At 36.6% G+C, this 288,358-nt stretch overlaps 1 long non-coding RNA gene across 2 annotated transcripts; it reads left to right on the plus strand.

Moving 5' to 3' along the window:
- Nucleotides 1–66,924: 66,924 nt before the first annotated feature.
- Nucleotides 66,925–234,411, plus strand: LOC147915389 (uncharacterized). 2 transcript variants are annotated; one of them, XR_015553995.1, is made up of 5 exons: nucleotides 66,925–66,991; nucleotides 206,279–206,421; nucleotides 231,477–231,576; nucleotides 233,563–233,682; nucleotides 233,894–234,411. It is a non-coding gene; the product is annotated as an uncharacterized LOC147915389 (long non-coding RNA). The 2 variants fall into 2 exon arrangements; XR_015553994.1 differs by lacking the exon at nucleotides 233,563–233,682.
- Nucleotides 234,412–288,358: the final 53,947 nt, after the last annotated feature.

The following is a 288,358-nucleotide window of genomic DNA, read 5'->3' on the forward strand; positions in this document are numbered from 1 at the left end:
CTACACCACTCCTCTGTAAGTGACCATGCTGTGGTGGCTGCTCACATACAAAAAAGAGGAAGATTGACAATGGATGTTAGCTAGGGGCAAATCTTCTTCAGCAAAAAAAAAAAAGAAAGAAAGAAAATCTTTGACCATTAGCATTTGGTATAATTTTTCTGTATATCAACAATGCCTTGATGCATTGTTGTGTCTCTGTTTGATTAGACATATACAATTATCTAATGATATGATATGACCAAATTGCTTTCCAGAAAGAAGGTATCAATAGTACCCATCAGAAGTTCTCCTTTAGCACTCTGCCCAACCCTATTGTCATTAGGAAATATCTTTTCCACTTTAAGAGATGATATATTGTTTTTTTCTTCTAATTTGTGTTTCTTAAATTACAGGCTAGGATTGTGTGTGTGTGTGTGTGTGTGTGTGTGTGTGTTTGCAGGCCATTTGTATTTCTTCTCCTGTGTTTCCTGTTTTTGATCTTGGACAAGTTCTTTATATATTGAGGGAAACAATTATTTTTTCATCAGATATGTTGCAAATATTTCTTAATTTGAAAGAAGATTTGAGATGATTTTTGGTATTTACAATCATGTAGTTGTATCTACCAATATTTTACAATTGGTCTATCCCTTCACTTTCATATTTACCAAGGATTTTTTCTCTCCCAAATTAAATGTTAATCTACATGTTCTCCCTGCTATTTTACTGTGTTTTTTCCCCTATGACTCAATCCATACGGAATTTATTTTTTGAGAAAGTTTGTAAATGAAATGTAACTACATTTTTTAATTATCAGTTGATTCCACCAAGTAGTTTGATGTTTGCTAATCAGAAGCTTTTAGATGCATATAATTAGATATTTAGTCAACTTAAAAAGACAATTATGTCATTTTCTTGTAAAGTTTTGAGCTAGGTTTTGCATAAAACCAGTGTAAGTCTTTTCCTAAATCAGTCCCAAATGATGTGAGAAGCGTGAAGTTTAGAATTCACACTGTATTTCCTGTACTTGGTCAGTGATCCTGCAAGTGGAGAAGTGGGGAGGGAAAGGAATGAGCATAATTAAAGGCAAATGCTTGATTTTCTTTCCTTGTGATGAAAAATTTCTTCTCTGTACTGGCCCAATGCCTTTTTTCCCTGCCTCGGCATGGCTTCCTTCATCCACAGCCAGTCTTGGTAAAATCGCTATGTTTGCCTGGAATGACAAACCACATCAGGTGTAAACATGTGATTAGTGTCTCCATAGCCTCCAGGCTTAATGGATCTAGAACCAGAATTACTTTCCAGAGTCCCTGATGGGACCCAGCTGTTCTCCCTCAGAACTCTTACTTCCTCATGTCCCCAACTCACCTCCTTCTCCAAACATCACACATGCACACACACACACACACACCTCAAAACTTCAAATATCATCGTTCAGAAATATCATTAGCATTCTGCCCGGTTTTTTTCCCCTTGCTTCCCTGGTACACAGATCCTTCCCATGAGAAGAGTCACAGCTCATTCCTCAATTCAACTCTGTCTTGAATAAAGTGGATCCAGCGGAAATGCTTTAAAGTTCCTGGCATTTGGATTTCTTTTCTTTCATTTCAAAGGATTTTTTCTTCCTATTTTTATATTCAATTGGTCCATTTATTTGGAAATCTGGAAGTGAGCAAGTTAAGCGCCTGTTATATAGTTTTCATATTATGCACTGACAGAATATCACTGACATACTAACAGTATTGTTAATGCATAACTATTTAGCGTTTGCTTGTGCTAAATGCATGCACATCAGAAAACAGTACAGGATGTGTCCTAAGCACAAATCCATCATTATGTTTGCAGGTGTTCTTTCAATAGGATTAAAAGGACCAATACATTTGAGTATTATTTTGCTTACTGTCAGCAATATCTTGAGCATAGAGGAGAAGAGAGTTAATATGTGGAATATCTTCCTTGCATACATGGAAAGCACAGATTTTGTCAACGGCCATGCGTTTTGCACAAACTTTCAGTAAAGCAATGTAAACTTTCATTTAAAAAGCGAGTTGATGGAGTACTATCTGATTTTATTGGGACTATAATGACGAAAAAAGCCATTCCTTTTGGTGTTATCCCTGGGGTTAGGAGGCATGCATCTCTCCCAATAATTGTGTAACAAGCCAGTGGCTGGATGGGATAATTGGCTCCTCCTCAATACGTTTATGGGTAGTCAATCCGAGAATTACAGAGATCGAATGAAAGCTACAATGGCTGCAAGACTGAGGTTCATATTGATCTAGTAGGAATAGGATGGATCTGTCAGGTCCAGGCAGAATACATCATGCTCCTGGTGGGAGAGTTCTTTCCACAGAAAAGAGAAATAATTATTCTCTCCAGTGAAACACTTGAGACAAAAGTACACACACTCACAAAGGAGTCTAATAGAACCTTGATCATGAAAAAGAAATAGCTTTTTTTTTTCTATTTTCTTTTTTATTTCTTTTTTTGGTAGTTTCTGCTTGGGAAAACATTTCACTGAGGTTCTCTATGTCTTTCTGAGTTTCCTTCAGTGTATCTGGGCATTTTTATTTTTTAATCAATGTATTCACATTTCAAACTCCGGTTTAAAAGCTTTCAGTTGAAGCAGAAAGAGGCAGATTCATTTGGTGTATATGAAGTAGGCGGTAATTGCATTGGAAAACCCCAAAACGCACAAATCAGAACCAGCTGTAGCCCAATATGTATGGAAAGCAGTGCACAGAATTTTCCATGGCCTGTAGCAATGATGTTATACAAACAGTCCCCGAGGTGTCTCAGAAGCTCCATACACAGTGGAAAGAAATTAGATAATGCTAAAGACTTACCAGATGGATATTCAATCAGTAATTTTGTGTAAAATTCTCTCTTTAAATTGAATACTGAAGAAATAGCTACATTGCACTTATAAAATTAACATCTTTGTTTTCCAGCACTCTTCCCTGACATGAGTGCACAGCACTAAGAACACGCAGGACAGAGTATAAGTTTATAGGACACATGAAAATAAACATTAAGGATAACCCAAAAATATTTGGATGAAAGCAAATAGAAAGTAGATTATGGGAAAATGCACAAAATAATAATAATTTTCAATGCTCTTGATTCAAGATGTTAGATAGCAAATTGTGTTTTTAATAAGAAACAGACTCTCTGTTTAAATCATTGTCTTCTTGTAGAAAGCTGCAACTTTCTTAGAACACTGCCACGATGGTATTTTCCAGATCAAAATTCCTAAACTTTATTTCCTTGTTGCACTAAATCCCAACCTTTCTGTTTATTTGTTAAGTCCCTTTATAGTCAAACTTCCCCTTACCTGGATAACCATGTATTTCCATGCTCACTAATATAGAACTTATGCCTATCAGTCTATCAGTCTGTTCTCCAACAGATGCAATGCGCATTGTTAGCAGTGCTTCTAGACATTGTTTCACTAGGAAAGCCCTGTCTTTTCCTTCAACATGTTCAAATTCTGCCCAGCCTTCAAGGCCCAGTCTATGCCCAATCTCTCCCACAGCTACTTCAAACCTCACTGATCTTCTGTCCGAAGACTCCCACCATAGGAGCAGTATTGGGTTTCATTAGGCAGTAGGTGAATGTTTATTGACAAGCAAGTCAGTAGGAGTACCATTCAGGGACATTCATACTGGGAAATAAAATAGGTATTAGATAGATTCAAACAAGTTGAATTAGGGGTGCTGAGTCATAAACACTACATTGTAGGACACGATTTCTTAGCTACTTATGGCAAATAATCAGGACGACTACACATCTCTATTTGTTCTGGGTGGTTCCATTTTATGTCCCTGTATGTTATTAACAGTACCCCTTTATTCTCAAAGTTGTTTCTATTTGGATGATAAGTAATATGGCCACTTTACTAATCCCTGTTGAGCACTTATTATGTGACTGGTAATTTTCTAAGTACTCTATGAATTAACTTCTTTGAACTGTACAACAGCTTTACAAGATAGTGAGTAAAATTATTTTTACTTTTCAAATGAGGAAACAGAAGCCTAAGGATTATCTTTCAAAAGATCACACAACTATGGAGGTTAAGGCAGCTGTATATGGCACCAGTTGTAGAATTGGGATAGGTTTTGCTGAATTCTAACATAGAATTATTAAGACTAGAGTTCGAGTTAATGTTAAACATTTATTAAGGGAGTTAGAGAGTCCTTGGAGTATTTTCCTTGAGTTAAGCAGATCTGAATATTAAAATAAACGACACTCAATGTTTTCTAAACAAAGGCGTCTATGATGCTTCCTCAGGAGGCTACAGATACTTGGGGGAGAGGGTTAGGAGCTGGAGCAAGAATAGATTCAGCCACTAATAAGATGTCCTCTAGAGCCCATCAACATAAACTGCACTGCTCCTTAGCATACTAGAGTGTTTTACAGATCTTCAGTATCCACAGGTACTTGGATTTACGGCAGTGTTCAGAATAGGGTAGAAGTGGAACGTTAAAAATATAATTGCTTTGGAGTAATTTGTCTTATGAAAACAAATGTTAATATCCATACCCTTCTGGGTGGCTGTTAACCTAAATGAATCCAGTAGCTATTTGTAAGATATTAGCAGTGGCGGTATTCCTCTAGGATACGTTAATTGGCTCCACTGAACCTACTTAGGGGATGTTTGCTCATAGGTGCTCAATAAATTGTTTGTGGATGATTTTTGCAAGTAAGTAAATTCATATACACTCATATCCATGAATAATCTTGCCATATCAAATGCACCTTAGAAAATTATAAAAATGCAGTGCAATTTTCATGAGTAGCACATTGAAAGTGGGTTACATTTGTTAAAACAACAGTCTACAATATTTGATCCTTTGGGGTCCCAAGACCATGACTATTCTATACAAGTTTGTTCTTGTCCTTGGGGTTTGTAATTTTCTAGGTCATAATCCTTACTCTATTTACATAAAATTCTCAATCTTTGATAATGAGTACATTCAAAGTTTACTTTATGCATCATCATTGCATTTCTCAGGAAGTTTTCTTTTCCCTCTAGAATGGTCTGTAATTTGTTGGCTGCCTGCTTTGCTTAATGCCTTGGGAATGATTTCCATGTCTCTTTCCTTGATGCTGCGAATCTTCATCTGTCTTACCTCAATGCTCTACATCTATCTTTTGTTCTTTGACCTGGTAAATCTGTGTTCTATTTCTAGAGCTAAAATGGATGTAGACCTCACAATTTTTGGCAGTAGAGTAATTTTTTGAAAAGGAAAAAAAAAACTGAAAATGAATTCCTCTAATGAGGAGAACATAAATGCCATTGTATTTTCTATGTAATAGCATAAACATGTCCACTTGTTTGCAAGAATTCAGGAACACCTATACCAATGCCTTCTTAATTAACAATTGCTTTCTTTTCTGTAACTCATAGTGGTTATAAATGGGCATTTATATATGTCAACTAAAGCATTCTATTTAATTGCACTTGACATTTTATTGTTAAGTATCATTATACTTTTTAATGCGTAAAGTAACAAAAATGTGCTTGCTCCCTTATCTCTACTATCAGGAGCACCCTTCCTACTTCTTCTGTTCTTCAATGTGAAGATACACACAAACTACAGTATTTTGTACTAGACATGATTGCCAAGCCAACATCGAGTACCCCAACTCTCCTTCAGGCATCATTTCTCATTCATGAAGTGTATATGCTTCAGGGAAAGTGAGCCCCACCCTCAGCCCCAGAGGTGTGTCCTGATTGGTCCAAGCAATTATGGATAATCTAATATCACTGGCCAAAACAGTAGATTCAGCTTGATGACATCAACAAAGCCATTAGGACTTTTGTTATATGCTGAGGAAGGAGATACCTTGAAGGTAATTCAAGATATCCTAACTGATATACTTTTATTGTCCTTACTTTAATAAGTGCTTACAAGCAAAAATATTACAGTTGAGATATCTGATATCTATGTAATTTATCTATCTACATATATATCTGAGATATATATCCCCAAAGTGGTAACAAGATTTCTCCTTAACACCTACTGCTAAAAGAAGCAAAGTATAAAGTACTTTCAGAGAATTTTATACCTTACAGCAGCTATGACAGCTACTACAGCTATGCAGTCTTTCTCCCAAAGTACAATTAACTAATACAGGACTTTCTAGACCATGGCACAGGAAGATGGAGTCCAAACATAAATTAGGAGTCTAACTAAGTTAACTAAACTAAATCTACCTAAGCTAAGCAGGCAGAAATCTGAGTTCAGGACTGTGGAGGTCCATGGAATTTGTGGGGCATAGTACCAGAGAAAATGGAGCTGTGGGGAGCAGGGCAATGTCTATGTGAAGCTATCCTTTGGGTTTTTGGCTGAAGCCCAGATTAGTTTACAAAGTCTAATCGAAATCAGAGGACGTGGGGCTGGAAATTGAAATGAAATGCCTGCAGTTACACAGTGCTAGGATATGTTGGAATGTTCAGCCCAGTCAGAGTGGAAATGCTGCACTGAACACATTGGGCATTGAGTTGAGATCCCAGAAAGACAAACTTTATAAGTAAGGATTACTGTCTAGAGTAGGATCTATACCATAGGACTAAAGATGATAAAGAAAGGCATGACCAAACAAGGGATAAAACCCAGACTGGATCACAAAAATTCACCAGTAAATTAACTGTTTATTAGAGCGAAAATCAACCCTTAGAAAGGAAGACAACATAATCTAGACTTTACTTGAAATGTAAAAAAGCTGGAAAATATAACCACTAATCAAGACAAAAAGCATTTAATAAAAGCAGACTCCAAGATTACCCAGACTTCTTAATTAACAAACACTACAAAACAGCTATTACACATATATTCAAGGATTTAAAGAAAAAGGTGAACATAAGTAAACAAATGATGAATCTCAACGCAGAACTGGACACTATAAAAAGGAACCAAATGGAAATTCTAGAACTGAAAAATATATCATGTCTGAAATGAAAAGTTCACTGAGTAGGTTTAACAAAATTAGAAAAGGCAAAAGAAAGGGGTATTAGTTTGAAAAAATAGAAGTTATTCCATCTGAAGCAAAAAAATTACAAAACATGAACAAAGCCTCAGTGATATGTAAACAATTTCAGCAGGATAATACACCTGTATTTGAAGTCTCCAAGACAAAAGAGAAATGTACAGAATACATATATATGTTAAAAAACAATAGCTAAAAATGTTTGCAATTTATTAGTAAACATCAACCTACACATCTAAGAATCTCAGCAAACCCAAGAAGAAAAGACAGAGAAAATCACAGTCAAACTATTGAAAATCAAAGATAAAGAGAAAATGTTAAAAGTAGCCATAGATAAAAAACACATAACATATATGGAAATAACAATATGAATAATGGTTTACTACTTATTGAAAACTATGAGGTCCAATAGATGATGAAAAGACATCTTTAAAGTGATGAAATGGGGAAAAAACATGTTGCCAATCCATTGATCCACTGATATTTTCCAATACACAAAATCTGAAAGAATTTGTCACCTATAAGACTGTACTAAAATAAATACGTCAGGCTGAAGTAAAGTCGTACTACATTGGAAGCTTGAATTTTTTTTTTTTTTTGTGAGGAAGATCAGCCCTGTGCTAACATCTGCCAATCCTCTTGTTTTTTTGCTGAGGAAGACCAGCCCTGGGCTAACATCCATGCCCATCTTCCTCCACTTTATCTGGGACGCCACCACAGCATGGCCCGCCAAGCGGTGCATTGGTGCACGCCTGGGATCCGAACTGGTGAACCTTGGGCCCCACAGCGGAGCACGCGCACTTAACTGCTTGTGTCACTGGGCCGGTCCTGGAAGCTTGAATTTTTAAGAAAAATTGAGTGTTGGAAATGACAATGATGGTAAATGTAAAAATATACTTTGTTTCTCTTCCTAATTTTTTAAAATTACAACTGATAGTTTAAATAAAAAATAACATTGTACTACAGAATTAATAATACCTATAGATGTGAAATAAAATACATCAATAACAAAAAGGAAAGATGGTGTAAATAGAGTTATACTGTTGGTAAACTCTTACGTGTTTCTTTAAGTGGTGCAATACTTATTCCAAATAGACTGTTTTAAGGAAAGGAAGTGATATGTAATCCCTAGAGGAATGCATAATACAATAAAACAAAGATGTATCACTCAAAAGAAATTAGAAGATATAAAGTGTGTACTAAAATTATTGAATTAATCCTAGTAAAGAAGAAAAGAAAGGAGGAATATAAGAATAAAACAAAGGAGCTCAGACAACAAGGAAAAACATAACAAGTTGATAGACTTAGCACTAAGTACATTGAGGTAAATGGACTAAAAACTCCAACTAAAAGAGTGAGAGTATGAGGCAGAATAAAAAAGTAAGACCAGTTAAATTCTTCCTGAAAAAGAAACACTTCATATATAAAGACACAGATATGCTGAAAGTAAAAGGAAAGAAGAGAAATACAACACAAACAGTAAGCATAAAGAAATTGAAGTGGTTATATTACTTTCAGGCAAAGTAGACTTCAAGAGAAAGGCTATAACCAGTAATAAAGTCAAACAATTCGTAATGATAATAGGGCTAATTTATCAAAAGCCGTAAATTAACAACCATAAATGTGCATGCAAATAACAATAGAGTTTTAAATATATAATGAAAAAGCAGGAGGAATGGGTGAAATAGACAAATCTATAATCATAGGTGGAGATTTTAAGACCATCCCTCAGAAATTTATAGTAAAAGTAATATATAGATGAAAAATCAGTAAAGGTATAAACAATTCAAACAATCTTGTCAACTAAGTTGACCTAATTCACATTTATATGACACACTCAATAACAGTTGAACTTGTTTCTTTGTGGAATGTCTACCACGATAAACTATATTTTGGGCCATAAAATAGGTCTCAGTAATATTCAAAATATTACAGTCTTACAGAGCTTGCTGTCTGACCTCTACAGAATTAAAGTAGAAATCAACTAAAAAAGAGGTATCTAGAAACAAACCCCAAATTGGGAAATTAGACAATACAATTTTACATAACCCATGGGTGAAAGGAAAAATCACAAGGGGCATTAGAAAATATTTCACACTGAATAATAAAGAAAATGCTCTCATATCAACATTTGTGGGATGCAGTTAGAGTAATGCTTATGGAGAAATGTATAGGTTTATATATTTGTATTAGAAGAGAAGAAAGGTTTACAAAAATGATATAATTTTCTACTCTAGCAAGATAGAGAAAGGAGAGCAAATTTAGCTCAAAATATGTAGATGAAAAGAAATAATAAAGAGCAGAGATCAGTGAGATAGAAGCCAGAAAAATAATAGAGAAAAACTCAATAAAACCAAACTTTTCAATTCAGAATTTTATATCCACATTTTCTGATACACAAAAGCTGAAGGAACTTGTCACCTACAAGATTGTACCAAAAGAAATACTAATGACACTCTTTTAAAAGTTTTTTCAAAAAGACTAGTAAAATGGATAACCCCAAGCAGTAGTGTTTACCAATAAAGGATATATAGAGCCAGCCCTGATGGCCTAGTGGTTAAAGCTCGGCACTCACTGCTTCAGCAGCCCAGGTTCGCTTCCCGGTCGCGGAACCTCACCACTTGTCTGTCAGTTGCCATGCTGTGGCAGCTGCTCACGTAGAAGAGCTAGAACAACTTATAATTGGAATATACAACCATGTACTGGGGCTTTGGGGAGGAAAAAAAGAAGGAAAATAAAGATATAAAAAAGCAAATTACCTGTCTCAAGGTCAAAAGCGGGAATATCACTTCAGATATTAATAATAAGTGACTGTTAAGAATAACTTTATAAAAATAAATATGACAATCTAAACAAAATAGAGAAATCCCTTGAAAAACACAGCTTAACAAAACTGAAATGATAAGAAATAGAAAGTCTGCATAGCCTTCCATCTATTAAAGAAATTGAATTGGAATTATAAAAATCTTCCCAGAAAGAAAACTCCAAACTCAGATAGTTTTTCAGGTGAATTCCAGCCAACATTTAATGAAGAAATAAGACCAATCTTATCCAAAACAGTTGCACAAAACAGAGGAGAAAAGAACCTTTTCCAAATCATTTTATGAAGTCAGCATACTCCAATCCTAAAAACTGACAAGGACATTATAAGAAAAGAAAAATTGCAGACAAATATTTCCCTATTTCTATATTTTACAAGATTACCTTAGAAAATTTATCTTGCATGCTTAAAGGCTAAAGTCAACCAATGTATTTTCTACTCTTCAAAGGGCCTTAGGACTCTTTGAATTTGAGATTGTCAGGTTTGGTGCTTGGTGAAAATTAATACTCTGACAAGTGAATTTTACGGAAGTTAGTGTTTATTATAAGTTCAAAGTAAGACCCTAACAGAGGCATCAGGCTGGGTATGTTCTGTGAGCCCGGCTTCATGAATTGTCTCAGTTGCTCGTGAGAGGTGTTCTTAGGTAGGTGACAGTGGTATTTGTCTGTTGGCGTTACCATGCCAGATGGCATTCACTGTACTCAGGGTAAACTAGCTTACTTTTCATCATATAGATCAAGCTCTTTCAGAATGTGCCTAACTCATTTCACCCTAATGTCTTTGAACTAACAAGCCACTCAGCAAGAATATTCTACTCTCTTAGGCTTACATGGCCTGCTCCTTGTTACTGTTCAGCTGTCAGGTATCACCACTGCAGAGATGCCCTCCTGACACCCTGCCTAAAACAACGGCTTCCCACCACGGCATAATCTCTCTTTCTTTCAAGTTGCACTTTTTATTTCCTTTCTAGAACCTCCTTTATAGAATGTCACCTCCACCAAGAGGCCTTCCAAGGGGAACCCAAGAAGGGCAGTCTCCAGTCACTCTGAGATCAGACAATTTTATATTCTATAGACCTATCAATACTAGAAGATATTTATGTATTTCTTATTTTTTTTGTTTCTCTTTCTATTGCAAGGTGAGTCCCTTGAAGGAGAGACTCAGTTTTTTTTTCCTTTTTAATTAATATATATCGAGTGCATTGAACAGTGTCTAGCATGTTGAAGATACAAAATTAATACCTCTTGAATGAGTGAATAAATGGATGTGAGGCATACTATTAAGTGCTAGAAGTATAAAGTTGAAAGAAAAAATTATAAGTCTGGCTAGATAGTGTAGTATTTGTATCTTCTTAAAAGCCTACACTGAAAAAAATATGTTTTATTAGCTACCATTGACCCCTACGTACAGTCCCTGAAGCATAACAATTTTTTTTTATTTTTTAAAAGACCTCTGTGAAGGTGAAAGTCCCCAGAATTGGGAACATCTTTAATAGCAAATAACTTAATGTAAGTTAATTGACACAAGCAGAAAACTTGGGTTATACATGGTCCCAAAGGAGGGGAAAATAGCTAAAGTGGGAACACAGAAAAATATCCAAGACAAGAGCTTCATAATTTTTCCCTGGGCTAACCATGAATGAGAATATGATTAAATCTAGTGCCATTAGAATTTTATTGAAACGACCAAACCCTTTTCCCCTCAATCCTTAAAACTACTGTATTATGCAATGACAGTTTCTTAAAATGAAAAAAGATCAATCCCACAAATTTTTAAAAAAATCAATTATCCAATGGGAAAGAGATGGATTACCATTGATTGCATCCTGCCTGTGTTAGAGATGATGGATGGCCACAGTCACGGCATTGATCTTGGGGAACAGGCTTACACTGGTCTTGCATGGCTTATTATGGGGCCACGCACTCAGAGAATGCGTACATACACAACAAATCTCACATTTCACATTCTATCAGAGTGTTCTGGCTATTCTTTTGTTCACATAATTTTGACTATGTCCCTAAATTCAAGCATTGTTACTTGCTTTAAAAATTTGTTCAGATAGAATGACTATAAAGAACTTCTAGACAGACAAGTGCAGTAGCAGAATCAGAGAGCAGCCGTATAAATGATCTTTTGACAGTCACTGTGGTTTGTTCCTATATGAAGCGCCTGAGAGCTCATCTTGTAACTCATACAAATCCTTCACATTTTCAAATAACCAGGGACCGTGTGAAATATTATAGGTTTATTCCAGCCTACACCGTTCAGAATGATGAATATTTCCAGTTCAGGTTCAATTTATGTAGTCTATGAAATACTACATCTATAATGTTTTTTTGATCGATAGTGACTTGTTAGCTAAGTGGAATGCATTGTGACTTCAAGCAGACTGTTTTTATTTAAATTTATTTAAATTGTACATTCTTTCTTGAAAGGCATCTCTACTTCAGCCTCATCTACTATTCCAAGAATCACATGAACTCAGGACTGGTAACAAGAGCCATTTCGGATTCTACAAAGCGTCTGCTGTTCCTTTGGTTATTTACTGAATGCAGCAGTTCATCCACACGGCCACCTCCTTTACTCACTGACTTGCTGTCTGGTGATCAAAGCTGCCAAATGCACATTTACAAGGATGCCTATTGGAACTATATTACCCATTGTGATGCACGGGGTAATTGTTAACTTATCCTCATCACCATAATATTTTTGTTTCTCTTTACACAGAATAAGCAGGAAAAAATGTTGATTAGTAAGCATAGCAAAAGCAGTGGGAAATATATGTTTGTCTCTTACACATTAACCTGAGTCAATTTGACTGTTCAGCCAAGGTCAGTTTATTTTATTTATTTTTTGCGGGGGAGGTTGATGTTGGTAAACTCCAGGGTTAAAAGAACAAGGCAGTACATCATAAAGACACTCTTATTACAAACTTTACCAACTATAGTAATATTTTGTTACAGGTACACAGGTACAGAAGAGTCATATAAACTGTTCTGTACTTTGAGGAAGCCTTTACCCACTTTGGGGAAGGCTTTACCCTAGGGACATGGAACTGTACTTTGAATGAATGGCCATTCATCAGACACTAACAACTAAGAATAACTAATAACTGACTCTTTGGCATAGATTAGCATTAACTAGCACATATGTTTAACACATACAGTCATGTGCCGTGCAATGATGTTTCAGTCAATGATGCAATGAATACACTATAGTGGCCTCATAAGATTAGTACCACATAGCCTAGGTGTGTAGTAGGCTATACCATATAGGTTTGTGTAAGTACACTCTATGATGTTCACACAACAACGAAGTTGCCTAACGACACATTTCTCGAATGTATCCCCATACTCAAGCGATGCATAACTGTATATTTAATATATTTTGATAGTAAAATATTTGATACTCAATTATTATTATTATTATTGTTTTTTGGTGAGGAAGATTAACCCTGAGCTAACATCTGTTGTCAATCCTCTTTTTGCTGAGGAAGATCGGCCCTGAGCTAACATCTGTGCCCATCTTCCTCTATTTTATATGTGGGACGCCTGCCACAGCATGGCTTGGTAAGCAGTGCTTAGGTCCGTGCCCAGGATCCGAACCTGCAAACCCGGGCCACCAAAGTGGAGCATATGAACTTAACCACTACACCACTGGGCCAGCCCCCCAATACTCAATTATTTTAACATAAATTACCAGATAGACATAATAGGTCCAAACTGAAAAATTCCTTGGGGGCCTAGTTAAAGAGTATATCCAGGAATTACCACCTATAAGAAGTATACTAAAAGGAAAATAAATAGAAATGAACTTCCTCAAGACTCTGTGAAAGTCTTCTATACTGGAAATATACCATACTGCTCTGTTTTTAGAGACTTAAAATTTCTCCTGAATTACAACATGGGGAAATAGGATGTATAGCGCAAGACTATAGTGTCTGCCATTATTTGGAACTGGGGCCTGAAATTAGATAAATTAGATAATATTATTATTATTAGCATGTGAACTTTTATATCTGAATTGGTCATGACTAGGCCCAATATTATATACAAAGGTCCAGAAATTTGAGAAAATACTTGCTGAGTTATCACATTGGTAAAAGCTGACATGCCAGATTTTTGGCAATTAGAAGGCAGGCTAATAGATCATTTACATTAGCTATTTTTATAGAAAATAGTTGTAATAAACTAGCAATCCAAGCAAGCAGATCTGTGCTAAGGGAAGGACGACAGGGAGTAAACCAACATTCGCTGAGTGCTCATGTTCCAGGCACAGTCCTGGTGATGACATACACTATCTCCTTTATTACTTAGAATATCTCTGTGCGGTCAGGAAGATTATTCTCATGTTTATGGTTGATGAACCACTATGACTTATGCTAGATAGAGCTACTTACAAGTATCAAATAATTATACTGTAAAATTCAATTCCAAAACTTTGGACATGTGGGGTGTGAAACATCTGGATTTCTCTCTGAAAATACAAGTTTTTATTGACTTTATATCATATAAATGTCGTACTCTAATTCCGAAATGTAAAATTACCAAATTGCCAGTTCTTTTCTACAAGGTTATGCTTTTTTTCTTTCCCCGGGCATCATCTGGTCATTTTGTCATATTTACATTATTTTTGTATCCTTGAAGAATGTAAAGATGGTGTGTTCCTGAAAATGAGTATTGCCTTTTCTTTGACTAAGGATGGCTGAGTGTAACGTTGCCCTCATGACTATGTCTAAAACTGTTGTCCATCTAGGCACTGAGAACATTATGGAACCCATAGAAAGTAGAGTGCTTGTCTTCAAGGAGCTTATCTTTGCCTGGAATTTAAGCCAACTTTTTTCTTGGTGAGCAACAACTCTCAATATGGTAGCATTGAAATGAATTAGTCTCATTTTAGAAAGCTTCTTTTGCTTTTTACCCATAAGACCACCTGGAAACCAAGAGAGTTTACACACAGGTTATACTCTAATGGACAGCACCAGAAGCTTACTAATAGAGTAGAAGACTAGTGAGTGCTGATGTTTACTGACAAACAATATCCTTTGTAATGGGCTTATGGGGAGAAATAAAGATTGACAGCCTCACTGCCCTGACCTGCTCCTCCCTTTTAAAATATTGATACTTGCTCTGTAGTCACTTATAACTCTCTGTTGTGGCTAATTGGAGGCACTTAGTCCCACTGTTAGCTTCTTGCTGTAATAAATATTTAATCACAGAGGGGAAAGTTCCTTTTTGAGAACATGCATTGCTGGGTGACTCTTGAAAACAGAACAAAGGGCACTGTTACCTGGAAGGAGCCTTCCCTCCCTGGTCCAGGGTTGAGAAAGGTCCACCTAATTACCTCTGCTGAGAAACAGCAGTCTCCTTCTCCCTGCCTGTCTGACATTTAGACATTTCTCCCCTCACCTCTTCCCCTGGTGTGAAAAGGAACTGAATACAAAACGAAAGTCCACTTTGCTAGCAAATTTCCTACCCATCACAAAGTTAGGCCAGGGATATGTGGTATGTCACTCTGTGTCATTTTTCTCTCCAATTAAAAATAATGGATGTTATTGGCCTGTCAGGCTACACAATATTTCTGTGGGGAGAAAATTAGTTGGTATCTCCACAGAGTTCAAAGTCTGACTGCAATCCATCTCCATGTCTCCCCATGTATCAGAATGTCACCTAGAATCCTTGCTTCCTGTAGGAAGACTCTGACAGGCACTATTACAGCTGAACCCATTTTTTCCTGGAACAATTTTCATGCAAACTGGGAGTGAGAAAAGATTATCACATCTTTCAATTACTCAACTATATTTCCTGGAAGAAAGTCTTCTGAAATTGTCAGTAGCTGCTTTATCACTGGGATGTTAATATATTGTATTGGCCAATTTTCTGTGAAAAATTCACTTTGAGAATGACAAAAAAGAAGCTCTTAATATATCAGGTATTAGAAGAAAATAAAGGATATACAGCCAGCACTGGTCAAAGGAAGAAAACTATTCTACCTATTTGTAGATATCTTCTCTTTATATTTTGATTCTTCAACATGGAGAAGAATATACAAATTTTTTGTTCGTCCACCTTATGACAATTGGGTGCCAATTGCTAGTAGAATAAACGCTAACAGTCTGAATGCTGAAGACAAATAATTGCAGAGTTGCAAAAACATTTAATTAAATCTTGTAAACCAGAAGTAAATTTTAATAGTTAAAAACATTTCATTCCTCTTCAATTACACCTACTCAGCCTTCAGGGTCTTCTCTTTGAAAGAGAGTGCTGTTGCTGAGAGACAACTTTCCTTGAAGGAAATTACATTCTGGGTTATAATTGGAGCCAATATGAACTACTGTTCGAAAACCACCACTCTATCCCCATCTCTAAAGACTGCAAACTCAATGTTAAAAGAACATAAGAGGAAGAAAAAATTATCAAAAACATTAAAGGGATAGAACTTAAATTATTTTAAGACATACCCATTAACCTCAAATTTAGCAGAATTCCAACAACAAGAATACAGCTCAGATAGGGCACTCTGAAGGGGAAGAAGATGTCTGTGCTTAGCTAAATATACTGAGATGTCTCAATTTTATGTCACATAATATTTTCCCATTACGGTTCTTAAGAAATTTGTTGAGGTATCTCCAGGATATGAACTACAATAATTTCAAACATATAGCATGAGTAAAGACAAATATGTAGTTAGAAAAGTGTTATTTTCTACTTTAATTCATTAGTTATTTTTTCTTTTCATATATTTAGCAAATATGTTTAATATGTTTATAAATTTGCAGTTAAAATATTCAGACACTTCTGTTATAGTTTATTTCATTTTAAGATTATCTCTTAAACACTTTTTCTTATTTCTAAGGGTTCCTCACAACTATTTTAAGGAATACCTAGCCTACCATTTCACCTTGTCTGACAGTAAGTTAATTTCCATTTTTTTCATAAGTATAGATAATTTTGCACTTGGAATATTTGTACACATGCATTACATATTTTCTGAGCAATTTATGGAAATTTAGGTAAATATCCCCATATAAGAACTAACACATTTAAAATCTATCTCTAGGGGGCCGGCCCGGTGGGGCAAGCGGTTAAGTGCGTGCGCTCCGCTGCGGCAGCCCGGGGGTTCGCCAGCTCGGATCCCGGGCGCGCATCGATGCACCGCTTGGCAGGCCATGCTGTGGCGGCGTCCCATATAAAGTGGAGGAAGATGGGCATGGATGTTAGCTCAGGACCGATCTTCCTCAAAAAAAAAAAAAAATCTATCTCTAAATTACAGGAACAACAGCCTGAGAAATTAGAGGCTTGCTACCTCAACTACCACCCCTTAGAAAATATTGGAAACATCTGTCAAATCATTCAAAGATGATAGTCTCTACAACAATTGCTGTTTGGATCCTTCCGCTAGTTGCACTAGTTTTAACAGACTAGAGAAATTTCTCCTGTGAGAAAAAAATCAAGTAGCACTTCACAGCAAGCAGTGGGATATTTGTGTCCACGTGTTCCATAAATGCGCATCAATAAATCTAAAAATATCTAAGGGGTAGGAGCTGGAGGAACATAGGGCAATCAATCTATGTATTTCAAATTGTCTAATTTTACAGAATAAACTGAGACCCAGCTAAGAGAAGGGTCTTGCATAGAATTTGTTTCCTTATTCCCAGTCCAACAGTCTTTGGACTATAACTATATATCTCCTTTAATGGAAGGCAAATAAACTACAGAATTTCTGGGTAGAAATAAACTTTGATTTTAATTGTGATCAAAAAACAAGGCTATGGAGCCCATGGATTAAAGATGAGTATTTAATGTAGTAATATTGTAAGAAATTTGACAATGATACAGATAATAACGGAAATGTCTTAATATTGTTAAATTCATTAACAATCACAATTAAATTAGGATATAGTACCTTGTTAGCATTTCACAATTGACTTATGAAGTGCATGCTAGGAGGGAAGAATGTGTGATTAAATGTTGAATTTTTCTCATCTTTCAGGTAAACACTTTAGCCCCTATTAAGCCTGGAGAGGATAAAAGTATTGTTGGGGGATGGTGATTACTTAAGAAAATTTCAAGTACAAAAAGAAGGATGATTCAGAAGCTGTAGTGCTGTGACATTACTATTAAGACTAGAACAGGAAGTGGAATTTGAAATGGATCAGGAGGAACTTAGGTTAGACATAACAAAACACAGTTTAATGGATTTGAAATACGTCTTCACATTATTTTAATGTGCTATGAAAATGTCCTCCCAGGAGAAGTAGAAAAGGCAAAAGGAAAAAAAAAAAAGCAATATCTGTCTAGAACATTAATGTAGATGTCTACATAAAGAGAAGTTAGTGAATTCTAAATTCCCTTCCAATCCTAGAATTCAGATTACCGGTGACTAAAAATGCAAAATCTCCAGGCTAACCATATCTCTCTTGAGATTTCACATATTTAAGCTAAGAGCAATAAATCACATGCAGAATCCTATACAAAGTCATTTAACTCGAAAATAGAAACAGAGTGAGCTCTACTCTTTCAGAAATTGGTTAAAACAAAAATGGAAAGGAATTTATGCAAGAGAGAGTTACAGGGAAAATGACTTATGGCATATAAATGCAGATTTCTATGAGACATACACATATACACATTTAGTAGATGGATTTGTAACAAAGAGAATTTGAGATGGCATTTAATCTTATTTTAGTTAAATGGGGTATTGAAATACATTCTTCTATTTTATAACAAGAAAACCATATTAAAATAAGGCCTTTGGAATCAGACTAATTTTTTTCAGATTAAACTAAAGTTAGATCATATTTTACGTGATACCAAGCTGTTGCCATAGTTAACATTGCAAAGGGGCATAGAAGTAGAAAAATTTCAAGGAGACGGTTCTTTGAAGACATGAAGCTTTTGTAGGCTAATTTAGTGTTTTGTTTCCTTTCTCTCCACTGTGACCGTAGTATCTCTTTGACATCCACTGCTCCAATTATACAACAACATTACAGTGTGGAACTACAAGAAATCGTATTATTTTCCTGTTGCTGCTGTAAGAAATTACCACAACCTTAGTAGCTTAAAACAATATGAATTTATTATCTTATAGTTCTGGAAGTCAGAAGTCTTCATTTCACGAAGTTAAAATAAAGGTGTTCTCAAAGCTGCATTCTTGTCTAGAGGCCCTAGAGAACAATTCATTTCCTGACTTTTTCTATCTTCTAGAGGTTGCCCACATTTCTTGGCTTGTGGCCCCCTCCAAAGCCAGTAATGGTGGGCTGGGTCCTTCTCACATTGTATTACTCTGACCTCTTCTGCCTTCATCTTCCACTGTTAAGTATCCTATTGGGCCCACCTAGATAATCCAGGATAATCTCCCATTTCAAGGTCAATGATTAGAAATCTTAATTCCATGTGTAGCCTTAAAAGCCCTCTGCAGTGTAACCTAACATATTCTTAGGTTCTGGGGAAAGGACATAGGCATCTTTGGTAGGGGGAAGGAAGATTATTCTACCTACTACAGAGTCAAAATGGTGCGCGCACACACATACACACAGGAAATTGAATCATAGTATCTACAGATAAACTTAGAGACTTGTTTTTGGCCTCAACTTTAAATAAAATAGGGCTTCCCTTTTGTAAAACTTTCATGTGTCAAAACTAGGGCTGCTGACTTGCATGTTAGCAAGATTCCCCATCTTACAGTTGTTCTCTAAATGACATACCCAAAGTGAAAGAAAAGGAAATTTGTATACATCCTAAAGATTACCCTTTTGTCAACCTTGATTTTTCCTTTTGTTTACCGACTTCAAAATTCACTTGTAGGATGATACTATAGACAGGGAGGCTATGAAAGAAATTTTCAACAAGTAATACTGTTGTAAAATTGAAAGACTTCTATGTTATTCAACGTGTTATGAAAACTTTTTATATGCAGTGAAAGGGCAAGAGTATGACTGAATTAATTATTTTATGGGTCATGCTCAGCAATGAAAAGAAACCAAGAAGAAAGACATCTGTGTTCAATTAAAGTGCTAGGCCATTCTACCCAGAAAGGTAGTCTGTGTTGTGAGCAAATGACCGAGAACTTGATTCATGGGAAGAGAGCTAAAAAGAAATAAATATTTTTGGCAGAGATAAAATAGCTGATCCACTTTCACATTGTGGTTTTCTTGTTTGTTTCACGGGTGATTCCTCAAGAGTCCCATCCAGACTACCACGTGGATTAAAAGGAAATGCTCTTTAAGTATCTTTGAAAATATTTCAGTGCCTTTGTAGTTGCATTTTAGTTGACCAACATGTCATGTCGCATGAGATGATGTAAAATGTGGACCTGATACCACCCCTCTTAATCTCAAGTTTGTGTGCCCGATACACAGCAAGCCAAACACTGAGGGATCAGTGCTTGGAGATGGGGAAAGCTTTATTCAAATTGGCCAAAATGAGTAGGTGGGAGCCTGGGTTCACTCAAATCTACCTCCCCAAGAACAGAAAGCAGAAGGTTTTATAGAGCTAAGAGGCTTGGCAGGAAGAGCTTCAGAGAAACAAAGGGGTCACTCCCGCTAAGCCCCTGGGCAATCTGACTTCTGGGCTTCAACAACTGCTGAGGGCTGGCCATCCAGTGATTGCAACCTCCCCAAAGACATCCTCTTTCTTCTGCAGAACAAGCTCACAAATCCTCTGGAAAACAAGCTCACAAATCCTTGAGACCTGCGTCACCCCTCAAGTTAAACAAGAAAACAGCAAATTGACAAGATTCATCCGTGTCTGTGTTGGGAATAAGGTCAAAAGGCAAACATGTTCTTATTGAATATTTGTGGTAACCCTCAGGTACCCAGCTTCAGGGCCATTCATTAAATTTTTATGATTGAGGGCCATTCATTAAATCTAATTACAGAGGATCAGGCAAAGTCTATGTTCCTGATTCTTTAGGCAGAGAGGATTTGACCAAATATTAAGACGTTGATGTTTCTATCAGATCTAGCTTTAACGTTAAATCTAGCTTTAACGGGTAAGATGTAACATCATGCTGGGTGATAAATAATCTTTCTATCGTCCACATCAGAACATCCTAGAGAGTACCATTCTTTAGCATCCTGTGCAGGCATTCTTGAATCCAAATGCAGACACACTATAAACTGTTTCCTTGGGCCGGCCCCGTGGCTTAGTGGTTAAGTGCGCGCGCTCCGCTGCTGGCGGCCCAGGTTCGGATCCTGGGCGCGCACTGACGAACCGCTTCTCCGGCCATGCTGAGGCCGCGTCCCACATACAGCAACTAGAAGGATGTGCAGCTATGACATACAACTATCTACTGGTGCTTTGGGGGAAAAATTAAATAAATAAATAAAATTAAACTGTTTCCTTTGAAAACTCTACAGCAATCAAGAAATTTTTGAATGTTCTATAAAATCAAATAGATTCATGATCAGGTCTTTCTTTCCATATCCAAAGAAAGATACAGTTATGCCAAATGGCTTAGAATATGTTCTTCTTTATAATCTCCAGAGGAGTTGGTATTCCTAAAACTATCCGCAGATATTGCAGAAGGCACATTTCTCACATTCTGCTCACCTTGTTGTTGAACTATATTTAGTGTGTGTGTAAGATGCAAATTTTAAATTAATGTTTAAAATGATTGTGATGTACAATCTAAGAAATAGTGACAATTACAGAGTTGAGGCAAAAGTCACATATCTGCACTGTGTATAGTAATTTTTGTACAAGGTTTATTTTTCTATTTGGAAAGTTTAAATCTTAGAACAAACAGTAAAATCTGGTGAACAGTGTACTTTCATTAATCTTACAAATTCGTCCAATGACATGCTCTCAGGTAAAGAAGGTGTGTTAGTGCTTTATTCATGTGGAAAATATTTGGACAGCATAGACTGTCAGGAACATAGCAAAACATAGCAAACTTGTATTCATCAATTTTATTTTGTTTTCCTTAGCAGATAATGAAAATGTCTTGACATTTAAATCTAAGACAGATTGATAAAATTATTGAGTTCCTTAAAGCAGTTATTTAAGATTAGCATCTGCTTAAGCTTCATAGTGAAGTCTGTGCTCAGAATCTTCCCAAATTTCCTGAGAGGGGGGCTTGCATTTCCTGAATGTATCCCACCATCTAAACAAAAAACCTACCTTGTTGTGAAAAAAGATATATTGAACAGTAGTGAAAATTAGTGAAGGGCCAAGACAAATTCTGTACGTCATTTTTTCATTGCCAGTTACTCATTACTTCTCTATCTTTGCAGTAAATTCAGCATACAATTAAAAGGACTGTGTGTGGGCTTTGGTTTTGTCCACTTTACTCCCTATTTTGTGTTGGGAAGCGCACATACTTACAAACTGAAAGGGGTAAGGCCTTGGAGTTATGCTCTTCCACTGGAAGGAAAATGAAATGGTGAAATGCAAATACAGCCTGAACTCTTGCTCAAGAGACCCTTTGATTGTGTTGTATATACCAGTAAGAATCATGGTCCAAGTTTCAAAAGTCACTTTGGTTGATAAATTCCACTTAACTGAATTTGGGCTGGGTCCCCACTGCTCAAATGTGTTTATTGGATCTCTCTTGGATAAGCAATAAGGCACAGCATTGTTACTTTCTAGTTTTGAGATATTGGGGAGCAGGGAAGGTGGAAGAAATAGAAGGAAAGTGAGAGAGAAAGAACACTGACGCAAATGTCAGTTTTTAATGTGTTTTTAAGTGTAAACAATGAATATGGATAATTTGGCTCTTTACACAGCCTGAGTAGATGAAAATTAACTTACTGACATTCAGCCAGTCTCTATCAACATAAAATCATAAGGGAAAAAAGTCTTGAGGAGTTAAACTCCACACTGTAAGACATACTTTGCACTGGGCAGCTTTGCCCTTTAACTCTTAGTCCTTTCAACAGAGTTATGACTAGCTAAAGATTATTCTTTCATTGAAATATAGGGAGGGCTGCCTTTAACACATCATCTTCATGAAATATAGGTGTCCTTTCCTAGAAGGATATCTAATATGTGCAAACTTGGGTTTAAAATGTAGGTAATTTAAGATGGAAAACCACACGTGTACATTAACAAAGTAATACTCTTGAACTGCGTGCATAAGTTATAGTTGAATTTACAAACTGAATTAGATATTTTAAATTTCAGTAACAAAAATGCCACAGCCACTGGATTCTATTCTTTTATTTATTCATCTATGTATCTATTTGTCTATCGTCTATATCTATCTATTTCAACTCTCTGATGCTTACTTACTACTAGATTTTAGATATTTGTGCTTTTAGTAGATTAATTTATAAATTAATACTATAAGTCATGTCTGAGCTTCACAGAAATATTGTAAGATAGTTATTTTTCTCATTCATGAGGAAATTGAGTCTCAAAGAAGATAAGTGACTTGCTGAAGATCACACAGATAATAAGCCCCGTAATTCAAATGCTGGTGCCAAGACATGTTGAAGGCAGTCTACCTTCCACAAGGGACAGCCTTTCCTGAGCCAAAGGAATGGAAAGGTAACTCACTTCATAAATTTATCTGTACTTAATTCTTTTAGGGCAAATCTACTTTTTATCTCCATTAATCCAGATCAGCTTTTTGTGAAATCAAAATGCACAGAGTACTTGCGAACTAATTTGTATTTGTGTTGTACTAGGAGGATCTGGCCTAAGAGGCTTATAATATAAAAATACTACATTATTAAAAGACATTTGTTAAATAGACTTTTTTCCTCCTCCCCCTGCAAGGGGAGAAAAATGATGTGCCATCAGTATTGACATGCTCTTACTATACTATTATTCCTGGACGACATTGGAGGGAGGATACAATAAAGGTTCATTTGTTATTTGCCTGCAACAATAGAGAGATTTAAATGGTTTTTCTCTATTATTGCATTCACAGCAGATTTCTTTTTGTGTGATATAACATGAAATACACAAGCAAGGTGCAAAATTCCCAATGTGGCTTACCTTTTTTCTGGAACAGTGAGGTTAAGCACTGCTGTTTTACTACGTGTCTCGGTTTCTTATTGTTTTGATACACTTCATCATAAATGGTGAGCCATTGTTCATTGCCAGCCTGTTTTTAATCTTAACCCAAAGAAAAAAGTAGTGGTCAGTTGTATGCCTTATCAGAATCACTCCGCCAATTCAAATGGATTTTTTAGACATTTGTCTATTTCCATATTGTGCATTACACTGGTTTGTTTCTCTGAATCTTTATTATATATAGGTTTACTCTAGAAAAAAATACTCTAGAAACAAATCATTTACCAAAGAATCAATCAGGAAATCTTTATAAATATTTCATTAAAATTATTACTATTCTTAAAGCCAAAATTATCAAATAGCATGATTTATACCTTACTGTAATCATTTTCTCATGCTAACTTCTGACTGTCAATTTTCGTTTTAGAACCTCTGATTGGTAAGTGTTGTTAAAGCATGTTTAATTTAAATCAGAATAGGCCAAGGAGAACTTGACAAACATTTAGATGAAGTTGATCGGTGATACAATCTTTCATTTAACTTAGGTAAAAGTCCTTTGTTTTTGATGATATATTCTTGATCTTCAACTATCATCTAAACTTTCCACTCAGTTTTGATTGTGTAGAGATGACAGGAGTGACTGTATTAACAAAATAGCAGACTGTATGTATGGCTGTCATCCTCTGGCCATGAGTTTGCTCATATAAATAAGCCCAGACATGCTGGGCTCAGGGGGATCACCACCCATAAGTGATCAGTCTTCAAGTGGAAAGAGCTGAGAAAAAATGCCAACCCCTCTCTCCCTTTGTTAAATCAATATCCTTGAGTAGAAAGTTAAAAACTCCACTGATCTGCCTAGAAAAAACCTCTGCAGCAAGAGCTTAACGTCTGAAAATGATGAAGTATGGGTTTGCCACATTCACACACCCCTGCATTTTTCATTTTCAAAGAATCATAAAACACAATTTGTGATTTTCTACAACTGGCACTGGGAATTTATTCAAGTGTACTGCATACACTGATATCTAGGAAGTAGAATATAGTTGGAAGAACACTGACCAAAATACAGTGTTACAATACTTCTTGCGCCCCAAGCTAAATGTCTTCGAACATCACATTAACTATCCGTTTCAAAGAAGGATAAAACTGAAGCTATTCACATTGGCATAAAAATGAGTGTATATTTACTTGATTGATGTCTCTCTGGTCAAACAAATTACTCATCCCACTGCACCAGGCACCCAAAGAGGAGATCTGATCCAATGTCTGTGTTTTACATTAGTTAGCAGGGTAGGCGAGGTGGGGTAAAAATTTCTACAGTTTGAGGAAGAGTGATCAAAGTGAATTAAAGATCTAACAGGCAGGAAAGCAAGACAGCAATTATCAAGGAACCAAAACAAAGGGAGCTCCAGTTTGGGAAGTGGACGACGAAAGCACAGACCAGAGGTGAAGTCCAGGCCACAGCAAATGAGTGTTCCCAGCTTACTGCACAAGAGAGAGAGACGTTCACATTGTAGGCATACAGTGATTTGTGTGGCAGCGGATGCAGGACTTGGAGATTCTGAGCTTCCAAACCAAGTCCTGCAATGGAAGGAGAAAAGCACCTCTTGAGTAAACCTGTGCTGCCACTCATGGTCACACACATGGGCACCCATGTGGGAGAGGATGCCCAAACACACTGAGTAGTGCTTGCAGGGGCATGGCTGTACCCTGTTCTGTCACATACTCTCAGTATTCTCTACTTTCATCTGTCTGCTACTCCCCAAGGCCCAATCTCCACTGGGCAAAGGGAGGGTAGGGCCAGAAGCATCCTACTACCCACTACTTGTCCACCCTGACATCCAAAGCTGATGAGCAGGTAAGAGCATCTGTGAGAACCTAGGGTGGCTGTCCCCAGAGTTGAAAGTGACCCCGGACAGAGCTGTTAAGGTTAATTCATAATATACAAATTTAAAAATGTTTTATTTGAAGAAAGGGAATCTTATGACTATATAAGCTAGCAGAAACTTGCTTCAGGTTCATGGTCTCTATATCCAGGAATAGGCCAGAGATCCAGGTACCAACGGAAAAGGTAGAGGCAATGGAATATTAGGCATTCAGTGCCAGGAGCAACTAAGATGTGAAAATCCCTTCCTTAAGCTCTACATACTGTACAACTCTTGCTTTATTTGTTTGTTTATTTTTGTCCTATTTTCTGTTCTTTAGATGTACTTCCTCTTACCCTCAGGGCTTTGACACATAGCCTTCCTTCTACTCGGAGAGTTCTCTCCTCAACCCCTCTCCCCTGCTTCCCCACGTAGATCTTTTTCCTTCTGCTAAACACTTACACATCCTTTGGCCTTCAGCTCAAGCACACTGTTCTTGGAGTAAACCTCCCTGACAGGTCCAGGGGAGCTTAGAACCCTTTTTACGAGAACATAGAGTCCTGTTCCTTTCTTTCACATGAGTTTGTAGCCACATGTGCACCGAGTGGGTTGTTCATGATTGAGATTATAGAGGGGTTGCAATTATTGATAATAACAAAGTCAAGGTAAGATCATGAAAATGAGTAGACGGGGCTGGGTGAATGACAAGACATTTGGAGGTTAAGGAATGAAAGATCAGACTATAGAAAGAGTCATCTCTGTGGATATTCAAATCACCAAGTATGATGGCAATACATGGAACAGAGAGATAGTGAGGCAGGATCTCAACTCTTCAAGGAATGAGGTGCAGTGACTTGAGGAGGGGAAGTATATGTCTGCCCAATAGGGGAATGGTAGGTATTACTGATGATTGATAGGAGAGTCCAAGGTGAGTGACTGCATGGTACAGAAGAGACAATAGTCTGAAAGTGGCAACAAGCAGCGAAGAAGACACTTGTCCCACCAACAAGCCCCAGGGGTATGAGGGATGTGGAACACAAACCATGAGAAGACTTGAGAAGCTTGTAGAGAAAACAATTATATGAGAAGAGAGTCAGATTTCAACTAGACCAAGAAGAATGTTTAGAGAAGAGGGAGAAGATATAGAGGATTTTTACTAATGATTGACTTAGAATTCCAGAAGCTCAGTGAATTAGGTTCGCAAGTTGGAGCATGGTGGGAGAAGTGGTCAGAAAAGGCTAAGATTGGAGTGGTATAGTGATTAGAGGTCAGGGAATGGAGAGAGTCTTCAGTCCTGAGCTTCTTTTGGTGACATCCATAAGCAGGACAAGGGGTGTGATGAGGTTAACCCCGGATAACCCTCACAGTCCTAAAGCTATAAGTATGGAGGGAAAGGAGGACTGTAGGATCTTCCCAGGAGCAGGAAGAGTTCTCAGATACCCATTTGGTTCCTGCTAATGGGGAAAGTGTTCCTGAAGAGAAGTGGTCAAACGTTGAATCTATCTCAATCCTTGCCAGTGGTGGTCTGCAGAGATCCCACTACCAATAGGCAAATGCCCTACTTAGTGGGTAGGAGGTCTTATTTGGGGTCATAGATTCCCTCTTAACTCTTGTTGATGGCAGCTTTCAGGAAGGTAACGGTCTGATAACTGGGAATTATTACTACTCCATTCTACATTCTGGTAACTCAGTGGCTGACTTCATTGTTTCCAATGCCCTCAATTCTGTCTTTATTGCTGAGGCCCTAAATGGAATTGGCCAAACTCTAACCTAGAGTAAGAAGCTCAATTTCCCTTTTATCAACCGAAAGTCTTCTTTAATATGACAGCTTGAACAGCTCCCTATTTTTCACTTGCCGCTCATCATCAAACCTGCCTTGCCATTGGGATACTGTTCTTACTCCATGAGTAGCTTCCATGCAAACTGCTTATCTGAATTCAGTCTTTTATTTATCTTTTAAATGTTTGACTTTTCAATTAAACAGTCCTGACTGAGAGGCTGGGTTTCCTCCCAACTGGTAATTGCCAGATTTGATCCAGTAGTGCTTGCTATGTCCCACTAAAAGTAAAGAATAACAGATCCTATGTTTTCTGTCCCACTGCAGTCAACCTAACCTAACCATGCCTAGCTGTGGTGCAAAATATGATATTTTACCTAAATGGTCACATGACTCTTCTCTAAATACAGCAGATACCACTGTTTGGTGCAACACAATCCATTTGTTTTCATGACTAAAGTTTACCGAAAACAAATAAACAAACAACAACAACAACAACAAAAATTCCTGTGGAGTTATTTTGTCTGGATGCTTGTTTTCACTATAATTTTTTGTCTTTTTACTCATGGCTCTTTTCTCAGTAGAATTTGCTAACTTATCAAAATTTTGTTGAATTTAGGGAAGAAATAAAATATCTCTAACGTCTAATCTTCGTTTTTAAAAACATCTTGAATTGTTCAAATTGCTTCCTTGTGTTGGTGACTCAATTATTTGTGCTATGTCAGGGGGTTTAACCCAAAACAGCTACCAACAACTTGTCATAAGCTGTTTATCAAAATTTTATAAATCAATTTTAGGTAATAATCTGAGATTAAAAGCAAATATTGCTCAAGTATTTTTTAATCCTTAGCCATAATCTTCTAGGCCATCAAACCTATTGTAGATGGCTTACTAAAGAATGAAAGGGTACAGATTCCAATTTTCCCAAATGGCTAAACTAAACATCCAATACCAAAAACATTAGCTATGAAGGAGAAAGAAAAAGAAAGAAAAGAGGCTTATTTTATCGGTGTTGTAGATAACGCAAGAAGTGATATAAACTGCCCTCATTGCTTTACTATTGACCCAGATCTGGTCTCATGACATTATTTTCCAGAGACCAGGCATTCTCCTCCTCCAGATGAAAGTGGCTGATAAAGAATGTGGTATTAACGATTCTGTTTGAATTATGACTAGATTCTGTTTACCCACTATTTTCTGCTTGGGATGGGGAAGGAGAGATAACTAGATCTCAATGTTTCACCTAAAAAGGGAAAGTAATAATTAACTTCAGCAGTCCTACTTCTTTATCAGGACCTATTAGTTTTTTAATTCAACAAATATTTATGGGATACTTATTCTGCATTCATTCATTCATTCAACAAATATTTACTGAGCATCAACTATGTACCAGGCATTCTCCCATGGGTTAGGAATCCAATAATGCATAAAGGCAGACATGGCCCCTCCTCATAAGTATCCTGAAGTTTAGTGGAGAACACAGTGAACATAAAAATAAATGAACAGGGGCCAGCCTGGTGGCATAGTGCTTAAGTTCAGTGTGCTCTGCTTTGACGGCCTGGGGTTTACGGGTTCAGATCCCGGGCACAGACCTACACACTGCTCATCAAGCCACACTGTGGCGGCATCTCACATACAAAAGAGGAAGACTGGCACAGATGTTAGCTCTGGGCCGATATTCGTCACCAAAAAAAAATAGAAAAAAAAAAATGAATAATTACAACAAGTGGTGTTATAAAGGCAAGTTAAACAAATGTTTACCTGGAGAAGTGATATTTGAACAGAGATCTGAAAGATGAAGAACCAGAAAAACAGACATGCAAATGGTAGGTACAAAAGTCTTGACATAAAAGAAAGCATGACTAATAAAAGAAGGAAATAAGACAGTTTGACTACAGGAAAGAAAGCAGGAGAAACAGTGTTAGCAGTAACAAGACCGTGCAATGCCTTACCAGCTATTCATTCTAGGAGTGGGGAGAAGCCTTGTAGGTTTTTGACCGCAGTGGGCTTGGAGGCTGGTCGGGAGCTGGTGGGCAATGGGTGACATGATGAGGTTTGACTGTGAAGAGATTACTTTGGTGATAGGATGGAAAAATAATTGGAAGGGAGAAGAGTGAATTCCGGGAGATCAGTTAGGAGGCCACATTTAGAAGAGGGATGATAACTGGCTTGGAGGAAGAAATAAAGATTCATGTAGGAATTAGAGAAACAGGGAGAAATAAATAGGCAAACTTGGAGGTGGATTGGATTAAGAGTACGATAAAAGGCAGTGGAAAGATGCTTCCATGCCACTGAATGGATGGTAGTGGCAGTTACTAAGATAAGGGACACTGGGGGAGGAACAGAATAGGGAAGCGTGGGAGGAGAGACAACGAAATTAGTTTATTTTTTTTATTTTTATTTTTTTATAATTTTATTTATTTGTTTTTTCCCCCCAAAGCCCCAGTAGATAGTTGTATGTCATAGCTGCACATCCTTCTAGTTGCTGTATGTGGACGCGGTCTCAGCATGGCCGGAGAAATGGTGCGTCGGTGCGCGCCTGGGATCTGAACCCCGGGCCGCCAGCAGTGGAGTACGTGCACTTAACTGCTAAGCCATGGGGCCAGCCCATGAATTTAGTTTAGACATGTTAATTTGAAGCACCTCTACAGAGATATTGAGTGGGTAGTGAAATTATATTCAGATTTCAGAAGGGAGGCCTGGACTGACAGTAAAAATTTTTGAGTCATTCTCAGACAAATGATGATTGAATCCATGGAGGTGAATAGAATTGTCTAGGGGAGCACAAAATGAGGAGTGAAGAGGGCCTAGCATGGAGCCTTGGGTAGTCCTACATGTAAGATCCTTTTCAATTATTTACCCCCCTTCCCCACTCCTATCCTTTCACCTCTGCACGCATCCCCACACACCCCTAACTTTCAAAAGAATGGCTCAATCCCAATATTTCCATCATTCCCAAAGTTTTTCCATCTGAAGTGGGGGCTATCGACAGTCAATATATTTTTAGGGTCAAATTGTTCTAACTAGAGCAAAACGAACTCTAATTCATTTTAATCCAATATGCATTTTTTATATAGCACAATTTTTCCTTTCTCCAAGGTGATATAATTATAAAAATGTTTTAGGCTACATTTCCCATAGAAAATCATAAGATTTGTCATCTATTTTCCCATGGTGTTGATGGAATGCTTTGAGAATGCAATAAATGAGACTCATCCCTTCTTTGAGGTAGTGGTCCATCTTTCAGAAAGCTTTTAGTCGTATATGTTTATTTTTATCTCAATTAATTTTAGGCAACTCTCTAGACTGTATAGTATCTGATCTTGAAAGGACTCCAGGCAAATACTAAAATTTCTTGAGTAATTTCTATCATAGTTTTAAAAGGTGAAAGTCATCATACGGCTCTTTGCTCATAACGGAAAAAAATAAAATTAATAATAAAGTCTATTTTAAAGTTCAAATTATCTTGTCAAATGCTTTCTCTGCATCTTTTGAGATGATCATGTGATTTTTATTCTTCATTTTATTAATGTGGTGTATTACATTGATTGATTTGTGAATGTCTAACCATCCCTGCATCCCTGGAATAAATCCCGCCTGATCGTGGTATATAACCTTTTTAATGTATTGTTGTAAGTGATTTGCTAGTATTTTGTTGAGGATTTTTGCATCGATGTTCATCAGTAATATTGGCCTGTAATTTTCTTTGTTTGTGTTGTCCTTGTTTGGTATCAGGGTAATCCACTTAGGATAAAAACTCTGAATAAAATGGATATAGAAGGAAAGTACCTCGACATAATAAAGGCCATATATGACAAACCCACAGCTAATGTCATGCTCAATGGTGAAAAACTGAAAGCTATCCTGCTAAGAACAGGAACCAGACAAAGCTGCCCACTCTCACCACTCCTATTTAACATAGTATTGGAAGTCCTAGCCACAGCAATCGGGCAAGAAAAAGAAATAAAAGGGATCCAAATTGGAATGGAAGAGGTGAAACTGTCACTATTGCAGATGACATGATTTTATACATAGAAAACCCTAAAGAATCCCCCAAAAAACTTTTAGAAGTAGTAAATGAATATGGTAAAGTTGCAGGATACAAAATCCACATACAAAAATCAGTTGCATTTCTATGCACTAACAACAAAGTAGCAAAAAAAGAAATTAAGAATATAATCCTGGGGCCAGCCCGGTGGCACAAGCGGTTGAGTGCGTGTGCTCTGCTGCAGTGGCCTGTGATTCGCCAGTTCGGATCCCAGGCATGCACCGATGCACCGCTTGCTAAGCCATGCTGTGGCAGTGTCCCATATAAAGTAGAGGAAGATGGGCATGGATGTTAGCCCAGGGCCAGTCTTCCTCAGCAAAAAAGAGGAGGATTGGTATTGGATGTTGGCGCAGGGCTGGTCCTCCTCACAAAAAAAAAAAAAAAAAGAATGCAATCCCATTGACAATTGCAACAAAAAGAATAAAATACCTAGGAATAAACTTAACCAAAGAGTTAAAAGATCTGGACACTGAAAACTGCAAAACATTGCTGAAAGAAATTGAAGAAGACACAAAGAAGTGGAAAGATATTCTGTATTCTTGGATTGGAAGAATTAACATAAAGATGTCCATACTTCCTAAAGCAATCTATAGATTCAATACAATCCTTTCAAAGTTCCAACAACATTTTTCACAGAAATAGAACAAAGAATCCTAAAATTTATATGGAACAACAAAAGACCCCGAACAGCTAAAGGAATCCTGAGAAAAAAGAACAAAGCTGGAGGTATCACACTCCCTGATTTCAAAATATACTACAAAGCTATAGTAACCAAAACAGCATAGTACTGGCACAAAAACAGACACACAGATCAATGGAATAGAATCCAAAGCCCAGAAATAAACCCACACATCTATGGACAGCTAAATTTGACAAAGGAGCCAAGAACATACAATGGAGAAAGGAAAGTCTCTTCAACAAACTGTGTTGGGAAAACCGGACAGCCACATGCAAAAAAATGAAAGTAGATCCTTACCTTACACCATACACAAAAGTTAAGTCAAAATGGATTAAAGACTTGAATGTAAGACCTGAAACCATGAAACTTCTAGAGGAAAACATAGGCAGTACGCTCTTCGACATTGGTCTTAGCAACATATTTTCAAGCACCGTGTCTGACCGGGCAAGAGAAACAATAGAAAAAATAAACAAATGGGACTGCATCAAACTGAAAAGCTTCTGCACAGCAAAGGAAACCATCAACAAAACGAAAAGACAGCCTAACAATTGGGAGAAGATATTTGCAAACCATACATCTGATAAGGGGTTAATCTCTAAAATATATAAAGAACTCATGCATCTCAACAACAAAAAATCTAACAACCCAATTAAAAAATGGGCAAAACAACTGAACAGATATTTCTCCAAAGAAGATATATGGATGGGCAACAGACACATGAAAAGATGTTCAAAATCATTAACTATCAGAGAAACGCAAATCAAAACTACAGTGAGGTTTCACCTCATGCCCATCAGAATGACTATAATTAACAAGACAGGAAACAACATGTGTTGGAGAGGATGTGGAGAGAAGGGAACTCTCATACACTGGCTGGTGGGAGTGCAAACTGGTGCAGCCACTATGGAAAACAGTATGGAGATTCCTCAAAAAATTAAGAATAGAACTACCAATTCGACCCAGCTATTCCACTAGTGGTTATTTATCCAAAGAACTTGAAAACACCAATGTGTAAAGATACATGTTACCCCTGTGTTCATTGCAGTGTTATTCACAATAACCAAGACTTGGAAGCAACCTAAATGCCCATCAAGGGATGAATGGATAAAGAAGATGGAATACTACTCAGCCATAAGAAACAATCAAATCCAGTCATTTGCGACAACATGGATGGACATTGAGGATATTATGCAAAGTGAAATAAGTCAGAGGGAGAAGGTGAAATACCGTATGATCTCACTCATTAAGTAGTAGATAATAACAACAACAAACAAACACATAGAGACAGAGATTGAATTGGTGGTTACCAGAGGGGATGTGGGGAGAGGAGGGCGAAAGGGATAATTAGGCACATGTATGTGGTGATGGATTATAATTAGTATTTGGGTGGTGAACATGAGAACATGATGTAATCTATGCAGAAATAGAAGTATAATGATGTACACCTGAAATTTATACGATGTTATAAACCAATGTTATGGCAATAAACAAAACAAAACAAAAAAATGTTCAAATTAAGACACTTCTATCAATTGTAAAATGGCGTATTAATAATACTGACCGTGAGTTAAATCTAAACGCCTAAGTATGGCAAGCCCTTTCATGCTCTCATCCCTGCCTTCTCTTCAGCTTCTTTCTCCACTGGTCCCCAAGGTAAAGTTTAAATCTTACCAATACCGAGTAAGTTGTAAGAGGGTGACTTTGCCGTTGATTCATGTCTTCTGGCCCTACTCACACTAGTCCTTCTGCTTGGAAAGCCCTTTCCTTTCTTACTCGCCTGGAATAGTAGTCGTGCTACCCACCCTCAGGTCTCAGTTTGAGTGTAGTTTCTTCTGTGAAGACTCTTACCCATTGAGTGTGCCCTGAGATGCCTCTTCGCCTGTACACCTGTTACATCTTTTATGGTTACCATTTTAATCCTCATTGCATCGTAGTTAAATCAGTGTGTTTTCTTTTCTTCCTTTCCATAAAACTGTAGTAACACGAGAGCAAGAACCAGGCCTTCCGTATTCTTTGTATCTCTAGCACCTACAGTTTTTATTTGCATATCATGTGCCCCCACAACCCTTTAAAAATAATCATATAAAATAATAAACTATGGAGTTGGATAGACCATTTGGTCCACTCTCTGCCTTTGAGTTGACAAATATCTGAAGTGTTCAGCGGTTAAAAAGATTATTTTCAGGGCCTGCCCCGCGGCTTAGCGGTTAAGCGTGCATGCTCTGCTACTGGCGGCCCGGGGTTCGGTTCCCAGGCGCGCACCGACGCACCGCTTGTCCGGCCATGCTGAGGCCATGTCCCACATACAGCAACTAGAAGGATGTGCAACTATGACATACAACTATCTACTGGGGCTTTGGGGGAAAACAAAAAAGGAGGAGGATTGGCAATAGATGTTAGCTCAGAGCTGGTCTTCCTCAGCAAAAAAAAAAAGAAGATTAGCACGGATGTTAGCTCAGGGCTGATCTTCCTCACACACACAAAACAAAGATTATTTTCATAAAGGAGAAAAAAGGATCAATATTGACTTATTGTTTAGGATATTTAAATATAAAAATTAAGATTAGCATTTGTTCATCTAATCAATAAATATTTATTGAATGTCTACAATGTTCTAGGTTCTGAAAAATATAAAATTAAGAAAAGAAAAAAGAGGAGAAAGAAAAACGTTTTTACCTTCATGGAGCATAGTGAGGAAAACATAAATGTGTGAAGAATTATGCAAATAAATATTAAATTGTAACTATGATAAGAGCTATATAGGATAGTTTATGGAAAATTACTGGGTGTTTGGATGTATTTACCAGAAGTTACAGACCTATTCGAGGATGGCAGGGAAATGTCCATGGGGAAGCGATGATTCAACAAGTTTTTTTTTTTTTTTTTTTTTTTTTGCTGAGGAAGATTCACCCTGAGCTAACGTCGGTGCCAATCTTCCTCTATTTTGTATGTGGGTTGCCACCACAGCATGACCACCAACCAGTGCCGTAGGTCTGTCCTCGGGAACTGAACCCGGCCACCAAAGTGGAGTGCACCAAACTTGACCACTAGGCCATGGGGCCGGGCCCTCAACAAGGTTTGAAGGAGGAATAGGACTTAACTAGAGTGAGGAGTTAGGATGAAAAACGAGTGTGGTGAGGACCATGGAGAGGAAGGAAGCGTACCATCAGGCAGGCCTTTGTGCAATAGTGAGAATTTGGCTCTTTAACCTGTAATGACAAATGACAAGCTGTTAAAGTTACATCTTCTTAAAAGTGTGATCACAAGAGTTAAAATTTATCCACAGTAAAGGTCTACTTAATATAAGTCAAGATGGTAAAACATTTTCAGTTTGTGTCATACCAGGCACTACAGTGTGCACTAGAGATAAAAATATGAATAAACATGGTCCCTAACTTACAGAAGCTCACACTTATGTGCAAGAAAAGATATGGAAAAATATACATAATCATAATATGTGTGAGCATTTGTAATAACAGAAGCATAGGTAAAATTCAAAAATCACAGGAAACATTAAGTCTGGAGACTGAGTTTCACCAAAGGCTACTCTGAGCACTTGATCTCTCAGGAGGACTTTGAAAAATTAACAGGGCTTTTTCCAGACAGAGAAGCGATCTAGGCAGAGGGAACAGCATGAGCAAAGGAAAGAAGGTATGGAACAGCGTGGTGTGTATGTGTGTTGGAGTCAGACGGGAGTGGCTGTAAGCAATTTAGGATTTTAAATGCATAAAGTAAACAGAGAGGATGATAGAGGATGAGGCAGAAGAGTTGCACTTGGACAGACCGTGATGAGTATTATTTGCCATAACATGAAGCTTCCCCTACAAAAACAAAAACTAGCTTTGTTGAAGAAACACAATTAGAAAGGAGGGGCAGGACAAGCCAGGTGATCAGGTGAAACAGGAAACAACATGGGTAGTATAGTCTTCTTTCCTCTTAGGCAAAGTTGCTACACATAGGGCACGCTTTTACTTCTGTGTTCTGGGAGCTTCGGAATCTTTATGTGTCCTGTTCTGCCTTCTCTATCTTCCTCTCTATGCTTTTCTCCACTCCGTCTTCTCAACTTAATTAACTCTTATCCTCCTTTCAAAACTCAGAACTCTCTGGAACTTTGGAAAAGTGGTATAGAGTGAGAGAGCATTCAGCATCTCTTCTTGCATTTCTTTATCTCCTCTGAATGCTAATTTCACATTCCTAATTTGTTAACAGAACATCTGATATTCTTCCATTATACTTCCAAATTCTCCTATAAATAACCACCCATGGGAACTTTGCTGGCCTTAGGACACATACACAAAGACTCTCGATTGTCTACCAAATGGTGTAGGATATGTCTATGATCAAACAACTTCCCAAAGGTCACTTGGGTATGCCTCCATGAGTGAACAATGGGGAGCAGAGGTCTATGGGGAACTGTTGCAGTTTTTAAAAGCATATAAAAACACATTTAAAAAAAATAAAATATGAGCTTTCCTTCTTGATATGTGTAACTTCCTTCACTCTCAGTTAGCCTCATACCTTCAGGCAGGAAGGAAGAAATGCAATATTGGCAAAAAATTCACTAGATTGGCTGGGAATGATGTGTTTCTGGCACTCTGAGACACTTAACACCTTTCAGAATAGAGGAAAAAAAGTCTTTGAAAACGTTTCAGCAAGGCACACATGGAGAATATTCCTGATCAAGACAGGCTGTCAGCACTGTATTTTACCATTGCTGTACTCCTATCCAATTCCATCACTAAATATACCATGTTATTCTCTCATATGGGGTCAAAAGTCTAAGAATTGGCTATGGTTTCTGCCCTGTCTGAAACAAATTTATCTGCAAATGGTGTAAGAAAAGAGTTTATTTCAAAAGCAAACAAACATACATGTATGCTTGGTATTTCATTAGGCCGGTAAAGATGGTACTACGTCAGCAACATCCCAGGACCTACACATAAGTGTAAACAAAAGATTCAAATAAAATGAAATGTTTCTCTTACCTCAATCATGTTCACAATATCCCTCTCTTTTAGATAACTATTCTGAAACATTTCACTATAGTAATAGTTTGATCTCTTGATTATATTGTGATTTATTTTCAACAGGTGTACAGCTTAAAACAAATAGGGCTGAAATCTAGTGTGTTGGAGTCCATTAATCAAGCTGGACTACATTTGCTAAAATTATTTGTCCAAAGAGTGGTAGGCAGCACTTCAAATCTGAATTGATAGATTTAGTCCAAATCTTTAATGCCAAACTTTTGGAAAATGATAAACAGATGGGAGTAATCAAATAAGACTGGACACAACTTGACTCTGTTTTGATGAGCAGTTGTGATTTAAAGTGAAAAGAATGCTGGACATATAATCAGCAGATTTGGATGTGAATTTGACGTCTGATTCACTTATGAGATGCTTAATTTTAAGGAACTCACTTAACCTTTCTGAACTCCGGTACTCCCAGATGTAAAATGGCATAATAATGCCTATCTCAGGATGATTTTGTGAAGATTGAATTGCTTTAGCATATTAAAGTGCCTAGCAAGAGCCTGGGGTACAGTAAGCTTTCAATAACTGTTGAATCAAAAATGAATGACTTCAACCTGAATATTGGAAAGTATGCTTTTTTTCAGACAAAACTGAGAGACACTGGTTTGCAAAAGAGGGGCAATGGCTGAGGAGGATGGCCAAACAATGTGTTGAGGACTTGATACATTGTTTACAGAATGCCTACTCTATCTCAGGATAAGAAGAGCCTTTCCCAGATCTCACTTTGGGTTCTCAGTGTCATCCTGGAACACTTGGAGCCCAAGGAACTTCTCCAGACTCATAAAATTATTTGTTTCAATAACTACAAGATGAGTTCCCATGGAAAAAAGAACTACTGCTCCAAAGCTTAATCCAATGTAAGCCAATCTCGGTAACAATGACTGAATACTTGCTATGTACCAGGACAATGCTAAAAATGAATATGTATGTCAATAAATATTTAACATAATTCTGTACAATGCCAAGAATAAAGTTCATACTAAAACAGAACAGTAAATATAGTTGTATTTGTTCCATTGAGATAAGCAATTAAAGAGAATGGTTGGGGTTTTTCCTGGGTAATGCGATATTTGAAGAGCAGAGGTTCATATACAAGGAGATGTCGAAGAGCGTTTAGAACTGAGGGTCTGGAGCAAGTGAGCAGAGGCACAAAACCACAGAAAAGAGCTTGTCCTAAGCAGACACTTCTCATGTATCTTTGCTGCTTCAGTCTCCCCTTTGTACTCCTTTTACCTTTTCTCTTTTTCACCTAGAATTCCTAGACAATTAATACCACCGGTGTATCCCGCCCTGGTCTCTCCAATCAGAATGGAAACATATTGCATAAAGCCAGTTAGATAAGGGTTACCTTCCCATCCCCCAGGCAGAATTTGCACCTATTAGAGGAACCACTGGAACGGAAAATGAAATGAAACAATACTCCGTCAAGTTTTCCCAAATCCAGTGGTTCTGGGTGAAGGACACCTTAGGGAGTGGGGTAAGGATTGCAGGATGGGATGCTTTCTACTATGGCCCATTGGTAACTGGCTGCTTCTCCTGGGGTAACCTAGCCCTGTGTTTTCCTGTAATGATGGTTGCTAAAAGGGGCTGGCTTCCTGGGAAGGAGGATGAGAGTCAAGGGGCCAAAAGCAGCCATTGAACGCTCAACAAAATTTGCTTGCACCATTTTTAAGCAGCAAGACTCCAGGTTGACTTGGCAGCCATCATTGCGAAGAGGATTTCCAGAAGAGGTAGGAACACAGTTGGTGCCTGTGGCCTACCAGGTGTAATGGAAGGCTGTGTGTTGGGAGTTGAGGGGGGCAGAAAGGATGCAGGTGGAGAATCCCTTCTGAACACTAATCCACATTCCAAATTTGTTCACAGAACACCTGACAGAAAAAATTCTTATGTTTCTCTGATAACAGGTTGAGATTTCAAACAAGACTTCATTTCCTGCCCTTCAGTACAGTATCCGTGTACTTCATTAAATCACTGCCACTTTTTCTCCGGAGATGACTGGTTTTCAGTTCTGGGTGAAGTGACAGCTAAATATAATGGAACATAAATCAATCTGCCAACATCTGCTCCAGGGACCTTTGGAGGGAAAGGTGAGAATGTGTACATGCATATGTAGACTCTCTGTAGAAAGACTGAACTTATTGCAATGCTCCCCACATCATTTTAAGAGTCCAGGACATGAAAAAGCCACTACAGTGGGAAAGAGGAAATCCTGCCTGATGAGTGTTAGACCTTCAAATCTTTGCAGCATGAAGCATTTCATTAAAGTTTTTCATAAAGTTTTCTAGTAGAAGAAGTAATCTTGTGTTTTGAGTAAAAGAATATAACCTAAAACATACATAAAGAATAATATTTAACATAAGAATAAATTATTAAAAATCTGTTCAAAAATAACCATGGTTCTACTAAGGAAAAATATTACAGGAAATCGTATGACTGACTATAGTCCAAGCTTAAAACTCAAATTTCAAAGTTTACATTTTCTTTCTTCCTTTTTTTCTTCTCTTTCTCTCTGAAATGAAGACAATGCGTGTGGTTTTGAATCTATAATTCTCGCAAAGAGTTTATGATTATTTTTCAGTGATACTGCTAAAAATATTGTGCGTTTAGTTTTTATTTCATTCCGCCAGCATGCTGAAAAATTCAATGTGTAAGCATTAGAGACTTTCTTTTTGAGTTATTGAAAATAAATGCTAATCCATGGGAAAATTGCAAACATGATACAATGTAAAGGTAATACATTTTAACACATGTTGTTCTGATGTGCTGAACCATATGAGTAGGGCTCACAGCTTTATATATTGCAGGTATAAAAGCCCTCAGTACATTGCTAGGAAATATGGAGGCAATTCAGAAAGGTTCTATGCTGCAGAGTATGTATTTTATGTGTTTGTCTTCCTAAATCTTGCCAATAGTTACTGGTTATAAACCTCAGGATGAATTTGCAATAGAATTTTCTGTCTTTACTAGAAAATCAAATTGGCACAGCTCTTGGCCAGTAGATAGTGTTTGGGGATTACCTAATCTCAGGGTTAGAAATGAGTTTGGAGTACATACATATTATTATTGATTTTAGAATTGGGAGTATACCATTATTATAAAGGAGACAAAGTAGAAGTCCTGCAGGATACATGTCATAAACCAAGAGCAAAGATTTATATCACATTCCTGAGTTGAGTGAAGCATGCCTATTTTTATCATTAGAATTGCCTCTACTCTCACAACCATCATATGTGTATAGAGTCTCTAGGAGGAGCTCGAATTTTTGGGGTACATCTGGGTTTGAATCCAATGCTGTCAAGTCTTGAGAAAGTTATTTATTCTCTGATTCCTCAAGTATAAAACTTATTAGCAAGATTTTTGTGATTATTAAATGTGATACAATATGTGATGTCCTGACCCAGTGTGGACCATCAGTAAGTTAGTTCTTATCCTCTGATTAGAAATTGTAATTATGTGAGGTGATGGATGTGTTAACTAATCATTTCACAATATATACAGGTGTCAAATCATCATGCTGTACATTTTAAACTTACACCATGTTATATGTCAATTATATCTCAGTAAAGCTGGGGAAAAATAAATAAAAACACTGATTTCACATTACAAAAAGGAATTACATTTCCATGAGCAATTAATCTGAACTTGGCAGGAGCAGGAAGATTTCTTAGAGGGGATGGCATCAGTGTGACCTACTTATGAGAAAGAGATGCCCTTATCTTCTGAACTTTTGAGTGGTGAGATAAAAACCTTAACATTAGAAGCAGATTGCACACTCTGCCCAGACAAATAGTCATAATATCGTTAGAGTAAGAAGAGCTGTGTGTGTGTGTGTGTGTGTGTGTGTGTGTCTAGTAGGAGGACAGATACAGAATATCCAGGACTGGCAGTCAATGGTATGGCTTCATATGGACAGAATCAAATATATAACCAATAAACCAACCAACCAACCAACAAACAAACAAACAAAAAGAGATAGAAGCCCTAATGAATGAAGAATTAAAGTTTTAAAACAGGAAAATGGGTAATATCATTTGAAGAAAGACTGGCTATTCTGGAAGGAAGGCCCATAAGTCACTTAAACTTCATACAAAAGCTAATAAATTAATGCCCTTCGTGAATAGTTCACTCCCCACCCCTGCCATTATTTCTCTGCCCCATTGGCTTTGATCTTGACCAATGGAATGTAAGCAGCTTTTCTGTGAACACAGGCTTTAAATATGCTTGTGTGGTTTGGCTTGGCTCTTGTACTTCTGCTATTTACTGTGAGATGAGTGTGTCCCAAATATCTGCTGCTACCAGGGTGACTCACATGTGGAAAAGTCCAGAACCTGACCTAATGTAGAGCTATCCCCTTTAACCCGTAGACCTGTCCACAGAAAAAAATACATGTTAACCTTTAGAAACCATTGAGATTTGGCGGCTTATTTATTATGTAATGTTTTTGCAGAAAAGAAATCTGACAAATTAAAAATTGTCTTGAATAGATATTCTTTATTGTTTCAGTGTATTTCTTTAGGAGAGAGGCTAAGTGTTATGTCAGAGAAGAGCAAAGAAGATTAGTTCTATTGGTGGCTGTGTCATAGCTTAGATGTTCCCCTTAGCAAGTCAGAAGTTCAAAATTACTTGGACCAACATTCCTTAGTAACAGTTGAGTCATCAGACTCAAAAGGTTAAAAGTTTATAAGCTTTGGAGTTAGCCTTCCTTGAGTGGAACCGTAAGTCCACCACTTCTCAGTCAGGTGAGCTTGGGCAAATTATTTGACTTCTCTTGACTTAATTTTTGTTTTTTTTCTCATTTGCATATAACAGTAGTATTTTCTTCATAGGATATTGAGGATTATGATAATGTAGATAAAATGTTTAATGCAGCTTCTGGCAAATAGTAAACTGTTAAAAAATTAGACATCACTACATGATCATAACTCTTCTACCCCTAGCTTGAGCGAAAATTTCAGACTATTTCATCCAACCATCTTCTTCAGTCCATTATGTTTCCTCTGCTGTTTTCATGCCACCATGACTTTAGTATCCTTGGGATGGTGGCACCCCAGACAGCACCTGGATTTCCACCTTTTAATTTTGGTTGGCCTGGAAAGGCCTGGAAATCCTTGATAATTTCAACTTATTTAATAAACAATGCTAAAAATCAAGTAACAGCTGGACAGACTCTTTTTTTTTTTTTTTTAAAGATTTTATTTATTTATTTTTTCCCCCCAAAACCCCAGTAGATAGTTGTATGTCATAGCTGCACATTCTTCTAGTTGCTGTATGTGGGACGCGGCCTCAGCGTGGCTGGAGAAGCGGTGTGTCGGTGCGCGCCCGGGATCCGAACCCGGGCCGCCAGTAGCAGAGCGCACGCACTTAACCACTAAGCCACGGGGCCGGCCCCTGGACAGACTCTTGAGAAGACTATGATCTCTGATTATATCTCTAATTCTGGGTTGTGGCTGTTTTAGAAACTCTGCAAAGGAAAGAAAAAGTGGCTGTAGCTTTCTCCAATGGAAAATTTTTCTCTGGCAAATATACTCTTGAATTACACAGCAGCATTTAATTCACAAAATGGCAGAGAAATAGTGTTAGCTCATTTGGCCCTCCACAAGAAACTGTTTTGTCTAAGATCATGTATCTTAAGGATCAAAGTTTTTTGTTAATGTATATTCCTAGGCAGCCACACATAGCCACTACATAGCAAGGTTATGTTTCAGAACATGGACGTCTTGTAATAACCATGTTTTCTTCATGAGGTAATGTTGCTGAAATATATGCTAAGTAATCCATGATCCACCAAATCCATGAGGTAATGGATCTGAAATACATGCCATAAACCACAGAAATTTCTTGTTGGGAAAACTGGACACGAATTATTATATTTCCCTGAATGTCAAGGCAATCAGGATGACAAAAACTGATTTTTTTTCTTTCCCCTTTTCTTTCACAAAGATAGACAAAATTAACACTACTCGTTATTTCTGAAGAAAAAGTTATTTATAAAAAAATCTTCCTGCAAAGAAAGGAGGAACAACAATTTGACAGTTTGAAATGTGGCAAAGTATGTTATGACAACGCCCCCCAACAGGCACACATTTAAACCATTAATAAGAGTTGATATCTATTAATAAAATTACAGAAATGAGAAAAATTCTTCGCTTTGAAGGAAAAAGCATTAGTATAAAATCAAGAACATTTGATTTCAAAATCAATAGAGTCACCCTCCTTGCCAGTGAGTATTCCTGTGGAGGCACTAGAATCAAGCTATTTTATACACTAATATATAAACACGCATACACATATACTTCAGGAATCTTAGTAACCAACTGGGTTTAAACCCTTCATTTTGCAGATCATGAGACAAAGAGCTAAAATTTTTAAGTGCCATCTGTGGTGGTTTTAAAATACATCCATAAGTTTTTACAAGCTTCCCTCAAAAGATAGAGCCTAATTGCTCTGTCTCTGAGAGTGGGAGAGACTTAGTGACTTATTTCCAAAGAACAGAATATGGCAGAATTAACAGTACAAGACTTGTGAAACTAGGTGACAAATGTCATCCCAGTTTCCTCCTTGCTTGCTCTCCTGGATTGCTTGCTCTGGGAAAAGCCAAGCACTGTCCGGGGCAGTGGACAGCTCATGGAGTGTGGTGGGCAGAATTCTAAGAGAACCTCCAAGCTTCCACCCCATGCCGTTCGCATCCTGTATGCTCCTCTCTACTTGAGTGTGGGCAGGACATATGAATATGATTGAATATTTCTCTCATGACCAAATAAGCTTATATGCAAAAGGGAGAGGGATAATTACTGCCATGATGACATTATGTTATGTAAGACTGCCATAGCAACTAAAGAGAGAATCTCCTGCTGCCTTTGAAGAAGTAAGTTGCCATGTTATCAGAAGGCCACATGACTAGGACCTGAGGACAGCCTCTAGGAGCTCAGAGAGATGCCTGGATGACATCCAGCAGAAGACAGGGATCTCAATTCTATAGCCATAAGGAGCTGGATTTGGCAAACAGCCTGTAGGAGCTTAGAGAAGGACCCTTAGCTCAAGATAAGAACACAGCCCAGCCAACATCTTGATTTCAACCTCAGAAGAGACCCAGAGCAGAGGACTACATTTAACCTGCACCCTGACTTCTGGCCCACAGAAAGTGTGAGATAAATTTGTGTTGATTTAAACCACTAAATTTGTAGCAATTTGTTACACAGCAACAGAAAACTAATACAGAAGGGAAGTGAGGCTTCCTGCCAATAACTGGCATCATGTGAATGAATCATCTTGGAAATACATCCTCCAACTCCTGCTTTCAGAAGACTGTAACCCTAGCTGACATCTTAATTGGAACCTCGTGAGAGACCTTAAGCTAGAATGACTCAGCGAGGCTGCTATGTTAATCATGTTTTTTATATTTTATGATGTTAAGATATCTTGAAGGGCCTAACTGGCTGAGGAGAGACTACACCTCCCAGGACTAGCTAATTACTAGAGATAGCAAACAACTCACCCGTAAACAGAAACACAATTCATATGCAAACAGAGTGATCCTGAGTCCACACCCCTAACCACCTCCTTTATGTAACTCACACAAACCAAGCCAATATGTCCCCTACCCTAAATCAACCCAGGAACAGGTACCAGATAATTAGAGAGCACTTCTACAGCCCAGATCCCACTGACATTATTCTATTAGCCAGTCCTAATCTGTATGCCCTGCCCTGCCTTGCCTTTCCTGCAGAAAACACTATAAAGGCTCTGCTTTCTTCTTGCTCCTGCTCTGCCTCCTGAATGACTCTGGTGCTTCTCCCTGTAGCCCTGCATGGTGTGGCATACCCCTGTCTCTTGGAAAAGGTAAGTAATAAATTCTTCTTTGATAGCATTAACCTCTCCATGTTGTCATTCAGTCATCTCCATAAATTAAAATACCCTGAGTATTTTGTGTGTGTGTGTGCTGAGGAAGATTCACCCTGTGCTAACATCTGTTGCCAATCTTCTTTTCTTGCTTGAGAAAGATTAGCCCTGACCTAACATCTGTGTGAATCTTTCTCTATTTTATATGTGGGTCACTGCCACAGCATGGCTGACAAGTGGTGTAGGTCTGCACCCAGGATCTGAACCCTCGAACCCAGGCCACCAAAGCAGAACATGCCGAACTTAACTACGGCACTACTGGGCCGGCCCCCATTGAATATTTTTTAACATAACTTCTCCCCAATTTCTGATTCACAAAAACTAAGTGAGATAATCAATATTTACTTCTATTTTAAGCTGCTAAGTATTGGGATACTTTGTTATTCAGCAATAGATGACTAATACACCATCCTTGCTGCTACTCATTGGCAGGGCCAGAGAAGTGAGTTCAGGTTCCTGATCCTCCTGGATACAGGGTGATGTAGCAAAAAGAGTACAGGCTCTGAACTCAGACAGATCCTGGCTTAAATGAAAACTTTGCTGCCTACTTTCTTTTTGAGCTTGATCAAGTTCTGCTAATATCTCTGAGACTCAATTTCTTCATCTTTAAAATTGAAATAATGCCTAAATCATCAATATTTTGGAGAACTGAGCAAGTTAAAATTTATAAAGGGCTCTGCATGGAGTTGGAGTTCAGTAAGTTTTAGTTCTTTTTCCTAATCTGGTGTTTTCTCCATTATCATCATAACACCCAAAGTTAATAATCAATTGCTAATACAAAGAAATTTTGTCAGTCCTGAGATCTCGGACAAAATTTCTTCGTATAAGCCATTAACATTTGAAGATAACAGTAAAGGGCTATGACAGGAATAATCTGAAGAAGGAAAACAACAAGAGATCAATATGCATGTGAAGAAAAAGACAGATCGTCATCACCATCTTGAAAAGTTTCAGTTTCCCTTTGAATATGTTTTATAATCTTGGGTTGCTGAAGTGAAGGGAGCCAGGTAGTTCAAATAGAGCCTGAGCATTGCACCAGGTCATCACTATATTATTTTGAAAAAGAGATGGAAAAAGTAGTGGAACACTGTGCTCTTGCTTTTCCCCACCTCTCCTATCTGTTGCTGAGACCTCCATACCTATCTTCCTATCTTTTCAGTGATCTACTCTTTCTTGAGAGATAACATGTAAAAAAAAAAAATGGATAAATGCTAGTTAGCCCATTTATATATCCCTTCATCTGATAAAGCATGTCAGCAAGATGTATCAAAGATGACTCTCAAGGGGTATGTATCTAGTTGAGATTAAAGTTATAATATATATAAAAGTTAAAATAAAAACTATGTGATAAAGACATAGACAACTAGACTGCAACATTGATGATTAAATCCCAAATGAGTGCTTCAGACTGAGTGTTTTGAAATGGGATATTCTGCAAAATATTAATGAATTTTGATATTTATCTTTTCTTCAATACTGGAAATACAGAAATAATGAAACTCTCTACACTATATACAAAATCAAATTTTGTCTTTTATGGTGTGCACTATAAAAGAAATTTTTGCCTAACCGAATGCCAAAAATGTTTTTTTCCTATGTATTCTAGAAGTTTCATAGCTTTGAATTTAATGTTTAGGGCTATGATCCATTTTTACTTAATTTTTGTATACGGTATAAAGTAAGTATGAATATCCAATTGTTCCAGCACCACATGCTGAAAAGCTACCCTTTTCCTATTGACTTACTCTGGCAACATTGTCAATAATCAAATGACCATGTGTGGGTCTATTTTTGAACCAACTCTTCTGTTCCATTGATGTATATGTCTACATTTCTGTCAATATCATATAGTTTTGATTACAGTGGCTTTCTTAAGTCCTGAAATCAAGTAGTATTACGTCATCCAATTTTGCTCTTCTCATTAAAAATCATTTTGGTTCTCTATGTCCTTTGTATAATCAATAAATTTAAGAATCTAATTTTCAATTAATTGATACAAAAATTATGTGTCAAAGTTGATTGGGATTTTTTTAAATGTACTTGTCACTGTGGGGAGAATTGACATCTTAACAATGTAGAAACTTCCAATCCATAAACATAGTCTATGTCTTTAATGATTTACGTCTTTTAATTTTTCTCAGTAATATTTTATAATTGTAAGAGACACATATTGCACACGTTTTTTAAAGCTATCCCTAAATTTTCACATTATGATGCTATTATAAATCTTCTTTTTAATTTTGAAATTTTCATTGCTAGTATATAGAATTGCAATTGACTTTTATATTGAAAGCTTGTACCCTGCGACATAGCTAAACTTAGTTTTAGTAGCTTTTCTTTAGTAGATGATCATGTTCTTTGCAAATAAATGGAGCTTTATTTCCTCTTTAAAATCTGTATGCCTTTTATTTCACCTTCTTCCCTTGTTGCCTTGGCTAGGCCACTACTACAGAGTTAAAAAGAAGTAGTAAGAGTGGATACCTCTGTCTTCTTCCCAGTCTTTAGGGGAAAACAAAATTTATCATCTTTGAGAATGATGTTAGTTGTAAATTTTTCATAGATACCCTTTATCCAGTTGAGGAAGTTCCTAGTATGGATGTTGAAGTTTATCAAAAGTTTTTTGCATATTTATTGAAATCATCATATGTTTGGACTATTGATATGATAAACTACATTGGTTGGTTTTTCAAATATTGAACAAACTTTGTATTCCTGGGATAAACTCCATTTGATCATTTTATATTATCACTTTGCTATATTTTTTTGCACTCAATCTGATTATATTTTGTCAAGAATATTTTTCTTTATTCCTGAGAGATATCTGTACTTTTATTACAACATCTTTGTCTGATTTTATTAGAGTAACACTGGCTCATTAAATGATTTGAGAAGTGTTCTCCTCTCGTCTATTTTTCTTTTTTTTGGAAGAGTTTATTTAGAAGTGGTGCTGTTTCTTCCATAAATTTTTTGGTAAGAATTACCAGTGAAGCCAACTTCCCCTGGATGGTTTATTGTAGGAGACATTTGTTTGTTTGGATTATGGATTATATTTCTTTAGTAGCTGTAGTACTATTCAGATTATCTCTTTCTTCTTGGATTAAATTTGGTAGTTTATTTCTTTTAAGGAATTTGTCCATTTTATCTAGGTTACTGAATTTATTGTCAAAAGTTGCCCATAATATACCTTTATTGTCCTTTAATGTATCTTTCATTTTATTCCTGATATTGGTCATTTTTGTCTTCTCTCTTTTTCTCTTGGTCTATCCGGCCAGAAGTTCATCAGTTGCATTGATCTTTGCAAGAATCAGTTTTGCTTTTACTGATTATTTTTTTCTATTTAGTCTAGAAAACAGAAGTTTTCTATTTAATTTCTTATTTTAACTTATTTTCTCCCTTCTACTTGGTTTAAGTTAAATTTTTTCATTTATTTCTAGCTTCTTCAGGTAGAATGTTAGATAATTCATATTCGACCATTTTTTTCTGTTCTAAGAAAGCATTTGATGATATAAATTTCTCTCAAAATACTTCATTAACTTCATTCCACAAATGTCGCTATACTTTGTTTTTATTTTCATTTGGTCCAAACTCTTTCTTAACACCCTTCGTTGACCCATGGGTTATTTAAAGTCGGTTTTTGATTACTAAATATTAGATGATTTTCTACATATCTTTTCTGTTATTGATTTCTAATCTAATTCCATTGTGATCAGAAAGTACATTTTTTTGTGTTTGTGTGACTACTACTTTTTTAAATATATTGAAACTTGTTTTATGCCAAGTATATGGTCTATCTTAGAGAATATTCCATGTGCACTTGAAATGTGTGCATCTTTTTAAATGAGTGCTAGTATTTGAGTTTTAGTTTTTGAGACAACCACTCTTCCCCTCCCTGGCGCTGATTGAAACATTCAAGAAGAATGAAGTGAAACAGGATATCTGGGGAAAGAAGAATCCTATAAGTTTAAAATGGGAGTTGTAACATTGTCAAAAAAAAGTCACTGGATACATTAAAAGGGACAATCCCTGACTGAAAGTTAGGTGAACAGATGGGAGTATTTTTTCATCCCCAAATATAGTGCGAGAGGGAAAATATGAAAGAGGGCTTGGTGGAAGGGCATTAGAAATTGTCACTGATAATATATCAAGGTAGTGTTATTAGACACTGTGTTAGTTTTCTCTTGGTGTCGTAACAAATCGTCATATATTTGGTGGTTTAAAACAACACAATGTATTATTTTATGGTTCTGTAGGTTAGAAATCTAACGTGGGTTTTACTGGGTGAAAATCAAGGTGTCAGCAGGGCTATGTTCCTTTCTGGAGGTTCTGGGGGAGAATACTTTTCCTTGCCACCCAGCAAGAGGCCACCCACATTTCTTGGTTTGTGGTTCCCTTCTTCCATCTTTAAGGTCAACAACATTGCTTCTTTTTGACCATTCTTCCATAGTCACATATCCTTCCGACCATAACCAGGGAAGCTTTTCTACTTTAAGGAGTCATATGATTATATTGGGACTACACAGATAATCCAAAATAGTCTCCTCATCTCAGGATTCTTAACTTAGTCACATCTGCAAAGTCTCTTTGCCATCATATTCACAGGTTCCATGGATTGGGAAGTGAAAATCTTTGAAGGGATCATTACTCTACCTACCACACTCTTTTTATGTTTTTTCACAATATAAAATATAGTGTTTTTAAACAGTGCTTCTAAATTTGGCTCATTGTCAAATCTGTGCCTCCATGTAGGAATGCAAGACAGTTAAGCAAATGAATTTCCTTGGATTGTATATGTGATGTCAAAGAATGCAAAATGTGACACATTGAGATAAATCCTAGGTCCTTTGGTCATAGGTGCTTCTGACATAAGTCTTCATGTGCAAATAAAGGAGGGGGAACTGTGATGGGGAAGAAGAGTTCTGCTGCAGACATGTTAGGGAAATGCAGCTGGGCTACTGTAAAGCTTGTCATAAAGAAAGACTGTTGACACTTAGGCAACAAGAGACCCTGTCCTGATAAACTCTGTTTAATTCCCTGGTTTCTGTGGCTATCCTTACATTCTTCCCTTCTCTCAAGCATCATTTTGCAACAGGGGAGGGAAATGAAAGAGAAATGTCTAGAAAGTCACAATAAAGGTGACTAACACGCCCTGCATTTTGAAACTTCGCAATGTACTTATTCTTACTTTAGAATGCTTTCTAAATGTGGGAAGACTGGTCAAACATCTTCTACAACTTTTGTTCTTTATACACCTCTACAATCTGCCCACGATTCAATAATTTATCTCCATATGGGCAAGAATATTGTTTCCTAACTGATTTTTTATATTTTTTTTTCTGAAGATGGAGTGAGTTTAATGTTGTAACTCATGGAAAATACATTAATATCCTCTTAAATGAGTATGTTTATGCAACTCAGATGGAAATATTCGGAAAATAATTCACTCTTCATAATTTCTTCGTGCCATTTATGCATTTGGACTCACCATCTTTCCGTACATTAAAATAATTAGAAGTGTTTATAAAAACTAGAACGTGTCTGTTATAACAGAAGCTGTTGTTTGCTGTCTCCCAGACGAAAGCATGTTTGTTGGGACATGCATAGATTGGGAAATCTGTACTTACTCCTGAGTGCAATTCTGGCTAGTTGCGAATAGAGATATGAACCAATGGCTCACTGCCTCCTGTGGTTCTGTGGGTCCCAGGAATGCCACTCTGCCTGCCAGTCTCCATCTGGCTTCTCAATTAGAGCCCAACAGGACAACTGATTTTCTGCTTTTCTATGATAAAGTAATTGGTTACGTGTTTATATCCATCAAAACTTGATTTGATTATGGAATACTATGATTTCTGTTATTGCTGTTTTAATGTGTACTGGGCTATTTGGTGTCTATAATTTTATTCCTCATGCTCATCCCATATCCCATAACACATGTTTATAGACAAGTTGCTGAATTGTCAAAATCTTTTACGAGGAATAAATACAGTTGTTTTCAGGTTGAGATTGTGAAGGAAAACCAGATGGTTTAATAATCACAGCATGGAAAGGACATTACTAGGACATAATATAAGTTGAATTCCTATAATTTAACACCATGGATAATTAGAGGCTACATGTTTAAAAAGCTAACCAGTTGCCAATGATCCTTGTTTTGTAGGCTTTTTCAGACACACAGTGTATTAAAAGAAACAAAAACTTGAGAACTAGTTGCAAAAACTCAAACCAATCATAATTAAAATTAATGGAGAATGTGTGTTTCATTTTCTACTATGCTCTTTACTAGAGCTTCTAAATGTCAGTAGTAAAATTGATATAATATGATTTTATCTTCTTTTCCACCCCCATGCCTTTTGGGGAAATTGTGATCTCAAGGACATTGCTATGAGGTAGGACTAGAGGGAGGAAGAAAATTGTTGACAAATGCTTAATCTATTTTAAACTAATCCGTAGAAATAAGATATGTGTGTTTAAATAAGTCTTTCCTCTGAAGGAACCCTGATACCATAGTCTTGAGATGAACAAAATTATGTTGGTAACCTGGTGCCTGCATCCAACAGGTAAAATGAGATGAGCACACTCGCTTAGGAGGACAGAAATGTATTTCCAATATTATGAAAGTCCACATCTTGGGGCCGGCCCGGTGGCGTAGTGGTTAATTTCGTGTGTTCTGCTTTGGCGGCCTGGGGTTCAACAGTTCGGATCCCAGGCACAGAGGCACAGACATACACACCACTTATGAAATCCATGCTGTCTCATATAAAGCAGGCATCCCATATAAAGTAGAGGAAGTTGGGCACGATGTTAGCCCAGGGCCAATCTTCCTCAGCAAAAAAGAGGAGGATTGGCAACTGATGTTATCTCCAGGCTAATCTTTCTCAGGAAAAAAAAAAAAAAAAGTCCACATCTTTTTCTCAGAGAAAAAGAAATGATCTATCCCTAATTTATCTATCTAGCTATCTATTTCTAATTTCTCTATATCTAGATACTATATAATCATATCAAGATTCAGATATATATCTAAATATAGCTAGCTAGCTAGATAGAACACACACACACGTGCTTTTTCTGATAGAATTAATTCCTTTACATATAGAGCATGCCTAAGTTGGGGGCATGTGTGTATGTAGGTGTGTGTTGCATGTATGTGCAGTGAAACAAAAAAAAATTTATTTCCGTAGGGTTAAAATATATTTCTGACTAATAAAATGAATTCAACATCTCAGTCATAGAAAGCCAAGCCATTCACTCATTCCAGCATCTTACTGGAATTTGATGAGAGTCCATCAAACACAGAAACGTTTGCCATAATTTCAATAGCTGGTTGGGGTCTCTGCGTTGACAAAATACCATCAAAACTCAGGAGTCCAACACTGGTCTTTGTAAAATGGTTTTGCAAGATGGACCACATTGTTTAATATAGAAACATACCTAAAAACAGTCACATGTAGCTTTGAATCAATAAGAAACAAGGACAAAATATAAACAGTAAATTGGGGTGGATAAACTGCTGAAAGCCATCTCCAGAGGGTCATACAAGTAAAACAACAGAAAAGTTTCCTAAAAATTATGACAGAATCAGGGCAAAATACAGATTTTTAAATTTTACAAAGCGATTTGTTGAAAATAATTTAGTGGCATGCACATATGCACAAACACAAGCAGAGTGGGCCTATAAAGTAACAAGACCTATTTAACCAATCTCACATACAAATGTGTTTTCATTCAGATGCTATAAACTGAAAACTGTCAATTTTCCTATGGACAGTTATGGCACCTACCTATAAACAAGCACTTTTTGTATTGACTTGGCTGTAAAGGATGTTGACTTGCTCTATTTCCTGGTTTCAAATGGAACAGTTATATATTTTCCAGTCAAGCTTAAAATAGGTCACACTGAAAGTTTAATGAGATTTCTTCTCCTGAAGAGCCTCTCCCTAAAGACTTCAAGGCCACTTTTCTAACCAAAGAACAGAAACTCTTCTCTACACTGAGAATTCAGATTTATTTTCTTAATAAATCAATTATCCAGATGTTCTTCTCCATGTGAGGCCAAATATTTGGATGCTACAATTTTTTTTCATGCATAAGCATTTTTCATGCATAAGCATTTTTCACATCACATAAGCAAACCACTTCATGTGATAGTATAGATTGTGATCCTTAAAAACACTTTGGATTTTCTTCTCTCAAGCGAAGTTTTAATATTTCTGAAATTCAATTAATTTGAAAGTTGTGATGACCTTTGAAACTCGACTTTTACCTGAAGAGAATGGCATGAGCCTATATTTTGAGTCATTTGCTTCTAGGTAAATGACAAGGACAATTTCCTTGGCAAAACTAACACAGGAAAGTCATATTCCATCAAGTATGATTATATTCAGGAAATCTGGAATTTAAACAGTTTGAAAACTAACGTCTGCAATCAAATAATCAGATAATTTGGCAAATTAACAATATCCTCTAAATTACCTCCTAAAGTAATTATAATATTTATAATCAATTAAATTTGCAGAAGAGATTTTCCCACATTTGTTTTTCGATTTTGATCCCCAAATCAAGGTTCACCTGCGTTGATAAGTGGACACTCCTCATAGTCTATTGATTCTTTTCAACCTTTTGGTTTGAGGGTAGGTACAAGATTCCTGTTACTATTGTATATTTTTTGACCTTTATTGATTTTATTGCTATATGGCTTTCTACATATTTCTTACCTAAAAGCAGAGATATTATATGTAAAAATTGATGCAGGAAAGAGTCATGAGGATTTATTTCAATATGGAGTCTTAGCTAAAAACCATTGCTCATCATTGTGGTATTTGCTTTTATTTTGTCTGATCATTTTTTTCTGACCTTTGCTTCTGAAAAATACTGTATGTTTTAGAAGCAGGATGGAGTTATTATCAAGCAATTGGTAAGATATCAATTCAGCGAGTGCTAGTAATCTAACAAGGGTTGTACCTCTTCAATGATACAGGAATCCTCATGAAAGGTGGAAAGTAATCTGCAGATGCATCTGTGATGCGAGGCAGGGAATTTTTTCTTCTTTAAGTAGAAAATTAGTGGATTAGCTATTAAAAGGGCCAGCAATTTTGGTCAAAGCCTTCAATCACATCAGTCATATATGGTCTTGAAATTCATTCAAGTAGTAATGCCCAAAAATCTATGGACTGTTTCCTGCCACATTTAAGATCTCAGTAATAACCCCAAGCATCAGTGCAATTAAACCAGAATCAATATTGCTATAGGGCTTGAAGATTACACATTATTGCTCGCTTCATAGTTTAAATCTTGGATCCATCATTTGCTGGCTCTGTAGCCTTGCTCAAGCTACTCCACCTCACTATACTTCAGTTTCCTTATCTGTAAAATGGGTAATGATACCTCTTTTACTAAAAGGGTTAAATGAGATGACATGTTTCTCAGTGCCTTAGTCACTAGGATCCAATACAGTCCTCCTACAGACTATCTTCAACATGGCAAACACAAAGCTGCTGTAAAAACCCAAGTCATCTCATCTCATGCCACTCAAGATTCCTCAATGGCTCCCTATTATTTTAGGGTGAAAGCTAAAGTCTTTACAAGGTCTGGAAAGACCCCATACAGTCTGTCCTCATTCCTGGTCTGTTATCTTCATTTCCTACAACACTCTCCTGGCTCAGCTGACTCCAGACACCCCGTCCTCATGGATTCTTCACAAACATTATAGCCATGCTCCTGTCTCAGGGCCTGTCTGTTCCCCTGCATGGAATAATCTTCCTCCAAACAGCCACACAGTTCACTTCCTCTCCTTCCTTCAACTCTTGGCTCAGTTGTCACCTGCTCAATGTGGCTCCCTTTAAAATGGCAAACTCACCCTTAGCTCCCTTGATTCCCTTTCTCCTGTTCTATTTGTTTCCGTAATACCTGATACTCTGTCGCGTACTATATAACTGATTTGTTATGTTTGTCATTTGTTGTATTTTCACCCATTGGAATGTTGAATCATGAGGGTAGATGTTTTTGTTGGCTTCATTCTAATTCATCCCTCACACCTAGAATAGTGCTTGGCATGAAGTAGGTACTCAAAAAATATTTGATGAGTGAATAAATAATGAATAAGTGGTAGTGAGTTTTCATATTATTATTTTGCCTAGTTTACCTTCTTATGACTTGGTTCACTGCCACCTCTTCTATCATTCTTTTCCAGGTTGTGGCATATGGCAGGTTAATCATTCTTCCCAAGGAGCTGCAGCCTGGTCAGGAGTCCAGGCAGCCTCCAGCTACCTTGGAACATGATCATTCCCCATTTCTCCCCACTTACAAAATAGCTGCACAGCAGTATGCCTTCGAATGAACATTCAAGAGGCTCCAAAGCACACTGCTTTCTTTGTTTCACTGTAGGGAGAAAAAAATCTCAACAAAACTCAGTCTTGCCAAGTGTCACAAGTTCCCTCCTTTTCATGCCTTGCAATATAAAGTCTGCTCAGGATTCACTTTTTAGTCATAGCTGACAGTGCCTGGGTCTCCATGCCTCCACCAGACACTGTGACCATTGGCTGTGAGTAAAGGCTCTGATGGACTAAGTCCAGCTTAACTGCTGCTAATGAGAAGAGAATAGTCACACCACAGTTACACAAAATGCTTCCAAACGTATTTTGACAAGCAAATCCTGTTAAAGAGTGGGGTAAATAGTGAAGAATTTTAAGATTACTTTCTCTTAAATAAAATTCTGTAATTTATTTCTCTCCTCTTTCTTTTTCCTATAAATACAAAGAATATAAATTAGGTTGAGGGAGATGACAGATGGTCTCAGAGAGAAAATGTGAACAACAGTTGCTTTGTTTTCATTTGGGCAAGCAAGATGAGAGAAGCTCATACAGCAGTAAGAGAACACCACTGTGTATGAATAACAATATATGAAATTATTTCAATAGGATAATTCCTGTAAGTAGGTGGGAATATAAGTAAGGATCATATAAGTACAGCTCAGTGATTGGCATGTCGACCTTGAGACTCAGTAATGTACCGAACTCATTCGTCATTGCAAACTCTTTATTAAGTTTCCTTTATGGGTGGCACTGTGCTAAACTTTGGGGAAAAGATGGAGAAAACAGCCTTTGCCCTCAATGAAGTTACTGTTAAATGTGGGAGAAAGACGAGAAATATGATTTACTATATAATGTGGTTATGGTCAATGACAAGGTAAGTCTCGGAATGTTAAGGAAACATAAAGAGACATTGGGGGCGCCAATCTCAAGTGGAAAGACAAGCATGGTGCAATTTTCCAAGAGGATGTTATAGGTCAGAAGAATCTTGAGGAATGCCTAAATTAGAGTTAGCTAGATGGAGAAGGGATTGAGTGGGAAAGGATATGATTAGCAAAAGGAGGATCTTGTGCAAAGGGATGAGGGCGAGAAAGGGTAGGCTAGAAGGTATGTGTGAAGCACAGGAGGCAGGCAGTGGATGGTAGAAAGGTTTCTCTGCTATCCTAAGGAGTCTGGACTTTGTATGGAGAGCTACTAAGAGAAATTATGCAAGGGAAACACATGACTATCACTTTTTTGAAAAATAATACCATTGGCGACAGAGAAAATGTATCAAAATTCAAGAAACTGGGTAGATGATGGTTTAATTCATTGAGAAAGAGAACTAAGAAGAGAATACTTCTGGGGGGTGGCAGGTGAAGGCAAATTGATGCTGACTTCAGTTTGGGATATGTTGAGTTTAAGTACTCAGGGAAATGTTTAGGACAGTTGGAAAGATCGAGTTTGAGCTTAAGAGAGATCAAAACTTGAGAAAGAGTTGAGATCACGAAGCTCTTCATCATAGCACATGTGGCCTCTTCACACATCTTTATTTCCTGCCTCCGCTTACTAGAAATAAACTCCATGAGGGCACTTTGTTTACTTATTTCTGGATTTCTCAGCATCTAGAAATATGCGTGGATTGCAGCAGGCACTCAGGAAATATTTTCTGAAAAGATTAATTATTCAGAATTGTAGTAGAAGACTAGGAATGTGTTTGGATAAGATCAATTTTTATACGGAATGGAAATGAAAGAGAATGCAGAGCGAAGTCTTAAGTCAAATATTGGGTGAATGACGTCATTTGATGCTGAAAAGGAAGCACCAGGGAATTAGGAGAATTAGGAGATATAGTGTTGTAGAAAACAAAAGAGATTGTGGAAAACTGACTTAAAAGTCATAGAGCACTAAAGAGGAATTTATTAATGACCTTATAAAGAGGTCCAGTGTGGTTCTAGTGCATACATGGAAATAGAGCCGGATTTCTGAGAATTGAAGAATTAAATCAGGTGAGTATCATTACTATTTTCAGATACTTGAGATGGAGAAGAGAGCAAGGAATGGCTGCCCAGAAATACTGGATCAAGGAAGAATTTCATGTGTATGTATTTGCATTTTTATTAGGGGCTGTTTGGTTATGGTTAAATAGGGAATAGTAGTGAAGTAGAGACTGAATATAAGATAGAGCCGTAACCGGAGGAAGATCTATAGAGGGTATAAGACCAGGTCTGTCATGTTGCCAGCTGTATCCTGAGTTCCCTGAAAGCACTGGCTACATAGAAAACACTCCATAAACCTTTATTAATTGAATGAATATATTATTGAATGAGATAATGATGGAATAAGCAAATATACAAGGGTCAGGATCAGGAAACAGATGGCTTTGATTAGGAGGGGGGTTCATCTGTATCTTTGCCTTACTTCTTTCCAGTAATCACGGTATGACTCCCAAATACATTTATTTGTCTTTTCTGGTTATTAAGGAGCTAATGGTTTTCTGAGCCCTGATCTCCTTTTCTTCTCCTAAACCCATACCTTTGGTGTTCTTCTTTCCTTACATAACATTAGATATCATGTGAACACATATCTACCTCCACTCTTCTTCTCCTCTAGCTAAGTTCTTCAGTTCCGCTTGGCTCCACCATGCCTTCCATCGTTCATTTTATTTTACTTACATGTGTAAGTATCCTTAGCTCTAGCAAGACAAGCCACCCTCTTAAAACTCACCCACACTCTGCCTGGCCTCCCTATCCCACTTCTGAGCATTATAGGGATTATCTGAGATTTCTAGGCAACCTTTCTTCTTCTTGTGCGATCAGACATCAAACCTGCACCCTGTCCCTTTTAAATGTATGTGAAAACCTCACCTTCTTTATGAAGGCTCCACATAAAATACTAACTCAATGGTATAACCCATCTGCTGTTCTTATGAGTGGATTAACTTCATTTTGTTTTCCATGGAGACACACAGGACATATGACATGTACTAGCATACTTACTCCTCAAGGGTACAGCTGGGAATGCTGATAATTTTCCTGAACACGTGCTGTAACTTTTCTTTTTTTTCCTACTCATAATGGATGTGAATGAGAATTATGCTATGGAGATCAAACTAAATCATCTCTAATAATTTCACAAACTCTAACGTAGTTATTAGGAACAAATATTTTTGAAAAAAATCACACCATGAATAGATTAGACTCAATGAATAGGTTAGAAGACAATTAAGGCAGACTTCAGTATTCTAAAGGACAGAAAACTTCACTCTGTATGGCTGTAAACTGTACTCTAAACGCTGACCCGCCATCTTATCAATTTAAATTTCTAGCAATGAGTGGATTTAGACAAGGTATTCCCTCACTAAATTCATCACCAATCCTAGAATAGCAATTCAAAGCTTATGCCTTCCTTGACAGAAGTACAATGTAGATAATGTCGATTTACATTATAGAAGTTGCATAGTTATCTATTATTGCATAATAAGTGACCCTAAGACATAGACATTTAAATAAATATTTTTTTATTGTCTCACACAGTTTCTACGGATCAGGAATCCAGGAGCAGTTTAGCTGGGTGGTTCTGGCTCAAGGTCTCTCGGGAGGTTTCAGTTAAGATGTCAGCTGGGGTTGTGGTCATCTAAGGGGTCGACAGGGCTGGAGTTGTGCTTCAAAGCACTCACTCACATGCCTGGCAAGTTAGTGCTGGTTGGTGGTAGGAGGCCTCAGTTCTTATAATGTGGACCTCCTTTATGAGACTATGAGAGGTTCTGGAATGAGCGGCACAAGAGAGCAAAGCAGAAACCTCAATGTCTTTCATGCTTAGCCTGAGGTCACATTCCATCATTTCTGCAATATCTTATTACTTACCTGAGTTGGCCCTATTCAATGTGAGAGGGGCCTCCACAAAGGCATCAAGACCAGGACCTGAGGATTGCTGGGGGCCCTCTTGACTGCCATGGAAGTCCAGAGTTTCATAGAACTGATATAAGAGGGAACTCCATGTATGCATATAGAGGTATACCTGTGTATTTAAATATTTTTATATTATATGTGCCTATATTTGTTTTTCCTACTAGGATTCCTCTTATAATAAGGATGCCTTGTTTACCTCAAACTCTTTAAACTTTCATAATACTTACCTTAGTGCCTTCACTATAATAGGTGGTCAATAAAGATTTATTGACAATAAAGAAGAGAAGTCAATGTATATATTTTGTCACACATATGTTTTAGATTGCTTTTAAGCATTTCAGGGAGAGCTAAAAGTCCAGATTGGTTTTCACTTCAGCCAAATCAGTTGGCTGTATTTACTCCAAATACCCATGCATGATTTCAAGGGCATAATGGATATTGCAGAGATTTTCGGTCCTCTTCCAAGAAAACTGGAACCCCTGCCGGGATGTGGATAGCAGATGTTTAGTCCTGACACTAGGGACTGTGCTGTATTTCTGGATTAGATGTTCATTAAGGGAAAGTGATGTAGATGAGCTTTATACTTAGGATTTACCACTAATGCTTTCCAGACTCACAGGAATCTTCTCCACTTGTTTTTCTCCACTAACCTTAAGAGATTTAAAAACAGCCTTGGGAAGTTTGACACCATTTCTGAGTCTCATCGATGCAGAGATTTTCTCATCGAATTTTCTAACTGGCTTGAAGCAGAAGAGTGGCCTAACAAAACCTTGTTCGTGTTACAGGTGTTCATTTGCCCTGAACACAGATATGTAATCCAGAAAAATGGCTGCAATTACATTGGAGCAGGGTTCAGCATTACCCCTACTCTCACCTCATTGAGGTGACATTGTGCTCTAACAGACCAGCAAGGACTCAGGGCCCAGGGGCAAGTCATTTAATGCATCCATGTCTCTGTTGCCTCCTTAGCTTGTAAAAATAGAGAGATGACGGCTGATATGTCTTACAAGACTCTTGTGAAAAATGGCTAATAAAAATGCAAGCAAAAACACTCTATAAATACAAAACAGTACTATATGAAGCATGTTATAACATGACGGCACATTCTGAGAACCTAAACGCTTTCAGGATCATTAGGAGATATTGGCAATGTCTTCAGTGTTGCTAAGGCCTAAGTAACCATGTTTTCAAGAAATCCATTCTGTGGTTGACTCAGGTGCAAGGCTCTTCCAACATATCAGGATTCATCTTATCATGCTTTTGTGACAAGACCAATGTTGTTTGATTGGGTCAGGTTGCACGGTGACAACCTCAATGAAACATGGTGAGCCAGGTAAGCAAATGGACTAATCCAGACCGGTTTAGTCACACTCATAGACTTTGGTCCTGATAGCTTTGTACTCTTCCCACTTGACCTCTTTTTAATTCTGCTTTGTGAATAATGACATTTTGGATTTATCTAGTAGAGACTAGTAACTCTCAACCAGAATGTTATCCAGACTCTTCTGTAGAAAAGATAGCTCTTGTCTATAGACCTCTGTCCCCCTCAAACAAGGGCAGATTTATTGGGTGGAGATATCAAAACAACTTCTAATGAGGAAGCAGAATGGAGGTGGAGGCTGTAATCCTATTTGATTTTGTAACACCCTAACCCTTCCTCATAAATATGATTTTTGACATGACATTTTTACTAAACTAAAATTTATTTTCTTCTGAAGAGTTGGAAGAGAACTAGGAAAGTGGGAAAGAACTGTGTCAAATATTCTATAATAAATAGAAATTTTGGGGTTGGCCTAATGGCATAGTGGTTAAGTTCAGCGCGTGCCACTTCAGCGGCCCGAGTTTGCAGGTTTGGATCCTGGGTGCACACTTACACCATTTGTCAGCCACGCTTTGGTGGCGACCCACATATAAAGTAGAGAAAGATTGGCACAGATGTTAGCTCAGGGCTAATCTTCTTCAAGCAAAAAACGAGGAAGATTGGCAACAGATGTCAGGGCTAATCTTCCTCAGCAAAAATAAATAAATAAATAAATAAATAAATAAATAAATAAATAAATAAATGAATGAATAAATAAATAAAATAACTCGAAATTTTCTGGAAAGTAACCCAGTAACACGGAAGAGCATCAGAATTGGAATCCCCATTTTGTCAACTATTTACCATATAAAACAGACAAGTGGCTTATTATTCTAATTTCATAGATAAGAAAAATGAGACATAAATATTAACATCTACCTGTGTATAAGGATTAAGTGAGATAAATTTCGATCTCTATTTTGAGCATTTTGAGGTCAGCAATGGATTAACACTTTTTAAAAAATTAAATGAAATAAACTGGTGGTTACCAGAGGGGGAGGGCAAGACAGGGGGCAGATGAAATAGGTAAAGGAGATTAAGAGGTACAAACTTCCAGTTATAAAATAAATGTCATGGGGATGCAATGTACAGCATAGAGAATATAGTCAATAGGATTGTAATAACTTTGTATAGTGACAGAGGGTAACTAGACTCATTGTGATCATTTCATAACGTATATAAATGTTGAATCACTGTGATGTACACTTGAAACTAATAGGGTATTGTATATCAATTATACTTCAATAAAAATAAATTTAAAAAATTAAAAAATTAAAATTAAAAATTAAGTGGGCCTATCCTAATGTGTGATTAAAATTTTTCAGAGATATATTGTGTGGTATTTACAGTAAGTTAAGAATGTATTTTAAATTGATCTTTGATCATATTTTCATTCTTTTACACTTGTTCTGCCTCATTCTCTCTGTGATAATAACTATAATTATATCCATTCTTCATTATAAAGCTGCCCCTTTTTCTTCCTTGACATTCTGCCTTCATTGACTAATGATGGTGAAGCTATCTCTGAGATTATTTATAAAATTCAAGAGACTGTGAAGGAATGTTATATGCAGTCTGCATTGTACGCATTATTCCAGTTTTTGTACCCACAAAATAAATTTTCCAAAATTAGCATTTGTAACATAAGCTAAGCACCTATTTCTACACGTATGAGCTTCTGAGAATCAAGTCAAAGCTGTCCTGCCTAACTTGGGCCAATGCTTTACCATCATCTGTCCTTAAAACATCCAGGTAAATTCTATCATTCCTCTTCTCTCTTCCCTCTCCTTAACCTTTTCAGTCATAAGTAGAGTATTTTGTTAAAATCCCTTTCCCTACATTTTCTTCTCATGCCTGAAGTCCTTAGAGACTTTAGATGGACAACATTCTACCTACAGTATTGCCGTTCATAGTTAAATTTTTTATTAAAGGGAGAAGTCTAGAATATTATTCAGACTTTTAGGGCTTTGAGGAGTGGGCTTGTGGAAAAAAAATGACTTTTCATATTTGCTTATAGATAAATGACCATGTGTCTATAATCAATAGAGATCATCTCTATGTAATTTATCTTTCTCTTATATAGTGTCTGTTGAAGATGACCTTGTGTTTCCTGACACATTTTCAAGTGAATGATTTTATAAGAATGCTCCTGTCTTCCTACATTATTTTATGAAGTTCCATGTCAATTTGGCATTTTCTCCCTCTCTTATAATCCTAATCTTTCCTTTATTTGAAGTAATTGTGTAGTTCATGTAAAACTATTTACTTTGGTTATTTTAATTACTTTAAAGGGAAAGAAATTCTAATGTACAATGATCTTCTTATGTATCTCTTACAGACTCAAAATGCACTCCACTGTTATGAAAACCTTTCCCTATCTAGTTCACGTTCCCTCCCCCAACCCACTCCATGATCCCTCAGCTTGTTGAATGTATAGCATTTCTTCTTAGTCTGTGTTGTAATTATGTGGCTTTCTCGTCTGTTCTCCATAGTGACAGTGAATTCCTTGAGGGCCTGGATCCTATCTTATTCTATTCTATTTCCAGCATATAGCATTGTGAGTGGCCATAATTAGTTCAATAAATATTTGTTGATAATAAAATAAATAAATACATTTCAGCTAATTTTTATTTATATTCAAAGATAAAGTTTTATTTATTGTCATTATTGCCTTTACCCAATCTCATTTTTTTTGGTTTTCTTTCTAAATAACATAAACAAAAAAGTGAAAATAAACAAATTCATCCTTAGACTCAAATCCAAAGCTTAGAATCAGTTTCTCTATGTAGTTCATTTTTCTATTCAAAACATTTGTTTCTGTATTATTTAATAGTCTTTTTTTTGGGGACGTTTTTGATTACTGTTTCGATCTCCTTACTGGTGATTGGTCTATTCAAATTCTCTACTTCTTCTTGATCCAGTTTTGGAAGATTGTATGATTCTAAGAATTTATCCATTTCTTCCAGATTGTCGAATTGGTTGGCATATAGTTTTTCATAGTATTCTCTTATAATCTTTTGTATTTCTGAGGTGTCTGTTGTAACCTCTCCTCTTTCATTTCTGATTTTACTTATTTGTGCCTTCTCTCTTTTTTTCTTGGTGAGTCTAGCTAAAGGTTTGTCTATTTTGTTGATCTTTTCAAAGAACCAGCTCTTGGTTTTATTAATTTTTTCTATTGTTTTTTTGGTCTCTATTTCATTTATTTCTGCTCTGATTTTTATCATTTCCCTTCTTCTACTGATTTTGGGCTTTGTTTGTTCTTCTTTTTCCAGTTCCTTTAGGTGCATTGTTAGATTGTTTATTTGAGATTTTTCTTGTTTGTTGAGATAGGCCTGTATTGCTATAAACTTCCCTCTTAGAACCGCTTTTGCTGTATCCCATAAATTCTGGTATGTCGTATTTTCATTTTCATTTGTCTCCAGGTATTTTTGATTTCTTCTTTGATTTCTTCATTAACCCAGTCGTTGTTCAGTAGCATTTTGTTTAATCTCCATGTATTTGTGGCTTTTCTGATTTTCTTCCTATAGTTGATTTCTAGTTTCATGCCTTTGTGGTCAGAAAAGATGCTTGGTATTATTTCAATCTTCTTAAATTTATGGAGACTTGTTTTGTGGCCTAATATGTGATCAATCCTGGAGAACGTTCCATGTGCATTTGAAAAGAACGTGTATTCTTCGGTTTTTGGATGGAATGCTCTGTATATATCTACTAGGTCCATCTGTTCTAGTGTGTCGTTTAAGGCCAATGTTTCCTTATTGATCTTCTGTTTGGATGATCTATCCGTTGGTGTAAGTGGAGTGTTAAAGTCCCCTACTATTATTGTGTTACTGTCTATTTCTGTTTTTATGTCTGTTAATAATTGCTTTATATATTTAGGTGCACCTACATTGGGTGCGTAGATATTTACAAGTGTTATATCCTCTTGTTGGATTGTTCCCTTGATCATTATGTAATGCCCTTTACAGTTTTTGTTTTAAAGTCTATTTTGTCTGATATGAGTACTGCTACCCCAGCTTTCTTTTCATTGCCATTTGCGTGGAGTATCTTTTTCCATCCCTTCACTTTCAGTTTGTGAGTGTCTTTAGGTCTGAAGTGTGTCTCTTGTATGCAGCATATATATGGGTCTTGTTTTTTTATCCAGTCAGCCACCCTATGCCTTTTAATTGGAGCATTTAGTCCATTGACGTTTAAAGTAGCTATTGATAAGTATGTACTTACTGCCATTTTTTAACTTTTTTTTTTTTCCTCAGTGTTTTAGTAGTCCTTCTCTGTTCCTTTCTTCTTCTATACAGGATTGATGGTCACTTTAGTTTGACCTCTGTCTGAAAGCTGTACTCTTTAACTACCCTCCTCCCTCCTTTTATGTTTTTGATATCATATCCAACCTCTTTTTTGTTCATTTGTATCCATTACGTTCTAATCGTGGAAATAGATAACTTTTCCTATTTGTGGTCTTCTCTTTTCCCCTTAAATCAGTCCCTTTAACATTTCTTGTAACACTGGTTTCTTGGTGACAAACTCCTTTAATTTTTGCTTATCTGGGAAAATTTTGATCTCTCCTTCCATTTTGAACGATAACCTTGCTGGGTAGAGTATTCTTGGCTGTAAGTTTTTTCCTTTTAGCACTTTAAATATATCATGCCATTCTCTTCTAGCCTGTAAGGTTTCTGCTGAGAAGTCAGCTGATAGCCTTATGGGGTTTCCTTTGTATGTAACTTGACATTCTCTTGCGGCTTTTAGGATTCTCTCTTTATCTTTAATTCTGGACATTCTGATTATGATGTGTCTTGCTGTGGGCCTCTTTGGGTTTATCTTGTTTGGGGCTCTCTGTGCCTCCTGTACCTGGATGTCTGTTTCCTTCCTTAGGTTAGGGAAGTTTTCATCTATTATTTCTTGAAATAGATTCTCTGCCCCCTTGTCTCGCTCTTCTCCTTCCAGGACACCTATAACACGGATGTTAGTGCGCTTGATGTTGTCCCAGAGGTCCCTTAGACTGTCCTCACTCTTTTTAATTCTTTTCTCTTTTACCTGTTCACCTTGGGTAATTTCTTCTAGTCTTTCTTCCAGCTCACAGATCCGTTCTTCTGTATCCTCTACTCTGCTTTTGAGTCCCTCTAATGAGTTTTTCATTTCCAGTATTGTATTCTTCATTTCTGATTGGTTCTTTTTATTATCTTCCATTTCTTTGTTGACATTCTCACTGAGTCCATCTATTCTTCTCCCCAGATCAGTGAGCATCCTTAACACTCTTAGTTTGAACTCTCTGTCGGGTAGGTTGCTCATTTCTGTTTCACTAAGTTCCTTTTCTGGGGTTTTGTCCTGTTCCCTTACTTGGAATGTATTCTTTTGCCTCTTCATTTTGCCTCTTTCCCTGTGCTTGTGTCTCACGTATTAGGTAGGTCAGCTACGTCTCCTGCTCTTGGATAGGTGACCTTATGTAAGTGATGGCTTAGGAGGCTTCCAGTGTGCTTCCCTCAGTTCTCAATGTTCCAGGGTGACCCCTAAGTGGGCTACGTGTATCCTTCTGCTGTGGCCTGTTTGCTCTCCCTGTAGGCGCCCAGGAGGCTGAGTTATGCTCCTGGCCAGCTGTTGTAATGCTCAGCTGCTTGTAGTTGTTGTGGGCCCTTCAGTCTCTTTATCAGCTGTGGGGAGCCCCAGCACAGTTGGCTGCAAGTTCTAATACCACATTTGTGTTGCAGTATTTCTTTTAAGTGAGTAGGCCCCCACCGTGGCAGGTTGTTAGGCTCAGGGCCTTACAATTGCTGTAAGCCTCTAGCCTATTAGGTCTCTTGTCAGCTCTCTGAGGATTGCAGCTGGGTGGGGCTGGCCTCAGGCACAGGAGCACCCAATTGTTTCAGGTTTTGGAAGGTGGAGCAAACCTCCTATGTGGGTCTTTGAGAAGTACAAGTCTTCTGTGGCTGAGAAGCCCTGCCGCCCACAGGTCCACACACACAGTCAACACAGTCCTGCCCGTGTGAGCGCCCGACCTCCCAAGTGGACCCAGTCTCTCCACGGCGGGAGCCCCACACACTCTGCCACCGCCCCACACTCTCCACCCGCTCCTTGTGCACACCCTGCCCCGCTCAAGTCAGCTCAGTTGCCAGGCTGCAGAGAATCCAGTTACCAATCTATGCAGGCCCACACGTTGCCTGAGGGCTTGTTGTTGGGTGGGGCTAGTCTCTAGGGTGGGCTGCCTGCCCTGGCTGAGCTGGATTAAATCGGTGCTCTAGCGGGTGGGGCAGACCCTGGGCTAGCAGGTCTCAGGGAGAACTCCAATGGCGTCTGTGTCAGCACGCTCACACCAGGCCACAACAATGGCCGCCGCCAATGTCCCAGTCCCTGGAGAGGTCTCACCCCTCACCGAGATGCACTCAGGGCCTATTAGGTGAGTCTCTTGTCACCGAAGCACCGTGCACCTTTCTTTCTGGTGATTTTAGGATGCTTTCTGGAACGGGTGAGTTTGTGCGCGGGCCCTTTAAGAGCCAGTTTTAGTTTCTTTGTGAACCGGGTTTTCTGGGGGTGCTACCCAATGCTTTAGCAGCAGGCAAAGTCAGATATTATGCTGCTGGTCTCAATTGTGCTGGGGCCACAAAATGCCCACAGCGGGGGCGCTCCCCGGCTCAGGGCCCCGCGCCTCCAGGGAGGCTGCGTACCTGTGAGCTGCTCCCGGCGGCCGTGAAGCTGGCGGCTTGTGAAGGTGGCGTTTTTCCTCTCCAGAAGGGAGTCTCTGCCTCTTCTTTTTTTTTTTTTTTTTTTTTTTTTTTTAATTTTTTGTTTTTTGCAGTAACATTGGTTTATAACATTGTAAAAATTTCAGGTGTACATCATTGTACTTCTATTTCTGCATGGACTACATCCTCTTCTACCCCAGTTAGGATTGTCTGTTGTTGCAGGAGTTCCTCTTATCCAGTTTTCAGTTCTGTCTCAGGGGTAATTTTTCCACGAGTAGTTGTAAATTGGCTGTGTCCACGGGAGGAGGTGAGTTCAGAGTCTGCCTACGCCGCCATCTTGACTCCCAAGCAATAGTCCTCCCAAAGAAATCTCTGAACTAAATGTCAATTTATAAGATTTCCATTTGGTTATCTTTCAGATATTCTTTAAATCCCAACAACTAATCTTGGTGAAAATCAGTTAAATTACATTCAAAACATTATAAAATCCTAACATTTAAAGTTACCTTAGAGATCATCTAATCTATTTTTTTAAAAAATGATAATAAAATTCCTTTAAATTGATTAATATTTACGCACCCAGGAAAGATAGGTAGAATATTAATGATTTCATTCATTCCAAAGAGAAGGTATGGAAATAAACGAGAACACATTCAAGTTTTCAGAATTGAGTTCACGTTTACAGGACTGAGAAGCCTGGACCGTATTGTGATTTAGTGGTGCTATATTAATCTAGAAAACAATTAAATCTCAGTAGCTTACCATACCAAACAGATCTGGTTCACACAAGTCTGATGTATTTGGCAGGGACTTTTCACTGTTCCAGGCTTCAACCTAATATGCTCCCTCTAGCACGGATATGGCGGTGTAAGCAACCATGTAGGTGGCATGCCAACTCTCAATCACCTTGGACCAAAATTATATACGTCACTCTTGGTCCCCTGTATTTGGCTAAAACTAGTCATATGGGCCTGCCAGACCCTACGCTAGCCAGTCTGTATCAAGTCATCCTTCCTGGTCACCGTGCATTAAATGCATTATCTTCCTATGTACGTAATAGACTGACCTCTCTCTAAGGGGGCCAACAGATATACCATCCAGTCTCTTCATCCAGTTCAAAGCGCAGGCTGACTAATTGCGCCCAGTAAGGAGAAAGGGACCAGAAACAGGCATTCACTGGCAGTCTCGCCCACAGATGGTTTTGACCAAGAACGCTACACTGAGCGCCTTTCACAATCAAAACACTGTACTAGGTGGTAAATCAAAGTTTTTACACATCGAAATTCAATTATCTGTAGAGACTAAAAACAAAGAACAAACAACCAACCATGGCATTGCTTTTTTAGTCAGTTCTCATAGAAAATGTCAGTATTGTTGGTTCATAATCTTAGAAGGACTAGATATAATTACTCAAGATTTAACTTCCATTGTGTTAGGACCTTTGGCTTGCTTAACTGTTTTATTCTGTATTTTTTTCAGTAAAAACTAAGTGTACATTTTTATGAACTAAGAACAGAGTGAGGTCATTTCATTAGCCATGAAATGATTCCTGCATCTTCCACTCAGGTGCTGCTGTTCAAAGTAAGAGAATGAAAGAAGCACAATTAAAATTCATACCTTTTTTATGGCGACTTTAAACTAATAACATTGTACAAAGTTGCCTGAAGATAATTTGCTACACAGTTTTTGCTTTCCTTTGCTTGCATTCAGATCCTCATAATATCTGTACAAAATCACAGGCTGGAAACTGTAGCAAGAGATGGCCCTATAGCAGTGCATGTTTTAAGGTCTCTCTCCTCTGAGTTCTGAGACTGAATAAACATGGTTAGCAATAGAATATTTCTGAGCTTACATTTCAATAAAACCTAGGCTCAAACCAATTAGCCAAAATCAGTCATACAGTAGTAGGATTAGAGAAATGATTATAGGGCCTTTTGACACCTATTTAGGAAAACAGCAGCTTTTAGCTGAAATCCGTGACTTAGAACTTTTCTAAGAATAGTTATGTAACACCAAGTAGCTCAATCTGAATTTTCATTCTCATAGTTTCTCCCTTGAAGGCGTGAGCTATATTTTTAAAAGTAAATAGGACCCAGCCTTGAGTCTAGAAGCTGCTTGGTTAATTCAGGTGAGCATAGTGGCTTTTTATACAAAGCAGGAAAGTTTGTTTTCTGTCTCTGCCTTTGTTTACCTACATGTAAAAAGGAATTCTTGTGGCATATTTTTTGAATTTTTGCAGCATAAGTGGGAAAAAAATATATAAGGCCTAATTTCCAATAGCACAAAGTTCTAAGGACTTTGAAAATGAAAATAAATTCATTTAATAATTTATACTTTGTCTCATTCTACAAAAAAAAAAAAATCAAATAAAAATGGAAATGAGAGGTCTTACGACAGAAACATTCTGAACCAAGAAGAGGATAAAAGTAAAATATGATGTACCCAGGAAATACATTAGTGGACCAAGCACAGCCTCAAATTTGCATCTCCACTTTTCAGCAGCCAGCAAATAAAAGGAAACATATTCTGTTAGTGCATATAAGTAAATGTTAATTAATTCAAAATGAGAGAAGAACGAAAGAAAGGAAAAAAAAAAAAAGGAAGAAAGGAAAAAAAGGAAGAAAAAACCTCAGTTTTCTCGGTTCTAAATTATTTTCTGGAACTGACAACTGGAAGAAATTTCTCCCATGGATGTACATGCAGGCGGATTGGATTAAGTCCTTTAAAACTTCTTGGTAATAAATGTGATATAAGTTTCCTATAACTTTTTCTTTTAATGTTTCATGATTATGGTTATAATATAATGTCCTGTAATCCATTTATTCAACAGCCATTGGTTGCCTATATAATTAATGCTCATTGTTAGGGGAGAAATGGTGAATGAGATACACTGTTCCTACCCTCATGGTGCTCACAGCCTAGAGGAAATATGGAAATATAGGCAGTTAAGTCCTGTGATCAGAGGCCCTGAAGGGAGAAACTCATGGCCATTCTGAGAACTGAAAGTCTGCCCAGTGCACACTGGGCATGGAGAAAAGGAGATGAGAGTACAGATGTAAACAGGTAGATTATGAAAGGCCTTGTAAACTATGTTAAGGAATCTGGCCTTCATCATGAGGACAGTAGCCAAAGTGAAATTTAATGAAAGTGATTTACCAAAAAACAAAGAAAAACACCCACCACAACAGCACTGAAACTCGAACCATGCCATTTTGATGACCTTTAATAAAATGAAATGCTTATGAAGTGCCAGGGGGATGGGGGAATTTAATCCTTATTCCACGTGACCTGTTACCAGTCCTTAATAGACCAGTTGGTTCCTACTCCAGGAGAGACTGGATTGCAAGGGACACACCCAGCTCTCTTGCAGTCTTGAGCCTCTTACAACAGATCCACACTCTACCATCCTAGCTTAAGTCACACATCTGGAGTGGCTACTTACATTAGCAAAAACAGTAAAAATGCACCACGGGCCAAAGCATCAATTTGTCTTCGTGACTTGTGGTGATGTTAAATGCCTCATATTTTCTGCCTTCCAGTGAAGGAAGACAGTTCTCTGCTATCAAAATTAAAACAACAGCTTTACAAACTGTCAGCAAGTCTTTGTTATAGCTATGTCTTCAATGAACTGAGGATAGAGAGCTTTGCTTTGCTTAGAAGACATGAACTTAGAAACTTCTCTTCTCTGTGTGTCAGGAAAAAGCAAAAATGCATGTCTTCTTTTTTTTTTTTTTTTTGATTTATTTATTTTTTCCCCCAAAGCCCCAGTAGATAGTTGTGTGCTGCACATCCTTCTAGTTGCTGTATGTGGGACACGGCCTCAGCATGTCCGGAGAAGCGGTGCGTCGGTGCGCGCCCGGGATCCGAACCGGGACCGCCAGCAGCGGAGTGCGTGCACTTAACCGCTAAGCCATGGGGCCGGCCCAATGGATGTCTTCTATATGCAAGCCTCATCCTTTCTAATGATCACACAGGTCTCCTCCACGTAGCAACCCCACCCCTGCTCAGACACATCTACCCAAGAGAGATGGCTCTTTCACGGAGCTGGAATTTAATTTCTTTACCCAATGAGAAATTAGAATACTTAAATAATGACATTCAGTAACGTTTCTGCTATTTGCTAACGCGCAGAAATGGGGCAATTATGCCTCGTCTTGGTGGCTAATGAGGCCACTTCAAATTTCAGGCGTCATCTCGTAATACCCTTGCCTGTATTTAAGTGCATTGTTATGATTATTAACCATACAAAAATGGGGCGTATGTATGGGGGAAATAGTTTTAATTATTTAATTCGATGCTATAACAACACAGCCTTGCCGTTGCCCTTCCTACAAATGCACGTCTCGAAACAAACAAGCTGCACCTCCGTAGCTTGGTACCTCTCTGCATGGATTTTAATTCAAAGTCTGGGAAACCACAGAATTATCACTGCAAGTGAAGAGGGATTCAGTGTGCAACTGTTATCAAGGATATATTAAAATAAAAGTGAAAACGTACTGAGGGACCAGAGACAGGTTTGTGAAGTTATGGACAATGGAACTGCATCAGGGATTTCAATGCTAGAATCATTCAGAGATTATCTATTTTGGTAGTTTCTTTTTTTATAGACACTGCTACTCACAGATACGCCTTAATTTCTCTTTTGGCTGATATAGTTTGGAGGAGTCATCCTTAATAAGATGGTCATACGTGTTAAAGAGAACGTGTAATAGTGTAAAAGCAATTGACTTTGAAACCAGTAAGCATGGTTCAAACACTTCCACAATCCTCTCCATGACCTCATAAGTCACAAGGCTTTAGAGCATTTCTCCAAGACACTGAATTTCCAAATAGAGTCTGCCCCACAGATACGTGAGGTTAAGCTATTTGGCTCATGCGAAAGAATTGGAAATAACAAAGCTGTGCATGTTAATCTTAAAGGAGGCGAATTTAGAAGATGTAATTGTCCTCCATCATCTGCCAGGTCTCTCAAAAAGAAGCTGAGATTTGATTTATTGGTCTTCATTGCTCCAGAGGGCAAACTATTTCCAAGAGGTAAAAGATACTGAGAAGAAAATTTTCCCTCAATATAAGATTTTTTATTTTTCAATTTGAGTCTGTGATAAACATTTGTCAAAAATATTTTGTAGAGAATGTTTTTGCTCTGGGTGGGAAGTTGCTTAGAACACCTCTAGGGCCCCTTCCAATTCTACACAATCCCAAGTTGTATAGAATGGACAGGGGACAAAGAGAAGGGCTAGCTATCAAAGTCTATTAGTAAGTTGAAGTCTATTTCATTGAAATGGGTCTCTGAAGGATAGTAACCGACTTTCCCCCATCTGTACCTCCTCTCCCTCCTCCCACTAGGCACTCCACTAATGGTTTCCAGTGGCCGAAGTCCAAGATACAGTAATCCTGTTTGTTTGATGACTAAACATCCTTTTATGCCTGGAGGATCTACTCTAACAGTCAAACAAACTGAATTAGTGCCTAATGCCGAAAGCAGAGCACTCTCTAGACTTTAAAGAGTGGTCCAAATCACCAATATTCCCAGACTGATTGGTGTTTCCCTAGAGGAAAAATCACTTTGTTTCATTTTAGTTGATTATGACAAACTTTGGGGGATGTAATTGACCAAAAGTGCACTGAATTTAAAATACACGCTGAGGTTCTTGGGTAGCCCGAATCTACAACCAGTGTACATAGAGGTCATGAACTGACATATGTTTTTCACTTCCTAAAAGCAAATGTTTTGATTTGACTTGATTTGCATTTGGGGTAAGTAAAGTTGAAACAGAGATGAAAGTCTAAGCTGTTTGAAAAGAAGGAACTGAGTCTGATCTGAATTTGACCTAATATAGCTTAGCCCTTTAGGGAGAATAATTTAGTGTTATTTATTTGTCCTGCTCGTAGCCTATCTAGAGCTTATGGTTGCCAACATAACATTATTTCATGAAATGTCCCTTATACTATATGTAAATCTTTCACTTGTTCAGATTGCTGTCCCTCTAAGACCTAGATGAGATCATCTTCTCTCTGGGAATGTGACATTGCAGGGAAGGTTTGACCTTGAGGGATTCTATTGCTGCTAGCTATTTATTATGAGGAAGTAATACCAGACTCACTGGTTGTCTGTGGTACTAGTAGATGAAAACAAAATGTACACTAGAAGTAAAGAAGAGCAGATAAGAGGAAGCCAAAGACAGATCATTTCTACTTTATAATACAGTTTCAAGTAGACTTTCATGATACAATCGTGATATAGAGATTAATGATTTATGAAGTGGCAGCATTGAATGGTTTCTCTTTCCCTACTCTTAGGTGCTTTCCAAATTCCAGCACTCTAGCATCAACTGACTTTTTAAATAATGAAGACCATATAGACAGAAATAATATTATCATGGCTACTAGCATAGTAAGACCAATATTCAAGAGAAAACTTTTATTTCTGATTTTAGACTTTAATTATGGTTCTCCTTAATATGGAATCACCAATATTTAGAGAGTATCATAGATCATTTCTTGCTACAGACTCAGCACTTCACTGCTATTAAAAATGGTGGGATTCCAACTGAACCTGTTCTAAATTAATCTGAAATTCCTCTTGAAATGGAAAACAGTGCTTAATAATCAATTCCTTGTTCTCTTGCCAAGAATAGAGCATGACCAGGAGGTCCCATTTTCATCATATGTAGCCCCGAATGTCACATACTACCAGCATTACTCATATATTGTATTTGGAATATATATTTTTTCAATAAACTTCCCAACTACTCATTCTGGTGTGAACCATCTTTACCACTCCAGAAATTCACATAGAATCCAAAACGTAATCAGATCTGCTTTGTTTTATTTGTTTCCCTGTATGCTGATCTGAAAAATTTGTTTATTGAAAAAAGAGGGGAAAGGGGGTAAAAAGTTAAATCAGAACAATTTATCTACACATCACATTCACTCATAATATGTTGCTTCTTAATTTCCAACCCAACATTTGTCTTTAACTAAGTAGGAAGAATATATATATTATATTGCCAGATCAAGTTAACTTTTCTGCTTTTTCTTTATCCACATCCATTTTGAGATAAACGTTATTCTCCATTCATTCTAATATTAAATTAATTGGGAAAATCTTAAGACCTACTAAAAATTCTGCTTTGACTTGGGAGAGTGAGTGAGATAGGAAAATAATGGAAGGAATGGAGTGCAAAAGGGAAGGAGTGAAATTCTGAGCAATGCTCTGGTCTCTTCAAGCTGTGGTAAATATTTATTCTGAGTACATAAGATTGCTAAACAATTATGAATATCATTTGATTATCAACACTTACAGTAGAAGCCAAACTCTGAATTGCATCAATCTCTTTCTCTATTTATGTATCTTCTCTGTTATCTTAGCTTGAGCATATGTGGGCATATCTGGTTGAAAGGGATCATTCATTCATTCAGATTCAAGGGTTAATGGAACCATAGGATACTATTTTTTTTATTTTAAAAAGTAATATTTCTCATAGTACAGCCTTCTTGATTCTCCTTCTTAAGAAATAGTATTAAAATTTGAAGCTGTTAAGACATGTTAGTTAATTTTAACCATCAGTTGGAATTTAGATATTGAGTTACCAATAAGTGATTCCTTATGCTCTTATGCAGCCGGCAATGTAGTTTCAAGGTTGGTTGTTGCACAATCCTGTTATTACGTATTTGGACAGCTGAAATATCCAAAGATCTTTTAAATGATCTACTAAAATGGGGGAGAGTTTTTAAACTACAACCTGACATTTCAAAATATAATGCAGTAACATAATAATCCTAATCATTCAAATAATCACTAATAGTAAATATTTAATTATAAACAAAGAGTTAGAAATTCAAGAACACCTATGGCAAAGACATTATGCCCAAGTTATAATCCATTTATTTTCAGTGAAATAAGGATAAAATCATAGTTCTTTCTTACCTAAGATGGCTAATACAGTTGAAGTAAAAAGATATTTGGGGCTGTTCCTCGGATTAAAAAAAACCTCACTCTTTGAAATGTGGTCAGACTCTGATGCTTTGCTTTGAGAAGTTCCCTGACAAAATAAATCAATCAGGTCAATACATCAAAATGTTGCCTGGGCTCTGAAGAAATATGTCATAGTAAAAAAATTATAGACGGATTTGCTTCTCCTTAATCAGTTTGGTAGTCTGAAGACAGGTGGTGTTGCCAATAAGGAATTTCTTCAGCCACGTTCTCAAAAGAGATCCAGACTGTCGTTGTTGTTGTTTGGTTTTGTTAAAAGAAAGACCCCAACAAGGGCAGATATTTTCAGTGGATTCCTATTTATGTATTAAATTATTGGACCTCATTACCCTTCCTGTCTGCTGGCCATACACCCTCATTCCTATTTCTTGATCTTGTCTTGAGTAAAGAAGAAGAGAGGAGTAGAGACAGAAAGAAAAAGTCATCTGTGTGGATGGAGAGATGCTTTTGAGAAAGGCAGAAGGGAAGAGTGTGAATTTCACTTTCCAGGGCAGATTCTAAAAGATGGCATGCATTTCTAGCCAATAAGTGGATGATTGATAGTGAAAATCACAAGGCAATAGTGGTTTGTGAGGAAAACAGAAGAGATGGGAAAGGGAACTTTAGATATTATCATGGTCTATATGTTCCTTTTGATATTGTTCAAAAAATACAAGAATTTTATTTATTTTCAAATTACTTCTTTAACTGTGTTTGATATGTTTCTTGATATGTTTCTTTCCCGATATGTTTCTTGACATATTTCTTTCCTGATATGTTTCTTTAATGAGATACAGAGATTAAAATAATGTCATTTATTAACATTACAATTGTAAAAGAAGACCCTGATAATGTCTATCTTCTAGTAAATTCGTAGCTCATTTATTATGTGGCACAGCTTTTATTTTTAAATAGAATGCTGTGTATTGTATATGATTTAATCGGTTGATTTTCTTTCAGACATTTATGTTTTGTTTTTTAATACCTTGAAAAACACCTTGTACATTATGTTCAATAATTACACACTACTCCATATTTTAACTCTATTTTTATGAGAAAGCTAAAAGACAAGTATAGACCTCAGCAAGTCTTCTTTATTTCTACTAAAAACTATCAAAATAACTTAAATCAGCTCCATCCATTTACACAGAATAAGAGATAAAAGCCATTTCCTCTTTGTTTGCTTTGTTTTGTCTTCGTTCCTCAACAAAGGTTTTTTTTTAGCCAGGAATATTTTAAGAAAAAATAAAACAATAACATATCTTCTGTCATTTTACAAAGTATATATGTCCATCTAGTCAAATTAAATTAAATAAACAGGCTTATATTGAGTATCTAATACATGTACAACAATATTCTGGACGCTATTATGGTTATAGAAAGATGTACTCTTCGCAAATATTTATTTTTTGAAAAAATAAGCAATTTAAAAGGAGAGGCTATATAATTCTTTACATTGTACATAATATCTACAATTTGTGGCTTGTTACATGTGTCAAGACTATAGATTACTTAGGAGTATGAATACATATATATATATATATACAGATATATATTCATTTATATATATATCTTACATATACAGAATATATATTGGTACATATATATTCTGTATATATAATACATATATTATACATATACAAGACACTTATCTGTGTATATATATGATTTTAACATAATATTGAAAAATAACACTTTTTAAAAGCCTTTAAATGAAATATTTGTGAGTATCTGTGCTGGAAAACTGTTATGAGTTTACCAGGTGTTCATCTACATAAATTGGGATAAAACAAATGTCTTGATCTGACATGTTTATTTTATTCAAGCAAGTCTAATAATTGAGCTGTGAAAGCTTGGAACCATTTGGTCTACTCTATTTACTTTCTGTTCTTTAAAGTTTGACACTGTCCTTCATCTCTCATGAATGAGAGTTCTATTGAAATTATCTTTCTTTTAAAATATCCTGGCATCTTAGAAGCATGTTTCCCAAGAACGTTTTTGATTGCTGTATTTTTTTAATATCAACAACCGTATAAAGAATACTCTCCGTAATTGAAATGAAGCCATAATTGTCCTTGGCTTTCATGTTTCGGTAAAGCCATAGAATCAAATACTTTGGAGATTTTCTTAGAACTTAGCTGGTGTTTGTCTCCATTTTAAGTAGCTGAAGTTAAGAGAATCAAGCACAAAGAAAATCAAGAGCAATCACGGAAGTGAACTGAAAAACAATAAAGAATGAGTTTAAAGGGCACCTGGAATTGTTGAGAAAAGTGAAAATATCGATCATCTATTTTTTTTTATTAAAGTATAATTGACATACAATATATACTATTAGTTTCAGGTGTACACCATAGTGATTTGACATTTACATACATTATGAAATTATCACTACAATAAGTCTAGTTACCATCTGCCACCATGCAAAGTTATTACAATATTATTGACCATATTCCCTATGCTGTATGTTACATCCCCATGACTTATTTATTTTGTTACTGGAGGTTTCTATCTCTTAATCTCCTTCGCCTATTTTTCCTGCCTCCCCAACCCCTCCACCCCTTCTGGTAACCACATGTTTGTTTCCTGTATCTATGAGTCTGTTTCTGTTTTGTTTTGTTTTGTTTGTTCATTTCTTTTGATTTTTTAGATTCCACATACAAATGAAATCATACAGTATTTGTCTTTTTCTGTCTGACTTATTTTACTTAGCATAAAATCCTCTAGATCCATCCATGGTATTGCAAATGGCAAGATTTCATTCTTTTTTATGGCTGTCATATTTCAATCATTCATATTTTTGTATAATGCTAAATATAGACAAGTCTTTCACAAACTGGAGTGACAACTAATAAAATTATTGAGTGTTAATTAAGTGCTCACTGGATTGACTTAAATTTGTGGATATTTAACATTATATGAGCATGTAATATACTTTCTGCCTGAATAGACTGGAGTTTAGCAATTATTCATCGTATTGTCACACTTCCCCTAATTTGACTGCATTGAATATCAAGTGTTTTAGTGTTATTGCTCTAAGAGGGCCTCGGTTAAAATCTGAAATTATAAATTTATTTAGGAGACTTTAAAAGTGGCATTTAAACTACTGAAGTACGTGTCCAAACATTTTAGCTCTTTGTCCCTCTTATAACTCCTCCCTGTCACCTGGATTAACCTGTAAATTTATAATACCCACAGATATAAGGTTCTGACATGAAGTTACCCTAGTTTTTTTCTAGTACTACATGAGCATATCCACTGGCATAAATGAATTATTTTAAAAATCAATTTAATCTTAAGCTCTGTTGTTTGATGCTAACTAATAATTTTGAACAAATTTTATACTTTTTAATCCATTATTTTTGTTTCAGGTAAATAATTTTAAGAAGGATGAAAATGTATTTATGTACCATGGGGATTAAATTATGAATTAAATAATGATAAGAGAATACCTGGAATTGATGAGATATTGAATGAATTGGTCAAAAGAAATCACTTTTGTCAATAATGCTCCTTGAGGAGCAAACCTCAAGGCTCTATGTTCATAATGTCCATGCAAACAGTTCTAGGTGTTGAGAGGTGAATGTGGGGGAGTGGGATGGTAGGGAAATAGAGGGAGGATTAAACTACCTGATATAATGCAAGGGGAAAAGTTTAAAACTCAAATTTTCGTTTATTCACCAGTGTTTTGATACCAGTGGTTACAAGTATGCATTCCTATTTTCCACGTATTTACCTTTTATCAGGGCAGGTGCAAAAGGTGAATGTGAATTTCATCTCAGTGTTTGGTTTTCTGGCAAAATGTCTCTATGATCTCTGCCAGACCACATAGAGTGCTCTCCAGGGAGCACTGGGCCTGTTATGGACTGAATTTTTCCCTCTGCTCAAATTCATATATCGAAGTCCTAACCCCCAGTACCTCAGAATGTGACTGTATTTGGAGATAGAATATTTATAGCAGTAATTAAGTTAAAATGAGGTCGCAGGAGTGGGCCCTAATCCAATATGACTAGTGTCCTTATAAAAAGAGGAGATTAGGGCACAAATACAGATGGAAGATCATATGAAGACATAGGAGGAGAAAATGGGCATCTACAAGAAAAGGACAGAGGCCGCAGAAGAAACCAACCCTGGCTACACTTTGATCTTGGATTTCTAGCTTCCAGAATTGTGAGAAAACAAATTTCTGTTGTTTAAGCCACTCAGTCTGGTACCTTTGTTATGGCAACCCTAGCAAATTAATACCGTACTGATACCAAATCTAAACCAAGGCAGGTAGACTTGTGCAGGACTTGTGCAGGATAAGAAGAATAGAATCTTAATAAAATCATTACTATGACCTAAGTTCTGAGAGTTAAGACATGAATATTTTTCTTCATAGTTGACGCTATCTCTGCTTCACGATGTTGTGCTAAAATGGTAAACCTAACCAAGGAGCTCTAATTATTGCTCCTAAAGTATTCATCTACTTGAATATTAAGCTTTTGGTATTTTCCACAGAGTTAGAAATGATCCTGATATTGACTACTTTGTATCACTACAGCTTCAAAGCTTGGAAGGATGTTTCATGTAATGATTTTTTTGCTGGCTCTACTATGATGCAAAAGAAATAGGAATACCTTCCATGAAATCAAAGGAAGACATTGATTTATGCTCTGGGAAGAATGAATTGAAAATTGAATAAAGACAAGAGAAAATAAAATTTCCTAGACCAAGAACAAATGGAAATTGATTTAATTTACTGAAAAGAAATCACCTCTTTGAGTAGTCAAGCAGAGCATTAGGATTTTGCTGACTACCAGGAAAGGAGAATTAGAATTAGAAGAATCTATGAGTATATGGACTCCAAATTACTATAGTACCTTTCTGGTAAATATCCCCATTTTACACAAAACATTATGTAACATTTCAGGGAATCGTGACTTTTTCCACCAGTAAAATATAATGATATTAAAATGTTTTCCTTGCCTTGCCTTTTAAAGACAGATTAAATTATATTCTATCTTGCAGGCATACAACACATGCATTTTTGATAGCGGTGCTTGAAACATATGGGCATTTCAGCTGTCTATGGTTTTCCTAATAATTTTTGATTCCCCTAAAATATGAAACTACATTCCCAGAGCCATGAATTGAAATCTTTGGACAGTGAGAAATGGACACGGTCACAGACAGGGGACAGACTTCTTGCTGGTATAGGACTGACCCCAAGCAACACTTTTAGATTGACAATGCGAAAGGGTCAGAGCAACCTGGCAGCCTGCCAACTGTAAGAAAGTGACAACAAGAGAAGCCAAAGAAGAAATTTATATTTAAATACCCTCTGTTTTGAAGAATTACTTAGTAGAATTGAAATGAAAGTGTAGTACATAAAAATCCAGAATGACTTGAACTTCTTTCATAACCTCATCTTGGAGGAAAATTGCAAAAACAAAGTACACAGGGCTCAGCAGAGCAAAAAATGTATTGAAGTGTTGGCATCATGTGTGTGGTGTAATTTAAGATAGAACAGGGCAGACATTTGGAAATATACATGTCTCTCTATTTGAAGGCCACTTAACAAACTCTTTGTTTCGGGGTAATTCCCTCCGAGGAGACTGGCTAGTCTCATATCAATCATTTTAGGCAGGAAAGGAGGGAGGTAGGATTGAAGTGGGAGCTAGAAGGATGGCCTTTTCCCCTAGCAAGACCCACAGGACAGGTCCAGTAGTTGTAGTCACTCTCTATATTTTACCTTTGTTATTCCCCAGCCGCCTTAAAAGTGATCTTATAGATAGCTTAGTGGAAGCTGTGTTTTGAGGAGTTATGGGACTAGTTATGTCCATGCTTGGGGCAAAGAAATTTCTGGCAGAGCAAGTGGCAGAAATATGGAAGAGTTCATCTACAAGGGTTCCAATTAAAATGCTTTCACAGATTAGGAAACTAAAGTGGTAACTGACCACCATCATGGATTTTGAGAGTTCACAGTAATCACTTCTCAAGAGGACTCGGTAGAAGAATAGGCTTCCAAAATGTATGGGAGAGAAACTTGCATCATTAATCTTTGGGCATTACGGGAAGAACTTCCTAAAGACCTTGGAAAAGCCAAAGATTAGCTTAAACTATGATGTCTACACATGAAGATCGTTCTGTTGCCCAAGAACTTAGCAAGTGGAAAACAATTTACCTCAATTAAAATGTAAAAGCAAAGTACAATCAGTTTGAGCCAAGTGTCCTGGGCCAATGAGACATCATAATAACTGTAGTAAAGTTATTACCTTGAATAAATACGGCAACTGTTAATCAAAACAGGGATGGGCAACCTGATGTAAGCATGGAAAAAACTCTCAAAATGAATTGATGATAGTATTCATCTGAGGACTGTCTCAGATATATAAACCTAAATCAAGATTAATCTTATTCTGGTGTCATTGACAAGATTATTTCTAGTGTGAAATGAGTATATCTGGCCATCTTAGCTTGATATACTCAGGCTACATATTAAAAACTTAATTCACCCAGATCTCTTTGTTCCAAATATATGCTCACCAAGCCAAATTTTCCTGATGTTTGGCTTCTCATACATCTGCTTCATCAACAGCTTTAAATTTTCAACATGGGAAGATGGGTGCAGCGATGTAGTTGGAAGTATGGAATGGAAGAGGAGACTTAAGCCTGGGCTTACACAATGTGCACATCTTTAAGAAATTCATTGTATTTCTAATTGACGAAGTTTGTAGAAGGACTAATAGAAACTCTGTTAGGCTAAAGCTGTCCATCCTACCCTTACACATGGCATTTCTTGGCATTGAAATTATTTACGAGAGAGAATGGTTAGTCCCGTCCCCCGACACTTCATATCGCCGTTTATTTTTACTTTTTCTCCTTGGTGCTTATCGCTGTCTAGCATACTATACATTTTACTTAATAATCCTGGCATTATTGGTCTCTTGCATAGAAGGTTGGCCCCATCAAGACAGGGACTTTTGTCTGTCTGTTCACTATTTCTCTAATACCCAGACCAGTGTCATGGACATAGTAGATATTTGTAAATATTTGTTGAGTTAATCCTGTAATCATATACCTATTAGCAACAGGTGCCATATTTGATACAGGGAGCCTTGGACAAGGGATTCCAAATATTTCGGTTTCAAATAGTATCTCTCCTATTGTAAGATGTGCTATTGTTCAGAATAACCTTAACACCTTTGCTATCCAACTTTGAGCTGTTACAATCCATCTTTTGGCTACATATATTTAGTTTTATAACTCCAAATATCTTATTTATTTACTGATATGTCAATTTCTTCAGGCCAAAGTTCTTTCCTGCCTTCTCTGTTTTTTTTTTTTGTTTGTTTGTTTTCCTTACTTTAGATTGAAGGCATTATTGTTTCAGATTGTGTTTGGAAGGATATCACTTGTCAATCGAAATCTAATTTTTCCCAATAATTTTGAGGGGATGATGTTTCTGTTATGGTTTCTCGGGTATTTCTTATTCCTTTTGCCTTCTAATTACCTGATAGTTAAGTTTGCTTAATCTCAGGGGAGGTTCTCAAAATCTATATATATCGATATTGATCTGTAACGGCTACTTTAGTACTTAAAGAACAAGAAATCTATATGGAAATGTATAAAAACATAAACATAATTCTATGTCTTCTCTAGTTTACAAAAACTAGCTGTTTCCCAAAGAGTTCAGATATTGAATATAGCACCAACTTCTTCCTCAACTCCCAACAAGTGATTAAATCCATGCTGTAACATCCTTGAAAATTGAAAATTGCCTTGAACATTTCTTTTGTCAGGAAACACATTATCTCCTAAGTAGTCAATGTCATTGTAGAACAAGACTCAAGGATAAGAGGTTCTCAATATTGAAACGAGCGCTGTCTCCTGGTCCCCATTCCTCAAGCCACTCCAGTCTGACTCTTGTCCTCATCATTCCTCCAAATTGGCCACCTATGACTTTTATGACAGTAAATCCAATGGCTCTATGCCAGGATCATGTTAGCAAATTCTCTCAGCAGCATTTGACCCAGTTGGCATTCTTGACTTCTGGAAGGCTCTCTCTGTTTTAACTCTCACTATGCCACTTTCTCCTGGATATTTGTCTATGTCTCTGGGCATTGCTTCTTGGCCTCCTTTGCCAACATATCCACCTCAATTCCAAAACAAAAAAAATAATGCTTTATACCACACAAATAGGTACCTATGGGTTAAGGTTTTCTTTAGGTTTAGAGGTAATTTACTTAGAAATCATCTAGTATTGGGCCTGGGACATACAAGGCACTCGGTAAATTGAAATGATTCACTTTTTTACTTTGAAGGGCAACGTTAATGAGGATGAATATTCTTTTTGTGCATGTGAGTGCCTGTGTGTGAGGAAGATCAGCCCTGTGCTAACATCTGCCAATCCTCCTCTTTTTTTTTTTTTTTTTTTTTTGCTGAGGAAGACTGGCCCTGGGCTAACATCTGTGCCCCTCTTCCTCCACTTTATATGGGACGCCGCCACAGCATGGCTTGCCAAGCAGTGCGTCGGTGCATGCCCGGGATCCGAACCGGCAAACCCCAGCTGCCACAGCCGAGTGCGTGCACTTAACCGCTTGCACCACTGGGCCGGCCCTGAATATTCTTTCTTTTAAATTAAAAAAATACGTAAGCAAAAAAATCAACTGATGATCTCACTTTCTATGTTTGTTATTGGACTTGATTGAATGATATTTAATGTCTAATATTTCAGAGTATTTATTTTGGCTAAGTGATAATATAAGAAGGATATCATTAGTGGTTAATGATTTAAACAGATTCAAGATACATATACTTAATTTTTTTTCTCAACTTTCAATTATACTCATACTTTAACTTAACCTATAGTAATTAAAAAGATAAATGTCGTTTTATAATGAAGAAAAACTATACATGCTTTATAATCCACAAATGTGGCCAGATTTGCTTTAATGGTTTACATGTCTTCAGAAGATAGCTTAATGAAAAGTATGTGAAAGATTTAAAGGTGAAGCAAATTCCCTTGTCCTTTTCTTTAATAAACACTATCACAATTGACCTTCAAAGCTGATAAAACTATAAGGAAAGACAAGAGCAGATGCAATATTTTGCCATACCTGTTCGAATATATTTAACAGATGGCCAAGGAAATGATTCTTTCTTTATCCGAAGCAATTTCAGTTGATTTTAATTTCTGTGCTGGTACTTTGTAATATCAAGGTTTTTCTTATAATATAAATTGAAACAGGAAGTTAACTGGACAATAAGAGAAGCTTTTCTTTTGCTAGTTGTGGAGAGGGTTTGAGATGATGAGGACAATAGCTTCCAGTGGCATAAAGAGGTGAAATCTGCAAGCAAGCATCTGTGTTTGCCAGTTCTATGCTGTGCCTGAGGAATGCTCTCAAAACTATCCACAAAGGTGTGGGAATTAGGCTGCCTTTTATATGACCTCAACATTTTTGATTTGTTATATTGTCATTTAGTCAGGGAAATGTTCAACCTAATCTTTCCAGACTCTCATAATCAGCTAGAGTGGTATTGATCTTCCTATCATTCTCGTACCTTTGGAAACCATGTATGAGTAAGAATGTGCACACTCTTATAGATGATCTAAAGCTATTCAATATGCTTTTAATTATAAATAGCTCTTTCTAAATTTACTACAGCTATAAACATCACATTCTGATATATACATATATATATATATTCTCTCTGTTATACACCCATGCACATTTATATTCATACTTTTATAGTCACATATGCCACAAATTTCACTTCCAGATGTCTCCCTGCCGTATCTATTCTGTACTTACCCTCTAAACAATCTGAAGCCATTAATAGACACCTGGCCATGAATGAATTGCACACACAGCTCCCTGAAAAAACCTGGAAGGAAATAAGTTTCCCTGAGCTGGCTTTAGTTCATTTCTTTTCAAATCTGTCGGGGTAGGAGACGTCACTCAGTATGAGTAATGAAAATTTGAAATACAGCACAATGAATGTTCATCTACCCTTCACTGTTTTCACTAATTATCAATATTTTGGCATTACTGGTTTCCTCATATCTATATTTTTAAATATATTTTGTTGTTAATGATAGTTGTCAACCATTTGGAAGTAATTTGTAGACATCATGACATTTTGCCTCCAAATACTTCATCATGCAGTTCTTGAGAATAAGAACATTTTCCTACATAACCGCAATACAATTAAAACACATGTGATCAATAAAATTAATTTAATTATACTTAGTCCATAATGTTGAGCCATGACATGAATTTTTTGAAGAATTCAGGCCAATTTTCACATAGATTGTTCCATAGTCTGGCTCTCTTTTAACTGCTTCCTCATGACTGACTATAATCAAATTAACATTTTGTTTGGCAAAAATATCACATAGGGGATGTTATGTATTTTTTTTATTGCCTCACATCAAGTGGCGCTTAACTTCAGTTTTATTTCACTACTAGTCTATTGGTGTTGCTAAATGTGATCACTTGGATAAGGTGGCACTCCAAGATGTATCTATTGTAGAGCTATCTATTCAATTTATAATAAATAGTCTGTGGGTGAGTGGTATTTTTAAACCCAGTGAATATGCAGTATCTCAACATCATTCACCCAATGGTTTTGGCATCAACTGTTAACTGATAGCTGTCTTTGTCATAAGAAATTTCAAGTTACAAAGTTAATTCGACACAATTTTACAACAACAATAACAACAAATATATATCTCAACATTATTAAATATAAAGTTCTTAATCTCTTTATAAAATTGTCCACTCCAGAATAAGCTAAAATATTGAAGACAACAAACATATTTAGTTGTTTATTGGCATACAGACAAAGATGGTAATGGTTAAAGCCTTAGGGGCCAGAGTTACATTGTTTATTTATTTCTAATTAGAAATTAAGCATCTGCAAAATACCAATCTACCAACAGGAATATACTGTTAATATTTTCAAATTACTCAAAAATTACCTGGATTGTTTTTCTTTGTTTCTCCTTTCTCAAGCCCTGTCCAGATTATTTATTTATTTGGATAGAAAAAGAAAGCAGAAAGGGGCGTTTGGGAAGCAGAGCTACGATGTCAAGGCAGTCTATCAAGATTTTCCTGTATTTTCTTTCTTTCTTTCTTTTTCTTTTACACCCAACATCACCTAATAATTTATTTGGAATTAGGCTCAAAAGAACATTTGACAGTTACAAAATGTTTGCTTATTCTGATACTTCTGATTAGTTGTACAACTAATCTAGGACAATTACAAGATTAATTTTACATTACTTCTTCAAGACTGGGGTTTTCCCATGATTTCAAAATCAACATCTTCAAATTTGAAGTTAGGGAATGTAGTCACGTTTGCTTTACCATACATTTGCTTAAGCTTAACAAAGCTCCCTCTCGAGCTCTGGCTGATACTCCGGGCCAACATCAACAGGTCTTCCAGATGCCCATCACTTAGATTTGTATTATCTAAACTTGTTCACGAAAAGTTCCTGTGTAAGATCAATCAAGTTCCTTATTAAATACCACTGCTATAAAACCAGTGTTCCTCTGCAAATGGACTGAGACTGCTCACCGAATGACAGAGAAGAACCTGAAGAGCCTCTGAAGAATCACAGCAATTCTACGTTACTTGTACTCAGTCCAGAGCTGCCAGTCACAGCCATTGCCTCCATTCTACTTCCGGCCCTGGCTCCGCCCCCACCCGCCTACCTGCCCTGGCAATGCATTATGGGCCACCATTTCAGTCTGTAGATGCTCATGAGATAGGAAGCGTTTCAAAAACAATCAGCTTCCGTTTTTTTCATTGAGGCATTTTGAAGAGAAGCATTAGAAATAACACCAAATGCACTCTCTTACCTGAATTTGAAAAAGTACGAAAAACACAATGGACCAACACCGTTGTTTGAGACGTCTTAGAGACTAGAGGCATCTGGTCAGCTCTCCTACTGGAGGCATTTAAATTGTCCCAGAGAAGGCAAATGAAATTATGAATAGATTTGATCAGTAGGAAATTATACTGAAAAATGAAAATGAGATCTTTCATTTTGGAAAGTCAGAGACTAGGTGAGAATACAACAGCAACACAAAACATTATGGAGGGTATTGATTGATAGGTGACCAAATCTAAGAATACTGAAAACATTTGCAACTCATTTGCATTTGCAATGCAACAAAAGAGGGAATTTCAGGGTCAGTAAAATTTTGCATGGTTGTAAGTAAAAAACCTAGAACATGTTGCCATTTAAGATTTATAAGCTAAAAATGTGAATTTGAGAAATTTGACATAAATTAACTGGTGATATATTCAAATCTGAGGGTAAGTACCAGCTAAGAATATCTGAGAAGAATTGTGTGAAGAGCAACTATCATTTTTGTAAATTAAATTTCTCTTAATTTTCAGAGATAGGCTCCTTAAAAAGTTACCCTGGCTAGCAATATAAAAAGCCCAATAGTTCTATATTTTAGACCATGTAATTTCTTATTTTTGAAATATATATTACTTCTGCTTTTAAAAACAAAACAATAAAGAAAAACCATAATTATACTCTTGCGTGTTGATTTCCAAATTATTGGTATTCTTCTCTAATATAAAAATAATACACACTCATTTCTGAGAATAATAATAAAGAGGATTAATGCATTATCTCACAACTGATGTCATTGCTACTAACATTTAGTGTATTTTTTTCTCTTTTTTTATAATTATTTACTTTTATATTTGGTTCACACTGTATATGTAGTATACTCTATCTTATATATTGATTTCTTATTTAATTTGCAAATTTAGAGTCTATAAGAAGAGAAGTGTCTGTCTATATCATCTTGACAAATAAAATAAAATAATGAAACAAATACTCCACTAAGCCAATAAAATAGGTCTCCTATCGAGGTAAGCTTTCAAAATCCTGCCAGCACGTCTCGTCTCTATTTAGCATTATAGATAGAAGGTCATCTGGGTGCAAAACTTCTTTCACTCATTCTAAACCTCCTGAATGATCCTTTTTAATTACAAAAATGCAAATCTAGAAGGTGCCATTTGCCCTCATGAAACTTTTCTGTAATTTAGCTATTGTTACCATTCCTAACTATGCTTAGTTGGCATAGTTCTTAGCAGGCATGAGGTAATTTTTCCTTAGATTCAGGGAACCTTCTGGGTGGGAGGCTTCAAAACTGATGCTGAGATTTGGTGAATGGGTTAGAGTGGTCGTGACTGAAATCTGGGGCCAGGAAAGAACAAATACCCCAGAGAAGAACTCACTGTGAGGAGAGCAGAGCCATCTGGCTTTTCCCCCAGGCTCTGGCATTTCATGGAGAAGGCCTGATAACTTGTGGCTGAAGCTGGTACCCACTTTGGGCTCAGCTACGCTACTCCAGTACCATGTTTGGGAGATAACAACCAAGCCTGTGAGTGTGAACTAAAAGACTTGCTTCTGCCACACCAAATTCTGGGGCAGCACTGGGGCCTGTACAGAGATCTGGGTTGCCAGATTGCCAAGAGCATTGTAGTGCACACAGCCCCACACATGGCACCAAGATGGGAGCACTGTAAGCAAGACCACTAATCATGGATTCCAATTTCATTTTATCCTTCTCTTCTGGCTTTTGAAAATAGGCCTAACTTCTTTAAACTGAGCATTACTCCATGGGTCTTTGGACACTTCAGGTGTGTAGCTTGAGAGGGAGATCTTGGACTGCTTGTTGTTAACAATAAGTTATTAAAGGTGGAAAAACAAAAACAAACAATTCAAACAAACAAAACAATGTCTTTGCACTTCAAAGTGATATATCCAGTGATGCAGATTACATGATTCTCCCCAAGCATGAAGGAAAGTCAAGGAAGTTAATGGCCGCAAACAGTTGCCTTTGTCCAAGTTACTATTGCTCTCAGTACAGAGGAAACTAACCAGGTCATGAAAGATACACCCATTGTCCAGCTCACATTTACAATTATTTTAAACTTGATATTTTTAAAAAAAACAAAAATTTAACCACTAAATGCTTAGAAAGTAAGGCTGTCTTTTAATTTTGCTTTCTTAGCATTGTTAACTAATTAATAGACGTCTATATGAGGAGGAAGTCCTAGTATTCGACTTTTTACGGGCGTAAGCAATCACTGCTATTGTACTCTTCATTGGTGCTCCTATATTCTTCAAATCTGCTTGAATGAGAATATATATTTGCCAAAATCTATACACTGTTAAATCTGAATCTTCACTTGACTGATTCACAGAATATTGGTCTTAGTGTGGTCAATGATCTGTTTAGGTTTTATTTAAGGGCAAGATTATAACCAGTCAAATAGCTCATTGTTACATTTGTTGACTGAATGATTGCCTTGGTAAATGCAGCTCTCACTTTTCAGACAATTAGGCAAATAGTCTTAGAAATATAGAATTTCCCCAATCAATAAGGCCTTGAAAGTTAACTAAATTTTAACTGTTACAAGTAAAAGACTAATATGTTCTTATGCCCCCCTCCTCTTTAGTCTATGTGAATAATTATTTTTTAAGGAAAAAGAAAAGAAACTCTCTATGTGCTTAATCAGGCTAGACTGGCCTATTTGGTAGCTGTCGCTTGAAATGGATGTGGCGTTACCTTTTCATGAATGGATGAAAACGTACCCCTTAAACAAATGATAAACAGGAACCAGCAGCCACAGAGTGTAGAGAAGAGGGTAGGGGGTGGGACAGGCATAGTAAAAATAAGTAAATAAATGAACCAAAAGGCTTTTACAAGGTGCACTGATAAATCTCTCTGGGCTATTGTTGTTACATTTATTTGAAAGACAGGAGGCATCGTTTGGGTGCTCCTTGAACAATTTTATCTTTACTTATACACAGTTTGACAATTGCATTTTTCCTTCAGGGACAGAGAAAAAGACGGAAAAGAAAAATTGAAACAAAAGGGGGCAATAAAAGAAGAGACAGAACTCACAAACTTGACTTATTGCTAACATCATAACCTTGTCCGTTTCAGCTAGTCCTTTCACTAGGATAGGATCCAGGAACTGGGAATCTTGTATACATGGTTTTTTCAACTGTTAAAGATGGAACAGTCAAGCTGAGTTACTACCGAGATAGAAAGATAAATGAAATATTTAAAATTGCAGAAAATGGTAAAGCTGATAAATTATATTTTATCCCTGTCTGCTATTTTCTTACTATAAATTGTGGGATTGAAATAGATTTGTTTAAAGGATAAGAGAACAAAAAGAACTTTAAGGACATGAAAATATTTATTGGGAAAGTGGTAGAATCATATATGGGGAGAGATCTCTTATCATTTGAGTAAACATTCAAAACATCATGTTCATTTTTCCAAAATAAGGATTACTTTAGAGCATTAATATCATTTGTCCTGTCTTTGTTAAATGCTATGCCTCTGTAGCAAAGGCAGACAAATCAGGGAACAGCAGAATGGGAACTATGTTAAAATGGGAACGTAGCACTAATGCTGTCAATGAGAATGCTATTTTCCCAGTAACCATTACATAATGCCCAAGCTTCCATCTTCCTATTTCTCATCAAATCAGGAAGCACTTCATGAAATGATCATAACCGCAGACTCTTGTGACGTCTTGGTTATTATTCTGGGCCGTGAGTAGGAAAAGACAGGGCAGACTCTCAAAGCCCTTCCAACTCTGGGCTGCCACTTGCTCCCAAAACCAATGCCACATTTTTAGGTTTTGAAATGGCAGACTCCTTGGTACTTCCATGTGCCAAAATCGCTTCCAGTTACTGTAGCTGCATAACCAATTATCCCCAAACTTAGTGACACAAAGTAACTATTTCTTTTTCTTTTGTTTTTTGCTGAGGAAGATTCACCCTGAGCTAACATCTGTTGCCAATCTTCCTCTTCTTTTTCCTCTTATGTGAGCTGCCATCACAGCATGTCTGCTAACAGACAAGTGGTGTAGGTCCAGGCCCAGGAACCAAACCCAGGCCGCTGAAGTGGAGCAGGCCAAACTTAACCACTATGTCGCTGGAGTTGTCCCTAGGTAATTATTTCTTATGCTCATGGATTATAGTGGTTCAGGCATTCAGACAAGATACAGCAGAGATAACTTCCTCTGCTCTATGATGAGTTCTGGGGCCTCAGTGGAAGACTAGAAGGCTGGAACTAGAATCATCTGAGGGCTCATTCACTCAATGTCTAGCTGTTGATGCTGACCATGGGCTAGGAGCCTGGGTTCCTGTCCCTGTGGGCCTCTCCATTTGACCTCTCTAAGTGAACTAGTCTGGGCTTCCTATCAGCATAGTGGCTGGATTCCAAGGGCAAACACCCCAAGAGAAAGAGAGCCAGGAGGAAGCTGTATAGCCTTTTGTAATCTAACTATGGAAGGCATGCAATGTGACTTGTGCTACACTCTATTTATTGGAAAAGTCAGAAGTCTGCCCAAGGTTCAAGCAGGAGAATGAGAGGGTGAGAGGAGGCTTCACCTCTTCATAGGAAGTGGCAAGGTTCTGGAAGAGCATGAGGGACCAGAAATATTGCTGTGACCTTCTTGGGAAATACAACCTGCTCCAATGAGAAAACTAAATTACAGAGTAGTTAAGAGATTGACTCAACAGATCCACATCGGGCAGTTGGTGGAGCAGAGAACCAATCCCTCTCTCTCATACACCAAAACCTTTCTTCTTTCAAATTACACAGCAGTGAGGAAATATTAACCCTAGCTGAATGGGAGTTGCCCTCAATAGGGAGGTGACATCTTCAGTGAAATAAAGGTTCATAAAGAGACAAAAATGAAAACACACTGAGCCACTTCACAAAATTGGCATCGTACCAGCCTGGCCTGCAGGAATTAAATATTATTTGAAAGTGTTTTTGTCAAGTGTTTTGCCATGAAGAAGCTTCCAACTTTAAAACTCTTGAGTTTTAAATTGATAGATATTATGGCTAAAGTATCTGAATATGTAAACTCTACTATTGATTTTAATATGTAAATATGAAAGGAAAACTTAAGGTATGCATAATAACAAATCATGACCTAAACGATATAATGTGATATAAGATATTTGCCAATATCAAGGAATGCCATTGGACAAAACAGACATGTCTGCTGTTACTCTAACTAGATAAAATATAAAGCTTGCTGAATTAAATTTGACCTCTAAAAATCTGTTAGTGATTTCTGATTATGACTGCTTACATTATATAAATCTGAAAGACATACATAAGTTTTAATCACGTTATTATACATAAATCTTATACTATAAGGGCAACTTCTTTATTAAAAATACTCTAGCTACAAAAAATTCAGTGATAATAAAAAATATATGTTACCAGGATGAGACGGTTACATTAAATATAATGACATCTTAGCCTGGCTTCTCCCCAAGCAGAGCAGGAGACAGATTCTTATATTCAGTTAGTGGGAATGTATTCTAAGGAAGCAGGAGTGAAGAAAGTGAGATAAAAGAGCTAGCAGGACAAAGCAACAATTCATGGGTGAGTTTTTTCATTAGTCATCCAGTTCTGACAGGAGTTTCTGAGGACACTAAGGAAGTGGATCTCAGATCTCCCTGCTAGAGAATGAAATTCCATCCCCCATTGGATAATGATGGTCAAATGGGCATTCATGCCCCTCCATTCCTGCACGCAGATCCCACAGTGTCTCAGTTGGTTATTTCAGAGGAGCCACAGGGCAAGGAATGAGACATTCACAGCATAGGAGTGAGGCAATGTGTTGTCCAAATATACGTGTGCAAGGCTGGAGTATCGATGCATTATTTACATAAAATGAAATTCACAGATCTTAAATGATGAGTTCAAGGAATGTTGACTGTTGTATATACACATGAAACCATCACTCTAAGCAAGATATGACTGTTACCATCACCCTAGGAAGTTTCTTAAAGTTTCCTTCTCATCAATTCTCCCCAACCTCAAGGCAACTACTTTGCGATTTTTATGACTTTAAATTGGAATTTTAATTTAAATTTAAATTAGTCTGTTCTATAACAATATAATGTAACAAAAAGCATATACTCCACATGTATGAGTTCTTTCACTCAACATAACATTTTTGAATTTCATCCATGTTGTTATGTATATCAGTTGTACATTTCTTTTTATTGTTGGGTAGTATTTTTTTGTTGGAATGTACCACTATTTCTTTATCCATTCCCTCATTGATGGCATTGTGTTTTCCAGTTTTAGAAAATTATGAATAAGGTTGTTATGAAAATCCTTGTACACATCATTTTGTAGACATGTTTACATTTCTTTGGAGTAAACACCTAGGAATGGAGTTGCCTAGTCACAGAGTATATATCTAACTTTATAACAACGTTACTGAGGAGTTCTGCATATGATGGTGCCATTTTACAGTCCCACTAGTTGCTCTATGTTCTTGCCAGTTATCTGAGTCAGCATGGGCTACTATAGTAAATACCATAAACTGGGTGACTTGAACAACGAGTATTTATTTCTCATAGTTCAACTTAACATATTCACAGGTTCCAGGGATTAGGATATGGATATCTTTTGGTGTCTCATTATTCTGCCTACCACAGATCACTTGTTTTCTTATTGTTGATCTGTAGGAGTTCCTCATGTTTTCCAGATACACACACATACACATACAATTTTTCTTAGCCTGTAGTCTCTTTTGGTGAGTATAAAATTTTGATTTTGATGAAGTCCAATTTATTATTTTTTCTTTTGTATCTTTTCATTTCTGTACTTTTTTGCGTCCTATAAAAAATATTTACTTACTCCAATACTGTGAAGATTTTCTCCTATGTTTCCTTCTAAAAGCTTTATTGCTCCAGCCTTTGTGGTTAGGTTTATGATCCTTCTTAAATTAAATTTGTGTATGAAGTGATATAGTGGTAATAGTTCTTATCTTTAATAAAAATATCTAGTTGTTTCTGCACTATTTGTTAAAAGATATGCCCACTAAATTGAATTGGTGCTATGGCCATAATTTAGTTCTCTGGGTCTATTTGTGGTCTGTAGGTTGGTTACATTTATCTATTTGTCTGTTTGCTCCATTGCCACACTCTCATGATAATTCTAAAATTACAGTAAGTTTTAGAATCAGATATGTAAAGCCGCTTATGTTCTTCTTTTAAAAATTGTTTTTAGTTATTTAGGTTATTTACATTTTGATGTAAATTTTAAAATCAGCTTGTCAATTTCTACCAAAATTATGCTGAAATTTTGATTGGAATTGCATTGGATCTATAAAGAAATGTGGGGAGAAAGGATATATTGAAAATACTGAGTCTCCAGATCCATAGATATAGTATTTCTCTCCATTATTTAGGTTTGAGAGTAAAAATCCTTTCTTAATACCAATGTGGGAAAACACTTTTAATATTCCACTAATATGAAGTTATCTGTAGGTTTTTCATGGATGCTCTTCATTATATTAAATGAGTTTCCCTAACTTTCTAGTTTGCTGAGGGTTTTATTATAAATGGGTGTTGGATTTTGTCAAGGGTTTTTTTTAGCATCAATTGACGTGATCATAGAATTTTTTTCTTTTATTTTGGTCACATGGTGAATTACATCAGTTTATTTTTCTAACGTTAAAGTAAGCATACATTTCTGGGATAAACCCCACTGGTTATGATATATTATTGTTTTTTATGTATTGATGGATTTGGTCTGCTATACTTTCTTTTTTTTTTTTTTTTTGGTGAGGAGATCAGCCCTGTGCTAACATCTGCCAATCCTCCTCTTTTTTTGCTGAGGAAGACTGGCCCTGGGCTGACATCGGTGCCCATCTTCCCTCACTTTATATTGGACGCCACCGCAGCATGGCTTGCCAAGCAGTGCGTCAGTGCGCGCCTGGGGTCCGAACCGGCAAACCCCGGGCTGCTGTAGTGGAGCGTGCGCACCCAACTGCTTGACCACCGGGCCTGCCCCTGCTATTATTTCTTATAGAATTTTGCATCTATATCGTGGGAGTTTCTGATCTGAAACTCTGAGATTCTTTTCATTGCCTGAATTGTCATTGTCAGGCTTTTTTTCACAGTTGCACAAACCTCATGAAAAGGATTTGGGAAGTTTATCTATCTCCTAAAATTAGTATCATTTCTCACTTCTCTTTGCAGTTTCTTGGTTTCTCTACCATTTACTTCCTAACATTTCTCCACAGTTTTTATTGGCCTCTCTTGATTTTAAGATAATTTATGAGATGAATTTTTGTTGTTGGAATCTATCAATCTATCTATCTATCTGCCTATCTATCTAAGTGTGCATTCGTATATACATGCAGGTATGTATATATACCAGCACATCCATGTGTGTGTGTGTGTGTGTGTGTGTGTCTGCAAAAAGATTCTCAGACTCATTCACCTAGATATGGCCATTCCAGGTCCCAAGGTCACATTCTTTTCTTATTAAAGCCCTGATTTGTGACATAGTTTCTCTCTATGGAGACTATGTTTTCAGTTGGTTTGCAGGATCTCCCACTACTACAATTAGATTATGGACCTTATTTTCGGCAGTCAGCCCCTTGGCTGTATGAGTTGGGGTTTCCATAAATGCCACCAAAGAAGTACTCTGGTTTTGAAACATGATGATATTTAACTGAACTTGGCTTATCAATTTCCTTTTTCAGGGCTTCCAAAACAATAATAAAACTAACTAACATCATAATCCTTCAATTTAGGAATGTCCCCATGCCGTTGAAGTGCCACAGCTATCATATAATTCAGTGCTTCAAAAACTTTATTGTGCAACTGAATTACCCAAAGGACTTATTAAAACACAAATTGCTGGGCTGCACCCAACAGAGTTTCTGACTCTATATGTCTTGTGTGGGGCACAATAATTTGCATTTGTAACAAGATCTCGGGAGATACTGATTCTGCTCATTCGGGGATAATACTTTGAGAACCATTGTTACAACAATGCTTTGTCTCCCACCCATTCCCATCTCCCAATCCTCCACAGACGAGAAAATTTGTGATTGTGACATTACCCAAGAATTTCTGAGAAGCATTATTAAATATACCTCGGAACCGTCTATCTTAGAGGATAGAAAAAGGAAACATTGATCCATCAGCTCTCCTGTCCCACTGGTCAAGGTTTGCCCCATAGACATTAGCATTCCTGACCATGTAGATTGCTCATACATGAATGCAGAACGGTTGCTGGTGATTTCCTACCACGTCTTAGAGAGTCCCAAGGAAGGAACCAAGAGAGACACAGTGCTGATCTGAGATGAGACCTTGTCTAATTGCATGTGTGTGAAGCTGGTTAAAGCCTGCACGAGACCATGCGGCAACAAAGGCTGGAGTTAAGAAGTGGAGCAGAGAGGATTTTGAAGGAAGAGCAGGAGTCCAGTACAATGGCATTTTTACAAGCAAGAGTCTCTCTATTTTACCGTTAAGGCTGAATTTGCTTTTACAAGCATATTCTGTGTATTTTTACAACATAGTCTATTGAGGCTTTCAATTGAAGAGAAATTTGTCACAAAGAAAGGAGATAACAATCTCACTTAAGGAAATTGATATGCTTAATTTGGAGGATTTTTAAAAAGCAGGAAAAAACACATGAAATTATTTTTAAATTAACTTAAAATTTCAAATGCATTTTTTAACTTTATAGTGCCCTAGTATAGAAATAAACAAATTTGGTTAGAGGGTACATGATAGGAAAATACTGAGTGAAGATGTTCAATATTCTATAAATTAGATTACTAACTATGTTTGGGAATCATGGTATTTTTTTGTTGGCATATGTAAAATTTTGATAGTTTTGGCTGTGTTTTTGGTCTTTATTTTAAGCTTAAATAGTATAGTAATCCTAGGGGAAATAAGTTTGCATCTATTCACTCACTCTTTTACTTGTATGTCTTTAGTCAATGAGTATATTGGAGAAAGGCTATGTTTATCATTGGAGAAAGTGTCAAATTATTTCCCAAGAGCTTTCTTTTATAACTTTCCCAAATTGAATACTAAGATTAATAAGAATTCAGTATGTTGTGAAAGGATTACAGCAACTCTTTAATATTGTAATAAAAGAGATTAGACCTTGATAATTTCAGGGGAATATTAATTTTTTTCTAATGCTAAATGTTATCTCTTGGTTTACTAAGCTAATGTTACTAATCAACTATCAGTAGAAGGTGAAATATAAAGAATTTTTCTAGTTTTAGTATTTGCTCTTCATGTATCTATACTGTGAACGTAGAAGCATGCTCGCTACTTAGGAGGGGCTCCATAAATGTAATTGACTTGATGCATACATCCCAATGGAGAAGAAACATAGATAGAGTTAGGTTACTGTCTTGGATGATGTAACCAACTGGCCCCTAAGTATCCTGAACCTATAACCATAATAATGTGTGCCCTCTAACCAGCTAAGTAATTGCACCAAAAATCTATTGTTTATTAATTTATAGATACATTCATCAACTATTTTTAATATGTGTCAGGGCTCTGGCTATGTGCTCAAACTATAAGAAAAGAATCAACATATTCTCTGCCCTCCAAGAGGTTACTGTCTAGTGCAAGTGACACACCCATTAACAGCTAATTTTTGAACAACAGTGAGAAGTCAAAAGATGTGTGCATGCACAGCAATTACGGGAGACTAGTGGAGGGTAAGCAGTCTAGTCTGGTTGAAGCATCAGGGACAATTACTGGGGACTGGGGTGCATAAGGTGAAAAATGACTAGGTGATGGGCAAATGAGTGAGAGGAGGAAAGGAGGGAAGAGGAAGCTTTCCAAGAAGAGGTACACTTCAGCTAAGATCTCTGGATAATTATTATGTGGGATAAACTACAAGTGGTCTAGCTCTGCTGGATTCTAAATTGTGAAGCAGAAGTAAGGGTTGATTGAGCTGAAGATCCAAGAGGGGTTTCATTCCTTGTCTAGGAGTTTGGACTTTATCCTGGAGGCAAGGGGCTTGCTGAAAGGTGGGAATCATCACAAAGACATGTATTTGCACAAATGTCTGCATGGATCCAAATTTCCTATTACAATGTCTACAATACACAATTTAGTGACCTTAGCCCTGGGTTCTAGCTGTGACTGTGACTAATTAAGTGTTAACTTAAAGTGGTCATATAAATTCTTTGTTCTCAGTTACTTTAACTGCTAAAAGATAAGCCATCTTATTATGTTTCAAGGCACTGTTGGACATATTAAATAGAATAACAGATGTGAAAACAACTTCCAAATATACAAATATATCTTATATTGACACAACATGTATTATTAATATTATTTCAAGTTCTTAGAATATGGATGTTTGATGCACAAAACATTACTCTCCCATGCAAATGCTCATTCATTTTGATAAAGTCTGTAACAGTGCCCAGGTAGTAAAGTGGGAGAGAACTGACATAAGATACATACCACACTTTTGGGGATAATGCACATTTTTATGTTTTGCTTTCTTTGTGCAACTGAGCTAAATATTCACTATGCATTTCTCTTCGATGTTGCCTTTACTTATATATATATTACACATTCTCAGGAAATATCCACAACTTATAACAACTGATTCCTGGCTTATAATTCTTTGAGGAGGCTAAATCCTAAATGAATATTTTAAATGAACTCCTTTCTGACTGTATGAGAGGAAAAGAAATAGGAAATCTCATATATAATGTTTGCACAAGATTAAAACAAATTCTCCACTTGCTTGGGCTGCGTAACTTTCAACCCATCCTTCGTCACTACCCCAACTCCATTTTTTATGTGCATTTATATTAGAAAAAGAAAGAGTTAGCAATTCCAATAGTTCAATATCACTTTCAACCTTCTTCTCTCATCTTTGCGGAGAGGCACAACATTTGGAGGTCTTGTTTATCGAGTCACCCTACATAAGGCATTAGGGGCTTAAACAAGTCACATTTGCAAGTAACATGTATATAGTTCTGGGGCAGTGTTCACTTGTTTCAATCTCCTCACCTTCCACTCTCTGTCCTCACCTTCCATTCTCTGTCCTCACCACACATATACAGCCCTTGGCTTCTACTGAGTTTAATGAATGCTCTTAAATGTTATGGGAAAGAGAGCAGAGTCAGGGAAAAATAGGTACCATAAAAACTGTGCAATCGAAGTAGCTTTGTCACTGCTACTGCTCTAGTGCAGATCACAGAGTGATGGCCTCAGTGTAAGTCCTTTCCATGCCCAGTAAAAACGAAAGCAGCATTGTAATAAATTAGCTGGAACTGCACTTCCCTGGGGTTCAGCGACAGCATGATAAATAACCCTCTGCACGTATGATCTGGCTGTCCCTCTGCCAAGGTTTTCTACCACAATATTTTCAAGCCTTAAGTCATGGTCATCAACACTTGATTAATACAAGGAGAGAAAGTTAAGATAACATTGGGGATATATTTCCTTGGACAATACAACATATTAACAGTATAATATTGTATCTGGTTTAAGTTTTTATCGGTCATTATAAGGACAATCATTTTTATATAGGATCTAGTAGTTGAAATGTTCCAGTCCTTCTCATAAAGTAAATAATCTGAATAATCCTAGAGGCACATAGGTTTGTTCATCTCTGATTTTTTTTTTTTTTTTTTGTGAGATCAGCCCTGTGCTAACATCTGCCAATCCTCCTCTTTTTTTGCTGAGGAAGACTGGCCCTGGGCTAACATCCATGCCCATCTTCCTCCACTTTATATGGGACGCCACCACTTGGGGCTTTATATGGGGCTTGCCAAGCAGTGTGTCAGTATGCACCTGGGATCCGAACCCGCGAACCCAGGGAGGACGCAGCAGAGCATGTCCACTTAATCACTTGCACCACCAGGCCAGCCGCCTATTTATCTCTGATTTTTGAGGTATATTTCCTGGTATTCTCATTTTCTAATTTTTGTGAAGGAAGTGCTTAAGCCTCACAGCATTATTTGTATGCAGAATTTATTCCTCAATACATTTTCTGTTATATATATATATATGGAATATATATATGTATATATATAAATTATGTATATAGTACAATTGTGTTTTATAAATATTTATAGCACATTCATTTAACTTCAATCCTTCACATAATTTCAGTTATATTTGTATAACTTTCACAGGAAAGGAATAACTTAGCATATAAATTTTCTAGCTAAACTACTATTGTCAGAAATGAATTTGTATTTACTGTCTGTATCCCAGTCATCTTTTTATTCTAATAAAAAAAGGTAAGCCACAAACATCCCTTTGCCATTAATTATTGCACCAAAGAAAATGATTGTTCAAGTAAATAACAATAAAACTGATTTTTACTGAATGGCAAAGCTAGATAAAGGAAGAATAAAAAATTTGTTTTCATTTTTTGAAGGATGACTTGCATAATTAACTTAACTCCAAGATACTGAATATAATTTAGTCACTATACATTCATTTCTTTTTTGTAGCACTTCTCATCCCTTAGGCCCTAAAGAATATAATGAGTTCAGATTCCCATGATTCTCTCTACTTGGACTGAGTGTGTCCGTAAGTGTGCACAGCTGTGCTGTGGTTTCTATGTATGTATTTAAAGAAAGTAATAATAATAGCTATTATGTATTCAGCACCTAATATATACCAGGTACTGTTTTAAGAGTTTTATATATATGTATATGTATGTATATTTTTTTTTGAGGAAGATCAGCCCTAAGCTAACATCTGTTGCCAATCTTCCTTTTTCTTTTTTCTCCCCAAAGCCCCAGTACATGGTTGTATATCCTAGCTGCAGGTCCCTCTAGTTCTTCCATGTGGGATGCCACCTCAGCGTGTACTGATAAGTGGTCAGTAGGTCTGCGCCAAGGATCCGAACCAGCAAACCATGGGCCAAGTGGAATGCGTGAACTGAACCACTATGCCACTGGGCCAGCCCCCCGTTGGTTTTATATTTTTTATCTTATTTAATTTCCAAAATGACTCCATAGGTAGATACTATTATATCTCCTTTTAAAAAATGAGGAATCAGGAGCCGGTAATAAGTTAACAGAAACCACTCAGTGAGAAAATGGTAGGACCAGAATTCAAAACCAGTAAGTCTGTCTTGAGAGCTCCAGCTCCTAACCAGTGTGTTATAGTTCAAAAAGAAGAGATTTGATATCAACGGCAGAGAAAACAGCATAATTATCTCAAATGGCCTTTCCCTTCACATATACTTTCTTTATTTCTCAAAGCTAAGTCTAACTGGATTTCATGGAACTCGTGTAAATTTCCTCAAGGAGAAATCCTTCTGATTAAATTCACCACATTTCTATCATTCCCTTACTATGCTCATTCCACTTTACTTAAACTAAAAGTCAAATTAAAATTGAACAGATCTGTATGATTATAAAAATTGCCACAGTACATCCAAGCTTTATTAACATGGAAACACACTGTTATTGAATACTAAAAGCTTATCCGACATATAAAATGACCAATAAAGGAGAGTTTCTTTTGTCTGACCCAAAGCGGGACCCATGTTTATTTTTCTTGCAGAAAAAGTACTTCACCGAATAGGAACTATGTCTTATTCGTCTTTATAGCTCCAGGACGTAGTTCTGAGGACGATGCATATAATAAGCACTCTTTAAATATTTGTTACATCAAACATGCCTAATTGACTCTAACATATTCATCAAAATATTTTATTTCATAATTTGGATAACAGGAGATGTCACATGGAATAATTAAAATCTTAGAAAGATTTTCGGTTGCAAATGACAAAAAAACAAACTCTTGCTCCATATAAAATAGGAATTTATTGGAAAGGACACATAGAACTCAACACCAAAAATATGAAACTGGGGGGCTGGCCCAGTGGTGCAGTAGTTAAGTTCATGTGCTCCACTTCCCGTGGTTCACTGGTTCGGTCTTGGTGACAGACCTACACACCACTCTTCAAGGTATGCTTTGGCACTGTCCCATATACAAAGTAGAGGAAGACTGGCACAGATGTTAGCTAGGGCCATCTTCCTCACCAAAACAAAACAAAAAAAAAGAAAGTAGGCTTTACCAGGCACTGGAAACAAACTGGAGTGGCCCCAGGAAGCCCAGTTGATTCTCTCTCTCTCTTTGGTCACGTGTTCTATCTATGCTGGTTTTCTCTCTGAGCATCTCTTTGTTTGCAGTCTACATTTTTCTGCTACTTCATACGTGTGACGGAAAACAGTAATTCCGGCCTGATCCCTAGGTGAGCTCCCAGTTTTAGTACCGCCTACTGACAATCTCTCCATGTTCCAAGTCTAAATTCCTGGCAGCACAAATTCAACTGATGTAGCTAGGGTCAAGAATCTACCTCCGGGCTGCCTGGTTTACTGCCACTTGGCACAGGCCGTGGAAAACAAGTTCTGAAAGGTGAGGGCAGGCAGCCACTCCAAAAAAAAGAGAGGTGTGGGGGTGTGGAGATCATAATTGGTAGAGAAAAAATGATCATTTTTAACACCTTTGTAGTCAACTCAACAGAACAGTACTGGTTTGGGCTCTGTACTAAGACATAAATTTGATGTCATTTTGCAAGGAAATACAATTATGTTCTCACGTGTCATTTGCATTTTTGAACATTTATAAAGTAATACCTATACAATATCAAATTCTACAGAAAAGTTAGGGAAGAAAATCAACTAAGTATTTATTTGAAAGACAACTATTCCAAATTCAGTGACGTAGAAGTGTGCTGCTTCCATTTGTATCAGTTTATCTACGTAAAACAGAAGAAATAAAAAGAATCAGGGCCGGCTCCGTGGCTTAGCGGTTAAGTGCGCGCGCTCTGATGCTGGCGGCCCGGGTTCGGATCCCGGGGGCGCCCCGAGGCACCACTTCTCCGTCCAATGCGAGGCCGAGTCCCACGTACAGCAACTAGAAGTATGTGAACCTATGACATACAACTATCTACTGGGGCTTTGGGGGGAAAAAACTGAATAAATAAAATCTTTAAAAAAAAAAAAAAAGAAATAAAAAGAATCAAAACGCATTGGTGATTCAGTCTCCACTTCAGGTGCTGTTCTTCAATATAGATAAAGTCAATATATTCACATCAAGAAAAAAACTACACAAATGTTAAATCAAAATGCAACCTTATTTATCAGCATTTTAGTTTTAATAATACTAGAGATATGAGGATATAGATAGCTAAATATTGTTTGCCATTCTGTTTTCTTTGGAAGAAATGTCTTTTATTCTCTGATTATGTTCATGCTCCTTTTTTGAGTTAAAATGGATACGCTGTTAATTCTGCCTTTTATGATCACTATTTGGCAAAATAAAATGTTGAAGTATTAAGTAGGCACTGCAGATATTATTTTTGTTTAATTTATTTGCAGTGAAGGCAAAAATAAAACAACTACTAGTTTGTAGTAAAAGCACAAGTACAGTAAGGACTTTAATACAATAAAATCAGAAAATAGGACAGGTGTCATGGCAGAGAAAAAGTCAAGAAAGGAAAGCATAACTTGAAATTATGACAACTGAGTCTATTTCATAGCTCTGAGCGTTGTAGAAGTCAAGTCAGGAGAAGCATAATTGTTTTCTTATTCTCATTGTCATATACTATAGTAGGCAGAATAATGGACCCCAAAGATGCCCATGCTCTAATTCTTGGAACCTGTGCTTATGTTACCTTACATGGCAAAAGGGACTCTGCTGTTGTCATTAAGATTAAGGATCTTGACATGAGGATTGTTTGCGTGGGCCCAATCTAATCACATGAGTCCTTAAAAGTGGGGAACCTTTTCTAGCTGCAGAAAACCAGAGCAATGGCAGCATAAGAATTTGACGCCCTGCTGCTGATTCTGACATGCAGGAGACTACATGCAAGGACTAGATAGAGACTTCTAGAAGTTAGAAAAGGCAAGCCAATGGATTCTTCCCTCAATTCTTCGGAAGGAATGTAGCCTTGTTAACACCTTGATTTTAGGATTTCTGACTTCCAGAACCATAAATAAATTTGTCTTTTTTCAAGCCACAATTAGTGGTAATCAATGACAGCAACAATAGGAAACTAATACAGAGACAAAGATGCAAACCTGTTCATGGAAAATTAAAATTTTTGGCTTCCCTGGTACTGAACTACAAAAGAAAACTTTATACTTAGAAGCTTTATAACAGGACAATGATCCCAATTTCAATATTGCAAAAGAAAAAAAATTTGCAGAGGTATTCTTCATATGGCTATTTATTTTTATTTATTAATTTTAATGTTTTTATTTTTTATGTTTTTTAACAATAGTTTCTTAGAAAAAGAAATACAGTAGGAAGAGAGAGGGACACGGTTCATAGATGAAATCTGGAGAATCTTTGGGAACAAATAGTTAACACATCCCTAACTCTTAAAATAACCCCTACATAGTAAAATGCCATTCATTTGTTACAATAAAAATAACTGAAAAATAATAGAAGCACTGTACTCTCTATTAGGATCATGATTTTTGCATTTGGACAGTGACTTCTGTGATTTGAATTTCCTGTAACATCGATTACATAGAACATACTTCCAAAATGGCTTCAAAACAAAGCATATCCCTATTTGTTTCAGTTAGTGTGCCATTAAGTATATGTGACATTAAGATACATTGAGTATTTTAAATATCTTGATCCAAGAGACTGAATTGACAGAACTCCTATTTTCCTATATTTTAAACTTGTAAGTACAGGCAGCCCTGCTGTGCACAGTAGTGTGGTGCTGTAAAAATGACTGTGCCAGCTGAAACCATGCAATGTGACCGTAATAAGCAATGGGAAAAAATACTATTATTCTGTGACCCTTAAAAATTGTGTCAAGACTTTAAAAACTCTCTTAATGTCGGTTCTAAATGTATAGAGAAATAAAAAAATAATAAAACTAATATTTACCTAGTACATCATAATTTCAAACACTAGAAACATTGAAAATTTGTGCTTTAGTTCTTTGCAAAATGCTTATCAAGAGTCATTTGAACAATGCTTGCTTTCTTGTCATAGTGTACATTACAGTAAGGAGATAAGGAATGAGCATCTTTTCTACGCCTTAGCAAATTTCATACTCTTTTCTAAGTTTCCATCAGTTTTCAACATTTTATCTTTTGGTCTTACAATGACATGAAATAGCTTTGAGAGTTCCTTTTATGTGAAGTTTTATGTTAGTGCCATTTGCTCTGGGACATCTTCATGCCTTTTATCACAACCACTTTTCTTATTTATGTCAATAAGTTTGCCTTCATGAAGTTTCTCTGGTTGTATATCTCGAATCTAGGCAGCTTACCTAGAGTCTAGGGCAGCAGGGTCAACATTCCTAGGATCAGCTGTTTCTTCTAGAACTCCATTTGTGCTAGATTCCACTTTTACTAGAAGTATTATCATGTTTTGTTTCTTTATTGCACTTTCATTTTTGTTGGCAAATTTCCAACTTCAAGTGTCTCTTTTTTTACAATGTAACCTGGTTTTCCTACTGAGAGATAAGAAGGAAACACAACTACATGCTTTGCTGTCTGTGAGTGAACCAAAAAACAGCTGTGGAGGGACCAGTCATCAACAGACTTTGAAAGAAGTGACATGATTGGTCATTGGCAACGATACTCATCTGTTATTTATGTAGTGAGTTATGAGCTGAAGAGCTAGCAGCAAAGTTTGTACTTTATGCTTTTAGTCACAGTTAACATACCGTGGTAGTTGAAACTTGAATATGCCATTCAGGCACTGTCTTTATTTAACTAAAACAGGCTAACTGAAATCCATATGTATCACAACCAGGCAAAGCAAGGACTATCTGTATTGTGATCTGAGTGCACAAGAAATTTGAATAATGAAAATATTATTTCATTGCCAGTTTTTAAAAGATGTGAGGGAGAGGTGGCATGATATTTTTTAAACAGAAAACAAGAAATAATAAAATACTTTAAAGAAAGCAAAAATGCTGAATACTTCTTATATAGATAATTGCATGAAATATGAGATTGAGAAGTACTAGGAAATAGGAGATTATGTAAAAGAAATATTCTTCTTATCTTAAATATAAGTGACAAAAGGAGACCCTTAAAGAAACAATAGAGAAGGCCACAGAGAAGGGGATTGGGGGAAAAGCCAGGCAACAGATGTGCACAGAACATAAAGACAGTTTTATAAAGGAGAACATGCTAGAACTTTTTTCCCACAGAATCCTTGAATTGTGATACATGTGAGTGCTGTGTATGTATATTTGGAAAACCAACTGTGTCTTCTGCGTTAGTTGCCTTTTTTGCACCAATAATTTCTTCAACAATGTTCTATTTCTAAAGTGTAACTCTGTCACCGTAGTGTAGCCAAGCTTTTCTTTGGCAAATCAAATACTAAATAATTCATTGGTGCTCTGAGGGGAAAAAAATATCCACAGCATACTGCTACAGCAAGAAAGTGTAACACATACGCAGAAGCACGTCCTCTCCATGTATAAGCCCCTTCAAAATGAACCGGGATGGAGCAATACATCAGGACAGAGCCAGACCTACTGGTCAACAGTCTGTCCATCTTATTAAAATATTTTGCTGCCCTTGTTCCTTAACTGAAGTTGATGCCACTATATTGGCTTAATTAGCTGGGCATAAAATATATTCTTTTATTAAAGAAAAATACAATGGTTTATCTAAGTAAGAACCAATAATAATTTATGGGGCTTATTTTATGTATTTCCAATCCCTTTATTTCAGATAGTTTTCATATATATTCTTAAAAGAGATGGGAGACTATGGGATGGTAGGAGGAGAACACATGTGCTTGAACAAAAAAACAACGTTGAGACAGAATGGTTGTGATGGCTATTTCTAAAGATTGAAATATATTCGTCACGGGGATGTGTGGTAAGAATATAGATATCACGGAGATCATGGATGAGGACACGACAAAAGTAAAAGCCATTTTTTAAAAAAGTTCCTTTTCTCAAAATCCAAAGAATACAGTCTGATTTTATTGTAAAAGAAACATGAGTAAGTTTGCTAGACAAATGCATATATTTTTCTTTCCCTTTTACCAAGTACGTAACAAGTTGAAGGAATAATGCATACAATCATAAGATATTTATACTGCATATCTCTAGGGGTCTTGAAGTGCTTGACAAAATTCATTCCATTAATTCTCCCTCTATCCCTGTGAGATAGGAAGCAAGCAGATATTATTAGACAACAATATAACTAATGTGCATGTGTGAAAGGAAGGCTGGTGCCTCTTCAAAGGAGCCCTGGATCAGCTGGGTTTCTGCCTTTGGGGGAAGGAGAATGGCTATAGGGAAAGTGCTCTTTCCGGAATCTACTGCCCCTGCCCTGGGAGTTCTTTTGCCTCAGTGCTTCAATAACTAAATTTATCTAAGTAACTCTCTAAGCTGAATAAAAAGGTAAATCTTCAAGTAAGTGAACTTTCTGGCTCTCTTCCACTCACTTTCTCCCATTTCCTAGCAGCAGATTTTCTGGTAGTTTGAGTCTCTTTGCCATAACAAATGTCCAAGCAACAACGTACATCTCACTCTGTCTCCACTGGCTCAGAAGGAAATCGAGACCCTCTTAATTTTATCTCCCTATTTCTGTAAATCCACAAAAGTTGTCCCTCTTGTGTTGATTCCTTGCAAATACAAGTCCTTTAGAAATTCTATGGAAGAACTTAAGATTCTATATGTATATATTGCTGTTTCCTCACCAATGGACCATAAAGTTTGGCTATAACAAAGGAACATCCGTGTATACAGCATGGTGTTATATTCAGAATCATCTCTACTCTAACATTGTCCTTTAAAGAATGGTGGTATTAATTATCTTAACAACTGAACCTCTATGATAATAATAATCTAAAGATCATGTTACATTTACCAAGGGTTTTGCAATGTACTAAACACTTTACATTCACTACTACATAAAATACTTATGAGGTTGGTATTTTTATTACATGCATTTTCAGCTTAAGGAGACTTTTAGCTCAGATTGTAAATTGTCCACAGCCACACAAAAGCAGTGTGGACCAGAACTCAAAACCATGATTCTTTCACTGCAAGTCATATGCTCTGAACCATTAAATTTTAATGCTACTAAAAATTGTGTGTGCTAAGCAATGTTAAGCTATACATTTTTTATTATTAATAAATAATTTCAAGAGGACGAAAGAGAGAGATTCAAAATTGAGGTGTTAGGAGTAGTTGAGCTAAAAGCCAAATTTCTCATAGCTTTTTTCTTCACCTTCACGAAAAAAATTATATTTTTACCCTGTAGCAGAATGAGCTTGACTTATGTTTCTCCGTTTATGTAGCTGCTTGCATGTATTTTTGATAGCCTTATCATATTTCCAACAAATGCCTTTGCTCCCTCGCCCACCTGCAGCTTGAGACCTTGCAATATTAGAAACAGGTTTCACTTCAACGTGCTGTGTATAAGGTGACAGAAAAGCACATAATGAATAAGTAGAAGAAGTAGGAATATGACCCCAACTTCCCGACCTTTTGAAGAGGACACAATATGTCCCTATGGCTTTCCTATCAAGAAAAGGACACCTGATTTGTGTGGTAGCACTGTTCCAGCAGTATATAAAGGGACGCGTCTTGCTTTGCTTTTTTCTCTCAGTACTGAAGTTGAAGCGTTAGGTAAAAATATGAGAATAATATTATCATTATGTCAGAAAAAATAATATCTTTCGTATCAAGGCTTCTCTCACCACTTAAGTAGTAAATAGAACATAAGCCTGGTGAATTTTCACTGTGCCCTGTAATTTATTTAAATATGCGTTCACTATTCTGGAAGTCTTAGGGGATTATTTGCAGAATTATTGTTTTGCAGTATGCAGGTAATGCTGGGGTATTAAGAACGCTTCTTTTGGAGCTTTACACCAGTTTCGTTTTATAGAACAGTAATATGAATGATCACAGAGTTGCTAGGGCACGGATTTCAGGTGCACATTATAATAAATCAAACCAAGGACGGGTAAAGTGTGCTGCAGGGTATTTGTCAAAATTCCCACAGCCATTTGTCAAACACTATGAGTTTAGCCCAAACAGAAAGATGTCTACCACTTTCCCTTTTCCCTCTTTTATGTCCTTCTGAACTTTATGGAAAAATGAATCTGTGTGTTGCTGGCTCTTTTTGACTTTATTCATCTCAATTACATTGGTTTATTTATAATGACTAAGAGCTCATTTTGTCTCGAGGAATAGCAAGTTATCTTTTGACTAAAAATATAATTTTATATATTCAAACCCATAGTTTTCATGGTGTTTCCCTTTACAAGATTTTTATATTTCAGAAACTTCCTTCTTTTTTTTAAGGCTGAAGAATATTCCATTGTATGTATATGCCACATTTTTTAATCTATTCATCCATCAATGACATTATGTTGTTTCCACATTTTGGCTATTGTGAATAGTGCTGCAATGAACATGGAAATGCTAACATTTCCTTGAAATCCCTATTTCAAAAGAAGAAGGAAATCTGGCAATATACAACAGCGTGGATGAACCTGGAGGACATTATGATAAATGAAATAAGTCAGTAGTAGCAGGACAAACACTGCATGATTCCACTCATGTAAAATATCTAAAATAATCAAACTCATGGAAACAAAGAATAGAATTGTGGTTGCCAGGGGCTGAGAGGAGAGGAAAATGGGGAGTTGTTAATCAACGGGTACAAAATTTCACTTATGCAGATGAATAAGTTCTAGAGATCTTCTGTACAACGTCGTAATGCTGTATTGTACACTTACACATCTGTTAAGAGGATATGTCTCATATTAACAGTTCATACCACAACAGAATTAAATAAAAAAGATTTTTATAATATGATAAAGAAGAGCAGTTCAAGGAGATCAGACTAATCTACTAATTATTAATTAATACTAATTACTAATGAGTAATCACACGTAAATAAATAATAAAGTGTGATTTATATTATATTATAGGTCATTTTAAATTTATTCAAATAATATTTACTTAGCTATTATGTGTTAAGATATTTGTAAATCACTGGAAATATAAAGAAAAATTATAGTCATTGGTTCCAGAAGTTTAAGTTGATACACAAACCACAGTAGATATTCAAAGGACTAAGTCACCAATTACGTTTGGGTTGGAGTCAGGGAAGGATAACAGAGTTGTTGACAATTCAGTCTTACGACGTGAAGAATAGCTTACCAGAGGAAAGAGGGATTGGCAAGGGGAGAAATTTCTAAACTAACTAATAATACTTTTAAAGGCATGAAGATATAACACAATTAGGGGTCTTCAAATGATTTAGTATGAAATTTTAGAATGTAAACTGATTCCAGGGAAAATAATGAAATCAATTTTGGAAAGTTCATAATTGGAGATTCATAATTTAGAATTCAAGAAAGTCATCAGATTTAGATTTAGGAGTCATTAGCATTTATGCAGTAACCAAATCACTGGAATAGATAAGATTGTCAAGAGATCATATAAAAAAAGCAATAGAGAACCAAGGATAAACATTTGGAAACACCATCATTTCACATACGGGTAAAGGAGGAAGAATAATGGTCAGACAGACAGAAGTAGAACCAGAGAGAGGTGAGTCATGAAAGAAAAGGTATTCCAAAATCTAGGAAAAGATCAAAGAACCCAAGACTTAAAAATACATGAATAAATAAATAAGATAAGATAAGAATTGAAAAGTGTCCACTGGTTTTAGCAATTAAGAGATCACATATCATCAATTTAGTGGCATGGGTAAGGATAGAAACCAGATCAACTGGTGGGAGAAGTATGTAAGATTTTAACATATGGAGAAGGCAAGAATAAATGCAGAAGAATCTTGTCCATGAAGAAAGAGAGGGAGGCTGATACCAAGAGGGGAAATATAATTTAGATAGTAAGAGTGACCTCAGCTTGTTCAGCAATTAAGAAAAAAGCCAGAAGAAAGGTAATAGGTGAAAATACGGGGGAGATGGAATACTTAATGAGTAAACGTCCAGGACAAGCTGGAGAGGAAGAGAATAAAAAGTGCATTTGGAAGAATCAGCTTTGAAGGGTGTGGGACAGAAGTTGAAGATGAAGTTTCAGTGCTTTCTTGATGTGTGGAGGCAAGAAGGTGAGAGAGTTCTTGCCTAAGGGCCTCTCTGTTCTCCGTGAAGCTGCTTTTCACCTCATCAGCTAGAGGGAGGGAAAGGAAGGCGAAGGCTTGATCAGAATGGTTAAGGTTTAGAACAGCCACTGAGAGAAAAGGCAGGGAAAATTTATCAAGGAAGCATGGGAGGCCTGACTGAGATTTGATTTAATCAAAGTATGGTGATATTTATGTATTAATTTATTTAACAAGTATTTATTGAGTATCTGCTATGCCCAGGGATTGTCTGGGTGTTGAGGAATTATCAATGAATAAAAACAAATCTTCACTCAAATCGAGTCTGAGGGGTAAATGACAAACACAATATGTAAGTAAACTACATAGTATTCTACTCCGTCACCATTCTCCAGCTTATTCTTAACATGCATTACAGTTTCTATCTTCACAGGTGGATATTAGCTCTAAGGGAGCTACTTTATTTTGAAAACACTTTTTAAACTCTAAAGGGTTCCACAAGTGATAACCCATGACCCAAATTTTGAAAAAAAAGTGCTGTAGTTGCTGAGTGGAACAAACGGACACGAGAAAAATAATAGAAGAGAAAAAAATGTGTTTTCACCACAGGATAAAAATTTATTAAATGTATATTATGAATGAGTATTACTATCAATAGAGTGCTTTTTATGTGCCCACTAAGCTTTGTATGTGCCTTGAAGAGATATGACTGTAGCTCAGCTATTATGGAATAGGCAGACCAGAGTCTAGTGAGGGATAGAGACACTGAACAGATAATTCTAACACGATGTGGTGAGCGCTATGGGAGGAATCCAGAGAAGATGCTATGGGGCCATAGAAGAGTGATCAGATCTCTCTGGTATAGCCAGTGAAGGCCTTATACCTAATAATACTAAGGCTAATGCTTGAATAATGGAAGGAGTTTCACAGAGAAGTAAACAAAGAAGCAATAAGAAGAACGACTCACATACCCTATTTCCACGATTATATTATGCAAAGATAGGACATTAAAAGTCCTGGATAATAAAACTTACATTCCATGCAACATGATTTGACCAAAAGTAAATGCAGTTCAGTGGTGAACAGCAGTTTCATCCACATGCCTCAGGCCCCGTGGGTGTTAGTCTTCTGCTATACTCCATAAAAAGGAGGAGGCCAAATAAAATAGTGTGAACAACCATCCATCAAAAATACAGTTCTGTTATGAGACAATTTTTGATTGAATTTGCTCAGCAGACTATCCAGTTCTTCATGTTCATCTAAGTATTTCATTTAAATCACGATTGCAGCAAAATTAAGTTGGCATTAACCTTGTCTATTCAAATGATGCCACTGAAAGGTAAACACACCATTCTGACATGCCTGAAAATGAAATGATAAATTGATACACGTGGCGCTTGGAATGGATGGAGTCCTTCTAATGAGTGATTACCTGTGGTATAACTATATTGATTGTGTTTGCACATGTCAAATGAGGCTGGCAAAGATGAACTTGAAGAAATCAATCTTGGAACTTGCTAGGATAGCAGCCTCCTACTTTCGCAGGTACTAAATCATGAACTTAAAAAACAAAACAAAAAAACTCTGCAAAAGTTTGTAAGGTACCAATCTCTCCCTGACACTATTTGGCTTGGTGAAGGATTTCTTGTCAACTTAAAAGACAAACGTGTGCTCAGATAATGATTTGTGGAGGACACATAATTACAAGAGTTTATTTGGAGACACACTCTTCCAACTCCTGTCCACTTGATAACATGAACAAGAGTTATTTCTTTCTATGTCTATTTATTTTTCCTATAATTACAAAAATACATCTGGAGACCCACATTCTTCTGTCCTCTCTTCTCTCAATATAATGACAAGTTATTTCTATTCTTCTTTCTATGTGTTGGACTTAATATTTACTAGAAGAAATGTGTGAAAACAAAGGTGGAAAAATTTATATTTTTATTGGGAACCACTCCAGAGTAGGTGGGGATACGTGTACATGGGCACATGTGGTCATGCACATACGCATACACACACAACCACATGCACACACGTACATTCATGTGTGATGGAGTGTGTCCTTTAGCAGTGGTTTGCTGCCAGAATGAAGAAGTGTGACTCCCCACCTACCCTATTCTGATGTTGGAATTCACGTGAAGAGAGTCTGAGGACCTGTGGAATTCCCATCTGCATGAGATATTTCTTTGCATCTATTCTGGAGGAAAACTTCCTAAGGTGGAATTGGCCTGAGGATTGCTCTCAGAGCAGATAAAACAATGCAAGACCCACCCCCTGAATACGCTCCATCACTACTGAAGCGTGCCACCCCCTTGGTTTCTGAAGAAAGATTTACAAAACCCGGGGCTAGAATGCCCAGGCAGTTGACTGACCCAAATCTCTTCCTTATGCTAGAGAATGATCTTTTCATGTTGTTTTTTTCTTCTAAAAAGGAAAGACATGCATAATGTCTACATCATCCTGACACAGCAGCCTGGCAGAGCAATTCATTTCTAAGCGTGCCTGGTGATTTTTCTTCCACCCAGTAGTAAAACAACTAGCCAGTTCAGGGACAAGAAGGACTTTACGGTAGCAAAAGAATATCACCCATTGACATGTCACTTTCATTGCTTTTAACTCATGCTTTTAGACACTTTAGAAAAAACCCTTATCTCATGAATCTCTGGTAAAAAAAAAATCCACCCCTTTATCTTCCTTTACTACTTATTAATTTAACTGTAGCAGTAGGTATAGAAAAATTTATAGAAGAATAGGATGTTTTACATAATGAATTTGCCAGTTTGTCAACATCATGTAATTTTATGCAACATTAGGTTAAAAAGCAAAACCACAGAATAGCCACTCTTCTGTGATTATCTGGGATGGAATATTCCTATGAGAAAGCTGACACACAAGGGCTCTGTTGGTGGCTACGTGGACCATTTGACTTAAGTGGGCAAGAGATGCTATGAACTGTAATATGAATACCGAGGATGAGCATGTTCACCTCCTTAGCTATATATCTCAATTCCTATCGTGATTTTATAATCATCTTTCTCAAGCCTTTGCTCTTAAACAGATAAAGGTATGGCTTACCACGGGAGTAAACATTTTCTTCACAATGGCACAGTGTCTTAGATACAGGGATTGTATTCTGACTCTATAACTTAACACATGATTTTCAGCCAAGGACATTTTAAAGAAAAATAACACTAGACACACCTTCTCCTTACTCTTTCAAATATTATATACATTGAATCCAGCTGAAATGAAATTTGAGAGCCTCCCTAAAGGGGAAAATTTAACAAAAGGACACTCTGCTGCATGTGTGAGGACAAAGAGTGGATGAATCTTCCACTATAATGAAGGATTTCTTGCAACCTTCTCCCTTAATTAACTTAGAAAAAAGAACGAAAAATAGATATACATTTCTTGATTTTAACAATTTACAGGCCTATTAATTAATCCTAAATTCATTAATAAATAATATTGCAATGTAAAAAATTTTTTGAACTCTTAGATGCTGAGAGATTTTCTGTCTTTTCTTTTCACTTACACCCTAATGAATATTATAAATACTTTAAAAGATGACGGCCAGCTTCCTGAGTGAAGTAATGTTCATATGGGTTTGATATCAAGCCTATTTTTATCATTTTAAAATTAAGCTAAATAGCTGAACCAAAGGTTTTCATTTTCAATTTTTGGACCAATAAAAGCATGAAACTTATTTTTGTTTTTTAAGAAGCAATTTATGTAATTAAATTATTGTGACTATGGATTTTCAATTTGGTCCAGCATGTTGGTGTGCTTCAAATGGGGTTGGTTTCTTTCTAAAGTATATTAGAATGGTAGTTGTAGGAGAATAGTATGTGCATCTGAATCTGTACACATTTTGTAAGTGAAATTAGTACTGAAGCTTGACCTTCTTGAAGGCTGCTAGAGAGTACTGTTCGGTGTTGGAGGCATTGTTGAGTTATCTCTAAGATAAAATCTTGTACTGGGCAAAAAGAAAATAAAATAAATATTGACAACCCACACTGAGGTCTAAGATTTCTAAGAGCCCTGAGAAGTAGTTACTGTGGCCTGAAATGCAGGTTTCATTTTCCTTTCCACTTGGGTAAAATAACAACACCAGCAATATATTCTCATCAAATAATTATATATCATAAAGATAATTTTCAAATTGTAGAAAATTTGGAAACGCACAGAAGCATTAAGAAAAAAATTAAAATCACCTCTAATCCATTGTCTACCAGACAGCCAATCTTAACATTATGCCTTCTATATCTACTTCTGGTGTTTTCTGTGCTTAATTTCCACAGAATTCTAAAAACTATAGAGGACTATATTCTGCTCTTTCATTAAAATTATTATGGAAGTATTTCCCATGCATTGAAAATTAGATAATTGAATGTTGAACCTCAAAAATAAAGATAGATAGATATGTTGATAGATAGATAGACAGATAGATAGATAGATACATAGATACATAGCTAGTAGAGATAGACATCAAGAGAAAGAGAGAGGCAATTAAGGGCACTGCTTCATTAAGTAATGAATTTTGCTTGTGTGTGTGATATTTAGGGAAAGTGTCACATTTATGTGCACTTAAATGCACTCATTGTGTGGATCTCATATTTCATTTTTGGTGGAATGTCAGAATTAACTCAAAAATAGATTTAGCACCATGGGTATCAGTCATCTGGAAGATAGAATAATACTTTTATAAACATATGTCATATAATAATTCATTTCACTATTATATCACATCTAAATTCAAAATAGTATACCAAATATTTTTCGGTATTGTTACATCTATAAAGTCCTTTTTGCACATGGGTCCATGTCTGTTTCCTCACTTGGTCATCCTCATCTCCTTGCTCTGTATTCTCCCACCTCAAATTTTTAATGATAGAAAATAAGATCTGGATTTTCCTTACAAGCTAAAGCTCAAATTGCTTGTCCTACAAACCAAAATGGACTATTAATATCAATTTCATAGCCACATATTTTCCAATAATTACATCTATTTCAAAGACTAACTATAAAAATAACTTTACCGTTGAAAGATTGAATTCCACAACTCAGTGTCAATCTGCTATAGATTCAACTGCTTCCGTAGAAGATCCACTGCTTCTATCCTCTTATTTAGCTCTTCTCTAGTTTACTTCCTCCCTTTTTTCTGCCATCCTTATTCCTCCTACCATTTTTATACCTGCCTGCCTTTCTTTTATCCTTCCTTCTTCCTTTATTCTTTTTCTCTTTCCATTTTCTACACTTTTATTCAGTAAACTCACTTGAGCGTGTTGAATTTGTTGAATTTATTTAAAAGTGCTGAATGCTAACTATACACGCACAGCTTGTGTCTTCCATTGCAACCTGGAGGCTCGGCTGATTTCACCAGAGTTACAGACATGACTCTGATGTCAGGCACGAATGTTTCAGTGCATCAAATTCTCTGTTATAAACTCAACTTCTCTTATACAGACAGAACAACAAATGAACTGAAAACTATACCAACCTCGGAGAGCCCTCACAGTGCTCATGTGTGATAGTTGAGATTCTATACACGCTGCTTGGCAAAGCAATAAAAGCCTTAAATGGTTTGGGGACCACCACTCCCTGCTTTGTAAAGTATTCGTGAAGTGGAATCATGATGACCTGCTACCTTGATAAGATTTTCAGTCGCCTCAAGCTCTCTTTGCATTCAGTTTGACCTTCTTGGCTACCTTTGACATTGATCTATTCTTGAGATTGTAGCTATAGGCTTTATGCTTGAACTTGACGTTAAAGTTGGAAATAAAAGTCACCATAACGTCTCAGCCTATAAGTTTATGGGCTGGTATTGAAGTTCTTTGTATAATCAGGGTGATCACTGAAGAGTCCATTTGGAAAACAAGATCTTCAGGAATTTGAGTTGCAAAGAAACTATGGCAGAAGGTTGTGGGGAAAGGAGGAAGAGAAGGAACAGTTGAGACACTAAAGACTGCTCCTGAGTTATAGAAACAAATCAAAGGGAGTTGCTAAAAATGGCCAGAAGCATTTTGTACCTGATAATGGCTCATCCAATACATCCAGCTAAAAATGACCAAATCCATTCTTTTTCCTTCTCCTGGTGGGACTTGCTAAGATGCCTCACTGCGTTTCATGTCCATTACTCTTTCCAGTCTACTTGCTTTACTACCAGCTAGCTTTTTTCTTCTATCCCCCATCTCCAGTATAGTCTGGAGTATTTTTATTTCTCTGCGCTTAATAGTAATTTTCTACATTCTTCTGTGCCCTTTGTGGGTTTTTACCATGATTAGCAGTTAGCAAAAGGTAGTGAATTTCTCTTTTTTTCTCTCACTTTCTCCCTCTTTCATCCTTTGTTCTTCTTCCCCTTTATTCTGGGAGTATCCAGTTATTCATAATAAAGGGAAAACTGCATAATTAAGAATGTAATGCCAATAGGAAAATACAATTGTACCTTCCGGATACTAACAGCAGAAGCAGGAGGAAAGAGGAAGGCAGCATAGCAGGTCTAATAACGTGGGTGCCCTGCCTTTCAGGCAAAGGGGCTTTTTTCTCTAGCTAATTTCTACTTAGAAACAAAAGGTTTCTCAGAGAATAGAGGAAGAGAGGGAACTGAATGATGCTCCAATTTCCACTTCTGTTAACATAATATTCTTGTTCAATTGACTAGAGAAAGCTTCTTTTTTTCTTGTTACAAATGGAAGCACCTGTTTAAAAATAGTTGAATCAAATTTTATTCACAATTACTATTTTTCTCAAACTTGTCTCTGATATAAAGAAATAAATTCTGAAAGCTATTAGATTTTCTTCTTTTTTTTCAAATCTTCACTAAATAACTTGAGATAGTGTGGCATGGTAAAATAGAACATTGTCTCAAGAGTCAGAAGATGTAGGTTGTAATCCAGCCTCTGTCATTAACTGTGTGATATTAAGTAAATCATTTAAACTTCTTGGTCTCTAGTTTTTTCTTACAAAATTAGGAGTTTGTATTAGATAATCTGTAATATCCCTTTCATTTAAAAAATGTTTGGTCTTCTTTCCCCTTTACAATTCAAAAACCTTATCTTTGAAGCAGAAAGTGTCTGGACCCTGGTCTGTTGTAGGAAAGCCACCTTCAAGCGCTCAAGGAGGAAGGTGCATACAAAGGTTCTAGCTACAGAGCTTCCTTACAGGGGCTTTTTGATGTTTTTGCTGAACCTGAACAAATTGGATTAGAAAGTCTGATTACCACAGAAGTTCTAAGAGGATTGCTGTACATGATCCATAGCTGTTTTAAGCACCATGATCTAAGAACCACATTTTCAAAATCTTACGTTTCTCAAACTTTTTGGGTTGCCATCCACTGTGGCTGACGAAAGTCTAGAACACTCACTGGTGCTTTGAAAATATTCTCGTTCTTTACTGCTGAATTCTGTTGCATCATCCCTTAAGTTGCTAGTGAGGTAGGAGACTAGAAATGAGAATTATGTTACCAATGATTTTAAAAAAAGGAAATGCGTTTTTTAAAATAGCCAGTGAAAGTGGCGATTCCTCACAAAACTAGACTGGAGGTTCCTTGAAGACATGAAAAAGGTTTTGTTGTCTGTGTCTCCTGATGGGTAAATTCAGTGTCAGGCGCTCGAAAATCATCATAGGCAGTCAATATATGTTAGACTGATGACTGAGAAATGCTGAGCAGTCTGATATTTTAAGAACAATTTCAAAGCAATGGTATCCTGAAAGTGATGATAATTTTTCGAGTTTTAAAATATTCAATATACCATTCATTCTGTGGAAAAGAACTAAAATAGTCTGCTAAGAATTTGCTTATTACTTTGATTTAACTTTCTTCTTCCCTTCCTCCCTCCCTCCACCATTTCGTTCTTTCTTGCTTTACTCTTTCATTATGAAAGGATTCAGGACAGATCTAAGTAAAATGGACGTGCTAGGATTCCCTCTCTTTGAAACATCCTACTGTCCTCTGCATGGTCATCCCCCTGGTGTCCCTCCCCAACTTCCCCTGGCTCCCTCCTGTTTTTTCTTCATTACTCAGTTCTGGCTTCGCCTCTTCCTGGAAGGCTTCTTTGATAGCTCTAGCCTGCTAAGATGCCTTTCTGCATGTTAACACAGCATCCAGAGCTTGCCTTTTCCAGTAGCACTAACCAGACTCACAACTAATATGATGGCTTCATTTGGAAACATTGGGGAACTATATTCCCATACAAAAATGGTCTCTGGAATTTGCTTAATATGACAGCTGACAACACTGCTAACACTTCAGTGGAAACACTGAAACACTTCAGCCTGGTCCACTTGTTTTCCCCAATTTTCTCCTCTATCAGGAACACCATTTCCCATTCTCCAGAATGTATTTGTAAACACTTCGTCTAGATACTATCCAAAACTTTTTATAGCAAAACAGAATCTTCGTTTTTCTCCAATTTCCTTTACTCAATTCTCCTTTCACTATCTGGCTCATAGGCATAGAAGATAGTGAAGATGCTTACAGGGCCCTCTGCTCTTTCAACCTGTATGAAGAAGCTCCTATGGCAACTAATCGTCCTTAAGATTAAACACAACTCCTACGTATGGGGTTCTGGGGCCGCGTCACTTAAGGCCATGCTACTGACATCCCTTGCTACATTACACTGCTCTTTGTTTTCTGGACGCACAAGCATTCAGGTATCCTTCCTCCAATTCAACATGGTCACATTCTTTTGTTTCTTCTCATCCTTTAAAACTCGAGTCCTGAGAAACTTTCAGCAGTCTCACTCTATCCAAGAAGGTGACTAGACAGAAACACACACACACACACACGCAAAACCTCTTTGTATAACAAAACATCTCTGATTGTCAGACTTCTGATATATTGACAAACCACATTGAAGACTTACTGATGCCTGTGCACATGAAAATAAAATAACAATAGAGCAAAGAAAATTCTCTCTATGGTGGTTTAGGCATATACCTGTCTAGAGGATGGGATAAAGCAAGGTTTTTTAAAATATTTCTTTTATATTTATTTTTGCACTCTAATGTGACTCATATTTCCCTTTTGAATTCACTGATTATTATGAGATATATTCTCACATCTAATCCTGCCACACAGCTGGGAGAAAATATTTATACACACTACTAGAAGGATTCTGCTAATTCAAATCATGTAGAATTGCATAATGAATTCATTTCCAAGTATTAATATTGTATAATAAAATACATCTCCAATATAAATTAAAAACATTTATAATAAGATATACATTGCAAGGACCCCTTGACATTTCAAATAAACAAAAGATACATATTTGTCACAATTTTAACAGGTGGATGTTCAAACCATATATTTTCATGCATATGCTAATTACTTCTCTATGGATAACCGATAATTGATTAAAAGGTATTTTGCAGATATTAAATCTGTGCAAATACACAACCATCCAAAGAATTTTAAAAACCCAACAGACAAAGGCAAAGACAGGAAAAAAAAAATCTCATTCCAATTTCTGTAATAAATGAAAAAAAGAAATATATTTCCAATGAAACACCAAAATAAAATGTGTTTTTTATTGCTTTTAATGAGACTATGACTGATATTATTGGAATTTAATGTAGCAAACTGCTATTAATTCACAAATATGGGGGTCTTTCTGGTTATTGAAATGCTGTCAAGAAAGGAAGGTTGATAAATACATATACTGTGAAAACTGAGATAGCTATGAAATTTATGAAGTAGTTATAAGAATGTGGACAGGTATTAAAAGCAAACATCTATATTATCTATGGAAAAATATTATTGAGTACTTTTCATCTTTTCTTTGATATATTAAAGTGTTTTAGGTTAATCCAGCTATAGATTAGATGAAGGAAAGAAGAAACACTTCCTTATTGTGCACTTTCTATGCCAAATGTTATCACATAGATCTATTTATCTATCTATCATCTGTCTGGTAATCTATTCATCCATCTATATACCTATCTATTATCAATCCTTCCTCTTGTATCTCTGAGGCAGGTATTATTTCCCCAATATTACAGATGAAGACAAAACAGAGAGTCCACCATACCTTACCCAAGGCCACCATAGCAAATTGGGAGCTTGAACCCACATTAGCTGATTCCCAAGCTAATATCACCTAAGATGTCATCATCCTCTGAGATGATGACTTTATCTGCAGTGATGACCACATTGTATCACAATGGGCTTCCTGGGGGCTGTCATCTCCAACAGACTATAGATTCTTAATTTCAGATGTCATAACATAATTATTATCGTATCCATAACCACTAGCGACATGCCTGGTACATAGCGGACTCTCAACAAATATATGCTGAATTGAACTGAAAACATGCTACCTGCACTGGTTTAAGTACATTATAATTCCGGATATTCCAACAATCTCCATCTTGTACCAGGCAGTAAACTGGAAATAAGGACTGAGTGAACTGAGATTATCCTGTGTGGCCAGTTCTTTTCTGATGTCCTCACGGTTAAGTTAAACAACACCTAATACTAACTCAATTCACATAAGAACAAAGGGAACTTTCACCTCACGACTTTTACTTTGGCAAGTGCAATTTCCATGTCCTTTTTTCCCACCCAAACATTTATTTCCCCAACACTCAGGCAAATTTTATTTCTCCTGTTTTCAAAACAATGGCAGTCGCTGGCTTGGCTTGTTACAATTTTATATCTTCACTGTGCGCTAGTATGCTTGAGATTCAACACAAAGTAAATAAATTCTATGAGCAGGAGGTTATTTTTATCATCTTAATCATACATGTAAGGAAATGTTACAATTCACAGTGAATGTTGCTGGCTGAATACAGAGACCACAGCAGATATATATTTAAAGTGACAGGTGTTTTATGCCTTAAGCTTTATCAGGACATACAGGGAAAGTCCCCTTTTTACCAAGTTCATTGTCCTGTTTTGCACAGTAATTATTTTCCCTATAGCTACCCCTGGAGGCCACTAAGGTAAAACTTCAGTTCAAGTGAAAATGCTCACCAAGGCCTGCAATCTTTCATTCCCACTGGCCACTGGTCTATGGCTGTAGAGCATAGCAGTCAGAGCAACAGAAAGACACTGAAGAGTAAAGAAATGCCTTTTCTCCTCTTGCCCTTAACTAACAAACCCCATTCTTTTAACACAAAGAGAGTATTAAAGTGGCAATTTTCATACTTGCTAACAAGAAAAAATTCCACCATGTCTGTTGGGGTTGAAGCCTAAAAAATGACCTCTTCTTCAAAGAGTGAATGGCCAGAAGCAGGGGTCAGCAAACTATGGCTTCTGGCCAAATCCCGCCCTCCACCTCCTTTTGTATGGCTCACAAACTAGGATTTCTTTTTCTGTTCATTTTTAAAGGGTTTAGTAAAAAAAAAAAAAATGTGTGTATATATATATATGTATGCAAGGTTAAGACTTTTAGATGACTATATTTAATATGGCTCTAATTTATGGCCTAGAGTCTTGACCAGAGATTAGGAATTTTTTTTCTGTAATGGGCTAAACATTAAATATTTTAGGTTTTATGGGCCATATACATTTGCATATTCTTCTGGGTTTTCTCCACAACCCCTTAAAAATGTAAAAACAAACAAAAAAACATTTTTACTATGGGACCATGCAAAAATAGAAACACATTTGTGGGCTAGATTTGGCCAGCAGATAGGCCCCTGCCCTTATGGATGGTTGATCCATAAGATAGAATGGAAACTGAATTACCACGTGGAGAAAAGTACACCACCAACCAAGAATTCTTCCCACCAGGATCACCTACTTTGACTATTATGGGACTGAGACAAAAATGTCTACTGTGTTTGAGCCAGGATACATGTTTAAGTCTACATATTACAGTAGCTAGCTTACCCTAACTAATGCAGAAAGGACAGTCAAGACAGGACTTCTCAAAAGGTGACAGTTTAATACAGATCTGAAGGAACAAAAGTCATGCAGATATTTGGGAGAAGAGCCTTCCAAGCAGAGGCCCTGAGGGAGGAGCACATCTCCACTGTTTGAGGAACAGAGAGGAGGTAAATTGTCCGTATTAGAATGATCAAGAGGGAGAATTTTAGGATTTGAGGTCATATAAAAAGAGGCAACTAGATTTTCTATGTTCTCTTGACTCATTGTTTGGTTTTTACTCGGAGAAAAATGGGAAGCCACTGAAGTGTTTTGAGTTGAGTAGTGACATGAAAAGGCTCTAGTTATAACCATTTCATACTGGCTACTGTACTGAAAATACATAAAGGGGCTAGATCAATGATGAAAGAGGAGACTATTGGAATTATTCAAGTGAAAGATGACGGAGAGCTGGAATAAAATCACAACAATGGATAAGGTAGAGCCCACAGGACTTGCTGAAGGATTGATGTGGTATAAGAGAGAAAGAGAGAAGCTTAAGGTGACTTCAGATATTTTGTCCTGGGTGAAGTTGATGTTTACTGAATTGAAGAAGATTAGAGGAGGAGTAGGTCTGGAAAATATTAGGGACTCAGTTTTCTACACGTTAAGTGTAAAATGTCTGTTAGACATCAACTGGAGACGTCACATTAGCAGTTGGATATAAAATTCTAGGGTTCAGAGGAGAGATTAATGGGATCCCTGTCTAATCTATATTCTTTTCTGCAGCCGTCCTATGATAATTTTTATTGCGTAGGGTCTATAATGTTTTGTTTGCATTATTTTCCTCTCCTTCTAGTTTGTTGACTCATTAAAGAAAGGACTGATTTTTAAAAACAATTTTGTGTCCTGTACAGCACCCTGTGCATTCAATGAATGTTTTTAAAATGATAAATGAGTGTATTTAGGTGAGTCTACAGACACCAGAGACAGTGTATTACTCAGTAAAGTCCTCATACTTGTAAAATATAGTAATTGTCCACAGTGCTTCTACTTTGAAACATAAAACTTTCTTTTTTTAAATTGGGAATATCTAAGACCTTTAGAAAATGATGAAGAGCATATGTCTAAAAAATTTACGAGTTCTCTGGGAAATTGTAATGCTAACTAAAGTTTAGGAATCTTGCTATATATTTGTCACTACAATCATACATATTTATCTATGAAAATATTAATGAAGATTATATACAATATTCAAGTTTCATGGGAAACTCCACCAGTTATCATTTTATTCCCTCCCCAACCGTTGAGATCTATTTGTGGAGGCTATGTCCACTTAAATATAGAAAAATAGCCTGAATTCTGTTATTTCCCAAGAAAAATAATAATAAAAAATTGAAAGGAGGAAATCATCATCACGCAGTATGATAAAAGGCTTAGTATCTGCTGAAATAAGTTCACAAAGTGTGGGTTACGTATGGAATATATTTATTTTGTCAGGGGCAAAATCAATGCTGTATTTCATAAATGAATTATATGAGTTATAGCTTTCCTTAGAAAAATAAGTTATAACAGATATTGGATGATATATTTGGATTTGCAAATGCATTTCAGCATCTTTTTTTTTAGCTTGCTAATGAACACTGCCAGGGACCTTCAAGCAAAGTGGTGTTTGTTGCCTTTTGCACCTGTGAGTCTGCTGTAATGGGGGGAAATGAAGCTTCATGTTTTAAATAGATTAAGGAGAAAGAAGGGGTCTTTAGCAGGTTAAAGCAATTACTTAGTTTTCCTGGTTGTGACAGATTTTTGTTGTTTCCAAACATACCCTCCACACAAAAGGGAGGTGCATGTTTATTTGTTGTTCAGTTTGAGCAACTGACTCCTCTTTGTTTTCCCACCCTCCCAAACCATTAGATACATGTGCACAGCCACCACCACACACCACCCCCTGCCACCCACACACAAGAAAAATCCAAATAGCTTGCACATTAGCAGTTTTTAAAATCTATATGTAGTTTGTAATTTAAAAATGTTTTTGAGGTAAACTTTTATAAATCATTGATTATTTGTGAATATTCTTAATTTATGGACTAGTCCATCACAAAGAAAGGGATCTATCTCAAAGAATGATTTCACATTAAATAGAAATTCTATCAATTCTTTCATACTCCTAGAATTTTAAAGTGAGTAATTTCAGTAGGTTGGGCATATGAATTTACCGTATTTCCAACATACCAAAGTTTCAGTTACCCATCCAGAGGAAAGATGCTTAAAAATTTAGAAATAAAAAAGTAAACTAAATGTTTAAATAATAAGAGAAAAGAAAAAATGAAAGAAAGACAGGGAGAGAAATGCAAATTGAATAATCCAGTCAATATGACAGTGATAACTCAAGAAATTAATACCCCAAACTTCTCTAAATTTATTTTCAAAAAATAAATTTTTTTCTTCATTGCCAGTGGTCTGGGAAGAGCTTAATGACAGAATAACATCCCCCCACCTCCTGCCCCCCACTTCCTTTAACTTGGCCACATTGGTTTGGGATAAGGCAGATGATGGGCGCACAACACACACACAAAAGCATCCTGCAATTCCCATTCAAACTAATAGATAGATTAAAAAAAAAGAAGGGTCAAAGTTTTTAAGAACTGTGAATTAAATAGCATTTGATGCACGGGAATCCTCACTGCCCATACAGCTTCTATCTGGAACTGGACGATGTTCAGACCAAGTGATTCTAAAATATGGTTTAGTATCTAAGGAATGACTTATGTGATTAAAAGTTGGGTCAGTTTTGTCTCTTAAGTTACCAATAAGCTCACTCTTTTTCAGACACACAAATTTCATAACTAATTAACTGTGATCCTTCTTAGTTCTCATTTTAAATGTAAGAGGCGTTAAAAGAGTGAGGATGATCTCTGAAAAATGAACGCAATCCATAGGCACTAGTTCTGTTGAAATAATATTCATAAACTCTAGATATAATAGAACTTTATTTTCTATTAGTATCACTGATAGATATGGACCCCAAAATTCACTTATAATGAAGCACACAGTATATTTAAATGCATGAATAAAGGCTTGCAGCTAGCAATCATTTTTCTTCACTCATGTTACAAATGGATCCAGCGATTTAGAAAACAATCTCGTTACCCACTCTTTTCTATAATGCAATGACTAGGAAAAAGGAGACACAAACTGGTTGTGTGATTGAGTTTGAACCACAAATATTTTGCTCCCTGATTCTTAGCCTATTCTTGAATGCTGTCATTCAATCTGATAGCAATTTAAAAAGTCTGGTCTAGAACAACAACCAGAAAATGCCAATGCAAATCAGTGGCAGGAAAACTAGAAATTGTTTTCAGCTCAATTCATCAAAGTATATAAAGTATTATTCAAACATTAATCAACAAAAAGTAACTTTGATCCACAAAAGACATGATACATTTAAAATATAATCAACAAAGACCATGAATAACATAGAGTTTCCCCCCTCTTTTCATGATTAAATGTACAGTGATTGAATTTTACAGCAATCACGCTCATAGCACTTGGCTCAGTATGACTATACCACAGTGTAGAAAACTCATGCACGCTAATGGCGCTCTGCAACCCTTTCCATGTCCTTGGTCAACCCATGCATCTACTCAAGGCAATAACAATGATTAATATCAGTCTCCTAACTTCTCTCTGTCTATGTCTCTCTGTCTCTGTCTGTCTCTTTCTTTCTCTCTCTCTACTCTGGCCTCCACCTATTATCACTAAAATTTTTGTCTCCTACTTGGCTGAGAAAATTCAATGCATCAGATGGTCTTCAAGTTCTCATCGAAACCTATCTAAGAGTATTCTATCCTCATTCATTCCAGATTCATATATTCAGCTATCTGACATCTCCTCTTGAATGAGTAAAAGCCATCTCATCTCAAAGTTAGTCCTCTTACAGTACTGGACCTTTTCTAGTGGTCCCTCTCTGACAGACAATGAAACAATCATCCACCTATTTATGAAAACATTATAAATAATTATTGTTATTGAAACTTTCTCTCATATGACATAAACCAAAATAGAATGAAATCCTTTTGATTTTATTTCCTAAGTATCTATAGAAACACATCCACTTTTCACCATCCTTGTTACCACCAACATAGTTCATCTGTCACCTGGCATATTATGAAAATTTCCTGTGTGGTTTCTCAGTATCCTCTTTCCTGCCATCCAGTTCCTTCCCCACAGTGCACTGGGACAATTCTTTCAAGATGCAATGCAATTTACATGTAGACTGTCTATTTTGTTCTTGTAGATGATCATATGTCTTGATTGCCTAGAGGGGTATTAGTATATGCCTGTTGTCCCAGCATCTCATCTGGTTTAGAATTTTTCATGATTTCTGTATTTTAATAAAGTAGCATTATCAATAGTTGCATTTTTAAAAAGCTGGGAAAAAAATTAGGGTGTGTTTAGTAGACCTCTATTTTGTACTTCCAGTTTCTGCCAATGTCTGTGGAGTCATGTGTGGAATGCATAGGCACTAGACAGAGCTCTCGCTTTAAAGTCTAATTAATTATGTAACACAACCATCAGAAACCCATCTCTCTTTCTCTCACTCAATATAACACCTCTCTTTCAATGACAGCATGTGGAGCTCTTGGTGTTTAAAAATATTCACTCCGACACAAGCAGCTAGAGACAGTTCACAAAGGCCTGTGACATGTTTGAAGCCTCCAGGCTGCCTGTTGGCATAGTCAATAACGACAACAACAACAAAAAAAGGAAATTACAGGTGTTTCTAAACTAAGTATAATATCAGTATGATTCATATTTCATTCAATAAATTTGATCCAATAAAATCATTATTTATTTTGATTCTCAGGTTTCCTAGATTGGGCCCTTCAAGTTCACTCCTGTGTCTTTTTTATATATTTCCATTGTTATTTGAGCAGTTGCATGCTTTTTTTTTTTTTTTTGGTGAGGAAGACCGGCCCTGAGCTAACAGCTGCCAATCCTCCTCTTTTTGCTGAGGAAGACTGGCCCTGGGCTAACATCCGTGCCCATCTTCCCCCACTTTATACGGGACCCCGCCACAGCATAAGTGTGCGCCCGGGATCTGAACCGGCGAACCCCGGGCGGCTGCAGCGGAGCGCGTGCACTTAACTGCTTGAGCCACCGGGCCGGCACCTGAGCAGTTGCATACTTTTGAGAAGAGAAAGAGACTCCAAGATCATCTACTTTCCCCTTCCCAGCACTGGAATTAGATATTTCTCAAAGGAGTCCTGATTCTTTTTTAATGGAGAATGGTATTTAGAATTCAAATTCTGAGTGCTTGATGTGTTCATTGCTACTTGGGTATCACTGCTTCTAGGCCTCTCAGTGAACAGAAATGAAAAACTGGGAATATGCGCACATACACACACACAAACATAGTTCTATATCTGCATATTTACATTTTTAAAAATGAAGTTTATAACAATATTTGCAATTCCAATCCATCATGTATGGATTATTGTAGGTTTCCCAATTATCGTGTTTATAAATAACTTTCTCAGACAGAATAACACTCTCATTATTCTCGATATACTTACTTAGTTGCTCAATCAGTTAGTATACATGTATATGCTCAATATAACCACTTAACCACTCTGGTCACCTCTTCCACCTGTCACCTCTAAGCCCTGTCCCTATCACCCAACTTTTGGACCCCAATATCTCCATGTTGGGAAAGAAAGAAAAGGAAGCAATATGCTTCTAAATAACCAGGAGTCAAATAAAAAATCACAAGGGAAATTTAAAATGTACTGAATTGAATGATACTGAAGATATGAAACAAGAAAATATGTGGAACACAAGTAAAATATTATGGTCTGTAAAAAAATTCAAATAAAGGTATCAACAATTTCAATATTATTAACTAGAAAATACAACTTTCAAAGAGATTGCAGATGATTTTATGAAAAATATTAAAATAATACCAAACAAAAAATACTCTTGACACAGTATTAGAGACAGTTATGGCTAAGAAATGGATTAAAGAATTTGAATATGCACCATAAATAATTATTATGCATATATCACTTTGTTTCACAAATAATACAAAATTTTTTTATTTTTAAATTATATTTTAAGTATACACAAATTCTAAAATTTTTTAGGAATAGTTTTATTCCTGAAAATAACTTTTGATGAGAAATTTTTTTCTTTTTTTTCCAACTTTATTGAGATAAAATTGAAATACAACATTGTAAGTTTGATGTACAACATGTTGATTTGATACACTTATATACTGCAAAATGATTATCACCGTACATTACCTAAAATCACCATCTCGTCACATAAATACCATTTCTTTTTGTGGTGAGAATATTTAAGATATACTCTCTTAGCAACCTTCAACTATATATATAATACAGTATTGTTAACTATAATCTCCATGCTGTACATTAAATCCCCAAAACTTACTCGTCTTATAACTGGAAGTTTATACCCTTCGACCAGCATCTCCACAATTCTCCCACCCGTCGGTTCCTGGTAACCAATATTCTAGTCTCTGTTTCTAGGAGTTTGGCTTTTTCAGATTGCATTTAAAAGTGATATCATACAGCATTTGTGCTTCTCTATCTGACTTATTTCACTTAGCGTAATTCGCTCAAGGTCCATCTGCGTGGTAGCAAATGATAGTATTTATTTCTGATCCTGATGGCTGAATAATATTCCATTGTGTATGTATATGTGTGTGTGTGTGTGTGTGTGTGTATCGCATTTTCTTTATCCATTTATCTATCAATGGACACTTAAGTTTTTTCCATGTCTTGGCTACTGTAAAAAATGCAGATATCTTTTCAAGAGAGTGATTTTGTTTCCTTAGGATAAATACCTAGAGACGGGATTGCTGGATCATATGGTAGTTCTATTGTTAATTTTTTGAGAAACCTCCATACTGCTTTCCACCATGGATGCACCAATTCACATTCCCACCAACAGGGCACCAGGATTCCCTTTTAGCTAACACAGGTTATTTCTTATCTTTTGGTGATAGTCATTCTCACAGGTGTGAGGTGATATTATGGTTTTAATTTGCATTTCCCTGTTTAGTGATATTGAGCTCTATAATACAGTTTGAAATCAGAAAATATGATGCCTCCTGTTTTCGTCTTCCTTCTCAAGATTGCCTTAGCTATTCAGGGTCTTTTGTGGCTCCATACAAATTTTGAATTGTTTATTCTATTTCTGTGAAAAATGCCATTGGAATTTTGATAGAGATTGCATTGAATCTGTGGATAGCTTTGGGTAGTATAGACATTTTAACAGTATTAATTCTTTCAATACATGAGCATGGGATATCTTTCCATTTATTTGTGTCCTCTTCAATTTCTTTCTCCAATGTCTTATAATTTTCAGTGTACAGATCTTTTACCTCCTTTCTTAAATTCATTCCTAAATATTTTATTGTTTTTGATAGTATTGTAAATAGGATTTTCTTAATTTCTCTTTCTGACAGCTGGTCAATAACTACTTCTTTGTTGGCTTCACTCCTGTGGGAGTCCTGAATGGCAGCCCCGTTGGCTATCAGAGCCAGGTGATCTGTGGACCCATCCCTTGAGCAGCACTTGCAAAAGCCAGGGGGTAGATGTGTATACAAGCTCCTCTCAAGGAGATACTGGCAACTTGGGGTAGGCAGGAGGGAGAGGGCAAGGGAGGTGTCTGCTGGCTTCCCTAGTCTTCTAGGAAGATGGCAGTCTGCCTCTAGGTGCATGCTAACTTAGAAGCCTGGCCCTCAGGCATCAGCTTTTAAAATATGAAGATAGACCCCATTCAGGGAAAAGCTGAGAGACTGGTGGTTTTTACCTGCTCCCTCTGTGCTGGGTCCTGGGAGGATAGTTGAGATGAGTGCTTAAGTGCCTGTTAAGAATTGCTTCTTTGGGGGGCTGGCCTGGTGGCACAAGTGGTTAAGAGCACGCGCTCCACTGCGGCAGCCCGGGGATTGCCAGTTCGTGTCCTGGGCACGCACTGACACACCGCTTGTTAAGCCATGCTGTGGCAGCGTACCATATAAAGTAGAGGAAGATGGGCATGGATGTTAGCCCAGGGCCAGTCTTCCTCAGCAAAGAAGAGGAGGATTGGCATTGGATGTTAGCTCAGAGCTGGTCCTCCTCACAAAAAAAAAAAAATTGCTTCTTTGGAGCCAGCCCCAGCGGCCTAGTGGTTAAGTGCAGCAGGCTCCACTTCGGTGGCCTGGGTTTGGTTCCCGGATGCAGACCTACACCACTCATCAGAGGCCACACTGTGGCAGTGGCTTACATACAAAAAAGAGGAAGATTGGCAACCGATGTTAGCTCAGGGTGCGTCTTCCTCAAAGAATTGTTTCTTTGTTTGCTATAGTCTTGTGGGTTTAGTGGATGCAAACCCTGTTGACTTTCAGAGTTAGATGTTTTGGGGACCTGTCCCTCAAGTGGAAGTCTTAAAGTTTGGGGCACTAGATGTGGGCTCTTAGCTCTTCACTCCTCAGGGAGAAGTTGGGGGTTGGGTGTTCCCTCCCGAATGTATGGCGCTGTGCCAGGGCTGGGAATTATGGCAAGACCGTATCTTAGCCTTTCCTACCCATTTCAATGTGGATATTTTCTTCTTCCCCTGATGTGTAGGAGTCACTTAGCTAGTTTCCAGGCTTCTTTCAGAAGGAATTGCTCATGCGTAGCTGTACATTCAGTGAGTCCGTAGAAGGAGGGGAGTTCAGGAGCCTCCTATGCCGCCATCTTGGCAGCCACTCATTAGAACTATTTTATATGTCCACCAATATAATAAGATTAGTTTTTCATTACCCAATCATATTCCAAAAATATACACATTTATATGTATTTCTTTTTATCACCTCCCTTACTGTATTCAGCATTCCACGTTGAACAACTCAGGATAATGTTTTTTAAAAAATTCTTCCCTCAGCTTCAACTCTTCTCCCATGTTTTCTGAGGTTTGCAAACTGGCCTTCTTTCATTCCTTCATATATCAAACTTTATAATATATGTATGTGTTCATATATATATATATTTATACATATATTTAAACTTCATAAACTCTCTCCTCTTCAGGGCCTTTGCAAATGTTACTGCATTTACATGAAATGTTCTTCATCCTGTCACTACATGGTTAACTTCTACCCATCTTTCAGGCCTTTGCTCAATAGTCACTTCTGTGACCCAACCCAACTAGGTAAATCCCTATTATAAAATCTCTCAAAGAAACAAATACCCTTTTTTCCCTCTAGCATTTATCACAGTTGGAATTTTGCAGGTATTTATGTGATTATATGTCTTGCACCATAAAGTAGCTGAGTAAAGACAGGGGAACACATCTGTTTTTTCTTACCACTGATATTAGCACAGTGTCTGTTATCCAATGCGTGCTCGATAAATATTTATTTGATAAATAAATAAATAAATAAATAAATGACATTGTAAATTAGCCTGCTCCTCCATTCAGATCCTAATATATTCAGGAGATCTTGCCCTACTTTCTTGCAGGACTCCTTTGATTCCTGGAGGCATCACAGAATTACCAAGCACCTCCCTGAATCATCTTTTCTATAAATTGAATTAAATAAATGTTTTGCTACAAAACAAGTCATTAATAAATACTTTGGAAAATGTCATATTCCATTGAACAATTATATCAGTTAAAACATATTACATACATTGTTTATAGTAATTTCTATAGAATTTGGAATATCGGGTATTTTGATCGAGAACGCAACTTCCTGACATAAAACTATTTAAGAAACTCACCTCTTTAAATGTACGTGCCTTTCCAAGGAATCTAAGTGGAAGTAATGCTGCAGATAGGTATGTTGGGCTTTATTTTTTATTTATTTTTTTTCTGAGGAAGATTGGCCCTGAGCTAACATCTGTGCCCATCTTCCTCTACTTTATATGGGACGCCGCCACAGCATGGCTCAACAGGCAGTGCGCCGGTGCAAGCCCGGCTGCGAACCGGCGAACTCCGGGCCGCCAGCCGCAGCGGAGCGCGCACACTTAACCAATTGTGCCACTGGGCCGGCCCCTGCTGGGCTTTAAATAACCCTTTTACTTATAAAGATTTTACATTGTTTTTATCCTTTTGAATTAAATATGTATTTGTCAGAAAAGCTAGTATTTTAAAAAATCGATGTGTAAAGCAAGGCTGCAGGTTGGGTTCTCTGAAGAGCAGACTCTGAGCCAGAGTTTCGTGTTGAAGATGTTTGTAAGGGAGTGCCCATGAGATCAGCTCAACCTCTCTGGAAGGGAAGGAAAGGAAGCAGGTGTCAGTAGAGGGTGAAGTAGGTAGCCTCAGCCAACTCCACTGGGAGCTCTGGAGCTGAAAAGACCTGCCATAGTTGTCCCACTTTGCTCCTAAATAGCTCGACTTTTATACCTATGCTTTGATCATCAATGCACATGGCTTCCCCTAAAGGATGTGTTCTCGAAGGAGGTATGTCTCTGCAGGTGAAGCAATCCCAGGAGGTCAGCCAACTGCAGTTTTCTGACCACATTTACAGCAGCGTAAGTCCTTCCTTGAAGGGGATCTGATGGCACATCTCCATGTCCCTTACTAGTAATTTATTATTTTACTATTCTGTCTTGATTTTTCACATAAAAATAATAACTAATATTTATTGAATGCCAACTATGAGCTAGAGGCTCTAATAAGTATTCTAAATGCATTATCTCATTTAATACTTATAAAAACTCTAGGATCTACTAAATTTTTTAGCTCCATTTTACAGATAAAATAATTTGGACATATAACACTTAGATTTCCAAAGGACACACGAATAGAATTCAAACCCAGAGGTTCTAGCTGCAGATATAAAACTTTTAACCCTACAGTACAGCTGCTTTCCAAAAACAATGCAAAACAGCACGTAAGGCAATAAATCATGTTGAATGTCCCGAATTCATTTTTGGTTCAGTGTACCTGTTTCCACTTAGAATTTATTAAGGTGAGTTAACATTTGTATCAAAGAGAAAATTTTCTCTAATTATGCTATTGGACATGAGAGGGTGACCCTTGTTGTGATTAATGTTTGATGTCAGAGATAAGACAAACACAAATAAATACATACAACCTCCTGTGAAAAAAAGTAAGCCAATATCTCCATCTAAAAGTGCTACATGTGTAATCAGAGAAATGAGAATTCAGAATGATGGAGGGTCCCTGAAGGGCTCTTTTCTATTTATACCTCACCAGGTGACTGATAGGAGATATGGTACTCTGAGTAAAAGTATATATAACACTAAAATTGAGTTTCAAGGATCTAATTCTCAATGAGATGGCAAGTTAATGAAACAATTTAAAGCATATTGCTATGGATTTTGCAAGCATTTAGAAATATCTTATAAATCCGAAACTGTACTATGTGTTTATTCCCCTAGAAAATATTATGTACCAACTTCAACCAATATATTTTGTTATATACATTAAGGACTAATTTCTAACGTTATTAGAAAAGAAAATATCTAAACATTGAGAACTATCCGCATATGGACTCCTTTCCCGCAGGATATGATAGACGAACCAACACCAGAGTTACTGAAACCAAGGATGGACAAAGCACATTCATTGGGTATAGAAAAGCAGAAAGGAACAAGTTGCCCTAATGATTCATTTCTATTTCTAAATTCCTAGAATGAATAGTTATAAATGATATTAAATGGATACAGAAAACATTAAATAGACACAGCTTTAAATCATTGCAACCTATCAACAACCATTAAAATGCATTTATTTTATTTTAAGGTTAGCCATTTCGTTATAAATAGTTTTAGGGGCAAGCGGTTAAGTGCGCGCGCTCCACAGCGGCGGCCCCGGGGTTTGCTGGTTCGGATCCTAGGCGTGCACCCACACACCATCTGTCAGGCTATGCTGTGGTGGCGTCCCATATAAAGAGGAGGAAGATGGGCATGGATGTTAGCCCAGGGCCAGTCTTCCTCAGCAAAAAGAGGAGGATTGGCAGATGTTAGCTCAGGGCTGATCTTCCTCACACACACACACACAAAAAATAATAAATAAATAAATAAATAGTTTTATGAACTTACCTAAGGAATTTAATATAATATAATGGGCAATCTTTAAAAATAAAGTAAATGCATTTGAAAGGGTTTGATATGTTACAACTGCCATATGACCAAAGAAACTATTTCCAAGGCTTCTATATACAACTGTACTCTACTCACACCATCCTTTAAATACATTATTACATTTTCATAACTCAATTTATAGACAACAATAAAATAAATAACACAGCTACTTCAAAGAAAATAAAAAATAGAGGTTGAAGGTGGCATAGACTTAAAAGGGACTCTTAGACTATAGATTGTGTGTGTGCGTTTGTGTGTGTTTATGTGTGTGTGTGTGTATCTCACTCATACTTCCTTGGAAGCTTATAAACACTGCTCATCTGAAAAGATTCTTGATATTGTAATGTGTTAATGCCAAGTATATTGAGAAATCAAAAGCAGCCAGGAGATAACGATAGTTAAAATCTACTTTCCACCCAAATGACTTTAATGACAGCATGCAAGTTTTACCTTTATTCTTTCCATCAGGAACTGCTCCAAAACTTTATAGCACATATCTACGACCACCTGGTACTTCTCCTTAGAGCATTATTTTAAGAGAGACAGTGGAGAAGACTGAATACCTTTGTCTTTTATGTGCAGGTCCATTCTCTTCCCTTTCACTCATTTTCCTGTCATTGTAATACTATACCTTCCGAGCTTCCCTGCTGTTTCCACCATAATCCTGCAATGCCCTACTCTCCTCTGTGCATTAAATTCCTATCTTGTACATCTAGGTATCACCAGAATTACTTCCAAATCTAACCTTATCAAGAGGATATTTGGCAATTTCTCAGGAACTCTTCCATCTAAACACATTACGACTACTTGCTCTTTCCCTTGGGTTATCTACATAACAAGTGACATTCTAGCCTTCATGTTTCTTTCTGCATCAATGCCTTTCATCATAAGTTTCCCAAGGATAGAGACTTTTTCATTTAATTCATTTTGCATTGCATTTAATTCAGTGATGCTAATTCTTACTGTGAATAATAGAAAATATACTGAAATTCTATTCTCTAAAGGATCTCACTTTGGGTCTATTTTCTAAGTAATACATTTTTTAAATAGCAATTTAGTAGTGAACCAAAGAATTCCTTTGAGATCAGAAACATTCTATTTGTCGATTTAGAGTAAAATACCTAAGCTCTCTTTCCCCACCATGAGCTCATATTTTCTGCCTCATGATGTGCTTCCAATTTGTAGCTTGGCCTATGAAAATACCACATTCATATTTCTGAACACACTCAAAGATTGCAATAGAAAAGATTTGTGGATGACAAAACAGTGCTGTCTGGATTAAGCTCTGTGGGCATGACTCCAAGGAAGCCTGCACAGCTGATAAGGGTGGAAATTTAATTTCTGCCTAAATGGAGTCTTAGTGGGAGAGCATATCTCTGAAAACTTCAGAGGTAAAAAGCTTGTGATCATAATTTTACTCAGATGACCTTTTTTTTTTTTTTTTTGTATCCCAACTAATGTAGAGTAAAATGTCTTTAAATGGGTTATTCTCATTACAGGTGTTCCATTCAGGAACCATAGCACTTCTCCTGTTGAACAGGAGATCTGTATTGTCGAACAAAACTCCCAATTTTCTTAGAAATATTGTCTTTGCAATTTGGCAATAGGATACTACAGAAAAAGAGGTTGTAAACAGAGGTATAGAAGTCAGTTAAACTTTCCTCTTCAGAGTATCATCTATCCCATCACCACTATGACTATCTTCCCCTAATACTGGGTGGCCTTTTTTGTATTCTTTAAATCAAAAAGTAAGATATCTGAATATGAGATGGGTCAAGATAGAGAGTAATGGTGCTTCATTTTCTTTCCTTCTTTCTTTTTAAAAATTATTTTCAAGCTTGAATATAAGCATTTTCATGCATTAAGAAACAATTCTAGGAGCCGGCCTCGTGGCAGAAGTGGTTAAGTGCACACGCTCCGTGGCAGTGGCCTGGGGTTCGCCGGTTCAGATCCCAGGTGCGCACCGACGCACCACTTGTCAAGCCATGCTGTGGCAGTGTCCCAGATAAAGTGGAGGAAGATGGGCACGGATGTTAGCCCAGGGCCAGTCTTCCTCAGCAAAAAAAGAGGAGGATTGGCGTGGATGTTAGCTCAGGGCTGATCTTCCTCACAAAAAAAAAAAAGACAGAAAAGAAACAATTTTATCTCTAACAGGCATTGATTCATGCACCAAAAAGGCGGTCAAATAGCTGGTTCTAACATCACAGTAAATGAAGCTAAAAGAATAGGTAAATGGATGGAGTTGAAAGACTTGGAAAGTCTGTGCTGAGCTTAGCTATTTATTTATATGTGCACAGTGTGAAATTAATGAAGATACGTTTGATGGCCAAGATTTCTATTACTTTGAAATACTGTAATGTAGGTAAGTACACAAGAGTGTATTTTAAAGCACTATTACTGGAATCCATATATTGTCTTCTCAGGAAATAAATTCAGATTTATTTGCTTCATTAATGAGAAACCTAATTCCATTTAAGATCGTGCAAAGCATATTCCAATGATAAGGTGTATACGGCAGTTTTGCTACATAGAAGTTTAATTCCATCTCTTAAATGGAAACGCACTTAAAGTGCAATTGTTCTAAAATTTCTTGGCAAGCAGTTTCCCCAAGCATTGGCCCAATTTCTTCATCACTGCCTTTAAGTAAGTTCCCAACTTTATTAAGACTTCAGGCTCTTTGTTGCTAAGAAGAAAACCCACTAAAAAAGCAAACAATGAGAGTTGGGTTTTCAAATAAATTTGGGTTTGCTTAGGCTGTTTAAAATTTGGTTTGGAAGAAATCAAACATTATTCAAGCTTTGAGAGAGATGAATTGTGTCAGAGTATCCCATTTTAGGAGCTTTTCAGCTGAATTATTGCCTTTGGACTGGAAAAATTTATTTTCACAATCATTACATTAACCATTCCTTTTATTTTAACCATTCCTTTTATTTTAACTAGTCTTTAATAAGTAGAAAAGTGAAACTCAGCCTGATTATTTCAGATTTTTTTCTACACAAACTGTTTGGAGATACTAATTGCAGGATAAATAGTAAGCCCCGAGGAAGTAATTTTTATTGCCGACTTGGCTTCATATGCCAGAAGACTATACATCACCTACCAATGGACTATGAAACACTTCCTAAAGAAAACAAATAATGCATTCCTTTGTGATATTTTGGTGTGCCTGATTATAAGTGGATACTAAATACCAAACATTTAAAATTTCAATATGCAGAGATAATTAGTGTTATCTAGCAATTAAAGATGAGAGGAAAAAGTGCAAGATTTCCTATTCTAAATTGACACTAAGCCTATTGTAAAACTTGGCAAAAGCTGCATGAGGTCCAAGGGTCACATATCTGGAAGATATTTTGAGAAGTCATCCAGTGCTATAGCCTTTAAAAATGACTTACTTTCACTCTCTGTCTTTGCATGCCAGCTCTATAAGTTTCTTCTCTATTTTTAAAGATTAAACAAACCAAAAAGAAAACATCATATCACACTTTGACCATCCATTCTATCTCCAATCTCTGAAAACTCCCCCTTACTATATATTTAACCCAAATCTCTCAGATAGTATATTTTGTCAGTATCTTCTTATTTTGGAGAATAGCTAGTCACCACCATCAATTAGCTAACACTGTGCATTTTTTTAAAGCTATTATGAAACCACTTTTTAATCACTTTGCTTCCAAGCTAAATAGTCCCAATTCTTTTAACCTATCCTCAAAGGTCCCTTTTTACACTCTTTAATCATCTCTGTGGCTCTTCTCTGGATTCCCTGCAAGTTCCCAATGTCCCTAAAAGGCTTTGGAACCCAAAACTCAGTAATAATTTGTCTCTCTTTCATCTGTTGTCATGTGATGGGAGTTGTGGGTTTGGCTTCTCCTATGACCTAGATTGTAGACAACTTAAGGGTAAACATTACGTCTCTTTGCTTAAGAAGCATTTTAGCTGATAGTGATTTCCTATAGAATTAGGTATATCATGGGTGCTTACCCATTTGTTTTTTGTTTTGTCTTGTTTTGTGTACTGTTGTAGTCTCATTATCACTGAGTAGAGAAGAATGGTCTCATGGCTTTTATATTATATAATCTTATTTAGGTACTCCAATTCCCTTTTTTATTTTGATCTGTCATATAAAAGTCAAAGCCTTCCATTCTGTTTAAAAGCCTCTTTACAGAATTTCTATATAGTGTAACAATTGTCAATTATGACTTTAAGTTTTATATTCTCTTTGAATTTATTAAAAAGGAAACAGGTATTTGTTAGTAAATATTTGCAAACTTCAAAGTGGAAATGAATGATCTTATCAATCTAAGCTACAATAAAGAAATTTGAATGGGAGAAAATACCCAAAACATTGATCTCTCTTTGAATTAAGTACACTTGTACTAAAACAGTCTAGTTGAAACACATTGCAAAAGCCAGCACACACCTAGAAGTAGCATTTATTAATCTTTGGCAAAGGACTAAGGATGAAATAGGCAGCCTATTGAGCATGGAATCTAGACTCTCAATGTAATAATGATGTCATAGAAAATAAAATGATGAGTAATGCATTATGAAGTTTCATAAAGAATTTACCCTAGAAAGAATTGTGGAGGAATGGATAAAAATATTGGTTTATATTAAAGATATGAAAAGAATAATAATAGTAATACTTCCTATAACTTAAATTATTTATTAAAAGTACATTCACAATAGCCAAGACTTGGAAGCAACCTAAGTGCCCGTCAAGGGACAAATGGATAAGGAAGATGTGGTATATACACACAATGGAATACTACTCAGCTATAAGAAATGATGAAATCCAGCCATTTGTGACAACATGGATGGACATTGAGGGTATAATGCAAAGTGAAATAAGTCAGAGGGAGAAGGTCAAATACCGTATGATTTCCCTCATTAGGTAGTAGATAACAACAACAATAAACAAACACATAGAGACAGAGATTGGATTGGTGGTTACCAGAGGGGAAGGGGGGAGGGAGGAGGGCGAAAGGGATAATTTGGCATATGTGTGCGGTGATGGGTTGTAATTAGTATTTGGGTGGTGAATATGATGTAATCTATGCAGAAATAGAAGTATAATGATGTACACCTGAAATTTATACAATGTTATAAACCAATGTTACTGCAATAAACAAAAAATTTTAAAAAAAAAGTACTTTCAAAATTTATATTCATAAAAGGCAGAGCTTTGTTGATTTGTCAAGTATATTCAGAGATTCTGAGTTTGGCATCACAACCGTACCTTTATTAAATTTATTCATTAAATATTTATGTATTGAGTACCTATGATATGGCAAGGACTGTTTTAGGTTTTGGAGATATAGCGAAAAATGAAACAGAAAAAATTTCTGCCCTCATGAAAATTAAATTCTACTTATGGAATAGTTTAATAAAGAAAAATATATAATCCAGTAGTGGGTTGTATGTACCAAAAAGAAACAAAAATATAAAGCAGGTAGAGGAAGTTGAGGATGTCAGGGATGGGCAGGTTGCTTTTACATAGGGTGGTCAGGAAAGGTCTCTCTGATACAATGCCGTATTAGCAGAGACCTGAAGGAAATGAGGGAGTGAATCTTTTTGAGCTCTAGGAAAAGACAATTTCTAGCACAAGAAACAGCAAGTACAACAACTATGAGGGTAGGGTACATTTGCCGTGTTCCAGAAACATCAAGGAAGCCAGAGTGACTGCAGAAGAGTCAATGAGAGAGAGAGAGGGAGAGAGAAAGGATTTGAGAGCAAAGCGATGGTGGAGGACGGATCTGATCTTGCAGGATCCTTTAACCCCATGGTCATGACTTTGGTTTATACTCTCGGTGAGATGAGAAGCCATTTGAAGACTTTGAGTCAAGGATTGATATGATCTGTCCTAACTTTTAAAATAACTCCTTTGGCAACTGTATGAATAATAGACTTAGAGCAGGAAAGTGTAGAAATATTGAAACCAGTTAAATGTCTGTTGCAACAGTTTAGAAAACTGGCTGTGGTGATAATAGCAGAGGAGGTAAGAAGTAGTCAGATTCTGGATGTGCTCTGAAGGAAGATCTGACAGGATTTTCTAATAGACTAAGCAAAGGTGTGAGGGAAAGAACAGATTCAAGGACAACTCTGGTTGTGGGTTTGACCAATGTTGTGTCAGTCCCAGTCTATTGGTGGTGATGCTCTCAGCTAGGAATGCCTGAAGGACTCTCCCAGCCTGTATTACTCTTAGTGAGCCCCCGCAGACATTTCCCCACCAGGGCTAGACTTTGTCGTTCTTACTATGATCACAGGATGCACTTCAGCAAGAAACCATCAGGGAACTTTGAGGAACAAGACTTATTACTCACAAGTCCTGGGGGAGACACTGTATGCCTGAGGGCCATACAGTGATCTCATGGAGAGAGAAAGAGAGAGAGAGAAGGAGGACCTGGAGCTCTGCATTTATTAGGGTGCCAAGGTGGGAAGTCTGGGGATTCTGGGGTTTCTGGGGTCACTCATTATTGGCTAATTTGAAGCATAAGAGCTAGAATTAGGGCATGGGAGAGTGGAGTCAGGTCCACTCAAGCAGTCAGTTATTTAGGTCACCTAGAGTTTTCTCAAAGAGGAACTTCATGGGTGGGGCAGTGTATTTAGTTGTTTTATTTGTCTGTGTCATACAGCTGGCAGTATGTTTATTCAAGATGAATGTCTTTTGAAATGGATACCTCGGGAAACAAAAGCTTAATGTCAGGTACTTACACTACAATCAAAAGCTTAATATCAGGCACTGATATTAATATCAGTTAGACTACAACTAACTAAAAGGATGAAGATTCAATTAACTGTCATAAGGAAGATAGAGTGAAGACCAGTCCTTTCTTTTTGGGAAAACAAAAGAAAAAATAAACAAATGGGACTACATGAAACTAAAAAGCTTCTGCACTGCAAAGGAAACCATCAACAAAACAAAAAGACAACTCATCAACTGGGAGAAGATATTTGCGAATCATATATCTGAGAAGGGGTTAATTTCCAAAGTATACAAAGAACTCATATAACTCAACAACAACAAAAAAGAAACAACCCCATCAAAAAACGAGTAGAGGTTATGAACAGACATTTTTCCAAAGAAGATACACAGATGGCCAACAGGCACATGAAAAGACGTTCAACATCACTAATTATTAGGGAAATGCAAATCAAAATCACAATGAGATATCACCTCACACCCGTCAGAATGGCTATTATTAAAAAAGACAAGAGGTGTCGGCCCAGTGGCGTAGTGGTTAAGTGCACGTGGTCTGCTGTGGCGGCCTGGGGTTCGGATCCCGGTGCACTACTGTGCAGCTTGGCAAGCCATGCTGTGGCAGCGTCCCATATAAAGTGGAGGAGCACGGGCATGGATGTTAGCTCCGGGCCAGTCTTCCTCAGCAAAAAAGAGGAGGATTGGTGACAGATGTTAGCTCAGGGCTGATCTTCCTCACAAAAAAAAAAAAAAGACAAGAAATAACAAGTGTTGGAGACGATATGGAGAAAAGGGAACCCTCATACACTGCTGGTAGAAATGCAAACTGGTGCAACCACTATGGAAGACAGAATAGAGATTTCTCAAAAAGTTAAAAATAGAAATACCACATGATCCAGCTATTTTACTTCTGAGCATTTATCCAAAGAACATGAAAACACTAATTTGAAAAGGTGTATGTACCCCTATGTTCATTGCAGCATTATTCATAATAGCCAAGACTTAGAAGCAACCTAAGTGCACATCAATAGATGAATGGATAAAGAAGATGTGGTATATATATATATATACAATGGAATACTACTCAGCCATAAAGAAAAGACAAACTTGTGCCATTTGTGACAACATGGATGGACCTTGAGGGTATTGTGCTAAGGGAACTAAGTCAGACAGACAATGACAAATCCTGTTTGATTTCACTCATATGTGGAAGATAAACAAACAAACATATAGATAAAGAAAACACATTGGTGGTTACTGGAGTGGAAAGGGGGTGGGGGGAGGGCGAAAGAGGTAAATGGGCACATGTGTATGGTGACAGATGGCAACTAGACTTTTGGTGGTGAGCAGAATGCAGTCTATACAGAAGCCAAAATACAATCATGTACACCTGAAATTTATATAATGTTATAAACCAATGTGACCTCAATAAAATTAAAAAAAAAGAAAAAGAAAATCAGTTGTGTGTATTTGTATTCATTTGTTCTATTCCATTGATCTTCATGTCTATCCCTCTGCCAGTACCACACTCTTGTGATTACTCTAGCCATAAAATAAGTCTTCACAGTGGGTATTGTGATTTCTTCAGCGTTATTCACGTTTTGCTTTAACCAACCTATTTCTTTTGCCTTTCCATATTCATTTTAGAATCAGCTTGTCTCTATCTTCAACGACAGAATTGCATTAAATCTATTTGGGGAGTACTACCATCTTTATTATGTTGAGTGTTCCAATTCCTGATTACATTATGCCTGTCCGTTTATTTAGGTCTTTGGTTTTTTTCATCATCATTGTGTAGTTTTCACTACAGATTCTATACATGTTTCATTAGATTTATACCTAAGTATTTCACTATTTGGGAACTATTCTAAGTGGTATTTATTTTTAATATTAGTTTATAGTTGTTTATTGTTATAATACTTAAATATGATTATCATCTTCCAATAGTGACAGAAAACTTTATCTTCTTTCTGATCTGTATGTATTTTATTTACTCTTCTTGCTTTATTGTACAGGCTAGTATTCCAGTAATATGATGAATGTGAATGATGGAAATGGACCTTCTTGACTTTTTCCTTATGTGAGGAAGAAAGCATTTATACTTCCACCATTAGGTATGATATTAGCTGTAGGTTTTTTTGCAGATGCTTTTTATCAGGTTGAGGCTGCTTCCTTCCATTCCTAATTTACCGAGAGACTGTGCTATGAATGAGTGTTAAGTTCTGTGAAATGCTTTTTCTGCATCAATTGATACGAACATGTGCTTTTGTTTCTTTTGCATCTTAATTTGGATGACTTTTAAAATATTGATGCATTTTTGCATTCCTGGAATAAATTCCACTTGATATTAGTGTGTTATTCTTTTTATATACAGTTGGATTCAATTTGCCAATATTTTGTTGATAATTTTTGTGTCTATGCTTATGAGAGATATTGTTTTGTAGTATGTTTATTGTCTTTGTCTGGTTTTGATATCAGGGTAATACTGACCTTATAAATTGGGAGCTGACCCCTTTTCTTCTATCTTTTGGAAGAGATTATATAGAATTGGTGTTATTCTTTCTTTAAATATTTGGCCTGATTGTGTTTTAAAAGATCACTTTGGCAGAATGAATTGAGGAGGTATAAAAGCAAAGCAGAATCAGAGAGGAGGCTGTTGAAGTTATCTTCCTGAGAGGAAAAGCTGTCTTGGACAAGTAGATAATAATAGGGATGGAAATAGATAACTGCGTGTATATATAATGCCTAGAATACACGCTGGCGCTTAATAGTCAATCAATGTTATTTTCTCCTCCATTTTCCTGGAAGAAATGTAAATAAATCAGATTAACTCTCTAGGTGACAAGTTAGCAAACTATAGCCTGTGGGCTGCTTGCATGTAATTGCAAATAAAGCTTTATTAGGACACAATCACTCCCATTTTATGTATATTGCCTATGGCTGCTTTTGAACTATAATAGCAGAGTTGAGTAGTTACAACAGATACCATATGATCTGTGAGCCTAAAATATTTATTATCCAGATCTTTATGAAGAAGAGCTGCTGTAGACAATTCTAAGGATGTGAATAATGTTGGTAACTTAAATGCAGCAGCTTTTAGCAAAAATTCTTCCTCAGAATAAAAGCCTACATCCCCATAATTTCTCACAATGACCTACACCAACCCGCTATCCCACTCCCATCCTTGCCCTAATATCTCTCTGACCTCATTACTTATTACTCTCACATCATTCACTCCATGTCAACCTCCCTGCTCTTCTTCAAACATTCAGACACACTTCTTTCTTGAGACCTTTCTCTAGAGATTTCCTCTGGCCGCAATTTTCTTACCTTAAGTGTTCTCATGACTTGTCCCTCATTTCCTTCAATTCTCTTCTCAAATCACCTTCTTCATTTCTTCATGAGGTCTGCCTTGATCACCCTATTTTCATTGGATTTAAGAAACTCTAAACTAAAAGTCTAAAACTTTGAGAATCCCCAAATCTCTAGAACATTTAAGTTTTCATAAATCCTTTAACAAATTATAATAAAAATGCTTTGTTTTTTAATAAACAAATGCAGATGCCTAGATTTTATCATCCTCCGGTATAAATCTAGCCATTACAAATTGTTTAAAATCTCCCTTTGCTGGAAACCTAAATTCTTCAAGTAGTATGAAACTGCTCAAATATGAGTTGATACTAATGAGAAAGCAACTAAATGATGGTATTGATTTTTCTCTAGTCATCTCTGCTGAAACTCTTCTATTGGTAGCTCTAAAATATAAATTGGACTAGTACTGAAGGAAGAACTTAGGACAGAAGGGCAAAGGAGTCAGTGAAATCTTTTTTGTACCAAAGGACTATTCTTTCATATGACGCCTGACACATAGTTGGCTCCCCATAACAATTAGCTTTCCTCCACAAAACTCATGACATTAGGAAAAGCATCATTCCTACCCCTACCTCATCCCTGAATTCTATACATGCACTATCTCCTTTAGCTAAATGTCACTATTTTTCTGTGAAGTACAGAAATGACCAAGATATTTCTATCTGAGAATGCCAGTTGAGGAATGACAAGAAGGGAGAATGGAAGATTTGAGAAAAATAAATCATAATTTCATTATCTCAGTTTGGACTTAAAGTTCACGTGTGCATTGTTAATATTTCCTGATTTCACCAAACCACCTTTTACAATGTCAGCCTCAAAAAATGATAGAGTGAAATGTTTTGCTTTCATGAAGACATCGCCTAGTCTATTTTGTTTAAATTGTCTTAAAATACTCAGAAAAACATAGAAGATCCTAACCCATTTAAGAAAAAGAAACACTGAGATATCTTCAGGAGAGCCAAATGGTAAAATGCAGAATATAGTGAATAGGTTTTCTTCAGTTAGTCTATGTAAACTAACTTGTACTTCTTGGGAGAGAAAACGAAAAAACAGAGAAGCTGGTTGCTAGGGTAACCATGTCCTGATTGGAAAAGTGATGGTCATGGGGTTTGATATCATTGAAGCAACCTGTCTGTAGCTGTGTTTTCTCTCTCATCTGCTTGGAAACAAGAAGACAAAGTCAGAGAAGGGCTGGAAGGATATTATTTAAAGCAGACCACAGAGCGGAGGATAATGTGTAGCAGGAAGTCAGGTATTCTTTTTGAAGAATTGCATGGATAGGTAAAATAATATAATAATATCATGCATTTCTAAGCACATTGCAGTTTACAAACATGTCACTGCCTCTCTAATTCCTACAGCCTCCCAAGTTATTAAATTTACAACATCTTCCAGTGTCCCTCTCTAAAAGTTCTTCTACCTGTGTCTTCCAAAGTGAAATCGTTTTCAAAGGGAGAAATGATTTTCACATTTTCCTCCTTCCTTTCCATTCCCAATTCTATTTACCACACTCCAGAGCCTCATCGGTTCAAATTTGGATTTTGGCAACAGCTTGCTAGCTGGTTTCCTAGATCCCAGTCCCCTTTCTGCTACTATAATCTCTCTCTTCCATTTCCATTAGATTTAAATTAAATTAGATAACATATATGAAGTGTTAAGCACAGTGCCTGGGTTGAATAAATGTTAGTAGTTATTTTTATTATTTGGTTTAGCAAATGTATCAGACAGCATTTCCCATACTACTTGTATATGTGAAAATATATTGTGTGTATATATATATATGTACAGAGAAAGTGACAGAGGCTCTTAAACAGAAATCCATTGATTAGCTTCAAGGATTTTGCATCCTCTGAAATTTATGCATCCATACACGTATACATTTTCACTTTTACACATGAGTGGCCTCAAAACCTAACCCCAGCCATAGCTATAGTTTAAAACCCTAACTAGAACTCCTAGCTCCAACCTTAACCCAGCTCCCACCCTACATCTCAGCCCCAACCCTGAATCTCACATCCCAAGTGGCTTCCTGCTTTAGAGCTCTGTCCAGCATTAAAGGGTTTGTATGATCAGCCTTGCCTACCTATCTAACCTGATTTACTCATGACACATCTTCCCACACCAATGATGCTGCTTCCCTCCTTATTTTGTGCACATTTTCTCTCCCTGTCTCCACTCTTTTGCTCATGCTCTACCCCCACCTCCCGCCCCCTGCCCCGAGTGGAGCCATCTTCCTGCTCTCCTCTCTTCAAACCCACACTAGTCTGGGAGACTGACCTCAAGTTTCTCACCTCCCATAAAAACTTCTACTTCAGTCCATACTGATCTTGCTTTTTCTTCTTTCTCTGGTGGAAATTCACCACCCATGTTAGGAGTATAATATTGTCATTATTTATACACTGGTGAGAGGGCATGGGATACTTGCTAAATAACCAGAGCTGACCTAAATAATTGGGACTGATGTGTGTATAAGTGAGTCAATATAGAAAGATAAGACGAGCTAGAGTGATCATTTGCTTAAAACCTGATGAACCCACTACTGACTTAACTGGTGGCTAGTCTAGGCCAAAGAGAATTATTATGCTATCATCCACTGTGCATATGGAACTCTATATGGAAAAAATAGCTAAGAAACATTGAAAGTTTTCTATGTGCCAAGAACTAAAGTAAGCATTTTAGCTACGTCATATCATTTAAACCTAATGGCAATCCCATAATATGCTATTATTATACTATTTTTATACCAGTTTAGCAGATGAGAAAACCAAATCTTAAAAAGAAACTTAAGCAATGTCATACGTTTAGTAAGTATTGGGGACAGGACTAAAGCCCTAGGTTTCCTGACTTCAGAATCTGTCCTTCTAATTATGGATTCTATTTATATACCTCTCCAGGATATGCAAATTATAGCCACACTGCTTTCCAGTCAAACATTGGTTTTACTATAAATTCAATCATTGATCTTTTTGATTGGCCTAGAAACATCTTGGTGCAGAGCTGTCTAATCAAAACAGAGATGTCCTGAGATGCTTTCTTAGGGACTATGTTGAGTCATATTTGCTTCGGTGATGTTCTTGCCACTTGTCCCCCCACAGAAGGTCCTTTAGTCACCTTTTACTGTCCTGAATTCCATTGCCTATTAAATAGGGACACATCTTTCTGAATGTTTTGATTTTATAGTATTTTCTTAATATGAAGGATTTCTGTTATTTTGATTGATTTCTGACCTACTGATCCTGGATGTAGGGAAAGATAGAAAGGAATAAATGAGGCTCAAAGATTTCAAAGAAAGCCCAGATCAATCTAGAAATGCTCAGTATTCGTGGAAAATGGTAATTGCCACAAAACCTTCCGTGCTCACAAGAATAATATGTGAAAACTTCAAGTCAAAATTGAAGGAAATGTAGGAGACTAGAACTGGAAAGATTTTTAAAGGCAGGATGAGAGAACTTTGTGCTTTTGTTTGTTTGTTTGTTTTACATTTAAGCCTAAGTGGAAGACAGAGCCCCTTTGAGCTACTATGACAACATTAAGAGCCTTCCCTTTTTCCGCAGCCCTCCAGGGAGTAGGAAGGATTTGCTTGGTGTGGAGGACTATTTTCTTACTGACATTGTTTAGAATTGCTGGTGCATGATAATAATAAAAACCAGACCTATTTTTAGTAAGGTTTAGTATTGTCTTTAAATTCTCTATAGACAATGTACCCCCTTATTGCCTGCACAGGGGTGGCCCACCTCCCCGAACCCCCTACCATATGCCACTGCCTGTTTAATGCTAGAAGAGGTCAAGACCTCAATATCATGTCCCAAGATTACTTGAACAACCAGGCTTACATCTTCTGTATAATACAGGAGAACCCAAGGGACACACATACAACAAAGGGGCCCAGTGTGGGTAACAACTTAAAGGTACAGAATGCTGTAATATTGAATATATATTGATTTTGAAAAGCATTTAGAAATAGTTTTCCATTGGAAATTCTAAAGTAAATGTCTTAAGATTCCAGTATTTTCTTGTAAGTCACACTATTATTGTGTCTGCTTTACTCTGGACACTGGAATATGTGGAAACATCATTGGCAAAAGGGTAGAAGGCAAGGAGCAGTTGCTAGAAGGAAAGGTTAATTGCATATTTCTCTTAGTAGAATGATTCATAGAATTTAGGGAGAGAGAATGTGAACATAGAAACACCTCTGTACCCCATGCACTGTTTCTGATCAAAATTAATGAGTTGTGATCAAGTTGGATAAATGAGTAGCTAGCTAATTAAAAAAAAAAAAGTTTTCACTGTCCCTTCCAAGTTGGAAACAACATCTACTTAAAGTACACCAGCTCTGTCCAAGAAACTGTCAGCCGGGATTATCAGGATGGCCTCTCAAGACTTGACCCGTTGCCCGGGAGTCCAATGCATGACCTTGATCTCTGTGGTAAAACAGTATCTGTAAATAATGCATTAAGCATTTTCACATGCAGGCTGAGTAACATTCTTCATATTTGCTCATGAATTCACACTGTGTTTTATGATGCTGCTTCAGTTTTCTGTGTAGTAACCTTTAAAAGGTGATTACATGCTTTCCTTTAAAATGAGAGCATGGTGCCTGTGAATTCCAATAGAAAGCCTAGGGCTGTGAACTGTGAGAGGAAAAAAATAACATTGCAGTAACATCAAGTTAAGTGTTTGACAAGTTTGTTTTGACAAAAACATTTTACCTTTTTACTACTTCATATGTAAAATAAATTAGTGCTAATCAGAGTAGAGACATTATTTGCGCATTTTTTTCAGATGGTTCCCACGTAGTAGGGCATTCTGGGGCTCTGGATTAGCTGACCCAGAATATTTTGCAGAAACTGAATTTGTCTCCCTCCAAATCCTCAGCAGAGCTCCATATTTAAACAAACACAGTGTAAAGGGGTTCTCATTGTATCAAGAGCTTTTGGGTTGGTTTTGTTTTCCTTCCAATCATCCTACTCACTGTTAATGGGCAATACCCATAGGACTGTGAGTTTGCATCTGACCATCTCTGTCCAGAAAATCCAGGTTAATGTTGCCTAAAAGCATATAGCCAATCTGCTGGAAGAAGCATAGGATTTGAAAAAACATAAGCAACTAGCATGGCTGAATTCCTTTCTTTTCTCAGAAATACACTTTTACCTTCTCACTTAAGCTTAGACTTTTGGCCCAACAAATTTCCTTTTGTAATTAAACCATATCTGAAAAACAGTAACAAACAAAGAAACAAACCAGGCAACACCCTCCCTCCAAAAACCCACAACGCCTGAGTTTTCAATATCGTTTAACATATTTTTTTTTCCTTACCAGCTTTAATTGTCTATCAGCTTTTCTGAATGAACCTTGCACAAAATGAACGGATTTTATTTGCATGTTTCATTCCATATTATTTTGGACAAGTAAAGGTTGTGTGTGGGGGTAGGGGAGATGTAAAATGGACTCCCAAACTGGGGTATTACTGCCATCTAGTGTGAGGTACTGTAACCCAGAGGGGAAGAAAAAGACTATCTGTCAGACAATCCTATTTGAAATTGCAGAGGTTGGAGAGAGGGAAGAGAGCATTTTGCTCCCAAGAAATATCCACCACACTCGCGCATTCACCGTGTAATGAATTCCTTTGCTACAAAAGCATTAGTATATGGTCAAACAATACAAAGTAGCCTATTTCTTCCAGGGAAATGGAAAAATTCTGGTGAATTCTAAAAGCAAGTTCTTTATGAGAAGGCACGTCCCAACTCTAAAGGTTGTTAAACAGCAGGAATGATTTATTCAAGGGAGGAACGTCCATATCCTTTGAAAACAGTCCAGATACACATATGTCCACAGCTTTCTGTAAGAATAGTCACATTTGCACACGGCTAGACAGACTCTTTTGATGGCATCTTAGTTTCCTTTCAAGCCCTCTGATTATATGAAATAAAAATAATATCTGTCATTCATGCTCACAAACAGTTCATAATATAGTTGTTGCTGACAAATATTTGACATTAGCGAAGACTCACTGTATAGGATTCTCAAAGTTAAACCTACCACAAAGCATGCGACATGAAGCATGAAACCCACGCCAAATATTTTTATTTATTTTTGCTCCACATGGCACAAGGGTATACATAAAAAGTCAAAAAGATGAGGAGAGAAACATTTTCCTTCCATAACCTTCCATCATTCTCCTTCCTGTTCAAAGTTTTGTCCATCTCTGGCACAGATTGAACTGGGTATTAGCTGGTGCCTTTGTGGCTGATATCCAGCACCATTTCTTCTCCTCATCATAGGACAATTCTTCAATTCTTCATTTCACTAACTGTAACTCCCCCACGCCCGCTAACATACACACACATACCCCCACCCATCCTGCAGAAGTTTGAGAGCTTATAAGTTAAGAACTTTGGTGCCCTGGTTATATTAGAAACTTACAACTTTAGAAGCTCAAAAGGCAGAAATCTGCAGGGATACCAAGAGCTAATTTGGAGAATCGTAAGTGTAAAATCTAAGCTCAGAGGAATTTTAAGTCATTACCTATGTCAAAGTAACCTAGAACTGCGGGGTATTTTTGCTGTAGCTCCAGGTATCTTGAATGAAAGCACTGTTATTCCACACTGGGCCCAGACATGCTGCAGGAGGAAATACCTTGCCAGCCATCCTCTTGGTAGAGAAAATCTATCTAGGAGGATGTGCTGACCAGACTGGCAGAATCTCCAACTTCTCAGGCCCTCTTTCAGACAGAACAATGTAAATGGGATTGTCTACATAACCTTTCTCAGGTTTTTGTAGCCATCTGTGTTGGAGAGGGGAATTCAGGGAAATTTTCTGCTGGTGTTCTCTTTGCCTGCGAATCAGGAAAGCAATAGAGGGTGGGGGAATTACCTAGTGAAAAGATACACATAGATATTGGAGCGTGAGGTTAATGCATATTTGATAACATGCATAAAAATCGAGGATCAGATTTAACTGGTTCTGAATATTAGTTACAGGACTGGTGTAAAGATTAAGCTCCTTTTCATCTGACAAGAAGAGAGAGTCACAAATAGAACTGTATGTCTTAGGTCCACATAACATAACAAGTCTGCACTTTGTTTAGATTCAATATATTACCTAGTTGAATATAAAGGTAAATCTTTTAATTCATCATTAAACGTAGATCCAAAATAAATAACACCTGAATCCTAGTTACCACAGGATTAAAGTCAACCTGCTTCATCAGAGACCCTCAAATTGAAAATTGAGCCCCCCCGGGAGAAGTTTACCCTTGTTGTCTAGTGCCAAAGCCCAGATTCCCCAGGTTCCTACCTCATTTTTCCTGCTGCTCTGTATTTGTTGGTTCGCATCTGACGTGACTAATGCTACAACCTGGAGAAAACACAGCCCTCTGCTAAGGCACTCACCCAGCTTTTCCTGGATTAATCACAGACTAACACCCTAAATAACATACTGATATATTAACTCCATTAAAATCTAATTCAGTGGCAATAATTTTTAGAAAGCCAACAAAGGGCTTAAGTAAAACAAAGTGAGAAAAGACTTTAAAAATAGGTAAATCTGTGCTGTGACTGAAAGTAAATCACAGTTAAAGACAAAGGTATGAATTAAAAGAAACCAGGCTAGAGTCCCAATCCTTGCTACAATTACATATATTCTTGGGAGGTTTACCCTTGGGTCTGTATATATATATATTTAAACAAGTAATACTGATGTGCTCTTGACTGTTGAGAGGTTTTCCAACGGCTTTCAAATTAGGATGCCCAATTCAAAATTTAGGAAACGTAGTATCACCAAAGGGATTCTATTTCTGCTTTCAAAGACCCTTACCTAAGAGTTTCATTGTGGGTATTCATTAATCCATTCCTTTGAACCCTTCTCCATGAGGGCACTCTTCTAGATTGGAGCATGCAGGAGTGAAGAAAATAAACTATGTCCCAGCTCTCATAGAAGTTGCAAGAATAAAGAATACATGGAATAACATTAAGAGAAAACCTGAGGTAGCAGAAAACAAGGCATTTATTTGAAAAGATAGAGAGAGAAGATGATGTGAAGACATAGGGAGAAGGCAGCCATCTGCTAGGCAAGGAGACAGGTCTGGAACAGAGTCTTCCATTACCGCCCTGGGAAGGAACCAACACTGCCAATATCTTGATCTTGGACTTCTAGCCTTCAGAACCCTGAGACAATAAATCTGTGTTGTTTAAGCCACTCCTTTTGTAGAACTTTGTTATGGCAGCCCTAGAAAACTAATACAGACTCCGCATCTGTATTATTGACTGGATCTGGTATCTGGTGCATAAAATAAAGTCTACGGTTATACCAGTGGCCAGGGAAAAGACATTCCAGGAGGTTGGGACAGGATGAGCAAGGGTAGAAGGTTGGCGAGGAGGCATGGTGGATTCTGAATACTGACTCAAGATGGCCAAAGATGTGCCCAAGTCATTCCTGTGTCCCCAAAGTTGCCATTCCTGGGACTTCAATCCTGATTCAATCTCAAGTTGTTTTCCACTGGAAATCCCCCTACATACATAAATCTGGCATTTAAAAGAGTTTTGGACACAGATGAAAACAAAGATGAAAAGAGAAATGAGTGAGGTAAGGTATTTCTCAAAAGTTTTTTCCCCATGGTATACGGCATTTGGTTAGATCTAATTAACGCCAAACTTCTAGATAAAAAATGGAAAATTCTGTAAGATAGGAAATATTTGATTTCATTTAGCCACTATCTCAGTTTTAGCATTCCATGAAGAAAAAAAATTAATATAAATATTACATACAGCAAAATTGAAAGACCAGAAGAAAAATATTGCACTTTCTGGTCCCACAAATTGTCTGTGTCTGTGTATGTGCATGTGCATGTATATGTGTCCGCATTTGTGTGTGTGAGTGTAAATCTGCACTAATTTTCCCTGGCCCATTTAATTTAGCCTGTGATACTGCCAAATGCTAGTTTGTAAATCCACTGCACAATGCAGTGAGAGCATTTGTGTAAGACTAACATGTAGTGATTCAAGTTCTCACTGTACCATTCGCTAACAGTGTGACTTTGGGCCCAGTCCTCCTTCCAACCCTCAGTTACTTCATCTGTCCAAGTGTGAATTTAAAATACCCATCCTGCTTATCTTAAAAGGTTATAGTGAGATCCAGGTGATATTCTGTAATTGAAAGTGTTTGGTAATGACAACAATATGATATTGATAGCGGGTCACTGGATCACTATCCTTTAGAAGCATATTAAAAAATGCTGCCACTTTCAGTTTTCAAGGAGCAGGGCATTTCAATATCCTTGTTGTTGATGGTATCAGAATCATTGTTTGTGCTGAGCTCTGTGTTTCTCCAGAAATGTCATGGAGTAAAATAAAAAGCATTATCTTGATACATATAGTGCTCAATGCTTTATAGGAGTGGATCAGTAGCTTTGGGTAAGTACCAGAAAGCTCCATATTTATATAAAACCACAATGACAACAAAACCCTTCGGTGTCTTATACATTCAAGAAGCAAGTTACCTGATATCACTCAGCTAATGGCCAGGTAATTAGCAGATTCAGGGGGAGGAAGTCTAGAATCTATGACTTTAATCCACAAAACGTAACTTCAAATGTGCTTGTGGGGATCCCTTGAGACTTTGCTCGAAGTTCCAGAGAAGGAAAGAAACAGACTACAGAACAATATTTGTTTATCTTAGCCTCTGTCTCTTTCTCTACTTCTTCCTTACTAATTCACTCACATTCTCCTTTAGCTGACTGGTGCCTTTGTGATGTTCATCAAAATTCAGAACATCATAAATTCCCTTAGACTACTCTATTTAATCTGACAATTACTATTTGAGATTCTACTCTTACAAAGCACCATGTTAAGAACGATTTAAAATGTAGAGTTGGAGGTCAGTGGAGGATGCATATAGGCATAAAAATTTCTACGAAATTCTCAGTGTAATTTTGGGATGTAGATCATATTCTAATATGACACTTGAAGAGAGAAATTATCTCCATCTAGAGATATTGATAGGAAAATATTTTATGTCACTGGTGTCATTGAGGCTGGATCTTACAAAATGGAAAGAATTAGGCCTTGCAGAAATGTCAGAAGCTTTTCAGGCTAAGAGAATAGCATGGATGATCCATGCAGACCAGATAGTGTAAAGTAGTATTGAGAAGTGGAGACATTTTTTATTAGATAGTGAATTGGGAAAGAATTAACTGGGGCCAAATTGTAAATGGTCTAAGGAAGCTTGACATCTTTTTTTCAGCCAAAAACATTGAAAGTTATTGATGCAAAATATTCATTTAACATTACGTACATGAGGAGAGGCTGTAGGTTGGCAGTCAAAGTTCAAATGATAAGTCATAAGGATTTGTACCTGGAGAATGACAGAAAAAAGGAGATACAAAACAGCTATAACAGAGAGAATCAACATGGCTCATTGATTGAATGAATGTGACAATGGAAGTGAGCGGTCACAGAAATTCCAGACTATGAACCCAAGTGAAGGCAAATCTCGAGGAGAAAAGAAGACAGAAAGGGCAGAACCAAGCATTTCCCATTTTTACTCCTAAATGTACTAATCAAATAATTCAGTTCTCCTCCCAGGGAAATACGAGTGAGGAGCAGAGAGAAGTCAATATTATCAGTCTAATTGGAAGTCCCACCACAAGGAAACGGGAAAGGTGAGGTGTTTCATCCTGCCCACAGTAGAAATCATAATATTTATTTGAAATGGATACAGTGTAAAGAAGAGGGCCAAAGACAAATCTTTCATTAACACTCAAACCTGTTCCTCTCTCAGCTTTCCCCATCTCAGTCATCGTCACTTCTACATACTCAACTACTCAAGCCAGGGATCTGGAAGTCATTCTTAGCGTTCTCTCCTTTACTTGACAGGTTCAATCTATCCCCCAAAACTGTTGATTTAATGTCAAAATTATGTCTTGAATATGTCTCCTTCTGTCCATCTCCATGCCACCATTTTGGTCCAGATCCAGGCCACCACCATGTCTCACCTGAACTACTGAAGTAGCCTCCTTCCTGGCCTTCTTGCCTCTACTCTTGCTTCTCCACAATCAGTTCACCACACAGTAGTAAGGATAATTTTTTAAAATATAAATCAGATTGTGTCACCTCCTGCTTAAAACCTCCAAAGGCAGCCTCCAAATCTTACCCACAGTTTCAGGCCCTCAGGCCCTCATGATATAGCCCTGTCTACCTCTATTTTTGTCTCCTACCACACCCCCTAGTGCTCACTGCGACAGAGCCGCACTGGCCTTTATTCTCTTCTCGGTGCCAAGCTCCTGCTGGCTTTGTGGGTCTGGCACTTTATACTCCCTTTGCCTTGAATGCTAAGGCAAAGGATAGCCTTATGAGACTAGATCTTTCCTGTAATTTCTAGTCTCAGTTCAAATGCCATTTTCTCAGAAAGACTTTCTTTACTTCATCATCTCAAGTAGTCTCCTGGCCCACCTCTCGTTCATTCTCTTTTATATCACCTAACTTTAGTATCTTTAAAGTACTTATCATTATGTTAAAGTATCTTGTTTATGTACATGTTTATCATTTATCATGCTCCCCCTGAAATCCCCTCCCCACTCCCACAGCATACTAGAAATTAAATTGCATGAGAACAAGGACCTTTGCTGTCCTGTCCTATGTCTTGCTCCTAACATGTTAATGAATAAACGAAAAGAACAATATAAGATGGAGGGATCTGGGTAGAGCTATCTGGGTAAAGGTGTATCCAAGGGAGAATGAGACATGCACACAGACTGAGGAAGAGAATCCTGTGGAGAAGAGGAGAATGGAGATACATGGGTGGAATGAGGCTTCATATATGTAAGGAGGTAAAGAACTTAATAAGAGTAGGGATTTATCCTGAGAGGACAAGATCCACTTCTCTCTCTGAGATAGAAGACATGCCTGCATCCCCTTAGGAGTCTGCTCTCTATTAGGAGAAGTGATTAACTAATTTTGCTGCACTTGAAAACAACACTTTGGCCAAAAGGAAGTTTCCTGTTGATTGGCTCTATTTGTTTAGATGCCTCTGACATTGGCCTCTGAATTCTCAACATCTGGTTAAGAACGAATCATGGCAGGGAAGATCATTTTACCTCTTCCTTAATAACTCCTTTAAACAGGACACATGCACAGAGAACAGCTGGGCCAGGGCAGAGTTCACTAGCCTAGCCCAGCTGTTAAGGCCAGGAGTGTGAGTTTAATAAGTGAATTATAGGATTTTATTTTAGAAGGAACCTTAAAAATCACATGGGCCAAACACTACCCATATTAAAAATGAAGGAAAATAGCCCAAGAGGTTGACTAACACTCTTCTTTCTGGTTCCTAATTTAAGACTGTTCCCATGCTTCATGCCATGAAGAAAAAGTCAAAAACTTTGCTCTTATCTGCTGTTCCTCCTTCTCTACCTAAGAAGCTCCCAAAATGTGATATAAGCTGGCACATGGCATGGTGGAAATCACTTCCGTGGAGGTCTGCCAAATGACTTCAGTGCTTCACTTCAAATTCAGCCAAACCCAAGGAAATTCTTTGCCAAGTTTCTCAGATCTCAGTCCTTTTTCTTGGTGCACTGAGTCATACTCTTTCCAAGGCTGCTCAGAATATATCCCCCAGTGAAGGCACAAAACATTGGCAGGATAGTGTAGCCAATCTATCCATATATACGGTGCAGTAATAACACTCTCCGATTCATTTTTCTTGCTTCATCCAGCTTTTAGGTTTTCAGATACAACAATTCCTCTTTGTTCTCAGCAGTTGTAGTGGTGCATATGATAGATACAGCATTAAAAAACGTACTCATACATTTTCTTTGTCACCTGCACAGAATGTTTGCGAGATCAAGGCTTCTTTCTGAGCCCTGGGAGGTATCCCCTCTCTCCAAGGAAACACATCAAAGACAAAGGCCCCCTCCTTCACAAATAATCAAAGAAATGAGAATATAAGCAGAAAATGAAATGAGAAAGTGAGATGCTGCTAAATGCATTAATCAATGTGTGTTTTCAGAACACCCCGTCTCTTGCTTTGTCTTCTCTCCCATGGCTGCTTTCCACAGGTTGACTAACGTTGAAGGGTGACACTGGGGTGTAATGTACTGGGTTATCCGATTTTCAACTTTCAATTGCCTGACGGGAAAGCAGTCATTTGTCCCTTTCCCCATCCTCCCCCGTCTTTTCTCTTCCAACTCTACTCAGAATACAACAATTTCTTATTATCTTAGGGATCCTCGCTGCCTCTTTCTCCTGGTGTTTTGTCTGCTAGAATCTGATTGAAATGTGCTTCTGTTCCTCCCCCATTCTAGCCCCCAGAAAACTGGCAGTCTTGACACTTTTCTGACATTTCTAAACAACTCAGGCTCTTCCTGCCAACTCCCAGTTGCTCTCTAAACCTTTTTAATCCTGTAGAATGCAAACTAATCTACAGAGAGAAAGGCGCCAGGCCTGGTCTGGCAGCTGGAGGTAGGAATGTCAGAGTGGGGAAAATGATAGATACACCTGCCACAGAGAAAAGGAGAGACATGGGCCGGCTCAGCACCACAATAAGGTTATTTAATGTAGAGAGATAGGCAGGACACTCTCCAGTACCCTCGAGTGCAAACTGCATGGAGGTGATTTGTTCAAAAAGAAAAATGACAGCCATGAATAATGTGCACAGTCTGGAGGTGGCTGTGTTTGGGAAGACACGGAGATAAGGAGCAGAAATCCTCCTGTGTCCCCTCGGACCAATCTCAGGTTTTGTCTCAGTGTTACAGAAATTGCTAGTGTCTTGTGGTCCATACATTCATGCTCGGGAAGGAGAGGAATGGCTGCCTCCTACATAGAAGCAACTGGATTAAGTTAATATCAGGCTGGTCCAGAAGCAAGAAGGTGACATTGGGAAAAGGTATCTTTCTGTGTTCTCAACTTTTCTCTGGTTAGGAGTGGTCTGTTGGGCAAAGCATTGAGTTTAAAGTTAGATTTGAGTTGGAAAATTGTGAAAATGTTTCTATCTTCTTTTTTGTTAAGTCAATCAATCGTGCCAGCTCTATGGCCTAATAAAATGTTTCCACTTAATTAAGATACGGACCTATGACTTTATGTGTGCCTGCACACACATGCACTCGTGCACACACACACACTGCTACCAACCTTCTGTTTTTCCAACTAAAGGCAACATAGCCGGAGACAGAGACTTGGAAAAGGGCTCAGAAAAAAATCACAGGCTAAATCACAGAAAAAATCACAGATGGAGGTCAGCAAGTTTGCCTTAACCAATTTTTTCTAAGATTATAAACACCTAGAGGGCAGAGACCATACCACTTTACTTAATTTTAGACCTGAAAACGTATACAGTTAGACAGTTGGGAAATTATTTGCATGACAATGACACGTGTGACAAGATAGCTTAAACTATTAAACTCAAATGAAATTATGAAATAGGCAATTTAATTAATTTCTTAGAGCAAAATGAGATTGGTTGATACATAAATGGATAATGACAGACTGAAAACTGGGATCTAGACTGGTAGGAACCACAGGGATATTGAACTTAAATAAAAAGCCAGTCTTTCCTTTCTCATCAACACGGTCAAATCAGCTAGTGACTGATTTCAGATGAAATCAGAGATTACAGATCTTTTCCCTTCTTTTCTTATAAAGGAAACATGGCCACAATTTTATCAAATTTACTTATATCGAAAATAATGTAGCCTAATGAATAGTATGCATCCATTTTCTTTCAAAAGTTGGCCTTGTTGGAAGCTAATAAAAAAAATGTAACCTGATTTCCTATAATACTTTTTTTATGGAAAAACCACAAGTATGTCCTAAGGTGCAAAAAGTATAATTGCAAGCTCTTCTAAAGCTTAAAGAAATAGATTTTATGGAAGATTTTGTAATAACATAAATATTAGCCACAGATAAATTTTTCATCTAAAAATTATTTTTCTTTGACATTGAGGTCAATATTTTTCAATGTTATAGCCACAAACCTCAAAGGAAATATGTGTGTGGTACTTGATATTTCTGTTCTAAGCAGCCAATGGAACCAGCCAATTGGCTACTGAGATCAATATAAATAAACATCTGATGCAGTATATTTGCAATTATTACAAGTTCTAGAACCATACATTGGTGAGTTGTGATCAATGTTAGACAGCAGACAACTGAGCTCTTTCCAGAGATTTCCATCTTTGAACTCTTTCCAGAAAAAGATTTTGCTGGGAAAAACAAATCATACTGACTTCATGCAAGGGGGAGGAAAAATCTTGGAAAAAATATATTTAAAATATATAATATTTTATAAAAATATATAAAATTTATATTATATTAATTTTGTAAATATATATGATACATTATATACGTGATACATATCATATATATAGAGAGAGAGATAGTTCTAGATATATACATATAAAACTACTGTGAAAAAGATTGATGCTCCCCAAGTCAAGCTTGGGTTTTGCGAGTTTCTGAAAAAAGAAGACTGGTCTTGAGGATTAAACAAGAACTGCTATCTTATTATAATAACGTTTTATTCTGCATGATCCAGAAAACATGAAATCCATCACATAATACACAGGGCTCTGCCTTCAAAAAGTCCTTGAGGACAGTCTATGAGAACTTGATCTCCAAAGATGAATCTGTGAGATTCAAGGCATTGTATCTGACCTGTATAAAATGGTTGTTAGAGAAATATCATAAAGTTCCTCAAACTCAACCTAGAGTTATTGAGCACTTTTTAAACACCCAAAGTGTACAGAACACCTAAACTAAGTCTTAAGAACAAAATTCCACCAAAATGCTTTAGAATTATCATGATACCTCAGGTACATATCTAGTGAGTCAATATTTAAATCTCCAAACAATATATGCTAACTTTACATACATCTATCTCAGCAATAATATTTAAAAATTAACCAGAAAAAAAGTGTATTTCACTTTAGGTCATCTGAATAGCTCAGTGGTCTTCTGTCCCCTGAGACAAAGTTTTACAAGATATTAATAAAAAATTTTTATCCAAGTGAGAAGGATGTGACTTAAACTGCAGAAATGATAGTGCTCCAGGAACTCAGAACAGACATTAGAGGTATCAAATACTTATTTCTGATTTATGAATAATAATATATTATGGAAAAGAATGTGTTATTATTCTTCTATCTGCTTCTTTAGTTTCATATCTCCTGCAGACTCCACACATTTCTACTGTATTTTTATTGAAGTGATTCTTATCAATGAAATCTAAAAAAGAGCAGAACAAATAATTGTGAGACAAAGTGATATTTTAATTGAGTCAATACTTTCTTCTAACAAAACATGAATTTGAGTATAAACTTATTCATATTAAAAATAAAATCATTCCTCATGTAAGATACAAAAGTTTAAGTAGAAACAACAACAATTCACATAAACTGTTTGAAACTGACAAATTTTGATCTCACAATATTCACTATAATAAGCAAATTTATATGGCTTTTTGTTGAAGTTCATTCAAATTCATAAAATATGGTTCTACAAAACCTGAGATTATACTCAAATAGTCTATTCAACTCACCCTAGCATCACAGTCATTAGGAAAACATATTGTCCTTACCAACATATTATAGAAAGCAATAATAACCATCTGTATGAAATTTATAATTTTATAAGACCAGAAAGATAATTATAATCATTTGCTATTAAAGGCACAGGTCAATAATCCGAGGACACTTTCTGTATCTAGAAAATGCTACAATAGCTGCAATTATTTGCTTTGGCCATTACTCGACTCTGACCTGGGGTTATTAATCTTTCATTTACTCTCCATTCTTACTTACATAAATGTGTTATTTTAAATGTACAAGAGAACACTTTCAAGCATTTAATTAGAACAGGCTCAGAGGTTACTTCTCAAGTGTTACTTCTCATTTGTAGGTATGTAATCACTTAAGTTACCTTGTTATTAAACTGCAATGACCTTGGAATGGGCTGCTGAGAATCTAAAGAGATTTAAGAGAAAGCAGTAACATGGGAAGACGCCTTTGATTTAATATTAAGGGAAAGAGGGGTGGGTACAACTTGCGTAAATTATTATTATAACTACGTCTATTAATATCCTAGGCATGGAAAATACCTGAAAATGTCTAGGAGCTGCCTTAGTTGTGCTAAGCTGGTTAAACTGTGTAATTTCCATTTTCTTCATTCTGCTTTACGGTATTGCCAGTTTTTCTTATTTAGTGTCTAGTACTTTATATATGTACTCCTTTTCTTGAAAGAGCAAAATTATATCATACATTAAGTATATATCATTTATATTAGTATATATCATATACTATACCTATTGCAGTATATAGACATATTTTTAAGTATAAATCAGTGTTAATGTTTCCTTTTACTAGTTTCTGGACGATTTTATTTTCAGTCTTCAAAAAGTCTCACTTAAATTAACAATTTAAGCAGTTGGTTTTAAATATCTCCTTAAACCGGAAGAACAACAAAATGTTTCGTAGAATTCAACAAATGAGAAGGACTTAAATGTCCCAAACATCAGAACGAAATGGCAAGAATAAAAATATCTAAATTTGTTCTTGAACCCAAAGGGCAAAGTGATAAAGAAAGAACATCAACATCTCTATAGAATCATCAGACCCTGAGACAGATGGTCCACTTTGCCGTAGAAACAGTTAAAGAATAAACAAGCAATCACAGCGGCATTACGGAGAGTCAGTTATGTGTTTTCAAATCTATGATGTGATAATGCTAATTCAACATGAAAATCTTCCCAATTAGCCATTTCAGTAAAATGGCAAATTAACCAATCTCTTATTATAGAAAGTGCTATTTTCACAATTTAATAAAACACGAATCTATTACAGCAAATAAGGTTAATGTGGAAAAATGCCATAGAAAGTTTAAAAATGAGACTTTGCAATGTGCTAATGAGTCCTCCTAAAAAAGTAGGTCATTTTGGCTCTGCTGTGCCATTGTTCTGAAGCTAGTCTGGGAAGAAATATAGAGTAATAACATCTAACACATAGAAACAACACTAATTTGTGAATTCATTTGGACTCATAAACCTCTTTGCGTATTCTTATAAAATACTTTTTTCAACAACAAAAAAGTTGCTCACTGCCTAGGACTTAGAAGAAGGGAGAATGGAAAGAGTGTCATGTCCCTTCTGCGTTGAGGTGATTGCACAGCAAGTATTGTCATCTTCCTCCCATGTCCCTAACTATCTTCCTATCTTGCCATCTGCAAACTATGAGCTCCTAATAAATTTTTATTATGTACCCATAGGGGAAAAAACATATGTTTAGGGCACCAGCAATGCAGGGGGCTTAACAAAAAAATTTTTTTAAAGGAGGTAAATTTCAGCTTTGATTAACTTATTAAGGTATTTGCAATCTAAAATAAAGCTATTTTTATGTTGCCCCATAAATATTGTGCTTAATAGTTTAATGTTATTTATTTCATATTGGAAGAAAGAGGATTAATGTAAGTTTTCATTGTACTTGGCCTCAAAGGTGGTAAGAATTCTGAACAGAGAAGCAAGGAGGAATCAGAGATATTTGGACAGAAGTTATGACAAGACTTTGTGGTAGAATAATATAAAAGGTGGAGAAGAACATAAAGTCTAAGGTAGTTCTAAGGTTTATAGCTGGGCAAAATAAAGGAATTGTCTCCAGACTTGAGATGGGAGAAACTACCAGAGTAGAACAAAAGTAAATTCCTTTTGAGCCCTGTTTAGTTTAATAATTTTATTTATTTTATTTATTTTCCCCCAAAGCCCCAGTAGATAGTTGTATGTCATAGTTGCACATTTTCTAGTTGCTGTATGTGGGACGCGGCCTCAGCGTGGCCGGAGAAGCAGTGTGTCTGTGCGCGCCCGGGATATGAACCTGGGCTGCCTGCATCGGAGCGCACGCACTTAACCGCTAAGCCATGAGGCCGGCCCAGCCCTGTTTAGTTTAAAGAGACCACTAAGTAGCATTAAATGATTTGGTGCCAAAGACTAAAGACAGGACATCCCAAATTGTATTTGAGTCTGATGATCAGGTAGGGGAGGTCATTATTAGGTGGACATGGCCAATGAAAATATATAATTATGACTTATCCATGACTAACTGAAACCTTTTTAAGCTCCCATGCCTAAAGATTTGATGATATAATATTAAATAAATAGTCATGCAGACTAGTACATTTTATTTTGTTTATGGTGTTGTTGTTTGGTTTGGTTTCTTTTTCATTGTCCTAGGGATATTAATCTCCAATCTTAGACACTTGTGAGGATTAGTGATCATCTTAGGTAATCATGCCAAGTAGCTGAAACTCTCTATCATACAAATAAGCAGGGAAAAAATTGTTTGGTGTCTTTGTTTTTTCTTTAGTAACTCTGATCATTTTTATCATGAGGGTAACTAATTTTAACTAAGTAATTGAATGTACCATATTGGTTGAGAGTGAGAAGGTAAGGAAGAAAGAGTGAATTCATGGGTGATTCGTAAATTTTAATTATTAAAGTAAGCTTTTTTTTTTTTTTTTTTTTTGGTGAGGAAGATCAGCCCTGAGCTAACATCTGCCAATCCTCCTCTTTTGGCTGAGGAAGACTGGCCCTGGGCTAAGATCTGTGCCCATCTTCCTTCACCTTATATGGGACACCGCCACAGCATGGCTTGCCAAGCGGTGCGTCGGTGTGCGCCCGGGATCCGAACTGGTGAACCCCAGGCCACCGCCATAGCGGAGCGTGTGCACTTAACTGCTTGCGCCATTGGGCTGGCCCCTAAAGTAAGCTTTTAATCTCTGTTTTGAATTCTAATTATTTGATCAATAGATTTCAGGCCTTCAGTAGGTAAAGTATGAAAAAGAGAATGCTCTGGAGTTAGTGACATTTATTTATGACAATAGCTTACCCATATATAAGTTAAATTTCTATATCCTGTCATGGGCTCAAAACACCTATGTTTCCTAGAGATAGAGGCCTATCTCTAGGTTTCTACGTCCATTAATCTTTTGGAGTAGGACTGTGTTTACTTGAAGAGAATTTAGCATGCATAATCCAATCTTTTTTTTTTTTTAAAGAGATGATGAAACTGATGCTCAGAGGCTAAATAATAAGCCCAGGACAACATAGTTAATTAAAAGCATGAACCAGAGATTTCAGTTAAAATTCCAGCATATAAAGAGCTTATAAATCGTCACTCCCAATCTTACAACAAGAAAAAAACTGAATTAACTGAAAATCAATGACTTTTCTTGAACAAATCTGAGAACTGTGGTCCCAGGACAAACCACCACCCTGAAATCTAAAGAGACAGATGCATCCAGAGAGATACAGCTTCTGAAGTTTGCTTATCCTGAACAGAAGCCACTGGAATCCATAGCTGATAGGAATTGTTGAAAGATTATTTTCATAAATTGATAGAAAGTGAGTTCAGACTAGTGTGAAAGTGAAAAATTCTTGGGGCTAGCCGTCTTAGGGAGGTCCCACACTTATGTGAGCTTTCATTCCAGAAATCCCACCAAGATCTCATGGTGAGGATCTGAGAATGATCCTCTCATGGCCCAGGTAGGGGGAAGCGAGGAGTAGCAGTCTTAAAATCCATGCAGATTCTAGGGCTTACCAAAAGCTTAGTCTCCAGATGAAAGGGATTCACCAGAGGGAAAACTTGAAACCTTACCCCAGTTCGGGAAAGGGAATCCTTCCCCAACTCCAGCATTTCTGTCTCAATTAGGGAACAAAAAATGTCAACAGGATATCAGAATTCAAGTAAATAGATTTGGAACACTGTAGTCACAGAAGGAAGTAGGAGAATGGGGGGATAAAAGACTATACTCCTGGAGGGGGAACAGAAACACTTGTGAAGGCTTCACCTCTGAGACACAGGCCCACTAAAAGACTGAGGCTTAATGAAAAGATTATAGAATGCCCATTCTCCTCCACATCCTACCATAACACCAACAAGCTCCCAATATAATAACAGTGGATTATAGCTGAAAGTTACAGTTAGAGACGTCAACATCCATCTGTTAGTAATTGAAAGATCAAGCAGGCAGAAAATCAGTAAGATTATGGATAACTTGAACAACACTATCAATCAACTCGATCTAATTGACATTTATAAAATACTCTATTCAACAAAAACAGAATACACATTCTTCTCAAGCTCACATGGAACATTCACCAAGATAGACCAAATTCTGGTCCATAAAATGCACCTTAATAAATTTAAAACAATAGAAATCATACAGAATTTGTTTTCAGACCATAACAGAATTAAATTAGAAATCAAGAACAGGAAAAGCAGCTGGAATATTCCACATATTTGGAAATTAAACAGCACACTTCTAAATAACACATGGGGCAAATAAAAAGTCTCAAAAGAACATAAAAAGTATTTTAAACTAAAGGAGAATGAAACTATACTCTCAAAATTTTGGGGATGCAGTTAATAATATTTAATAATATATATTAAAAAGGAATACATATCTACAATAAATAATCTCAGTTTTTATGTTAGGAAACTATACAAAGAAGAGCAAATCAAACCTAAAGAAGGCAGAAGAAAGAAAATAAAATTTAGAGCAGAAAATAATGAAATTGAAAATGGAAAAAGAATAAGGAAAATCAATCAACCTTAATGCTGCTTCTTTGCAAAGATGAATAAAATGATAAACCTCTAGCCATGCTAACCAAGAAAAAGAGAGAAAAGAACACTTTACCATATCAGGAATTAATGAGGCTTCAGGTAATCACTACTGATCCCCTGGACAGTAAAATAATAAGGGAACACTACAAAAAACTTTATAAACACATATTTGATAACTTAGATGAAATGGACTGATTACTTGACGATGTGAACTACCAAAACTCACTCAAGTAGAAATAGATAACCTGAACAGTTTTATATCTATTGAAGAAGTTGAAGTCGCAATGAAGAATCTTCCAAAAAAGAAAACAGTTGACCCAGATGGTTGTACTGGTGAATTTTATTAAACATTTACATAAGAAATAAACTAATCTTACACAACCTTTTCCCAAGAAGTAGAGAAGAAAGTACCTCCCAACTAATTTTATGAGGACAGCATTACTCTAACACCAAAGTCAAATAAAGCTATTACAAGAAAATGAAACCACAGACCTATTTCCTATGAAGATAGAGACAAAAATCTTTAACAAAATATGAGCTAATCTAATCCAGCATAACAGGATATGGCACCATGACCAAGTTGAATTTATTCCAAGAATGCCAGGCTGGTTCAATATTCAAACATTAATCAACATAATACATCATACCAACAGATTAAATAAAAAAACAATATGATGATATCAAAATATTCAGAAAGATTATTTGACAAAATCAAACACTGATTCGTGATACAACTCTTTAAAAAACTAGGAATAGAAGGGAATATCAGTAACCTAATAAAGGTTATATACAAAAACCTACAGCTTACAGAATACTTAATTATGAGAGACTGTACACTTCCCTACTAAGATCGGGAACAAAGAAAGGGTGTTCTCTCTTACTACTACTATTCAATTTCATACTAGAAGTTATAGCTAGTGCAATAAGGCAAAAAGAAGACATAAAACTACCTTCTCTTGCAGATAGCATGATTGTCTATGTAACAACTCCAAAGACTCTATTTTTTAAAAATTCCTGATAGCTTAAAGTCAAATGCGTAAAAAAGCTCTATATTTTTACTCCACCCCCCATTTTTTTTTATGTCACAATTTACATCATTTTACCTTGTGCTAACAAATTATTGTAGTTATAGTTATTTTTACTACTTTTGTCTTTTCACTTTCAACAAAAAGCTTCAGGGGCCTACAATAGTTTTTTCTAGGGCCTTTGTCTTTTGAAAGAGAACAAAGTTGGAGAACACATATTACCCAATTTCATGACTTACCATAAAACTACCAGAATTAAGATAATGTCGTATTGGCAAAAGAAAAGACATTGATGAATGGAAGAGAATATAGACTCCAGAAATAGACCCACACAAGTATGGTCAACTGATTTTTGACAAAGGCACAAAGGCAATGCAATGAAGAAAGGAGTCTTTTTGACACATGGGGCTAGAACATTTGGATGTCCCTATGCCAAAAAATGAACTTAAATACAGGCTTCACTCACAACTTACACAAATATGAACTCAAAACACATCAAAGATATAAATATAAAATGCAAAATACAAAAACTCTAGAAGAAAACATAGGAGAAAAGCTGTGTAACCTAGGGTTTAGTAATGAGTTTTTAGATATGACACCAAAGCACAATCCATGAAAAAAATTGATAAGATGGACTTCGTTAAAATTAAAAACTTTTGCTGTCTGAAAGTCACTGCCAAAAGAATGAAAAAATAAGTCACAGACTGAGAGAATATATTTGCAAATCACCAATTGGATAAAGGACTTGTATCTGGAATATACACAGGAATTAAAATTCAACAATAAGGAAAAAGAAAAAAAAAACAATTGAAAGATACTCAGATAATCTGAACAGACACCCCACAATAGAATATATACAGATGGCAAATAAACATATGAAAAGATGCTTAATGCCATTTGTCATTAGGGAAATGCAAATTAAAGCAACAATGAGATCTCACTCCACAACTAGCAGAATGGCTAAAAGCAGAGAGAAGTAACTGACAATCCCAAGCGCTGATGAAAATGAGAAACAATAGGAATTCTCATTTGTTGCTGGTGGAAACTCAAAATGGTACAGGTACTTTGGAAAACAGTTTCAGTTTCTTACAAAGCTAAATATAGCTTTACCATACAATCCAGCAATCACTTTTCTAAATATTTATTCAGATAATTTGAAAACATGTCCACAGAGAAAAGTTGCATGTGAATGGTTCTTGCAGCCTTATTCATAACTGCTAAACACTGGAAGTAACCAAGATGCCTTTCAATAGGTGAATGGATAAACAAAGTATGATATGCCCATACAGTGGGATACCACTCAACAACAAAGAGGTATGAGCTGGGGCCAGCCTGGTGGCATAGCAGTTAAGTTTGCACACTCTGCTTTGGCAGTGGCCCAGGGTTCACTGATTTGGATCCTGGACGTGGACCTATGCACCGCTCATCAAGCCATGCTGAGGTGGTGTCCCACATAGAGTAACTAGAAGGATGTACAGCTATGACATAAAACTATCTACTGCAGCTTTTGGGAGAAAAAAATGAAAAAAAAAAAAAAAAACGAGGAAGATTGGCAAAAGATGTTAGCTCAGGGCCAATATTCCTCAAAAAAAAAAAAAAAAGAAGAAGTGTGAGCTACGAAGCCTTGTAAAGACATGGATGAATCTTTAATGAGTATTGTTAAGTGAATGAAGCCAATCTGAAATCCTACATACTGTACATACTGTAGGATTTCAAGGCAGAACTATAAAGATGGAAAACAGATCAGTCTTGCCAAAGTTTTGAGAGAGGTATGGTTGAATAGGCAAAGCAAACAGCATTTTTAGGGCAGTGAGGCTATTCTGTATGATACTGTCGTGGTGGACACACAACGTTATGCATTTGTTAAAACTCGAAGAACTTTTCAGGACAATGAGAGAGTCAATAAAAGGAATGAGGGCTCTTTGGAGAAATGGATGATTCTAGAGCTGAGATAGAGAATATACAAGATGAGCCTGAAGCTTCATGTAGTGCCAGAAATGAAAGAAATGCTAGAAAAATACAATGATGAGTGTTTGTCCAAGGGACATAGGAGCCAAGTGAAAGATCTCTCAATGACTAAAGCTGGAACAATTTGAGCAACAAATTAATATAGTATTGGATTATAGCCCACAATATACAGTAAATATTCATGAGTCCACAGAGTTATAAATCAATCGTAGAATAAATAAATGGAGGAGTATAAACAAATCTCCCATAAGGAAAAATCTCAAATAATTTTGGTAAATGCCCACCCCTCAAAGTATCGGTGCATAATTATCCACCCTTTAGAGTGCACTGCTCATAATGACTTCCTTCCAAAGAGTACGTTATCCAAGGGGGAAAGAAGGGACATTATAGTGGAGGAATTTGACAAACACTTTCAGACAAGTGATCAAGATTAATATCAATAGTGATGTCATGTTGATAACATGTACCACAGATATGCTAAAAGAAGGAGAGCTTTCCTCTGTGATCATCCTCCCCCAAACCCACAATTCCTGTTTAACTGTGAGAAAGAATCAGAAAAAATAACACACTGAGGACCATTCCACAAAATACCTGACCCTTTGAGTAATCCCCAAAACTGTCAAAGTCTTCAAAAACAAGTGATGTCTGACAAATTTTCACAGTCTAGAGGAGCCTGAGAAACACAATGACTAAATGTAATGTGGCATCCTGGACGAGGTCCTGGAACAGATAAAGGACATTTGAGAAAAAATAGTGATATTTGAATAAAGCATGAACTTTAGTTATAATAATATATCAACAGTGGTTCAATAGTTACAACAAATGTACCATAGTCATATTAACAACAGAGGAAACTAGCAGCTGGCTGTACAGAAACTCTTAATATTTTCGCAACTTTCGTAAAAGAAAAAAAAATGTGGCCCATTGCCTGATTCAGTTATCTTGCTTTTTGGAAGATACCACACTAGCCGGCCTTGACTCATCCAGGTATTTTTTTTAATGTGTCAATATAGCAATCTATACTTGTTTGATATTACATTTTTTCTGTCCTGAGTGCTGGGTACATAGTAGTCACTCAATAAATATTTCCTGAATGCTAGCAGAGTATCCTTCCTTTAGTTCCCAGACAAAAATATTATTTTAAGGGAAAAAAGCTACAAACATCAACAAAATGGAACCTCTTCATCATCACATTCATTTAAAAGCATCCTTTAAGGTTCTACTTATCTGAACACAGAGAAAGAACAAAATTAATCTCTATTAAAGCACAATTGCATAGAGGCCAGGAACTAGGTTCCTTCACAAAACTTCTTTTTGGTCCTATCAGTATCACAATAAAAAGCATGAGATTTTTAAAATGGGAGAAAGCAAAGGAACAATACAAGCGAGTTTCCAAAATTGCTGAGTTGAAGGGTTCATGAAGGCCTTTCAATTACAAAATTAATCCTGGAGTAGAAATGAATTACAGATTCTGAATCTTATGTCTGAGAAAATTCTTTTTCCCTGGAGCTTAATTATGTCTTCAACAGGCAGCTGTGGGGTTCAAGCGGCTGAAATAACTAGAGGAGGTGTAGGTTTCACCTGCCTCCACAAAGTCCCAATTCACAAGGGGTCTAAAAGAATTAGGATTTCAGGTCATGCAATCACAGAGTCTGAATAATTCAAGTGATGAAACTCAATATGCAAATATATTTCAGGAACATTTGTCCCAAAATTTCATACGGACAGCAGAATAATAATATACTGCTAAGTATTACTTAACAATAATAAATTCATTAAGAGTTTCTATTTTGCCAGTCTGGAAAAAATTAGAAATAGAAAAGAAAATGACCTTCCATATCTTTCCTGCACAGTACAATGTGGGAATATGGCCCTTTGGAAGGGGCAGGAGTGAAGTTGTCAATCTCTGTATCACTAATGATACTAGTGTTCTAGTATCATTGCTTCTAGTATCTTGCTTCTATTTTAAACTTGGAGATCTCACTGGGATCTTTTCTCTCATAGCCCACCTCCTTTTATCACCATTTCCTTTTTGAGAACAGGATACATACTGAATGGAAACAAGCACGAAAGGTAGTTTTTAGAACGGATTAGAAAATTCCCAGTTTATACAGTGCATTGTATTTTCATTTCCTACTTGTATACTTAAGACGCTTATATTTAAACATTTTATAGCTTCCTCTTAAAGCCCTCTCTCTTTTAGTGGTTAAGTACCTTGAAGCCAAGATCTTACATTAAAGTAGAATCTAATTAGACCTTTCCATTCAGACAGGCTACTGAACTCTTTTAGCTCCATTATAAAAATGTACAGTAAAACCTTTTTTCCTCTCTGTGGTGAAAATAGCAGTTATCTTCAAGAAAAAAAAAAAAAAGGAAAAGACATGAATTATCCCACCTCAATTTAAGCAGAAGGCATAGGCAGGTGACCCTGCCTCTTTGTCCTTCTCTATAAGAAGGAAGGTGGTTTTCAGATTTTGAGACAGCAACTGGGAGTGGAGATGTGGAGCGTGTGTTGCTGCTGCTTTTAAACCCTTAAATACACCACATCTAAAATGCCTTCACATTGAAAGCATGAAAATTGCAGTAACTGCTTCAATAAGCAAGTAGTTTAAATATAATTTCTGGCACCATGTATATATTCACAGGGAAAATGAGTTAAGAAAGACAGTATGTAGTTTTATAAAAAGGAAAGCATAAAATTCTAAATATTCTTGCCAATGCGTATCCATGAAAGTAATGTCATTAAAAAAAAAAAAAAAGAATTAGGTATTAACTAGGATTCATATTGCTTCCTAACCTGTATTTGGCATTGAGCTAGCTTTGAGAAGAGAGTAGAAAAACATGATAACAAATTGCTATCATGAATATCAAATGAAGCATGTCGAGCTTACAACCAGGAACTAGAAAGAATTGGGAATGAAAAGGGGGAGAAAAAGAAGAGGATTCCAATAAGGTTAAATTAGAATGGCTTATATAGCTTCTGAATAAAATAAACTTGAAGATGATGATCATAAAGCTGAAACGCTGGGTAATGAAGAGTAGAAATGATGCCCTCCCATGCTCACAGAGCACTGGAGTTACCACAAACATTTTACACCTTCCCCTGTGACCCTTGGCATCATTTGGAAAAAAAATACAAATGACCAGATTCTGTCTTTACTCATGACGACTCCTGTTGGATGTTAATAGACTAGAGGTCTCATATAGCAACTCTGCAGTCATTAGCTCCATTACTATGTTGGGCAGTGATATCCTTCTAGAGCACTGACAAATTATGTTTCTCTTCATCATATACTTGAATGCTGTAAAATCATGCTTTTAAAGTTATTTATAATTTTTTTCAAAACAATAGTGTACTTGAAAAGGGCAGAACTACCACTCTCATTATCTATGCCAGATACTTATGAAATTCTCAGAATCAAATTACTTTCAGTGCTTGATGACCACCCTTTGAAAAGTAGTTATATGCCTTTGGATTAAAAGCCCTCATTTTGGCAAATTATTTCCATATTTTCTCACCTCCCTAGAACTTAGATGTAGAGGTGAGGAGATAGAAAAAATCTAGTATTAGAGCATGGATCGATCCAGTGGAAAAGTCAAAGCCCAATCAGGAAGACATTAGGAATTTTTTAATGATCACTCAATCCCTTCCTCAATCCTCTTTCATGGTTTATACATTTTTGTTTAGCCAGAGATTTTATTAAAATAAATCTTAGTGGAAGCTTGCCATACAGAACAGATGAATAAGAAGTTCATTTGATTAAGGTAGAATGCAGTGTTTGGAGGGTGGGGTTTGGTGAGGTGTGGAGATACTTTGCATGATCTGGAGACGAGTAGGAGCATATTTTAAAACCACTTCCCAGTGCCACCCTAGCAACTTGCCTTCACTTTTCCATTCCCTCCTGGAAATTAGCACCTAACACTGGTGTCACATGTTCCTTGCTATAGTATAGCCTATGGAACAAAGTGCAGTGACAAGATACCAAATATGTCCCCAAGTATTTAGTTCTGATGTTAAAAGATGCTGGAATCCTAAAACAAGATTCTTCAAACAGCAGTATACCAATGTAGATAATCAGATATGCCCAGTGTTTATAGCCAACTTCCATCCTTGGAGCTCTGAAATCTAGAATTAACACATGCTTGCAACTCAATTGTGAATATTTGGGTCAGGAAAGTCAGCAAAAAACAAGAAGAGGAGATAATGGTTATTTCCAGTGTTTGAGGTGTGCAAAAAAGGTGCCCAATGTTTTAAGTAGTCACGATGCGGTAGAGCACAGAGTTTAGTCAAAACACCTTGGTTCAAGTTCTGATGTCAACACATAATGAGTGTTTATTTATGAGTGATTATTTATAAGTCCTTTATTCACTCTGAATTGCAGAGTCTTTATCTACAAGGTGTAAACAAGAGTGGCACCAACCTCTTAGCGTTGTTTCAAGGATAGATGAGATAGTATAACAATGGTATAGCATTCTATGCAATATATGCACTCCCGAGGACCTCACATCCTTCATATCTCACATAGTATAATACTGACAAAGGTGGTATCTATTTTGGGTCACCTACAAATGTGCCAAGCTGATGTGGCAATAGTATAAAACACAGTTTAAAATTCGCTTAATCCAAAGATTTGGAATTTCCTGATGCTCACTGAATTTTTAATTTGGAGAGATTTGTACAATTTCTAAAATTGTCTGTAGATTTAATTAGTAGGAGTTAATTATTAATATTGTTATAATGGCATGTCAGTTTCTCATAAAATTCAACCACACTGAGACTAATTGTGCTTTTTAAATTATGGTTACCACCATCACTATCATTATAGTTATGAATTCAGGTGAATGAATGCTATTTTCACCTTCACCTTCCTCTACATGTCTATAGATGATGGTTTCTAAGTATTTTGGGAAAGAAGATTGGCCTATGTGGGGGTGGTGAGAAACACTAGTGATTGTGAATATAGCATTTCTTATGTTAATCCAATCGATTTTCTTAAACTCAGTCCAAAAGCAGTATTTCCCTGTACATAGCACAAAGTGGGCAAACTAGTGCCATTGGAGAGGCAAGAAAGATAAGACACACAGCATGCAGCCCAAATGTTCTCCTTGCTCTGTCACAGAAGCATCTTTTTCCTATGTGTCTGCTTAAGCTGTTGGTTCGGAAGACCATCTGTGAAAGATCCTGCCTTAAGCATGGAATCTTTCAAAAGATCAGAAAAAGTTTGCATGTTTTTCATTTGTTTTTGCTATTGTTGTCATGGTTGTTTCTCCTCCACAGTTACAAATGGCATTATAAGACACTTCAAGAATGAAAGGAGGTATACAGATGAATATAAACTAAAAAGGACGTGCAGTTTTCAGAAGCCAGAAGTTAAATAAAATTCTTTGTCATCTGGCTGTAGTTAAAGCATGACAAAACCTGTTTTATTTAGCAACTTATTTGGTAATGATCAAAAACTTTGAAAAAGGTCTATATACAAGGAGAAAATTTACTAGGAAAACAATGCTCAGGTATACCATAAAATTATTTTTTAAATGTGTCATTTTTATAAGGTCAGTGACAAAAATATTTACATTCTTTCAGACAATACAATTTATTGCTTCAAAAATGTTCGTGTGATTCTTGAAAAGAAATTATTAACACATTCATCCAAGTACTACCAACTTTGCCTTTTCATTCATGAAAAAAATCCCTGTGTATTTCAACAGAATCTGGGCAAATTCAATTTCTCTTTTCTTTCAAATGAGGAAATTGATTATTCACCCTAGGAAGCTAAGAATTAACTATGCCACGAGAAGGTTATGGTTCAGTCAGGAGGGATAGCAAAAATGAAAAGAGTTAGAGTGAGTGGTAAAATTATAAATACATTGCAGTTAATGTCAATAGAGATATTTGGCATTTTTCTTTCAATTTTCCAATATTGCACGATGCATATCTATCTTTCTCCCCTTTTAGGTTTGGATTTTAAGGACAGTTCTAAAAATATGATTATATCCTCCAAGGGTGTATCCTAAAAATCACTTTAATAGGGCCAATTAGAATAATATTACTGGAGAAAATACATGCTCTACACCGTAAAAGGACCCTCCCCTTAACTCTCTAACCTCATTGCCTACTACTCTAGTTCTTTCCTCTCTCTCCAGCAATATCGGCCTCCTTGCTGTTACTCAGACACTCCTGTCATGTGTTATTTTAGAGCCTTTGCATTGGTTCTTTCCTCTTCTTGGAGATTTCTTTCCCCAGAAATGTGCAAGCCTAACTCTCTAATTCTGTCACCAACTTCATGTCTCCCTGGATGTCAGCTTTCAATGATGCCTAAACAGGGCACCCAATTGAAAATGGCAACTCCCATTCCAACGACCATGCTTCCAGTCAATTCTAACCATCCTCCACATTGTTTTCTCTTTTTTCATAGCACTTCTATCCTTCTGACTTATTATATGACTTATTATGTATTGTGTTTATTGTTAGTTGTCTGGTTCCCTCATCTAGGATGAAGGACCGTGAAAAAATAAAAGGTCTCAAATCAATGAGTTTAGCTTTCACCTTAAGAAACTAGAAAAATTAGAGCAAATTAAACCCAAAATAAGTAGAAGAAAAGAAATAATAAACATCAGAGCAGAAATCAATGTACTAGAAAAGAGAAAACAATAAAGAAAATACATGAAAGTAAAAATGTTGTTTTTTTGAGAAAATCGATAAACCTCTAGCAAGATAGATTTGGAAAAAAGAGAGAATAGACGAATTACAAATATCAGGAATGAGAGAGGTGCCATTACTATTACTATAGAGTCTATGGATTTAAAAGGGTAATAAAGGAATATTACGAGTAACTTTATGCCTATAAATTTGACATCTTAAATGAAATGAACAAATTCCTTAAAAGAAATAAACTACCAAAGCTCACTCAAGAAGAACTAGACAACATGAATAGCCTTATATCTTCTAAAGAAATTTAATTTGTATTTAAAAATCCTTTCCACAAAGAAAGTCTCAAGCCCAGATGGCTTTCCAAGTAACCAAACATTCAAGGAAGAAATGCTATCATTACCCACAAAGTCTGAAAAACCAAGAGATTATTCTTCCCAACTCATTCTATATTTGCATTACCTTGAGACAAAAAAACAGACAAAGACATTATAAGAAAAGTAAAATACAGACTAATATCCTTCATGAATTATAGATGTGAAAATTCTAAACAAATTTTAGCAAATCAAATCCAAAAATATATAAAAGTACTAATATACATGATTAAGTGGGATTTATATGAGAAATGTGAGTCATTTCACGTTAGGAAATCAATTACTGTAATTCACCATATTAACAAACTAAACAAGAAAAAATATATCATCACTGAAATAGATGTAACAAATTATTTGGCAAAATCCAACATCAATTCTGATTAATGAAAAGAAACTCTCAGCAAAGTAGGAATAAAAAGGAATATCCTCAATCTGACAAAGGACATCTGTGAAAAATGTATGCCTAACATCATATTTAATTACAAAAGACCTAATTTCCCCCCATCATCAGGAAAAAGACAAGAATATCCACTCTCATCACTTCTATTCAACATTTTACCAAAGGTTCTAGCCAGTTCAATAAAGCAAGAAAAAGAAACAAAAGGCATCCAAATTGAAAAGGAAGTTGGAAAAAATTGAAAAAAAATGAACATAATCTTAGACACCTGTAGAACAATAGTAAATCATGTAATGTTTGAGTAAAGGGAACCCCAAAAAGAGAGAAGAGAAAGAATGGGGCAGAAAATATTTAAAGTAATAATAGCCAAAAACTTCCAAATTTGGGGAGAGACATAGATTTATAGATTTAAGACACCACCAAATTCCAAAGAGAACAAATAAAATGAAAAACACATCTCTGTATTATCTTAAAACAGCTGCAACCAAGATAAAAAGAAGAGATTGAAGTTGCAGAAATATGTAATAACAGGTGACCAATGATGTAAATAATAACAGACTTCTCAATTGAAACACTGGAGACTAGATTTCTATCTTTGAAGAGCTGAAAGACAAAAAAAACAGAAACCAAAAACACTAAAACCCTGACAATCCAGAATTCTACACCCAGAAAAAAATATCTTTCAAATATTAACATAAAATAAAATTTCAGATGTTAAAATTAAGAGAATTTGTTGCCAATAGACCTGCATTACAAGATGTGCTCAAGGAAGTTATTCAGGCTGAAGCAAAATAATAACAGATCTGCTGGAAAGAACAAAGAGCACTGGAAAAGATAAATATATGGACACGTATAAGGTATTATTATTTTCCTCTTAATTTTAAAAATATACATTTGTCATAGTTTATTCATATTATGAATAAACTTCCATTTTCTAGGATGGCCCTTATGCTTATCTGTCTGCACTTTAAATATCTATTTTTATCTTTTTTATTCCTAGATCCCAGTCATATTGATGTTTTCTTGGGGGTAATTCCCAATAAAATAAACAAACAAGCAAACAAACAAGTAACATCTCTATTCAGAGCTATATATTATATGTTTGTTTGTTTAAGTCTCTTAAGTAACATAGTTTTCCCAGAAATGTTTCAAGATTTTTCATATGGACCTAAAAAGAAAGATAATAGGTAAAAATACACAGAGGTATATGTCTCTAGGAGGTGGTGGTTTATAATACTGGCTGCTATAATAAATAAACCCTTAGATCTCCTTGCTTTAACACAATACAACTTTATTACTCAGTCACTTAAAGTCCAGTTAGTTGGAATAGGGAAGATCTATCCAATCATTCAGGAAAGCGGGCTGAGGGGCACTTTCGCCTTTAGCCAGAAGCTTCTAAGGTCACACTTTGCCTTCACATCCAGCTGGAAAATAACAGGAGGAAACCCAGGTTGTTCTTCCTCTGAAGTCTCCAGAGAGTCATGATTTTTTTTGAAGAGACTAAGAAAAAGAAAAAAAAGAAAAGGCATGAGGAAGGTTTATTATCAACAATGGAGAACGTCAAGCTTTGTAAGCTGCTCTAAGCCAAAATTTCCACAATAACCCATCTCATTCATATCCTTCTTTATACCAACAATGCTTTCTCAATCCAATTAGTCTACATAATTGAAAGGGCTCATATATATGAAGTAAGCAGATAGCTGACGGACAGCGGGAAAGCCAGAGTTATTAGAATGAAGGGCATAACACAAGCTAAGCAATAAATGAAAGACAAATTGGACTGAGTCTCAGATATGAAGACAAATAATAAAAGTGATAAAGAAGAAAATAAAGCATGAATACATTAAATAACAGTGAGATTTTAGAGCAAGAGGACTGTTTCATTAGGGTAAAGATCAGCTAGATCTTTGAAACCTAAGATTCAGTAGATTTTTTTTTCTTAATGCAAAATGCTTGGCCTACATTAGCTGGGTTCAGTCTTCAAACTCTCTTTTTACTCCTCTCTCCCTTTAGGTGCTGTCTTTTTGGTAGCCTCTGGAGTCTTCAGGCAAAAGCTAGGCCTTCAAGGGCTCTGTTTAAAAAACACTGACTGGTATATAACCTGAGGTCATCTCTGTAAATAGTTCTCTTATCAGAATGCCTACTGCCACCACCAATCATTTTATTTTAGGTAAAATCCTACTCACATTACAGGACTAGCTCTAAAATCACTCCCCCTCTGACCCTGCTCCAAAACCCAAGTAGAATTCACCACTCTTCCTCAGTGATCACATTGCATCCAGTCTGACTTTATAGCGTGACAACATTACTTTGTGTTTCTGTCAGTTGCCTAATAGACTTTTAGCTCCTTTAGCAACTTTATTTCCTCAGTGGCAAGCACGGTGCCCAGTGAATAGTGTTTGCTCTATAAGTGAGAACTGAAATTTCTGAAACTTAACTGAACTGATTTGAATTGACTTGAGTTGCATTGAGTAGAGTTGAGCTGACTGAATGGAACAGAATATAAAGAAGAATGAGGGAAAAACAATGATTTGCCTAAGAAAGGGCATAAGTTCAGCTACAGCAAAAGTAGTGTGGAGTTGTAGTGAGGTAGGTTTCCGGATTTCTTGAATAGTCCAGTAATGAAGTACTTAGATGACAAGAGAAAATGGAAAGACCTTTTAAATATCACAGATCCCAACTTGTGCCTAACTGGATTCAGAACTAATAGTTTGAGCTAATGATTGGATATTTGTAGGTAATTTTTATGCAATAAAAATATTATAATGAGAACTATAAGTTGATTCTGTGCATTGAGAGTTATGGATCACAGAATGTGGTAAGATTGGTGCCTTAATATTTGGCAGAGTGGGAGAGTGATGAGAAATTTGTATCAAAATGAGGAAAAGACCATATTTCCAACACAGGAATGTGAGAAAAAAAGGAATACTCCACACTATGTATTGTAGCAGCAAGAAGTGTAGGGAAGGAAAAAGAAAGTGGTATATTAAAGAACATTTTTGAACACTCACTATGCCAATTACTCTTGCTAGATACTTTTATTTATTTATTTATTTTGGTGAGGAAGACAGTCCCTGAGCTAACGTCTGTGCCAGTCTTCCTCTACTTTGTATATGGAACTCTGCCACAGTATGGCTTGATGAATGGTGTGTAGGTCCGCACCCAGGATCCAAACTGTGAACCCAAGGCCCCTGAAGCAGAGTGTGCAACCTTAACCACTAAGCCACCAGGATAGCCCCTCTCGTTAGATACTTTTAACACGTGATCCAATTAGTATTTTCCCCAACAACATGGAGATTTTATAGAGGGAGAAAATGAAACTTAGGAAAGTTAGGGAAATTGTTCAGGATTTTGCATCTGGCAGTTCAAACAGAGATATATTCAGTTTCAAAGTACATGCCTTAACCAGGAAATCAAACGTGAGTTTGCATGCCTTGTCGTTATTCTGTTTTAGGGACAACTGTACCTGCTCTGCCAAGTTTCAAATACCAAGATCTCATCTACAGTTTTCAGTTAGCTTTAGCTGTTTCAGGTTAACAATTCTTGATATTCTTTGAAGTCGTTTATTAGTTTGTTTGTATATCACTTGGAAACATATAATATCATTATAAAGGGTTATAAATATAAAAGATTATCAATGTAATTATAGTGTTAATAATGATGATCAGAAGTCTTCCAGCTAGTTACAGACAACAGTCGGTGTATAATAAACTTCCCCAAATCTCCTCCTCTTCATAATTTCACATATATGAAAATTCAAAGCAAAGCCACACTTTCAACATTACTTGAAGACATAGAAAGTAGAAAGAGCAAAATAATTGCATATAAAAGAGAGAAATAAATGAAGAGAAGCGCCACAGTCTTATGCTCCTGCCCCATCTGTTCCCTCTGTATGGCCAGCAGCACACTGATTGAGAAAAATCCCAGCAGATTGAGAAAAAAAAACAAGGAGATCAGAGTAGGAACATTAGGTATGGAGCCTGAGTATGAGCTGGTGTGATCACCAGAAAAGGTAAATCCACTCTAAATCTTGGGGAAAAAGGTAAATGGGCAGATCAGAGCAAGAACTGCACAGAAAGGATTTAAAAGTAGAAGTGTCTCAAAGGGGAAGATATCAAAAATCAAATGACACAGTTACCACCTTCATGAAGCAAAAATTGCAAGAGGTATAGAGAGATTAGGACACTAAGCTATACTAGGGTGAGGCAAGTGAGAGCGTAGTAGAGTTCAATAAATGTCTATTAGATCTACACTAATACAATTAAAATGGATTTTAAAAACCCACAATAACCAAATTTAAATTGTTAAATAAAGACAAGATCTGACCCTTCACTTACACAACCCTGCCTCACTCAGATCACCGTAAACCTGGCCCAGATTCCAACAAAACTTTATTTATAAAAACAGAAGCCTGTCCCATAGGCTTTAGTTTGCTGATTTGATCTTTTAACATATTGCGTTAAATATTATTTATCTTGATTACTAAGGTTTTTAGTGTCTAGTAAACTTTGTGCCGAAGGTGATTACCTCAGTCACCTGTCCTTTGTCTCCGTCCCTCTAATAGGAGATTGTAACACACTACTCTCAATGAAAGAAGTAAAAGTCACAGAAAATAAGTAAAAAGACAAAAAGTTGTTAAAGAACCACCCTATAAAAAATACCAGATGGGGGCCAGCCCAGTGCCTTAGCGGTTAACTGTGTGTGCTCCATTTCGGCAGCCTGGGGTTTGCGGATTCGGATCCCGGGCATGGACCTACATACTGCTCGTCAGGCCATGCTGTGGCAGCATCACACATACAAAAAAGAGGACGATTGGCACAGATGTTAGCTCAGTGACAATCTTCCTCAAGCAAAAAGAGGCAGACTGGGAGTAGTTGTTAGCTCAGGGCCAATCTTCCTCATCCCCGCCCCCCCTTCGCCCCCAAAATGTACAAGATGGTTTCAGGAGAAATTCTACCAAATTTTTCAAAGAACACATATTTCCAATGCTATATAAATTATTCCAGAGCATAGAAAAGAAAGGAAAACTACCTAATTCCTTTCTCTGAAACAAGAATAACAATGATACCTAAACCAGACAAAGATAGTACAAAGATAGAAAACTAGAGACCAAGATTACTCCTTAATATCAATTCAAAAATTCTAAAGCAAATGTTAGCAAACAGAATCAAATATTAATTCAGAAATTCTGAAGAAAATATTAGGAAACACAATCAATATCACATTAATAATAATAACACACCGTGACTAAGTGTCATTTATGCCAAGAATACAAAGTTGCTTCAATATTTCAGACTTCTGGTCTCCAGAACTACGAGAGAATAAATTTCTGTTATTTTAAACCACCAGATTTGGGGTAATTTGCTGTAGCGGCCCTCAGACACTAATACAGTTAGTATGCAGACATATATTTCCCAGGTCTGCCTGCTGTGAAGGCCTAGAAACATTGACACTGCAGTAGCACTGAGTTCTAGATTTCTAAGTAGCATTCTTCGAAAAAAGAACTAGGATTCCTTGGAGAAATGATTGACTCCACAGCTAAGGCAGGGAAAATACAAGATGAGTCTGGGATATCTGATGGTATCGAAAAGTAAGGATGCACTCAAAAACATGAGGGCTTTTAAAGAAAGAGGAGCCAACCTGAAGGAGATCCCAATAGATAAAACTGAAATAATTTGAGCCACAAAATAAGTAATAGTAGTGTTAGATTTTAATCCATAGACTAAATTTAAAATATATAAAAATGAATAAGTACAAGAGAAGGGACAGTTCCTCTTTAGAGTAGAATTCCAATTAGTAAATATAGAAGCAAAGGGGAAACATAAAACCATTGGGCAAACACCACAATAGTAACTGTTGCAGACAAGATCCACTAATGAGTGCTAATTTCACTAGGCAAATGTTTGAGGAAAAACAGAATCTGCATGGTCTCAGAGTATCTTCCCCAAGTTATTTATTAACTACAAAGGGTAGGATAGTAACTTTCCAATGGGAAAATCAGTAGAAGCCACCTGAACCAAGTAATCAAAGCCACCTGACCCAAGTAATCAAAACCAATGTCACTAGTAATAAGACATCTGAACATCATGAGCCCCATGATAAGATGCACCGAGAAGGACACAAGATCATTCTTGTGATCTTCTTTTTTTTTCGTAAGGAAGATCAGCCCTGAGCTAACATCCATGCTAATCCCCCTCTTTTTGCTGAGGAAGACCAGTTCTGAGCTAACATCCTGTGATCTTCTTGCCAAAGATACATAACCTCAGCACAGTGATTAGAAAACACCGAACTAATCTAAATTAGGAAAAAGGCAAAAAGATATTGTATCTTCATACACATTCAGTCATGCATTAGAAAACTTGTTTAATCCCAATTAAGGAACATTAGAAAAACAACTGTTCAATAATCGTTAAAAGTGTCAAGGTTATGAAAGGCAAGGGAAGACTGAGGAACTCTTATGGACTTCAGGAGACCGAGTAGAAATAAAAATTAATCAAAGGTAAAATTCTAGACGGCATCCTAGAACAGAAAAAATAACATTGCAGAAATCGAATGAGGAAAGCTTGGTGAGATCCAAATAGAGTAGTTAGTTTAGTTACTAGTATTGTACCAATGTTAACTTCCTGGTTCTGATAATTGTACTATGGTTATGTAAGATGGTAGCATTAATGAAAGCTGGGTGAGAGAAACTGTACCATTTGTGCAAATTTTCTGTAGATTTCAATTTAGTTCAAGATAAAAAATTTAACAAAATGACTCAACACAGAAAATTGATGAAAATAATACAGTCTACTGAAGAGTTGATTTAAAAACATTCACAAAATTAAATCAATAATGTTAGAGGGTGAAGGTCTCCTCTGCACACTCTTCCCTTGTCTCTCTCTCTCTCTGTCTACTCCCTTTCTTTTCTTTCTTCCTTCCTTCCTTCCTCCCTCCCTCCCTCACTCCCTCCCTTCCTTCCTTCTTTCATTTTATGCTTGATGAGGAAACACATCCCATGGCAGAATGTTTGTTCAACTTTGTTGTGGTTTCAGAACACTTTCAAAGGCCTCATTAGAAGGATTCAAGAAACAACTCTCTGATTAAAATCAAACCTGGAAATAATTTGTGTCCATTTGACAAACAATCACCTTTCTCTAAGCCAGATTTAGTGCCACTGCTCATACTGTTTGGGACAACCGTAATCAATAGCTATTTACTTCCACTAAACAGAGGAAAATAGGAAAATAGCATAAAAATGGAGAGAATATTGGAATGGGGACAGGTTTTCAAGAAAGGAAGGAAAAAGACAAAGCCAATAAAATTTCATTTCTGTCAGTGTTTTTGTTCCAATATTTACTTCTTGCAAAATGGACAATTTGCAATAATTATCATAGACTGGGGGGTTTTTTGGGTCTGGGAATGTACAGTCTCTGAAATAAATACCACTGACAATTTTTGCCTTATTTAACTTTTAAAATTTAGGACAAGATCCATTATTCCTTTTCGTCTGTGGATGCATTTTGTGTTTTGTGGAAAACACTGAGCTCAATTATCTGTCTATTCACACTCCTTGTAAAAATCTCCAACCACCTCACAATCACCACCACCATCTTAAAAACTTTTCTATATGTCATTACCTCGCTGCCCACACTGCTCTATCATCAGATAAGCAGGGCAATGCCATGGTCATTAGGAAAAAAAAAAAGAGGGGATTATTTTTTGTCCTGAAGAAGAATCCATTGCCAAAGGGAATATTAATTATGAACGAATCTATCATATCATATAATTACAGGGTAACGTCAGGCATTTTTCACGAAGGGGAGCAAACTAGATAAAAGAATTAATGGAAAAGATTCGAAGGCCATGTACCATGTAGCAGAGAGAAAGCATTGTGCAAATAACCAGAACACTTAGGGTAGCGGGTCCTTAGACAACTTCACTTTTTCAAATTTCATTTTCCCCCTCTAAAATTAGGAAGTATAATTATATTGCTAAATTTTGTCCAGATCTATAAATTTGTATAATTTTGATGTCTGTTGAATTTGACTTCATGTTTAGCGATAATTTACTCATGCACTCAATTCTTTCAAAAAAGCTTTTTTTATGTCTATGATTCACTTCACAAATTTTTTTTCTTTCTCTAATCATCACACTATAGTTGAGAAATTCTGTTTCTAAATGTGTAGACAGAGGGCACATACTATATATAGTGCACTTACCTAAGTATTCTGAAGAGTACAGATTATATGTTTCGAGTTATATTCTTACAGATCAGAAATCACAGCTTTTGATGAGTTTTATCTGAGGAAAGAAAAGATTAAGAGGGAAAACTAAAATCCATAAATAATCTCTAATCTGGCTTTGGATCATAGCACAGCCATGAAACACTTGCTCAAGTCATTTATAATAACTTTATTTTGCAAATCAGTAGACAATTTTTCAGTCTTTAACGAATGTGGTTAACAAGTATCTTATTTGAAAATAATATTGATAATAAAGCCTAGCTCTCCTGGTCATTCTCTTATTGTTAATTCTATTCCCTGATGCTCTGACACCCTCTACTCCACAGGCTTCCATCCTTGACCCACTCTTGCTTTTCACTTTCTCACTGCTTATTTCAAGATTTATACCCAGGATTTCTTTTAATCAATAAGGTGACAAACACAAAGACAATTGCCTTTGAAAGAATTTATTACTTACATTTCCCAACAGAAAGGGGCATGCCGTGCCATGCAGCATCACATGTGGAAGTTCCAGATTTTGTCAGGAGGGAGAAGGAGAGACAGGAAAGCCCAAATTAGAGTTTTTACTGGGGTTTTCCATGGGCTAAACAGCTTAGGACTGGCTCGTTTGAATAATTCTGGTGGGATTTTGGGCATAGGGGCTGTCCCTAGTTGTCTAGTACCTGGCCTGGGGTTGATTTAGGGTAGGGGAAATAGTGGCTTGGCATGTGAGATAGATAAGGAAGAGATTCAGAGAATGGACTTTAGATCGTAGGAGATGTAAACAACTTTGGCCATTAATTTGGCCCTGTAATTAATTAATGGAAGCCAAATAGACAAATATGGAATCTAAGAAAACACTGCTGGAACAATGCTATCCTGTCTACTTCAATCCTTTTGATTTTTTAACATTTATTTTCATCTCTTAAATCCAGATCTCACTAGATGCTGCAAGCTTCACATATATATCTGCCTATTAGATATCTCTTTGTGAATGTCAGTGAATACCTCAATGCCAAGAATTCAAAATTGAGGTTGTCATCCATGCCCTGCAAACCTGAGCTTTGTCCTCTATTAACTACTTTGGTTGTTGCCATCATTATGCATCCAATCACCCAAATCATAAATCTGAAAGACAGCACTGCCTTTTCAATCTTCCTTATGTGTATGAGCAATCATCAGTCCCTTCTATCTTTATCTGTTAAATATTTTTTTGATTCTGTACATTGCTTCCAATTCATGATCCTTCAATTTATCAGTCTAACTGTTATTGCATAACCTTGTCAAAGGTCTCTCTCCTTCTGGTTCTCCAGAATATGAACTTCATTATGTCCTTACCATTTTTAGTGGCACCTCATTGTCTCCAGACCAATTCCAAGCTGCTTAGCATAACACCCATAGCTTTTCATGGTAACATATGTAATTATTTTCCAGTCTTATTTTCAACCAACTTTCCTTTTGCATTTTATGCTCAATGGTAAAATACTTGTGGTTTCTGTAAAAAAAAAAAAAAACTATGTTATTTTATACCTCTCTGCTGCTATCCATTCTGTCCCCGTTGTTTGAAATGTCCCCTGCTCCCATCCATCAGGTTGGCAAGTTCTTTTATTTAAATGTCCTGCAAAACTGACTCAGGCATTCATTTCTTCTGAGAAATTTCCTTAACCCACTCTTTTTCTCTGCACTACTTCATTGCTTTGTGGCTGTCATTGCAATTCTCCTAATGTATGGTAAACAGGCTTACTGCTTTCCACCCCTAAGGTCCAGAAAAAAGGAATAGGCTATTAACTACCTCACACACATTAGGATGGCTACCATTTAAAAAAAGCAAAAACAAAAACAAAAAAACAGAAAATAACAAGTGTTGGCAAGGTTGTAGAGGCATTGGAATCCTTGTGCACTGCTAGTAGAAATGTAAAATTGTGCAGCTGCTATGGAAAAAAGTATGGTGGTTCCGTGAAAATTAAAAATAAAACTACCATATGATACAACAATTCCACTTCTGGGTATATTTCCAAAAGAATTGAAAGCAATGAATCGAAGAGATATTTGTATCCCCATGTTCACAGCAACATTATTTACAATTGCCAAAAAGTGGAGGAAACCCAAGTGTCCCTGGATAGATGAATGGATAAAGAAAATGTGGTATATAAATACAATGGAATATTATTCAGCCTGAAAAAGGAAGGGAATTCTGGCACATGCTAAAACATGGATGAACCTTAAGGACATTATGCTAAGTGAAATAAACCAGTCACAAAAGAAGAAATGCTGTATGAATCCACTTATATGAAGTTCGTAGAGGAGTCAGAATCATATGCAAACAGAAAATAGAATGGTGGTTGCCAGGGGCTGGAAGGAGGAAGGAATTGGGAGTTATCACTTAATATATACAGAGTTTCATTTTTGTAAGATGAAAAGCGTTCTGTGGACAGATTGTAGTAATGGTAGCATAACAGTGTAAATATTCTTAATGCCACTAAACTGTACACTTTAAAAATAGTTAATATGGAAAATTTAATGTAATGTGTATTTTATCACAATTTAAAAAAAAGAAATAGGCTATTAAAACAGACAAAGAACATGAGTAGCTATGGTAACAAAAACCAAGTGTAATAAAGTATCTAGTTATATTTCTTAAAATATATGTTTTCCCTGACACAATAAAGCACCACTTAACAAAACAGTGAAAGTTCATTATAAATAAGACAAAGTACAGTCTAGAAACCATTGCCTTATTTCAAAAATACAGTAAGTAATGACTAAAGGAAATAAATGTGTATCTAAGGATAGCATGCTTCAAAATAATATTTAGAAATTTCATGAATGAGAGGTAAAATTCAGATGTTTGCCTTTCATATCTCTCTTATGATGTTATTCAAGAGTTCAGAAGCTACTGAATAGTTTTTTATTTTCAAAGGAATTATAAAAACCCTAATATTAAAGAATAATGTTGACAGACTTCAATTTCTTTATTAAAGTGTTTTATGTGAATGCAATCTTTTTGCTAGCATAATGCCTCTCAATATAGTGGAAAGGATATGTGTGAACTCTTGAGAAAAACAGAGTTGCTTTTAAATTTCACTCACCTCCTTATCAACAAAAGGAACTTAGGTATGTGGCTTATCTTCTCTGAGTCTCAAATTTTCTGCTTAAAATAGGGGTAATAAAACTGGCCTACTAGTGTTATTAGGCGTATTCAAGGCACATTTAAGTTGCACAGTGCTTGACAATAAAGATAGATACTTTTATAAATATTCCTTAATATTAAGGAATTCCTTTATTCCTTAATATTCCTTAAAATATTCCTTAATTCCTTAAGCTAAAAACTAAAAACTGAACATCTCAGAATCATTTAAAGATTGGTAATGACCATTTAGTGGAATATTATAAGAATCTAGCTATAGAAGACGCATGATCCAAAGGAGATTCCAACCTGCGTGGCTACTGAATGAATTTTCCTATTAGCAATATAACAAGTTATTCTATTAGTACAGTAAGAAGATAATGCATATTTTTGAAAGGAGAAAAAATAGTCAAAAAAGTAACTTCCAGGGTTAAAAAAACTAATGTTCATATTTTTGATGCCTGTCTTAGCCATGTTTCCTTCAAGTGAATAGAGAGGATTGCAAGACATTTTGAGTCAAGCAAGATGGTGACAAAGGAGTCTCCTGAGTTCCTCTCCTCCTTTGGACACACTGAACGTGTAGCCACACATGGGGCAATTCCCCCAGAAATAGATAAAGAAATTAGCTGAGTGACTCTTACACATCAGATGAAGGAGAATATAGCCACATCAAAACATTTAGAAAAGGCCAAGAGGGGCAAGCCCTGTGGCATAGCAGTTAAGTTCACATGTTCCACTTCAGGGGCCCAGGGTTCACAGGTTCAGATCCTGGGCACAGACCAATGTACCACTTATCAAGCCATGCTGTGGCAGGCGTCCCACACACAAAGTAGAGGAATACAGGCACTGATGTTAGCCCAGGGCCAACCTTCCGCAGCAAAAAGAGGAGGATTGGCAAGAGATGTTAGCTCAGGGCCAGTCTTTTTCACCAAAAAAAAGAAAAAAAAAAAAAAAGGCTGAGACACACTCTTACCATGAACCTCACCTCTGACAGAGTGCTATATAACTGGGAGGAAACCTCCCAACTCTGAGCTTCTCCCTGACGAGCGAGGAGTTTGAATCCCACATGTAGCACAAAAACTTTTAAGGTTCCCACCAAAGGGATAGTATCCTAAAACACCCAGCTCTGAAAGTCAACAGAGTTTGCGTCCATGAGACCCACAGACTATAGCAAACAAAGAAGCAATTCTTAACAGTTGCCTGAGCACTCACAGCGGCTATCCCCAGGGCTCAGCATAGAGGAAGAAGGCAAAATTGCCCATCTCCCAGTCTTTCCCTGAAAGAGGTTTATCTGCATACTTTAAAAGCTTCTGCCTGAGGGCCAGGCTTCTAATTTAGCAAGCATCTAGGGGCTACCTACAATCTTCCCTAGAGACCAGGGAAGCTGGTGGGCCTCTTTCATGCCTTCTCCCTCCAGCCCACTCCAATAATAAAACCAAGTCATCAGTATCTCCATAGAAGGAGCTAGTATACACATTGGGGACCCCAGCTTTTGTGGCAGCCACCTGAGGGACGATTCCCTGGTTTGCCAGTCTCTAATAGCCAATGGGGATTGTATTCACAAGTCCCTCAGAACTATAGCAAACAAAAAAACAGTTCTTAATGGGTGCAGGAGCATCCCCTGTGGCTACAAACCTAGGCCTGGCACAGAGGGAACAACCAAAAATGTCCATCTCCCAGTTCCTCACAAAGAAGAGACTACATGTGTTCCCAGCTGCTGCCTGAGGGTCCAGCTTTTAATCAGCATGCACTTAGGTTCTGACTGCAATCCTATTCTTCGGTACACTGACAAGTTTTGCACACCCTCAACTACTGGGAGCCACTAAGAACAAAGAAGTCAGCTTGGACAATCATAAAAGTTTGAGAGACAACTAGGAGCACGGACTGGGCTGAGTGATGAAGTTTATCTCCTACACAAGACCACTCTATCAAAACTGGGAGAGATGGCTGTTTTATCTAACATGCAGAAACCAATACAGAGAGTTAAAGAAAATAAAGAAACAGAGAAATGTATTCCAAACAAAAGAACAAGATGAAACTCCAGAAACAGATCTTAATGAAACAGAGATAAGTGATTTATCTTATAGAGAGTTCAAAATGAGGATCACAAAGATGCTCACCAAGGTCAGGAGAGCAACGCAAGAACAAAGTGAGAAGAGAAAATATAAAAAAGTACCAAACAAAAATGACAGGGATGAAGAATACAATAACTGAACTAAAAATTTCAATAGAGGACTCAACAGGAGACTAGATCAAATGAAGAAAGTATCAGAGAACTCAAAGACAGACCAGTGGAATTCATTCAATCAGAGAAGCAAAAAGAAAAAAGAATAAAAAAGAGTGAAGCTAGCTTAAAGGACCTATGCGACACCATCAAACAGATCAATACACGCATTATAGAGGTCCCAGAATGAGAAGAAAGAGAGAAAAGGGCAGAAAGCTTACTCAAAAAATAATGGCTGAAAAATTCCTAACCTGGGGAAAGAAACAGACATCCAGATCCAGGAAGCACAAAGGACTAAATAAGAGGAATCCAAAAAGACCCACACTGAGACACATTATAATTAAATTGTCAGAAATGAAAGACAAGAAGAGAATCTTGAAAGCAGTGTGAGAAAAGCAACTTCTTATTTGAAAGGGAATCACTATAAGACTATCAGCATATTTTTCATCAGAAACCTGGCAGGCCAGAAAGGAGTGGGATGATATATTCAAAGTGCCAAAAGGAAAAAAAAAAAAACTGTTGAATAAGAATAATTTACCCAGCAAAGTTGTCCTTCAGAATTGAAGGAGAGGTAAAGAGTTTTCCAGACAAACAAAGCTGAGGGAGTTTATCACCAGTAGAGCAGCCTTACAAGAAATGTTAAAGAAAGTTCTTTAAGCTGAAATGAAAGGATGTTAATTAGCAACAGGGAAATATATACAAGAATAAAACTCATTGGTAAAGGTAACTACATAATTAAGTTCAGAATACTTTACTGTTGTAATGTTGGTGGGTAAATCATTCATACCTCTAGTATAAAGGTGAAAAGACAAAAGTATTACAAATAATTGTAACTATGGTAATTTGTTAATGGATACACAATGTAAAAAGATGCAAATTGTGACATCAAAGACACAAAATTTGGGAGTGGGTAAGTTTTTGTATGCATTCAAAGTTAAGTTATTATCAGCTTGAAATAGACTTTTATAAATACAAAATGTTTTATGTAAGCCTTATGGTAACCTCAAAACAAATGCCTAAAGTGGATACACAAAAGACAAAGAGAAAGGAATTAAAGCATAACACTACAAAAAATCATCAAATCTCAAAGAAAGAGAGCAGAGAGGAAGAAAGGAACAACAGAATTACAAAACAACCAAAAAACATTATGAAAATGGTGATAGTAAGTTGAAACCTACCAATAATAACTTTAAATGTAAATGGGCTAAATTCTCCAATCAAAATATATAGAGTGGCTGAATGGATTAAAAAAAAAAAAAGAGCCAACTGTATGTTGCTTACAAGAGAATCAGCTCAGCTTTAAGGACACACATAGACTGAAAGTGAATGGATGTAAAAAGATATTCCATGCAAAAGGAAACCAAAAGAAAGCAAAAGTAGCTATCAGAAAAAATAGACTTTAAGACAAAGATTGTAACAAAAGACAAAGAAGGTCATTCAATAACAATAAAGTGGCCAATTCAAGAAGATAAAAAATTGTAAATATTTATGCACCCTACATAGGAGCACCTAAATATATAAAGCAAATATTAATAAATCTGAAGGAAAAAATAGTCAACCATACAATAGTAGCAGGGAACCTCAATGTTCTACTCTCAACAATGGATAGACCATCCGGACAGAAAATCAATAAGGAAACAGTGGATTCAAACAACACCATAGACCAAATGGACCTAATAGACATATGCAGAACATTCCATCTAACAGCAACAGAATACATATTAGTCTCAAGTACATATGGAACATTTTCTAGGACAGATCACATGTGAAGCCAGAAAAAAATGTTTTAATAAATGTAAGAAGATTGAAATCTTATCAAGCATATTTTCCAACCACAATGGGATAAAACTAGAAATAAATTATAAGAACATAACCACATATATGATAAGGGATTAATATCTAAAACATACACAACTCAATAGCAAAAAAACAAATAACCTAATTGAAAAATGGGCAGTGGATCTACAATGACATTTTTTCCAAAGAAGATAGACAAATTGTCAAAAGGTACATGAAAAGGTGCTCAACATTTCTTATCATCAGGGAAATGCAAATAAAAACCACAATGAGATATCACCTCACACCTGTTAGAATGGGTATTCTCAAAAAATATATTTATATAACATAATATTTTATATTGTGTGTTTATATGTATTTATTATATGTGTGTATATATACACACACATAATGGAATATTATTCATCCTTAAAAAAGAAGGAAGTCCTGTCATTTGCATCAACACAGATAAACTTGGACGTCATTATTCTAAGTGAAATAAACCAGACAGAGAAAGACAAATACTACATTATATCCCTTACATGTGGAATCTAAAAAAAAAAAAAAGTTGAGCTGGTTCCCAGGGGCTAGGGATGGGGGAAATAGAGTGATGTTGGTAAAAGGGTGCAAAGTTTCAGTTATAAGATGAACAAGATCTGAGGATCTAATGTATAACATGGTGACTATAGTTGACAACACTGTACTGTGTAATTGAAATTTGCTAAGAGGGTAGAACTTAAATGTTCTCATCCAAAAAAAAAAAAAAGTAAATATGTGGGGTGATGGATGCGTTAATTAACTCAATCAGTGGAATCCTTTCACAATGTATATGTTTATCAAATCACCATGTTGTACACTTCAAATGCCTTCCAATTTTCTTTGTCAATTATACCTCAATAAAGCTGGAAAAATAGAGAGAATTGCATTGATTTCTTATTAGATATTATATACCTTACTTGGAAAAAAAGTACATGGAAGGGAACTCAAATTCTATTTATAAAATATACTGCATCTAAGTCCATAGAATATGCTCCCTAAAATGGCTATCTTTGTATACAACATAGAAGGCAGCACAGTAAAGTGGAAACATTTGTGAAATGGGAACAAGGATATTCGAGTTTGATCTGACAGAAGTGAAATCTCAAGAGATTAATTTAATCTCTCTGGACCTCAGTCTCTTTAGGGATAAAATAACAGCTTGAGCAAAATAATGTCTAAGCTTCTTTCCTGAGCAGGATTGAAAGTTTACCCTACCCATTTATACTGAGGTCACCTCTAATCTCTGTTTTTTCTCAGATTGACTCTCTGGATCTCTATTTCTGAAAGATTTTGCACGTGAATACCAATATGATTAAAATAAAACAGTGCAAAGAAACTGGATTATAGAATACCTCTCCCCGATTAAACAATTGAACAATTCAAAACACTTAAAAAAAAAAAAAAACTTCCAGGAATTTACTAGCTAACCTAATGAGAAAATAGTTTATAATCTCAAGCCATAAACTACAGTGGTGATGTCCATGGCTAGAAAGAGAAGATGTGTTTATAGCTAAACTCTTGTTCTCTCAATCTTGCCCCCATCCCATCTCTAATCCCAGAAGAAGTGCAGAGAAAGCATCTAAGTGGACAACACCCTTGAGTTCATAAAAATCCTACCAATGAAAGAAAGGTTGTCTGAGGCAGTGTGATTGCAACAGCTTTTGGTAAGGTTGTAGTAAAACTGCTTATAGTAGAAGTCCTTTAAACCACTCCAGGACTTTAGCACAGTCAAGGGCCTCAGAGATTTTATAGAGTATGGTGCAGGCTAGAGGACCAAGTCAAAGCGCAAAGGACTTTATAGGTATATTGGGCAGTGGTGCAGTTGACTTAAAAAGTATCTAAGAATAGAGAAAATCTTTCACATCTCCCATCAAGGGATCCTCAGAGAGATTAAAGGCAACTCAAGCAAAAATATTACCCATCTCTTAAACTGTATTTCAAAGAGGAAGATAGAATGTTCCGGCTAAGGATAAATTGACATTTATAAGTGTCACCCACACAATATCAGAGCAATTAACTCTGCTCACATCAAACATGCGTATACTAAAAAGGAAATTATATTAATTGCAAAAGGATACTATTTTGAAGTAGTAATAATGAATATAATCATGATTAAAGTAGCATAGCATCCTACAAAGATGAAAGAATTGATATTCTTCACTAGCAAATTAATGCAAGAAACAGAAGACAAAGTCCTAGCAGTGTTTTATACTATTGAAGAACTTAATTACAATGAAAATTCAACAAAAGTAGATTTCAGTAATAAGATAAATTTTAAAAGTTATAAAATGGGAATTTTTAAGGTTATAGCTAGGAAGGTAGAACAACATTATAGAGGTAGAATATTACAGTGGTTCTCAGCACATGCTGTAGAATAACACTTTCTGGATTTAAATCCTAATCCTTTCCCTTACTAACTGTGTGACCCTGGGAAAATTACATAACCTCTAGGTAACTTCGTTTCTCATCTGTGAAATGTGAGTAAAAATACTGTCTTCTGCATTAGGTCTTATGTGCTAAGATGGCTATTGTTAAATAAATTGCAAAGAATGTGGAATAAAACAGATGCAGTTGAAAATCAACTTGGTAGAATTAAGAGAAGACTTTAGGTAATTTCAGCAGGTTTAGAGAAAAAAGAACAATTAGTAAGATTAAAATAAAACAACAGACTTTAACGGTAAGACATCGGATTGAATAAGTTCACTCCATTCTAAAAACCCACTACAACAATAATAGAGATATTCTTTTGACATAAAAGGCTAAGGAAGGTGAGAACAGAAGTGGAAATAGCAGTGACTATTAGAAACTAGAAAGCATACTGATGTGTGCTAAACATCCAAGCATATTAAAAAGTCTAATTCATACCCTAAAATCCTCAAAAGGCTCAGAAATTTAGAGAGCTCCACCAGTGTCCCACTATCCTAGTGCCAGACACTTCCCTTCTAGACAAGAGACTGGAAGAGTCCTCTTTAAGGAAGCCCATTAGCTCTATAGAAAAGCTCTAAAGATTCTGACCTTAGGTTCATCAAAGAATAACCTAACAGATTACCATATAGTAAAGCTCGAGTTTGACAAGCCCCACTATACCCATAAAACTTCTAATTAGCCTTTTAACAACCCCACACACAAACACACACATACACATCTTAATCATGAGCCTCAAAACTGAGAATTTCCAGCCTTCTGAAGAAAGCTTCTCATATGTAACACAGACTCAAACAAGAAAATAGAAGAAAGAATAATTTTTAGAAAGAGGACAAAACACAAAGAGAAAAAAAAAATTTTTAATCCATTATTTATATATTGGAGAGATAAGAAGAACAATTTCATTCATGAAACAAGAACAAAATAAAATAAAACAGGAATATTAAGCAGTAAATTAAAAGCCTTAGAAATTTAAACATGTCAGTAGATATTTTAAAAATACCCTTCAACTGGGGCTGGTGCCATGGCCTAGCAGTTAAGTTCAGTGTGCCCTACTTCGGCGGCCCGGGTTCAGCTCTCGGGCATGGACCTACACCTCTCGTCAGCAGCCATGCTGTGGCAGTGACCCACATACAAAATACAGGAAGATTGGCACAGTTGTTAGCTCAGAGTGAAATCTTCCTAAGCAGGAAAAAAAAATATATATCCTTCAATTACAGAAGGGTTGGAGAGTAGGATTGAGAAACTCTTCCCAAAATAGAGCAAAAAGAAAAGAGAAGACAAAAGTTAAGAAAACTGGATAACCAGTCCAGAAGGTCTAATATCTGAACGGTAAAATTCCCTAAGAGAGAACAACAGGAAAAAAAATGAAGAGGAAAAATCATTCAAGAACTTTTCTCACCAATAGCACACCATTGTGAAATTTCAGAATTCCAGGAATAAAGGGAATCGATTTCATAAAGTTTTAAAAACAAAGTCAGGATCAAATGATCAAGAATCAGAATGACTGGATTTTGTTGGCACTACTGAAAGCAAGAAAACTCTACCAAAATGAGGGAGTAAACCACAAACAAGTATAAAATGGAACAACAGCAATAAAAAGAGAGAGATCCACACAAGAAAAAAGAGAATATCCAGGACAGCAAGAATGGGAGAGCCTAGGAAGACCACTGTACACTACATGAGGAGGACAACCAGTTGAAATAGAAGCAATATGACCCAAAAGTTAGGCTTCATGATGCCCTTTGCTTGTTGTATAGACGTTTTAGCCTGACAAGACTATTGCAGAATGAGCTTGGTCAATATATAGTAATAAACCAATAAAGAGGGTGATACGAGAGTCATTAATTAGGGACATCAACACAGAGTATGGTGAAGGATGACAGCAAAAGAGGTCTCAAGATCTTACTAGACAGCAGTCCTGGAGAGCAACCAGCCCAAATAAAACGATAATTGATGTTTCCAGGAAAATTATTTTCAATACAAATATAAAATTATGGTTGAGCTGATATAATTAATATTGTGGTAAATTATAGTGAGAGGCTAAGCTGTGAGAAAATATACAGCAACACTTAATATTGGAAGACAATGGTTTAATGTCTACCAAGCATTTGATACAAGAATACTCACCACTCTAAGTGTAGAAAGGCGATAGACAAATTTACTCAAATAAGAAAAATCTCAGGGAACGTAGTATATGTAAGCCCTTTGCAGACAGTTGGGAAAGGAGAGATGATGAAATTCATCATAGCAATAGCCAAATAAAAAATAAAGAACACAGGAATTGAGAAGCTGGTGGAGAACATTAATCCTTTTAACTATATAATCAGCACCAAACAAGTATAGAAATTATGATTATAGAACAGAATGTAAATTTTACAAATACAAATAGAAAAGTGATTTTAAAATATGAAGTGTAAGAGTGCTGATGTCTCATCCTTTAATTTCCTTTCATTTCTACCAATTAAAACTGAATAATGTAGTTTAAAAAATAACATGACTTCAATTTCTTAACGTTTTTTATGATCTTTTACCTTTAGACTTTATAGAAATAATATCTCTTGCAACAAAAAGAAAAGGAAAATAATGTTTTTTTGGAATTTGGAAATTCCAGCTCTTTTATTATAATTTATTTTTCTTCTGTTAAATGCAGGTAAACTGATACCACCTTTCATTTTTTAAAAGTATCTGTAGTATCATTTGTTTTTATAAACTTATTTCTATTTTTCCATCCACCTACTTACTTAGGTAGCAAAATTCTCTTTGGTATCATGTGTTAACAGTAATTACTTCTAGAAATTTGAGATAATTTATTGCTTTCTTTGTGTTTTTATTTATTGTTTAATACAGTGATCATGGGTCATTGTCATTAAAAGTTAAGGCATTATTTAAAAAAAATTTTTTAAGGTTCTGCATGCAGAATATAGGGTAAAAAGTAAACTGTTAAAACTGAAAGAAAACTCTCGTATACTCCATTCTTTGGAACAGTAGTAAAGTTGTGTGATGCATGACAAGAAGCAGACAATACAGAGTTTTAAAGAAACTGATCACTTTGGAAAGGAAGTGCCTGTGATCAGGGAGGATTTGACAACAAGTATACAGCATTGGTTAGGATACTAGCATTTCTCCAAGCATGCTTCTCTGGAGTGTAGGTAGAGTGTACACCTTGAGTTATGTTTTGAAATACGCAGAGTTTGATGGAAACTAATTTAATAGGTCCCCACTGACATCAGGAGCTGTCAACACAAACCCTATTCACTTGTGAGGGAGAATATTTTTGACCTTCTCTCCAGAGAATGAAATGTTTCTGGAATGGCAAAAGGGCACCTATTCTTAGAGAAGCCCTGTCAATTAGAGTCCTCTTCTGACAGTACTGAGAATATGTGAAATTCAACAAAGTTCCTCAAGACTTTTTTTCTGAGTATGTCCATATGGTGAGGTCATACCAGCCACACAGACAAGAGACACAGCTCCTCATTTCCATATGTTCTCTCAGGGAAAGAGAGAAAGTTGACCAACAGCCACTGAAATCCCTACATGTACTTAATTTGAAACAAATTCCACTCCAGTTGATAAGTAATGGGAGTAGTTTCACAGAATCACACATCCTTAAGCAGAAATGCGTTAAGTGTGCCTCATAGGGCGTTATTTCCAGTTATCGATGCGTTGTTTATATAGTTGAGATATTGCAGCTTAGCTTATTTGCCTTGCTCAGAGTCTATTATATAGAATCAGCCTCTACATTCTCTTTTCCCCCTGTAATATCATGTTGCACAGATAGTATCATTCCATTCTCCCAACACAGAATATACTCCGCCTCCCTGCTGCCTATCTAAATCCTTTCTACCTTGAAGGCTATGCTTAAGTTCTATGCACTTATGCCATTCCTCCAATTCCAGCTTAAATTGATACCTTCCCCTCTCTGATCCCACATTACATCAGCTGTCAGAAGACGGTATGGGTTAAATGATAGGGCTTTGCTGTCAAATGGCCTAGATTTGAATCCCAGTACCATATTTACAAACTTTGTGACCTTCATCAAGTTATTTAATGCATTCGTGTTTGTTTCCTCATCCGTAAAATGTAGCCCAGAATTATCATGATTAAATGAGATTATATATGTAAAGCATTGCTGTTGTTACCACTATTTTTTTAATTGAGATATAAGTGACATTAACATTCTGTAAGTTTAAGGTGTACAACATGTTGATTTGATACATTTGTATAATGCAATATGGTTGTTACCATAGAGTTAGATGAATAGGGTTTGTGTTGACAGCTCCTGATGTCAGTGGGGGCCTATTAAATTAGTTTCCATCAAACTCTGTGTATTTCAAAACATAACTCAAGGTGTACATCATGTCACATAATTATTGTTTCTTTTTTGTGGTGGGAACAATTAAGATCTTAGCAACTTTGAAGTTTATACTAGAGTATTGTTGGCTATAACCACTATGCTGTGCATTAGATCTCCAGAATTTATTTATCTATTTGCAAGTTTGTATAATTAAACAGCTCCCCACTTCCCCCACTCCTCCATCCCTGATAACCACCATTCTACTCTCTGTGTCTATACATTCAGCTTTTTCAATTCCACATATAGGTAATCATACAGCATTTGTCTTTCTCTGCCTGACTTACCTCACTTAGCATAATGTCCTCAAGGTCAATCCATGTTGTTGCAAATGGCAGGATTTCCTTCTTTCTCACGGCTGAATAATATTTCATTATAGTATATACCACATCTTCTTTATTTATTCATCCATTGATGGACACTTAGGTTGTTTCCATATCCTGGCTATTGTTAATAATACCACAATAAACATGGAAGTGCAAATATCTTTTTGATATGCTGGGTTTTTTGGTTGGTTTTTTTTGGGGGGTGAAGAAGATTAGCCCTGAGCTAACATCTGTTGCCAATCCTCGTCTTTTTGCTGAGGAAGATTGGCCCTGGGCTAACATCCGTGCCCATCTTCCTCTACTTTATGTGGGACACCCGCCACAGCATGGCTTGATAAATGGTGAGTAGGTCAACTCCCCAGGGATCTGAATCTGTGAACCCCAAGCCACCAAAGTGGAGTGCACAAACTAAACCACTACGCTACTGGATTGGCCCTTCGATATCCTGTTTTTATTTCCTTTGGATATATATCCAGGAGTGGGATTGCTGGATCATATGGTAATTTATTTTTAATTTTTTGAAGAACCTTCATACTGTTTTCCATAGTGGCTGACCTGATTTGCGTTCCCACCAACAGTGCATGAGAGTTTCCTTTTCTCCATGTCCTTGCCAACTCTTGTCTTCTTGACGCTAGCCATTCTAACAAATGTGCGGTGATATCGCATGGGTTTAATTTGCATTTCCCTGATGATTAGTGATGTTGAGCATAATTTCCTATGTGCTAGCTTAGTTTTCTAAAAAGGTTTGCAAACATCCTGGTGTCAAAGCCATTTCTGATGTCTAGCACAATGATAGGCACTGAGTAGATATTAAGTAAGTATTGATTTATTTATTTCAACATGATGCTGCAAAAAACGTATTGGATGGGAAAAGAGCAAAACACGACTTATCTTTCTCCTAGATTGCCACTAAGAATCAGTGATCTTGAAAGAGTCACTATCTTTCTCAGCTTTAATGTCCTCATTGGTAAAAATAAAGCAAGTCTAAATTTTTAAGATTGTATATGTAGCAAGTCATCTATAAAAACTATATGGATGATGGCTTTTATACAGAGGGAAAATGCTGGAGAGAAGTCCTTTTGTTATCTATTTTGTCTAAATTTAAAACCAAACCTTTCTTTTTTACAGCTAAAAAAAAAAAGTAAACAGTCTTTACCTACTTAATAACAAAGGAAAACCTATCCCACAAAGTCAACTCTTTCTCATCAAGCAGAGCCGAGTGTAAAAAATTTAACATATGTCAAAACACGTCTTGGAGACTGTCCAGCGCAGTCTGTAAAATTCTGTGAGCTTTCAGACTCCAGGCAGCAGCTTCTAACGTGGTGTGTTCTGGCTCTGTGAAACTCATGCATTTTTTAAAGCTCTGCTTTAAATGCACGTTTATCAATAAAAATGCCACCAGAAAACAGCTTTGAAATTTTAATCTCTTCCTGAAATAAAAGGTTTCCTCAAGGCAGGCCTGAAATTGGTTGTGTCTGAACGCCATCCACTTTCATTACACAAGAAATTTCTTACAGCTGCTAAATCCTAATTTTGCAAAAGTTAAAAAAAAAAAATGCAGCTCTGCATCTTTCATCACCAAAAGCAGCATAATTTGAGCCTTTATTGTGTCAGTCATGAATTGTCTCTCCTGTAAGCTCACAGTGTCATAATATTCTTTTAGATTAATGAGGATCCCTACAATTACAGAGTAGAAACCGTCTTGGTGCACGGTAGAGCCTGTGTCATGGCAGACATTACTGTGAATGCTAATGCGTTAGCCAAGAATTACAAGAGGAATTACTGCTGTCACCAAATCCAAAGGGCCTACAACTGAAAGGTGGATGGCTTTGCCATCTCTCAAAGTTATTCTGGGTAGAAGGTGAGCTATCCCAGAGGGTCTTTTTATTCCTTTTTTACACATTGTATGTAATACCTCAGACTGCCCAGAGAATTAGCAGAGAGGCTTGTTTAAAAGGTTTAATGCTCTACAAACTGCAATGTCTTTACTAACTAGCTTGCACATACAGAATCAAAACAGGTAGCTGATTCTCTTATGTAAACTCAGCACAGTTTCTTCATCTCTCAAATTTGGATGATTTTAGTTCTTGGCACATACTGTATAGATTCTTAGTGGAGAACTAGAACAGGAAACTGTTCTGGGATCTCCCTGCTCCAACTCATCTTCTATTCTGCTTCCAGGCGAGGCTAGCTTTTAAAAATAAGTATGAGCTCGCTTATATGTGGAATTTAAAAAGTCATACTTGGGGGCCAGCCCAGTGGCATAGTGGTTAAGTTCACGTGGTCTGCTTCCGGCGGCCCTGGGTTCGAAGGTTCGGATCCCGGGAGTGGACCTATGCACCGCTCATCAAGCCACGCTGTGGCAGGCATCCCACATAAAGTAGAGGAAGATGGGCATGGATGTTAGCCCAGAGCCAATCTTCCTCAGCAAAAAAGAGGAGGATTGGCAACAGGTGATAGTTCAGGGCTAATCTTCCTTAAAAAAAGTCATAGGCATAAAAGCAGAAAGTAGAATGGTGGTTGCCAGGGCTGGGAGTACGAGAAATGAAGAGATGTTGGTCAAAGCATACACAGTTTCAGTTATACAGGATGACTAAGTTCTGGAGATCTACTGTACAGCATGGTGGCTATAGTTAAAAATACTGTATTGAATGTTTGAAATTTGCTAAGAGAGTACATCTTAAGCATTCTTACCACACACACAAAAATGGTAACTATGTGAAGTGATGGGTGTGTTTATTATGTTGATTGTGGTAGTCATTTCACATGTATATGTATATTAAATCATCATGCTATACACCTGAAACATACACCATTTTTATTAGTCAATTATACCTCAATAAAGCTGGAAAAATTCAAAATAAATATGAACATTTTACTCCCTTGTTTTACACCCACAGACCAAGTTCAAATTCTCCAGCATGATAATTGAATTATCTATAAGTTGCCTCTGCAGCCTCACTTCTTCTGAGACCCTCCCTCTAGATATTGTATGACACTTCCTTCTTTCCTCTGTGCTTTCAAAAATGTTATTTTTTTTTTTTGAGGAAGATTGGCCTTGCGCTAACATCTGTTGCCAATCTTCCTCTTTTTTTTTTTTTCTCTGCAAAGCCCTGGTACACAGTTGTGTATCATAGTTGTAGAGTTGTAGCTCTTCTATATGGGACGCCACCTCAGCATGGCTTGATGAATGGTGAGTAGGTCTGCGCCCAGGATCCGAACCAGCGAACCCTGGGCCGCTGAAGCGGAATGTGCGAACTTAACCCTTGTGCCACCAGGCCAGGCCCTTCACAAATGTTATTTTGATAGCTGAAAGCCCCTTTCCAACTGGCAAAGCCCCACTCCTATGTCATTGTTTTCACTGACTCCACTTTCCCCCAAGTGCCCACCCTCAGAGAGCTCACCATCTGTCAATTTTTCCCTATAGAACTGCTCTGTCCAATGCAATAGCTTCCAGACACATCTAACTATTTAAATTTCAATGAAGACGAAATAAATTTAAAAATTCAGTCCCTCAGCTGCACTAGCCATATTTCAAGTACTCAATAGCCACACATGGCTAATGGCTACTGAATTGGACAGTGTAGATAGAAAATATTTCCATCATCATAGAAAGTTCTATTGGACAACGCCACTTTAGAATGTGAGAGTGGGAATCATTGTACGTCTCTTACCGTCTAAACAGAAAAACAGAGGAAAACCTGTAGTGGGTTGAATAGTGGCTCCAAAAAGGTATGTCCAAGTCCTAACTCCCAACACCTGTGAATGTGACCTCATTGGGAAATAGGGTGCTTGCAGATGTAATTAAGTTATGAGTCTCGAGATAAGATCATCCTGGATTTACGGTAGAAGCTTAATCCAATGACTACCATTCTTATAAGAGAAAGGAGCGAGAGAATTGAGATTGAGCCTCCCTCAGAGCCTCCAGAAGGACCCACCCCTACTGACACCTTAGTTTCAGACTTGTGACAGCCTGGACTGTCAGAGAATAAATGTTTGTTGTTTTAAACCACCCAGTTTGTGGCAATTTGTTACAGCAGCCCTAGAAAATGAGTCCATCCACCCTACCTCCCTCGTAACAAAGGAGCATTTTAAGGACACTGCGGTTGCAACAGAGGGAATCAAATGTAGGAAATCAATTACACAGATGAGAAAAGTCACTAAGACTCGTACAGGGAGCTGCGAGAAAACTGTAGATTAGCCATAGCAGGAAGCCACCACTACATGAGGATGGAAAGGTGAAGGGGAGAGAAAATTACGGAGAGGATTCTGGAGCCCAGGGGCTATGGGCAGCTGCCTCGAGTAGGCACACAGCAAGTCGGAAGCCATGGAGGAGACAGGATGACTTTATTAAATAAGACAAACGCTAGAGAAACTTACGGAGTTACGTATTATGTCAGTTGACTTGATATAGAATAGATTATCGTAATAAAAATTTACAAATACATTTGTTTTTTCTTTGTCCTTCCTTCTTAATTCCCCAGCAATTGAGGATAAAATATCTTCTTCTTTCCTCTGACTTCTCCAGGTACTTCCCTAAGTTCAAATCAGAGTACATCCCCCACCACCTTAGAAAATTCAGAGTGTGGCGTTCACAGCGTGATATACTTCTGATATTCTTTTCAAAAAATTACTCTAAAAGCAAATAAACAAACATATTTTATGTTCCTGTACACCCAGTCCCTGGCCTGATCTCATGGTTTTGGAACTTGATGTCCATTGACCATCATTGCCTGTCTACAGTCCCTCCAGCCTGTGTCAAATCACTTACTTTTTCCACTAATGTGATCCCCTTTAGTTTCCTTTGTTTTACCATTTTCACACATGAAAAATGCTTTTTATGCTTTTCTGGCAGGAATCTTCGCCTCTTCTCTGAGGTAATTTTCTAATTATTCACCTCTCCTTGCAACTTTAAATTCCCCAAAGCTCTTATTTCCATTGAAAATGGCTTTTGTGGCTTTGGACCAGGGCTTATTATGTAAGCACGTGTTTAGGGGAGAGAATGTTTTTCTTCCATCCTTCTATTACCCAATCTATTTCCGTTGTCTAACTTTGAGGATCATTTGTATGTGTAAATAAGCTTTAAACTCATGGGATGTTGTGAGATCCTTGAATTATCTCAGTCTAATCACCACAGAAGTAAGGGATGAACACAGTTATGGAGAATATGGGGTCTGCAGATAGATTACTCTGGATTCCAATCCAGCTCTCACATTTATCTGCCATAGAATTGTGGGCAACTCATTAAGCTCTCTATGTCCTAGTGTTCTCACCACTAAATATGGATAATTAAAGTACCTGTTCAATAGATTGCTTAGATTAAACCAGATAATATTTGCACAATATATAGAACATAATAAGTAAGTTTAATTAATGGCATCTATGGTACTATTCTTCCTATTCTTGTTAGGAATTAGGACAAGAACCGTGGGTGGTGATGGGAAGAGGTACGCTGTAGAAACATGATCAGGGCTGCAATTTGAAAGTTGGAAAAGTCACAAAAAAGGTGTGAAGGGAAATACTCACAGAATACTTTGGTTCTGAGATGTAGATAGCAAAGAGGTTTAGGAGATCTAGCCTAGCCCTGTGTAAGGCCCTGTACCAGGCTTTTTTTTTTTTTTTTTTTATACATTATCACATACATTCCACATGCAAGCCCATGAGATAGGTCTTCACACCCTCATGTTACACATGAAGAAACTGAGGTTCAGGAAAAATAAATATGGCACAACAGAAAACATGAGGGCTTTTGATCCAGGCCAACACACAATTCTAATCCCAGCTCCATTACTTACTCTGCTTACCAGTCATATAGTGTTGTGGAAGTCACGTTACCTTACAGAGACACAGATTTTTCATGTAAGATGGTGATAATATTGCGTATACCACAGAGTATTTTAAGGATTCAAGGTGGTTGTATAGACCCTTGAATAGTGCTTCATGTATTATAGCATCTCAATAAATGGTAGTTATTTTTATTATTGTATTATTATAACCATTAATACATAAGCTAGTTTACCTGGTGTCCTGACTAAGGGTAGATCACCTAATTACATGCTGCCATAGAATTTTTAACTTGTCTTTCACGGGATCATACTTATAATCACATTTCTTCCTTGCTAGAAGAAAGGCTCCATGAGAGCAGGAACCATATTTATCTTACTCACTATCATATCTTTGATGCCCATCTTGCACACTCAGGTGTTGAAAAATTATTGCATAGCCGATTTTCAGAGCAGTGTTCTGGGTAGAGGAGAAGGTCAGCTGCAGTAGGGCCATAGAATGAGCTACCACAGAGCAGTGCTCACTGTAAGCATCAGTGTCGTTGGGAATTGCTGTACATCTTCCATAAGCAAAATACAGAGATTTCAGAGGAAGGAACTGTGCACATAAATGTCAAGGAAATTGGAGCTAAGAGATCCATCTGGAAGTCTCAGTGTATATTCTAAGATGATTTTTAGAATTGTTTACAGTCCTTGATTTCTTCCATCTTTCTTTTCCATGTGTAGGTCCAGCTCAATAGCTTATCGCTGTCACCACATCATGTTCCCACTCTCAGGGAGGTCTTCTGTTCCCTTAGGTATAATTAGCAATCCCACACAGGAAATATCTGCTACATAACAAATGCCATATCATATGTTTGTGTCTGTAGGAAGCTGACTGAGAACTGAAATTTAGAGCAGACCATATCCAAGCAACCTCCAGTTTCACTACCTAAAGAAAAGCTTTGCAGTTGCAACCTATGATTCATTGGTTTCTAAATATACAAGGAAAAGAAGCACTCCATATAAGCAGGTGAGCATATGCGTCAGTTTATTGGGATAGTCTCAGCTACACCTGTTGTTCTAGAGTAATTATTAATGGTACCTCTTTTTACCCTTAAGAGTATCCCAAATAGGATGATAAAATTTATGGTCCCCCTGTTTATGAAGAAATTCATAACAGATTCTTCCAAATTCATTCTAATTTATCTCCTCCACACCCTGATATAAGACCCTGTAATTATCCCGTTTCTGACCTCTGACCTAGCTTGTGCTCATCCTTGGGTCTGTGCCTCATCTGCACACATTGGAAAACCCATTTGCCTCTGCCTTCTGTTCGTCCTTCACAGTCTTTCTTTTTCCTCTATCCTTTTCTGTGTCTTCCCTATTTTGATTCCATCAGAGCAGTGTTGCTACTACATTGATTCTCTTTGACAATGTGTTATTATAGCAGTTTATGCTGGTACCATACAATTTGCTTTTGATTACACATGGTTTTTCATTGTTCTCTAATTGTGTCTCCCCAGTCAGTCTGCAAATTTCTCAACAGCTTGGAATGATTCATACATTTTGATCCCATTTCTTCCCTTTTTTTGCCCTTTGAAAGTTCTGGTTTCTGAACTAGCATAAGTTAAAAAATCAGAAGAATTAGAAAGGCATTTTAGATTATTTAGTCTAGCTCCTTCAATAGAAGAATGAGGAAATCCACTCAAAGATGCTAAGAGACTAGCTCAAAGTCTTAGAGTTTACCACAGAAAGAGTTTGGCCTGGAACCTTATTCTCCCACTTTTTCAGTCCAATACTTTTTCTATTTTACAATTTTTTCCTATTTAGCATTGTTAACTATGTAATTATGTCATAAATGTTTTTAAAGATGAAAATACATTTGTCTTTTAGGTTCCCAGAAAGAGAATCAATGCATCAAACCCAAGGCAAAGGGGATAATTGGGCCAGCCTCACAAATAAATAAAAAAATACATCATGTGAGGCCAATAGCTTCATTGCTTTCCACATAGTCCAAGCACATTCTTAATGGCTTCCTGGCACTTAGAATTCTACAATTTACAAAAAAATTCTTTTGATACAAGACTTAATGTTCAACTAAAATGCCCATGGGAAAGATAGCTAATTAAACCTTACTCTGCATTTATACATAGCAATTTTGATGTATTAAATTATTTACTGAAATTTTGAAAGATTGGAGAAAGGAGAAATCAAAATAATATTAGGGTTCTGTGAGAGTAGGAAAATGGCTTCCCTAAAGAATGAAAGGGCACCCAAAGGAGGAATCTGAGCACAGGGATAACAACTCAAGAAATTTATAACGGGGTCCAACTCTGAAGATGTTGATCCATGTTATTTGAAGAGAAACTCTATCCCTTGTCTGCATTGATTTCTAGGTTGAGCATGTTTCTCTCTTGTTAGAATGAGTTTTCTTATTTTTATTACTCTCTTCCTAAAAAGGAAGAATGCATTAAACTTGAAGTATCTTTTAGACCAATTTAGAGCTAGCAAATGGATGACCCAATAACAAAATGCCTGAAGTTAAGTAAATAAACAAACATTTTACACTTCCATATTTAGAAAGTCCTGCAAACCAAATGACTTGGGAAATGACTTGGGAAAGATTAATAACTTTGGGAACAGCAGATTTCTGAGAGGCTTAATAACCATGAAAGACTATACAAAGCCACAGAATCAGGATGTGGGAAAAAAAAATAGGGAGAGAAAGGCTAAGTAATAGGCAACTTTTGTTTGTAGCTTTCTCCTTTTATGGACTGTATTGGGGCTGTATAACATTTTTCTCTTTTCTTTGTCTGTTCAGTAGATACTTATCTCTCTCTAAATAAATAAGTAGATACTGCTGGTTGCTTACTCAAAACCTTTTCCTTATGAATAGAATCCAAATTTTGTTCAAATATTGAGGGGGGAGAGGCATTGTGTTCAAGAAAGATAGGCTCAGCTTCAAGAGATGAATATATTTAATCTAAGTCAGTCATGTGAATCCTGTTCCCCTTCACCAGTTACAGTTTGAAGTGGGAATACAGCTGGGCTTTGACCAACGTGACTTGAGGTTGTATGTAATGAAGGTGCTCTGGGAAAGATTGTCTTCCCCAATCAGAAGAGAAAAGTACTAGAAGAAGTCCTCCCTTTCTGCCTGCTTTTGGAGCTTGCCACGTGACGATGACCACCATCACTTGGTGCTATGGTGACCATCTTGTAGTTGTGAGGAGAAAGCCAAGAGAATGACAATCAAAATTCTTCCTCAAGAATTTTGACTTTGGATAAAGTAATTCTAGCTCAACCTGGCTAGTCTTTGCTTAAAAACATGTAAACCCTGGAACCGCTGGAAACATTAGGCAAGTGCCACTGTTCTGCATAAAATCTTCAGTGGTTTCCTAGCTCATCTAGAGTAAAAACCAAAGTTTCATTGTAGCGTGAAAGACTCTACATGATCTGGCCCCAGTTATCAGTCTAATCTCAGCTCTCATGTGCTTTTCCCTTGCTCACGCTGGTTCAACCAAACAGAATTCCTTATAATCCCAGAGAGCAAGCCTCGCTGGTTCTATATTTGTGTAACAGATACCTGGATGTCTTGCTTCCTCACTTACCGCAGTAGAAGCCTTTCCCTTAATGACTACGAATAAATAAATAAATAAATGCTTTATTTTCTACTCTCTTATTCTGACACATTTTTTCGTTCTAAAACTCGTCGTCAATTGACATCATATATATTTATATATTTATTTCTTTATTGTCTTTCTCTCCACACTAACATATAAAATCCATAAGATTAAGGCCTCTGTACATGGTTATATTTTTCCCAGTGCCTAGAAGAATGCAGGGCTAGGAGTAGCTACCAGCATATTTGTTGAATGAATGAATACAGGAATGAATCAATGAGAATTCCTCAGCCACTCACTTGTTGACCTGAGCCCAGAGTTGCCAGATCCCTTCTCCAACCACTGAGGACTCCTCTAGAAGACTGCAAGCAGATCAATAAAAATTCTCTTCCATTCCTCACTTCCCTCCTTTCTGTTCTCCAGATCTAAAGAGTAGGAGGGAGAGAAAGGAACAATAAAGCCACTTAGATTAATGAGCCTCAAGTCTCTGCATAATTTTACATTTGATTCTATTTGTGACTAGCCTCTGGGTCAAAGAACCAACAACAAAGAAAATCCGAGGAAATTTAAATGGTGTTTTGAAATTTTATCCTGAAGCCGTATGCTTACTACTTCTCCAGGCTTGTGTAAGCCCTTTTGAATCACTACTTGGGCTGCTGTGTTGCTCCATGGTCCAATATGTGGACACAAAATCCCAAGCGTGGCTAAAACTCATCAATCATGCTTGTTACCAGGCCACAAATTTAAGTCTTTGGTGTTATAGAGAAAATTCAACAGGACACTTACTTCAGATTTTACTCATATTGTAGTGCTTTCCTTTAGAACTTGCTATTATCAGAATGTTTGTGTCCCTTTCATGTGTTGAAAACCTAATGCCCAATGTGATGGTATCAGGAGGTGAGGCCTTTGGGGGTGAAGTAGGTTATTAGTAAGGAGCTGTTGTGAAGGGGATTAGTGCCTTATAAAAAAGGGGCCAGAGAGATCCAGAGGCTCCCTAGTCCCTTCTGCCATGTGAGGATACAAGAAGTCTGCGACCGGAAGTGGGCCCCCATCCAACCATGCTGGCATCCGCACCTCAGACTTCTCGCCTCCAGAACTGTGAGAAATAGATTTCTGTTGTTTAAAAGCGATCTAGTCTGTGGTATTTGTACAGCAATCTGAATGGACTAAGATGGTATTTCTTAGAACTCAGGCAAGAGTTTTCGTGGGCTGGGTTGGAAGAAATGAGTGAAAGATTCTGGGGTCAACCACCTCATAATCACCACTACCCTCTGATTCTGACTCTCTTATAATTGAACCAATTCTGATTAACTTGACTTTATCTTCTCTAAGGCTTCTTAGACTCATACATAAGATCTCTGTGTCTGGCTAATCGATCTTATTACCAAGACATATCTGCATAGTTCTGAATGTTAAAATGAGAACAACAGTGACTCTTAAGCAAGGACTCTTGCTGTAAGGAGATGTCAAAGTCTTCCAAATCCCCAGTCATTTCCTAGCAAAAGATTAGAAACATTTAGAAGTCATTTTGGCTAGTTAGAGACAACAGGGTTCCACTAAAGTGGAAATCTAACTCAGAAATCTTAATCAGCATATTCAAGAAATGTGTGGTTTTGGTTAGAAGTTTCTAATTAACCAAGGAATTCAAGCTCTGAGAATTTCTCAAGATAAATGTCTATCTTGTTTTTATCCACATCTCCCAAACATACTTGACCACAAAACACTTTTTTCCTGTCACACATGGGAAATACTGATTTAGTCTACTTTCCTGCTTCTGTAAGGACACTAAAAATAATTTAATCTTTCTTTGATAACTAACAAAAGTATGATTAAAGACTCATGATTTGTGGATAGTGATAATTACACTATTAAAGAGCTTACACTTTGAAGTTTAGGAGAATGAGCAGAATCCATACTCATCTCAAGGCATGTTATGAATGTTACTTTTTAAAATAAACATCCAAAATTCATTTGCATTTTGAGATCTTGCTCATTCTATTAAAATTAAATTATTAAAATAATTATTAGGATAATAATTAGATTCCAGTTAACCAAGATTGTTCTTTAAATGATATATTAGCATCCTGCCACATTATATGTAAAGAGAAATGTTAATACATGTACAAAATAACACTATTAGGATGAAAGAATGCATAAGGAAAATAAAGTATATTTATAGATCTCCAAGGAGAGATTACCATAACGGAAGGAAAAGTCTGAGACAAGTATTCATAAAGGAAACGACATATCCTATAGACAATGTATCAGTACTTATTTCAAAAATAGTCAATGAGACCAGTAACGAGTGGACATTGCTGATTTTTCTCTCGTATATACTGGCAGAAAGGTAAGTTGTCTCCTTCTACATCTGCCTATCTTCACACAAGGTTAGCCCCTTGATTCCTCTCCATAAGGGTTTAGAAATTTCAGACAACTTGTTGTGTATCCCTGGAGCCCCTTTCACTGAAACTGCGTGCTTGAATGCTACTGACTGATCTAATCTTATAAAGTAGAGCAGAGAGATAAAATCCAGAGGGATGTGATAGATGTTGTTCATTACACATAGGTAGGCCTGGGCAAAAATCATTGATTTTGAAATGCCAAGACTTTTTTCCTGGTACCCTAATGAAGTCTTACAGAACCAATAGAAATCTTGTGGTGGAAATATAAGTGAAAGAATCTACCCATTTCTATCAGTTTAGAGTCAAATTTTCAATTCACCTTTGATAACTAAATAGGATTTCCTGGTGTTCATTTTGATTATTAAGTCTATTATTTTATTATCCTTTTTGCCTTTACATAAATTTATTTACTTATGCTGTTCTATCACATTACACGAGTATTGTTATGAAGCTCTCACATCCTTTTTAATATGATTAGGGAAATAAGTATTCATTCACACAAGGCTTTGCTCTATTTTGGTTGTTTTGTGTTTAAACAACAGACTTTGTCTAAGTGACAAGTAGTTTAAAACAATTGCTTACTTAGTGCTCATGATGTATTCAAAAGTTATATTTAGTAATAAAACATTAAAGAGAATCATCCCTGTTTTAAATAACTTATATTCTCTTCTGGGGGGATAAGACATTTCTATATATTCAGCTCAACAAACATTTCTTATAGATTGCTGTACTTAGCAATAGGGAGAAATAAACATTTACTAAGCTTATAATGTGTATCAGGCACTTGACATGTTTATTTCATTTCGTATTCAGAACAACTCCTGGAGGTTTATAATACGGTTTCCATTTTAAAAATTAGGAAAAGGAATCAGAGAAGTTAAATAATTCCAAAACCACTTAGCTCATTTCCTGGTTCCTTGGGTGGAAACTAGGTGTGTGAGTTCCACAGCTCAAGCTCTTTTCCTTACACTCAACACACAGTGTTCTTTCATTAGGTGCGGCATTATTTTGTGGAGCAATTCACAGAAAACAATTAGTGTGGGCTGACATAGTAGGGACAGACGTCATGTGAAGAGGTGGGATTTGAGCTGAGCTTTAAAGAAGGGGTGGCATTTGGGTAGGCAGAAAAAAGTTAAGAGAACTCAGCGTGAGTGGATCTGCAGAGGCAGACACCGGGCAATGGGAATGCACACAGCATGTTCGGTGGTCAGCGAGGGGCCCGTCTTTGTGGAGCGAAGGATTCCATTTTGGAGTAATATAATGGGGTCCTATGATTCTAGGATTATTTTAATACTACGTTAATGCATCATCAATTGTAGATGACAGAGATGAGTGAAAACAAAAATGATGGTAATAGTAACAGTTGCACTATACTCTGTGCCAATTAGTCCACTAAGCATCATTTCACGTAATTTTCACAACAATGGCAAAAGGCAGTACTATTACGTATATTTTACAGTCGAAGAAACTCAAGTTCACAAATTAAGATCTTCATCAGGATCACATGGAGAGCAAGCCCCCATGCTTACCCGCCATAAAGTACTGCCTCACAATGTGAGCTGACTTTTGAGAACTACTTCAAAGAGATGGAGCCAGACACAGGTGAAATTCTGGTTGTCAAAACACACTGGAGTTTACAAATTTATTAAATAATATTAATGAAGAGAATTTTAGAGAACTTTAGTAATGACATAGTAAAACGTAACCTCTTGTATAAATAAGAAAACTGAGTCCCAAAGAGGTTAATTGTCCATATCATAGGCCAAGCTAAGAGCATTATACTAATCTCTGGGCTTTCAATCTATATTCTTTCCATTGTTTCTATGCTGAGTCAAAATGTCATTTTAGAAATATTTCTCCTCTCCCCTCTTTTTTTTTGTTTTTTTTTTTGCTGTTTTTCCAGTCTAAAATTACACAGTACAATAGTGTTGTGGGGATCCCTTTATCAAAATCATCTTTACATTCTAGCAAAGAAATGTTGCTTCTCCCCATACAATTAATACTTTTTGTGATTATCTGTATTTATTAATAAATCACACTAAGATCTGGATTCCTTTCCCCAGAAGAGATCAATTACACAGACTATAAGATTTAGATATATTTTGCAAGATTGATGCTTAATATTTTTAATTAAAAGTAGTGAGAACTGACTAGCCAATTTGCTTCAAGTGAGAAAACTAAATTATGGTTGGATGATGTGATTAATAATAATATCCAGACCAAGGCAGGAAATTATAAGGGTTAGAACGCCTTTTCCCTTTGAAACAAAAGCCCAGTTGCAGAAAATCTTCTTAATTTATTTCCCCCAAAAGTAGGAATCCAGACAACTATTTGGAAGAAAATATAATATAAATAATAAAAACAGATATCCCACAAGTAAAACATTTTGGGTAAAACTATTAAGGGTTTATATCTGAATTTTTAACTATCGTTTAGGGAAAAACAAAGCAAGGAGAAGGAGAAATAGTGAGAAGGAAGGATAAAAGAAAAAAGAAGATGTTGACTAATCTACATGTCATTTTACTCCCTGAACTCTTGACGTGTTATTTATTTATTTTTGTTTGTTTGTTTATTGCAGTAACATTGGTTTATAACATTGTATAAATTTCAGATGTACATCATTATACTTCTATTTCTGCATGTATTACATCATGTTCACCACCCAAATACTAATTACAACCCATCACCACACACATGTGCCTAATTATCCCTTTTGCCCTCCTCCCTCCCCCTGTCCCCTCTGGTAACCACAAATCCAATCTCTGTCTCTATGTGTTTGTTTGTTGTTGTTATTATCTACTACTTAATGAGTGAGATCATACTGTATTTGACCTTCTCCCTCTGACTTATTTCACTTTGCATAGTACCCTCAATGTCCATCCATGTTGTCACAAATGGCTGGATTTCATTGTTTCTTATGGCTGAGTAGTATTCCATTGTGTATATATACCACATCTTCCTTATCCATTCGTCCCTTGGTGGGCACTTAGGTTGCTTCCAAGTCTTGGCGATTGTGAATAACGCTGCCATGAACACAGGGGTGCATGTGTCTTCACGCATTGGTGTTTTCAAGTTCTTTGGATAAATACCCAGCAGTGGAATAGCTGGATCATATGGTAGTTCTATCCTTGATTTTTTGAGGAATCTCCATACTGTTTTCCATAGTGGCTGCACCAGTTTGCACTCCCACCAGCAGTGTATGAGAGTTCCCTTCTCTTGACATCCTCTCCAACACTTGTTGTTTCCTGTCTTGTTAATTATAGCCATTCTGACGAGCGTGAGGTGATTTCTCATTGTAGTTTTGATTTGCATTTCCCTGATAGTTAATGATGTTGAACATCTTTTCATGTGCCTGTTGGCCATCTGTATATCTTCTTTGGAGAAATGTCTGTTCTTGTCTTTTGCCGATTTTTTAATTGAGTTGTTAGTTTTATTGTTGTTGAGATGCATGAGTTCTTTATATATTTTGGAGATTAATCCCTTATCAGATGTATGGTTTGCAAATATCTTCTCCCAATTGTTAGGTTGTCTTTTCGTTTTGTTGATGGTTTCCTTTGCTGTGCAGAAGGTTTTTAGTTTGATGTAGTCACATTTGTTTATTTTTTCTATTGTTTCTCTTGCGCGGTCAGACATGGTGCTTGAAAATATGTTGCTAAGACCGATGTCGAAGAGCCTACTGCCTATGTTTTCTTCTAGAAGTTTCATAGTTTCAGGTCTTACATTCAAGTCTTTAATCCATTTTGAGTTAATTTTTGTGTATGGTGTAAGGTAATGGTTTACTTTCATTTTTTTTGCATGTGGCTGTCCAGTTTTCCCAACACAGTTTGTTGAAGAGACTTTCTGTTCTCCATTGTATGTTCTTGGCTCCTTTATCGAAGATTAGCTGTCCATAGATGTGTGGGTTTATTTCTGGGCTTTCGATTCTATTCCATTGATCTGTGTGTCTGTTTTTGTGCCAGTACCATGCTGTTTTGGTTACTAAAACTTTGTAGTATATTTTGAAATCAGAGAGTGTGATACCTCCAGCTTTGTTCTTTTTTCTCAGGATTCCTTTAGCTATTCGGGGTCTTTTGTTATTCCATATAAATTTTAGGATTCTTTGTTCTATTTCTGTGAAAAATGTTGTTGGAACTTTGATAGGGATTGCATTGAATCTATAGATGGCTTTAGGAAGCATGGACATCTTAACCATGTTAATTCTTCCAATCCAAGAGCACGGAATATCTTTCCATTTCTTTGTGTCTTCTTCAATTTCTTTCAGCAATGTTTTATAGTTTTTGGTGTGATCTTTCACCTCTTTGGTTAAGTTTATTCCTAGGTATTTTATTCTTTTTGTTGTAATTGTAAACGGGATAGTATTCTTAATTTCTCTTTCTGCTACTTCATTGTTACTGTACAGAAATGCAACTGATTTTTGTATGTTGATTTTGTATCCTGTAACTTTACTGTATTCGTTTATTACTTCTAAAAGTTTTTTGGTGGATTCTTTAGTGTTTTCTATACATAAAATCATATGATGTGTTATTTATGTTTAGGTGGACTATGTTACCCTTGTTCTAGGAAAGTACCTTTTACATATATTATCTTAGAGTAGTTATGAATAACATCCCACTTAACTCCTTAGCGTTTATTGTTTTGACTGATGACTGATGAATTGTATGGTTACTCCTCTTATTTTGAGTGAACTCCAGTTAAGCATATATTAAATAAAGCAAGCACCTAGAATTTCAAAAGTCACCATCCTTGGGACACAGGGAGATAGGATGCAATTAGGAAAGATGAAGATGATGGTAAATCTCTAACCCTCGTAGTTCATTTCAGATAATGTTACCATTGAGGAAGACTATAGCTACACCTCAGTTACGTGGCCAACATTTGTCTGTTGCCATCATTATTTGAGATGAAGAATTTTGTTGTGGGTTCATAAGGTTGGAATGAGTCATTTTCAAACTTCTATTTTAGGAACAAGAAAAATTTCCTCAGGCTTTTGTTATTGTAACAGTTCAAGGTAATGGTTACATTAAAGAAGTAGCAATTGGGCCCTCTTTATGTTTTCTGAGGGTGAGGAGAGTAAAGTCAATTCAGGAAAGTGGACATGGATTTAGGAAGGGATGAGATTAGGGGAAGAGAAAGAGCTAACGCAAAAGAGCAGAGTAAGCAAATTAAAATTTAGAGCAAGGAGTTGAGTTAATGCTATAGGACTCAAGCCAGAGGGGTCAATATTTTAAACATTTACTAAATCAATAGAGTAACTTGAGTCCATATGATATATTGTGAATGATCTATAATGAGATCTCTACCCTATATAAAAATACTTGTGCCCTTGGACAAACAGAGTCATCACGAATAATGTGAAGGAAGTGTACTGATAAAGAAGGAAAAAGTCACATGGAACAACTTTTAGATTTTCATACCTTTTTTTTTTTTTTTAATTCTAGGGAGGAGAGATGGTGGCTGTGAAAAATGGCCCAAAGCAAGCCAACAAGCTGAGAACCAGCTGGGGCAGTCTCATTTCAGGATAGCCCTAGAGGTGCCATTTGATTATAGATCATTACACAAATAAATGCTAACTGGAGGGAGCTTACCATTTCATTTATTCTCACTTAACCAAACCAAATGGTAGGCACAGCTGAGAGGTGACTGTCATCCAGGAGGGATTCTTTTACGTGGTCTTTAAATGCTACCACAGAAGATTGCTCAAGTAACAGTTACTAGCCACTGTTCTAGAAAATTCCTAGACAGAAGTAGATAGTGCCTGATTCTTCCGCCTCCTGAGGTATATACTAGTGACCTAATTGAATACATTAGAAACTATGGAACGTTTAAGAGCATGAGCTTCAGAGATAGAGACCTAAGTTCTAATTTCAGCTGTGCTGATTTCTGGCAACCTGATTTTAGCTAAAATTGCATAAGTTCTCAGATTCACTTTCCCCATTTAGGAAATGATTCGAGGGTTGTTGTGAATGTGAATTAAGCATAGATAAGACTCTTAGCCTAAAACCTAATATATAATAAGCACTCAATAAATGATAGCTATTAGTATAAAAACTAACTTTAGTTATAATTCTTCATTACATGAGACATTTCAGTAATTTCATATTATACCTGGGAAATTCCCAAAATCCTTAATAAATCCCTTTCTACCTGGCACCTCACGTACCTACCACCCCAGCCTCATATCTTGCCACTCTTTCCCTCAATGAACCACATTAGTTTTCTTTCTGTTTCTTTGGCACAACATCTTTCCCCACTTCAGAGCTTTGCACAGTTCTGTTCTTCCTAGATCAATTCTTTGCCATTCTTTTCTGGAGAGCTGATTCTCATCCTTTAACTTTCACCTAAATGTACTACTCCATAGAGATCTTGATTCCCCCTGCCACACTCTGTCACCACACATGATAGTTCTCCTTCATAGCATTTATCAGTTTGTAAAAATACATGTAATATTTATAGTAGGATTTTTAAAAAATATGTACCTATCCTGCCAGCCTTTAAGTTCTAAGAAATCCAGGACTTTGGTTTTCTGAGCACCACTGCATACCCAGTGCCAAGCACAGTGCCTGGAATATGGTAGACCCTCCCCAAATATTTGCTAAATCAACAAGCCCACTGACCTAAGTCACTGGAGTATAATTCAGGGACACACTTATTCTAACCTTTATGGTCTGAAAGAATTACCACAGTTTCTCAGTGTCTGAGTATATTACGCAGGCCCCACTCCCCCAAAAATGCATCTATTGAGTTTTGGACAAAGCACATTCCAGAATTATTAAAACTTTGACCTCTCTCATGTTTATGTGTTTAATAAATATACCAATTTTATTATGTTACCATTCAAAAAATACTACAAATATTTTTATTTTTATATGCCTCACTTAGTAGTTTTCCTGTTCAAATATATATATGTACCTGTGTGTGTATGTGTGTGTAGAGAAAGAGAGAGAAACAAAGAGAAAATGTGTGTGTATACAAAACTCTTAAAAAGCCACAAAATTAAACAAGAAAGTTGGTGGTTTCTATCACAGTTATTTTTATTCTAAAGAGCATGGAATATCTCCTTTCTCTCCTATTCTACTCAAAGCCCACTGTGACTCTCTGCAAGCACTCTTTATTTAATCAGCATTAGAATCATATGACACATACCAAGCTATAGTGCACTTTCATATAGCTTCATTTTCTTTGCTTTACATAAATGCCCCATGTGGGAGGGTGGTGTTCTCATTTTCCATGACTAAATGTCACATTCAGTGTAATGAAGAACACAATTTTGAACACATTTCCAGAGAGAACCTCTCATTTCATATTTTTTCTCCTACTTAGTTAAACTAAATTGCAGATCTAGTTGAACAGCGTCAGTGATTCTCATTCTAATTCATTAACAATGGTAAATCAAAGAGGGAGCAAGATACTCTTCCTTTAAAATAGAACAGAGCCACTTCCAAAGGGTAGGAGAGGAAGGCAGAGAAGGGGCTCTGATAATGCCCATCCAAGGCATATTCACTATGGAGGAGAAATCATACAGGCAGGGACCATGAATAATAATGAGCATAGAGCAGTGATTAATTCAGAGAAGGGAGTTAAACTAAAGGGATTGCACCACTTCAAAGTATTGTCATGGAATTGATCATTGAAGATCGTCAAAGATGCTGGCTTAGAACCCAGAGCTCCCACCCATGGGGTCACTTCTAATCCTTGTCAAAACTGAGAAGCAGAAAAAGATAGTATTTGCTGCTTCACCACCCCCCTTCAGTATAATAAATTAATCCCTCCAGTGAAACCAGTTCTTAAAAATACTTTATTTATCCTAAGGAGCAAATGACTTAGCAGCTAAAATGATACTAGATGTTACTACTTCTATCACAACTATATTACTAGACTCCTACCACCATTGCTACTATTACTTCTACTACTGGTACTACAGCCACCATGGACACAAAGGGTGCTCACTGCATGAAGGTGATACACATGCATTTACACACACACACACACACACACACAGATAAATCTGTGTGTATATAACTAAGAGTATTGTTCACTTCCACTTTCTAAAAAGACATTTATAAGATAATCATAATAACTGGTATCAGCATAATGATTTACGGACTAGTATGATTATCACCCTATTTGAGGTAATACTTCATGAAGTAGGCAGTGCTGATTTTATATACCTTTTATAACAAAGGAAACAGAAAGATATGTCCAAAAAGAGGACCAACATATTCTGCCTCAAAGTCTGCTTCTCTTTTTCTCTTCTAACTGATCCCCTCTTTGAAGAAATCCCCCCGCCTTATGAAGTAGGGAGGAATTGCAGATACAATACAAAACCTTCCCCCTACCAAATACCTGTGAAAGTGCAAAATCAAATGCTTTCAATTCTGCCCTTTATCTCCCACTCTAAAATGGCAAAAATAAATGTCAGCCTGAGAATTGTGTTTCCTAACATATTTTTGGCCCAAGTCAGATAACAAGATTAATAGAATAAATAGGAAATTATACTTTCTTATTACTAAGTGCAGGGAGAGAAAAAAATCAAAAGTGAAACAAAATATGAAGCAAAGAAACATACCCACACATGTGAAAACTTGATAGAGGTGAAACTAGAGAGCAGTAGGAAAAAGACTCATGTTGCTAGGAAAATTGATCATACAGATGGAACAATTACAACTTGGTTCCTACCTCACACCATACAAAAGGTGAAATATAAGTGGAACTAAAACTTTAATGTGAAGACCAAAGTCATTCAGCTTTTATCACAAAATAGAAAAAAAAAATATATTGTATGTATATGGCCAGTAAATGATTTTCTGTTAAAACAAGACATAAAAGTTAAAAACTAGAAAAACAGATAAATACAGTTGCCTACACTAAAAGTAAAAACATTGATGAATTTGAAAAAGTTAAAAAAGACAAACTCCCATTTAGAAGAATATTTCCACAACTGCCTCTTCTACAAAGGATTAGCATTCAGATTATATCATTATCTTCTCCAAATCTGTAATAGATACACAATCATTCCAATAAGAAGTAGGAAATTATTAAGAATAAGCACCAGCCAAGTGAGGAAACTCAATTGGCTAAAAGAAACAAAAACATGCTCAATTTCATTAGTAATCAGAGAAATGCTAACTAAAATACTGAAACATAATTTAACATCTATCAGAACGGCAAAAGTTAAACTTGTTTGAGAAGACATAGAGAAAGGGGAGGCTCATACCCTGATAGTGGGAGTTTATATTATTAGTTTAACTTTCTTGAAGAGCAATTCTGATTAGTTTAACTTCCTTGGAGAGTTAATGATGTGAATAATCTTTGATCTTATAATTCTAGATCATATATATCTTAGAGAAACATGTATGTATGCACAAAGAGAATATCTACAGCAGTATTGGTTATAATAGGAAAAGTAACAGAAGTAATTTAAAATATTCAATGATAATTTAAAAATTTCTGTTATGTATACACAATGAAATGCTAAATAAAATCAAAATGATTTAAACAGAACTACACGTATTAATATGAATAATGTCAAACATATAAAGTCAAGTAAAGAAAGCAAACCAAACGAGAATATGTACAGTGCATATGCATTTTTATAAATTTTCAAAATTTGCAAACCACTATATTGTATGTGGATACCTATTTATATAGTAGTAGTTTGTAGAAATGTATGACAATAACGAGCACCAAATTCAGTGTGGTCTTTGTCTCTGAGTAGGGAAGAAGTAAATTTATACTGGGTATATAGCGACCTTCAAATGTTTCTGAAATATTTTGATTCTTAAAAATGTGTGAGGCAACCACAGCAAAACATTAGGATTTGAGAGATCTGGGTAATGGGTACATAGATGTCATTTTGTTATTTCTATGCTTTTCATATATATGAAATATCTCCTGATATAAAATGAGACAAAGGTTAAAAATATTGTAAAATAAATTGGATTAATATCACAACAAAATAGAATGTGCTTTTATTTTATTAAATATTAAAGTATCTCAATTGCACTATCCCTGTCCAATCCCTAAATATTTCATAAGGAAATGCATTGTGTAAATTTGAATTACATAAATATAGGATTATTTTGCTCCTAGGGGAAAAAATTCAATTAACTTGATGTAGGAATGTCAACATGCAAATTAATGATGTATCCATGTCTTACATTACTCCAGACAAAACCTAATTGCTGCAATGGGCTGGGCCAACTAACCTGCCATCTACACCCCAAAACTTTAGTTGATCAATTGGAAATATATAACTACCAAAACAATCACAGTAATCCTTACTAGACCAAAAGATAAGCCTATGCATTGTATTGTGCTGCTAATCTCTTCTCAACCCTGAATTTGGATTGCACCCAGGAGCTTCAAATTCTTCATCTTCTATGATGTGGATCTCTTTCCTTTGTCCTTGGCCTTGGAGTTGGTGGTCAACCTGGCAGGTGGCATCCCAGATGGGTTATCTCAGTGTATCTAAACATTTTTAATTTTTTAAAAATTTTCAAAGATAGATCTTGAAGAAGTATAGTGACAGTTCTTCAGAAAGTGGTTTTTATCTATCGCGTGAACAATATTGGTGTTTAGTTTCCAATTTGGTCTTTAAATCATCTTATCTAATCCTCTGAGCAGCATTCTATGTATTTTTATTACTCTCATTTTATAAATGAGAAATCTCTGGCTCAGCTATATTACGTGACTTGCTGAAGAAATGACAGAGTTTTGATTCAAATGCAGATCTTCTGACATTCAATTACCCAGACATTCTCTCACGCCAGACTGTTTGCCTTAAGGGTCAGGATTAAACAAACTGTTCTATCAATCTGCTTGAGCTTTTAGGAAAGTCGTACGCCAAACTCATACAATATTATATGAGGAGAGAATCTTGGAAATAATCTATCTTAATTGTCTATTATTTTTATCATCTTACTTTTACATCTGTACTTTCGGATTGCAAATATTACACAAAGCTTAATTAAACACAGATGTTACATAAACAGAACTTGAAAACAAAAGCCTCCGTAAATTCCACTGATCAAAAATAATCAGTCTAAGTAATTTGATGCGTATAACTACACTGCCTTTCCTGAGTATTAACATATTTATCATTAATATTACTATGATCTTTACATATGAATCAAAAATATATTCGTTATTTTTCAAGTTGCTTTTTTTCACTTGATATATCTAGAGCATATTTCACTTGTTCATACATTATCTACTTCATTATTTTAAGGGTTGTGTAGTTTTCATTATTTAAGCTGGTTTCATATCGATGTTTATTTAGATTCTTCTCGTTAGGTGCTTTACTAAGGAAACTACGAGAAACTTTCTTGTAGATGTCTCCTCAAGCATTTGTGGGAATGTTTATGTAGAATAAAATGCAAGAAATAGAAATGCTAAATATAAGAATATAAACATTTGTAATTTTTATAAATAGTGCTAAATTGCCCTAAGAAAAGACTATCCAGTTCCATTAATATTATTCTTTTAAGTACATTTTATCATGCTTCAAATCTTGTGAACTCGAACACCAACAAATTTGCAGCTCCTCAATTATAAAGTGGGAATAACAATGTTTGCTAAATGTATTTCACAGCATTGTTATGAAGACCAAACAGAATACTCTGCATGAAAGCATTTTGTAAAAGCTTTTATTCAAAGCTCAGTCTTTTAATTAGAATAGAGTACCTGAATATGGTAAAAAGTACCTGCATATGGGTAAACAATACAAGCGAGTTTTATAACAAAAAGTAAATGTCCCTTCCACACCAGGTGCCCCATCCATTTCTGTAAAGGAATAGAAATGTTCTGTTTAAACACAGCATAATCATGTATATGTCTGAGTGTGTGTATATATGTATCTCTCTGTGTATGTATGTGTATACACATATGTATATATAAAACAAATTAGATGATGTTTTTGATGGTGTGACAGATTGTATTCAGCATCCATTGTAAAATTCTGATGTGCAGATGTGCAGAAGCTAGAAAGCAAAGGCCTATATTCCGTAGAACTTAACATCTAACATTCCAGATGTGTTTTATTCTCCAAGAGAATGATGCAGTGGGCTGAGATTTCCAAGGAGAAAATGGGGCAGAGTGGGTCTTTGTGCTTTTGTGCTTGCTGCAGAGGAATAGAGTCATGGAGGCCTTTGGTTTTTCTTAGCAGCCTTAGCAGATATCCCTATACCAAGTAACTACTTCCTAAACCTCAAGACTTAGGGCATGGGCGATCCATCATGTTGATGCGGCCTGGTCCTAGAACTGGTAATAAAAATGGGAATCCCATTCTCCTGGCCTTATCCTGGTCATGGTGAGGATAGAGAAATATGGGTGAACCACTGAGTTCCAGGTTAACAAACCAATGGAACTTTTCAAGCCTCTATCTTTTCTTTCCGCCATGTGCATCACACACAACCTCGCTCAGTGTTTAACATTGTTCACTGTTCTATATGACATTTCAGGTTTTTGCACAATTTTAATAGCCTGATATGACTTAATTTAATCTGTACTGATATAAATTTTTCCATCCTTTCATTTTTATGGTTATTGAGTCATTTGGTTGTCAAGAACATATTTTTATAAATATGATATATCTCTCAAGACTTATTTGAATTATACCTAACATTCATATTCTTTTACCTCTGCCATTCTCCTATTCTATCCATATACTGGTTTTACAAATCAACAATTATTTTTTTATTCTAAGATATCTAAGAACTGCCAGTTCGTTTTTCATAATCATATTTTTTACCAAATTCTATTCACTTATTTACATGCTTTGTTGTATTTGCAATTTTTCCCTTATCTCCCTAAGGTTTGTTTGTTTTTTTGTTGTAATTTTTATTAAAATATAATTTACATACAGTAAAATTCTCCCTTTTTAGTGTGCAGTTCTGCAAGTTTTGGCAAACACATAGTTGTGTAAGATACTCATCATCTCAATTAGGAGTCTCATCACCTCAAAAAATTCCTCCTATTCTCTTTGAAACCAACTCCTATGTTCACTCCTGTTCTCTGGTGACCACTGATAGTTTTTTCGTTGCAAGAATGTCATATAAAAGAAATCACACAATATTTAGCCCTTGGAGTCTGGCTTCTTTCACTTAGCACAATGCATTTAAGATCCATCCATGCTTTTGAGTGTATCAGAGGTTTGTTGCTTTTTATTGCTGAGTAGTCATTCATTGCATGAATGTGCTACAGTTTGTTTACTCAGTCCCCAGTCCAGGGATATTGAATTGTTTCCAGTTTGGCCAGTATGATTAAAGCTGCTATTAACATTTGGGTGCAGGTGTCAGTGTGAATATAAATCTTAATTTCTCTTGGGTAAATGCATAAGATTGACATTGTTGGGTCATATGGCAAGTGTATGTTTATAAGAAACATCAAATGTTTTCCAAAGTGTTTGTGCCATTTTGCATCCCATCAGCTGTATATGAGAGTTCTAGTTGCTCCGCATCCTTGTCAGCTCTTGGCAATGTCAGTTTTGTTTTCATTTGTTTTGTTTGCCATTTTAAAGTACTGGTGTCTCATTGTGTTTTTAATTTGTATTTTCCTAGTGACTAACAACATTGAGCATCTTTTTTATATGCTTATTTATAATCCACAGATCTGTTTTAGTAAGTGACTGCTCATATCTTTTGTTCATTATATTATTGGGTTGTTTTTCATCTTCTTATTAAGTTTTGAGAGTCCTGTATATATTCTAAATACTAATCTTTTAATTGATATGTGATTTATATATCTGTGATTTGTCTTTTCTATGACTTGTCTTTTCATTATCTTAGCAGAGTCTTTCAAAGAGCAGACTTTCATATATTTGACAAAGTTCATATTAGCATTTTATTTTCCTTATGTTTTCTGCTTTTGGTGTCACACCTAAGAAATCTCTGCGTAGCCCCAAATCACATGATTTTCTCCTCTGTATCTTTCTGGAATTTTTATGGATTTAGATTTTACATTTAGGTCTATGATCCACTTTGAGTTAATCATTCATATGTGATGCAATGCATGACTTGAGTATTGTTCTTATATGGCTATCTAATTTGTCTACCACCGGTTGTTATTCCTTCTTCATTGAATGTGTATTTGTTGAAAATCAGACCCTTCCTTATGTTTTACAGTCCTGTCTTTATTTTCCTAATAACTGTTTCCTCAGGTGTAAGTCATTATTTTTAGTGAGTTTGGCATTCTCTTTCTTTGTTCTGGTTTTTCATTAATATTTGGTGAATTTTGACTGTATTTTCATCTTTGCAGTTGAGAGTGTTCATTAGATTTTCTGCTGTCCAGTTTTAACAGTCTAATTTTGTGGAGTATCTCAACAGGAGGTCTTCTGGCTATCAATGATTCATCTCAGACATTGCTATCCTCTTTGGGCATATATTTTTTCTTTTTTCTACCACCAGCTTTCTCATTCAGCACTCTCACTGATGATAGACATTCTCATATTGCTGATCAGTCCCACTTCATGCCCCGACTGCCACTGGCTTTCCCCGGGCCCCCTCCAAGTGCCACCTTCCACCACCTCTAGACATAGGCACCTCTGATGCTGTTCCCACTTCCATGATTGTGTTCTCTTGTGCCTTTACCACCACATTTTCTCTCTGTGGGAAGAAAGGCTATTTAGTCTATACTCTTAAAACAAAGTAATACAAATGAATTAATCTTGGAGAATTTCATAAGGTCCAATAGGCTGGTGCAAATCGATGTGTCTCTAAAAGAGGATAAGGGGTAACTACACAGGGAACTGGACTAATATCTAACAACAGAAACTCATTATCACATACCATTAACTGATAATCTAGAAGCCACAAAATCCCTTTTGCTTCATAATTCTCCTCTAGTTTTACTTCTCAAATTTGATGATAAAATATAAAAAGCATAGAACTCTAATCACTTTCAACTGCGTGTCAATTTTTGTAGTAATTATCAGTGCTTACCCAAATAATTAATAACTATTTATCCTGAGTTATGTTAAATTACTACATAGATGACATACTTTATAAACTAAACTCTGGTAAGAAGATTACAATTAAATGCTTATTGATTATGTAATTTTAAGCTCATTGCTAAAAAACAACATTGTTGTACATACTTATTTTTTCCAATTCCTCGTTGTCTTTAAATAACTTAATCAAATACTTATTTAGTCAGAAGGCAACTCATTTAAAAGTGTTTGTTAGAAAGACAATCAATATTTTAAGATAGAAAATTAAGTGAAACTATGAGTATTTCTTATAATTATAATATAACCAAAGTAAAATGCTTATTTCTGAAACCCTACTAAAATGTTTGAGAAGGAACTCTCTTCCTCATTGTTTACGAGATAATCAACAGATTTTCTGCAGTGACTTACTATTCAAGAGTTATTTAGGGAATGTTAAATGCATGAGTAAGATTAATCATGCAAGAAAATGTGATCACTTTCCATACCAGTATGATGTCTGTACATATTAAAATAATTAAACACTAAAGAAATTTTAAAATCTAGAGATTTTTATTTCTACATGGAACTAAACATTTAGCTAAAAGAAAAATATTTGGATACCTGATTTTTGTGGCTATCATTTAAATGATGGAGAAAAAAATTTTGTTTGGGTTATCATTTAGTAGTTCTTTTTTTTTTTTTAAGGAAGATTGGCCCTGAGCTAACATCTGTTGCCAATCTTCTTCTTTTTCCTTTTTCTCCCCAAATCCCCAGTACATAGTTGTATATCATAGTTGTAGGTCCTTCTATTTCTTCTATGTGGGATGCCTCCTCAGCATGGATTGATGAGCAGTGAGTAGGTCCGCACCCAGGATCCAAACCAGTGAACCCAGGCTGCCAAAGTGGAACCCGCGAACTTAACCACTACGCCACCAGCCGGCCCTCCATTTAGTGGTTCTGCATAGAAAATGGAATTTCCTCTACATTACAGCACCCAAAGGAAGAAAATTTTGAGATTTCGGTACAGACCTAACCGGATTTGCCGACATCACCAAACCCGTGCATTATATCCTGAGGAGAGATATACATGAAATGCTTCACATTTGCTGAGATGGTTAAGAAAGCTTGCAGAACATATATCAGAGTTTCTGACTTTATTTTCAGAATTTTACTTTTTCAGGCAAATTCCAATCACTTAAGTCAAGAAACCAAAATGGAGATCAATTAAGATTTCTTCCTGAAACAGCTCAAAAATCATCAAGTGCAAATAAAGAGGGAGTCAGAGAGACTGTGACAGTGAGGCATTGAGATAATGATCTCTCTCTTCTATTCTGAGGGCCTGGCCCAGAAAGCAATGTGTCAAGGACCTCATATTCTAAGTAAGAGATGAGAGAATTCCTCTAACAGACTGCAAAGAGTAAACCTGAATTAGTTTCCCAAGAGCAAAGAGGGCAAATGAAGGACTTGGAATAATATACTCCTAGTCCTGAACTGGAAGTAGCAATTATAGATGCTCTTGTTGGTGATGGAAATATCCCAGACCTTCCATACAACACTTTGGATGAAATTGCAAAAGAGAGAAGCCAATATTTGGGGATGGATCCGTAGCATCTTTGAGCTCGCAGAGAATGGGGAGAGCCCCTGTGCTTCTTGGCTGAAGAAGAGTCCTGCTCCTTTCCGGGTCCCCAGCTGGGTACCCACCAGTCTGCACAAAGTGTTTGGGTTTGGTGGGTGGCTGCAGTGCAAAGACCTGTGATTCTCTAATGTTGTCAGAACTGTTAAGCAAGAACATCAATTGTGTGACCCTGACAGCCACCTGGAGATGAGGAGATGGCTACTATGAATGCTCCAGGGTTCTGCCCTCCTATTAAACCAGAAAGAAAAATGGTTAGAAATTGCCATTGAAGCCATTCCACTTATTAACTCAACATGTAATGACTTTTGTTACTCTTATACTTCAAAATTAACCCCAGTCTAGAGACATAGCTGCTAAAATATTTAAGAGTACAACATTTTATCTTCCTTTTCAATGTCCTTACTTTGCGTCTCCACTATTTTATGTTAGGCACAAGTTGGCCCTATATTATTATGACTTTCAAAACAGCAGCCTGATACTTTATTCAAGTTCATCAGCCGATGGATCCTAAAAGTATATTCGTTTCATAGAATTAGAAAGGAGCATGTGTTTTCTTTGCATTTCTATAAAATAAGAATGAATGTATTAATTCTTCAAATAAAAACAACAAATGGCTTAGAATTAACAGAAAGATGGATATTCATTTTATAAGATTTAGCCTCCAATTACTGTGATGCACCTCCAATTACTGTGATGCATATGCACCGGTAAATGGGCAAAGAGATAAGATTCACAGTGACAGAGAGGGAAAGGGAAATACTCTTACTCATTCAGAAAACATCTGAGTTCTTCAGACAACAACAGTCAACATTTAGAAAATGTGTATTAAATTCTTATGGATTTGTCCGGCTCTGTAACAGTGCTCATTTTACTGAAGGCATTTTGGACTTGAATTTTAAACACTACAATAAGCTTCTCATGAGTCAAATTCTCTTTGTATGACAAAATCTATTCACCTAGATTGCGTTTTTTAAAGTAAATAAGTAATTATAGAACAGAGATCAATTGTTATATGAACAGAAGCAGGTTCCTCAAAATATCGTTGAATGTGTAAAATTAAAAACATGTTATGTACTATTCCTCTTTAAAATTATATTTAAAGTTAATTTTTTTCTCAACAATAAACTTGGATGTTTTGTTATTGTTTGGAATTCCCAAACACTTGAAAATTAATGTATACCATAGATCAAATGACTTAACATTTTGATAAATTCTAGGAGAACATTTAATCTTATGTCTCATGTTATAGTCATAAAAAACTGCTCACTAGCCATCCACTATCTTAACCATACTCTCCACACCAGTGTCAAGATGGGAAGGGCTCTGAGAAGAAAGGTGCAGTTCTAATGTTCTGTTTAGGACCTACTTTTGATTAAAGTATTTCATCCAATGCCAGGAAGTCACAAAGCTTTCCGCTTTCTTTCCTCTGTCTTTTCTTTTTTTTAGGTCCAGTTTATTCTTAACATCCACTAGCTAGGTTAATTTAGCTGTCCTGAGTGATTAATTACTGTGCTCAGAAGTAAATATCCTGTGCCACATCAAATTTCTTTATATGTACTGTGTGTGGTCCCCCTGCATTCATCTACAGATATGTATATGTGGTGACTGAGGAAAAACATACTCTCTCCCACCTCCACTTCTCTTTATCACACAAAAACAATTCCAAGTGAGGACGTATTCCATAATCAGTATAGCGGCAAAGAGGAGAGATTCAATGTGCAAAAAGCAAAAGCATCACAATTAATGGCCTTTCATTCTCTCCAAAAGTATTTTTATCTAAAAACTTTCCTTTTATGTGTCACAACACCTTAATTAGAAGTTGAAAATCAGAGAATAACCCGGCAACCTTGCTTCTCTTTTCATATTTTTAGCAAGCCTATTGAACATTCAGTGACTACCCAAAAGTATTTTAAACTAACGAACAGAATTAGACCATTGCTAAATATTGCCACCAAGACAAATATTGCTAATTATAGCAATATGTGTACTACTCTTGGGAATATGGTAAACTCAAGAGGACAGGATTATTTTAATGATTCTAGATTGACTCAATGGGGAAGGAAATTAGAGTTGGTGTCTTCACTGTAAATTATTGTTTATCACAAAATAGAGTAAGTTAAAGGCATACAGAAGTAATTCTCAGTGTATCTAGTTATAGGAGTGAATCTTACTGCTGTGGAAAGATTGAAATGCATGTTCCTTTGCATAGAAAGACTTCTTGTTGTACAATAAGTGATGTGACAGCAGCAGGAACACTGAAGATCTAACCACTGTCGGACAAAGAAACATCATCAAAAAAAAAAGAGCAAGTCCAAATTCTCTCCCAAGTCACCAAAAAAAAAAAAAAAAATCTAATCTTCATTAAACAAAAAGAAGAGATTTACCACTGGGAAGTGTTAGCCTATATTTGAAATAAGAGATTAGTAAAATATGAATTTAAACATTTTACAGACTGTATAACCCAAACAAAATGGAGAGATGGAGAAATTATGGTGGGCCTGGAAAATTTTAAGGGTGCAGGATAATCTTTATTAGCTGTCCACAAAGATTACATTCAGCATTTAAAAACTTGAGGCTCCACTTTATTGGTCTGTAGAGATGATTTTTCGGCCAACATCCTAGAGACCACATACGGCAAAAGAACTACAGTAGTAAATTATGATACCAGATGAAGTTTCACAGCAAAGGGAGAGTTTTTTGGCAATAGCTGCCTTTGAAGAAAGGCAGTTATATAAGCCTAAACCTTGTATCAAATGAGTATCCTAAAATACTGAGAGATTAATACAACTGCAGGATCTTAAACTGTTAATAAACGATCAGTTAATCTGAAAGAGCTGAAACAGAGCCATAAAGTACCAGGGCTCTTGGGGGTGGGTGAACGTATTTGGGGAAGAAGTGAGGAAGAAAGGAAGAGGACTTATTCAAGAAAATGATCAGATGTAACAGGTCAAATCAGATTATTTTACAGGGATGAATGTCTATTGGGAGAGATTTGGAAACCAAGAGCCAGCAGAAACAGATCTTTTGTGAGACTGGGAATATGAGATTGCAGCGGCAATATCAGGGTTATCAGTTTAAGACACACTTCTTTCTTTTACTTTTTTCATTTGTTTTTCTCTTTGGTGATATACAGTAAACTAGCCAAGTAATACCAACCTATTCCTATAGGAGTCACTAGCCATGGAAACCAAGCCACTCTTGATATAGGGATACCAATCTCTCTTGTTAAATACCGTCTACATATTGAGAGTAAAAAAGAAGGTGTAACAAAATGTCTACTAGTGGAAAGATGAGCTATTCTCCTTTTTAATAATAAATTAACATTTGTGTAAACTTTATACTTGACAAGGAGCTATAGAAAAAGCTTATTGGATTTGAGCTTCATAATAACTCTTTAAAATAAGACAGATTTTATTATGCCTGTTTCACAGATGAGAAAATTAAGGGTCAACCAAAGTGAGGGTAGCTGAGACAGTGCTAATCAAATATCTGTTTATTTTCCAGACTCTCCTGCAGTGAAGTTGGAGCCTTGTGACCCGTTGCGGCTGACAGACTGTGAGCAGCAGTGACGGGTGCTGTTCTGAGCTGGGGCAGTTCCCAGGTGGTGAGCCTTGTCCCTCTCTCTCTTTCCCTGCTGCAGAGTCCTCGATGCCCATGTCGTTCAGATGGCATACCCTCACATTGGTGGAGGCTGTCCAACACACATTGGACAGCATGGGTGTGAGAAATAAATTTTTATTATATTAATCACTGGATTTCAGGGTTGTACTTGTGGCCCCTAGTGATAAATATCCTGACTAATGTAGAAACTAGTACTTGAAGTTGGATGCAGCTGCAGCAAAAATGAAAAATATGTACTATTGGGTGAGTACAGATGTGGGTGGTAAAGGCACCGGTATTAGAGAACGAAAAGGTGGTGGCTTGGGTTAGGGCAACATAAGATATTGAGTGACAATGCCACGTATGATCATATGAGAGGTGAGCCACATGCTTATTGCTTTTGCAACTTAAGAGAAAAGCTTGGAAAGTAGTAATGTGTTTGGTGAGTTGGCTATTATTGGTAATATTTGGCAAGATGCTATTGAGTTAAGTAAAGGAAAAGAACTACCAGCTAGCAAGCAGAAATTAAAAGGAATAGATGAGGGCCGGCCCAGTGGTGCAGCGGTCAAGTGCCCGTGCTCCGCTTCAGGTGCCCAGGTTTCACCGGTTCGGATCCCAGGCATGCACTGATGCACTGCTTGTCAAACCATGCTGTGGTGGCGTCCCATATAAAGTAGAGGAAGATGGGCGCGGATGTTAGCTCAGGGCCAATCTTCCTCTGCAAAAAAAAGAGGAGGATTGGCATCAGATGTTAGCTTAGGGTTGATCTTCCTCACAAAAAAAAAAAAAAAAAACGGGAATAGATGATGTTCAGAAATTCAGCCAAGTAATAGATAGATCAGATCTGGATAGATCAGAAAACCAAGTGCTTATAAACCCCAAGCATGCAAACAAACAAACAAATAAATGGAAATCTAAGTTGGAGAGGTGAGCAAACCAGGGGATTAAAAAAGTTTTGAGTAGAAAAAGTTCTATGAAACTTTTACTACCTGGGACGTGCCTTATGTTAATTGGATACAATGACTCAGGGAAAAGATCACAATTAGGGAATCTCCTTTCCACCAGAGAGGCTCCAGGAAGCCACTATCTTATCCTAGGTATGCCTCAAAAGCAGAGCCTAAGCGGAAGGCCTACATGCAAGTAGTTTATTTGGAAAGTGATTTGAGATAGAAGGAGGGATAAGAAATAAGTCATGGAAAGGGAAAACCAATAGAGAAATGCATTTTGGAGCCAGCCACTGCTACAGACAAATGACATTCAATTTCACATGGTCTTCTGAGATTCACAGAATTCGTGAGAACTGTGCGCCCAGGCAGTAGAAGGTGGGAGACTTTATCCATCAGCTCTCATCCCCCAGTGCTCTATGGTGGATCCATTTACACTCAGTTCTCAGCAATTCTACTGCTGAGTTGTATGTACGTGAGTGCTGAGCAGTCCCTGAGGGTGGTACACGCTGTGACGTCAGAGAACCTGGAACTAGAGCAAAAGATACTTGATCTCAGTCTATAGACAGATCCTGTCTGGTTATACTTGCAGGAAAGTGGTCAAAGCCTGGGTGGAACTGGATGAGCAGCAGTAGTGGGAATAAAAATGAGGCCAAGGTTTGAAAACCGTGCCTCAAAAGAGATGTCCAGTAGAAACTCAGTTGAGTTGAGAGAAGTTAGAATCTAAGCAAAAAAGACAGGGGAGAAAAGAGCAGATTAAGAGCCGTGTTTCAAAAAGAACTTTGTGTACACTTACTGGCCCATTAAACAGACTGAATGCAAATAGATCAGAAAGCTACCAAGTTTCTGGGGGGAAGATATACTGTTTTCCCAAAGAAATCACAAGCCTGAACCTAAATAAATAAATAAATAAATACATAAAATCTCTTTGATACTTGGAGAATTGAAACAATCCTCAGGCTCATAATAATATTGCATGTGGAAGACGCAGGCTGAGAAATTTGTGCAACTAGCAAAGCTGTCATATTGCCCAACATCCGTTTCAGATGTTGCCAAGAAGGTTAATGGAAAAGGAAAAATGTCCCAGAGGATATGGCCAGGGTTCTCAGAAAGAAATGGACCAGCAAGGGAGCTGTTCTCAGAATGAGGAACAGGACATAATCAAGGTATCACCCACGCCACGAAGAAGGGGTCTTTATACTTCCTGCCTGATGTGACTTCATAATTGCCATGGAGCACTGACAGCTGCATCTCCTTCCTCCTCCTTCCCAATGGGATTTATTTTATTGCATATATCTCATTCCTACATCAACATTATATATATTGAATGTGTGTGAGGGAGAGGAGCACAGATAATCTGCCATGTTTCGCCCACAGGTCTTAAGACTAAAAGGAGCGACATCTGGACATATTGAAGCAGATGTGGGACCACCCAAGGATCTTGGACTTGAGCTAATTGCAGTAACTGGATGGAACTTTGGGTCTTCTCCCTCGGGAGGGGTGTGTGTGTGTTCTGTGTGTGGGAAGAGAGAATGAATGAGTATTGAGTGACCAAAGGATAGACTGGCAGAGGCTGTTAAGGTTTGTGAGTATCTCTATGCTTCTCTGTATTCCCCAGCCTTTCTGAAAGTTAGGTTGGAAATATGGAAGTAATTCTGGCCAAGGTAGTGTGAAGGAAGCAAGTCTGATTTCCGATCTCAGGCAGTTAAGACACACTCTATCCCTTCCTCTCTACCTTCTCCTGCCACAGGGAGTGACTTTGGAGGCCATATGTTCTGTATGATGTGGCCTGAGTCCTCTCTTGAATGAGAACTACCCTTGGGAATGGTTCCACCAGAATCAAACTCTGACATGAATGAGAATTAAACTTTTATCATTAAACCATGGGGATTTGAGGGCCTGTCTCTTGCATTAATTACCCTGACTAATATAATAAGGGGACCCAAACTCCAAATTTTTTATTTTAAATTCCTTAATTTTTTCAATTGTAGCAAAGCATCACACTTCTTAATTGAAATTAGAGATTTTGACATCTATCTATCCATTCTTCTACATATCTGTGTTTCAGTCAGACCTTATTCAAAAATCAAATTTGTACTATGTCTGTGCAATCCTGGTCAAACTGTGGAGGGATGGATGGGCTGCTCATCTTTCAAATTTCAGCTCCAGGGTGGCCTCATATGTAATTCCATTCCTGACCCCTTTCTTCCCTCAATAGAACTAACTGCTCTGTCTTGAGTTCCCCACTGAACCATTTAATCTCAAATAAGGGAAACTAACTCTAGATAGTTTATTCAAAATTATTTATGTATTAAAGTATATTAGATAGCTTATGAATCCTTTGGGTTGCAAATACAATTGTAGAGTCAGTACGGCCAAAACCAATGCCCCAAATCACACGGTAGAACTAGTTCAATAGAAATATCACTGCTGCTACTCTAAGCACAGACCCTTCAGCTTCTACTGCCAACACTGGCAATGTTGGGCACTTCAAGGTAATACTCCACACTGTGCTACTCAGGAACTTAGAGCTCCCACCGCCCATAGAATGCCAGATTCTTTGCTTCACTAGCTTCCTCTTCAAAATCTAGCCTGTATCATAATTGAAAAGTGAGGCTGGAGAAGTGAGTAAATGGCTTCTCCAGAGATGAGCGGGAATTTCCCAAACACATTAAAAACGTTCAGGGGCTAGGTGGCCAAAAGAAATGACCAATTTCCACTACAGCCATGTACATACCACTACTGTGGATGGCAACAGGGATGTAATGGACACAATAAATATCTGTAAAATGGATGAAATAATAAAGAATGACCAGGACTGAAGCATTCTGTTATTGCTATTCACACAGCATCATTTTAAATGACACAAGAGTGATTGGACTGAATAGCATGGCTGTACAGCTCCCACGAGTTCAACAGAATTATTATTTCAGTCCCATCCAGTTCGATAGCAATCAAAGCCAGAGGTACAGAGAACGAGCTCCAACTGACACACTCAGCCCGATCCTCTGGACTAAGAGGAGCTCAGAGCTTAATAGGACACTGAAGGAAACTGACTAGGCTTCCACTATCAAAGTGAAGTGGGGAATTAGAGCAATTTTCCTGACACTCCAGGCAAAAGTGGGCCGTTTGCCTGGATTATCTAGGTCACTGCTTCAAACTCGCAGATTCATTTTGCCCACGGAGAACTGTCCTAGTAGCTGCAGGTACCAGAGAGTAACTAACTCAGAAATATGCTCGGGGTAAAAACAGCCTCATTACTAACCATCCCCTTTTAACTACACTTAAATGTCTATGATTTTTGGTCATATTGATCCAGGCTGGATTTAAAAGAGCAACTCTTTGGAGATGGATTACAAATGCCACACACTCTTAACTTGCTATTAGGTTGAAAGCAGAATGTGTCAAGTCAAATGATAAAAAATGAGGATCCGATTCTCTTTCAGGCTGACTTGCAGGATTCCCCCCTGATTATATGGGAATGAATCATCTGCAATGATATTTAGGTTAGTAATGCCATTATAATAAAGTGTGTAATTTAGGTTATTCTCCATTATGTCAAGAGAATTGCCACATACTCACCTCCTTCCCTAACTTCTCAGCTTTGCCCCTGTGGCTCACTCAGGCCACTGTTAATTGACACAATTAAGAGGGAAGATGGATTTGCAGGGCCCAGAGGAGCCACTGGGAGAGTGAGGTTTATGCACTCAGGAGAAGGTTTTATATGCTCTCCAATGACTTCCTTCCTGATACCCCAGTTCTTCTCTATCAGTGAAAAAGCTAGCGCAGGCGAGTAACCAACAATATTAGTGTTACTGAAACCAGTTTCACTCATTTTATTTTTATTTGTTTAAATCGGGCACCATTTTAGGCTCTGGTTTCCTTCTAAGGGTAGAGCTATGGCTTTAGACTTGGCCAATTCTCATCCACTTTCCCATCAGTTTGTTTTTTCCTCATTATTTTCCTATACTATAATAAATTAGAATAAAGTATCACGAAAATCCAAAGTATTTTTGAGAATAATTTTCCCATGCTGAGAAAGGAAAAAGATACAATGGAATAGATAAATTTCCTTGATTATGTAAGGAAAATTCACATCTATTCCCAGTAAGTGAATTTAGCTTTTGAGACACATATAGCACTTTGCCTTAAAGCTGGCTGTTGAAATTCTTATTTACCAAGCAACCACTTGATCCATCCAGCTTAACATCTTAACTAAGGAAATCAAAAAAACTTGGAATTAAGTGGTTGTTTTTCACATGCAGAGTCGGAGAACAAAAACAGGGAGCCACATCTGTACTTATTTTAGTTCTGTAAGTCTTGCGTCTCTTCTTAGGAGATCAGCACTAGCAAACTGCTGTTCACTGGGATAATTATACAGTACTCTGAGCAGCGAGCATAATAACACTGTGAGTGTCCAAGGGTTTGAACAATTTGGACTGATTTTGTATAGTGTATAATTTACAGTAAAGATTCAGAATGTCTTCTTTTTTTCTTTTAAGAACAGCTTCCATCCTTTTCCTCTAGATCATTATACATGGAGACACGTATTCACAGTCAAATTTGATACAGATAAATCTAAACATCTGCAAAACTAGAATAATTTTATTGGCACTTACACAGTGTTGTCTCGGGCCATTTCTGTCTGTGATCGGCAGAGCCCTAGAAGTCAGCTGAAGCTCACCCACACCTAAAACTCTGTCTAAGATGGGTAAACTGACATCAAGACTTTAATTGTTAAGAAATTAGTTAGATAATATGAATGAGAAATTTCATCTAAAAATAGTATGTAGAAACCAAAGAAATGCTTAAATGTATAAAATAAATGAATAATATATTTAGCTATACATAGGACATGATGATATTGCAGTAACAACAAGGCAAACGAATTTTTTAAAAGCACACTTCAATAAGCTTCACTCACATGTGCATTCATTCAGTCATTCAACAAACAACTGTTTGCTTTGGGGAAAGAGGAGGCACTCTAAAGAGTGCTGGAGACTACATGGCTGAACTGTCCTGTAAATATATATAAAAAGCAAATATAGTAGCAATCAATATTTTTAGGACAATATGGAATTTTACCTCTTTCATAGCTAATCAATTTATATTTGTTTTTCTATTAAGTTATGATGTTTGAAGAAGTCCAAGTCACATAGAAAGTATAGTATACAAATAAAGCAAACAACAAGAATATTATACTGCCTGAAGTTAATTCACTATACCATTGTTTTGAGTTAATTATAGCAACTGTTTTAACGGCCTACCCCACTTCCTAATAAAAAACTAGCTAGCCAGGAATTTAGACATACTTATAATAAACTTGATGAATATTCAATTACTGAAAAATTATTTTTCACACTGGATTTATCAATTTGAAATTCTCAAGATTAACTTCAGAAGTTGATTTCTTAGAATCGTTGTTTGGTGCTTTCTAAATCTAAAAATAAGTTTCTGGAAATAAAGAATATAAACAACCTTGAAAATTGTAATCAATATCTAATGTTTCCTTTCTTTCAAACTGATTAAGATTTAGATACTTAAGTGGAGTATGATATAAGAACGGAAGTGTTGAAATGGATTGCGTCGTATAATTGACATGATAAAGCTGATAGCACAAGAAAAGGATGAGATGAATATATTTTCACATATTTTATTAAATATTTCAGATAAGCAAAAAAGGCATAAAGAATTATGTAACAAATATTTGTGTATCCACAACTGAGCTTAAGAAATATTACAATTGTAGAACCCCCAGGTATAACACTTATGATTGCATTTTCATATCTTCCTACCAATCACTGACATTTATTTACTTTTTAAAATAAATATACTATTTTTACAGCAGTTGTAGGTTCACAGCAAAACTGAGTGGCAAGTACAGAGAGTTCCCATATATCCCCTGACCCCACACATGCACAACCTCTTATACAATCAACATCCTGCACCAGAGGGGTACATTTGTTACCATCGAAGAACCTACACTAACACATCATTGTCACCCCAAGTCTATAGTTTGCATTAGAGTTCATTCTTGGTGGTACATTCAAAGTGTTTTGACAAACATATAATGACATGTATCCGCCAGTGTAGTATCACACAGAGTAGTTTTACTGCTCTGACAATCTTCTGTGTTCTGCCTATTCACCATCCCTCCTCTAACCCCTGGCAACTACTGATTTTTTAACTGTTTACATAATTTCGCCTTTTCCAGAATGTTATATAGTTGAAATCATACAACATACAGCCTTCTCAGATTGGCTTTTTTCCAATTAGAAATGTGCATTTAAGCTTCCCCCATGTCTTTTGGATTTTCTACATAGACTATCGTGTCATCTGCGAACAAAGACAGTTTTATTTCTTCCTTCCCAGTCAGCATACCTTTTATTTCCTTTCTGTCTTATTGCATTAACTAGGACTTCCAGTATGATGTTGAAAAAAACTGGTGATAGAGCACAACTTTATCTTTTTCTTATCTTAGCAGGAAACCTCGGCATTTCTCGCCATTAAGTAAGATAGTTGTAGGTTTTCGTAGATATCCTTTTTCAGGTTGAGGAAGTTGCCCTGTATTCCTAGTTTGCGAAAGGTATTATCATGAATGGGTGTTGTATTATATCAAATACTTTTTCTGTATCTATTGATACAATCACTGATTTTTCTTCTTTAGTTCATTAATATGATGAATTAAATTAAATGATTTTTGAATGTTGAACCAGCCTTGCATGTCTGGAGTGAATCCCACATGGTCATATTGCATAATTCTTGTTATACATTGTTAGATTTGATTTGCTAATATTTTGCTGAGGATTTTTACATCAATGGTCATGGGAGATGTTAGTCTGTAGTTTTCTTTTCATCTAATGTCTTTGTCTGGTTTTGGGATCAGAGTAATGCGGCCCTCATAGAATGAAGTGGAAGTATTCCCTGTGCTACTGTGTTCTGAAAGAGATTGTAGAGAATTGGAATAATTTCTTCCTTAAATGTTTGTAGAATTCACCAATGAACCCATCTAGGCCTGAATCTTTCTATTTTGGAAGGCTATCAATTATTAATTCAATTTCTTTAATAGGTATACCCCTATTCAGATTGTCTATTTCTTCTTGGTGAATTTTGACAGATTGTATCTTTCAAGGAATTGGTCCATTCCATCTGGGTTATCAAATGTGTGGGCATAGAGTTGTTTATAAAATTCCCTTATTATCCTTTTAATATCAATGGGATCTGTAGTGATGCCTCCTCTTCATTTCTCATATTAGTAATTTGTATCTTCTCTCTTTCTTTGTTAGTTGTCCTAGCTAGGGGTTTATTGATTTTATTTATCTTTTCCAAGAAGCAGGTTTTGGTTTTGTTGATTTTTTCATATTGATTTCCTGTTTTCAGTTTCACTGATTTTTGTTCGAATTTTTATTATTTCTTTTCTTCTGCTTATTTTGGATTTAATTTGTTCTTCTTTTTCTAATTTCCTAAGGTGGAAACTTATATTATTGGTTTTAGATCTTTCTTCTCCAATATATGCATTCCATGCTTTAAATTTCCCCCTAAGCACTGCTTCAGTTGCATTCCACAAATTTATGTTGTATTTCCCTTTCATTTGGTTCAAAATATGTTTTAACTTCTCTTGAGATTTCTTCTTTGATCTTGTTTGAAGTGTATCTTTTAATCTCCAAGTAAAATGGGGCATTCAAGCTATCTTTCTTTTATAAATTTCTAGTATAACTCCACTGTGTTCTGAGAGCAGGTTTTATATGATTTCTATTTCTTTAAACGTGTTAAGGTGTGTTTTATGGCCAAGAATGTGATCTACTTTGGTGAATGTTTGATATGAGCTTGAGAAGAATGTGTATTCTGCTGCTATTGGATGAAGTAGTCTATAGATGCCAATTATATCCAGTTGATTGATGGTGCTGTTGAATTCAACTATGTCCTTACAGATTTTCTGCCTTCTGGATTTGTCCATTTCTGAGACAGGGTCATTAAAGTCTCCAACTATAGTAGTGGATTCATCTATTTCTCCTTGCAGTTCTCTCAGACTTTTCCGCACATATTTTAACACTCTGTTGTTAGGTGCATACATGTCAAGGGTTGTTATGCCTTCTTGGAGTATTGACTCCTCTATCAATACGTAATAGCCCTCTTTATCCCTGATAACACTCCTTGCTCTGAAGTTTGCTCTATCTGAAATTGATATAGCTACTCCAGCTTACTTTCAATTAGTGTTAGCATGATATAATTTTTTCCATCTCTTTACTTTTAATCTATATATGTTTTTATATTTAAAGTGGATTTTTTATAGACAACATATGATTTGTTCTTATTTTTTGATCCACTCTTACAATCTCTTCTAATTAGTATATTTAGACCATTGATATTTAAAGTAATTATTAATATAATTAGAGTAATATTTACCACATTTGTTACTATTTTCTATGTGTTCCTCTTGTTCTTCATTCCTATTTTTGTCTTACACACTTTTTCTGCTTTTGTGGTTTTAATTGAGCATTTTATATGATTTTATTTTCCTCCTTTCTTAGCATATCGATTATAATATTTTTTTTCTTTTTTTCAGTGATTGCTCTAGAGTTCACAATATACATTTATAGTATATTGTTCCATTTTCAAATAACATTATATTGCGTAATGGGGTAAACCAAGCACCTGATTAGATATAGATATAGATATAGATATAGATATAGATATAGATATATACACACATTTACAGATGCACGGGAATACATAGTCTAAGACGTTGTTATTATTTTGAACAAAATGTTAGCTGTTAGATCAATTAAGAATAAGAAAAATAGAAGTTTCTATTTTACCATCACTTATTGTATATTCTTGGCTCCTCTGTCATAAATTAATTGACCATTTATGTGTGGGTTTATTTCTGGGCTCTCTATTCTTTCCGATTGATCTATATGTCTGTTCTTATGCCAATACCATACTGTTTTGATTACTATAGCTTTGTAATATAGATTAAAATCAGGGAGCATGATTTGTTCTTCTTTCTCAAGATTGCTTTGGCTATTTGGGATCTTTTCTGGTTCCATACAAATTTTAGGATTGTTTGTTCTATTTCTGTAAATAGTGCCATTAGAATTTTGACAGGGATTGCATTGAATCCGTAGATTGCTTTGGGTACTGTGGATATGTTAACAGTATTAATTTTTCTGATCCATGAGCACAGAATATCTTTCCATTTATTTGTGTCTTCTTCAATTTCTTTTTCAGTGTCTCATAGTTTTCAGTGTATTGGTCTTTAACCTCCTCCATTAAATTTATTCCTAGGTTTTTTTTTTTTTTTTTTTTTTGGTGAGGAGATCAGCCCTGTGCTAACATCTGCCAATATTCCTCTTTTTTTTTGCTGAGGAAGACTGGCCCTGGACTAACATCCATGCCCATCTTCCTCAACTTTATACGGGATGCTGCCACAGCATGGCCTGCCAAGCAGTGCGTCGGTGTGCGCCCTGGATCCGAACAGGCGAACCCAGGGCCGCCGTAGCGGAGCGCATGCACTTAACCACTTGTGCCACTGGGCCAGCCCCTATTCCTAGGTATTTTATCTTTTTGATGCAGTCGTAAATGGGATTTTTTCCTTAATTTCTCTTTCTGATAGTTGTTAGTGTATAGAAGCACAACAAATTTTTGCATATTGATTTAGTATCCTGCAACTTTACTGAATTCATTTATTAGTTACAAAAGTTTTTGGTGGAATCTTGAGAGTTTTCTGTATATGATATCATGTCATCCACAAATAATGACAGTTTTACTTCGTCCTTCCCTATTTGGATGCCTTTTATTTCCTTTTCTTGCCTAATTGCTCTGGCTAGGACTTCCAATACTATGTTGAATAAAAGTGGCAAGAATGGGCATTCTTGTCTTGTTTCTCATCTTACAGGAAAAGCTTTCAGCTTTCGCCGTTGAGTATGATGCTAGCTGTGGGCTTGTCATATATGACCTCTATTATGTTGAGGTTCTTTCCCTCTATACTCACTTTGTGAGAGTTTTTATCATAAATGGATGCTGAATTTTGTCAAATGTTTTTTCTGCATCTATTGAGATGATCATATGATTTTATCCTTTATTCTGTTATTGTGGCATATCACATTAATTGATTGATATTGAACTATGCTTGCATGCCTGGAATAAATCTCATTCAATCATGGTGTATGATCCTTTTAATGTAGTAGTGAATTTGGTTTGCTAATATTTTGTTGAGAATTTTTGCATCTATGTTCATCAGGGATATTGGCCTGTAATTTTCTTGTGGCATCCTTGTCTGGTTTTTGTATCAGGGTGATGTTGGCCTTGTAAAATGAGTTTGGAAGTGTTCTTCTTCTTCTACTTTTTGGAAAAGTTTGAGAAGGACTTGTATTAATTCTTATTTGAATGTTTGGTAGAATCCACCAGTGAACCCATCTGGTCCTGGACTTTTGTTTGTTGGGCAGGTTTTGACTACCAATTCAATCTCCTTACTAGTAACTGGTCTGTTTAGACTTTCTATTTCTTCATGATTCATTCTTGGTAGGTTGTATGTCTCCAGGAATTTATTAATTTCTTTTACATTGTCCCCTCTGGAATTTTTAACTCATCAATTTCAGTTTACATTTTCCTACCGCAGCACTTATTCTCCAGGAGGTTTCTGCTCGTGGTTTTGTGCTCTGGTAAGTTGTGGTTCTCTGTATCTGTTTGTCTGTTTTTTCAGTTTTGGGGTCAACAATTTTCCCTGTGACCTCACTGCTCAGCTGCATCTAAAAAGAGTTGTTGATTTTTCAGTTTGCTCAGCTTTTTACTTATTGTTAGGACAGAGTGGATACTTCTAATCTCCTGGTAACTGCTGGACCAGAAACTGGAATTCATTCATTTATTTTTTTAATTCACACACTGGTACTTATATTTTACTTTATATATACAGGAATTCCTAAATAATTCATAATATTATCTTTCATGTTTTTAAATATTTTATCCTCGATATGATACTCGACACATTTTTGCATTTTTATTTAATGTTGTGAAATTCATCCAGATTAATAAATGTAGCTCTAGATCATTCATTTTCACAATAACAGTATTTTCCATTATATGAATAGACTATAATTTATTTATTTATTTTCTAGTTGATGGACATTCAGGTTATTTTCCATTTTTTTTTTCTATTATAATACTGCAATGACCATTCTTGTCTAAGTATTGTCTAAGTATGAAAGTTCTTCTATGAGCAGATCTTTAGACTTTTGCAAAGTCATAATGTCTCCATGAGGCATGTGAGCATAAGTACTTTAAATGAAAGCAATTCATTTCAACTTCCACATTATTTTTTTCCTAAAGGGATCTATCTGAGAAGGTGCTTATGGCTTAGTGTCATGCTGTTTCTCCCTTCCCACCTCTCCTTTCAAAATTTCAAAAATCTCTTCTTTTCTCATTTTACATAAAACTATTGGAATGACTAAGATAACAATACTGAAAACATCAAGTGTTAGTGAGATGTGGGACACTGGGGAACTCTCATAAATTGCTGATAAGTGCAAAATTGTATAGCCACTCTGGAAAATGGTTTGGCAGATTCTTAAAACATTAAACATATGCTTAACATATGACCTAGCAATCCTACCCTCATGTGTTTAACTTAGAGAAATGAAAACCTAGCTTCACATAAAAATCTACACACAAAAGTTTATAGCAGCTCTGTTCATGATTGCTCCAAATTGGAAACAACCTAACGTCCTTCAACAGATGAATAGGTAACAACTGTGGTAAATCCATGCAACTGAATATTACTGGGCAACAAAAAGAACGAACTTATAAAAATCTCAAAGGCATTATGCTAAGTGAAAAAAATATCTCAAAAGGTTACATACTGTATGCATCCATTTATATAACATTCTTCAAAAGACAATACATAGTGACGGAGACCAGATCAGTGTTTACCAAGGATGAGGTGAGGTGTGGGAGAGAGAGTGTGACTACAAAGGTGTCATGGTAGCCCAAAGAAACTTTTTGGGGAGAAGGAGCTGATGCCAACTATTCTATTTTCTCCCTGGCAAGATATTTACATGAATTAATGCCTGTGTTAAAATTCACAGAGCTGTACACACAGAATAATAAATGTTTCTGTATATTAATTTAAAGAAAAATGAAAAATAAAATAAAATGAAGACCTGCTTATCCATTCAGAATTTTTACTATGGAACGTTGCTTCACAATATAATAGTCCCTTGAATACCAAAGGGACAGTTTGAAACACTGCACTTTATTTACAGGAAGTCAATAACTCTAATGACTAGGTAATATAACTTTATGCAGGGCATGTGGTTCATAATGCTTAACTTTCAACAAAATTTTAGTAGGATCCCATCCTTTTGTTAGTTAATTTATGTTTAAAAAATTTTAATGACAGACCTGTATGTGATTTTTGATATGTAACAGAGTGAGTTCAAGTAATTAAGAGCTACAAGGAAACTTCTTCCATTCTCATCTACTTATTTATGTGAACAAAGTTTCTCAGCTCTGAGATCTATAAAAATGAAAGAGAAAAAAAGCCACATAGGAACAGAATTGATGCTAAGCCCTGGCTCAAGTAGAACATCTGCTCTTGTTTGTTGATATCTTCTCATATCTGTCTGAAAATTTGTTTTTTTTTAATTTCCTTCATTCTGTATATCTGTTTTCTCAAAGTTATTTTCTCAGTCTTTTTGTCTACTTATATCTAAAAGTGAGGCATTAATAAGAAGATCAGAAGCTTTGTGTATGTTCATGGAGCTTGGTAGTTTTGTTGGTGTAATGAGTCAAATTGTGTCTATCCCAGAACAGATATATTGGAGTTCTAACTCCCAGTACCTCACAATATGACTTTATTTGGAGGTAGTGTCTTTATAGAAGTAACCACGTTATAATGAGGTCATTAGGGAAGGCCCTAACCCAGTACGACTGACTTTCTTATAAAAAGGGGAAATATGGACGCAGGCACATTTGTAGAAGAAAGAAGATGTGCAAAGACACGGGGAAAAGATGACCATCTACAAGCCAAGGAGAGATACCTGGAATAGATCTTGCTCTTACACCTCTCAGAAGGAGCCAACCCTACCAACATCTTGAATTCAGACTTAGAGACTCCAGAAGTGTGAGACAATAAATTCTAGATTTTTAAGCCACCTAGCCCGTGGTACTTGGTTACAGCAGCATGAGAAAACAATGCAAGTGGGAAGCCCTACATGTTGGTATCTTTACACTGTTCCTCTTAGGCTGGTTAGATTCTGCAAAGTAGCTACAATAAACTGCTGGGAATTCGTGGGCCTGGCTGCCAGCATTCTGAGAGCTGACAAAGGGAAGAGTGTTGGGTTCTCAGTATTTAGTGTTTTTCAACAAATCCTAACAACCACTGAGCCTAGTGTTGCCCAAACCAGAGACGCTATTATAACTTCTCCACAATGTAAAGCTATTGTCTGCTGCCAAAGTGTGGGAAGAAGTTTAGGGCTTCTAACTGCTTCTCATACACATTTTAACAAATCTCTATATGTTTCTCCCCAAATTTACCCCAATTACTAGGTACGTGATGCTGCTAAGTCCTGAGCCTTTGGGGAGGCAGGATTCTGTGGTATAAAGTCATTTCTTGGCTTTCCCCACTGCTAGATTAGAACTTAGCTTTTTTTAGGAGCTGCTAATTCCGTTATCACAAGTGTAATGCTTCCTGCTTCCAAATGTTAATGCTGCTGTTCCCTCTTCCACTTTCCTTATCCTAGTGGGTTTATGCCTTCTTTTAAAATCCATTTTAAATTAGGAGTCTCATGTTCCATTATTTCATATGACCTCAGCTATACATTATATAAGATGTTTGATATATTTTGGTATATGTTCTGAGTCAGGAGATATTTTTAGGCTGACTACTCAGGCATGTGGCTGGAAAAGGCATATTGTAACTATAATACTTCCTTATGTTGATTAGAAGATATTAAATCATCTCTGTTCTAGAATCTGTTCTTTTTTAGGGGGCTAGAGTTTACCTAACGATAATTACATTAACTAGGGCTTGCAATCAGATGGGCTTATTTTAATCCAACGCAGGTTGAATTATTGGATAGTAACATATAGACAGCCATATGGAGTTGCTCTGACCTTCTGTAGAATAATTTATATTTATATTGTTACTGATAGATAGAAACTGAGTCTTGAAATGGGACTTCTACTGCAGGCTCTGCCACTTACTAGCTGTGTGCTATTGGACACACAGAGTTTCTCTAAAGTCTCAGTTTCCTCTTCCATAGCTATGTAAATTAGTTACCAGAAAAAAACATTCTGTAATTCTGCACTTTTAATTCAAACAATAGCCACTTTTATTTATGCCTGAATTATTCTCTAGTATCTAACATAGTAATAGGTATATCTACATCAATTAGAAAGTAGCTTCCTATGTAATTCTCGTTAAATAGTTTTCTTAGTTAATTTTGATTTAGAAAAAATAAAACACTAACTTAAGATCCCTTCTCTAACAAAGAGATATCCTAAAGTTTATTTTTATCTTTCAAGGAACTCTTTTATCGTGGTAGCATACAGATAACAAAATTTATGATTTTAACAATTTTAAAGTATGTAATTCAGTGACATTAAGCACATTCACAATGTTGTGTAACAATAACCACTATCTAGTGCTAAAGCTTTTTCATCCTCCAAACAGACACTCTATACCTATGAAGTGCCTACTTTCTATTTTCTCCTACCACTAGCCTCTGGCAACCACTGATCTGCTTTCTATCTCTATGAGTTTGCCTATTCTGATTATTTCCTATGAACAGAATCATACAATAGATGGCTTTTTGTGTTTGCCTCCTTCCATTTAGCATATTTTTTGAAGGTTCATTCATGTTGTAGCACATATCGGTACTTCATTTCTTTTTATAGTTGAGTAATATTCCCTCACATGGACATAACACATTTTGTTTATCCATTCCTTAATTGATAGACATTTGAGTTATTTCTTTCTTTTGGCTATTATGAACAGTGCTTTCATGAGCATTCATGTACAATTTTTTGTTTGAACTTCTGGTTTCAAATGTTTGGAGTATGTATTAGGAGTGAAATTGGTAGGTCATGTTGTAATTCTATATTTAACTTATTGAGTATCTGCAAAACTGTTTTCTGCATTTGCTGCACCATTTTACATTCTTACCAGCAAAATGAGAGGGCTACAATTCTCCACATCTTCACCAACTCTTGTTATTTTCTGATTTTTTTATTATGGTTATCCTAGTGGAGGATAAGTGCTATCTAATTGTGGTTTTGATCTGCATTTCCCTGATGACTACAACGATGTTAAGTATCATTACGCATGCTTCTTGGCCATTTGTATATCTTCTTTAGAGAAACTTCTATTCAAATGTTTTGTCATTTTTTATTTGGGTTGTCTTTTTGCTGTTGAGTTGTAACTGTTCTTTATGTATGCTAGATTCTAGACCTTTATCAGATATATGATTTGCAAATATTTTCTCCCATTCTTTAGATTGTCTTTTCACTGTCTTGCTCAAGGTTTCTTCTTAATGATCAGAATAAGTTATAACTTGTGACATATTAGATGAATCTGCATCATTTATTTAACAAGCATTTTTTTTTTTGGCATTTGTGATGTTTCAGGCATTGTACTAGGTGCTAGAGAGTAAATTACAATAGAAATGTAAACATAATCAATCAGACAGACAGATAGCCATTGAACTTCAGAAGCTCACAGTCTAGTTGAAAACACAAAAATGTAAAAATATTATTAAAATACATTTTGATATAAGCAAGCACATAGAAAGTGCACCTTAATCTAAATGGGGAAAGTCAAGGCAGACAATCCTGTGGAAGGGACATATGATTGTAGATGAGGAGCAGAGAGTCAAGTTGATAACAAGACATCAGGAAGTAGAAACGGCATGTGCAAAGAGACACGTGAGGCTGTGGTGCATTTGAGGAACTGGTGGTTGTTTACGGGGAAACTGTGAGAGAAGCCTTTGGTAAGGCAAGCAAGAACTAAGTCATGAAAGACCTTGTCTGCTAATCTATGAAGATTGGACCTGACCTCTAATGGATCCTTGAGAGGATTTTAAGCAACAAGGTCAACAGAATAAGATTTGCATTTTAGGTAGATTACAATGTGATTCCAGAGAATGAATGGAGGGGCACTAAGACTGCAGACAAAGATAGCAGTTATGGATTAAAAATGATGAGAGATGATGACAACCAGGGTAAGGTAGTGACAGTCAGTATTGTCCTTAGATCCAGCCAACAGCTCTAGCTCTCTTTTCTCTCCTCTGGTGTATTCCTTCCCACAAAGTAGAGTCCCCAGAGACAAGAAGACGTACCCTGGGAGCCCACACCCTTCCTTCTACACCCACATTACTGGTATTTCCAGTCCAAATAGCCACATGCATGCTTTCAGGGTATAACTATGAAACGAATTAGTATAGCTGCATTCTAGATAACTTAATACTTATCCTCTCTCCTCAAACCTCCAACTTTTCCTCCCCAGTCAGAAGATAATGCTGCTTTTCACTCATTCTCCTGTTGAACTCCATTCACCTTTTATTTCTCACCATTCTACTGAAATTGACCTTTTCAAGGTTACAAATATATCCCATAATGTTAAACCCAATGGTAACATCTCAGTCCTCACCTTACTCATACTGTCAAAGGACTTTCACATAGCTGATAATTTCTTTCTTGAAACACTCTCTTCACTTTGTATGCAGAACACTCTCACACTTGTGTTTTTCACTTAGCCTTACTATCTTCTTTTTCTTTTGCTGCTTCTTCCTCATATTTCTGATCTTAAAAAATTGGAGTTCTCTAACAGATCAGTGGTTACCAGAGGGGAAGGGAGTTGGGGGCTGGGCATAATGGGTAAAGGGGCACATATACATGATGACTGACAAATAATAACGTACAACTGAAATTTCACAATGTTATCAACTATTATGACACCAATAAAAAATTGGAGTTCTCTAATCTCTTCTTTTTTGGGGGAGTCTACAATAACTTCTTAGGTGATCTCTTTCAATCTTACATGTTTAAATGTCATTTATATGTTGTTAACTCCAAAATATTTTTTCAGCTCTGACTCTACTCTGAACTACAGTTTTATATCCGACTATCCAGTAGGCACGTCTCCTTGGGTATATAGTAAGAACCACAGACTTGGTAAATCAAAAGTGGAAGCGCTGTTAACTATCCTCCTTCTACCACCATCTCCCACACAGACACAAGACTGGTTTCTTACTCGGTTTACCCCATTTCATTAAATGGCAAGTTCATTCCTCTAGTGACAAAGGCCAAAAACTTCAGAGTCAGCCTTAACTCCTCTTACTCTTTCATAATCAGATCAAATTCATCAATCAATCCTATTAGCTGGAATTAAAATATATCTGAAAATCTCCATTATATGAATTTCAAAAATAGGCAGAAGAGCAATTAGCAGTGGGAGTGGCTATTGACTAGAAAGAAGCATGAGGGAACTATCTGGGGTGATGTAAATGTTCTTTTCTTAATTCTCGATTTGGGTAAGAATTACCTTAGTGATACATGTGTTAAAATTAATTGAACTGTATACTCCAGATTTGTGGAGTTTATGTAACTCACTACATGAACTTTATTAATAAATGAAAAACAAAAATGTACACTTACATGTCAATATGTATGTTTGTGCATATGTGAGTTTGTATTTGTATCTGGAATCTGATTACTTCTCACCTCTCTTGCCCCACCATAGTCAGTTCTCTTTTGTTTTTTCAGCTTTGTTGAGATATAGTTGACAAGTAACATTGTGTAGTTTAAGGTGTAAAATGTGATGAATTGATACACATATATATTGTGAAATGATTACATCAATAGGGTTAGTTAACCCTCCATCACCTCACATACATACCATTTTTTTTTTGTGGTGAGAATATTTAAGATCTACTCTTCTAGAAATATTCAAGTATATTACACAGTATTGTTAATTATAGTCATATTGTGTATTAGATCCCCAGAACTTATTTATCTTATAACTGGAAGTTTGTACCCTCTGACCAACTTCTCCCCATTTCTCCCAACCCCTCAGTCCCTGGCAATCTACATTCAACTCTTTGTGTCTAGGAGTTTGGCTGTTTTTAGATTCCACATATATGGAAGATCATACAATATTTGGCTTTTCTGTCTGACTTATTTCACATAGGATAATTTCTTCAGGGTCCATTGTATTGTCGCAAAGGGCAGGATTTCCTTCTTTCTCATGAATGAATAATATTTCATTGTATATATATATATGTACCACATTTTCTTTATCCATTCATCCATGAATGGACGCTTAGGTTGTTTCCCAACCTTTGTTATTGTGGATAACGCTGCTATAAACATGGGAATGCAGATATCCTTTTGAGTTAGTATTTTTATTTCCTTTGGATATATACCCAGGAGTGGGATTGATGGATTATATGGTAGATCTATTTTTAATTTTTTGAGGAACTTCCATACTATTTTCAATAGTGGCTGTACCAGTTTACATTCCCACCAACAGTGCACAGGGGTTCAGTTTTCTCCACATCCTCATCTCTTATCTTTTTGATAATTGACATTCTAACAGATATAAAGTGATATCTCATTTGGTTTTGATTTGCATTTCCAGATGATTAGTGATGTTGAGCATATATGTGTTGGCCATTTATATATCTTCCTTTGAAAAATGTCTATTCAGACCCTCTGCCCATTTTTTAATTGGATTTCTTGTTTGTTTGTTTTACTATTGACTTGTATGGGTTTCTTATATTTTGGGTATTAACCCCTTATGAGATAGATGGTTTGCAAATATTTTCTCCCATTCTGTAGGCTGCTTTTTTGTCAATCTTTTCTTGGTTGTGCAAAAGATTTTTAGTTTGATGTAGTCCTACTTGTTTATTTTTAATTTGTTGCTTGCACTTTTGGTGTCATGTCTCAAAAATTGTTGCCAAGATCAATGTCAAGGAGCTTTTCTTTATGTATTCTTATAAAAGTCTTATGGTTTCAGGTTAATGTTTAAGTCTTTAATTCAATTTGAATTAATTTTTATGAGCACTATAAGATAGGGGTCCAATTTCATTCTTCTGTATGTGATTATCCAGTTTTCTCAACACCATTTATTGAAAAGACTATCCTTTCTCCATTGAGTATTCTTGGCTCCCTTGTCATAAATTAATTGACTGTATATGTAAGGTTTTATTTCTGTGCTCTTGACTCTATTCCATTGGTCTGTGTCTATTTTTATGCCAGTATCATACTGTTTTGATTACTATAGCTTCTTCATAACATAGTTTGAGATCAGAAAGTGTGATACATCCAGCTTTGTTCTTTTTCAGGATTGCTTTGGCTATTTGGGGTCTTTTATGAATCCATATAAATTTTAGGATTGTTTTTCTATTTCTGTGAAAAATGCCATTGGAATTTGAGAAGGATTGCATTAAATCTATAGATGACTTTGGTTAGTGCGGACATTTTAACAATTTCATTCTTCTGTCCTATGAACACAGGCTATCTTTCAGTTTACATCTGTCTTCTTCAACTTCTTTCATCAAAGTTTTATAGTTTTCAATGTACAGATGTTTCACCTCCTTGGCTAAATATATTCCTAATTATGTTAGTTTTTAATGCAATTGTAGATGGAATTATTTTCTTTATTTTTTTTTCAGATAATTTGTCATTGGTGTACAAAAACAAACCTGATTTCTTAATGTTGATTTTTTTAATTCTCCAACTTTACTTCATTTGTTTATTAGTTCTAACAGTTTCTTGGTGGAGTGTTAGAGTTTTCTATGTATAAAATCATTTCATCTTCCAAAAGAGACAATTTTACTTCTTCCTTTTCAATTTAGATTTGTTTATTTCTTTTTCTTGCCTGATTGCTCTGGCTAGTACTTCCAATAAATATGTTGAATAAGAGTGATAAGAGAGGGCATCCTTGTCTTGTCCTTGATCTTAGAGGAAAAGCTTTCAACTTTTCCCTGTTGAGTATGGTGTAACATGTGAGCTTGTCATATATGGTCTTAATTATATTGAGGTATGTTCCTTCTATATCCAGTTTGTTGAGAGCTTTTGTCATGAAAAGATGTTGAATTTTATCAAACACTTTTCTGCATGTATTGAGATGATCATATGATTTTTTATCTTTCATTCTATTAATGTGATGATCACATTTATTGATTTGTGTATGTTGAACCATCCTTGCATCTCAGGGATAAATCCCACTTGATATACGTATGATCCTTTTAATGTGCCATTGAATTTAGTTTCCTGGTATTTTGTTGAGAATTTTTGTATCTACATTCATCAGGGATATTGTCCTATAATTTCGTTTTCTTGTAGTATCTTTATCTGGTTTTGGTATCAAGGTAATGCTGCCCTTTTAAAATGAGTTTAGAATTGTTTCCTCCTCTTCAAAATTTTAGAGAAGTTTGAGAAGGGTTAACATTAATTCTTCTTTAAATAGTTGGTGGAATTCACCAGTGAAACTATCTGGTTCTTGACTTTTCTCTGTTGGGAGGTTGTTGATTACTGATTCAATCTCCTTACTCACTATTGATCTGTTTAGAGTTCTATTTATTCATCACTCAGTTTTGATAGGTTGTATGTAGCTAGAAATTTTTCCATTTCTTCTACATCATCCGATTGTTGGTGTATAGTTGCACATAGTAGTCTCTTAATGATCCTTTGTATTTCTGTAATATCGATCATAATGTCTCTTCTTTCATTTGTAATTTTATTTCTTTGAATCCTTTTTTTTTCTTGGTTAGTCTAGCTAAAGTTTTGTCAATTTTATCTTTTCAAGGAATCAACTTAGTTTTGTTAACTTTTTCTGTTGTTTTCTTATTGTTTATTTTATTTATTTCTGCTCTAATCTTTAATATTTCCTTCTTTCTGCTAATTTGGGGCTTAGTGTGTTCTTCTTTTTGTAGTTCCTTGATGTGTAATGTTAGGCTGTTTATTTGAGATCTTTCTTTTCTTAATGTATGTGTTTATAGCTATAAACTCCTCCTAGAACTTCTTTTGCTATATCTCATAAGTTTTGTTATGTCTCTATTTTCATTTGTCTCAAGGTATTTTGTGATTTCTTCTTTGATCCATTGGTTGTTAAGGAGTATGTTGTTTAATTTCCACATACTTGTGAATTTTCCAGTTCTCCTCCTGTTATCTTCTAGTTTTATACCATTGTGGTCAGAAAAGATACTTGATATAACTTCTATGTTCTTGAATTCATTGATACTTGTTTTGTGACCTTTCATAGGATCTATTTTAGAAAATATTCTGTGTGGACTTGAGAAGAATGTGTATTCTGTTGTCATTGGATGAAATGTTCATATTATGTCTCTTCAGTCCATTTGGTCTAGACTGTTGTTCAAATGCATGTTTCCTTATTTATTCTCTCATATGATCTGTCCATTTTGAGAGTGGGGTATTAAAGTCCCTAACTATTATTGTATTGCTGTTTATTTCCCCTTTTAGTTCTGTTAGTATTTGCATTATATATTTAGATGGTCTGATGTTGGGTAAACAAATGCTTACAATTTTTATATGTTCTTGATGAATTAACCCATTTAACATTATATAATGATCTTTTTGGTCTCTTGTGACCATTTTGAAGTTTTAAAAAATTTTAACCTTTATAGCTAAAAGTCTATTTTTTCAGATATAAGTATATCTACCCCTGCTTTCCCTTGATTATCATTTACTTGAAATATCTTTTTCCATCTCTTCACTTTCAGCCTACATATGTCCTTAAAGCCAAATTGAGTCTTTTGTAGGTAGCATACCACTGAAACTTGGTTTTTATTTTTTTAACCCATTCAGCCATTCTGTGTCTTTTGATTAGAGAATTTAATATAGTTATGTTTAAAGTAATTATTGATAGGTAGGGATTTATTATTGCCATTTTGTTAATTGTTTTCTGATTGCTTTGTAGATTCTTTGTTCCTTGCTTTCTCTTTTGATATTTTCTTTCGTGCTTTGATGACTTTTTGTGCTGGTATGCTTTGATTTCTTTATAATAATCTTTGTGTATCTGCTGCAGGTTTTTCCTTTTGAGTACCATGAAGCTTGCATAAAATATCTTATGCTTACAACATCCTATTTTAAGCTGATAACAACTTAACTTCTAAAACATACAGAAACTTTGTACTTTAACTGCTCCTCCTTCACATTTTAGGTTATTAACATTACAATTTACCTCTTTCTTATATTGTATACATGATAACAAATTATTATAGTTGTAGTTATTTTTAATATGTTTGTTCTTTAACTTTTAAATCAGAGTTGTAGGTTATGTATGCACCACCATTACAATATTAGAGAATCTCTTTGACTATATATGTTACCAGTGGATTTTACACATTTATGTGTTTTTATGATGTTAATTAGCAACATTTTATTTGAGCTTGAAGAATATCCTTTAGCATATCTTGTAAGGCAGGTCAAGTGTTTATGAACTCCCTCAGCTTTTGTGTGTTGGGTAAAATCTTCATCTCTTCTTATTTCTGAAGGACAATTTTGCCAGGTATAGTATTCTTGGTTGACAATTTTTTTTCTATCAATATTTTGAATATATCATCCAACTCTTTCCTGGCCTACAAAGTTTTCGGTGAGAAATCAATCAACTGATAGTTTTATGGAGGTTCCCTTGAATATGTTGAGTGCTCTTCTCTTGCTGCTTTCAAAATTATCTTTGTGTTTGACTTTTGACAATTAAATTATGTCTTGGTATAGCCCTTTTCTGGTTCAACCCATTTGGGGTCCTTTGAGCCTCTTGAATCTGGATATCCATTTCTCTCTCCAAGTTTGGGAGGTTTTCAGCCATTATTTCTTTAAATACATTTTCTGTCACTTTCTCTTTCCCTTCTTATTCCAGGATTCCCATAATATGTTTATTTTTTCTGTTGATGGAATCCTGTAAGTCTCATAGGCTTTCTTTACTCTTTTACATTCTTTCTTTTTTTTTTCTTTTCTTTCTTTTTTTGCTTCTCTGGCTAGATAACATCATATGATCTGTCTTTCAGTTCACTGATTCTTTCTCCTACTCTGTCAAGTCTGCTTGAAGCTCTCTATTGAATTCTTCAGTTCAGTCGTATTCTTCAACTGTAGGATTTCCAGGTTTTGTTTTTACGGTTGCTATTTCTTTGTTTAACTTCTCATTTTGCTCCTACATTGTTTTCCTAATTTCATTTTAGTTGTGTGTCTGTGTGTTCTTGTAGTTTACTGAACTTCATGGAGAGAATTATCCTGAATTCTTTGTCAGACAGTTCATAGATCTCTATTTCTTTAGAATTGGAACTCTATTAGTTTTATTTTTTATTGTGTCATGCTTACCTGATTCTTTGTGATCCTTGACTTCTTGCATTAGTATCTTCTCATTTGAGGAAGAGGTCTCTTCTCCCAAACTTTGCAGATTTGCTTTGGCAGTGAAAGACCTTGACCAATCAGCTCAGCTCAGGTACTGGGTGGGTTCACTGGTAGCAATTGTGGGCAGGCAAGGATTGGTATCATGGTCTGTAGTTGGTCAAGGCCACTGACCACGTCTGAGGTTGGGGAGGTGGGTGGCACAGGCTGGGGTCTGTGGTTTGGTGGGCTTATTGGCTGGGTTCCACATTCAAGTGGAGCTGTGAGTGGGTTTCTTGGTCCAGTAGGCTTGCTGGTCCTGTTCTATGATCACTTGGGGACACTAACTGGGATTTGAAATCACTCTCATCAGATGGGTCCTCAGGCTATTCCCTCTGACCATATAGAGCCACGGGCTAGATTCCACATTCAGCCAGGGCTGCAGACAAGGCTATGCAATCAGATATGGCCTCAGCCTGTGCTCTGTGATCAGATGGGGTCCCAGGCTGTGCCTTAAAGTTGGACTTGCTACAGGCTGAGCTTTGCTCTCAGATGAGGTCATTGGCCTGGCTCTCTGATTGAGCAGGGCCTCCAGCTGTATCCCACAGTTGAGTGGAGCTGGAGACTGTGCTTTGTGGCTGCACAGGGTTGCTGTCTATGCTCCTTGGTTGGGTGTGGCCACAGGATATGCTCCACAATTGCTGATAGTCACTGGTTGGTTACCCTGCCTGGATAAGGCTGCAGGCTATATTTAGCAATCAGGCAAGGCTGTAGGCTTGTCTCCACTGCTGGATGGGGCTGTATGCTGGACATCAAGGCTGCCTAGTATCCTTGTTCAATCTCCCTGGTTATTTGGCACCAGAGGCTATGCTCAACAGTTGGGCAGGGCTTCTGGCTTGTCTCCTTCCCCATGCAGGGCTATAGGATGGGTTCTGCAGCTGCCTGCGTTTTCTGGCCAGGCTTCCTAGTCAGGCAGGACTGGAGACTATGGTAAGCAGTTGAGTACCTCTGCTGCCTTGCTTCCCTGCCCTGGTGGGCTATAGGACTTGTTCCAAGGCTGCCTAATATCTCAGCCCAGGCTTCCTTGTCAGGCAGAACTGGAGCCTATGCTTAGCAGTTGGGCAGGGCTGCAAGTTTGCTCCCCTGCCCAGAAGGGCTATAGGATATCCTCTGTGGCTGCTGAGTGTTTGTGACCATGCTTCCGAGTGGGGTGGGACTAGAGGTTATGCTCAGCAGTTGGGTGGGTCTTTGAAATTGTTTTCCTGCCTGGCAGAGACTATAAAATGGACCCATTGGCTGGGGACCTAAATAAGACAGAACTGCCAATCAAGCTCTCTGGCCAGACAGAGCCACCAGCTTGGCTCTGCAGAGGGGCAGAGCTGCTGGTTGGGATCTCTGCTTGGGCACTGCCGCAAGTAGGAGTGCAGTCTGTCAAGATCTAAGCACTGGTAGCTATAAGCCCTGGCTCTCTTCTCTGTCTCTATCTGATCCCCAGTAGTTGAGCCTGGCAGATTCCCTCAGTGAACACCATAAGTCTTGACTGGAGTGGGCTTTCCAGGAAATATCCCGCAATGCTGGGAAAGCTGATGTCCACCTAGGCTCTCTTTTCCCCCCTGGAGAAACCATAGGCCCAGGGGGGTCTTCTCAATGTGGGGCTGTGCCAACCTGGGGGAGGAGCCATGCAGTCAAAGTGAAATACTTCTCTTGCCCTTGTGTTACTTCTCAGTCTCTGTGGTCCAGGGGGATGTTTCAGCCTCACTCCCAGGGTTCTGGGATTTTCATATGGTGTCTTACCTATAGATAGTTGCCAGTTGGTGTTCTTGTGAGGGAGACTGAAGTCAGGAACAAGCTATGCCATCATCTTTATGATGTCACCTCGACCAGAGTCAATTCTCTCCACCCGTGCATTGCTACATACTTGTTCTGCCATATTGACTCCCACTATGATCTGTTTTCACATGGCTCCTTTTACATTATACATTAAAAAAAGTCATATAACTTCTCTGCTCAAAATCTTGAATGGCTTCACACATTATCCTGAGTAAAAATCATGGCCCTTGTAACACCTTATAGGACCGTATGTGATCTGACCCACACAACTTCTCTGACCTCACTTCCTACCACTTGCTTTCTTGGTCACTGTGCTCCAGGCACACTTGACTCCTTGATTTTCTCTAAACTATCCAGCCAAGCTTCTGTCTTTGGGGATCTCTTCCTCCAGATATTCACATGGCTTACTGCTATAGTGCCTTCATGTCTCAACCTGGATATCACCTTATCATAGAGGACGTTACTTACCAACTTATGTAAAATAGTACTCCTGTCATTTTCTGTTCCCTGCTTTATTCTTTTCCCTAGTACTTATTATCTCACATAATGTTTGTTTGTTATCCATCTACCTCCTTGAGACTGACTAATCCATGTGAGTAATGCTCAAAATATATGTTTTGAAGGAATGAATATAGGAATAGAACATTTGGAAAGAAGATCATAGCTTTAGCTTTGATTGTGTTGAAATTAGACATGAGCGTTGCATATACTTTTTTCGGGAGCTCATGGAGGACCAGTTGGATACAGATTTAGAAGACATTAACATAGGTGACAGTGAGGCCATAAATGTGGATATAGAGCACGTAGTTTGCCATTAATAAAACTAGTAGCTCAAAGTTAAATAATTCTAGTCCTTGGCATTGACCCTAAGCAGTATGACCTCCTTTTATGGACATGCCCAATTAACTTGGTCATTGAGAGAATAGAGACCACAGGACCCAGAGTTAAGAGCTCTTGAGATAGTTTAGATTGGACCTCACAAAATGCATAGCTTCTTAATGTCTAGTATCAATGACAGAACACATAGAAATTCAGAATTCCCAAGAATGCTAAACAAGTGCTCTCTTATATTGTTCTACGTTCCAAGTAACAAAAAAAATAAAAAAGATTTTTTTAAAAAGAAGAATTGGATCTTATATTTCGGAGATTTTGATCTGTGCAACTGTAACAGAATGCTGAGAATTCTGTTGCCCCAGAATTAGCGAATGGGGTCCAAAGATGAACACAAAGAGGTGACGATTACTACTACATTCTAAAAGGAGTCAACATTGAAAGGCCCAGATATCTCCCTAGGACTTAAACTCAGGCAGTCAAAATTATCCTGCTTTCTCAGCCATTTTCGCACTAATCTTTTCTAGCAAAAGTTATAAAGTAGTAGGAGACTTAAGGATGTATATGGAGTGGTGGTGATTGGCTTAGAGGCAGAGTCCTCTGGCTTTTCTCTCTTTTCCTGTGTGGTAGTAGGATGGGGACCTGTTTTTGTCCTCTCTTTACAGCCAAGTAAGAAAGCTTTAAAAGAAAAACTGGCATCTCATTCCTGATTGTTCATCTACTTAAGAAGAAACTTCTTATCTGCCTTCTGTCCTTTTGAATGGAGGATGGAGTAGAGGGTGAGGGTAGATGCTGAGCAGAGAAAGGAGGCCACAGTGAAATAATCTGCAGTCCTACAAGTTTTGAGTAGTTAGGTTGAGAGATTTTCTGTGGCTTAAATAGACATAAGACAGTCTTGAGTAGCCATGCCAAGTCCAGTTTTGAGCAGTCCTATATTATATACAAAACCCGGGCAAAGAGGGTTTTCCAAAAGTATGTGACTGTAGATTCCTGGCTAGAAAAGGTAGCTGAGGAGATACTGCTGGATATCAAAAATGAAGAGTTTTCCCAAGAGCCCATCATAGAACCAGTTCATGAGATGTACCATGATATGACTCACAGGCCCCAAGAAATGGTCAGGCTCCGAATACCTGTGGCACAGTCCCCAGCACATGACCAGAGTCTAAACACCTGCAACACAGGCCCTATGATATGCCTAGAAGCTGCATACCTGTGTGATGGGAAACCTAAAAAGGACCACGGCAGCACTTGTTAATAAAAAGATATTTGATGCTTTTATTGAATTTTCCCCTTTTCCTTCAACAACATCAGAGAAAGGGACACAGAAAAGAGAAAGAAGAGGAGTGATAGAACAGGCCGTTCATCTGCCCATTCCTAGCTGTCAGCTAAAATTTGACTGGCAGGAGTGGAAGGGGACGAGTGAGCATTAATTGGATATCAAATTGAGAAGTCAAGTAGATACAAAGAACTTTTTCAACTGTTGAAAGAGACTGAAGAGTCATGGTGGTTGGCTGAGACATCTTAAGGTCAATAGGGTAGATTTTTCCAAGCATGGTCGAAAGCAGCGGAGGGGAAAAAAATTAAAACATTTCATTTTTGTATCTGGTTGCACAGATTTTTCAAATAGTACACTGTTGTGGGCTTTTTAAACACACTTTTGGTGGTCTTCATTCCTTCCTGAGAATCAGTTTCCATCTGGTATACTTTCCACTTCAATCTGAAAAACTTCCTTTAGAATGTCACATAGTGCAGATCTCCTGGTGACAAATTTTCAGTTATTTTTTAATATGAAAGTGTTTTTACTTTTGTCTTTATTCTTGAGAGATGTTCTCACTGTAAAGATGGTATTTCACTAGCTTCAGGACTCCATTGCTTTGAAGATAAATCAGACATCATTTGAATCATTGCTTCCTTCTACGTAATGTTTCATTTTTCTCTGGATTCTTTCAAGACTTTCTCTTTCTCTTTGGTTTTTAGCAGTTGCCTGGGGTTGCCTGGGTATCATTTTCTTTGAATTTATTCTGCTTAGGCTCTGTTGAACTTCTTGAATGTTTAAATTTATTTCTTTCAACATATCAATACAACAATACCAATACATTTCCCTGTTGAGTATTGCCCAGTATTAAGTTTTAAAAACTTATTCTTTGGGGTACCCTTGAAAATATCTGTGAGAGCATGGGACCAATAGAAGTTATCTGGCAATTTCCTAAATAAGGACATTTTGTTGATTTTTTATATACTGTTGATATTATAATATAATATTCTTGAGCTATACCCCAAATAACAAATATTTAAAACTCAATACTGGGCAATGTTCAACAGGGAAATGTGTTGGTACTGTGCCTAATAAAAATTATTTTAAAACTGTCCTTTCAAAATAATGATAATAACATCTATAATAATAGTTAACTCTCATTTTGTGCTTTGATTTATCAGTATCCTAAATGCTTTAGATGTATTAATTTATTGAATCCATATAAACCATCACAAACAGTTATACACTATTATTTACTCAATTTTAGAGGTGAGAAAACTAAAGTTTGGAGAGCCCAGGCCCATGATCACCAGGTAGTAGGGGAGCGGAGATTTGCACTCAGGTAGTCTAGCTATATTTACAGGGTCTGGATTAAACGAACAGCTAACATTGCCCTAGTATTTTTTTTAGCAGGTGATTAAAACATCCAACCTCAGTAAAAGAAAGCTTAGCTCACATTGTTTCTGGCACAGTTTGACAGTTTTAAAGATTTTCTCTCTCAGCTTCACTGAGAACACTAATCTGAGACAAAGAGAAGTGGGGAAATAAAGGCTCTGTGCAAGTGTATATTTTTCTAATGGTGGGATAAATGGCTTGTCAAGGGTTAAAAAGAAAATTAGGAAGTATTTATTTTAAGCAACACCTCCATGATCGTGATTGTATTTTACATGACCATTTGTCCACTGATTTATTCTCTCGAGCCAAGAGAAGAACTGCTTGAACCTCAACAGATGTTGTAAGAGAGCTGTTACAGAACAGGGTGTCCCTAGTGTGGGAAGCCAGGGACTGTGATTTTAAATGGTTATGTGATTTTGGTGACTTATTTTGAAACCCGTGCAGAGGTGGTGAGGGAACAAGTTAGTAGAACTCTAACAAAATAAAAACACCATCTTTTGAACTATGTTTTAAAAATAACTAATTCAATCCAGAGGGCAACATAAAGATAAGGGCTCTGATTTTGCTTGATATTCAACCCTTTTCCAATCTGATACATATGGTAAAATAGTTTGCATAGAAAATGTCTTTATCTTAAGAATGTAGAAAATACTAGTCATATATATACCTTCATTTCTCCAAAAATGAATAGCCACTGATGAAAAGTGAATGTATAACTTAAATAATAACAAAAACTAGCCTACTTTGCTCCACTCTGAAATTCTTTGAAATTTATACTCATAGCAATTTGGGAAATGGCCTGTTTTGGAATTATAGAGCTAGAAGGGAACTTGAACATCACTATATTTGATTTTAGAGATGAGGAAATCTTGACCAAAGTCATACTAAGCATTAATCAATCCATTCAACAAACATTGACTATGCTTCATATAATCAGATATGTTAGACTGTAAATATATGGAAAAAGTAAGAAATGAATTCACAGAATAACACAGAGATAGGCTTAGAATTCAGGTCTGTGGGCATCTAATCCATTGCTTTCTCCAGAATGAAAGTGGCTGAGCTAAATGAATGGCTATCATAATCTGAAGAATAATAAAATTTAATTGCATTTAATTATGAGGAAAAGGGAATTTAAAAATCCAAAGCTTTTTATGGAATGCTACCTAGTAGGACTTGATTCGCTTGTACCATCTCAGTGAAACATCAGTATCACCTTTTGAAAGAAATACAGAGAAAGGAAACCATTTAGCTTTCAGTGAATACTTCTAGGATTTCAAATATCCTTGGTTCATAAAAAACAGTTATTCCTCCCGTGTAATCATTTCTTATTACTTCCATTAATTCTGGAGACTTGTACTATTAGGTTTCATAAAACTGTTTAGGATGCTAATTGTTTTGAAAATGTTGGATAAGTGGCAAATACTCTATGGCAAAATAAGAAATAACGTTTTTTCCACAGACCAAATGAAAGGTATTAATTTGAATTAAGTGATCAAATCACAAAAGGCAATAGAGGTTAACTTTGCACACTGTGTTTTTCAAGACCATTTGAAAGGCAACGCAAGTTCAAAAGACCAACTTTAACCTGATAGTGTTCCCAAATACTCCATCCTCCAAATGTTTGCACAAAGTTATTGAAATAAAAATAATTATAAATGCTGAAACTTTTTTTTTAAATGTAAGGAGATTGATTCATATTTTACTAATATTTGTTCAATAGAACCTAAGATTCTTTCATTATTCTATTATAGTTTATGGCTATGACCAAGTAAGAAAACTAACATTTTTCTCAAAGTTGAAAGAATGATGAAACCAACATAGAGTGAAGTTTTCCTATAGAAAGAAGGTACAGAAAGTCACCTTGTACTCTCTACTCTCTAAAGTCCTGAGTTTTATTTCATTCCATCAGTAAATGAACCTGTATTTATTTATCTCTATCTGTAAAATATAGAGCAAGATGCTGTGGAAGATAAATTGATGGCTCAAGTATAAATATTTTCTTCAAGATATTTAGAAATTAATAGCAAAGATAGAAAACATATGTAAATTAAAATACAAGTATACTTGAGGCCCCATAATATGTAAACTGCAACAAATCTATGGTAACCATTACATTAGAATGCTGCCAGGAGCTATCACTTCCTGAGTGTTTAGTGGGCTTCCTGGGAGTTGCTGATAGTTTTAAGTCAAGTTGACTTTCAGTGGGGAAGAGGGAGCTATTACCATTTTTTAAAAAAGAAACCTTTGTAGAGGAATAAATTTGAGAGAGAGAGAAAAACTTGCTTGATAGCAGTACATTCAGGTAAGCAAGATGGTGTCTGACCTTCCCTTGCCAAGGACTGTAGCTCTTGAAAATAACCATGGGCCAACTCTGACACAGGTCTGAGGGATGCCACCAGTGATCATTGAATTCCAGCGTGGGATAATGAAAGAGGACTCTCTTCAGTGAAGGTCTCACTGTTGACTGCCTCAATGCTGCAGAATTATTCTGAGCTCTTGGTTGAGGATTTTTCTAGAAGGATTCCTTCTGTAGTACCCCAAATTCCTTGAGTGTACTGAGGATTATATCTCTTCAATGATTTTTCTCTACTTGGTGAAGGTCTTTATGCCGGTAAGGTAGGAAGAGGGAATAGACTCTTGATTGAGCAAGGATTCCAGGAAACCTCAGAGTAAGACTAATGTGATTTGCTCTCAGTTAGCAACTTACTTGAGTTTGAGAAGAACCATCATCTTCACTACCCCAGAGAGAAAAAAAAAACACACTTCTCTTGGCATTCTAGAAACTGACCAAATTACAGATATAAACCAGAAGTTTCAACAGACTACTCTGTCTACCATTCTTTCTCTAGACATTTCTCTCAGGATCAAAGTCTCTGGAAAGCCCTCCAGACCAGATCAGAAACAGAACTAGGAATTCATTCATTACTTTATCTCTTACTTTATCTCTTCTTTTATTATACAAGCATTTATTAGGCAGCACTTCCCAGAGAAGGTGGCCCTTCAGCTGACTTTTAAAGAATGTGAAAAAGATAGCCAGATTTTGTGGTGAAGAATTTCACACAGGAGATGGTCATGTGCAAAGGTATGATAAGTTCAAGGGACCACAGGTAATCTGATATGTCTTGAACCATAGCAATCTTGTGTGTGTAGGGAGTGGTGGTGGGCAGGGTGCTGGTTAGAGTAACACCAAGCCATGAAGGGCCTTACCTGCTATGTTAGAGCTGGGACTTTCTCTTGAAAGTTAGAGACTTATTGAAAGATATTAACAGGAGAGAGGTATGAACAATCTTCCATTTTAGAAAGAATCCTTTTAGAAAAGTCCAAACAATAATTGGTGTTCAACAAATAATTTTTGAATGAATTAATGAATGATGATGGCCTTAACTAATCCAATGACAAATAGATAAAAAAGACAATTCTAGAAATAGCAAAATGATACACTCTTTAAAACTTGAAAAATGATTGTGTATGTCTTGAAAAAACTGAGAGAAATCAAGCATACGTATGTGAAAGAAACCCTGGGCTTCTTGTTTAGGGCTTTCCAATCATATCACCCACATGGACAGGACTGTATTCTGGATATACAAATTCAGATGCTATCTATCCATAATTGGCATTTATTGAAGCTACAGAGGATAGTGGGTACTGTGGTACCTATTTAATTTAGCCTAGATAGCCCTCCTACAACTCCTTGGATGGATTTGCCATTTAAATCATGTCCTCAAAATTACTAGCAAAATTGGCGTATTGTCCCAGTAAAAACAGCTGCTTTGATTCAAACATCTCATATAAAAAGCAGCAACACAAACTTAGTAATAACACCAAAATTAAAAAAAAAAGCCACAAACAACCCACAAATGGTAAACAAGATTCTTTGTCTATTTTTAACATTTGTTTTAATATCAATAGCAACACATTTTTGAAATAATATTCATTTTTTCCTAAGTTATTTTCAAATGCAAATCCCTAAAACCCCTCTGAGGCAAGCTTTTGAAATCTTTCAACATAATAAACTCCAGCTGCCTTTAAAAAAAGTGATTTAATCTTCTGATTTTAGAAGTAATTGAATTAGTCCAGAGTTATATCACAAAAGAAAAACTCTAGGAAGATTTTTGGGAAAGAGAGATTAAATGTTTAAAATTATTTTTTAGTTCATTTGGAGGACAGCCATATAGACTTTGAAACTGCCATAACATTGAACTCTAAACAAATAATCTCACAGTATATTTGCAAACTTGAAAAAAAAAACATTCCTACTGTCATCCATTTTTAATTTTGGAAGAGATGTAAAAAGAATATGTTTAGTTATCTGTCAAACTGTTTTTTAAGCACCTTACCTAGAAATATCAAATGTTGTATTCCTATGTTTCATGTGGCCAGTTTTATCTATTGTGGTGTAGAATATTCTAAGCAAGTTTATAGAGTGATTTAAACTAATATTTGGTTAGATAGAAATTTATTATTCACTGATAGATTGCCGGGCCCTTCAATCATCTTCCTTGTACATTTTGTGAATATTTTGCATTTTTAAAAATTTTTATTTTGAAATAATTTTAGAATTACAGAAAAGTTGCAAAGATAGTACAAGAAGATGCTGTATATCCCTTAAACTGTTTCATCTTATGTTAAAATCTTATACACCTATAGTACAATTACCAAGAGAAGGAAATTAATGCTAATATAACATTATTAACTAAGTTACAAACATTATTCAAATTTCACTAATTTTTCCACTAATGACCTTTTAATGTTCTAGTGTCTCATGTTGTATTTACTTGTAAGCATCACCAGTAATTTATGTAGACAAGATGTATCCCTTGATATGATGTACTGCGAAGGACACAATACGATTTTTGTGGTATTTTTGACAAGTGCATAAGCGCAGTCCAATCATAAGAAAAGATCAATCTAACCCAAATTGAGGGACATTTAAAAAAATAACTCCTCAGTGCTCTTCACGAGCACCAAGGTCATAAAATACTGAGTAGCTGTCATAAACTAAATTAAAAAGCACAGTCTTAACATAACAAAACCATTGGAGAGGAGGAGCATGGGATAGGAGCTCCTCACACCATCAGCCTTGAGGCTTAGGAATTAGTAATCAGCAGGAGTTATACCTTTTATAGAACTCAGAAAGCGTTGCTGGTGGCAGAAGGCATAGTCCTCCTAAAATCCATTTCCCTGTCCAGAGCTGCTAAGACAATCACATCGGTTGAGTGCACATGTGGGATTGAAGGATGTAGATTCCACGGGTGGTAGAACCATGTTCACCACTAATTTTTGTGCTAGAAGTCTTAAAAGGGAGAAGAAGCCTTGGTAGTGAGCTTCAGGATTTGATATTCAGTTTTTCAAAATGATGTGAATCATGTACACTGGGTCCAGGAAGAATAAAAGCAAAAACTAGAGAGATTGGGGAAGAAAAGGCAGAATCCACAGGAACCAGATGTCTGGGATAGGTAGAGTCCAGGATACCAGAGAAAACGTCACCAGCATACATGCAATTCTATCAAAGATTTGTGTTCTCATGTGTCCCAGTGTTCTCTAATAAAAAATCATCCAGGATCCTTCCAAAATCTGCATTTTCTATAACACCATCTTCAGAACATGCTTTGAGTTAGAATGTCCTAAAACTAAAGGGCTTATGGGTAGATTTTTGGGTGGGTCTTGAAATCTCCAGTATTTTATATGCAATTTTGTGTCTGGGAGTGTGTCCATGTTTCTGGATTTTGCTGTATAGCATCCCCAGATTTTCAGTGAACCAAAAAACAAATGAAAAACCATGTGAACTATCCCTTAAGAATAAGTAATCAGTATAATAAGTAATTAGGAACAAGAGGTGTTAATTTTCTCATACATTTTGTTGGTAATAATAATAACTCACAATTAATTTGGCCACATGCACCAATTGACAGGTGTTTTACAACATTATCTCATCTAACTCCTATAAAAGTCCATGAGTTACAACTACCTCAGCATTGCAGTATGAAAAACTGAGGTCAAAGAGCTGACCCCACAGTCTAGGGGTTAAGATCAGAGCACTCCACTTCAGAGACCTGACTTTGGTTCCCAGATGCAGACCTACACCACTTGTCAGTGGCTATGTTGTGGTGGCAACCTACATACAAAATAGAGGAAGATTGGCACAGATGTTAGCTCAGGGCTAATCTTCCTCAAGCAAAAAAACAAACAAAAAAAAATCAAAAGATGTTCATTTCCTTCCTGGACTACAAAACTAATAAGAGGTAAAGCCAGAATTAGCATCCAGGTCTATAAGATTCCTAAGCCATTGACATTTAAATTACATCAAGCTGTTCTTTGAGACTTACTATTTTATTGCGAATCTACTTAAATAAAAAGAAAACAAAAAGTTTTATTTTTCAGAGGTTCTAGTAAATTTTGGGAAGTTGTCTAGCAGCTGTGAATAAATCAAATGTATTTTAGCAGCCAGCTTTGAAGGAAATTGACCCGTTTTCATGGTTATAAATTTTTCAGCTTCCTCATCTGCAATGATGATACAATCCTTTGCTACCCAGTTTTTCTGTTGTACAAATTCCATTGATGTAACTGCTTGAGATCAGCTACTTCGCTGCTTAGGAAGAGGATGACCAATTGCTAATGCCACTGAAGCCCTGGGCATTCTTTTGCCTAAGAAGTTCTATGTTCCTGAATTTAAATAAATCATTCTACTGCATCATTATGAAATTTATTTATAGTGAATTGTCTTAAAAATTTACATTCTGAAAATGATTTAAATTTTGAAGAAATTTGATTAGATGGTAGATGCAAGGAAAGAGAGAAACTAGAAATAAGAGTTTATAACCAATTCCTATTCCTAAGTCAAGCAATCGTTAGTTTACCCTAACCCAATATTAGACCCATGATCATATTTTTTTAATCAGTAAACTTTATTTTTTAGAATGGTTCTAGGTTCACAGCAAAATTAAGTGCAAAGTATAGAGATTTCTCATGCATGCCTCTACACGTGCAAACCTCCACAACTATCGACATCCCGTATCACAGTGGTGCATTTATTACAATCGATGAACTTACACTGATACATCATTATTACCTAAAGTCCATACTTTACCTTAGGGTTCACTTCCAGTGTTGCACATTCTATGAGTTTGGACAAATGTGTAATGAAATGTATCCACCACTGTAGTGTAGTACAGAATACTTTCACTGCCCTAAAAATCCTCTGTGCTACACCTATTCATTCCTCCCCCCAACCACTAACAACCACTAATCTTTTTACTGTCTTCGTAGTTTTGCCTTTTCCAGAATGTCATAGAGTTGGAATCACACAGTAGGCAGTCTTTTCAGATTGGCTTCTTTTACTTTGTAATATGCATTTAAGGTTGCTTCACGTCTTTTCATGGACTGATAGCTCATTTCTTTTTAGCACTGAATAATACTCCATTGTCTGGTTGTACCACAGTTTATTTAGTCACTCATCTACTGAAAGACCTCTTGGTCACTTCTAAGTTTTGATAATTATGAATAAAGCTGTTATGAACATCTATATGGTGGTTTTTGTATGGACATAAGTTTTTAATTCATTTGGGTAAATACCAAAAATCACTATTGCTGGATCATATGGTAAGAGCATGTTTAGTTTTGTAAGAAATTGCCAAATTATCTTCCAAAGTGGCTGTCCCACCCACGATCATATTTTAAAAGACCCAAGAGCTCTCTATGATAATTATTTTCTTGTTCTTAAAATAATCTAAAAACTCGCTATAAATTTACCAGTGGTTTTCATTTAAAACTTGTGAATTTAAAACATATAAACACCCAGCTCCACTCGAAATCATTTGTCTCAGAATCTCTGAAGGTGACTTCCAGGTGCTGATGTATATTTTAGGAGTTCTCTGATTCTATTAGGCAGTCAGGATTGAGAAACTTGAATGTTGATTATCTGGGCAGCCACTTAATAATCCCACCCGACTACATGAATGTAGCGCTGCCATTGTATTTGTATTTATACTTTTATTTGTAACAAATGATCTAGAAATATGATGCTATTTAACTTTTCCTGCATTGGTAACTCTAAATGGCTGTCATTATGCTGCTCTGCTCAATTATCAAAATGACAATTGTACAAAGGCAGCCATTTACCCATGTTGAATTACTTTTCCAGTTGTAAAAAGAAATCTTCTTTTGCACTAGTCATTCACAACTAAAATATATTTTCACGGAAACAGCACTGTAGTTTAACAAATGACTTTTTAAAAAATTAGATTAGTAACCACAAGAACAGCATGAACACATTGCTCTTTAATTGTTTCTGGCAACTACAAAAGGAACAGAGACAGATTTAATACGAAAATGAAGAAATTTTGGCAAGTGAAGGCCAAATGATCTTTGAACATGTTGAACCAATAGTATTTCACAATATAAGAAAGTGGTGGGAGAATTGAATCATTGAACACTACAAAGTTGTATAGATATCTTCATCAGGAAAGATGTTTGGTAGCAGTTAGTACTATCCAACTTGAATGTATCCCATCTATGTCCTAACATGTAATAATCTGTTATTAGTGAGTGTGATGGTATACAATGAATGTACTCTATCAGGGGTACTAGAGCAGGTTCTTTCCTGAAACATCACAAATTCTCTGATGACTAACTTTAGCTCGACTACTCCCCAGTGGCCTTGACAAATCTTTCTTAGGCTGCCTAGCCGTCTAGAAGACTTTCAGCCAACCTTCCTTCCATCCTTCCCTCACAAGGGGTCAGACTTCCTGGCCCTCTCCTCATTCTTTTTCCCAGAAGTTTCTCTTAATAAAATTCTTGTGTGTTCATCTTGGCGTCTGCTTCTCAGAGGACCCAGACTAACACATAGGTCAATAAAACATTATAGTTTGGTGGTTGAAAATGAGATTTTTTCCTTCAGCAAACATCATTTATCATATTAAATTGATGATAACTTTAATATCAGATTGTTGATTTTCTTTGTTTATAAGTAACAATTTTAAAAACTATCTATGTCACTACTAAGAATAATGAAAGCTTTTGTGTTTCCTTTAAAACTGGTGTGTATGTCATTCAAGTTTGAAAAGCTGCCCTAACTAAATGTTAACTTGCTATCATTCTCTGTAACTGAAGGCGGTTAGGGAGAGTCATTTCCATGAGGTTAGTTTTATCAACTGACTCCAAGTAAATTGTTTTTCAGTTCAGCTATGTTACCTCCAGAGACTAAGCCACGTATCACGCCGAATTCTCTCTCCAAGCATTATTCACAGTCGTGCATGCCTGCCCCTAATATGAAACAAAATCAACTGCTAATGTGTGTTTTTACTAAATGCATCAACTCCACCCAGTCTTGCTCATTCACCACAACCCAGTTTTTAAACACTGCTCAGATTCCTGCTTCAACCATTTGTGCCCATTTTCGCTGGCTTCTCCAACAAATTAGGAAAGCCTAGAGGCCAATAAACAAGTAAACTTGGACAGCCACAAACCACAGTGCCCCAAGTCTAAACTACTGAGTTTGCTTACTTAGCATACCTCAAGCTGGAGCAAATCCATTGCTTGCCTTAGCTGGAGGCCAACAATGAACCTCCGGAGAATGCTGAAAATGTACCACATTAACGTATGTAAAAAACAGTCTCCCCTATTCAAGGATCCTGCAGTGAACATAAGGCAAAGTTTCTTTTATTGCTCCATAACGCTATTATCATTGCTGCCATACATAAACGTTCTTCAGTACCTTTGGGATGTAACCCACTTTTCATTTTCTAGGACAGCTGGGGGTGGGGAGATGGGTAGGAGGAAACACTGGAGACTCTTGGCATTGCTCTCCTTGTTACTTTTAAAGTGAGGCTTTCAACAAATAAGTGAACAGAAGCAGAGATGCAGCCACAGTTGCAGTCTTGTCCATCACTGAAACTCTCAACAGGGTGGAATGTGCCATTAGGGGACCAGGCTCTTTCAACCTTTACATGCTATAGAATCACCTGGGGAGTAAGCGGGGGACATCTTGCATAACTGGAGGCTATATAACAACCAGGAGATTGGGACCAATTCAACCCACATCCCAGACCAATTAAATGAGCGTACCCAAGCATCAGTCACCTCAGGTGATTCCAATTTTCAGCCACGTTTAAGAACCATCACTCTAGGTCTAAGACATGAGTGCTCAAATTTTATCATGCTTCAAAATCATCTGGACACTTGTTAATACCAAGATTGCTGGGCCTTACCCCCAGTTTCTGATTAAGCAGTCTAGGTAAAGAATTTGCATTTCTAACAAGTACCAGGATATGTTGATGCTGCTGGTCCAAGGCCTGTAAGACCCAACACCTAGGAAATTCTAGGTTTCCCAGAAGGTACCCCTAAGCAGACTTCTGCTTACATTTCATTGGCAGTGACTATGTCACCTGGACATCACTATCCACAAGGGAACCAGGATGTTAAGTGTTTTCATTGAGCACATCACTGCCCCAAACAAAATCAGAATTCTCTTAAGACAAAAGGAGAGAAGAGATATCTAGGAGGTCAGTACTTTCTAAAACTTTTAATGTCATGTGAACACAAAAATGATATTATTTTTGTGCCATACTGGAGTCAACTAAAGGTTTTTGGAGCCTGGATGGCAGCCAGAGTCTACTAGCACAGGCATTTCAGCCACCCGGGCTCTGTCCATCCACAAGGGAGTCCGAGTCTGTCCATGCAGATGATAAAGAGCTCTGGATTGAAAACTAGAAGTGTCTGCTGCAGAAATGTACCAAGGTGAACTACTATTACCTAATTTGTATGACTACCCCATTCTCTAAAGGAAAGAAAAGGTTCATATTCAGCAACTTTAGCAGATGTCAATTTATATGGTAGCAAGTATGATGAAGAGTTCACTCCCAATGGCCGGACGGCCTCTTGCCTCAGCAAACTCCATTCGGAGGGTCACTAGTGAATTGTCTATACCACTAGGAGGATAGAGGATACCTTAGAACTTCAATCTGATCCAGCTTCAATCATTCTTTATAAAATACCATTTCCTTGAGATTTTTTTTTTCCTATGAAGTATCTCACACAATTCCTGGCTCACACCCTGCAGCTTTAGAGTTTTAGAATCATTGCCAGTAGATTAGCTGAGTGACTGAGAGAGTATATACCAGTATAAAGTGCTCTAATACCTCTAATTCTCCTCTTACCTTCTGCACACTGTGTCCATTTGGAATGATTGCAATGCTTCCCATTTTTGTAATGGTTGACTCTGAAAGGGAAGTGGGCCCTACAATGCCTTAGTGCAGAGTAATTTTAAAAGATTTGAGAGCTTTTCCCTTCAAGCCACAAAATGTTCTGAAAGCTTCTGATCACTTGACTCTATTCTATCCCACACAGATCCGACCAAGCCCCTATTCCATCAGCCCCCATATACATGGAAAAATATCCGTCTTTAATCATTAAGACATCCCTACTGCTTCAAATGACTCTATTGTTCCTATAAAAGCTAAAATTAATTTCATTTGAGAAGGTTCAAGCCTGTGATTCTCTTTGCCAAAGGAATAGGGTTCATCAGTAAAAATTACATAAAAGCAATGGTTTGCAAAATATGTCTTATTGTATATAAATAAAATGTAAGGACTCCTAATGTATATTGGTCTCCTTTGTTTGAAAATAAAAAGAAGAGCTATAGTAGTTGCTACAATCTTGATGACATTAATGCTGTCACTCTCTGGGATGATTGCTGGGATGATGGACAGCCGTGGAGCCACACACACACCACCCTTTGGTCTGTGGCTACCGCTGCAATTTCCAAGGCCTATCAGAAGGTAAAGTGATGCATCTTTGTTTCTCAGGCTGCTTAAATCTTTGCTGAAAATTGGCCACACTTGCTCTGAGTGCCATCCACTGAGAGGGCTCCTCCAACTGCTTTGGGCTTTAATAGGGTGGAAGGGGCTTTTTAGTAAATGTAATCACAAACAGGGATTAGCAGATTCTGTATTAGATGGGATGCTTAGATCTCCATAACCACACAAAGTTCTTACTTCTACCTTCTCCAACTAGGTGCCCCAGGAACTCAAGTGTGGGTTTGGAATCATTTAACTGTTTTTCCAAATTGTTTTTCTTCACCTTTTGTTATGTTAAGGAGATGCAACCACCAACCACCCTGAACCAGACCAAACCTCACTATAAGAGCTACGCCCATGACCTTTGCCTTATTTTTAATGTGAAGATCTCTCCAGGAGAAGCTTAGGCCTTATCACCTTAACCTTCAGTGTATGTGGAAGCCTGTTTTCCAACTGAGCCTGCGTGAGCAAATACCCACCTCTCCCTTTTGAATATTCATTCCCCATCCAAAATAAAGGTCCTTGCTTCCCTTTGTTCGAGGACACCATGACTTTGGAAATGATTCCTTATGGTCTCCTATTTGCTGTGAATACACTTTAATTTGTGAGACAACTTCCACTGGTGTAGAGCCTTATTTAATTCGCCAGGAGGTGAACTCACTTTGTTCAGTAACACAACCACTAATTTTCAGTATTAAAATTATTTAAAAGTATACACTCATCATTCTCTTTCTAATTTCATAAAAGTGAAGTTGTAATGTTTTGTTGTTCATGAATCAGCCTAATTTCTTTCGTACACATTGATATATTGATACATTTTATTTAATTCATAAAGAAAACATCACACCACTTCAATTAGAACTAATTAGAATTAGTCTGAGTTAATTCATCCCATAGCCATTCGGCAAGCATTTATTGAGTGTCTACTACACGTAGACTCTACGCTAATCGTTGGGGATGCAGCAGTGAGAAAAACAGTCATAGTTCCAGTACTCAATGAGCTCACATTTATCCGGTAAGTTGATTTATAAAGTGCATATTCAATCATCTGTGTTTCTTAATTAGGCCCTTGCGATTATGGGATGAACTTATTCTGGGTAGTTTTCTAACCGTAGCAGGGAAAAGTAAACAACTTCCTAGCATATCCAGAGTGTACTTTTCTTCTGAATCTTCTTAACTTTAGCCTCGTTACTCTCCTTCAATTTCTGATCTTTGGTCCCCAACCCACTAAGAAAGTCAGTAAATTAATTGCTTATTTGTGTCTGTCCCTTCACTAGATGGTGAGCTCGGTTCTTGAGCACACAAAAATGACCCTGCATGCATAGTTCCCACCCATCCCTAACATTCTTTCCCTCTCACACAGCAAATACAGGAGTACCCATTACCGTGAGACCTCAAGACATGTTGGATGAATAGACGGATGGATGTCTAGCTGTGCCCAAGGAGAGTGTCTATTACACTGGTACTTCGCCGAAGTCACTACAACAGCTAATTTAGTCCACATGGCTTCCTCAGAAATCTAAACTTGTTTCTTCAGGTTTTGAAGAATTCTGTCAAAGCAGAGTGCACAGGAAAGGGAGACCATATTTTTGTCAAGAAGAAAAACTCTTTACAGAATCTGGAAGGCATCTGAGAGAACATCCAGTTCATTCCCATGATTTACATATGAGAAAAGGAGCCATGAAAGCTGCAATGTTCTACCTGAGGTTACATTGCTGGTTTGACACAAAACGATAACTAGAACCAGGGTTCTTTTCTTCGAGCCCAGGGATCTTCCCAGTGCGCAATATGGACCACATTTGTAAACAAGACAAAATCATGGATGTCTTTGACAATTCCCTATAAACATGAATGGACAGATGGTTCACCAGGCCTCCTGGATGCCAGCCAAAGGTCTGGGCAGAAGGACAGGGCACCTTGAATTTATATTTGTTTAAGAAGCTACAGAATGTTTACCCAGAATGTGTAGCAGACGCTGCATCTTTCCATCTGTCTTGGTTTTATGCAGCTGAGACTGAAATTCTGTGTGGCCATGTCTTATGCAACAATTCAATTGTGTTTAGTCCCCACCAAAAGAAAATTGAAAAAGACAGAACAAAATAACAACCGTGACAAAAACTTGAGGTTTGAGAGCATCAAGATGTTACTGAAATCGTGTTAGAGGTTCCTAATTATAAATAGTACAAGCTTTAACATAGTAGGGCACTTGAAAAAAAGAGTAATGGTACAGAAGAGCAATGAGAAGAATTACTGCCTATGTTAGAGGAATAGCATTCCTTTTATTATCTAAATTAATAGTAAGATTGGATTGTTTTTTGTTCACTCCACATGTGTCAGATACAGATGGAATAGTTTGTATAATTTGAGAGGCAAATAGAAAAATTTGCTGGCCCCTAAACTAACTTATAGGAATTACAGCATAAGAAAATCACTCCCTTGGGCTTAAAAAGCTGGCCTTAAAAGTGCAAATCATTTGGAAGAGTTACATCATAAAATCACATAATTATACCATCAGGAGTTCATAACTTACTGCACACACCTTTCATGAGATCATACAAAACCAAACTGCCAATTTTCTCACTGCTGGAGTGGGCTTCTTGTTGCTCTGGGCCCAACAGCCTCGGCTCAGCAAGTTCCACATTGCATAATACGTTGTAACATACCATTCCTTTTCCCAGATAAGTCTTAAGATGCTTTCAGTTATAAGTAAAAGGATATCTAACTCAAACTGGCCTCTTGCCTTTGTGTTCATCTCAGATTTTGGCCTTGGTAACTGAAAAGGTGAAGAGGGCAAGCAAACTGCAAGTGTGATTTGATCATTGCATTATTTCTTTGTGTTCTCACACCTTCTCCCTGTTTGCCATGTTAACCGCATCCTTAAGAAGCCTTCCTCATCAGAACAGAATGGCAAGGGCCATTCCAGCTCTCATCTCTAAATATCACACCATCCATAGTAAGAGATGTCATCTTGTCCCCTGTTCTATCCCTGAACAAAGTCAAAAGATTCATTCTTATTGGGCCAATCACTGTGGCCAGGAAGATGGACTGTTCTTATTGACTAGGACCAATGTGGCCAACATCTAGAATTGAGGTGTTGTACCTGCATGGGGACAGAGATAGATGGTTGCTGTGGGATGAACACCACAGAGTGCACTACACTAGAGGTTGTAAAGAAATAGGAATTGTCATGGTAATGGAGGAATCAGAGAAAAGATAATAAGTTCAGAACATGGGACACTGCCTGAAGAGGATGGATGTAACTGGATTCTAAGACGGGAGTTCTGTAGTGCCAGATTAACATCTCTCTCAGTGGCAGAAGAAGGGTAAATGATTTCTTTTAGTTGAGAGAGTTTCAGAAAGAGAGTTGACAAGGGCATGCATTGTTTTTTATTGCCCTAATGCAACAATTTACAAATGCTTTCTGCAAATCTCTTGCTCAAAGATATCAGTAGTGAATGGCAAGTACCGAAACATTCACATTTCTCCTTACTTCTTTCTTTCCACATGAATATATCTCAAATTGAATAATAATAGGATTCTACTGGTTATTCACAGCATTCTGGGTAGGAAAAAGGATAAAGAGAAAGGATTAGAGTTCCTTTCAACCTACTGACATTACTCTGATCCCTATTTTTCTCTTCAAACATGACCATTTAAGATTATAGTTATGATTTTCATTAAAATTAGAGGTTCATTTGCTTGTTTTGTGTATAAAATCTTTAGAGTGTAAAGGTTGAGCCTAAAAATTACTGCTCATTTTCTTTCCTTTGGTCCTGTAGGGTCATCGTGTATTCTCCCTTTTTGAGTCTTTCCACAATGGGTCTGTGAATAATAGCATTTTATGAGCTTAATTCAGTGTAATAAATGTTGCTATAGAAACCAGCAGTGCTTAAAAGTAACAAGTGCATTGCATTTGGAAGATGTAAAACCTAGAATTCCAACACTAGCTAACTGGTCATGTCATTCATTTCTCAGGGCTTCAGCAGTGGTTTTCTTCTAAGATGAGAATATTAATACCTTATCTGTCTAAAAGCAGAGAACTGGACAAGATAATCTCTTGATTTCCTCTTAGGATGAAAATAAGTATGATTCTTGGGGAAAAGTGAACAAATGACGCTCACAAATGACATCATAATAATCTTATGATATTTCAAAATGTTAATATTAACATAAATAGGCTATTGGTCTGTTCGTTGAAGGTAAACAAATTACGTACCACCGCAATGTAAGTTAACAAAAGGGCAGCTTTCATTTTGAGATTTTGTATCCTGTCTCAATCAATCATTCTTCTTCAATTTTGAGATCAGTTTTAGTTGTAACTTTTTTGTGATATGTCAGTATATAAGATAAAAAAACATAGCTGTTACCAGGACCAAAAAATCACACTAGACAGATGACTTTTCCTCCACTCCATAAATGCAATGGATATTTAAAATTAGTATGTTAAAGGACGTTGCCTTTAACTTGATTATTCTTTCTAGAAAACTGCTTTTATATTTAGCTATTTCCTTCATTGTCCTAAAACAGGTGTTCAATGTTAAGACCTCATGTAGGGATCATGGTTTTGAACTTTTTTTTTTTTTAACAAATTGACTAGAAAGCCATTTGATGGAGAAATGCTGAGGACAAGGGAACAGAACAATGGTGTTCAGAATGTTGCATGGATTCACTTCTGAGACTTGTGAGTTGTTTTAAATTGACACCAAAAATGCCTAGACTAAAAGCTAATTTATAACACATATATATGTAGATAAACATTCATTCATGCATGCATGCATTATACATATACACTGAATACCCATTATGTGCCAGGCACTGTACTAGAAGCTAGTTATAGAAGAGTGAATGGATGAAGATTTCCCATGGCTTCATGGAGCTATGAGCAAAATTTCAATGACAGCACAAAGGAGGGTGCAAGGACTCTACCTAGAGAAAACTAGAAGGACTTTGGGGTTAGCGTCCTCCATATAGCCATGATAGCTACGTGACATATCCCAGGGAAACAATGCAGAATTGGAAGATAAAAACAAAGAGTGCAGAATATTGTGGAAAACCTACATTTTAAGGAGCTGGTAGAAGAGGAGAGTTAGTAAAAAATAAATAGTGAATGGGCCAGCCAGGTGGTACAGCAGTCAAGTGCGCGTACTTCGCTTTGCTGGCCCGGGGTTCGCAGGTTCCGACCTGGGCGCGCACTGATGCACCGCTTCTCAGGCCATGCTGTGGCGGCGTCCCATATAAAGTGGAGAAAGATAGGCAGATGTTAGCCCAGGGCCAGTCTTCCTCAGCAAAAAGAGGAGGATTGGCATGGATGTTAGCTCAGAGCTGATCTTCCTCACACACACACAAAAAAAAAAAGTGAAAAAAATACAGAGAGGTACAAGAAGAATCAGGAGACAGAGTCTCTCAGTTATCAGGGTGGAGAGAGTCTCAGGAAGTTGATCAATTTCAAATAGTATAGAAAAGTCCAATAGAATGATATCGTAGAAGAGGCCTTAGGAATTAGCATTCAGGTGGGCATTGGTGATGTCTGGTGGCAGCTTCCACAGAGCAGCTATTTCACTGAATGCTATTCTGGGCAGCTCTCAGGCAAAGAGGCCACATTTCTGACATTAAAACATTTTCAAAAGTCATAGCGCTTAATTCCCCACTACCAGTTGATCCTGTCTCTCTGTGTCACGGGGTCTTGACAGCTTGCTCTAGGTGGTAGAAAAACATCTATGAAATATATCTTTCTTTTAGTTTCTCCAATCAACTGTTTTCTTTTATTATAAGATGCTGAGGGATACTCACATTCCCTGACAAGGCCTCCCTGAGATTCCTCTTCACCTTGCAAAGAAAAGAAACAGATTGCACCAATCTACCTATTTATTTCTTCACAAGGTTGTGGTTGGTAACTTATAATCTATCTCCTCTCAGTTTCATCAATCCGTGAGAAGACAACCAAAAATATTGGTTATAGTGGTATCAAAGATAGTTTTATTCTCCATCTCCTGCCAAGGAGAATCACTGGGATCTCATATCTTTTCTTAAGGACTTGAGACTGGGTTAGAGGACACTTCTCAGTGTGACAACCAGGGTCCAGGACCTGGACCGAGGATCTTGAATCTCTTCTGCCTACCAGCTTCCCCTTTCCTCCTCCTTTCTCCCTGATTTTTAAATAGGAGTCTTCAGGGCTGGCCCTATGGCTTAGCAGTTAAGTGCGTGTGCTCCGCTACTGGCGGCCCAGGTTTGGATCTGGGCGCGCACCGACACACCGCTTCTCTGGCCATGCTGAGGCTGCGTCCCACATACAGCAACTAGAAGATGTGCAGCTATGACATACATCTATCTACTGGGGCTTTGGGGGAGAAAAAAAAAGGAGGAGGATTGGCAATAGATGTTAGCTCAGAGCCAGTCTTCCTCAGCAAAAAGAGGAGGATTAGCATGGATGTTAGCTCAGGGCTGATCTTCCTCACAAAAATAAATAAATAAATAAATAGGAGTCTTCATCTTGGGTCCTAGGTTTTGGCAATTATTTCTGAAGTCATCTTCTCCTAGGAGACCAATCAAGTCTTCAGACAATGGTCTGAATGCTAGAGAGACTATAGTTGATAATAAGATGACGATCTCCATGAAATTTTCATGATCTGTATTGCTCTGTTTGAAATTAAGGGATGTATAATTAAAATTCGGATCATTTCTTGTTACATTATGATGTGTTTGATTAGAACCAACTTTGTATTCTCCAATAAGTATGCATCATGTAATTTGCTCTATTAAAACATTAAATATTTACCAATGATATTTTTCTTGGCATTTCCTTTCCTCCCTTGGCCCTTACCTCTATTTTTTTTTTTTTTTTTTTTTTTTTTTTTTTTTTTTAAAGATTTTATTTATTTATTTTTCCCCCAAAGCCCCAGTAGATAGTTGTATGTCATAGTTGCACATCCTTCTAGTTGCTGTATGTGGGACGCGGCCTCAGCATGGCCGGAGAAGCAGTGTGTCGGTGCTCGCCCGGGATCCAAACCCGGGCCGCCAGCAGCGGAGGGGGAGCACTTAACCGCTAAGCCACGGGGCCGGCCCTTTACCTCTATTTTTATAGCAAGTTTTTTCTTTGCTTATTGTGTCAGGAAAGGTATATGTGATGATGAAACAGAGGAAAAAAAAAGAAATTTTTCCCAGGGTGAATTTCAAAAGCTTCTGCCCATAGAGTAATTAAAATGTTTCATGGCCTAAGTATACACTTTAGGAGGCAAAAAGAGTCAGATTTTTTTTTCTTCCACCATACCCTTCCAAGATTAGGAATGAATTTCTTGGGCTAAGAAGAGAGAAGACACTCAAAATGGAAGTAAAGAGAATGAGGAGGTTGGTGGGTACCCAAGGAAGGGGACTGATGTTTTACTGCTTCCTAGGTTGGACCTTGGAAAGCCAACACATTCTTAGATAGGTTTGGGGATATGAGAGAAGAAAATAGCTAAGTCTTGCTTCCTGGATAGAGTCCTAAGAGGTTTTAAGATCCCAGAGAGAGGAAATGATCCCTACTATGTCTATGTGGAGTGATCCTTACACTGCTTTGTTGGGATTTCCAGTGCCACATGTGTGTAAGGATGTCATGGAAGGGACATCAAGAATCACAATTGCATAGGCAATAGAGAGAAGACCAGACACAACGAGTGGCTCAGTGGATGTCTGTATTAACAGATGAAAGGTGTGCATGGAATAGAAACCTAGAAGGGGCACCCATCACTGCCCACCCCATCCCACATGGGAGACCAACCACAGGGCAGTAGAGAGCTACAATGAGGGATGGGATATGCAGCTCAGTTCTATCCCTAGGTAAGAAGGGGAGAAAAGATATTTTTTGACAAAGATAGAATTCTCCACCAGAGGCTGTCCATCTTGTCACCAATTTGTATACAAACTTCTTCCCGTACATAAAACACCATCAATCCCACTCAAGGGAAATAACTGAAAATTCCAGCCAGGTACTTTACCCTACTCAAATTTCATATTCTCTAGGTGATTTTCTGTCCCCTCTCAGGTTTGAATATGGCTCCCAGTATACAAAAATTAATTCAATAAAAACTAACATTCAGAAAATTGAATTATGGAACAAACATGGTAGACCAGTGCTACATTTCTAATCCTGAGGAGCAGAAATTGTGAAGAATCTCTGGCCTGAGAGTGATGACTTACTTTCTTCTTGGCCAATTAGTTAGCCTTGGACAAAGATTCTGAATAACAATAGTTATATCCTGTTGTTTGGTAAAAGAAACCATTGGTTTTTCCAACCCTGTGGGACCCGTGATTTTTACATGCTCTCTATTTTGCTAGAACTCTTTTTGCAAGCCAGCTAGACATTGCCTGTGTTCATCATTCTTATAATTCCTTGACATAATCAGTGAGGAATAGATAACACACACTTACGGTATGACATAAAGTGCTTCCTTTAGAGCCAAGCGTGCTTAGGAACATTGTCTACTTTCCAGGTTATCGCAGGAGAGAGTTCCACTGAATATTTTGCCATAGCATCAGAAAGATCACCAGCTTTGTAGGCTGCAATGTGCCTCTGCCCTCTGCAGACTGACAGCTATACTAAGGACATGTATTTGGGTCTTGTAGTATTATTCAATTCAAGCTACTCATTCCTTTGTTAGTGAGGATAAACATCAACTAGTCTAACAAAGAGACTCCAAATTAAATCAATAGCCTAAAGAAGATAGAAGTTTATTTCTCTCGTGATGGCCAAAGGAAAAAGTTCTAGGTGGAGAGTAGGTCTGTTCCACACAGTCAATCAGGCACCCAGGTCCTTTCTATCTTGTTTTTCTGCATAGGCAAGAGTGTTTGACAAAGTTGAGTCTCAGGCATGTCCAGATTCCAATTCATAGGGAGGGGAAAGGGCATGCAAGGTATTAAAGAGCAGGTCTATATAATGAAACATCACATTTAATCCAAATCAATCACCAAAATCTTAGTTATATGGTGACACAGAGCTGTAAGGAGTGTCCCAGGCTGTGCAACTATGTTCTAGCTACAATTCCATCAATATAGAAAAAGAGAAGAATGGATTTCTGGGAGTAGTTAGCAATCTATTATTATGAAACAAGGGCAGGATAGATTCTAGTGGGCAATTATCAGTCTTTGCCAAAGTACATTTCTTCCCCTTTATAGTTTACAGTTGGAGAAACACATAAGGTAATAGGTAATTATAATAGTCTGTTAAAGGCTATGACCACTGTAAACACAGCAAGTTGTTAAGAACAAAGTAATGAATCCAATCTGGCCTTTAGGGGTCCGGACAATTTCTAAGAGGAGGCATATATAAAAAGAGTCCTAAAGGATAAGTAGTAGTTATTCTAGTTGTGGGGAGTCAAGGGTTTTAGGAAAAGAACTCAGCCTTGGTGAAGGGCTGAAGACAAGACAGGATGTGGCACTATGGGAAAACCACAAAGAGAATCATATGACTGATACATAAAATTTTATTTAAAGAATGAATTTCTGGATTGTAGAGAGCGTGGGGGAAATGGTCTGAAATGAGATTGAGAAGCTAGATTTTAAGAGACCTTATAGTACCTATAACCTTATAACCATGCAGTCAGTATTAAATCTGAGGACTGTGGGCCAGACAGCCTCCATCCCAGAAAGGAACACAGTTTCTTTCTCTTACCTCCAGACTATGACATCATTCTTCAGGTCTCCTACCCTTCATTAGCCTCAGGTCACATTCCACCCAGGTAAATCATCTTATTTTCATTTGGCCTATGTAAAATGAAATCTGTATATTTACAGCCCTATACTTCTCCCTGTTGAAGGAGAGCACGTATAATATGATTCCAAGTAGAGGAACAATTAAATCCAGTTCTGCTGGAGTTTCACTTTGAATGATAATGATTATAAAATATCTCAGTAAAGTGTGTTCCTTTTGTTACAACAATATACTCATAATCTGAGCAACAAGTATCCTCTGTAAATACCCCTGCTTCTAGCTGTACTCTCATAAAACCCATTTTAATGCATTTCCTCGAGGCTATAGGAAAACAATACAACCACTGCTTTTGATAGTGGTAACAAATTATACTGTATAAAACCAGAGAGCAAAGTGAAAAGCAGTGGGATTAAAATAAATGCTCAACTGTATAACCATCAAGGTGTTTTTGTTTTGTTGTGTTTTAATCTTTTACTTCTCTATTTAGAGAAGAGGGCTGCAGTATGAGACTCCCTTATTTTTATTAAAGTACAACATATTTTCCATTTTTATCCTTCTTTACACATAGAGAATGTTGAATGTAACCTTGAATTCTGTTTTGTCCTGTAAGGGGAAATTGTTAACTTCCTGTGGAGGTTTTTTGAATAACACAGTTTACTTTAGTCACCTAAGCGGTCTTAACAAATCCACACATATGTGATGCTGGATCTCACTATATCTAACTCACTTATGCTCCTTACAGAGCTACATCCTCGGGAACACCTCTCACTTCCCTCTGCTTGATGCTTGGACTTCCTTCTCATCAGCTAAGTACACTTTTGAGCTGTAGGTCATTCCTTTGACTAGTTCAGGTTCGGGGTGAGGTCTTACACTTTGTTCTCCCCAGGTACCCTAAACTCAACATCTGCAGAACTGAGCACATCCTTCCATCCGCCACTCCCCAGCACACAATCAATCCTGTTCCTCATCTGCTACCATATTTCATCAAGTCTAAGACATCCAATTTTCTCGTGTTAAATCTCTGAAATCAAAATCTGCCTTACAATGGATGGTATCTTTAAATTGCTGTTGCCTGGCAGAAGTCTATTTTAATAGACTTGACCTATGAATATAAGAATTTAGTCCTACATGTTCATATTGTTGAAGAGTCTTAACTGGCATAATATCTCTGTACATACAGTAAATATATTCCTCAAAAACTTAGTAAACTAAACTTGAGGATAATATAGCACCGTTTTCCTATTCATTTATTCCAAAAACAAGGTCACATTCAATAATATGTCAAAGTCATTATAAGTATATTTCTAATGCAAAACCAATTTTAAAATTAAATATTAACATCCCAGAAAAAGTCAGAAGATAAAAATACTAAAGCTAAAAATATGATAATCAGCAGATGAGGAGGTGGAAGTAACACATCCTAAGCTTTCATGATTTGACTTTAGTTTTTCACCTGCTATAAACCATATTTACACTTCCAATTTTAGTAACTACTTTACATTCTTATTTTTCACTATCTGTTATCATTGCCATTTAGCTTTCCTCAGAGTGTTTTGACCCCCATCAATCAATCAGTAAATGCCTTCAAAAAAAATCTCAACAGTTAAACAGGGCATTGCATTAGAGGCCCAAATAAATCCAAGAAACTCTAACTACTCCTACATTCAAGATGTATTTTAGGTTCTTGAAAGATAATTTATAACACTTCCACGTCTAGTATCCCAGCCCACACACTGCAGATGCTCAATAAATGTCTATTGCACAATAAAAATTTTATGGACAGATAATGACAGCAATAAATTAATACTGACAATAAAATGCATCATATGACAGTGTCTTGTGAGCAGTACAGGTCTTAAGAACCGTAGGTTTTCATATGAGGGAGAGAGATCTACAGGCTGACCTTACCTGAGGTTACTTGGCTTGCAAGGTGCAGTGCTATAGATAACCCATACAATGTCTTTGTGCTCACTTGGAAAAGGGACCCCTTCCTCTAGACAGATGCCACCATAGCCTGTATGGTTTTCTGCACAAAGCATAGGTTGGATTTTAGCTCCCTTCTCATACTCTTGTTCAGACATTCTTGTTCAGTAAGCACTCTGAAAACTATATATGGCAGCTCTGGAATGAAGAAAATTTGTGCGTGAAAACTTGTACATTTAACACTTTTCCTTGATTATAATTTGTTTTTCCAAATTCTCTTCTCTTCTCACAATAGCCATAACCCTTATTTACTTAAAAACTTTAGTTTCTACATGCTTAGGTCTATCTTCCTCATGACCTGGTGATGTGATTTAATTGTCATTTCTACTTTGAAGTCATCTTTTGCCCCCCCTTTGCCTCCTCAATTTAAAAAGTCATTGTTGTCTCTCCAATGAGAATATAAAGTCATACTAAAATATGTATTAAAGTATGTACTTAGTACCTTATAATTTACTAGCAACTTTGGCATTCATTATTATCTCCTTTATTCTTCCCAGCCACCTGTGAGGAAGGTATGATGAGGAGCCCCATTTTACAAATGAGCAAGTTGAGGACCTGAGAGGTCTTTGGCCTATTCAGTCTCTTGTAAGAGGTAATGAAGACTGGATTTGAATCCTAAGGGTCTGAACCCAAATTCTTAAAGTTAAAGTCTATGAGAATAGACCTTTTGTCTGTCTGTTTCACTTTCTTATTGTTACATCCTGAAATACTCATCAAATCAATATTCACTAAAAATGCGGTTTATTCAATACTTATTTTTTGAGGACCCACTATTTGACAGTTCTAATTTTAAACACTAGGGATACAACTGTGAGAAAAACCAATAAAAATTCCTAACCCTTATGCAGCATGTATTCTAATGGCAAAGATAATCAATAAATAATTTGGTCAGTAAATTATATGGGTTATCAGATGTTGACAGAGGTCACGGAAATAAAGCAGGGAAGAGGGAGAGAGAGTGCAGCATGGAGATAGGAGACATGCTGTTTAAATAAGGTAGTCAGGAAGTTCTCCACTAGTTGACTGATATTTAAATGAAGATCTTAAGGAGGAAAGGAGTAAACAGCATCAGGTTAGAGCTTGTCAGGCAGAGAACAGCTAGAGCTGAAGTCCTGATGGAGACTCCTTGTTGAGGATTGCACTTTGCATTTTTGAGCAACAGCAAGAGAGCTAATTTTGCCAGAAAGAAGTGAGCAGCAAGGAAGAGAGATAGGAGACAAGATCAGGAAGGTAAAAGGAGTGGGCAAGATACACATTAGACCACTGTTAGGACTTTGCCTTCTATTCTAAGTGCAATGAGAAGCCACTGGAGGTTTTAAACAAAGCAGTGACAGAATCTCATTTCCATTGAAACTAAACCAAAGTGGGTTCACTTCTTGGTGAGTTGAAATCAAAACCTTCACCAGAAGTAGTTGCCACACAAAGTAAATTTTATTTGCAGCAAATAAGGAGACCATGGGGAATCATATCCAAAGCTGTGGCTCCCAAAGAAGAGAAAATAGGTGCCTTTTGTTTCAGATGGAGAATTAATATTCCAAAGGAAGTTTCATCATTACATGTAGAGGTGGGCATAAGTTCATGCAGGTGCAGTTTGAAAACATGCTTTCACTTACATCACATTTTATGCTAATAAGACTTAAGCTCCTCCTGGAGTGGAGATCTTAACATTAAAATGAAGCAAAGGTAACTCTTGGGCACTTCTTGGCCCATCTGCACAGGCATCACTCTTGTGGTGGGCTTTGGACCAGTTCAGGGTGGTTGGTAATTGCATCTCTTAACATAACTGAAAAACAACTTTGAGAAACAGTTAAGTGCCTCTGAAATCTCCTTTGAGTTACTCACAGCAGTTAGTCAGTAACAGATGCAGGTTTAGTATGGACTCTTGAGGGTAAGGATAGAAGCAGACAGGAAAATATAGAACAGTAATAATGACAATGGCTTTGCCACAGTTTGGTGATAGAGCTAGTAGAATTTGCTGATAAATTAGATGTGGAGTGAGAAAGAGAGGGGAGTCAAAGATGACTGCTGTATGAATGTTCAACTGTGCTCTTTACTATACTTTGCCTCTTCCTAATAATTACAACACTTCAACAGTGTTGTAGTTTATAAAATAGTTTTCTATATATTATTTTATTGGACCATGAAACAGTGTTCTCAATATGTGTCATCTCCTCCTAATTGAGGTTTATACGTTTTTGGGTTTTGGTAGGTTGCTTTCCTTGATGATGAATCTTAGGCAAAAGAAAGGAATCAAAAATAAAATAGTGAAACCTCAGAAGATTGGGCTGAAGTTAAACATATAATTCAGATATTTCCCAGAGTTGAAGAGAAGATTCAAAATTTTCTAGATACAAAATTACCTAATGTTTCATTAATTAATGTCCTGATTTATATTTTTTTGAAAGTTTTTCATTTAATGAAGAACACACGTATTTATTTTAATTTTGGTTTTCTTTCTACCGAAAGACTGAATAGTGTTTTTTGAGGTCTGTGATCAAGTACATTACTATTTCTTCAAAAAGTTGGCATGCTTGAGTTTTATATTTTATAGTTTTTAACTTACTTTTATGCTTTATACTATTTACTTAGCTTATTTATTTCAATCAATGCTTATTAGGAAAAGTTACTGTATTTTTAGAATATTATCCAAGGTATGTCCACGAAATTTTGAAAATATTCCTAGAATCATTGACCTAGGAAGAATTTTAGTGAGTACTTGATACAGTGTTTCTCAATTATTCTTCAATTATTTTTAATCCACAAAATTTTTAACCTTGTGATAATCTTCAATATCACAAGATTGCCTAAGTCACGATTATGTGATCTTGTAGGTGTAGATTTTTCAGGAGCAGGCCTAATAGGAATATATAAAAATAAGTCTGGCAAACTGGAAGATGGTTATATAAAAATTAAATGAGTTGATATACATAAACTGTTTAAAACAATGACTAGTCATAGTCAGTACTGTAAAAATGTTTGCTGTTATTATGATGATCATCTGCATATTTGCTCTATTCAAAAAGCTTATTTGAGCATAATTTTCTATGATTCATAAATGAAAATAATATGTTTCTGAATAAGCTTTTAAAACCATACATGTCCCACTCCATTCTGAAGGTCTTCCTATAATTCTTATATGGAGTGATCAACTCATCCCTGTTTTTCTAGAATTTTCCTAGTTTTAGCATTGAAAGTCCCAAATCCTGGGAACCCTCTCAGTCCCAGGCAAACTAGGATAGTTAGTCATCCTACCTCTCAGATCCTCCTCCCCCTAGCCCCACAATCACTGCTATAACCAGATTTCTTTGTTTTTCCAAGTCACAGAATTTGCACCAGATGCAAAACTAGACCCTGGCTCTTCTTACTCACGTATTCAAAAAATTTACAGACTATCGGAGTTAGATGACAGGGAATGTTCAATGAATAAACACTTCATGTCACCCACTCCTACTTTCATGCCATTATACGTATTTGTGGTTTGTATGCTTGTGAGCATGTACAGAGTATTTCAATCAATTACACGTTCATAAATATAATAAAGTCAAATGGTAGTATATCACAGTTCATAACGTAAGGAAACAAGTGTTTAAAAAATTCTTAAGGACTACTCAAGCTGTTACACACATATCTATTTTACATTGCTTTTTATCCATATTTCCAGATAGATACATATAAATAAACTCCACTTGAAAATTACAACTGTAGCACTTCCATACAGTGGA

The sequence above is a fragment of the Ceratotherium simum genome, chromosome 13, assembly GCF_057802395.1.
Source record: "Ceratotherium simum simum isolate JZ-2026a chromosome 13, ASM5780239v1, whole genome shotgun sequence".
Taxonomy (NCBI): domain Eukaryota; kingdom Metazoa; phylum Chordata; class Mammalia; order Perissodactyla; family Rhinocerotidae; genus Ceratotherium; species Ceratotherium simum.